Below are 277,566 nucleotides of genomic sequence, written 5' to 3'. Positions count from 1 at the left end.
AATGCGTTCGGTAGTCCATTTAGGAGGGTCCCCATGTGGACTCCCCCAAACTGATTACCAACATAGATGTGAGCGAGGCCTAAGTCTCAAAAAGTTGTAAAAAATCTGTTGGCCTAAATTGGCCATTCCCTGCCTTGTTCGACTTTTCCAACAGAAAATGTAAAGAAAATTGTGGCTTTTGTCTCGCCTTTCACATCAAAAATTTTTCCTACAAGACATTTATCACGTCTTGTAGGACAATTTTTTGATGTGAAAGGCGAGACAGATAAGTTGACCACATAAACCTTTGCAAACTTTAAGACTAAGGCCCCACGTTGCGGAAACGCAGCTTTTTGTGTTGCAGATTTTGCTGCAGTTTTTTGAGCCAAAGCCAGGAGTGAATTGAGTAGATGGCAGAAGTATAGGAACTTTTCATATATTTCCCATTCTCTTTTGTGGCCATTCTTGGCTTTGGCTCCAAAAACGGTGCATTTCTGCAACGTGGGGCCTTAGCCTAAAGGGGTTTATCATCATTGGTGGCTTATAAGTAGGAGGTGCCATTCTTTTATGATCGATGGGGTCTGATCACCAGGACGCTCAGGAGTCCTTAGAGTGAAGGTGGATTTCCTGCATTTTCTTGCCGGCATGCCATATCTGCCCACTTTAGCCAATTACCCCTTCAACATTATTAAGGTCAAGTCGCTGGTATAAAGCTCAGAAGGTATGAAGACGTCCAGGTCACAACAGGTCCAACACATTGGCTATTTTAGGGATGTAAAGGGAACTTCTGAAATGGGGTATTTACCCTAAAAACCAGCTAAGTCAAGTAAAAGATCGGATTGTCCATGCGTAGATGACACCATAACTGCTCTGCCATCTAGACAGTGTAATGTGAACATTCTGCACGTATTGAATGGAAGGGAGATGAAATTTTGTAAAAGATAGTTTTCCATTTCCAGAAAGGATTACAGAAGATCCATGCTATAAAATATAATTTGCCTTTAATGGCGTAGACACTACGGGTTATTGAATTGATGTAGACAGACATGTCTTTGCAGACAGACAGATGCTGGGCACAACCCATAGATTGGTGCCAGGGCACACATAACAGCATGGCGTGCAAGAAGTCTCAGGAAGAACTTGAAAGAACACAGAGACCAATGTAATGTAGACTTAGGAGATTATTTACTATATCACAGTATGCACAGCAGAAAAGGATTTCGTTATGGGTATATATACGTATGTCCTTCCATTCATGTACCCATCCCTTTTCCACTTTAGCCTACATCAGTGATCTCCGACTGAGCTCTCTTCCAAAATATCCTGAAATCTGCTTGGATTTGTAATACCACAAATAATCTGTTTTTACCTTACCACTATGTCACATTGGTTGAGGTCAGCAAGGTAGCTAGGTGTGTCCAATTCCATCAGAAGAGATCTTCCAAGCAGTGACGTAACTAGGAATGGCAGGGCCCCGTGGCGAACTTTTGAAATCCCCCATATTCCCCATAGTGGCCCCTGCACACAGTATTATACCCCATAGTGGCCCCTGCACACAGTATTATGCCCCACAGTGGCCCCTGCACAAAGTATTATCCCCCATAGTGGCCCCTGCACACAGTATTATCCCCCATAGTGGCTCCTGCACACAGTATTATGTCCCATAGTGTCTCCTGCACACAGTATTATGCCCCATAGTGGCTCCTGCACACAGTATTATCCCCCATAGTTGCCCCTGCACACAGTATTATGTCCCATAGTGACCCCTGCACACAGTATTATGCCCCATAGTGGTCTCTGCACACAGTATTATGCCCCATAGTGGTCCCTTCACCCAGTATTATCCCCCATAGTGGCCCCTGCACACAGTATTATGTCCCATAGTGGCCCCTGCACACAGTATTATCCCCCATAGTGGCCCCTGCACACAGTATTATGTCCCATAGTGGCCCCTGCACACAGTATTATGCCCCATAGTGGCCCCTGCACACAGTATTATGCCCCATAGTGTCTCCTGCACACAGTATTATCCCCCATAGTGGCCCCTGCACACAGTATTATCCCCCATAGTGGCCCCTGCACACACTATTATACCCCATAGTGGCCCCTGCACACAGTATTATGTCCCATAGTGGCTCCTACACACAGTATTATGTCCCATATTGGCCCCTGCACACAGTATTATCCCCCATAGTGGCCCCTGCACACAGTATTATGCCCCACAGTGGCCCCTGCACACAGTATTATCCCCCATAGTTGCCCCTGCACACAGTATTATGTCCCATAGTGGCCCCTGCACACAGTATTATGCCCCATAGTGTCTCCTGCACACAGTATTATCCCCCATAGTGCCCCCTGCACACAGTATTATCCCCCATAGTGGCCCCTGCACACAGTATTATCCCCCATAGTGGCCCCTGCACACAGTATTATGCCCCACAGTGGCCCCTGCACACAGTATTATCCCCCATAGTGGCCCCTGCACACAGTATTATCCCCCATAGTGGCCCCTGCAAACAGTATTATAGCCCATAGTGGACACCCATAAACAATTATTATACTCTGGGGTCTTTTCAGACCCCAGAGTATAATAATCGGAGACCCAGGGGAATAACATAAAAAACTACTGTTACTTACCTGTCCCCCGGCTCCTACGCGGTCTTCTCTGCTGCCTTCTCCGCTGCTGTCCTTGTTCAATGACGTTGGACGTCACATGACCCGGGACACAGGCCGGGTTCATGTGACGTCAGGAAGAAGGCCTGGCAGGATCGTGGAGAGGTAAGTAACATGTTTTTTATGTTTCTTACCTCTCCCAGTCCGCCAATCATTATACTCGGGGGTCCAAAAAGACCCCTGAGTATAATGATAGCAGCGGTAGCAGCTGTCACCGGGCCCCTAATGCCCCGGGCCCTGTGGCAGCTGCCTCCGCTGCTATGGCGGTAGTTACGCCACTGCTTCCAAGTTTCCTGGAAACAAAAGAATGCTAAGTATCAGATTTATTCTGGTTTTCCCCCTTTTTTTTTTAGGACTGTCTGCTTGTGTGTCATTTGTTTTATTGTCTTTTACTTTTATAAATAGCACTGAACCCTTTTGGTATTAAATTGTTATATTTAAGGATACCTTGTGTTTGCTCCATGAACCCATTACTTTTTTGAAGTGTGTTTGAGTCTGACAGGTGGAGAGATGCATGTAAATGTGAGTGAGGTTTCCGCTGAGCCCAAAGTCAGTGGTGGTGATGTCAAGTCTGAGAACATGAATCAAGATTCTTATACTTTGTATTGCCTGTTTGTTATCGAAATACTAATTTTTCCTTAATAAGGTTACATAGATCTGAGACAAAGGAGTTTGGAATCTAAGATGGAGTTTTTGTCTTGTCCTCATGCCTCGTGGTGAGGTCTTCAAATTACAGCAAGGGGGGTCGTCTGGGTGGACGAAGGAAGGCTGGACATCAAAGGACTGAAACCAATAGAAGCTGGACAACTCAGGATTTTGGACAAAGCTTTGTTGAACTATACATTAATCCCGCCTTCCCTTTTGTAAAAGTGTGTGTACTTTCAATAAAGAGTCAGTTGTGCTGAGCTGGACTAAGGAGCAAGGCATGGCTGATATTTGATACGGAAATGCAGTGTCTGTGTCATTATTAGTAGTTTAAACATGCTTATTAATTTGGACTGACTGATTGATCCATGATATAGTCAATTCGACTACAACAATTGGTGCTCCAGGTGAGGCCTACACAGAAGGAGATCCAGAGAGGCTTTTGACCCGCACGCGCGTCACCATAGTGAACTCCGTCATTGTCCGAGGGGGGAGTGACAGGGTATTTGGGGTTCGTGGGCTGTGTTGAGATATGTGAGGGGTGCAAACGGAGTGAGTTGACCGCTGACAGTTGGACCATATCACATGCAACGACGGTCCCTACTTGACAAGCAGAACCATCATTTATGATATGTGATATATGATATCTCCATATACATCATCCATGTGATCATCAATCTGATGAGAAGTGAAGTGTCTCCTGCAAAGAAATTTACCAGATACAAGAAGTCTCCACATATTGTTTGGCTTACGCTATGTACCCGAACAGCGGAGTGGCGGATTGCCATAATAGCAGTAACACACGGACCCCGTTATAGTCAGGTGTCTGTTGTTTAAAACTAAAACCAGCGGAGGAAAAAATCCGAATTTGAGGCGTACAATGTGAAGGAGTCCCCAATGGAAACCTGATGTGAACTTAGCCTTAGTGGCCAGCAAGAACTGCAAGATTTTTTTGGATTTTTAAAAAATATAATAATTTATAATACCATGGGAAAAAAATTTAAATTTCACCAAAAATTCTTTAAAAATATGTTGAAAATAAAACTTAACTTTCTGATGACACATTCCATTTAAGTGACTCAAGCTACCAAATAGCACCCAGTATGTAAGGTATTATACAATTCCACAATAGAAACCTGAATTAACTTACTTAGGTGCAGATTGTGGAGGGTTTAAGTGGAACTCCGCAGCTACGCTTTATTCTATTAAGGTAATATGAATGTCTTCACAGATGTAGAATGGGTAAACATGTCTCAATATCAATCAAGACCCAATCCCCGAGACTCCTGAGGAGCCAAGGTTGTGTTTTTACAGGTTGTGAATGACATGGAAGACATCTGCACACCGTTCCTCATCTGTAAATCATCTAAAAAGTTGTCGAGACTCTAGTCGGACCTTCCTAGTGCGTAGTATGTCCGGTCAGTACAAAAGCCGGGCTAGGTAGAAGCTGTATTATAGGGCAAAATGTCATTAGATTCATGTAATTGTTGTGTGTCAGACCCTAAACGTAGCTAGAAGATCACACAGGAGCTTCTGGACACTCTCCAGAAAACCGTCCACTTCACTGAGCATATACTCCAAACACGGAGACTGTCCAAAATGGCCACATAGCGCAATTAAATGCTCTATTAATGTTGGCTGCGGAGCATGTACAATAACATTCTAAATTTAACCATCGCTTGTAAACCTACTAGTACTGCCCAATACCAGCTGGTAAGTACCATCTCAGCACGGCCTAGAGGACGGATGAATAAGGCTTATATTAAATAGGAAAATGACATAGTGATAGAAAAACACGTAACCCATAAAGGCTCGGGTTAGCGGCAAGTTTTCATCTTAGAAATTATGGTAATGGCCCATAACAGCTGACAATTTGTCCAACGATCATTACCCCTACAGTCATTAGAGAGACCCTATCTGCACCAACTCCATATCTTTCATCCTTCAACAGTCGCCTCTCCACTGATTCTGGGACAGTTGGAATTTTTTCTCTAGACCCCACCATTCCTGAGCAACAAGTGCACTTAGTTTTGGTGCCTAATTTGCTAATTAGAGTCTCTGTCCAACTCTGAATCACACCCCCTTGCCTTTTTCTGCCTGACACCACCCACTTGACATTAGAGAGTCTAGTATATCAGCCACCAAAAGTAACAGCACTGATTGCTCAGGAATGGTGGGGGCTAGAGAAAAAATTCCAGCTGGACAGGAATCACTGGAGGGATGCCTAATAGACGATGAAAACAACTGGTGGAGTCTTCACTAGAAACACTTTTCTAAACCAGTTGCTCAGGAGCCACATGTGGTTCTTTGGCTCACTGCATAAGACACCCCCAATGTTGGTAGCTACAGATACTAATGTGCACTACAGCAACCCTGAACATTATAGTATTCCTAGAACTTCCTAGTACTAAGGTCAAAACCATCTAGTTGTTAACCCTAGGCTAAAATCTATTTCAGTTGGTCATAGCGTTAAAATATTTTGTATTAAATGGGCTGTCTTTGGAAGACAACTCCTATCAAAAGGCCTGTATACTTCTCAGAGGTGAGTAACCGCTACAGAACCCAATGAACCCCCGTTGTAAGATGGGGGCCAGTAATATCCTACAGAGCATCAGGGCTTTTGCTAAGAACATATGAGCCTAAATTGTATATAGGGAGAAACTGTGGCGTAACTAGGAATAGAAGAGCCCAGAGTATAATAATTGGAGACCCAGGGGAGTATACAAACATAAAAAACAATGAGGGTCTTTTCATACCCTCAAGTATAATGATCAGAGGCCCAGTGGAGGTGAGGGAACATAAAAAACAATGGTACCTACCTCTCCTGGGCTCCAGCGCACTCCCCGCTGATGTCGGCCATCTTGAGCTGGGGGCTTGCATAGCTATGCATAAAAACACAAGCCCTGGCCCACACAACGTCTGTGATGTCACCAAGTAGGCCTGAAGACTTCCGGAGCCAGGAGAGGTAAGTAACAGTGGTTTTTTTATGTTCCCTCACCTCCCCTGAACCTCTGATCATTATATTCGGGGGTATGAAAAGACCCCCCCCCCAAGCATAATGATAATGTTTGTGGGGTTTGCATGTCTGCAGCCTCACTTACCGATCCCAGCTCCTGCTCACAGCGGAAGGGTAAGTGCAGGCGGCCATGAACAGGAGCCAGGATCGGTAAGTAAATGGGGCCGGTTATGCTCTTTTAAAAAAAAAAAAAAACGCAGCGGTAGCGGCCGCCGCTGGGCCCCCTGAAGTCCCAGGCCCTGTGGCAGCAGCTACCACGGCTACGCCACTAGGGAGGATCTAATAACCAATGTATGCCAGTTTTATGGCGTAAATGGGTGTTAATGAGGAGCAGCTTTGCCGCACATCCCTTTCTTCCTCCATAGGTCCCCTACATCATGCGTTCTATCAATGGGTTCTCTTCCTTAGCTCATACATTATGCTATAGGTAAATTCGTAAAGAAAGCTGCATTTTCTGAAACATACATTCCCCAAAAAGTCATTGTTTCTGAGGCTTTCTCAAAAATAATGTCGACTCTTGAACTTCTCCTTGAAATTAGAATGGAGTCAATAAATCGTAGTCCGGTACTGAAGGCCGGTCATGTCAGCCCAGGCGTCCATCCCATACATAGAGGACCTCTGGACCTGAAGGACCTCACACGTTAAGACGGTAATTTCTCTCTGACATTCATTACATCGGTGTTGATAGATTTGTTTGCTTGTATTAAAGCAGCTGTTTTACATGTGTTGTTTATTCAGGATTTTTTCTTTAATAGCTTAACCTCCTGACAAGAGGACGGCAGTACAAGCCAGGAACAGCAAACCGAAGTCACAAAAATTACAGATGGTTGGCAACCAAAGCTTCATTGCGGGTCACAAGTGCTCTTGTATAGGGAAGGGGGAAAGACCATGGAAATAGAAAATTCCTAACGATCCGGAGTATTCTGGATTACTGGAAGCAAAAAGATGGCAAATATAAAATGATAAAAATAGTAAATCTAAATATATAAAATTATACAAATGGCAAATGGTGTGACCTTTGCCCTTTGGAGGAGGAGTCCTGGAAGTGATGATACGCCCCCACAGACAGTGGGTAGCAGGGGTAGCGGCTGCCACAGAGCCCGGGACATTAGGAGCCCGGCCACAGCCGCTACCACTGGGGTTTTTTTCCCCTTTACCGGCTGGAGCTACTCCAGCTGGTAACGGGCCCTATTTAATTGCCCCTGCCAGGATCGGTAAGTGACGCCACAGGCCCCACAAACACTATTATTATACTCAGGGGTCTTTTCAGACCCCAAGTATAATAATCGGAGGTCCAGGAAAGGTAGGAGAACATAACAAACACTGTTACTTACCTTTCTGTGCTCCGGGCAGGTTCAGGCCTACTTCTGGACGCTCCCTGACAACACATGACCCAGGACGCAGGTCCCGGTCATGGGACGTCCCAGGTCAAGTGACATCCCGGACGTCATTGAAGAAGGTCGACGCCACAGAGGACTCCAGCGGACCCGTAGATAGGGTAGTAAAATTGTTTTTTATGTTGGTATCCCCTCTCAGTCTCCAATTATTATACTCTGGGGTCTGAAAAGACTCCAGAGTATAATAATTGTTCGACATTTACATAGTTATCCAGCTCACTATATCAACGTCCATAAACAGAGAACCAAATCCAGGAACAGGGAAACTTTTAGGATTTCAAGGCTGAATGGTAGGCATAACTGTAGTAAAATTCCAGCTTCAACTGTGGTTCCAATATCCAAAAGATCCAAACATGTACGGTGCAATAAAATTTATATAATTTTAATAATTGTTCATGGGTGTCCAAAGTGGGACATAATACTGTGTGCAGGGGCCACTATGGGGGATAATACTGTGTGCAGGGGTCACTATGGGGCATAATACTGTTTGCATGGGCCACTATGGGGCATAATAGTATGTGCAGGGACCACTGTTTGGCATAATAGAGTGCACAGGAATGCAGGGGGGGGGGGGGGCGTTCAGGGTTTTCAGCGGGCGTCAGTCAGGGGGGGGGGCATGTCAAAAGTTCGCCACGGGGCCCCACCGTTGCTAGTTACATCACTGCCCACAGATATAGCCCTGATCTCATCATCATCCAGTCTGTCTGGGATGACATGAAGAGACAGACAGATTGGAGCAAGCCTACATCCACAGAAGATCTGGGCTTAGTTCTCCAAGATGGCGGGAACAACCTCCCTGCCGAGTTCCTTCATACACTGTGTATAAGTGCACAGATTGACACTGTGGGAGTTGTAGAAGAATTGATGCTATTTTGAAGGAGAATTGAGAAAAATAGATTTGTAAAAGAGCAGATGGAAGGAATTGTAAGCAAGAAAAATTAATATTTGTCATTAGGAGGAGAATTAACGAATTAACAATTGCCTATTGACTATTATTATCCATTATTGAGACCGACGGTGGAGGGACACATGTCTTCATGGACTTTTATACAAAATCTGAAAGCTAGCAGTAAGTGTTCATATTCCCTACAGCGCCACCGCAGGGGAAATTAAGCATTACACAGTGTCCATTCAAATCAAGTGTATATCTGTAGTATGAAGGACAGGACAAGTCCTCCAGAGCAAGAGGTTCTCTTTACCTGGATGACTGAGGCTTTCAGAAGGGACAGCTGAAAATAATGGCACCATGTGCAGCCTATGTCTGTGTTTAGATGCGAAGACATAATGAGAGTCATGTGGATGTGGGCAGCCTGGCAGAAGTATGGGGGATTTCAACATCGAATATTTCTTTACTCCCACAGGAGATAATCATTGCTAGAAGAGTCTTGTATAGCAGATTCCTTCCCCCCCCCCTCCTGAAGGTCAATCAGCCCCAAAATAGAATTAGAAATAGAATATTATGCAATGATAATACCTCAACCTGTTACCATATGAGTGACATTTCTATTCTTACTACCTCCACCCCAAACCCTCTTTCTCAGCATGCCTACATGACTCCTCTTTGTGGCAGAGGTTCCCCTTCTCCTTGTGGACGGTTATACACTGCCTGGCCAAAAAAAAAGTCGCGAGTGTTAATGTTTAGTTGGGCCACCATGAGCACGAATAACAGCACACATCCGTCTCGGCATAGAGTCTATAATGTTCTGTAGTGTAGACTCAGGGATTTTGATCCAATTCTCCAGTATCAGGGAGCCCAGGTTACGCAGATTCGTTGGGGGTGGTGAGTGACAGCGCAGGTTCCTTTCCAGCACATTCCAGTGTTTCGTGTGCTTCTCGTAGCACCCGGACACGACCATCACTCTGGAACAATGTGAAACGTGATTCATCTGACCACATGACCTTTCTCCACTGCTCTAGGGTCCAATCCTTGTGGTCTCTTGCAAATGACAGGAGCCGACGTCTGTTGGTCTCTGTCACCTATGGCTTTCGTATGGCGACACAACTGTTGAGACCCATTCCTTTGAGTTCTCGTCGCATTGTTCGCTCCGAAATGTGTCGCTCCGTCGAGTTGAACATCTGTGTGAGCTCAAAGGTGGTTTTCCGGCGGTTATTCTTCACCAGTCGCTGTAGGGACCTACGACCTCGAGTTTCGAGTATAGTCTTACACCCACACTTTCCACGGTTGGAGGGGGGTTCTCCACCATCTCGCCATGCTCGTATGATACGCTGAACAGTTCTCTGTCCGATACCAGTTACTTCGGCTATCTCCTTGGTCGATTTGTTGGCCTGATGCAATCCAATGACTTGCCCCTTCTTGAAGGAACTAACATCTCTTCCTCTGGTCGCTCTTCTGTTGGTAGACATCGCTTCACACCTTTAATTATGATCTGCACTTGACAGGCTACAGCTCAATTATATATATTCAAGAATATATGCAAATTCCTGACATGAACAGTTCATAATTATATCAGGGGTGGAACGGTACCTTGTTGCACAAGGCGACTTTTTTTTTGGCCAGGCAGTGTATGACCCCTTGTATCCCAATCTCCCTATGTCATCCGCCAGGTTGCTACTCCATATCCTCATGACATTGAAATGTCTGTTATCAGTGCCTTAGATGGAATCATTGTGTGGTCCCAGTGGGATTCCTATGATTCTTCTAAACTTCTTTGACTCACTTTGCACCTATGACGCCACATTTGGTGATTTCTGCTTTTTCAGGCTCCCTTCCCCCACCTTGTTTCTTCTGCCCCAGTCTTATCCTTGTCTGTGCATTTACCGTCTTTGTCTGGGTTTTGAATATTTTGACTTAGATTATACTGATAATTTTCCATTTCTGCATTTTTTATGTGATCACCTTAGTAATGTGTCTTTTGCGTTTTTTTACTTTTCTCTTTTGTTACTAGTTATTATATATATATATATATATATATATATATATATATATATATACACTCACCGGCCACTTTATTAGGTACACCATGCTAGTAACGGGTTGGACCCCCTTTTGCCTTCAGAACTGCCTCAATTCTTCGTGGCATAGATTCAACAAGGTGCTGGAAGCATTCCTCAGAGATTTTGGTCCATATTGACATGATGGCATCACACAGTTGCCGCAGATTTGTCGGCTGCACATCCATGATGCGAATCTCCCATTCCACCACATCCCAAAGATGCTCTATTGGATTGAGATCTGGTGACTGTGGAGGCCATTGGAGTACAGTGAACTCATTGTCATGTTCAAGAAACCAGTCTGAGATGATTCCAGCTTTATGACATGGCATTGCATTATCCTGCTGAAAGTAGCCATCAGATGTTGGGTACATTGTGGTCATAAAGGGATGGACATGGTCAGCAACAATACTCAGGTAGGCTTTGGCGTTGCAACGATGCTCAATTGGTACCAAGGGGCCCAAAGAGTGCCAAGAAAATATTCCCCACACCATGACACCACCACCACCAGCCTGAACCGTTGATACAAGGCAGGATGGATCCATGCTTTCATGTTGTTGACGCCAAATTCTGACCCTACCATCCGAATGTCGCAGCAGAAATCGAGACTCATCAGACCAGGCAACGTTTTTCCAATCTTCAATTGTCCAATTTCGATGAGCTTGTGCAAATTGTAGCCTCAGTTTCCTGTTCTTAGCTGAAAGGAGTGGCACCCGGTGTGGTCTTCTGCTGCTGCTGTAAGCCGTGTACCGAGGTGGGCTCCCCAGGATACAGCAAAGTCACGAACAAAGGAAGTGAGTCCAATTCAATTTAACCAAGATAGGATTTTACTTAGTTTAGATAACCTCTTTTGTCCAAAAGAACACTCCCAGGTATTACATTTACACAGCCTAGAGGCTGGGACCCTGGTGTTATACAGCACGGTGCCCACTAGTGTGGCCTTCAATATACTCCAAGCTTTTACCTACCTGCAGACTGTGCCTATGCAGCTGCCTGTTACCTGTTATTACCCTATTACACAGGAACAATTCAGTGTGTGTGACACAGGCATCCGGCGGTGTAACACCAGGGTTTACAATCTTATCACAATACTACTAAATTCCCCCCAAACCAAGTACAACTAAGCAAGTATAATGGTTAGTTAGCTTGCAAGCCAAACAGTGTAAAGTCAAACCAAATGTTGCTCCCAGACTTCCTTACAAGTCCCTCTCTGGGAGATATAACTCTGTAGAAATCCTCTGTGACTTAGTCCTTTTACCAGACAGGTAGATAGTTCACCAGTATTGCAGCCTGGGGTGATGATTATACCTAACTAACTAACTACAGGCTTTTTACTCAGTCTCAGCAATATGCCACAAAACTTGCAGTGTGGTGCGTGCACGCTTACTTCTGTTGGGTACCTTTTAGTCTCTGTTAGCATCAGGGTGAAGAGGAGCTCCTCGGACAGCATGCGGTCTCACTGACAGTCTCACTTCTCAGCCAAGTCTCTGACAGTAATCTTCTCCTTAGGATGGTGTCTGGACAGACTCTGAAAGTCTCAAATCCTCAGCTATTCTTGCAGTGGCTTCTCCCTCCAAGGACCCTCTCTGCACAGTGATGTCTCCACAGCTCTCTCTTCTCTAGAGTCCAGCACACTCTGACTCAAAATGGCTCCTAGAACCTTCCTACAACAATCAGGGTCTCCACATCAATCTTCCAGGGGCATGCAGCCTTTTTCCTTTTACTTGTTATCTCGCAACAGCGACCTCTTGTGGTCAAACAACAAAATGTCAGGTTATGAAAACATCAACTCAATTACACATTGCACATTCACTACACAGGGGCTGTTTCACCCTCTTACACTGTAGCCCATCTGCCTCAAAGTTCGACGTACTGTGCGTTCAGAGATGCTCTTCTGGCTACCTTGGTTGTAACGGGTGGCTATTTGAGTCACTGTTGCCTTTCTATCAGCTCGAACCAGTCTGGCCATTTTCCTCTGACCTCTGGCATCAACAACGCATTTCCGCCCACAGAACTGCCGCTCACTGGATGTTTTTTCTTTTTCGGACCATTCTCTGTAAACCCTAGAGATGGTTGTGCGTGAAAATCCCAGTAGATCAGCAGTTTCTGAAATACTCAGACCAGCCCTTCTGGCACCAACAACCATGCCACGTTCAAAGGCACTCAAATCACCTTTCTTCCCCATACTGATGCCCGGTTTGAACTGCAGGAGATTGTCTTGACCATGTCTACATGCCTAAATGCACTGAGTTGCCACCATGTGATTGGCTGATTAGAAATTAAGTGTTAACGAGCAGTTGGAAAGGTGTACCTAATAAAGTGGCCGGTGAGTGTATATATATATATATATATATATATATATATATATATATATATATATAATAGAATTCTATTGATCCCCAAGGGGAACATATGCACATTTATAGTGGAGAGGGGTGATATAGCCATTGGCCATCTATGTCACATCTAAGGGTGCATGCACACTGAGTAACGCCGGGCGTCTATCACAGCCGTACACGCCGGCATTACAGCAGACTGCCGAACACTTCCCATTCACTTCAATGGGAGCGCTCGTAACAGCGGCGTTTACGAGCGCTCCCATTGAAGTGAATGGGAAGTGTTCGGCAGCCCTGCTGTAACGCCGGCGTGTACGGCTCTCATACACGCCCGGCGTTACGTAGTGTGCATGCACCCTAAGATGACTTCTGATTTTTTTTTTTTTTTTTACGTAGATTGTGAGCTCCATATAGGGATCACAATGTACATTTTTTTTCCTATCAGTATGTCTGAAGAGAAGGAAATCCACGCAAACACGGGGAGAACATACAAACTCCTTGCAGATGTTGTTCTTGTTGGGATTCGAACCCAGGACTCCAGCGCTAACCACAGAGCCACTGTGTCACCCCTGACCTCTGATTTCATAAGTCTCCACCTCCTCTTCTTGACGAGGGGGGGGGACAGTATTGCACCATTGTTACCCATTGATATTAAGGTACTAACTTAACTGGCATTTCCAGTTCTGACAAGTTTGCAGTGAGCACTGGTGTAAGGGGTCATAGTGGTGGCAGCTGCAACCGGGTACAGAAGTCACGGGTCCCACAGGTCACCCTGAACACACTAGAGCTGGGAAACCTTTCACCTACTTCCTCTACAGCAGGGGTAGGGAACGTACGGCTCTCCAGCTGTTGCAAAACTACAACTCCCAGCATGCATACTGGCTCTGCTGTCCTTGGAACTCCCATGGAAGTGAATGGAGCATGCTGGGAGTTGTAGTTTCACAGCAGCTGGAGAACCGAAGGTTCCCTACCCCTGGGCTAGACTGACAGACCTGTTGGCGATTTGTGTATTGTGCATGTCTTTGGACTATTAGGCACTTGTTCCCAGGACACCCCTGTTCTACAGCCTGTACATTGTGAATTTATTATCCCTGCCCTCTGGCACACTGGACTGAGATATATAGCCTTCTTCTGTCAGAAAGGAGAAAGGTAACCTTTTAATGGCAAAAAAAATTGCATTAGGTTGGCAGCATATAGTCAAGCCATGATTGTGTGGGAGATGCTGTGACACAAAAGGGGGCATGATTACTATGGGGGGGCAATGGAATGATGGGAGGCTTGTGTGCATAGAAATGGAAGATGTAAATCTGCCAGAATGTATGGATGGGATGTAGTTGATGGTTGTGAGAAGTTGTGCAGGGGCTTCCGAGTTTTGCTTTTGCACCAAGGCCCGTGAGCCCTAAATGACACCTGATAGTAAGATATTTGTGATGTTTCTATTACGACGTTACACTCATTTATACCGTTCTGCCATGTATAGCCATATGATAGTGTACCACAAAGAACATGTTTCTTGTGTATTGTCCTTGTACAGCCTTAGCCTGTCATTTGAGGTTTCTCACCATAATAACTGTACTCGGTGAACGCGAGAAGCTTCCCACATCCCAGCCCTTCTTCCCAGATCACAAGAAGAATGTTGGATCTCTTATCGGAGGCAATGTAGCTGAGGAATTTCTACAGAAACCTCACAATCTTGAACTGAGAAGGAAATTTTAACTCTATCTGCAAAATAAGTATCAGGCTGCTTTTAGGGTCTATTTCATGGCCTAGACAGCATGAGGTGCCATTAGACTGATAGGTGGTCACCATAAGGATCTATTATGATCTGGGGGTCCAATAGTTGCAATGATTAAAGGGTTTTTCCAGGAGGTAAATATTGATGACCTACCCATATATCAATATCTGATTGGTGGGTGAGCATGGCTTCCAGTGACATCATGTTCATTGGTCACATGGTCTGTTTGCAACCACTATACAATGTATGGGGCTGTGTTTGATGCCCAGTGAAGGGGTCCCAGAGTTCACCTGAATGCTGGAGTATCTTAAAACAGTTGATCAATGGGGGCATCACGGTGGCTCAGTGGTTAGCACTGTAGCCTTGCAGCACTGGAGTCCTGGATTCAAATCCCGCCAGGAACAACATCTGCAAGGAGTTTGTATGTTCTCCCCGTGTTTGAGTGGATTTCCTCCCATTCTACAAAGACATACTGATAGGAAAAAAATGTACATTGTGATCCCTATATGGGGCTCATAATCTACATATAAAAAAACAGTTGATCAAAGTGTCAGCCCCCAACAATCTGATAGGTCATCAAAATTACAATGCCGGAAAAACCTTTAATGTAGCGTTTAGCTTGCTATATCTTAAAATGGGAGCGTGACCCCTCATGATCTGCTCCATATATTTATGCAACCCATGTACAAAGCAGTATTAGCTGAATCCACATTCTACTTTGGCCACATGACAGACTGAGGTTCCCCATATATAATATATACTTATATTAGATATACACAAGACAACCCTTTTCCAGATGCATTTCTCGGGCATATATACATCATAAATGGGGGCCACCCACTTGGGTCCCAACCCTGTTAGCCAGAGCAGAAAGCTGCCAACACCTTTTACTCAGCCCATATGTCTATTAAACAGATGCCATGTAATACTATGATTCACCACTAGGGAAGCGGATTATGATCAACTGGTCACTAAGCCAACGTCATTGTAAAATACCGGTGCCTCGATGTAACAACCATTTTCTATAGTTACTTGTCAGACTTAACATACATTAAAAATTATAAGACTATTTGACAGCTATTTGGCCCCTGGAGGGGGGGGGGGCAAAGTGGGTAGAGGGCGATAACCCATGCAGGACTCCCTTTCTCCATTTTGATTTTTGCTACAGGGCCCCTTTCTTCTACGTACTCCATTGTATCTTGTATTTGTCAGGCAAGACTCTACTCAGGCGACTGTGATGCAAGGCAGCCATAAAATTAGGAAATTTTTCTCAACCATTTTGATTCCATGGAGAATCTGTTTTCTCAATATTAGTCTGACCCACTAGAGAACCAGAAGATCCTCCGGTGGGCCCAGGCTCTAACACAATAATGGTCCACCCAAACTTAAAGGGTGCTAAGGTCTATTTTCTAGGGGTTGTTGTACGGTGCACCTTCAGAATATTTTTATCAGGTGGGCCCAAGGAACCTCAGTCCACCACTGCTTGAGTCTAGTGAGGCATCCATGAAATAGTTTAAAGAAGGACGTCATGTGAAAAGTCAGATTATAAGGAATCAATGATAATATGACCATAGGGCGGGCGTACGGAGATGAACAAATAACATGCAATGATATCAACACACATCATACCAGATGACAACCTCAGCTTCATGGTATATACATGACTTGTGTTGTACAAATAAGCATTACGCACTTGGCCCCCATAGAGGTAAATAGGAATAATAATGGTGAATAGTCCATTTTCCTGATGTTTTTGAGTCTTGACTTGCTACATTTAGCCATGTAGTAATATATTTACAACCATTACCGCATGCTCCATAATGGGTGGCAGGGCTGCCATAGCCTGAAAGTCCAAAACTCACAACAAATACATTATGAATGTCATCATAGAGTTGACATCATAGCCATGGCCAATGTGTATAGCTCTGGAGGAGGAAACTGTACGGGTCATTAATAAAAATATACATTCTTCAACAACCTTCTCCATTAACATGAGCGTTAAAAGAAGTGATTTGTACAAGTCGACAGCGGCATGAGTCAATGGAAATTCACCCTAAGTAAGTCACTGACCTAGTTCTGTGACTGCAGCCCGCCCATTCTCTGGCACACAACTGGGAGTATGTTGAATTTGTCTTATTTTGGAACAGCTTGTGTAAAATATTCCACATTCCCCGCCAGCTGGAACAGAGTCTGTTTAGAGAGCGGATCTCATTAAAAGCTGAAGGTCTCGTAGAAGGAAAGGTGTTTTGGGTACTTGATGGACAGGTACGGCATGATGCTGAGCCTAGATCTCATGATAGGATGGAGACAGAAAGCGACACTCAACGTATACGAACATTCTGCTCTAGATGTCAAAGACTAAAGAGGGACCTGTCGTGTCCTCTAACTTTTTGAGTTCTATAGGGAACTACCTTCCAAAAAGTGAAGCTTGAACAAGTCCCCCTTTCTCCAAAAAGGAGGACTTACTTGCATATTCTTTTCACACAATCCATAGCAAGGTATCGTCTTTGTAACAAGACATAAACCCCATCCTACCCACATCTATGACCTCAGACAAGAATTCTGTTTTCAGGAAAACATGTCCATGGTTAAGGATCTCTAGGAATAAGCAGCAGAACAAAAAAGTCAGTTTCTTCCAAGAAAAACATCAAGGACAGATGGACCTTCTGCAGGGAGTACAGGGATTAGATTGTAGAAGAATGGGGTAAAGCTATCTCTCTGATGTAGGGTCCTTCAGACCCAAACTTCTAGAAGAATGACTGTTCGGAGAAGAAAAGGTGACACTACCAAGAGTCCTGTGTCATGCCAACAGTAAAACATCCTGAGACCACCCATATGTGGGGTGACTTTTCTTCTAGGGGAGTGGGCTCACTCATAATGTTGCCCAAGAACACTGCCATGAGTATAGAACGGTATCTAAACAAGAGCAACTTCTCCCAACCATCCAAGGGCAATGTTGTGGCGAAAAATGCTTCTTGGACACCATGTCATGAGACAAAAGTGATAAGAAGTGGTGCGATGGACTAAACATTAACATGTAAGGTCTATGGCCAGGAAACTTCGAAGATCTCAACCTGTCGTCAGTCCTCAAAAAGTCGGTAGACAAACAAAGACACCAACAGTGTGATAAACTCCAAGCACTGATTTGGTAACAACAATCGGTGGTCACCGGTCCGGACTTGGCCCTGAAGCTGATATCCTGCATGTCAGGGCGAATTGAAGAAGTCTATTCAGTCTTTGCACAATGTGATGTATTAGCAATGAAAAATCTAAAACGTAGGAATACTAGAAGATCAAAAAAACTGAAGCTGCAAATTTGTGAAAACCAAAATTCGTGTTAGTCTCAAACCGTTTGGCCACAAGTCGTGACTATGATCTTGCTTGTTGCTCTGGGCATGGAGAGGGCTGAACACAGAGCAGGCACATCAGCACTTTCATGGCTTGCTTTATTCTATCAATGACAGCCAGACTTCTTTTCTTTTATTGAGCTTTACCCCTGAGGCCATACATGGGAACACAAGCTGATAGAATAGGAGGTAACACAAGAACACAGAGGCTCATTCACACTGGGCCGCCGTACAGTAGCAGCCAGCACAGCACTGATACATAGGAAGTAGACAGAACTCCTGTATAATGGAGACAGTGGCCGGCCTGTGTGCCAAGCCTTCTATTTCCACTTCCATATTATTACCTCACCGGCTTTGTTCTGTCTGGTAGCGAAGACTGAAGCCGCAGACAAAGACTCGCTAAAGTGTCTGGAGATCTAAGACACAGCACAAGACCACCTTATAGATGCAAACGGCAGAAGACCCGACCAGCTGGGAGAAACAAAAGCAAGAAGAAAAATCATTCATACATTTTATTATAAAAACACAACATTGTGAGATCATTACTTGTATTGTAGAGATCTGTTCCCTAACTTATAATATAGGGATAATACACACAGTGATGTCACCGTGCAGGGATAATACACACAGTGATGTCACAGTACAAAGATAATACACACAGTGATGTCACAGTACAGAGATAATACACACAGTGATGTCACAGTACAGGGATAATACACACAGTGATGTCACAGTACAGGGATAATACACACAGTGATGTCACAGTACAGGATAATACACACAGTGATGTCACAGTACAGAGATAATACACACAGTGATGTCACAGTACAGGGGTAATACACACAGTGATGTCACAGTACAGAGATAATACACACAGTGATGTCACAGTACAGAGATAATACACACAGTGATGTCACAGTACAGGGATAATACACACAGTGATGTCACAGTACAGAGATAATACACACAGTGATGTCACAGTACAGGGATAATACACACAGTGATGTCACAGTACAGGATAATACACAGTGATGTCACAGTACAGAGATAATACACACAGTGATGTCACAGTACAGGGATAATACACACAGTGATGTCACAGTACAGGGATAATACACACAGTGATGTCACAGTACAGAGATAATACACACAGTGATGTCAGTACAGGGATAATACACACAGTGATGTCACAGTACAGGGATAATACACACAGTGATGTCACAGTACAGGGATAATACACACAGTGATGTCACAGTACAGGGATAATACACACAGTGATGTCACAGTATAGGGATAATACACACAGTGATGTCACAGTACAGAGATAATACACACAGTGATGTCAGAGTACAGAGATAATATACACATTGATGTCACAGTATAGAGATAATACACACAGTGATGTCACAGTACAGGGATAATACACATAGTGATGTCACAGTACAGGGATAATACACACAGTGATGTCACAGTACAGGGATAATACACACAGTGATGTCACAGTACAGGGATAATACACACAGTGATGTCACAGTATAGAGATAATACACACAGTGATGTCACAGTATAGAGATAATACACACAGTGATGTCACAGTACAGGGATAATATACACAGTGATGTCACAGTACAGAGATAATACACACAGTGATGTCACAGTATAGAGATAATACACACAGTGATGTCACAGTACAGGGATAATACACACAGTGATGTCACAGTATAGAGATAATACACACAGTGATGTCACAGTATAGAGATAATACACACAGTGATGTCACAGTATAGAGATAATACACACAGTGATGTCACAGTATAGAGATAATACACACAGTGATGTCACAGTACAGGGATAATACACACAGTGATGTCACAGTACAGGGATAATAAGAACTATGACCTCATAGTACAGACATAATAAATAAACACAAATATCACTATGTACACTGTGACATCACAGCATATGAAGAAAGTCATTATAATGATGTCACATTGCCAACATTATCATGTCTCATTAAAGTAATGGAGGCACATTGCATTTTTCTCCTCTCTTTCCATCCTCCATCATTATCACTAACACCCCCTGCATACGACCAGTCTACAGGCTGAAGGGGAACCAATTTTACAGCTGAATGCCCTCAGGTGACACCTGGATGATATTGTCCACACTTCTAGGTATGGATTCCTCTGGGTTCTCCTGTTTTCTCCCACACTCCAAAGACATACTGATAGGTAATGTAGATTGTGAGCTCTAGATGGAACAATGACTGACAATGTCTATAAGGCGCTGCGGAATATGATGGAGATATATAAGTATGTAAAATAAATAAATGAGTATCACAGTCCATCCCCATTTATTTCAATGGAGTTGATCTGCAATACCAGGCACAACCCACAGACAGATGTGGCGCTGTTCTTGGACAAAGCCATCATGTTTTTCTTAGCCAAGACAACCCGTATAAGTCCTTGATTCTGGAGAGTCTCAGAACGAAGTCCATTCCAGAAGAACACTGACAGCCTGGAAAGACTTGTCTGTGGCCACCGGCATGGAGCTGTACCAAAGCCTGGTTTCCAGCTCACTGTGTAACATGCAATAGTTTCCTGAACCCGCTCCGTCTAGCATGAGACAAATCTATCAGTTTTTATAAGGTTCTGGAAGAAATGACCCTAAACATCTGAGGCTGGACAGAGCGGCCTGGAAGGAATAATACTGTGTTTGATGTTTCTTAATGTTTTAGAATGGTTTCTACACCTTACGCTGGGCCCTTAAGGTTTCGATGTGTCATCTGGGTAAACGGGAGCTGCATATTCTTAGTGGTTTCTAGAAGGTGGAAGGAGCTAGAAAGTAACCATTTAGGATATGTTCCCATCTACGTTGGAGTACATATAAATTTGTGGATGAAAAAGTCCTGAAATCACGACTTATTCGTCCGCCAATGTCAGGGGGGGGGGGGGCAATGGTTACTCTATGGACCCCATTATAGTCGATAGCGTCACTCAGGATCTGTTGTCCGTCCATCTTAATTGGTTAATTTGTTCTTCTGTATCGTGGATGGAGTTGTGGGGAGTTATCTCTGTTCAGGTCGTGTATCGGCCTGACTGTATATCCATGACTGCTCCACCATTTTGTGGTATTTGTGCCTCAGGAATCCTGTCAGGCTGATACACAACCTGAAGAGACTCCATTGTATGCCTTGCTCCTTTCTGGGCCCGGCCCCGCCATGGATTCCACCTATTCCAACTGGAGGAACCCAACCAGGTCAGATTATATACAGAGAAGGGGAATGGTGGCCATTGTTTTCACACAAAGAGGCCAAACAAGCTCTAGGGGCCCCATTTAGAGATGTTGCAATGGGGCCCAGGGGAGTAAAGATACGCATTATCCAGCCGGATTATGCATTTGGCGCTGTTCAGACTGATTTATAATTCGGTGTCTTCTATGAAACACAAATCAGGTAAGAAGCGTGATCTATGCTCAGCCATTATTTGATGTCTAAAAGCGACTGACCTGACCGCCTGGGTCACTGCCATAACAACTAGCAGAGAGTTTAGCCTCAGTCGCCCTCTTTGCCTCCGTATAAATGTTTAGTTAATGAACAAGACGTTCCACTCTGTGCCCTTGCCAGCCCTGTGCCCAGTTACATAAGGCTTTGGGTTTCAGCTCTGTGCAAATATTAATCCACAAGAATAAAAAAGCTACTGTATCCTTTCCAGTAATGCAGGAACCAGGGATTGTTCTGATCTTAGGTTCCTAGATTATGATAGTTCTACAGTATATATACCTATGTATCGCAGAGCTATAGCTATAGATAGTGCGGAGGTAACAACCGCTACCAGGAGCCTGATGGGACCAAATCCTATCTACAACATAAGAAGACACCAGTATTATAGATAGCACATGCTAAGTCTGGGCCACATTACAAATTTTACATTGGGGCCCAGGATCTTCAAGTTACACCTGTAAACACTGATATATTTAGGCCTGGGTTAGATGCCAACTTGTGACAAACAATGCATAGACATTAATTATTACCTTGTATGCAGTAAACTCTTAAGCTCCCTCTAGTGTTATTTTTTTTTCTAACATTATCTTTGCAAGGGATTTGGAGCTCTGTATCAGAAAAATAAAGTTCTGGCTGTCGTAAAGATGTAGTCATTGTTAGGTAATTGCTAGCTGTGCAATTCCATAGTGCTGCTGCTGGAACAATGGAAAAAGGGAAGACAGAGACAGTGAGTCTTAAACTTGACCCATGTCCCTACCTACTTTCCAGAACTGCCCTAGGCAACAGATGGCAACTTGGCAATGGTCCCTTCTTTGAATAAGTGTACACAGAACAAGACAAACAACACAGAAGCAGAGTCAGCAAGCCAAAGGGTCGGTAACTGTCATGCAGCGAAGTACAGAATCAAAAACCAAGAGAATAGTCAAAGTGAAGCAGAGGCCAGAAGATAGAATACAATAACAACAGAAAGAGGAGCTTAGCAGGGACAAAATCACAGGACAGAGTCTCAATAGCCAGTAACCATGTGTGATCAGATGACCTGTTTATAGGAAGTCCAGAATCTGCCCCAGACTTGATTGGTAGAAAGGCTGTCAATCACACAGGCAAGGCCAAGATTAACTATTAGATGAACAGAGGGAAACCAAGTGCAGGTGATGGCTGTGGTGGAAATTTAATTATAGAGGAGAACAGTGTTCAGATAGAGCAACAAAAAACTCTAAACAAGGCATCAAACTGAACACATCTCCTGTGCTGCAGCGTCCGAGCGGAGGGTGGCACAGAGACCCGAACAGGCAGAGATGTTACAGTGATGTAGTCACTTGTCAGGGCTAATGATTAGATTCAGCTTGTTGGCGTCTTCCTCAGCAAGATAGGGGGGAAAGGGAACCGGAACTGTACAAAGTGCCAGGCTATCCAATTGGATGGACCTGCTGTGGTGGCCAGGGAATGGTGGAGACCGCAGAAGAAACTGCAGAGGGATCGGTTGAATACCATGTTGCCAAATCAGTAAATAGTGCTTTATTTTTTTCCATTTTATTTGGGCCTCCTCATTCCATCTGATAATTGACCAGCACCATACCAGGTCTGTCACCACACATCAGGTCCATCACCACCATACCAGGTCTTTCACCACCACACTAGGTCCGTCACCGCCACACCAAACTGTGCAACATACACACTTGTACTGTACATTGGATACACCACCACTTAGCATGACCTATGGGTGTTTGGCCAGTGTCTTGTCCTCTGGGTCTTCAGGTTTCTCCATGCTTCCTTCATGTTCTCTATGATTGTCTCCATCCTTCCGATGCTGGTTGTAAAGTTGGATTTTTTGGGGGTTTCCAGTATTCCAGTATTTTATTACATTGATCCTCCTCAATGGTTAACCAACAGAATTCCCTCTCTGGTTACATCTCTGTGGATGACTCGCACTACACAGCTGCTCAGCTGCTTCTACATTTCCAGTTCCTCATGTTTTTTTTGACAGTGTGGCCACTTGACATGACTATATTGACCTCATTTTCCCTATAATTTGGTAACTCATATTTCTCGATCATGTTATTTTGCAGCTTGCGGCCAGTGAAGGATTCTGTCATTTGACAGATTACCCTGGCTGTAGATATAGGCACCATGTTCAGACATCAGATATAATCCTTCTTGTAACAAATTCTTACCTTAAGAATCGATGGTATATGGATAGTACTATGGAAGAATACTGACAGCGATAACACTAGGCTCGAGAGGCTCGATTCGAATCGAACACGAAATTCATATCCCCTCCCACCTTCCCTGGTGCTTTTTTTGCACCAATAACTGCGCAGGGGAGGTGGGACAGGAAATACGACAACGGAGGCATAAAAAAAAAATCGGAAAAAGTAATTGGCAGCCGAAATCAGGTGACCTCCAATTTATACGAATAGTGGATTTAATATCTGGTTCATATGAGACTGTGAACTATATGATTGTGAGATAGGGATAGATGTACTGGCAGGGTTAGCTAGGGATTACCTTTATTTAGGTGGGAATGTTACTCACCCAGCTCTTTGGGGCTCTATCTGGTCGGGATCCCTGTCAGCTTGTGATATGCGTGAGCTGACTTTTTCCCATAGGAATGCATTGACCAGCGTTGATTGGCCGAATGCCATACAGAGTACAGCATTTGGCCAATCAACGCTGGTTCAGAACCAGTGTTGATTGGCCGAATGCTGTACTCTGTGTGCAGCAGGGTTCAGCGCACACTCAGCTCTGCTACATCTCTGATGCAGCAGAGCTGAGTGTGCAGCAGGGTTCACATCTCTGGTGTAGCAGTGCTGGCCATGTGCTCAGCTCGACTGCATCTCCAGTGTAGCTGAGCTGAGCGCACGACCAGCACTGCTACATCTTGGCATAGGAATGCATTGACCAGCGTTGATTGGCCGAATGCCATACAGAGTACAGCATTCGGCCAATCAACGCTGGTTCTGCTGGAGGAGGCGGAGTCTAAGATCGGTCCACAGCAGTCTCCATTCTGGTCCGATCTTAGACTCCGCCTCCTCACAAACGAGCCTCCGGCAGAACCAGCGTTGATTGGCCAAATGCTGTACTCTGTATGGAATTCGACCAATCAATGCTGGTCAATGCTTTCCTATGGGAAAAAGTCAGCTCCCGCGTATCGCAAGCTGACAGGGATCCCGGCGTAATACAGTGACTTGGGCATGTTAGATGCCCCCAGACATGCTTCCCCTGCTGTCCTAGTTGCATTCCAGGGTGTTGGCATCATTTCCTGGGGTGTCATAGTGGACTTGGTGACTCTCCTGAGTTGAATAGTGGTTTCCCCCTAAACGAATATTTATTCCCTATAGACTATAATGGGGTTTGATGTTCGATCGAACAGTTGAGTATTGAGCGGCTACTCGAATTGAACTTCGAACTTCAAACATTTCACTGTTCGCACATCTCTAATTATTATACTGGGTCACTATGGGATATAATACCATCCAAGATTCAGCGGGAATGTCACAGATTCTGAGTACTCTGGTCCTGTTCTGGGTGGAAAGAGATATGTCCCAGCTTCAATTCACCTTTGTCTGGAGAGCTGAGACCAATGTTTGCTGTTCTCTGCTTCACCATTCATCCCAACAGTTTGGAAGCAGACAGGGGCAATTTGGTGACATCACGACATCACGCCTGCTACTTAAGCCTGCAGAGACCGGAGTGGATGCAAACGGGGCGAGGTGAGTATTAGTTTTATATTTTTTTTGCAGTTATGTATTTTCCTGTGGGGGCAGCAGGTGGGGAAATTATACTGGGGGGGGGGGAGGCTACATGGGGACATGTTACTGTGTGGGAACCACAAGTAGCATGATACTATGTCTGTATGGCGTGGGGGCACAAAGGAACATGGTTGGGAATTGATGGGACAAAAGTGGGAATGCACTAACTATACCGAAATTTGCTGTGGAGCGCTGTACTGTAGATTCTTCGAAATTTTGGAGGTATGTCTTAACTGGTATGCACATGATACCTGTACATGAGATGCCCACCATATTTAAAGCTCTGCCTCCTTCTCTGACGTGCATTCCCTATATGTTTATCCATTCTTTCATCACAAGGCCATACTTTCCAGCGTTTCTTCTACACAGTCCCTTGTACCCAGTGGCTTGATGGTCCATCTTTGCACACTAAGGATGTGTCCACATTGAGTTTTTTGGCAGCGGATTTTGACATGGAATCCGCCTCAAAATCCGCTGCCAAAAGCAGTTCCCATTGACTTCAATGGGAGCCACTCGCTTCTTTTTTAGTAGCGGAAAAAAAGAAACGACATGCCCCTTCTTCCCGCGGATTCCACGGCTGACTCAGCCGTGATGTCCACGGCTCGAGACACGCTCCAGTGTAGGCCCATTCATTTGGGGCTACACAGGAGTGGGATGCCGGACATCAGCATTCCATCGAGGTGAGCGGCGCGGAATGTTTACACGGTGGAAAAGGTTTTCGCGACCTTTTCCTCCATGTGAACGTAAAGTTTCCCAATTTCCTTGCAGCCCACACATCCCATCCCGCTCCTCTGCAGTCAAGAAGCTTTATTTGATCAACCTGTATTAGGACGGCCATTGACACACTCATTTTTGTTGGTGTTCCATATGGACTCACATAATGTGAAATACTCGTATACTTGGCACCGTCCCATCAAAAGTAAACCAATGGGCGAGATGTAGTTAGTAGAGATGAGCGAGTAGTATTCGATTGAGTAGGATTCGATCGAGTACCACTTGCTATTCGAATGGAAAAGTTCGATGCAGAACCAGCTTTGATTGGCCGAATGCTATACAGTCGGCCAATCAACGCTGGTTCTTCTCCTACCTTTAGAAGTCTTCTCCGTGCATCTTCCCCGTGGCGTCTTCCGGCTCTTCATTCACTCTGCCAGGCATTGGGCCTGGGCAGAGCCGACTGTGCATGCTCGCTTGTAGTGGGGGCATGCGCAGTCGGCTCTGCCCAGGCCCGATGCTTGGCAGAGTGAATTCAGAGCCGGAAGACGCCGCGGGGACGCTGCACGGAGAAGACTTCTCGGAGGATCCAGCCTGACCCTCACTCGTGGACTTGGTAAGTATAATTTAATCGAACGTTGCCTACCCCTGAAACGAGCATTTTCCCCCCATAGACTATAACAGGGTTCGATATTTGATTCGAGTAGTAGAATATTGAGGGGATACTCGAAACGAATATCGAACCTCGAACATTTTACTGTTCGCTCATCTCTAGTAGTTAGGTGTTCAGCATGTAGGACTATATTTATGGAGATGTTCTGATGTTCTGGATGGGCATCAAATGTAAAATCTCCCTGAGAGCACCATAGTAAATACACTATAGACATGTACATAAGCCTTAGCCATATATTACACACATCACAGATTACATAAATCCCATATCCGTCATATTTCATCGTCTGAGCTGGGGGCGCGGGGGGGGGGGATTTACCACTTTTTGGTCTTTGTACAGTGACCTGTCAAGAGCAGATTTATTCCTCCTGCTGCTGAGCCAGTCAGCTGGAAGTAGACTGTACTTCTCCTGATCCCCCCACACTCGCCCCAACTCAGTCCCAGACCAAACCCTCTTTCGCCTGTGAAAGATGAGAACATTTGGCTTCAATTGGAAGGATAGTTGGCAGCTCTGACTCCCAGCCTGGATTTTAACGAAAGTGAGAGAAAGAAAGAAGTTACAGGGAAACTTAGAGAGAGGATGATGAGGCAGGATCTTCAGTAGACCATCCAGGCATTACCCTCTACTATACCATCTGTAGATAGGATCATCTGAACCTACAGGAAAGGACAAAACAACCCGGCGAGGAGACACAACATTAGGAAATCAGTGGATGAAATAAGAGAAATGCAAGAATAAACAATCTGCAGAGTACAAGGGGGAATTATGCAAAGTATTTAGCCAGGGCTCAGTGAGCAGCTGCAATAGAAGAACCAGAGACAACTCTCCAGTCAGTGCCCATTGCTAAAGCATCTAGACCAGGTGCCATGGACTGTCAAAGAGATGCAGACGTCGGCGACAAAGGTGGCAGGTTCACCTGGCCGCTGCTCGGACTATTCGGTGCCCTGGTATTGTTGGCTGGAATTTTCACAACTTCATCGCTAGTATCATGGAAGACCCAGGTAAGAGTCAGATCCAGGGCTATGCTTAAAGGGATATTCCAGTTTTCGCAAAGACATGTTCATTTCTGTATATGGAAAAGTTTCTCGGTATACTTTTTTTTTTTTGATTCTTGGAATTCAAGATCATTCACCAGGAATTTTATTATGTACTACAAGGGAATATAAATCTTTCCTGGTCATGTGATGGGCACATAGGTACACGGATATAGGGCATATAATGTTGGGATCACACGTTGCGGATGCCCTGAGGCTGGCACTTCATTGTAGAGAAGTTCAGGGTGGCTTAATTGTTCATTTTGGTGCCATTTTACACTAGAACTCCAGTTTCCCTGCAACCATTAAAGGGGTTTATCAAGTTTTGATGTTATCCCTTATTGATAGAATGGGGATAAGTTCACGATTGGTGGGGGTCCAATTGCTGAAACCCCACCTATCTTAAGAATGAAACTACAATTTCCCTATCCTGATGTAGCTACAAGCCAAACATGTGCCCCGTTGCTCCATTCATTCTCTTAGGGAGCCAAGGACAGAACTTGAGTATCTTCGGCGCTCCCACTGAGAATGAATGGTGACACAGGGTGCACCATTAGTCTCCCTCTCCATAAGGGAAGCGGCCATGGACTCATGTTCCAAGGTTTGGTGGTGACCCCAATAGTCAGACCCCCATTAATCATAACGTTATTCCAAATCCTATGAATAGGGGATAGCTTTATAACTTGGTACAACCCCTTTAATGCTTTTAGCTGCAGTTTATAAACCTCACCAATTTACCTGCCAGCTCAGTGTTGGCCGCGTTGCAACTACACCTAAGCCATGATGCAACAGCAAAGTGCAACCATGCCATGCACCTGTGCACCCATCACATGACCAGGACTGGTTTATACCCACTGGGGGTAAATAATAGAAGTTCCTACTGAGTGACAGCAAACAGAGATCCTGAGAACGGTTTTGGAAGGTTGTAAAGCTTCATGATATAAAAAAATTGAAATTCTTTGCTGAACTGGTTGAGATATTTCTAAGACGTTCTGGAATATCTGCCGGGGGTCACCAGTCATTACTTGTAAGGCTCAAGTAGATCTGATCTTTTCTTGAATAGTAAGAATTGCATTATGGGCCGTTACAAGAAGGAATAATTCTGACAATAGGGAAGAACAGCTGCAGGAAGGTAAATGGCTGCAGCTGCTCTCCCTGACATCATCAGCAAATAATACATGTTATTTCTGGCACTGCTATATACTGTGACTGCAGAGGGCAGAGGAACTGACACTAAGTGCTGAAGGCCATCACTGGAGACAGAGCTCTGTGCAGGGTCACCTAACAGGGGCTCATGGAATAATATACACAGTTATATCACTATATAGGGATAATACACACAGTGATGTCACAGTACAGGGATAATATACACAGTGATGTCACAGTACAGGATAATACACACAGTGATGTCACAGTACAGGATAATACACACAGTGATGTCACAGTACAGGGGTAATACACACAGTGATGTCACAGTACAGGGGTAATACACACAGTGATGTCACAGTACAGGGATAATACACACAGTGATGTCACAGAACAGGGATAATGCACACAGTGATGTCACAGTACAGGGATAATACACACAGTGATGTCACAGTACAGGATAATACACACAGTGATGTCACAGTACAGAGATAATACACACAGTGATGTCACAGTACAGGGATAATGCACACAGTGATGTCACAGTACAGGGATAATACACACAGCGATGTCACAGTACAGGGATAATACACACAGTGATGTCACAGTACAGGGATAATACACACAGTGATGTCACAGTACAGGGATAATACACACAGTGATGTCACAGTACAGGGGTAATACACACAGTGATGTCACAGTACGGGGATAATACACACAGTGATGTCACAGTACGGGGATAATACACACAGTGATGTCACAGTACGGGGATAATATACACAGTGATGTCACAGTGCAGGGATACACACAGTGATGTCACAGTGCAGGGATAATACACACAGTGATGTCACAGTACAGAGATAATACACACAGTGATGTCACAGTACAGGGATAATACACAGAGTGATGTCACAGTACAGGGATAATACACACAGTGATGTCACAGTACAGGGATAACACACACAGTGATGTCACAGTACAGAGATAATACACACAGTGATGTCACAGTACAGAGATAATACACACAGTGATGTCACAGTACAGGGATAATACACAGAGTGATGTCACAGTACAGGGATAATACACACAGTGATGTCACAGTACAGAGATAATACACACAGTGATGTCACAGTACAGGGATAATACACACAGTGATGTCACAGTACAGAGATAATACACACAGTGATGTCACAGTACAGGGATAATACACACAGTGATGTCACAGTACAGAGATAATACACACAGTGATGTCACAGTACAGGGATAATACACAGAGTGATGTCACAGTACAGGGATAATACACACAGTGATGTCACAGTACAGAGATAATACACACAGTGATGTCACAGTACAGGGATAATATACACAGTGGTGTCACAGTACAGGGATAATACACACAGTGATGTCACAGTACAGAGATAATACACACAGTGATGTCACAGTACAGAGATAATACACAGAGTGATGTCACAGTACAGGATAATATACACAGTGGTGTCACAGTACAGGGATAATACACACAGTGATGTCACAGTCCAGGGATAATACACACAGTGATGTCACAGTACAGGATAATATACACAGTGGTGTCACAGTACAGGGATAATACACACAGTGATGTCACAGTACAGGGATAATACACACAGTGATGTCACAGTACAGAGATAATACACACAGTGATGTCACAGTACAGGATAATACACACAGTGATGTCACAGTACAGGATAATACACACAGTGATGTCACAGTACAGAGATAATACACACAGTGATGTCACAGTACAGAGATAATACACACAGTGATGTCACAGTACAGAGATAATGCACACAGTGATGTCACAGTACGGGGATAATGCACACAGTGATGTCACAGTACGGGGATAATACACACAGTGATGTCACAGTACAGGGGTAATACACACAGTGATGTCCCAGTACAGGGATAATACACACAGTGATGTCACAGTACAGGATAATACACACAGTGATGTCACAGTACAGGGATAATACACACAGTGATGTCACAGTACAGGGGTAATACACACAGTGATGTCACAGTACAGAGATAATACACACAGTGATGTCACAGTACAGGGATAATACACACAGTGATGTCACAGTACAGGGATAATACACACAGTGATGTCACAGTACAGAGATAATACACACAGTGATGTCACAGTACGGGGATAATACACACAGTGATGTCACAGTACAGAGATAATACACACAGTGATGTCACAGTACAGGGATAATACACACAGTGATGTCACAGTACAGGGATAATACACACAGTGATGTCACAGTACAGAGATAATACACACAGTGATGTCACAGTACAGGGATAATACACACAGTGATGTCACAGTACAGAGATAATACACACAGTGATGTCACAGTACAGGATAATACACACAGTGATGTCACAGTACAGGGATAATACACAGAGTGATGTCACAGTACAGGGATAATACACACAGTGATGTCACAGTACAGAGATAATACACACAGTGATGTCACAGTACAGGGATAATACACACAGTGATGTCACAGTACAGAGATAATACACACAGTGATGTCACAGTACAGGGATAATACACACAGTGATGTCACAGTACAGAGATAATACACACAGTGATGTCACAGTACAGGGATAATACACAGAGTGATGTCACAGTACAGGGATAATACACACAGTGATGTCACAGTACAGAGATAATACACACAGTGATGTCACAGTACAGGGATAATATACACAGTGGTGTCACAGTACAGGGATAATACACACAGTGATGTCACAGTACAGAGATAATACACACAGTGATGTCACAGTACAGAGATAATACACAGAGTGATGTCAGTACAGGATAATATACACAGTGGTGTCACAGTACAGGGATAATACACACAGTGATGTCACAGTACAGGATAATACACACAGTGATGTCACAGTACAGGATAATACACACAGTGATGTCACAGTACAGAGATAATACACACAGTGATGTCACAGTACAGAGATAATACACACAGTGATGTCACAGTACAGGATAATACACACAGTGATGTCACAGTACAGGATAATACACACAGTGATGTCACAGTACAGAGATAATACACACAGTGATGTCACAGTACAGAGATAATACACACAGTGATGTCACAGTACAGGGATAATACACACAGTGATGTCACAGTACAGGATAATACACACAGTGATGTCACAGTACAGGATAATACACACAGTGATGTCACAGTACAGAGATAATACACACAGTGATGTCACAGTACAGAGATAATACACACAGTGATGTCACAGTACAGGGATAATACACACAGTGATGTCACAGTCCAGGGATAATACACACAGTGATGTCACAGTACAGGATAATATACACAGTGGTGTCACAGTACAGGGATAATACACACAGTGATGTCACAGTACAGGGATAATACACACAGTGATGTCACAGTACAGAGATAATACACACAGTGATGTCACAGTACAGGATAATACACACAGTGATGTCACAGTACAGGATAATACACACAGTGATGTCACAGTACAGAGATAATACACACAGTGATGTCACAGTACAGAGATAATACACACAGTGATGTCACAGTACAGGGATAATACACACAGTGATGTCACAGTACAGGGATAATTTATATCCAAAAGTCCAAAATGGGAGCCCAAGGACTAGGTTGGTGGGGCTGGGTAATAGATAGTAGATAGTGATGTGAATATATTACACAGTGCCCTCATGTTGCCTTTGCTGGCAGTGTTATTACCGTAACATCTGGAAGAACATAGACTACTATCCGCAGCCGTGCAATGTTGCTGAATGTTCACATACAGGACCATGCACGTTTCTTTTTAGGAACAGGTCGACACGTATTGAGAACATTAAGTTTATAGGATCTCTTCAAGAGTTGGACAGGCCATAAATCTCTGAGTAACAACTGCACAATGGGGTAGTGTGTATAGCGAGCAATATTGAGTGTATTATGCTTATTATTAGTTTGTGTCTACATTTATAGGACTGGGATTACTTGTGGCATAATTGGCTAATCTATCTATCTATCTATCTATCTATCTATCTATCTATCGCCTATCTATCTATCTCCTATCTATCTATCTATCTATCTATCTCCTATCTATCTATCTATCTATCTATCTATCTATCTCCTATCTATCTATCTATCTATCTATCTATCTATCTATCTATCTCATATCTATCTATCTATCTATCTATCTATCATCTATCTATCTCCTATCTATCTATCTATCTATCATCTATCTATCTATCTATCTATCTATCTATCTCCGATCTATCTATCTATCTATCTATCTATCTATCTATCTATCTCCTATCTATCTCATATCTATCTATCTATCTATCTATCTATCTATCTATCTATCTATCTATCTATCATCTATCTATCTATCATCTATCTATCTCCTATCTATCTATCTATCTATCTATCTATCTCCTATCTATCTCATATCTATCTATCTATCTATCTATCTATCTATCTATCTATCTCATATCTATCTATCTATCTATCTATCTATCATCTATCTATCTATCTATCTATCTATCTATCTATCTATCTATCTATCATCTATCTCATATCTATCTATCTATCATCTATCTATCTATCTATCTATCTATCATCTATCTATCTCCTATCTATCTATCTATCTATCTATCTATCTATCTATCTATCGCCTATCTATCTATCTCCTATCTATGTATCTATCTATCTATCTATCTCCTATCTATCTCATATCTATCTATCTATCTATCTATCTATCTATCTATCTATCTATCTATCATCTATCTATCTATCTATCTATCATCTATCTATCTCCTATTTATCTATCTATCTATCTATCTATCTATCTATCTATCTCCTATCTATCTATCTATCTATCTATCTATCTATCTATCTCCTATCTATCTATTATCTATCTATCATCTATCTCTCATCTATCTCTCATCTATCTATCATCTATCTATCTATCTATCTCCTATCTATCTATCTATCTATCTATCTATCTATCTATCTATCTATCGATCTATCTCTCATCTATCTATCATCTATCTATCTATCTATCTATCTATCTATCTATCTCCTATCTATCTATCTATCTATCTATCTACCATCTATCTCTCATTTATCTATCTATCTATCTATCTATCTATCTATCTATCTATCATCTATCTATCTCCTATCTATCTATCTATCTATCTATCTATCTATCTATCTCCTATCTATCTATCTATCTATCTATCTATCTATCATCTATCTATCTATCTATCTATCTATCTATCTCCTATCTATCTATCTATCTATCTATCTATCTATCTATCTATCTATCATCTATCTCTCATCTATCTATCTATCTATCTATCTATCTATCTATCTATCTCCTATCTATCTATCTATCTATCTATCTATCTATCTATCTATCTCCTATCTATCTATCTATCTATCTATCTATCTATCTATCTATCGATCTATCTATCTCTCATCTATCTATCTATCTATCTATCTACCATCTATCTCTCATTTATCTATCTATCTATCTATCTATCTATCTATCTATCTATCTATCTCCTATCTATCTATCTCTCATCTATCTATCTATCTATCTATCTATCTATCATCTATCTATACATCTATTTTTGATTCAAGCTTCACCCATTGCCAGATGTATTCCACTGCACACAATACACCCTCACCCGTTGCAACCAAGTACCCCTGTGCAGCACAAAATACCCCCTTGAAGTGCCAAATATCAGCGTCCAGCAGACAATACCTCCCAGTAGGGCAGAACACTACCGTGCAGCACAGTATTTCACCCTAGCCGTGCCAAACAAATCCTGGCGAGCAGCACTAAATACTCCTCCAAATGTGCCAAACACCACAATGCGGCACAACGTCTCCCCCCAGCACTGCCAAACAAATACCACCATTCCGGATCAAAATACCTCCACAGAAGGGCCAAGTACCACAGTCCAGCATCACTGGTAGCATCCTTGCCCATGGGTGGTCTCCTGGTAATAATGTCATTACAGGTGCTTCAGCCATACTAGCCACAAGGACTGCACCAATGAAGTAAGGCTGGTATTATCAGTGCAACTTCTGCTATACGGTCCCTGCTTTGTGCTGAAGGTGACAATGGCAATGACCTGCACCGCACCTTGCACGTTGATAGCACTGATATAGTTGATGTCTATACAGAAGGTTTCACATTCTTAAGACATAGAGGACCTAAGTGTCACTGAGACAGGATGAGCCAAGAAAAGGGACAAACCAGACAAGCTTATAAAATGAAGGTTGGTCTATGGCAGGGGTGTAGCTATAGGGGTGCAGAGGTAGCAATCGTGTCTGCACCCTGGAAGCTTCAGGGGCCCAAGGGAGTCTCTACAACAGAAAAAGACACCAGTATTATAGATAGAACATGGACACGGGGGTGATGTCTCATACCTACAGTCACAAGACTGATATAAGTGCTTGACCTAAACCACGAACACTCATGTAGCAGGTCAGGTCCATAAGAAATATATGAAATATATGGACAAGATTACAAAAACAGCGCCACTCTTCTCCAAAGGCTATGTCTGGTATTGCAGCTTATCCCAATGAAAGTGAACAGTTCTAATGAATAATGTAGCAAAACACAATATATTGCCATAATATTATACACAAATAATGATTAGACAATACTTTATATAATAATTCATTAATGGCATATAACGTACTATTTTCCGTACGGCGCGGTATTGTATTGTTGACGTTTGTCAGGTATTTAGTCAGTATTAGGGGGGATCTGCCATCTGTTTCCGCACCGCCAGCTACGTCATCTCCTTGCAGCTGGATGAGACTGAGCTGTCCATGATATGTTTATGTTACTGGAAATTGCAGAGCTGGAGATTTGTGTCAGTTTTAGTGGCCGGGTAAGAGGTCGGCAATTATTACTTATTAATGGAGAGAGAGGAAGAGACAGACGACTGCTTGACAGGTCTAGTAATATTCAGCCAAAATCACTTGTATTAGCGCGCCGGGATAATTGTGACATAATTGTGGAATGACATCAGCAGCAATGGTTGCCTTTCCGTAGAATATGTCATATATGTGGACCCCTGTCTACGAGGAGAACCTCCAAAGACTTTAATGGAAAGAGTAGCCGACACACAGCACCTATTCTATCCATCTAAGACTGATCCATTAGGCGTCATAGGGTCACCTTACGCCATGTATAGGATGGTTCTAAACATACAACGATGTGCAAAAGATTTAGGCAGTTGTGTTAAAAATGCTGCAATGTAAGGCTGGCTTCAAACCTGCACTCCATGACTGTTCAGGGATCCTGCCCCCATTCTGCTTGATTCCTACAACCAGAACCTTTCTCTCTGCACGCTATAATAGTCTATGGGATTTGTAGGATTCCGTGGATTCGTGGGTTTCCGTTTTTCGAAACCCCCAACGCAGGTGTGAACCTAGTGTAAGAAAGCTCTCAGAAATAGAAGGGTTAATAGTTTTGGAGGGGGGGTTGTTAATTAACAAAATGAACTGAAATAACAAAAGAGAAATGTAAATCCCATCAATATTTGGTGTGACCTTTGCCCTTTGGAGGAGGAGTCCTGGAAGTGATGATATGGCCCCCACAGATATCGCCCTGATCTCAGCATCATCCAGTCTGTCTGGGATGACATGAAGAGACAGACGGATTGGACAAAGCCTACATCCACACAAGATCTGGGCTTAGTTCTCCAAGATGGCGGAAACAACCTCCCTGCCAGGGTCCTTTAAGAACTGTCTGCAAGTACCAAGAAGAACTGGTGGAAGGCAAAGGACATAGGTCACACCGAATATTGATGGGATTTACATTTCTCTTTTCTTCATTCACTTCATTCTTACTTTGTAGCATTCTTTGCACAGTACTATAGGTAACCCATTTAATGGCAGTCTATCACCTCTCCAATGCAAGTTCAACTACCGCCACCATGTTACACAGCCCATTATACTGATAAACATCATGCCTTTGTTATATATGCCACTTATGTAAAGTTGGAGAAAAACAAACTTGAAGTATTATGCAAATGAGTCCTTTGGTGCACTGGAGGCGGGCCTTGCTCTTCAGCATACACCCCCTACCATCTGCCTGTGCCACCCTGTGCAGCGAGTTCATCCTCCCACTCCTAGGACATCCTTCATCCAAGTTGAGCACATTTGAGAATCTCTGCTTATTTTTTTTTCTTGCAACTTCCCATAATATATCTTGCAGGGTTTCTCAGCAACCACTTGGCTCCTGTTTGGGTGACCACCATTTAAGTACAGCTATGAGTTACACAGACTTGTTTTGGGTCCTTCTCCATGAAACAATAGCAAAAAGACTTGGCATGGAATTGGCAGTGTTCAGATTTGTCAGATATTGCTAATATAATATGTTCATGGGATCCATGTTGTACATAGGTCAGGATGAAATAGTTTCATGGCAGCCTCCGCACACAGTCTCCTGTTCTATTCCAGATATGAGGCTTTATGCTGACTCACGACTTCCCTTAATGAAATTTTAGGCTTTGGCATCACAGTTCCTGCAAATATGGGATTATTCCCAGCCGGCCATAAATACAAGACAGCCTGGCTGCATTAGAAGCAAGGGCTGGAAAGAGTAAAACAAAGATCGCACCGCACAAGTACAGTTATTGGAAATTGTATGTGAAAGACAGAACAGGCGCAGACACAGGCATGTCCATAGAATAAAGGTATCTGAGATAGTATCTGAAAGGGACACTCGGAAAAAATTCAGAGGTAATTTTTGGTTTCTCTCTCCAGGGTTAAAGGGAATCTGTCACTAGAACCCAGCATACCACCCCAGCCCTGCAGCTAGATAGGTTAGTATCACCAGAACCAGCATATCACCCAGCCCAGCCCTGCAGATAGATAGGTTAGTGTCACCAGAGTCCAGCATATCACCCCAGCCCTGCAGATAGATAGGTTATGGCCACCAGAACACAGTATATCACCCCAGCCCTGCAGATAGATAGGTTATGGCCACCAGAACACAGTATATCACCCCAGCCCTGCAGATAGATAGGTTAGGGTCATATACAGTGTTTTCCCCTTGTGAATTGCTGCTTTAATTCCAGACATACAGCCATTTTTGTCAATATGCAAATTTTCTCTTTGGAGCACCAGGGTATTGCCATTGATCCAAAGAGCTAAGCATCAATCAACCTAGGTACCCTCTCTGTCTTCAGGGCTGGGTTGATATGCTGGGTTATGCTGAAAGACTCCCTTTAAAGTAATTCGAACAATAAAATTAGGTGAGGACTTTTATGAGGTTCTTTATGCTGAGAGGCAGCTTGCTGCAACAGAAACCTTCCACCCATAGTCTTACTTACTGTACGTCTTCAATGAAAGATCTTGTATCTGACATTGTAACTCTTTCTAAGGTAGACTCTGTGGGGGCTCCAGTCCCGGTTCTTCGATTGCCGTATCACCTGAGAGCAAAACGCTACACTCTGACACCAGGACTGCTGAAATGGGACCATTACAACCTGACATACAGGTATGTGACGAAACACGTCTAAGTAATAAACATCCTTAGAACGCCTAGCAGTATGTATGTAATATCTGACCGCAAGACAAAACATGGAGTTCCAAAAAAAGTAAGGATCTGTATGAATTGCATTGTAACAATATTATCTGTGATCACAAAGCTGTATGTATGTACATCAGGTTAGTAGTAGTAGCCGCAGTGAATCGCAAACCGATCAGTCACTGTGATAAACCTGGCGTGTTTTGATACTGCCTGTACAATGGTACAATTGTGCTGCAGCAAAAATCTATAGGAAAACTGCATTCGCCATTTCCCATTTGCTATGATAGAGAGTGGCCGCACATGTGACATCCCCTATACCTGGAATAGAGGCCTCAGATCTCTTCGAAATACTGGAGATCTGGACGACATATGTATAAAAGAAAGACGTGTCATCTATAGAGGGTTCTTCTAATCTGTTTGATCTGAAGGAAGGAATGTAATGTAACATTCTGCTGTCTATAATGCAAGACTATACCAAGAGCAGAGCCAAGACTTAGCCAAGATTGAGGCTGAGGACCCAAGTGGCGGAAAAGTTCCTTTTCTTTGTTGCAGGTCCTCCAGAGTAAGAGACGCTCTTTGTAACCACTCTAAACTCTGCCTGAGATGAGGCCTCCCCAAGTATTCTTACAAGATGACTGTGGCTCAGTTGACTTTCTCCCTTCACCTCCAATTAAAAGGAATCTATCACTAGACCCCAGCATTTCCACCAGCCCTGCAGATAGATAGGTTACAGTCACCTGAATCAAATGGTATTTTCCCTTTTTTTATTAATCGCTCTATTGTCAAGATATAGCTATGTATGTCAACATGCAAATTAGCTCTTTGGAACAAATAAGGTGTTGCCACTACCCCCTTAGAGTCATGACAACACCCAAGGACACCTTGGCAACTGAGGGAGTGATTCACAAGAAAACAATACTGTTTGATCCTGGTGACCGTAACCTATCTATCTGCAGGGCTGGGGTGATATACTGGTTCTGGTGACACTAACCTATCTATCTGCAGGGCTGAGGTGATATTATGGGATCTGGTGACCCTAACCTATCTATCTGCAGGACTAGGTTGAAACGTTGAGGTTTGGTGACACTAACCTATGTATCTGCAGGGCTGGGGTGATATGCTGGTTCTGATAACACTAACCTATCTGTCTGCAGGGCTGGGGTGATATGTTTGGTTCTGATGACACTAACCTATCTGCAGGGCTGGGGTGATATACTGGTTCTGGTGACACTAACCTATCTATCTGCAGGGCTGAGGTGATATTATGGGATCTGGTGACCCTAACCTATCTATCTGCAGGACTAGGTTGAAACGTTGAGGTTTGGTGACACTAACCTATGTATCTGCAGGGCTGGGGTGATATGCTGGTTCTGATAACACTAACCTATCTGTCTGCAGGGCTGGGGTGATATGTTTGGTTCTGATGACACTAACCTATCTGCAGGGCTGGTGGTGATATGCTGGTTCTGGTGACCCTAACCTATCTATCTGTGGGGCTGGGTAGATATAGTGGGTTCCGGTGACCCTAACCTATCTATCTGCAGGGCTGGGTTGATATTCTGGGTTCTAGTGGTCCTAACCTATCTATCTGTAGGGCTGGGGTGATATGCTGGGGTCTGGGTTCTTAAAGTATAACAGAATAAATGGAGACAAGTTCCTGCAAAAGGCAGTAGCAGAATAAAGGGTAGGTCATGTTAAAATTCATCCTGCCCCTTATCTTTCTTTTCCACATCATAGGACTGTTATGTTATGTCCATGTTAGATTTTCTGCCGTTCTTGTAACACGTATGGTCAGCCTTACAATGCTCTGTCTGTAAATTCCCTTTTGGCTTATTAATCCTCTGCTTATTAGTTACAATGAGACGGTCACATTCAATTTTACTGCAGGCTGTAAAGTGAGATATTTTTGTTATAGAGGATCTGCAGAGTGGTCTGTTTGGCAACTAGGAGTCACCAGAAAAAAAAAATACAATTTTTTGTTTTATATTTTTTACATTAGCAAGACAGAATAAGGCATTGCTATGAGCGTAGACCAAAGTAAGGCCAGATCCAAACACCACGGACAGCACATGGATGGTAACAGCGTGGTGCCCGTACCTCCACAGACACCTTGGTTTCCTTCCTACAGACAGGTATAGGACTTGTTCTGAGACATACCCAGGGATAATAGCACCATATGATAAAATAGTGGGTTAGTATTCTAGCCATGAAAAATAGTTGGCACACGGTTGCCTAAGTCCTATGGCCCTGTAGGCACCTGGGTGCCACCATAAACGTGGACGTTTAATATTCAACTTTTTTCTGTTTTTTTTTTTTCAGAATTGTGTCGTTTCCAAGAAATTTAATCAACGAGAGTGACACAAGAAAGGGCATAGCAGATGCGTACCGTATGTGGAGCGAAGTGACACCCTTCCACTTCAAGGAAGTCCCGGCAGACCAAGAAAGTGATATGAAGATCGGTATGTGGGGAGGAGGTCCATATAAATCCCATTACTTAGATGGGTGACGTTTCACGACCGATCTTGAGGTCACAGATCTGCCCATTCAGCTTTTGGTTGATTTACTTGCTAATATGAACCAACTTGCTAATGGAACCCATACAATATAAAGGAACACTCTAAGTAAAAGTGACACATGTTGTTATGCTCAGTTTAAGGCCTAATACGCTCAATTGTTCTCTATCATATCAGGGTTCTATGGCATAAATCACACCGACTGTCTGGAGTCGCGGATTCATTACTGCTTCGATGGAACGACCGGGGAGTTGGCTCACGCTTACTTTCCACAGACGGGGGAGATTCATTTCGATGACAGTGAATACTGGATTTTGGGAAACACCAGATTTAGCTGGAAAAAAGGTATTAGGATTTTGTTGGGGAACGTTAAGACTATAGACCATGGGTCTCCAACCTGTGCCCCTCCAGCTGTTGTGACTCTACAACTCTCAGCAGGCCCTGGAGATGGGAGTTACAACAGCTGGAGGTCATCTCTTGGAGACCACTGATGTAGATCTCATTGAAGAGTGCTGATCTCTCTTAGTCACTAAGCCTGCACGCAATATTGGAGCCAAATATTCACCCACATCCATATTTCTGGTTACAATCACGCTTTAGTGTACGCAGAACAAAAATAAGATTACACATCCACGTGATGTTTTCCAGAGACAGGAAATAGGCTTTATGCAACCAACCTGACCTTTTATGGCTTCTTAGACTAATGTTATGTGTTGTATTGTGAAATCTACTCATAACTCCTCCATCACCTTTTGTGGTCAAAAGTATGTTGACACGTCTTGCAATGAGTCATGTGAGCCACAGACCTTCCTAATAAACAGGATCGAGGCTGGTGGGGACTTCTTAAACTCATAATGGTCTTGCAGGAATAGGTCAGGTGTTCGACTATCCCTCTCTTCACAGCGCATACTCTACATATCAGTTCATAGTAAAGCAAGGTGTACTGACCTCACCCCACCGCATAGTGCGCATGCGCCGTAGAGATTTCTGGATAGTGGACCCCCAGTGAGTTTAAACTTTGTTTCCTGAAGATTCTGGCATTGGACAGCAGTGAATTATTCAGGTTTGGGACCCTAAACCCTTGCCACATAATGTTTAGTGGTTTGGTGGTCCCAAACCAGCTGACTGTATCCTTTTAAAGAGGTGCAAGCATATACCTTATCTGATAAGTACCCTCACCCTGAGCATTTTGGTGTTTTACTTATCTAAATCTGTTCAGATATTCGAAACATATAAGCCCTTTTAGTGGTTTTTGAAAATAAGGGTACACTAGTCAAGTGGGCGGTAACACTGCATGACATACAGCACACAGAAACCCACAGTGCTACCACCCGCTTGGCTAGTAGACCCTAATCTGCATCAGTGTTAAAAGGGCTTATATCTTTGGAAAAGCTGAACAGATTTAGATATACAGAACACTAAAATGCTCAGGATGACAGCGCTGATCAGATGAAGGGTGTCACTGGACTTTTTGGATCTGGTGACAGGTCTTCTTTAAACTACCTTGTGTGCAAAATTACTAAAATCAATTTGGTCATATAGGCTCCGTGAGAGGGTAAGAGGCAGAGTGCTGGAGTCCAGATATATTAGCCCCAGATTTCTGACATGTGTGGTCCAGGGTGGATCTGGAGTAGGCCTCAGCACATGTGTAGATCCTGGACTCATTACTGACCAATAAAACGCTGCAGGGCCTACAGTTTATGGCAGATCCTGGGAGGAGAGGAAGTGGCTTGATCTGTTCTGACACACTGAGAGCCTTATGAGAGTCCCTGTGCTATTGTGTTTTGGTCATGTGGTTGGTAGTTTACTTAGTGCTCAGACGAGCAGGATTTTTTTGCCTGATGTTAAGGCTGCATTTTATTGTGCTTATACTATGCCTGATGTTTATTTTTTCTTTTTCTTTTTTTTTTTTTAAAAATAAACCAGTTTTTGCTGCAAATTTTTTGTCCCTGTCTTGACAGTTTGGGCCCGCACCGCTGCTTCTACAGAGCTAACTTTCCCACAACTCTTATAAGCCTAGTCAATAAATGAGTTATCTGGGAACTTTGTATTCACCGACTTCCTGGCCGGGCTCTATTTAGACCAAACCTCGGGCTGTTGTGCTGGTTCTAACTCACGGTCTCCTAATCGGAACCAGCACCTGGAACCCAAGTTCTTCTGCCTTCTCCTTTATCTGTTCAGTAGGAATTGCCTGTACTGTAGGGCATGGCAGACTTCATGGTAAACCCAGCCCCCAAATACAGGTAATACACACCAAGCAGTTGGAAGGGCAGAGCAATTTGGGTGCCTGGTGTTGGTTCCAATCAGGTCAGAACAGTCTGGGAACCTGACGTTCCAGCCAAAAAGTAAATGCATATGAAGTTCCCCAATAACCCCTTTGGGGGTTAAGCGAGCCATATACTGTCAGCAGTTATCATGGCTGCCAATGGGATTAGCCAATGATATAGCATGTATGGTGCAGCCCGAATAACCCCAGTGTCTGCTGCTGGAGGTAACAAGTATGGGTAATGAATAGAAATCTGCTCACCAAGTCCTTTCTCCATAGGGGTATGGCTCACAGACCTGGTCCACGTCGCTGCTCATGAGATCGGCCATGCCCTGGGATTGATGCATTCTCTCAACAGCAATGCCCTGATGCACATTAATGCCACATTGACTGGGAAAAAGACAATCTCTCAAGACGACATGTGGGGAATCTACAGTCTGTATGGTGCGTACAAATCATACATGTTCTGTAAATCCTTTACGTATTACATAGATTGGATTAGTAACGTTATTCTGCTTCTTTCTTGCAGGGTGCAGAGACAGATACTTAGTGTGTGCCAGCTGGGCACATAAAGGGTACTGTGACTCTAGAAGGAAACCTATGAAGAAGTATTGTCCGTACAGCTGCGACTTCTGCTATGGTATCATCTTTATATGGTTGTTATTTCTGTAGTTTAGAGATGTCAATGTCTTCTAAAGGTCCTATTCATATCAATGGATGGAGAATGACAAGTGGTAGCCCATACAAGATTGATCATGGAATGGAGTCCACCTAGTTTTTGGCATTAGAGTCAGTCCAAGTAGATTCATGACATGTCGCTATTAAACCATTAGTGGATTAAAATATATCAATATGCAAAGAAGCCACAGGGTCCTATGACAAGGTCTGCAATGGGGTCACCAGACTTTGTCACTGCTGACTGTCTATTGTCACCATAGATCAGCTGCAGTCAATGGTATGATTGAAAATCTATGTAACTACTAAGACATGGCGGCAATTGTAACTTTGTGACATGTTTAGACCATGGGACACTATAAATAAGGCATTACTACTCCCAACTCAAGGTCAAGGTGGTCATATACTATATATAGTTGTTGGGTGAACATTACTTCCAACCCCCTCCTACACATGTACATACATGCTCACTGATGGCTATTCACTCCAACTACCCTCCCCCAGACACATGCATGCTCGCTGACAGCTATTCCTTCCGACATTCCCCATAGGAACGCACTAAGACAGTATTCTCAATAGCAGGAGGAAATCCAACTGTGACCAGACATCTCTGGCTGTAGCTACATTTCCTCGATCAGGCATGTTGAAATCCAAGTGTCTGATCCATCTGTCCTGGGAGAGTCAGGAGAGTCAGGACACCCCAGACACAATAAACAATTCACCTATGTCAAATGGTGGATTAAAAAAAAAATCCCCCAGCTACTTAGCCCCCCTAGTGTCCACTTACCTGCACAGGTCCGCTGCCGCTCCCTGTTCTTCTCGGTCCGGTCCTCTCTCATTGACATGCCTTCAGAGTGCCGGGCGCGTCCCCACCTCCCTAGACTAGTGTTAGAGATGATGAGAGTAGGCGGGGCTTGTTGTCTTATTGTGGCTTAGGAGAGTGTGGGTGGGGAGACGTCAGTGCATCACTCATGTCTCCCCTCCCAGTACCCACCCACACTCTCCTAAGCCACAAACCCCGCCTTCCCAGCATCTCTAACACTAGTCTAGGGAGGCGGGGGCGCGCAGGGCACTCTGAAGGCATGTCAATGAGAAGAGGAGCGAGAAGAACGGGGAGAAGCAGCGGATCTGTGCAGGTAAGTTGAGCGATCGGGATTGGAATTCCGTTCCTGATCTTTTTTAGGCAGGATCGGCACCCGATCGCGATCGTGAAATTTACTCGATTGCCGAACGGGATCCGAACTTTTCCGATCCCGATCGCTCAACCCTATACACTACCCAAAAGTAGCCTTTGAGAGCCTTTTTATAGTGGGAAGCACTTTTACGCCCCTCTTGTGGCGAGACCCAGCATCTTATCAGATCAAACCTATAATAATTTTCATATCTACCATCACTGCATGCTGAGTTTTGCAGCAATCTGACATTTTTATCTGGGTGTGTAATACTGACGATCTCTATAATCCTGGAGATATTTCTGCCCATAGACTCCGGACCAGTAGGTCTTATAGATATTACTTAATAACTCTTTATTATTCTATACTTCAGACTTTCCATTTCCAACGCGCATGCCAACACCAATACCACCCCGAACCAAAGTGCGACTGGTTCCAGAAGGCAGAAACGTGACCTTCAGATGTGGAAAGAAGATTATCCATAAGAAAGGCAAAGTTTAGTAAGTGTCATATCATACAGCTGATATATGGCAGGAATAAGATGTGGCCACGTCTCTAAGGAACATTGATCTATCAGATGGGTTACCACCCAATGAGGTTTAAGTGGTAGACCCCATAAGCCACCTCACTGTGACCAAATGCAAAAGAAAATGGCTCTAGCCTCTTAAAGGGGTTGTGAAGGACTTCGAAAACATGGCTGCATTATTTTTCTTCATCTCCATTGGTCACATGGCCATACAGCAGCTCAATCCAAATAATTTTAAAGCGATAGATATGAGGAATTGCTATGTGACCAACAGACGTGAGGTCACTTCTTGAGAAGAAAGCAGCCATGTTTTTAAAGTCCTGCCGTACCCCTTTAAAGGGAGTTTTGTCAACAGATAAGTCCCTATTGATCAATAAAAACATGGTCAGATAGTTGGGGTTCACTTTTTTTCTGTTTCCTAATCAGTGCCTCCATTATATATTAGCTTTTTTTACCCCACTAATATGCTAATGAGCTGTTGGGTGCAACAAGGGCGTCTCCATTGCCCTTATAGCACCAAAGAGCTCCCACCGCCCATCCCCCCCACTATGACATGTACACAGATTGGTGCCGTCAGTCATAGCATGAAGGTAACGCTTTGGTGGAATGAGAGCAATGGTGATACCTTCATTGCACCAAACAACTCATTAGCATATCAGGAATAAGCTAAAACCTCAGCGTCAGGGGCAGCGATTGGGAACCAGAAAAAAAGTGTTTTATTCATGTGAACCATGGCTATCTGACTGTGCCCATAGTTCAATAGGGACCATTCTAGTGACAGACTCCCTATATAGTCATGGTGCCCAGTTAATGGGATTTTTTTCCCCATAATTTACAGCTAATGAGTTATCCAATGTTCTCTGTGTACAGCTGGTACAAAGACAATGAGCTCCTGGAATACTCCTATCCCGGCTACCTGTCCCTCAATGATGACCACATGAGTATCATCGCCAACGCCATCAATGAAGGCCTGTACACCTGCATAGTGAAGAAGAGGGAACGGGTGCTGACCACTTACTCATGGAATATAAGAGTACAAATGTGAGGAATCCAGTAGTTACATAGAACTTGGACAACATAGGACCAATGGCTGGACTGACTGCATGCACGCACCGTCGTCTCTGGACACTAGCCATTTCGCTACGTTGATAGTCAACCTCTCAATGCTTGGTGACGATGCAATGCATTTCTGTCTACTGAGGGTAGCTTTACATTGTTGAGCTTTGCACATATTACCCTTTACAAAAAGTACATTTGCTAGGGAGATACAAAACCCCTATTCGGGGTGGATTGATGAAATGTTGTTGACTCTGCCATAAAACTGAGGCCTAGAGAGCCACAGACTGCCTAAGCCTGCGGTAAAGTAATGCGGAAAGTAATGGGATGTCGGCACCACGAAGAGGAACAAAAAGGGCAGATTTACTAAATGGTGGAAAAGAAAAACTGTCTTAGTTGCCCATAGAAACCAATTACAACGAAGGTTTTTATTTTTCAGGCGCAGGATAACTGTTTGCTATGGGCAACTAAGACAATTTTAATAAATCTGTCCCAATAATGGGTCCACAAAGCAACACATATCAACATGATCTCTCGTACGGTGGTCGTAGTCATGAGATTGTGACAACTCAGACGCCTCAGGCTTCGGCCCTGAAGTTACAAACACCGATAAGGCCTTATTCACACGACGCGTGACTGCTCTTTATAACAGAATAAGGGCCCTGTGACGGACAGTTTATGAACCCATAAATGTATATGGTCTATATCACGTCTATAGTAATGTTATATTGATGGACCGTTTTTCACAGCTGTCAATTTGACGTTGATATGTGACAGCAATGTCGTGTGAATAAGACCAAACTCAGTATAGAAGTAATTGCCCTATAAGACTAGGACTACATGGCGACTGCCACAACCAAGGATCGCCAAGTCACCCTGTGACTCCATAACTAATGTAAGTGAATAGGGGTGCACTACAACCCCCAGGGGGCTGTGACGGAGACTTGCTGCAAAAAACAAATGCAGACGTCACAGTCACTGACCACTCTTAGGGTTGCAGTACAACTCCATGGACTTACATTGGTGAAGGAGTTGTAGGGTGACGGTAATCTTTGGTTGCAGGATGGGAGTTGCTATGTAAACCTCATTCACATCTGCGTTGGTAATCTGCTCGGGGGAGTCCCCCCCCCCCCCCAACAGAATACCAAACTCATTGGCAAGCGGTGTGCAGTGTAAGCACACAGACCCCATAGACTATAACGGGGTCCTTGTACTCTCCGCGTGGTACCCGCACGAATCATGCGGACATGAAAGTACTTTGTGATCTACTTTACTGTCCACATGATTCGTGCGGCAGCACATGGACCCCTTTATAGTCTATGGGGTCCGTGTGCTTTCACTGCACACCGCTTGCTAGTGCGTTCGGTATTCCGTTCAGAGGGGTCCCCATGCAATCTCCCCGAAAGGATTACCAAACGCAGATGTGAACCAAGGTTAAGAGTAAGAAGATGTGACACAATGGGGAAAATTTGTCAAGATTGGAGTTTCCTATGCCAGTCCTGGTCCCTTGTAATACATTTGATATGTCACTGGTCTTCTGTGGGCTAGAAACCAAACTGAAGCGAGCTAGGAGCAGGTGTGAATTATAACCACCAGCCCCCACTGGAGATATAGGTTTTGGAAAAGTTCCATAAAAACTCCAAAGTTGCAATTTTTGCCGCTAAATCATCAGTGTACCAAAAATTGCTTTAAGGCTGAGGCCCCATGTTGCAGAAATGCAGCTTTTTTTTGTTGCAGATTTTGTTGCGGTTTTTTGAGCCAAAGCCAGGAGTGGATTGAGCAGAAGGGAGAAGTATAAGAACTTCCTATAGATTTCCCATTCCTTTTGCAGCCATTCTTGGCTTTGACTCAAAAAACCGTAACAAAATTAGCTGTGTTTCTGCAACGTGAGGCCTCAGCCTAATGCTAGGTTCATACTAGCGTTCTCCTGTCCGTTCTGTGGTTTCCGTCTTCTGCATGCCAGAAGACGGAAACCACAGACCGGGTCCGGCCGTGAGCGGCGGTGAGCGTTTTAGGCTCTCCGCCGCGAAACCTGATTTTTTTATCCGGACACAGAGTACTGCATGTCTGACTGTGTCCAGATTATAAAACCCGGTTTCGCGGTGGAGAGCATAAAACGCTCACCGCCGCTCACGGCCGGACATCTCTCTCACCCATTCAAATGAATGGGTGAGAGAGACTCCTGCAGGTTTCCGTATCCTGCCTCTGTTTTAGGCAGGAAACGGAAACCTGAAGTACGGAGTTCACAACGCAGATGTGAACGAGCCGTAAGCCAGTTTCTGTCATGAAGGCTTCAGTAATCTCCACCTAACGTTCCTTGAAAAAGATAAAACCTGGACAGGGTCAGGTAGATGTTGCAAACAGATTCTGGCAGTAGTGCAGCCTCAAGCTTTAGACCTGTCTATTCAAGCACCAATATCTCTGCACATAAGGAAGATATTGGAAACATTTTCATTATTTTTATTGTATACAGCAGGGCCTTCTAATGCTTATGGGGTTTTCGCCTTATAGACGTAGGTGGGTATTAGGAGTGACTTAGTATTTGCACTGCATGTGGAGAAGGGCTGGGACAATGCCCTTGTAAAATGCAATGCAAAAATATATATCCTTTGTATTCGCATCAATCATTAAAGGGGTTTTCTGGGATTATATAACTGATCACCCATACTTCACTAGGTCATAAGTCTACAATCAGCAAGGGTCTAATACCAGGGACCTCCATGGATCAGCTGTTTGATGAGAATGCAGAATTCAGATGAGAGGTGCAGCCTCATCACTGAAAAAAAAACAAAAAACAACCAAGCACAGCGACACACAATGTATAGCACCTGTGCTGCATTCACTTGCATGGGACTGAGCTGCAAACAGGCCATGTGATCCATAAGGCCGGGGCTTCACGGGACGTAAATGCTGCGATTTGCCCGCAGCAGAGACGCTGCGGGGAAAATCACGGTGTTTTACAGTGCAAGCAAAGGGGATGGGATTCATGGGAATCTCATGACCACTTTGCGGAAGAAATCTCAGTGCGGACACGCTGCGATTCGCAAAGCCTTTGCGGCTTTGCAAATCACAGCATGTCAATTATATCTACGGAAACGCCGGCGGCTTTCCCGTAGATGTAATGCTAAGAGAAAGTCTGCAGAGGAAAACTCTGAACTTTCTTTTCAAAGCGCTGCAGAAGGAACCGCAATGCGTTCACACAGTGGTTCTTTCCACAGCGCTTTAGTGCTGCGGATACGGCCCATGGGACCTTAGCCTAAATCGGATATCGCTCAGCGGATCAGTGAAAAACAGCAGATCTGCAGGGATTCTGGATGTTAGACCCCGCCAATCTTTAAGGCTACATCATCAATTCTATAAATCCTGAAAATCCCTTTAAGGCTAAAACAGGGGGGGAGGGGGGGGAATAGGACAAAGCGTCTTCTTACTGCATTATTTTGCTACATGGGTCCTAAATCTCTGGTGTTCATTCACCCAGCCATAGTATGTACCTAGAACCAGGCTTTATGGTATACGCACAGCTCAGAAGGGTACAATACATGGGATAAAGGGACGGCCCGAGGTGCCCCATTCATTCTTATGGTGCTACATTTTTATATATTATGCAGTGGATTTAGGCTGTTACTGTGTCTGGCAGATTTGGGAAAATTCAGTGTAATAAATCATTTGTAAATAATCCAATTCAGGAGAAGTCATTGTACAAAACAAATACATACAAAGTGATGATAAACTGGTCGCGAGCTGCAATACCGGACACAGCGATGGGTATGAATGGCACTGTATAGGAGAATACAACAAACCTACGTATCTAACCTCTGCAGTCATAACCAATGGTCCCCTAACTACAACTCCCAGCATGCCGGGTCATTCTGAGGTCAGGAACTCTTGTATCAGGAAAATAAAAAGGCCGAGGGACCAGGACACTATTACATTCTATAGGACTGACCAAAGCAGCCAAGTACAACACTCTGCTTTCTTCATCAGTCTCACAGATATAGAGGGAGGGAAGGACACAGGTCCCCCATGTCCGCAAAATTGGTGAAGGTCACAGAAGGAAAACTCCAGCAATCCATCGCTTATCATTTACACCATGGATAGAGAATAGGTGATATTAAAGGGGTTGTCTGAGACTCACAACTAGCGAGCCATCTTGCTTGCTCTGCTGTCCTTGGAACTCCCATGGAAGTGAATGGAGCATGATGGGAGTTGTAGTTTCACAGCAGCTGGAGAGCCAAAGGTTCCCTACCCCTGGTGTAAAACATTTGATTGTTGTGGGGTTCAGGAGTCAGACACCCAACAATCTTAAATTAATGACCTATCCTAAATAGTCTATCTATCTATCTATCTATCTATCTATCTATCTATCTATCTATCTATCTATCTATCCTAAGAGTCTGAGCACTAAAGGGTTGGAAGTTCCTGTTCATGTTAGGATTACTTTCCCGGACTTACAGTATGACTCATTAAAACAAAAAAACAAAAAAACTCCTTGTGGAGCAGAAAATATATAAAGAATAAGAAAATGCAGAGTCGGCGTTTTGCATCTACCCACAATGTTGCTTTGTTACAGGTTCTGAGCTCACTTTTTCCATAGTAGTGATGTATTTGGTGCAGGGCCTGCAGAATCTAATCAGAATACAGGAGACCACAAACACCCCCAGTAATACAATGACTAGGGCTCAACTGGCGTATTACAAATGGTGGTCATGGATGGCAGAAGAAATCTTACATACAGGAGTATTTACTAAGCTTCTGAAAAGGACTTTGGCAATCTAAGGGTGCGTTCACACGGAGTAACGTGCTGCGGCACGTATATGGCGTGTGAGACTGAGCGCCGTATACGCTCCCATTGATTTCAATGGGAGCCAGGATCGTATACGCCACATTATTTTGCGGCCGCAAAATAACGCGGCGTATATGATCCAGGCTCCCATTGAAATCAATGGGAGCGTATACGGCGCTCAGTCTCACACACCATATACGTGCCACATCACGCGGCACGTTACTCCGTGTGAACGCACCCTAAATCTGTGGTAAGAAGTGGCTTGCTGCAGCAGAAGGCTTCACGCACTGCTTTGTCTGCAATGGTGGCATAGGTCAAAAACTGATGTCCATGGTGAACTTAAACAATTGCAATACAGTCTATTTTATAGGAGCCATTCAGGGAAGAATAAAACTTTCCTGTATACGCCCCAATCCTACAAAGACCCTGTGTGGAGGGGAGCTGCGGATGTCGTAACTCTTGGTCAAGTGACTGACTCCACTCTACTCAATGAGCTGGCAGCCCGAACAGAGGGAAGTCAGTGACATTGAGAGTTGCAGATGATTGATGGGTATTCCCATCTCAAGGATCCTATCTATACTGGCAGCTTATGTAAATAGAAAGACTTCTGTCAAATACATTGCTTTAGAAATGCTGCTTTGTTTTCCTGCTATGTGAACTCATTCCTCCCATTGTTTACACAGTGTTACCATAATGTCGGACCTGTGAGATAGGACAAGTGATGTCACTCACTGCTCTGCCAGCAGGACAATCAGTTCAGCAAATTGCTGATAAAGCCAAGTCTCTTCTCTCTCTCTATGTAAACACATAGATAAAACTGAGTCTATTCTCTGCAAGCATGTGCATATTAAACCTGCCAAAGTGCAAAAATGTGTAGGCAGTCGGCAAACAATCACTGCTGGTATAGACAAATAGTTGGAGTATACTTGGAGGCTGCAGGTAATCCCCAAAGCCCATGGTAAGCTCTTTTTAGGCATTGCTGATGATCTTTGCTATAAAAACAGTGTTGAATAGCTTGATAAGGATCACCTGATCGGAAGCTGCACCTCCTAAAGTCTGAAGTAGTCGGTGCTGACAGGAAGAACTAACAAACCAAAAGTATTTAAACAATTAAAAATTGCAATTTAATTCTACAAATATACAATAGTGAAAAATAAATACGTCAAAGACGTCAGTCCCTGCTCAAGTCTTAGGGTCCTCCTCTGGAATGAAACATTCCTGGTATGATGGGGTGACAGACGCATCTCCCTACAGTATTGGGGTGCGAATCCTCACCCACATTATTGTCTTTTCAAACTGGAAAACAAAGTCCATTTCTTATTCATCGAACTCAGAACTTGAGGCTGAAGCCGGGCCCCGCAGCAGAGGCTCCCTGGTTAGTGGTGGTTAGATGAAACCCGGTGTCCTTCAGGTCATCATCCCCCTGAAATAAAAGAAAGGAGGGCGTTACAACGGGGGCCAAAACAAAATAACCCTGCAAGTTAAAGGCTGTCGTAAACCTTGCCAATGCTCCATTGTAAAGACATGAATACATCATGTCATTTAGTTTACTTGATCCTGAGTTACAGCCAGTTTATGCTTCAGAGCTGTATTCACAATTCTGCAGGCTTCAGTGCTGAAATATATCAGTACATCTTGATAATATTTTACTTGTGGGAAATCTCTTTACACCACAAAGTAATATAACATTAGAATAACATAACAGCGCATCCACATTATAGGAGCTGTACTAAGTGGTTAGGGTTAGTCTTACGGCAAGTTTGCTGACTGTGCAGTAGCCAGGAGCAGAATTGTGAATGCAGATCTGGAGAATGTAAGCTATACCGCAGGATCGGTGCAAAATATCTATGTAACCCTGTTAAAGGGTTTTCCGGGGAACTTTGGGGGTTCAACAACCAGGGCCCCCCATGGATTAGCAGCAGCAATCCCGGAGTGCGGTTTCTACTTCAGTCACATGACCTGAACGCAGCTCAATTAAATTCAAGTGAATCGGCTGAACTGCGAAACCAAGCGCAGCCACTGCACAAAAGTCAACACTGAGCTTGGTAAGGGCTCATGCGAACGCGCTGGGGGTCCGAGTGCTAGACCCCTGCCAATCTTTAAGGATAGGTAATCAATTAATAAGTTCCGGAAAGTCTCCTTAAAGGAGTTGACTCACAAATCATAACTTCCTATGTTAAACAATAAGAAACATTATTAGCTTTCAATAGGAATCATTTGCAAGAAGTTCTCCACTTTCTACGCTACAGGCTTCTTATAGCGCCCCCTGGTGTTCTTTAATTCCCTCTGTGATAGAAGGCAGCAGCTACTTCTTACTGGCATACTAGCAGCAATAAGACTACCTCATGTACAAGAAGATCCAGATGGAAAGCCTGGACAGGCAGGCAAAGTTACTTAAATATCCACATCCTATATCGCCCCCTTCCCCGGCTCAGTTTTCACCACCCATAGACTCATCATAGTAAGCACCAGATCAGCAAACTCACCAATTGGGCATAACCCAGACCTCCTTCCGGGGGGCGAGGGCTTGTGCCACGTTTGACTCTCTGCTGTTCGCTTTTGGCTGGCCAGGTGGGGAACATAGACGGATCGATGGGCAGGGGGGTCTCGCAGAAGTATTCGTGCTTTAGGGCATCTTCTGCAGTAATTCTCTTTGCGGGACAGTAGGTCAGGAACCTGACGGAAACAGAATACAACATTATTGGGGTGGCAGACGGAACCAGCCATAACATTCTTCTTCAGATCCCTTCTAGTAGAAAGGTCACATATAATATTTTATTACACATGGAAGAAACTGAACTATTTACTTATTCATGAGGTCAAATCCTTGGTCGGAGAGCAGAGCCCCAAATCTCTTGCGCAGGTTATTGTATGGATATTCAGAGAAGGTCATTTTTTTCACTGCTGGGAGCTCATTGTATCCAGGCCAGATCTTCTCACTTGGGGTCCCAAGATCCTGGAAAAGACAGCTGGCTTAGAACGGTGTATACAGTATCCTACAAACAAAAGCAGGCTAGGAAAGTGGGGGGCCATCCCATCGCATCTTTCAAGATGGCCCCATAGACCACCATAACAGCCAATAGTCAGAGCAGATCCAAGAGAGCTCTGCACTTTCCCAGCTCTTCCTCCACTTTATACTAGTGGTCAGAGGAGATTACTACACATCTGCCATTCAAAGACAATTTTACCTTAAATATCTTGTTGATCTGATCGATCTCAGATTTTCCCGGGAAGAGAGGCTTTTGGGTGAGAAGTTCTCCAAATATACAGCCCACTGACCACATGTCTATGGCTGTGGAATATTCCTATCAATGGAAGAAGAAAATGAAACGGTGAATTTTTAACTTCTGTTACCTAAAGAGACTTTAGGCCATGTTCACATTACTATATCGGTTTTTTTTTCCCACTCCTTAAAGGGATTTTACCATTAAAACTTTATTTTTTTTGTGGATAAGACGTTGGAATAGCCTTCAGAAAGGCTATTCATCTCCTACCTTTAGACGTGGTCTCCGCCGCGCCGTTCCTTAGAAATACTGGTTTTTACCAGTATGCAAAGTAGTTCTCCTGCAGCGATGGGGGACGTGCCCCAGCGCTCAAACAGCAATGAGGGCGTCCCCACCGCTGCCAGAGAAGTGCCTCCAAGCACTGCCTCCTTCTTCGTCCGCCGCGTCATCTTCAATGTCTTCCGGCGCAGGCTTGTAACTTCTAACAGAGCAGAGCAGACTGCGCAGGCGCACAGGTCACGGGAAAATGGCCGCTAACAATACTGTGCAAGCGGCCATTTTCCCGCGACCTGTGCGCCTGCGCAGTCTGTTAGAAGTTACGAGCCTGCGCTGGAAGACATTGAAGATGACGCGGTGTACGAAGGAGGCGGCGGCGCTTGGAGACACTTCTCTGGCAGCGGTGGGGACGCCCTCATTGCTGTTTGAGTGCTGGGGCACGTCCCCCATCGCTGCGGGAGAACTACTTTGCATACTGGTAAAAAACGGTATTTCTGAGGAACGGCGCGGCGGAGACCACGTATAAAGGTAAGAGACGAATATAGGACGTCTTATCCACAAAAAAAAAAAAAAAAAAAGTTTTAATGGTAGAATCCCTTTAAACTACAAACAAGGACTGTGTTGTCTGATCCTGCCTTACGCTCAGCAGGTAAGTAAGAAATAAAAGGATGGATGGATATATAGATGATGGCAAAGTAAGAAGTTATTGGTTGTCAGGGTGGATATATATTTTATCAGTCCTAGATGTACGTACCTTAGCGCCAAGCAGAAGTTCTGGAGCACGATACCACAAGGTGACCACAATGGGAGTGTAAGGCTTTAGGGGAGAGCCATATTCACGGGCTAAACCAAAATCTCCAACCTGTAAAGAACAAAATACAATTAATAAAGCAAATCCAGACCGATGGGTTGAATAAAAGAAGGGCAGCTCTTATATACCAGACACATACCAGTAAAATCAATAGAAATATGTCACTAATCACACCCAAATAAGCCCTCCTTGGTGGAAAAGAGGAACCTGCTGCAGCGCCACCTACTGGAAAGCAGCTCCCTTTAGATGAATGCATGGTCTTTCATAAAACCTAATGGAGGAGATCTTTTCGTTTAGCATAACCTGGGAATAAAGCCATTAGGTTTTATGAAAACCCATACATTAATCTACAAGGAGCTGCCTGCCAAAACATGGCGCTAGAGCACGTTTCTGTTTTCCATGTACCTTACTCAATATTCTTAGCAGGTCTACATAATAAAGCACAGTATAACTTCTGACTAATCATATCCAGGATAGAGATCGAACGATCTCTGAACTAGACATCAGGTAATTCCATAACAAACAACTCCCCCATGTGTTCTTAGCCCCGAAATCCTAATTTCTATCCAATTGGCAGAGGTCCGACTAATATGACCTCAGCCGATCACTACGTGGAAGAGTCAGAAGAACTGTGTGCAGGGTCACTTCTAGCTCACAGGAGGTCACATGGAGAGGAGACAATCCTTTTTTTTTTTTTTCAATGTAGATTGTGAGCCCCATATTTTTTTCCTATCAGTATGTCTTTGTAGAATAGGAGGAAATACACGCAAACACGGGGAGAACATACAACATTTTTGCAGATGTTGTTCCTGGCGGGATTCGAACCCAGGACTCCAGCGCTGCAAGGCTGCAGTGCTAACCACTGAGCCACCGTGTTGCCACAGGAAACAATCCATTTATTGCAGATGGATGCCATACCTTTAATATACCAGCATGACTGAGAAGTAAGTTGGAGGTCTTGAGATCCCGGTGAAGAATCCAATTATCATGGAGGTGACGGACGCCCCGGAGCAGCTGAATCATTAGGGTCTTCACTTCACCTATGGCAGGAGGAGACAGATATGACATCTATTCTATTATCGGCTTTACCCTTTGCTACAAAGAAATCTGGTTGAAATAAAATGTTCACTAATAATAAGTAACAGATGTTGGTTGGAAAAAAGGAAAAGAGGGATAAAACTTCCTGGAGCGATGATAACATTTCCAGGGATTTCAGGAATTAAATTCCAATTCGGAGAAATTTAGGACTTTACATAACCTGTCCTAGTTTTACAATGACATCAGGACTAAACTATGGACGGACCACGGTCATATAATACTGAGCAGACTGTGTGGCAGTGACAGAGGGGATGAGGGATTATTATAGGGACAGTTAGAGGGGATTTGTCCAGTTTTAAATGTAATACCTACCCCACAGGATTGGGGGAAAATGTCTGATCTGTGGGGAAATCAACTGTAAGAGATATTCTATATATCCTCTTAGGAGTGTAGCTACATAGTAGAGGTTGGATGAAGATGCAGGCCCAGCAAGTCCAACCCATAACCCTATAGTGTTGATCCAGAGGAAGGCAACCCATTACCAGCTGAGCATCTTCTCTGCGGGACTGTGATCTATGTAAGTGTTGCGCTCTGATTCCCTCCATTAATCCCATAGTGATGAATGGAGCAGCGGAACACAATGAGAACATTCTTGTAATTTGTGGGGACCCACTGGTTGGACTCCAGTCAGAAGATGCCCTTTACAACGTGCCATAGTTATTCTGCAGGGCACAAAATTAGAGAGGTTATCCGGTTTCTAGTCCTTAGGATAAGCCATCAATATTAGATATGCGGACACCAATGGTGTCCATAAATACCACAAGCCATATTGCTCACTCGCTCTACAAACTGTAGGTATTGCAGGGTTGTCCCATTGAAGTCTATAGAACGAGCCATCAATACTAGGAACTGGATAATCCCTTTAACGCAATAATCAATGGGTATTGAAATTAGGCAAGATCTGCAGTGTCAGTCTCAAAATTAGATGCATCCTTCACACTGTCAGATTGACAATTATATAAAATCACCATGTGAAAGACGTTTTTCAGGGCTTGGTGTAAGCAGGCACAAGAAAATGGCCGCGGGCATGCGCAGTCGGATCTGCCTGAGGCCCAACGCCAGAGCTGACTGCGCATGCCTAGAAGTTTGAAGCCAGTACCGGAAGAAGACGCAGAGAGAAGTTGTTCCAGAAGAAGATGGAGGCGGCGCTGGAAATTTCTTTTGCAGCATTGTGGATGCCCCCAGTGCTGTTTGAGCCCTGAGGCCGCCCCCAGTGCTGCGAGAGAACTCATTTGCATACAGAGGAAAACCGGGATTTCTACCAAACGGCGGCGCGGAGAAGACATCTAAAGGTAGGAGAAGACCAGCCTTTCTTAAGGCTATTCCTACGTGTTAGTCAGGAAAATTAAATAAATTTTAAAAAAATAATAATTGTATTTTAATGATAGAATCCCTTTAATATGACAGCAGTGTACCTACAATTCTGACACTTTTAAGGGTATGTTCACACTACCATTATTACAGGCTGTTGCTTGCATCAGTTATAGGATGAGAGCAAGTTCCATTAACAGTATTTAGAGTACGGTACGCAGATGGAGCCCCTCCAGTCTGTGTATGTTCCCAATGACTATAACGTAATCCACATGGTGGACACCTTCTTCCATGTTAATTTACTTTTCCTTCTGTTATAAAAGTAAAAATATGACACAAGAAAGCTTCCATGGTTTCCACATGTGGGTGAATGCAGGAAAACACCAGACAGTGGAGTCTCCTTCCAGATCTGTCATTTAATGTCCGTTGCTCTTATCCTGTGAGGGAAGAAAAAGAATCAAATCAATCCCTTACCAGGTAGAAAAGGTTGTTTCATGGTCTCCATGAGGCTCTTTAAGTCGTGCTCCACGTAGTTCATTACAATGTAGATTTTATCCATGTTACTCCCAACAACAATTTCCTAGGCAGAAAAAGAAGCAGCGTAAGCATTGGGACACACAAGAGCAGAGACAAGTCTGAATACTACACAGCATGTACATCCTTACAGGTGTGGGAAGAGGATATTAGAGGGGTTTCCATCAACAGATTTTTCAGATATGCCATAAAACCTGAATGTTTGGGGTCCTAGAGTTGGTCCCTTCCCTGCCCCAAGAACAGGGATGTCTGATCAGGGACTACTGTGACTCTACAAGGAGACAGAGGAAGAACCGAATTCTCATACCTGGTTGTTAGCTATAACCCCTACAAATTTTAATGGAGAATGTCTGTGTAGTCACTTTTATGCAGGGGGGGAATTTTTGTTATGAGTAGGAGATCCAGCGGCTGGATCTAAAGTGTCAATCATGGTCTGCGCCAGTCACTACATTGGCTGCCTATTCATTACAGAATACAATATAAATGTATCCCCCTCATCCACAAGGCTCTCCATAATGCCACACCTCCCTACATTTCCTCCCTCATCTCCTCTTTGTTCCCACTCCCACATTACCCCACATGATATGATGCCATTTCAGGCTAACATTATATGTCCAAGCTCCATCCACATGTTACAGGACACGACTGGTGACGGCTTATACAGTTTTATGTTTATGTAATGACAGTAACCTCTATTACAAAATTGTTTGACAATGCCGCCCCTGCTACCTCTTGTGTCACCCCCTCTACCTCATAGATTGTAAGCTCTTGCGAGCAGGGCCCTCAGTCCCATTGTGTGAAGTGACTATTTCTTTGTAATGTATCTTTTTGTCTGTATTTGAACCCTACAAATTGTACAGAGCTGCGGAATATGTTGGCGCTATATAAATTTTTATTATTATTCATGAGAAAATCCCTTAAAGGGATTGTCCAGGCTTCAATTTTTTTTCATAGCCTATCCTTAGGGTAGGCCATAAATACATAGGGGACTGACTACTATCAGTGTCTGGAGATGGTTCCTTCACCTGTCATGTACTCAATATAGAGCCAGAAGCAGAAAGCCCTGTCCGCTGTATCGTAGCCCACTGTAGTCAGAGCTTTCTGCTTTCAGTCCTGTAATGTGTATCAGACCTCTGTACAGTTCATCAGTCAGGTGGGCCAGAGGTCAGCGCCCCACTGATTATATATTTATGGCCTATCCTGGGGAGAAGTCATAAAATAAATAAATAAAATTTGTCCCAGACAAACCCTTAACGTAAAATTTAGGCAAGGCAGTAAAAACCATTTACAGATCTACCACTAAAAAACATGAAAAAATCCATTCCAAATCATCCCAGTCTATGGAATGGCCCGTAATACCAACCACCAGGAAACGGCAGAGGCCAGGAAGCAATAACTATCATTAAAATGTGGTCAAAGAAGATAAAAAAAAAAAATAGCAGACTAAAGTACCCAAAGCATACTTGTGGTCTGACAAGTACAAACACGATTCCCGCAGTTATGTCTGCAATGCTTACCCGAACCCGGACAATATTCTCATGCTGGGCTTTTAATATGGTGTTGATCTCTCGAAGGGACGTTATAGGGAAGCCTTCCTTCTCTTTTTCCATTTTTAACCTCTTCAGCGCAACAATTTCATCTAGAAAGCAACAGGGAAAAGAATAATGAATAAGAGCAGAGTAATAAAAGGACTGGATGCCGCTACATATGCCATTCAGACTGAATGTGAATGATTTTTGCCTAGACAGTAACAGAACAGTGCCCCTGCTGGTCAAGATATGAAAGCACGGTTTGCTGACTATAAGTGCATTGTAAAAGGTTACAAATAACCCAGGCAAAAACATGACTCCTATCTTACACAGAAAATGTTCCGCACATAGACAAAGAGGCAATGAAAGCAAATAGCCACATGCTCCAACAACATGGAATTACTAAAGAAAAAGCTTTTCCCAAAAACAGAAGTATTTACAGACCTGTCTTCTTGTCCTTTGCTCTATACACAACGCCATAGGTCCCTTCCTCAATTCGGTTCAAGCACTGAAACTCTTCCACACTGCGGCAGCCCTGCAAAAATAGAGATATACAGTTAATAGAGAAAAAAAAAAAACAACAAAAACTAAATAATAAATCTTACTTTACATGTGTCGCTCATCTTACCTGCAATGCTGGAAGATATTTCGGCAGCTCTTGCTTCAACTCGACAGGTGATATAACCGGAGAATCAGGGACATATTCACCATCTGTCTGAGCATTTGAATGCGGGCTTGCATTTCTGGGTTCTTCTTCCTCATCCTCTTCCTCTTCGCTCTCAGGAGAGTCATGATCAAATCTGGACTCTGTGACTGCAAAATATACATTCTAATGTGACAACGCCACAGCTTTTGGTAGAGTGATATCTATCTATCTATCCTTCCTATGCATTATCCCCTTGGGTCCCTTTCTGAGTGTTTTAGGGTTTTCATATGAACAATACTTATTCCCTCCCAATCCACAGATTAGGAGATTTATCTGAACACTGGCTATCCATCCATAGAGTGGTGATGGACTACCTAGGTTGTGGAAAAATTTGGTTAGGATCCCCAAATGAAGGATTTCACCTTATTGTCTGTGAGCTTCCAATTCTTAAATACACTTATGGGGGAAAGAGACAGGATAATTCTCGTTGGGAAGACAAACCCAACACTTTGTACATGAGCAAAGTCTTCTAAATTAATTTCCAACAATACATATATTTTATGGTAATAGGCCGCCCTATATAAAACAAGGTTTCATCCAATGGGAATGGTGCCTTTAGGGCATTGCTTCCAATCCGAATTGCCATAATATATGATGCACAGATACATTAAACAAATGGTACAAAGTGCTGAGTATCCCTAGTCAAATAAAGTTAGACCACATGATTTGCTGCCATATACACAGGGGAAAACCTACATAAAAAGGACACCCGTAATGTACTAGACTAATCTAGAAAAGAAGTAGAATTATGTTTAACCCTATATGCTCATTAAACTAACTTATCGGCTATGTAAACAATAAATCCTTCTTTCCTTGTTGTAGTCCCATGAGACAAGTGCTTGGTTGACAAATTTTGTCAATATAGGAATTCACTATTTTTAAGCAACTTACTGAAAATATAAAAGCCCTGTCTAATCGATACCATATGTGAGTCAGGCTGACCGTGGCAGCCTCTCCATACACCTCTATGTAGGGGAACATTGCTGTGTTTTCATGATCATCGTTACAAGCTGAAAATACTGACAATCCCATTTACTTCAGAGCAATAGAAAACGCTTACCAAGAGGAACGTGATTCCCGTTCTCTCTCTCCTCTTCATCAGTCATTTCTTCATCACTGACCTCCTCTGTAAAATAACCAAGGAGATGAATTAGATGAACGGGATGTTATTTCTTTAGTAGTAAAACAATTCCTTATGTTGTTCGCATTTTGCATCTTCCAAGCTGGATGTTATAGTGACATAATGTATATCATTCTAATAGCTATATACACATCACTACCTGCTGTCTGTTCTGATGCAGCCTCGGAATTACTTCCAGTCTCCTCCTCTTCTTCCTCTTCCTCCTCCTCTTCTTCTTCCTCCTCCTCCTCTGCTTCCTCTGACTCCTCAGAACTGGTCTCCTCTTCCTCCTCGGATCCAGACGCAGACCCAGCTGGAATGATATTCCACAAAAAAAAAGGTCACCACCTACCTATAGGCCACATAACGCTATACATGGAGAAATCACTCATTATAGTAGACATCAATAACAATTTGTACAAGAGACAAGCTCCAATACCTGAGGAGGATTCTGCAGAACTTGTCTTCCGCTCGCTGTCACTGATATCTTGCAGGTCGGACAGAAGATCCCTCACGTCTGGTCTGTCCTCTTTCACTGAGAGAAGCAATAAAAACAGTTAGGATACGGCAGAAATCCAACCTATCGGTTCTGAGGGGTAAATAAGGACTGGTCATGAGATATGTGTGCAGCTTATAGTTATAGGGGATGTGCCTAGAATGCTGATCCCTGGGTGATCGACTGGTTTCAGTCCTGGCCGACAGCTAATATTGCTATGGAAAGAAGCTGACAGCCCTGTAGTGGTCGTTGCGGGGGGAAAACAAAGGAATACATGGTGGCCATTCAAATGAATGGCCATCGATGTAATACAGGGACAACGTGAAACGGTCAGAACAGTAGATGCTTATACAGATATGGGATGATCAGCTTTAACAGAAGAATATGGGACAGAGCTTGTCCTCCTGATCCGCTTTTGTAAAAATGGTTTCTCATGTAATAAGAGAAGTTCTAGACACAGCCCTCCTAATCTGACTGCTTCTACAAAGTCTTAGGCAAGACCAAAACATTGTAAGGCTCTACTCAGATCAAGGTGGTGTTGTTTTGTTTTTTAACATACGTTTGCAAGATTTTCTATTTTTTTGTATTATATATAGATAACACTGAAAATTAAACACCACCAAAAATTAAGATTATTATTAATGTCAAAAACATGATTTAAACACTAGGTCACTTCTTAGCGACACTTTCCCGTTAACAAATCCCCCCCCCCCCCCCTTAGCTGACCACAGCACTCAAGTCATTTTACAGAAAAAAAAAAAGTTAAAAAGAACGAGACAAGTTTGAGGCAATTGGTATCACCACATCTGTAACAATCCCTACAATACAATCACTACATTATTTTTATTTTTCCCATTCACAGAGACATATCAGGGCTTAATATTTGCGGGACAAATTGTCCTTTATAATGGTACCATTTACTATGCTGTATAATGTACTGGGAAGTTGAAAAAAAAAATCTGAATGCGGTGGAATTGGAGAATGTGGGTGACATGCTTATGGGCTTGGTTTTATGGTGTTCACTGTGCAGCCAAAATGACATGTGAGGGCGGGTTCACATCTGCACTCGGTCTTTGGTTTAGACCAGGGGTAGGGAACCTTTGGCTCTCCAGCTGCTGTGAAACTACAACTCCCAGCATGCTCCATTCACTTCCATGGGAGTTCCAAGAACAACAGAGCAAGTATGCATGCTGGGAGTTGTAGTTTTGCAACAGCTGGAGAGCCGTACGTTCCCTACCCCTGGTTTAGACAATCCGGCGGGTTTCCGTCTTCTGCTCCAAGAAACTGGACAGGGGATGGATACCTGGTGGTCAGTTTTCAAACCTTATCACTTGAATGGGTTTGCAGAGGTGACCACCCATGTGCGTCTTCTGCCTGTCCGCAGCTAAAAATTTTTTTTTTTTTTTTTAAAGCCAGACACAAAGTTGGACATGCAGGGTTTTGTGTACAGTTAAAGGAAAAAAAGAAAAAAAAAGAAGAGGTTTAGCCGCGGACAGGCACAAGACGCACACGGGCGGTCACCTGTGCAAACCCAATCAAGTGATTGGGTTTGAAAACTGACTGCCGGGTTTCCGTCCCCTGTCCAGTTTCTAGGGGCAGAAGACGGAAACCCGCTGGATTGGCTAAACTGGAGACCAGGTGCAGATGTGAACCCGCCCTTACCTGTATTATATGTTTCGGTAGGATTCTGGGGACACCAAGTTTATATAGTTATACATTTTAACCCCTTAACAAGAATCTATATTCTGATACATATTCTAAGTTTGTAATTTTACACAGCCTATACGCCATACACATTAACATTCAGTGAGAGGCAGGAACAGCTCTCAATACAGAAACAAGGGGGAGAATAAAGAGATGCAGGATGTCACAGAAAGGAGACAAAATCTGCTAATAAACTATATTATAAAATGTATTAATGACACAAATAGTGCCAGAAAATCAAACTTGTCCAAAAAAACTTTGTTATGCCTTAAGGCTAAAAGGTGTTAGATCGCTAAAGGGTTAAAATGTACATAAGGCACTGGACTTATGTGTTAGGAATATTTAAGCTCAAAATCTGGAAAGCTGAAGATCTGTGGTGGTCTGACACCCGGGACCCCTGTGGATCACCTGGTCAAAGGAGCTTGGTGAGAGCCACTTCCGTTTCACAGACCAAGCGACGCCATGTTCATTGGTCATACGGCCGGATCGCAGCTCAGTCCTGTTATGGACTGAGCTGTGATACCAAGCACAGCTGCTGTAAGTACTGAAGAGGCTGCAGTGCTCACCAGAACTCTGCAGCCTTTTTAGACAGCTGATCGGTGAGGGCCCATGTCAGCCTCCTGCTGATCTTTAATAGGTCATATGTTATTTGGCCTGGAAAACCCCTTTCATGCCATCGTCATGTAAATACAACCTTCACCATTCCTTTTAGTAAGGCTTACCTTGTTTCCTCATATCTCCTGCCTCCACCCTTTCCCGTTGCTGCCGTACAGGACTGCGGCTGCGATAATTGACTTTATTTTTGTCGCCATGCTCCTCTCTGGCGGTTCTGTGATGCGCGGATACTGCAAAACGAAAACCAAATGTCAAAAAAAAGTATATTTGGAGATTTAAGCTGAGATCTAAAGGAGTCTTCCATTTTTTTTGTCCATAAACATATGGTCCTTTGTGTTTTATTTCCTTGCAATTCAGTTCTCAAGAGCCCTGCTTACTAACAGAAGATGGAGACATTCAAAGCACAATGGTCTGTAACCAAGAATGTTTACATTGACTGACGGCAAGGAGAGCTGAGAAGGCTGAGAAGAATCGAGAATAACTACTGGATATCAAAGTTACAGGAGGCTTTATGTACAAGGTAATGCTTACATATAGGGAAGATGTCATGTGACAATGCACCATAATTTGCAGTAACCCCAGAAGACTTGTAGTTATACACCACACAAAGTGTATTCACACAGGACAGATTTATTGCAGAAATTTCTGCAAATGAAAATAGGTGCAAGTCACCTGAACGGGGTTATTTCTGCCAGGGCATAAAACAGCTACCGACCCCAGCAAAAAAATAAAATGGTTGTTTTTAGGTCTGCATTCAGTATTCCGTTCCAGGAGTCTGCATGGGGACCCCCGAACAGAATACTGAACACATTGACAAGTGGTGAGCTTATGAAAGCACACGGGTCCCATAGACTATAACGGGCTCCATGTGTTTTCCGCACAGAACATGCAAAGACAAAAGTACTTCATGAACTCGTGTGGACACCACACGGAGCCCATTACAGTCTATGGGGGTCCATGTGCTTTCATTGTTCACCACTTGTCAATGTGATCGGCATTCCCTTTGTGGGATTCACCATGCGGATACACCCGAACAGTATACCGAACGCAGATGAGAACCAGGTCTGGCCTACTGACTCCACAGAAATGGCTTCTGCGTAGATATTCAGATAGGTGGACATTATTGGAACATATTGGCTGTATGTGAGTAGAACAGGTTTGCAACAGACAAAACCCTTGGTTGAATTTAAGAGGGCTCACACAATGTAGAAGTGAATGAAATGAGGGGGTGACAAATGGCTGCGTTAAGTGCTCCAGAGGAGGCAATATGTTTTACAACCCCCGCCCCCCCATAATAGAAAACTGTGGCTCAGTGCAAAATGCAGCACATGGGTGTTTGTAGGTGTAATGTGCCCCAGTCAGCCATACTAGAGCTATACAAGGCCACTTGGACTCCTGACAATTGGGGTTAAAAGGAAAACCAGCATAACAACGGTATTATAATGGTGCAGAGCTATACCAGAAACGTATAAGAAATGCTATAGAAATCAATTCCTTAAAGCAATGTACAAGCCGGGGAAAAGCAAATGAAGTGCTGCAGACTCTTCTTTCTTGGGGGTCCTCTTTACACCCGTCCCCAATGCAGTTAATTTGGTAGCTCTTCTTCTTAAGTACTGGCATATTATTATTTGTGATAGTGTGACTTCTGGGACACTTTGCGATCCGGTCATTCCCTGTACAAAGGCCCCCACTATGCAGGTTGGCCAGGAATGCCCTTGTACTGGTAAAAACACTACAGGCTGCTGTAACACCGCCAATCCTTTATTCTCAGGATTTGTGGGGATCCTAGAACTCAGGGGCCCAACAATATGTCATTGTTTCATGAAATGGGATACCCCTTTATGTAAAAGCAATTGATAAGGAAGTGGTGCCCATCTTATGCTAGGTACACACAAGCAGTTGGGTACAGTATGGGCACTCCGTCCCAGAGGAGGACTTTGCTCTCCGCCGATTGTTGGTCTTTTTAAGTGCCTAGGGCCCATCTTCCGGGCCCCAAAGGATGGAAACCTGAACACTAGTGTGAACCTAGAGTGAGGCCAAGTAAAAATCTGTAATGTCACTATGGAGGCTCAACAGTGTGGTCAGTGTGGCATATTTATTTGGCATTTAAACCTACTTATATTGACTAGACTGGCCATAAAATCAGTGACGGTATCTTAGACTGAGTCCCCAATGCCATGGAAGACAGCAGTGCTGTCGCATTTGACGGCAAAAAGAGGCATTCACAGGCAAAGAACCTCAACTGACCCCTCTAGAAGTCAGTCTGGTCAGCCAGAGATTTGTCATATTGATGAAGAAGTGTAAAGATCCTGAGTCACACTGCCCTCCGTCCTCCTGACCAGTCGGCTATACACACAGATTCTCGAACCGTCAGTATTTCAATATCTGCTGTCATGCATAAACTAACCCATATTATTATATTTATGAAAGCCAGCTCGTGTGACTGAGAAAGGGTTAAGAAGGTACAATGCAGTACAGAACTGCTACAAAGTTAATGCCATAGAAATGGTTTAAAAAGCCAAAACTTACTTTGAGTGCTAAACTCTACAAGTATTCTTGAATCTGCACTGTACTGCATTTTCTCAGTGTCTTGCAAGAGCCCTGGCTTCCTGCGCTCAGGAAGCGCAGATCCTGCGAGCCCTAGAAGGCATGTTGTACAGGTTGGAAAACTAAAAATCGGCAAGTGCATGACTAGCAATTACATGTCTTATTACTACCATTTCACTTTAAGGAGAGAACAAAAGAAAAACGGTGTTCGATACATTATTAAAGGGGTTGTACCAGAGTCTAAACTTATCCAATATCACAGGAGAGGGGATAGGAATGGGGGGTCCCCGAGTTCCCGCCTTCAAATGGAGCAATATTCATACACACATGCACGCTGCCACTCCATGCACATTGCAGTCCCTTGGAGAGGACATGGAGTGGCATCATACAGTGGTCTCAGGAGCCTTGTGCTTGTGACTGCTGGCCATCCCCGCAGTGGGACCCCCGGATCAGACACTTATTCCCAATGGTTTCTGCGGATAGGGGATAAGCTTCATTCATTGTACAACCCCTTTAACTTGGCTTGTGTATTTTGCGACACAGCCTAAAATTCAGGGCTAGACCTGGAGAGACAGAACCACTATGAAAAAAAACTTGATATTCTTTGAAGCTCAACCAATGAGCTTAAAGGCTCAAGCAAAAAGCAGGGTACCCGAACCCCTTGCCCAGATCAATAACGTATACCCCATTTTTTTGTTTTAGCCTTTGAGCTTTGGTTGATTTCACGGCCTTGTTTTTTCCCAGGAGCGGGTGCCAATGACCGCAGATACCCCTGGAATTGATATGCTGTTATACTAGTTGTGTATTCACACAACGACCCAAGGTGAGAAGAACCCAATTACCCAGGTTGTTTTCCAGTTCGGATATTTCTAGTTCTTTGGTTTTAAGGTTCCACATAAGGAACACTCCATCCGATTTTAGTCAATGCTCAGCTCATCTCAGTTCACCTATTGCTGATAACCCTAGCAACCGGCTGTAACCTTAGTGGACACTCTATGCTGTTGTATGCTTGTGGACAGTCACTGTAAGAGAAATTAAGCATTTCATGTCCGTTAACTAGGTGTCAAAGAAAGCCCACTGACACTCTGGTCCTCCAAAGTGAGCGATACTTTATGTAGCTAAATGCTCAAGCCCCAAAAACCAAACTGGGTGCTTGAAAATGACTTCTATACTTCTATGTTGGAATCCCTGTTCATCCCAATGTCCATCTGAAGCTGTAAGTCTCACTTTTTCGTCCAGCAGTTTCAGACATCCAATGGAACCGGCAAGTAATGTCACCCTAGCATACACATTCATTTAACTCAAGTTATGCAAACCCATAGCAAGACAAACATCAGACAATTAAAGAGGTTATCCAGGTCCTTACATTGAACTCCTATGCTTAGAATCAGCCTGGAACTTCACAGATCAGCACTACACAGACCGTAATGGTCACATACCACAAGCTGCACTGCTCAGTCGCTGTACAAATGGTAGCAGTGAGTGTAGGTGCTGCAGATAAATTTCAATGTGACAGTGTTGTAGTACCGACACTTGCCACTACAGTTTGTACAGCGAGTGAGCAGCATAGCTTGCGGTAAGTAAACATTACCGCAAACCGTGCTATCTTGGTACCGGTGACTTCTGGGGGTCTTGGATGTCAGACCCCCACAGATCTAGGGAAAGGCCATCAATGTTAGAAACTGGCTACCCCCTTTAATGCTTGTAACATAACACTGCTCTATGGACAAAATACATGAAGTATTCTCAATGAATGTATCCTATACACACAGTACAAACCACAGTATACATTATTTAAAGAGGCCCTTTCATGTTCTCAGGCATATGCGGTTTTATATACCGCTAGAAAGCTCACAGTATACCGCTACACACAGTACGGTCAGATTGTCAGGAACGCCCTTCTGACAGTGAAAAGCTATTGGTAATGGCACCGATAGCTCTTCCCCGTGGAAACATAACACTGTCAGCTTTCTAGTGGTATATAAAACCGCATGTGCCCGAGGACATGAAAGGTCCACTTTAAAGCATGGCCTATTTTAGGAAGTCTAGCAGTGAAGGGCACCAAACCTGCCCTGATTCTTGTCCAAAGTATACATTTGATAGTGCACTCACAAGCACAAGAAGGGGCAAGGAATGACCTAGAACTCCCTATACAGCCTGTTACTACCCAGATAATCTGAACAGAAAACTCAAAAAGAAGGGAGCCCCTTTGGCTGTGGGTGGCCTCTGTGCAACTCTCCTTAAAAAGCCAGGCACTGAATGGGCCCTCAGATACTTTATGGGTCCGGACATAACTAATACCTCTCCAAAAAGATGAAGGTGACAGGTTAAAGGGCACAGCACTGATTTGAGCACTTCTGCCCCTCTGTTTTAGAGATCAGTGAGGGTCTCTATGCTACTGTAGGACACTACACTACAATGTTCTTTGAGGGTGTTCCAAGTAACGTGTGAAAACAATAATTGTCAAAAAATACCCAGCACCTGCATAGATCCCAATACCAAAGTGACAGGACAATGACAGTACCTTCTCTCCTGGACTCCCGTCCTTTACGCCTCTCCTCAGCTCTCCTCTGACGCTCTTTCAGTTCTCTCTGCTCTTTCTGCTGTTCCCTTAGTTTTCTTTCACGCTCGCGATTTCGTTCCAGTTGCTCTAGACGATCCCTGAGGGAAAAAAACCAAAAACAAAACGGAAACTAAAACAAAACAACTTTGGTTAGAAGGGCTACCTGACCATAGACTGATGACAAGTCCTCCTCCCTCCATTCCCTGGCAACATCGCAAGTAATGCAGGTGAGGGGGCTCACATTGCAAACTCAAGCTTGTTGTGACTGCAAAATTAAGTTGCAAAGAAAAAAAAAAAAAAAAGTAAATTATATTACATATTAAAAAGTAAAAAATAATAAATAAAAATCAATTAGAGCTGAATTTTCTTGCAACAGATATTCCTTAACTCTACGATGAGGTTAAAGTGGTTATGCCATCAAGAATATTTATCTACTATCTATGGGAATGTCAAAGTGCAGCACTTGGCTATCTTCAGCGCGCCCACTGAGGTAAATGAGAGCGTGCATGCATTCTGTCCAGCAGTGGCATGTCTACATTCTGCCTGAATTCACAGCAGAGAGAAAACAGAGTGTCAAATATTCCTGGTGGCATAACCTAAGGCTCCTTAAAGAGGAACCCCACTATACGTGCAAGTACAATCAGTAGTAATTTCCTAGAAAGGGGTTTTCCAGACATGAATGGAGTTTTCATACTGATGACTTATCCGCCTGATAGGTTATTAGCACGTGATCTGCGGTGTCTGACAACCGGGCCACACACAGATGAGCTGTGCAAGCAATCTCCAGGCGACAGAAGCTTGTGCAGTAGACAGAGAGCGAGTGCAAGCTGCTCTTATTCATGTAGGATAGGCCATAAAGATCCGGTAGAGGCAGACCTGCTTCTATTCAAGTGAATGGTAGTGCGGTTGCAGTTCCACGTACCACTGCTAGTGTACAACGCTGCCTGGAACTGCAACCGCACACCAATTCAATTGAATAGGAGCAGGTCTGCCTGTAAGCCATATACCTAGTATATGGCTTCCGGCAGCCGTATCAGCTAATCATTTCAGGTATTAATAATATCCACATCCTGGAGAACCCCTTAAAGGGATTCTACCATTAAAAATCGATTTTTTTTTTCTCATTGACACGTAGGAATAGCCTTAAGAAAGGCTATTCTTCTCCTAGCTATAGATGTCTTCTCTGCGCCAAAATTTGGTATAAATCCCGGTTTTCGTTGGTATGCAAATGAGTTCTCTCGCAGCACTGGGGGCGTCCTGAATGCGGCGAGAGAACTCTCCAGCGCCGCCTCCATCTTCTTCAGGAACGTCCTTCTTCACGCGTCTTCTTCTGGCGCAAGTGGTCAAACTTCTAGACCTCGGGCAGAGTACACTGTACATGCCCGTGGCCACAAGAAAAATGGCTGCTTACACAGTAAATAAGCGTCCATTTTCTTGTGGCCAGTGGGCTCTGCCCTAGGCCCAAAGCCTAGAAGTTTGACCGCCCACGCCTGAAGAAGACATTCCTGAAGAAGATGGAGGTGGCGCTGGAGATTTCTCTCGCAGCATTGGGGATGCTCCCAGTGCTGTGAGAGAACTCCTTTGATTACCAACGAAAACCGGAATTTCTACCGAATGGCGGCGCGGAGAAGACATCTAAAGGTAGGAGAAGAATAGCCTTTTTTCTTATGAGAAAAAAAAATAATTTGATTTTAATGGTAGAATCCCTTTAAAATACAATCTGCCCCTAAATGACCTTACCTCCCCAAGCTGGCTGCACGAGTCTAAGAAGTTGAAGTAATGGGCTGCTACTGTTCTTACACAGCTGGCAAATTGCAAACACTATGGTCACTATCCCTCATTTGTCATACTCAGCAGAATTGTGAATCATGTGAATGACAATTCTGTTTAATAGGTGCCATACAATAGTATAATTACCACAGAGGAGGATGCAATTAACATGCAGCATTACTGACACTCTAGAAAACAGAAACATCTGCCATAGAAAATAAACCACCAGCTCTCCCTTACCGTTCCCTTCTGGAATGCTCCCTGGCCAGCTCCCTCCTCTTCTGTCGCTCCCGCTCACGACGAACTTTATCTTGTTCTTCTCTATGTCTTTTTCGCCTTTCATGCTCTCTGTCCTTCTCCTTCACACGTATATATTTACCTGTCAATAACAAACATCATTGAGTCAATAAAAGTGATAAAACTCACACTCTTCCATGCCACCATCATCGACCATCAGAACCATTTGTAAAGCTTGTACACACAGCAAAGAAGGAATGTCTCAAAGAAAATGCTTAGACTAGTCACAATAAGGATTAGAGTATATAATGAAGAGGCCACAGTGCTTGCCCAGGCACCGCAGACCCTTCGAACACTTAGTCATCAATAGGGCTGAGGGTCGGACCACACCAATCTGATATTGATGGACCATCCTAATGGCCACCGGTTTTGATTGGGAGATCTTTCTCTGTTAACACACATTGCAAGCTATTATTTCCACAACGTAAACATACCTCCGGCCCCTTCAGCAGAATGGCTGCGGTGTCTGCGTTTCTCTTTCCTCTTCTCATCTTTTCTGTGGTGAGATTTTTCTTTACGAGAAACTTGTTGTGGAGGTTTAATAGCCAAAGAGTCGTCTTCTTCACCTCTGAGAGTAGAGAAATCAAAGAGAAAGAGGCGGCATTAATATGGGCACTTTTTAGAGGTCCAATTAAGGCCTTAATATCTTGAAGTATTTGTGGCCCTTCTGAAGGAAACTTAGAACTACACAGGATCTTATGAATCCAATATGGACACTAATACGTGAATGTATGACAGTTATATAAGAGCTTATACTGAAGGCATAATGTTAAAGGGACCGTGTTACAATGAACAAACAGTCCAATCTTCAGGCACGATGGGATACAGATGACTGATAGAGAGTTTACTGAGAAAAGATTCGGTATTACTTGTCATTTATACATTTCCTCATTCCATCCTTACAGTGGCGGACATCTATCTCAGAATAGACAGCCATACATACACGGTTATGAACATATAACTATATTGAAACAGTGAACACTGCTGAAGGATATGGATAGAAGTAAAACTAGTATATAGGGTCACTTGGCTGTACCTGTCTTCCATTGAATCTTCGCGTCTGTAAGGGGAATTCCTAATAGTAATCTCCATTCTGTGATCTCTCAACTCCCCTTCTTCCAAGGAATCTCTCTTGGAATCACGATCATCAGCCTGGGAAGGATATGAAAGGTACAGTAAGAAACCAGAGGCAAGACAGACATCTGCATTCATTCTTCTAACACCACTGTGTAAGTTACCAGAGGAAAGAGCCTCCTCCTTATGGTGTTGTCTATCTTACTCTACCTCAATCCATGTGCTTTAACAGGGAGTGACTATATCACCAAGCTGGACAAACATTAGGGATATCAGAAGGCTGTCAGAACATGAAAATGCCAACCGTTCTATTGGCTTTGACCTGCATGCCAACAATGGAAGCCAAGACTAGGCCACAAGCATGCCATCTGGCATCCATGACAAGACCCAAGGGGAAGAGGTGAAAAAAAGACAAAGACATGAGGCTGTCTACAGCATGAAAGGAGTAATTTCTGACAGGAGAAGGCTGGATAGTAATTCCTGATAACCCAGTTGTGTTGTGACTTGTGAAACAAAACAGTCTATGTATTGCTGCTGTCCTCCTTACACCTCCATAGAGATCTATTCTACAGATTCGATCAGTGAAAGGGAAGAAACAGTCACTTTTCTTACATAAAAGTAAATCCCAGCGTTGGTTTCCATCGCCTGCACTATGCACTTAGAAAGCTTGACCTTAGAATGAATAACAAAACCAGTAAAAGTCTGATCAGCACAGATAAGACAAGAGAAAACGTGAGGCACAAAGGGGTTCACAAGGTCATGGTGGTTCCACTCTCCAAATAAATGAAGCAGCAGGTCGCACATGCCCCCCTATTCATTCTCTATGGGGCCCCCAGAACAAGCCAAGTACAATGTTCAACTATCCCCAGCAGTGCCCAGCACGTGATCTGAGCGGCAAATGCACAACCCGCCATTATATTAATACTGGGGTACAAGGGACCCTGATCTTGTGACTTAAGTTCCGACGTGGTAATTAGAAAAAAATGTTGCTTTAGTGGTAGAATCCCTTTAAGGAGACATTCACACGATGTAACGTTGTGTCAGAATCAGCGCTGCAAAACAGAATCCCATTGACTTCAATGGGTTCTGTTTAGCGTGAAATCAATGGGTTAAAAAGCCTCCCATTGATTTCAATGTGTTACACGCGCTAAACAGAACCCATTGAAGTCAATGGGATTTTGTTTTGCAGCGCTGATTCTGACACAACGTTAGATCGTGTGAATGCCCCCTAAGTTTGGATCTGCTATAATAATTTACTTCCTCATTTCACCAGGTTCTTACATTTTTTGTATGCTTAGAGTCTGATTTTTCTTCTTGCTCCTTCCTCCTCTTCTTTTCTTGCAAAATTTCGTCCAGGGTTTTCACTTTCCAGGTGTCTTTTTCATCCCCCATTTGGAGTGGGTCAACCTACGAACATCAAAAATTAAATGTATTGAATTTACAACAAAAGCTTTAAAGGAGCTATCGGATGGTCTATAGAGAGGCTGTTCCTGTCATGGATCTAATCGGCTCCCATTCAGGCTCAGAGTCTCCAGTGAGGGACATCCCTTTAACTGGTAATAGGTCGTAATGGGACTTATAGAATGAGCTGCCTTTAAGCAATAGCCGGTTCAAACCCTGCCGGATCAGTAGGATCCAAACACCAAGGCTCTGGTTCTTGTGATCGGCAGGGTCCATACACCCACAATGGTCATAATGCCATTCCACTCAATTCTATAGGATGATGGAAATAATAGCCAGGCGCAGTACCAGGCGGTCCCATTAAGATGAGTGGGGCAGCAGTGCACAACCACTTCCTTAAAAAGTACCCTCATACACCTTCCATGGCCTTACATGTCTTTAGGGGGAGGAGCTTGGGGTCCAAAATAAACACTGGACCTGAAGACTCAGGGACTGTGGTCCCCAATAATCCCTTCCGCCATGATGTTACCACATCCCAGTGACAGGGATTACCAGTACGAGCTAACTGAGGGCCGCAGACCTAAGACACGTCTATATCTATAGTAAGCACTGTACTCTGACGGAAAAGCCTCCGCCGGTTACCGCCCTGAACCAACCCATCATACATTACACACAACGAGGACGAAACCAAGCCGAGGATCTACCTGAAGTTTCCCTCTCGATGCGCCTCTCACCGTACTACGTCCAGCGCCAGAGCGAAACGAGGCCCTCCGGCGCACTCTAATGACGTCACCGCCCGCTTCCGGCACAGAGCTAGGACGCTGCATAACAGCGCGGAGTGTCTTTCCTGCTGTCTCGGCTAGGTGGCGCTCGGCACCATACAACGCTAGGAAAAAGCTTATGTTATACAGTCGGGGCTGAAGCCTCGTGTCAGAGAATGACATTGTCTATGTCTGTATCTATAGTGTATATAGAGTGTATATATAGTGAGCCTTGGATGTGACCGACGACCAGTATGGCCGCCATTATATAAGTGACATATAGTTCTGTGTTGCCGGGGTGGGGCTAGAACCTGTCATATAGGTGTAGTAGTGACATTTTTTTTTTTTTTTTTAAGTTTTTTTTGTTGCAGATTTTGTTGCAGTTTCAGCAGTAGGGAGAAGTATAAGAACTTATATATATATATATATATATATATATATATATATATATATATATATATATATATATATATGTAATGTGTGTATATATATATATATATATATATATATATACACAGTATATGTAATGTGTGTGTGTGTATATATATATTCCCCATTCCTTTAGTAGCTATTATTGGCTTTGACTCAAAAAACTGCAGCAAAATCTGCAACAAAAAAGATTCCTTTCCACAACATGGGGCCACAGCCTTAAAGGGGTTACGCTAGGTTCACACTAGCATTCGGGTTTCCGTCCTTTGGGTCCCGAAACACAGAAACCCTATCTGCTAGAAAAGCATTTCCACGCAGAAACCCGTGGACACCATAAACTATAATGGGGTCTGCCCTGTTTCCTCCTTGCAGGACTTTTCTCTCCACTGAAGTGGAGTCTGGGACGGAGATTCCAATGCAGATGTGAGCCTAGTGTTCTCCAGCTTCCAAAAACAATCCGCAAATACATCCATAACAATGCTAAATCCTCATGATTCCCTTCTGCACCCTTTGCTTGGCTTTATTTTGTTTGCTGCTCCTTGTATCACCGTTCTTTACATACAGTGAATCTGTGGACAGACTACATTTCCTAGGATTCATCTGCCTGCTCTCTGTATTTGCTGGTCCCGGAGTGAGGGAGTGAGCTTACAAATATCACAGCATCTTGTCTATCTCTATTCACCCACCATGCTAAAACATGACAGAAGTAAACAAACAACAAATGAAAGTGTCCATCATGTTTTGTACATTGTAGTCAATGGGAACAGACAGAGATGGAGGGGATTCCATCTGTATCTGTCCTTCTATACTGTTAATGTACATTGCTTTCACCCAGTGATGGATGAGAGCAACAGTCTGTAAAAACAGCAGTGTGAACATCTCCTTACTATGGCAGCACTAATAGATACAGAGCAATGTTCTTCCTCTCCTGTCATCAAGTTCTGGTGATGTGGTCTGATCTGAAGAAGTGATAGAGTAAGGTCCAAATCTTCTGATGACTAGGGTTGAGCGATCGTTCGGAAAAAATCGGATTCCGATCAGCGATCGAGAAAACTTTGCGATCGGAATTCCGAACACGATCTTTTTAGATGAGATTGAGATCGATGATTATTTCCCACAATGCTTTGCTACTGGCCAACAATGTTAGCCTTCACACTGAGTATACGCTCTGCTCATTCTGGTGCTTGGTCTTCTCAGTCTCCTTCAGCTTGATGCCCCCGCCTCCCGGGTTAGTGTTAAAGAGCTAGGAAGAAGGCAGGCTTGTGATTTAGGAGAGTGTGGGCGGGTACAGTGCAGGGAGACGTGACGTCTCCCTTCCCAGTACCTGCCCACACTCTTCTAACCTGGGAGGCGGGGACAGCGAGGCTAAGAAGAACGAGAACACCAGGCACCGGAGCAGCCATCTCTGCAGGTAAGTGGACACCAGGGGGGACTAAGTAGCCAGAGAATAAAAAAAAAATCCTCTGGCTACTTAGTGATTAAAAAAAAAAATCACTACACAGCATGGATTCTAACAATTAAAGCGTTCAATTGTTAGATTCCATGCTGTATAGTGAATAGGATTGCTTATAAAATTCGATCTCCGATTAGTAAAAAAATCCCATTGACTTGCATTGGGATCGAGATCGGGTTCGAATGAAAAATGATCGGAAATCGGATTTCAAAATCGATCCTGAAAAGTCAAGATCGGCTCAACCCTACTGATGACTATTATTTGCTGCATAGGGATAAGATGTCGAGCCTCACTCGGATGGTTAAAAGAATGGTTGAAAAGGAGAGCTGGTAAACAAAAATGTAAGCAGTATATAACCTGGTCAGCTTAGATATCTAAGGCCCAATTGTGTAACAGTAATTGTACCGTGAGGGCACGTGGACTTCAGAAAAGAAGGGGCACTTGTTTGGGATCCCTTTCTATTAACCACAGGGGCATCAACTTATAACTACAATGGCTTGCTTTCAGAAGGGGGTTCTTCATTGGATTCCTTTTCGGACGTTTTAGGACATCAGTCCTCTAGCTGACCCTCATTTGGAAACTACTACAGTGTTGGACAAAAGTATTGCCCCCCCCCCCCCCCCCCCCTGCAATTCTGTCAGATAATACTCGTGTTCTTCCAGAAAATGATTGCAAGCACAAACTCTTTGGTAATATCTTCATTTATTTTGCTTGCAATGAAAAAAACACAAAAGAGAATGAAAAAAAGTCAAATCATTGATCATTTTACACAAAACTCCAAAAATGGTCCGGACAAAAGTATTGGCCCCCTCAGCCTAATACTTGGTAGCACAACCTTTAGACACAATAACTGCGCACAACCGCTTCCGGTAACCATCAATGAGTTTCTTACAAGGCTCTGCTGGAATTTTAGACCATTCTTTTTTGGCAAACTGCTCCAGGTCCCCCCTGAGATGTGAAGGGGGCCTTCGCCAAACTGCCATCAAGAGATCTCTCCCCCACAAGTGTTCTATGGGAATCAGGGCTGGACTCATTGCTGCCATTTTACAAGTCTCTAGTACTTTCTCTCACCTCCATTTTCTAGTGCTGACCTGAAGTGTGTTTTGGGTCATTGTCCTGCTGGAAGACCCCTGACCTCTGAGGGAGACCCAGCTTTCTCACACTGGGCCCTACATTATGCTGCACAATGTGTTGGTCGTCTTCAGACTTCATAATGCCATGCACACGGTCAAGCAGTCCAGTGCCGGAGGCAGCAAAGCAACCCCAAAACATCAGGGAACCTCCGCCATGTTTGACTGTAGGGACCGTGTTCTTTTCTTTGAAGGCCTCTTTTTTTTCCTGTAAACTCTATGTTGATGCCTTTTCCTACTTTTGTCTCATCTGACCAGAGAACATTCTTCCAAAACATTTTTGGCTTTCTCAGGTAAGTTGTGGCAAACTCCAGCCTGGCTTTTTTATGTCTCTGGGTAAGAAGTGGGGTCTTCCTGGGTCTCCTACCATACAGTCCCTTCTCATTCAGACGCCGACGGATAGTACGGGGTGACACTGTTGTACCCTCGGACTGCAGGGCAGCTTGAACTTGTTTGGATGTTAGTCGAGGTTCTTTATCCACCATCCGCACAATCTTGCGTTGAAATCTCTCGTCAATTTTCCTTTTCCGTCCACATCTAGCGAGGTTAGCCACAGTGCCATGGGCTTTAAACTTCTTGAACCGAATAGATAGAAAATAGGAAGGGCACTCACCCATTGAGGACCTTCTTCTAAAAAAACGTCCTTTATTAGGGTAACCAAGTACAATTTAAAAAACACACAACCTACTGGGAGGGAAAGACAGCATATATGGCAACAAGAAAAGGCAACAGCTGTTTCGTGCTTCTCTGAGCGCTTTTTCAAGCTTCCAATTGCAGGGGTGCTAATACTTTTGGCCAAAACTGTACCTTCAGTTCAGGCAGAGCTATAGCAGCTTCCAAATCCTTCCCCCCTCAGTATTGTAGCGCTATTGCCTATGGGTGACATGTGGTACAACCGTTCTCATTGCTACTTGCAGGCCTTTAGAGAGCTTTATAAGGCACCGTTGTGCATTGTATCTTGGAATTCTACTCTTCCTTATACCAGAAGGAGGATTAGATGGCTGCACAAGGAACAGAAGAAACATTCTCTAATATTTCCTTATAGAAATTTTACCTCTCCTGCACGGACACTACTCCTCCTTCACAGAGATATCTCCATTCTTCTCAATATGTAAATAAGCTCTTTGGAACAATGAGGGTGTTGTTGCATATCTCTTTAATGTCCTTGTTGTTCTGAAGAGCCAATTTGCATATTGACAAAAATGGCGGAGACAGCGACTAACAAGGTAAAACTAACCTATCTGCAGGGCTGGGGTCTGGTGGTCATTCACTTATGTGACTGATAGAAATGGGCAGGTGTAGCATTTGTCACGGCTCTAGGGATATGTGTCTGTCTCAGTGGTCAGGCAGATATCTACAACTTGTGTTCTGTATGAGGCCCCACATAGTGAAAACGTTTTTTTTTTTTTTTTTTGGTTTTTTTTTTTTTTTTTTGGGGGGGGGGGGGGGGGGTTTGCTGCTTCTTTGAAGGAATCCTATCATTGGATACCCTTTTTTTCTAACACGTAGGAATAGCCTTAAGAAAGCTATTCTTCTCCTACCTTTAGATGTCTTCTCCGCGCCGCCGTTCGGTAGAAATCCGGGTTTTCTTCAGTATGCAAGTGAGTTCTCTCGCAGCACTTAGGGCGGGCCCCAGCACTCAAACAGCACTGGAGGTGTCTCCAATGCTGCGAGAGAAATCTCCAGCGCCGCCTCCATCTTCTTCTGGAACATCCTCTCCCTGTGTCTTATTCTGTCCTGGCTTTCAATCTTCTAGGCCTCGGGCAGAGCCGACTGCGCATGCCCGGGCCACAAGAAAATGGCTGCTTACATAGTAAGTTGGTTTAAGCGAACATTTTCTTGTGGCCCAGGCATGCACAGTCGGCTCTGCCCGAGGCCTAGAAGATTGAAAGCCAGGATGGAAGAAGACCCAGGGAGAGGGTATTCTAGAAGAAGATGGAGAGTTCTCTCGCAGCATTGGAGACGCCCCCAGTGCTGTGAGAGAACTCATTTGCATACCGATGAAAACCAGGATTCCTATGTATTAGTCACAAAAGAAGGGTATCTAATGAAAGGATCCCTTTAAGACTAGAGGTTTCCATGCCATTCTTGATAATCTCAGCCCTGACACCTAATAATAATGACATACCCACCTCACCATGAATTAGACACATCCTCTACAGTCTGTGCACTCTTTGCTTAGATTTATGACATCATTTGTACAAGAAAACTGGTGTTAATGATAATAAATATGGCGGAGTCAATGTGACGCACACGTTCTCCTTGAATAAGGCCATTTAGGGCAGTTTTTTGTGTCATCCTGTCGACGGATAAATAAAAAAAATGAAAGAAAGCACAAAACAGACCGTTGTTCACGTTTATTCCGATTGAAAGAATCGCATCGAACATGGCAAGATTCACAATTATTTTACAAGGCAACTTATCCAAGTGGAAGATGCAGTCCGCTCTGATAACAGTAACGCAAAAATTACAACTAAACATTTGTAACGCAAAGTCTTACACGATAGAGTTAAAAACCAAAGACGGAAGACGGAGACCGAGGAAAGATTATCACGAAGTCAAAGCCATAGCTGGGAGGCAGAATCGTAATAATGAAGGCGAAGAGCGAGAGTTGTCAGGAGACAATGGTACAATGGCAGATCGATCCAGGTCTCTATGGCCCATACAAGAAAGAAATTTTCCAAAGGTGGCGGCAAACCAGGGCAACATGAAAAGATCACTAGGAGGGTATGTGTATCCACTAAATCTGTCACCAGTCCCACAGATATATAGATTAGGCTCATGCAGGGTTTTCGCTGCCTCCATTGCCGAGACATCGCCATTTGGAGTCAGGAGACGAGCTGTTGGCCAAACCAAAGTTCAGACACCAGTTACTCAATATGGGCACCTTTTAAAGGGGTCTTCCATTTTGTTTTCTTTTATTGATGACCTATCCTGAAAGTAAGTCATTGATAAAAGATCAATACTAAGGATTCCCTCTGATCAGCTGAAGAAAAAATACTATTCCATAGCTCATATTCACAAGCCACGGAGTGATGAACTGCTTTATCGTAAGTGGTGGATAACGGACAAAGGCTCCAAATCATAGTAATAACCAAAATATACAGATAAATCAGGATCTCCAGTGTATATATAAAAGCGTCCCTATCATCTACTACACCGAGCTGAATGCTCGCCTTATTATAACAGGGCACTATTTTGAAAGGTAGAGACGCCACCGCAACCAATCATATCTTAGCTTTCATATACCTACATCTGGGATAACTATTATCTGATAGAGCTCCCTCTAGTGGCGGCAGTAGACAGAAAGAAATTCATCATTGAATCCTTTGTCTAGGATGAAAAGGGAGCTCTGATATATTAAGAAAATGACTGAGGCAATGGTTTTACTTCTTATAGAACAATGAGAACGTGGACGCTTTCTTCAGAGTCACAAGAGTCCACAGGTTGTATGTAGTATTGCAGCTCAGCCCCATTCATTTAAATGGAGCTGCAATACCAGACACAACCTGTAGACAGGTATGGCGCTGTTTTCAGGAGAAAAGAGATATGCATTTCTTATCCTCGCTCCTTACCTATTTTATAGCGGAGAACACAGGTTGTAGAAAAGCTGCTTTTTTTTGGTGCAGAATTTGCTTTGGATTTCCTGAAGCCACTTGGCTTAGGAAAAAGAAAAAAATGTTGCAAAGTCTGCACCAAAAGATATCGCTTTCTGCCATGTGTGAGCTGAGCCTCAAAGAGTTTTGCAGGAATTACATACTAATGATCTATCCTTTAAGACAGTCCACCCATATGTGATTGGTGCACGTCTGACACCCAGGACACCCTCAGATCAGCTGTATGAAGAGACCTTCAGTGGTCACATAGCACAACAGCAGCTGTGTCCTATTGAAGTGAATGGGGATGAGCTGTAATACCAATCACAGCCACTATGTGCAGCACTGTGCTTGGTATTCAGTGCAGAGCTTACCTGAACGCTGTGGCCTATTAAACCGTTTCGTCTCTGAGGGTACGTAACAGATCAGAACGAGACAGAGACATGAGACAGAATCCCCCAATAGGAATGACTAAAGCAGGAAGGTACTCGGATAACACTGGGATGTGTGAGCCAAATGCCTTTGGTTAAAAAAAATTGCCCCCTTTCGGCTTTCACTTTCGGTTGTGTGCATGAGGCCTAAGGGTCATGGGTGTTGGACCAACAAATATTGATGACCTATCCGAAAAGACAGATCATCAATAGGTAAATCCCAGAAAGCCCCTTTAAGTCAATGAAATAACAAATTTGTCTATGAACGGGTGTCAGGAGGGCTTCTGGTGAGCACAGACCCCTAATCCTAGTGGGAGGACGAAATCTAATACGTCATTCAATGGTAACAGAATCACAATAAATCAATACATTTCAAGTAATGCCATTCTCTTCCTTCCAAGGCGATAACTGCATTGGTCACGAAGGATAAGATGCAGTACACACAATGCACACGACCACAGGTCAGGAATGTAAGTTTTCTACAAAAGGCTTTACCCACAAGTCATAAAAATAGAGAGATCTCTGTACAATCCACAGGTAGGAATGACACCGCCGCCAACAACGTGACGTCATGGAGGCAGCGTTACAATAGTGGTCACCGCTCCGGTTCTTCTGGTCATAAACCTGGCACAGTTGTGACAGACAATGAATTGTATTCTACTGATAATTAACAGTAATTATGTGAAATAATATTATTACTGCTAACAGACATTACACAGCACAGTTCACACAAGTACATCATCTCTGCCTATGATAACAGTAATGAAACATTACCCAATACACAGGTTAACACACATTTGGCAACAGAACATGATTTTTTTTTATTCAGTATATAGATTGGTAAGGAAGTCTATGGAGAAGTGTGGATGGTTGGCCAGGAATTTATTCCTATATAGTCTATTGGTGGGGGACTATTAGCCGATCCCTGCATGGATCGGTTTCAATGTCTGTACTATACACATCACAGAGCTGGAAGTCGTTGGCTCTGGAACCCATTTAGTGGCCGGGAACCATCACGGCAGCTCCGCTCTCGTTCATGTCAATGGATACTGAGCTGCAGGACCGGCACCGGGCACTATACAGGGCATGGAGCTATCTGTGTCCAGCTCTGCATTGCATAGCGTACAGACTATCTGATCAGATGTGGGACACATTTAGGCAAGGGGTAGGGGTGTACCATTCTTTTTTGTTCTAGTAAAGACAGGACAGAATGTGGAGGCTTCTGATCCAGCCAGACAGAAGATGGCATATGGGGGGAGGGGGATTTAGGGACATGGCTGGGCTGCTAAGACACACAGAGAACATTATTTTATGTATTTTTCCGGTTTTGTAATAGGGTATGTTCAGACATCTGCCTCTTCTCTAAATCTTCTCTACAACCCGGCACAAAGCTGCAGCTGAGCAATGGCTTTGTGCTTCAGGTTTGCATGGGGTCCATGGTCCGTCTTTTGGATTCCCATGCGGGGATCCTAGCGTGACACTTGACCACAGGGTCAGATAAAATGTAAGGATTGGAGCTGCGTACACAAAAGAGTAGGAAACTTTTATTCAGGATTCTTGGCAAAGATGCTTCATTTTTACTTGCAATAAAAATGAGCGCCCTCTATAACCAAGATGGAACCAGGAAGACTATTTAATTCATTTAATTTTTTTGTAGCTTTTAACGTTAACATAACAAAGATTATTAGACCCAGAAAAACAGATTGGAGCAACATAGACCCACTGATTGCTGAAAAAATGTAAGGTAGTCATAGGTCAGACTGACTGGTCCCTAGGTACTTCAGATGGCTTTGCATTGTTGCTTGCTTTACACTCCATAGTGGTAGGTCCCATAGTGGTCACTGGACCTGAATGTTATTACACCCTCTGGTACAGCTTCACATTTGACTACTTGTCCATCGGGGGCGAGTTAGGGATTATAAACTGATGTCATCTAGATATAAGCATGATGTCAGCTCCTTAGTAGGGGCAGGTGATCTTCCATCACTGCCACATTACTGCACTGGAAAATATAGCATTCAGTCTGAACTCCCAATTCCAGAACTCACTTCTATAAGTAAGACCTCCAGTCTCTGTATCCGGATGGCCTTGTTGATGGCCGCCCTATAGCAGCAGAACAACGGTTACCATCAATGTCACTGTCACAAATAAAAACCGCAGTCATCATACCAGACCCCACTATTTATCATGGGATTTTTGGTCCTGTCCTATTAATGGTTCGGAGTCCTCGGTAGTGGTCGTGGTGGTGAGCATTCGGAAGGATTCTCGCTGATGCTGCCGTGCTTTGTTGTAGAGCAGGACACCGATGATGACTAGCACAGTTCCTATGGCAGAGAGGCTGGTGATTTTATTGCCAAAAACAATAATACTGAGCCAAATAGAAAGTGCGTGCTTCACTGTGCTGGCGACACTAAAAAGACACAAAGGTCACAAGTTAACATTGGGTTACATATAAAAGGTTATTTATAGAACGTGGTCTATATATGTAGAATAACGGGCATCAAGGACGGATAGGTGATCAATGTAAGATCATGGGGGCCTCACATCAGCGCTGTGGCTTCTTCAGTGTATACTAGGCACAGCACCATACATAGCCTCTGTCTTGTCAATGTGCAATGAGGGCATCGCCTTTGCTCCAAAGAGGTGAGTGGTAACACCTTCATTGCATGCAGATCTCATCTGCATATTGAGAAAACAAATGGAATCTCTACAACAGAGATAGCGATTTACAAGGGAAAACACGGCATCATTCAGGTGACCCTAACCTATCTATCTGCAGGGCTGGGCTGATAGGCTGGGCTCTGGTGACGGACACCCTTTAAAGCCCAAAATGACAATCAGGACAATGGTGATTCCAGCGACTATCAACACCTAGATCGTACAAGGCTTATCTCTATGCTTGTCTCTGCCAAGAACATTGTGTCATTTTTATAGTCACAAGCCACAATTCACCCGCTCACACAATTTGTTCTGTCGTATAAAGTTAAATATTACTGCACATAAACAAAATCTCCGTAGCTGACCATCACATTCATACAATTTACTGAGTGAGCCTCCTTATCAAAACTATGAAGACCCTGTTCACACCATACTTAAGGAGGTGTGCATTAAGCAGCCGCATTTCATGAATCTGCTGGACAGGCTACCCAGGCTCGCTGTCCCACCCATGTTTCAAAAAGTGAGTCGTGTAAAAATGCAAAAACTCTTGTAGATCTGAGATTTTGGCATAGGGAGAGCAGGGGGAGGGGCTTAACTCATTAAGAACCCCATAATAAATTAGATGCCGCTCACTCCAGTGCACAGGAGGTCAAGACTTACATAGGAAATTACCAGTATTGACAAATCTCCTCCTATGACTACGTCTCCTACAAAAGGAAACGTGGTATCCCAATATATATCGCTCTGGTATATGCCAGGAGGACACTCTTCTGATATATACACTGTGTGGATACATTGTCTGTATACACCAAAGCTTACACCAAAAGTAACTAAACCACAAGAACAGAGTCTTACCTGGCTGTGGGAACCTGAAAGCTGCACTGCATTAGGTAACCTTGGAAAACAACAGGGCTGGTCTTTGGCCATTTTGATGAATGAGGCCTAATGTGCTGCCCTATCAGTTTGTCATATACCGTATATACTCGAGTATAAGCCGACCAGAATAAGCCGAGGCCCCTAATTATACCACAAAAAACTGGGAAAACGTATTGACTCGAGTATAAGCCGAGGGGGGGGGGAATGCAGCAGCTACTGGAAAATTTCAAAAATTAAAATGGTCGGAGTCTTTGGGTGCAGTAGTTGCTGGGGAAGGGGAGGGGGTGTTTTGGTTGTCTGTCTGCCCCTTCCCTGAGCTTGAGGACTGTTTTTTCTTCGCTCACTTGGAATTCAGCCTGGCTGAATATAGGGTATCTGCAGTGCTCCTATTAACCCCTTCCCGATGGAACAGGAGCACTGCAGATCTCCTATATTCAGTAGACCAAGCACTGTCAGACACAGGGATACCTAATGTGTTTGTGTTTCACAGTCATTTTCTACTTTGATATGTATTGTAGGGAAAGGAGTGATATAGAACTTTTATTTACTTTATTTTTTATATATAAAAAAAAAAAAGTAAAACTTTTTTTCACTATTTTATGGGAGATTCTATACATTGATTTTTTTTTTTTTTTGCTTGACTCGAGTATAAGCCGAGGGGGGCTTTTTCAGCACAAAAACTGTGCTGAAAAGAATCGGCTTATACTCGAGTATATACGGTCCAAGTCCATGGATTGTTCTGCTGTGCATGTATCCTAGTTGAGAGGACTGCATGGCTTCTTTGTGGCTCCCTTATGCTCATGCCCTGTGCTTCTGTATATACTTTTCTGTAACCCTCTCATAATAATCATCATTCTCCACCATTTTTGTTTTTTTGTTTGGTCCTTTTCGTCTCCATCCACAAACAGTCTAGCTTGTAGTTATCGCTTCCTTCCTGCTTTTGTCAAGTCCATAGAGATCTGCATAAATGCCCATGTCATATTCATTGTACTTTACCTGAATGTTACCGGCGAGATCTTCCCCATAAGCGCATATGCTGTGATGCTTTGCAAGTGGAATAAGACGCCGTCAATAAGAAGCAACACAATCACGTCCCAGTTGTAGCTGAATTTTCTCCCACTTTTCCCAATCAATGGCATGTCCTACATCAGATACAGAGAGAACGGTCAGTGAATGGGTTTTTTTTAATTCAAAGTTTTTATTGAAAATTTTTCAAAAAAACTACAGACAAAAACAGACATCGGGGTCTAGAAATGCCCCGAAACATAAGATAACATGAACAGACACAATAATGGTCAGTGAATGTTAATGTGACTAAGGCTCGGACTACACCGTGATTCTGTCCCTGATGGTCAAAGTCTGCAAGTACTGTGCAAAGGTTTTAGGCAGGTGTGGGGGGGGGAAACGCTGCAAAGCAAGAATGCTTACCATCTTGGAGAATAAAGCACAGATCTTATGTGGATGTAGGTTTGCTCCAATTCTTCTGTCTCGTCATTTTTCCACATCTGTCTAAAACATTTGCACAGTACTGGAACTCTGATTCATCATAAGTAAAGGAAAGTGAACACGGTCGCATTGCAACTTCTTGCAAATCCAATTTTTTTTCTGGGGTTAGGTGACTGATAGCCTTCTTTATAACAGCTTGCACACAAAGATGGCTGTCAATCACCGAAAAGGACGCCTATGCCCAAAAGAGCAGGGACTAAAGCCAGTAAGTTGCAAGTTATCTGGAATATTTCCCCACAAGACTATATATCAAGCTGCTCATCCCCCTCCTGCTCTTACATAACTGGCAGGTAACAATCTCCTACAAGCACAACGCTACAGAAAAATGACTAGATTTGAATGAAATCTATAGCGTAAAACTAGTTCCTGCCCTATGAAGTACCTGTGGGTAGAGGTAGTTCCAGCTCTTGGATAGACAGGTATATACTTATAATGTGTGACTACGATCGATATCCACAGTAAATGCAGATACTGTCAGTGCTTTGTTATTGTAAATCCTAGTCTTGCAATCACCAAGCTTTATCTGCTTATGCCAGCAATGTCCTTTGCAAAACAACCAGGGAATATCTTGTGATAATGACTATTGGGTCACATTTATGCGGGCGGACTAATGGGGCAATGATCAGAAAGAAATAGTTCTATGGACTTCATTCCTGATCATTGTCCGCTTGGACTCATTGCTGTAGTCACATTCACATGTCCTATTGGCCCCTTGTTGGAGTGTTACGTGTCAGTCATCCTGCGCTGAAATCCAGCCAAGGGCAACATCTGCAAGGTACAGGTAAAAAAAAAAAAATCGTATTCCAACGCATACCACTACAACAAACACCAAAAGAATCCTGAATGGGGTTCTATGGCCCTGTGTGTAATCATGAAACGTGATGTGAACAAAGTCTGACGGTGCTGCAGTAGTCAGCAGCCTCTATGGAAGCAATGAGCTACTCTCAACCCTTATATATGCACTGACATGTCACCGTGTAAAGTAGGAGATATTGTGGTAAAAGTGGTCACATAAGCTGAAGTCTTTTCAGTGTATACTATGACTGCGCAGCTATTTCCATCTGCAGCCATTCATTCACTTACCATCAGGAAAATCCATGTTGGGATTAACATGATTACAGCTGCAGCGCTGGTGTAAAACTGGAGCTCAGGTGGTCTGCAAAAAACAGAAATACATTGAAAGATTTCCTACGTTAGGAAGTCTGCCCCTGGTTCCCGCTGCAGCACCTCTCACTCAATCATTCACTCACTCAGATATTCTAGACCAGGGGTCAGCAACCATTTTTGTCAATACTGAAGTAGTCAGTGTGCCATCCGATACTTAGAAGGGTGTCGACCTATATACAAGTCATATAACAGCAAAAGATTAGTTAGTTCATGAAACTTAAAAGAGTCATCTGCAGTAAGCCTGCTTTGTTGGGTGCAGAGGATGCCGTACACACAACCCAGTTTTTTTTGTTTTTTTTTAAAAAAGAAATCCAAGCAAATATTTCCTGCCGTACTGCAATGAATGAAGGAAGGCTGAGCTGCCATATTATACTTTGTACAGGCAGTTGCTGTCCTGTGACTAGGATACTGGTCCAGACACTAGGGCAGGGGTAGGCAACCCTCGGCACTCCAGCTGTTGTAAAACTACAACTCCCAGCATGCATATCTGCTCTGCTGTTCTTGGAACTCCCATGAAAGTGAGTGGAGCATGTTGGGAGATGTAGTTTCCCAGCAGCTGGAGTGCCGAAGCTTGCTGACCCCCGCACTAGGGCATCATGGCTCATGCCTGCCACCAGTGAATCTTCTCCTCTGACTGTATCTCTATGATCCATTACAGAGAGAGATTGCCACGTGGAGTATCATGGAGTCCTACGCCAAATAGGACTCGACACCACTACCGGTGGTTGCTGACCCCTGTTCTAGACAATGTTACGTAAACCAATATGGGGAGAAACAAACATGTTACATAACTGATAATATCAGAAATGGGAAACCATTGTGGCCCCCCTCACAAAATTGGCAGTCTCTAAAGTGTGTTTACAGACTGCTAAGTGTTTCATCCCGGGCAGGGGTACAATATACTTACGAAAATTTGTATTTATCGCCACTGAGGAGCTTCTTCGAGAAGACATTCTGCAGGCTGAAATGACACAAATAACATAATAGTCATAATAAAGTATAACAAGGAACATCATCCATCAGCATCAGGATCTACTGGATTATATCGTACGTAATGGACTAGAGAGCTGGAGAGGCATAAAGGCCATGTAAGCTCTCAGTGACTGACTCATAAAATGAGCTATAATAACTTACATAGGAGTTGATGGAGTAGAATACATGGGATAAATTGTCTTGCTGCACATGTGACATTATGTTCACAGGTAAATAGCTTACAGGTGGTAATGGGGGAAGTGTGTCTCACTTTGTACAATGTACATCTAGCCATCATTAGATCTCCCTCCATACACAGATATAGGCTTGGGTTACACAGTTACAAATGTTGCACTGGTAGGGAGGCAGCACCATGTCGCGGCTACTGATCTGACATAAGGAATTAAAGGCAATTTCTCATCAACATTATTTAAAGGTCAATTTGGGACACAAAACCACTGACAGGATATAATGTATCTCCAGGCATATGCGCCCAAGGTCCAGCACATGCGCACTGAAGCTGAGGTGTACGCCTCACAGCCGCTGGGTAAGAATAAAGGTTTTTATTTTTAATGCAGGCACAGATGGTGTTACAAGAGAGCTATTTGGGACACAACTATGCAAGTGGTTTAGTGACCCAAATAGTCCTAACAGGTTGCCTTTGATCTCCATCCTGTGGACAGGGAATAAGTGTGTGATCATTGAAGGTCTGACCTCAGGAAGCCTCAATGATCACTAGAACAGGGGTCCCCGAGACCCTTCTGTAAGTGATGCAGTAGTGTACTTGGCCATCTACATCAGTCCCATCCAAGTGAATGGAGCGGTGAACATGCACCTGCACTAACTCTGCACTTACAGTCAACATAGGGGACAGCTGTTCTCAGACCTCTAGAGATCAGACACTTGCCCCTAAAGATAAGTGCTGTTCATGGGGAAACCTCTAGGCAGTGTGTGTGTGTGTATATATATATATATATATATATATATATATATATATATATATATATATATATATATATAGCAACCTGGTATTCTGCTGCATCTATTATCACACACACTATTGTGACACACTGTGATATAGTCACAAATAGAACTTTATTAGTCTACACCATAAAAGTAAATAAATAAATTACAGATCATCTCAGGACATAGAGATGATCTTGTCATAACTTGGGTGTATAATCGATTACCAACATGTGAAATAGGAGAATTCAGGTTATATCGCTGCCTATAGCCAAAGTACAAAGTCCCCATTGCTATAAGCAATATAGTGATACAGATCAGATAACCTGAAGCAACGGTGACAACGTGCCAAGTAGCCGTAGCTCTAAAGGGTTTTTCAGGACATGTATATTGATAACACTTATGAGTGCTATATACTATGTAAGCCACCTAACACCCCTTTAAGTGACAAATCTTGCCATCTAAAGAGGACAGAGGACAATGTTATCTTACCAGTCCATGATATTGGTGGATAATGCCGCAGAGAAGCCGAGCACATTAAAACTGAGTTCATTTGCAGTACAGAGGGCGAGCCCTGCCATGACTGGTAAGAGGGACAGATTCACTATCAATCCTGAAAGAGACCAAACATATAAAGAAAATGATACAACCCTTAGGCCGCCTTAACAGATTTGTATGAAAGCTATAAATACATTCTGGTTAGTATACCTATTACGTAAGAGAGAGAAGTTCACAATGAGAAATTTGCTGCTGACTTTCAAGTGGATTCTGCCAAAAATCTGCTTCAAAAAAAATTCCTGAAATATGTCTGCCATTCATTTCAATGGGAAGCGAATGTTTCTGCTAGCTGATTGTCTCTCGGATTCCTCTTGAAACTTCCAGACCGACTGGAGCAATTTTTGAGACTGTTTTCAGAGTAGTTTTACAAAAAAGGTGCTGAAATCTAATTCCAAATGCGGCAAATTACAGAAGCAGACTTTTTTCTCTTGACCAAATTTCATATGAACAACCCATAACACCTATAGCTTTCATTTTCTACAGATTACATTGACACATTTATAGGTACCGTTCTGTGAACAAGACACCAGCAGAACAAACCTCTCCCATGTCTTGGATGTCCCTTTAAGAACAGCAGACAGCTGTGTGAGCAGGACAAGGTGCTACTTTTTGACTACTTAAAGGGTTTGTCTGGAGTTAGTGACTGATTGCTTTTTGTTAGGATGTGCCACTACTTTGTAATTGGCAGGGGTCAGATGGCCATGGACTTTGGTATGAAGAGGTGGAGTTTGGCACAGTCTTGCAGTGATGACTAGGTTGGAGATGGGAAGCTATGTGGCTACTGAAAGGGAAAGGGGTTGAAGGAAGCTTGCAAAAAACAAAACAAACTAAGGGTGAGTTCACACCGAGTATACGCCAGCTTATTCTGAACGTAAAACACGTTCAGAATCAGCGGCGTATAAAGCAGTTCCCATTCATTTCTATGGGAGCCGGCATACGAGCGCTCCCCATAGAAATGAATGGGCTGCTTTTTTCACTATGAGCGCTCCCATTGAAGTGAATGGGAAGTGCCCGCGTGTACGGCTAGCTCTGCTCATGCCGAGCCGTACACACGGGCACTTTCCATTCACTTCAATGGGAGTGCTCGTAGTGAAAGAAGCAGCCCATTCATTTCTATGGGGAGCGCTCGTATGACGGCTCCCATAGAAATGAATGGAACTGCTTTATACGCCGCTGATTCTGAACGTGTTTTATGTTCAGAATAAGCTGGAGTATACTCAGTGTGAACTCACCCTAACTAACTGGTAGTGGGCTGTGAGACTACTCTGATTTATGGAGATGTATAATTACTTCTTTGACTACTTGAGAAACAAGGGTTACTACTACAAAGTGCACCATTATCACCAAAGGCTGGTCCCATAACACCTAAGTATAAGCACTCGGACAATAGGAGTCATAATTCAATACAGTGACAAAGTGCAGGACATTGAAATGAACCACAGACTGATATACTCACCAGTGTACTCTCCTAAAATCAGCCTGGACATTATGACTGTAAATATAGGGGCAGAGCTTTTAACAGTTTCTGCAAAGGAGACGGCTACATTCTTCAAGCTGACCAGTCCAAGAACCACAGTGGAGAACCTGGAATGATAAGAGACACTTATAGCTTAGAAAGCAGAGGTGGGGCACAATTCAACAAAGTAATAGATCTCTTCAAACCATTATTATTATTATTGTTTATTTATATAGTACCATTAATTCCATGGTGCTTTACATTATTATAGTAATTCCATGGTGCTTTACATTTGGGGGTTACATACAGTACACAAAATATACAGGCAGTTATAAAACTAACAATGACTGACTGGCACAGTGGGGTAGAGGGCCCTGCCCGCGAGGGCTTACAGTCTATGAGGGAAGGGGGGAGATACAGAAGGAGAGGGGGAGACTGTACAGATGGCGGTGCGGTGATAGTGTTATTGGAGGTTGTAGGCCTTCCTGAATAGGTGAGTCTTCAGGGCCTTCTTGAATCCTGTGATTGTGGGGATCAGTCTTATGTGTCGTGGTAAGGAGTTCCAGAGTATGTGGGATGCACGGGAGAAGTCTTGGAGACGGTTGTGTGAGGAGCGGATGAGAGGAGAGCGGAGTAGGAGGTCGTTGGAGGATCTGAGGTTACGTGTGGGCAGGTAGCGGGAGATTAGGTCAGAGATATATGGGGGGGACAGGTTGTGGATCGCTTTGTAACGTTAACATAATGTTAGCGTTAGTAGCTTGAAATCAATTTGCTGGGCAATGGGTAACCAGTGAATGGATTGGAGCAGCTGATGAAGAACAGGGAGCAAGGTGAATTAAGCGAGCAGCACAGTTTAAGGTGGACTGGAGGGGGGTGAGAGTGTTGAGTGGAGAGAGGAGAGAAAGGAGGCTACAGCTGCTAAACAGTCTGGAACTCTGGCCAACAGAGCCGTAATGTCTGGTCCAGAGATGTATATTTGGGAGTCGTCGGCATAGCAATGGTATTGAAAACCGTGAGATTCTATGAGTTGGCCGAGGGTGTAGTTGGAGAACAGGAGGGGTCCTAGGATGGAGCCTTGGGGGACATTTACGGAGACAGTGCGTGGTGAGGAGGTGGTGTGCGAGTGGGAGACGCTGAATGTGCAGTCGGTGAGGTATGAGGAGATCCAGGAAAGGGCCAGGTCTGAGTTACCAAGGGATGAGAGAATTTCTAACAGGAGGGAGTGGTCAACTGTGTCAAAGGCAGAGGAGAGGTCAAGGAGGAGGAGGACAGAGTAATGGCGCTTGGCTTTGGCGGTTAGAAGGTCATGGACGAAACATAGGAAAATAGTCTGGAGTGGACGTGTTGCTCAAGTAGTTTTGAGGCATACGGGAGCAGTGAGATGGGATGATAGTTGGCTGAAGAGGACAGGTCGAGGCTAAGGAGTTGGCGTCGGAAAAAAAATTACAAACTCTAACTCCAACTTCCAAACAAAATGAAGGATTATTATATAAGGAAGGAACCAGTGACATATATAAGTGAAGTAACCAGTCCCTTTCTAGTGACTGATCTCAGCCGTCATTCGAGCCTGGTCCACTTCCATCACAGTGAGTAGCTGAGAGAAAGGGAACCGGATCAGGACAAAGGAATGTGGGGGTTAGATCCATTTTCCTTAACTTAAAGGGGTCAAAAGAGTTCTTAAAAGTTGCTTTGGACTATTTAGACAGCTTTTGTGATGCTCTTCCATGAGCAATATTTCACAATATCTTCATGTATACAATAATTACCTCATAATCCCCACAAACAACATTATCATGAGGAAGTTGGAGGGATAGCTGAGACGAGTTTTGTGCTGATACAAGCAGCAGGGAATGAACATCTTGATGCAACCGATGAAGGTCGTGGTCAACATTTGGACGGCACCTGGAAAAATGAACATAAAGACAGATGTAAATGCCATGTACCATCCTGTTATCCATAGTCATCATGTGCCATACGCTGCCAGAGCACATGGCACATTGTGTAATGCCACTCAGCACTTCATGCCACTTTGCATCCAATATTTTAAAAATTTCTAAAAATTCTAAATGATTCTATATACCCCACACCTCCTAAAAATAAAAGTGTAACAAGTGCAGAGTTTAGATATCACCTATGTCTACATCCACATATTGTCATAAAATTGTCAGAACTGGGCCAAAAATCTGCTTGTAAACTGGAAGAGTTGAAAACCTACAACCTATAAAACCCAGGGATCACACACCATGATAAGTAAGTGCACCCCTCACCCTATATATTTGTCAAACTCATTTTATTGTACCGCACACAATAGTAAAAGCATCTAACAGGTTGTACATAAGGAACAATCGGATACAGACGCACACAAATGCCAGACTAAATGGCGGCCATGGTGCTGCCATTCTTCCTCATCCAGTATACCAAAGAGGCAGACTTCTGGGGTTAGGGGTATAGGCATAACCAGAACTGCTGCCAGGAGAACCACAAACCCATTCCAGAAACTTTATATAACTGGACAAACCCAAATCATGTACCAGAAGTCTGGAATCCTGGATGGGTTAGTCATCCCATTTTATAGAGGTGGGAGGGAGTCAAGTAGCAATGATGTAATATGTAGGCTTGTATTAGTCTGTTATTAGCTGAGGGTGACACACATTCTGGAGATTCGAGAACATCCTAAAACCTGTCATCTGTGAGGGCTGGGATATTAGTGCGCCATGTCGTCAGGGCTGTGGTATCTGACGAGGACACCTTGACCAAGTATGCATATACACTGGAGAGCAATCCCCTAGGACCCTGTGAGCAAAGCACCCCAATAAATGGGTAGCCTGAAATTCTGCTTTGCTGACCAGGGAATAAGAAAGTGCAAGTCGAATCTGGAGGTATCTAAAGGACACGCCATATCGTTACCAGATCAAACAATGCAGACTGGCCAGGGTTAGGCCATAATGGGGGCTCACCCTATAGATTTGCTGAAAGTAAACCAGCTGACAATTACGGCAGTCTCGATGGTTTGTGGATTGTCGTGGATTTGTAATTCAGAAAAGAAATGCATTTGTGCTGAAAACTCACATCCAAGCTAAGGTTTGTACACAAAACATGATAATAGACCAATAATAGATTCAGGCGTGAAAAGTCCCTACATAACACAAGTGTCTGCATCAACAAGCGCCACTAAAACCTAGTAAACCACTTATATGGTGTTGTACAGCGGCTTAGTGACATAGCGAACAGATCTTTATTGTGTCAAAGTGCAGTCTTACTGTGAGAAGATCAATATTAGACAGTGGATAACCCCTTTAAAGGGGGTGACAATGTTTGATATGAAGTATGGGGGTGCAGGGGGGTCTACTCATTGTTACCAGCTGCTACAAAGAGAAGACACTTCGGGTACATTCACATGGCAGCAAATGAAAAGGAATTTGAGACGGACATCGGATCTGCGACAAGATCAACCAGGATTCTTATTTTTTTCAGGGTTCTGCTTCGATGCTGAGTAAGGCTGCTTTGAGACGTGTTCGATTTATTGGCATTGCTTTTCCAGCAACAAACTAGACACTTGCAGACCCGTTCAATAAAAAGGGGTTTATAGTGGGCAAATTCTTAGTTGTGTATTCACACGTGGCGGATACAGTACAAGACAAGTGGATGAGATTGTAAAAGGGTCTTCTATGATTTTACTATAGAGCCCAATGGGTGTGAATAGGAGAGGGCTTCAGGTTCGGGCCAGTATACAATGCTGTGCTTCGGGCTGGCACACTTTGTGCTGATCGGTCATGGTGCCAGAAGTCAGACCCCCACCAATCTGCTTTTAACCCCTTAAGGACGCAGGGTACTTTGGGCCTTAAGGCTCAGACCCTGTTTTTCAAATATGACGTCTTTTACTTTATGTGAGGATAGCTTCATAATGCATTTACCTATCCAGGTGATTCCAAGATTGTTTTTTCGTGACACATTGTACTTTATGTTGGTGGTAAATTTTAGTCATTATACTTTGCGTTTGTTTGTTAAAAAAAAGGACAATATACTGAAAATTTCATAGAATTATCAATTTTGAAAGTTTCTGTTATTCTCGTGAAAACACAGACAGATCACACAAAATTCTTCCTAATTAACATTTCCCATATGTCTACTTTATATCGGCATTGTTTCTTCAATGTCCTTTTACTTTTCTAGGAAGTTAGAAGGCTTATAACTTTAGTAGCAAATTGTCAGATTTTCAAGACAATTTAAAGGGATTCTACCACTAAAACACATTTTTTTCTAGTTACCACGTCGGAATAGCCTTTAAAAAGGCTATTCGTCTCTTACCTGTGGAAGTGCTCTCCGCCGCGCCGTTCGTTCAAAATACCGGTTTGTACCGGTATGCTAATTAGTTCTCTCGCAGCGATGGGGGCGTCCCCATTGCAGCTCGAAAACCGATCGCAGCGCCGCCTCTCTGGTCTTCTGTATCCTCCCCTTGCCTCTTCAGCGTACTGTCGGACGCCTGCGCAGTACGCTCTGTTCGGCGAAGACTGCCGAACTTACTGCGCATGCGCGAAATTGCGGTCCCAGCCATAGTGCGGGCACCGCACTTTCGCACATGCGCAGTACGTTCGGCAATCTTCGCCGAACAGAGAGCATACTGCGCAGGCGTCCGACAGACGCTGAAGAGGCAAGGGGAGGATACAGAAGACCAGAGAGGCGGCGCTGCGGTCGGTTTTCGAGCTGCAATGGGGACGCCCCCATCGCTGCTCCTGCGATGGGGGATGCCCCCATTGCTGCGAGAGAACTAATTAGCATACCGGTACAAACCGGTATTTTGAACGAACGGCGCGGCGGAGAGCACTTCCACAGGTAAGAGACGAATAGCCTTTTTAAAGGCTATTCTGACGTGGTAACTAGAAAAAAAAGTGTTTTAGTGGTAGAATCCCTTTAAAGATTTTGTATTCTAGGGACCTATTTAGTTGTGAAGTGACTTTGAGAGGCCTATATAATAGAAAACACCAATAAATGACCCCATTTTTGAAACGGTAGTCTTCAAACTATTCAAAATTGTATATAGGAACTTTATTAACCCTTTAGGTGTTCCACAGGAATTAATGCAAAATGAAGGTGAAATTTCCAAATGTCACTTTTTTATGCACATTTTCCATTTCAAACCACATTTTTCTGTAACAATGAAGGGGTTAACAGCAAAACATACCATAATATTTATTTCTGTGATTCTGCAGTTTGTAGAAATATCCCATATGTGGCCCTACTGTGCAACGTGACTCAATGCGTGTCCTCAGAAATCAAAGAGCACCTTTAGGGATTTTGGGCAGCAATTTCATTAGGATGGTTTTTAGACACCTTGTTGCATTTACAGAGCCCTAGAAGTACCACAACAATGGGAAACCTCCAAAAGTGACCCCATTTTGGAAACTGCACCCCTCAAAGAATTTATCAGGGGGTGTAGTGAGTATTAGTATCCCAGACGTGAATGCACAGCGGATGGTGAAGAGGTAATATGTAAGCGGTGCGGAGGTCATTGGGAGCACCAAATTCCCTACTATGTCAAAATTGCTCCTATGATTTGGGGGGGGGGTCACTTTGGGGGTCTCTTCTATTGTTTTTTCTCTTGTAAGCTGCAAAACTGGTCTGTACCCTGACATACGCTCGCACCACTTATATATTCCCCTCCTGACACATTTGGCGATTTTGGGGTTTTTTTGTCTTCACATTATTCAAGCTATATTTTTTTTTATTTTTGTGGTGACGTGGCCATATGAGTGCTTGTATTTTTCCGGGATATGATGCATTTTGTAATGACACAATTTTTGGGTGCCTATAACTTATTGACTATTTTTTATTAACTTTTTTTTTTTGCTGGATAAAAAAAATAAATCAATTCTGGCATTGCATTTTACTTTTTAAATGTTTTTCCACATGGCGTACAGCATAAGAATCATGTGAACTTTATTCTGCGGGTCGGTACGGTTACGGTGATACCTCATTTATAGGTTTTTTTTATGCATTAGTAATTTTGCCGAACAAAAAACCATTTGGGGACATAAATCAATGATTTTTGCATCGCCATCTTCTGAGATGCGTAAAATTTTTATTTTTCGATTGACAGAGTTGGTTGAGGGCTTATTTTTTTGCGGGACAACCTGTGCTTTTCATCGGTACTATTTTGGTGTACATACGACTTTTTGATCACTTTTTATAGCATATTTTTTAACGTGAGATTGCAAAAAAATCATTATTTTCGGCGTTTTTTTTTTCCGTTTTTTTTCTTCACGTTTACCATATAGGTGACATAATGTTTTAATTTTATGGTACAGGTTGTTACGGACGCGGTGATACCAAATATGCATTGTTTTTATTATTTTTTATTTAACTCATTTGATATAGAAAAAGGGAATTTTGGGGCTTTATTAATTTATTTATTTATTTCACACACTTTATTTTTTATTTTATTTTTTTACACTTTTTTCACATTTTTTATTTCTCCTATTAGTGTACTTGAACCAGCAATACTCTGATTGCTGGTCCAGTACTATAGCCTGCAATACACATGTATTGCAGACTATAGAGGAACTGTGTCTCTGCAGACGCATAGATTCACTTCCTGCAGCACGGCACGACAGCAAGGATCCAAGCAGGTAAGCAGGGGTCCTAGCAGCCCGGGGTCACTAACCAGACCCCGGGCTACATAAAATTCATCAGGGCACCCCCCGATCTTGCCGCGGGGGGTGCCCAGGGGGGTCCACATGTGTCCGCGGCATCGGGAGGGTTAATACCGCCGATTGGAGCGGAGCTCCGACCGGCAATTCACTGGGGCAGCTCGTCCAGGCCCTCGGCTGTGTAATGCAGCCGAGTGCCCGGTGTAATGGCGCAGGCACAGCTTCTGATATAGTAATAGTACTGACCTGAGCGCGAACGTGCTACTTGCCAGGACGTACTATTACTGACCAGAGCGTTAAGCGTTAAACACATCTCGTTTGTCAATGAGTAAAATACCAGAAACCTCTTTAACAAATTTCATCCACAACCTGTGGGCAAAAAAAAATCGTCATGAAACACGTGTGGATTTTGCAACTGGGAAATCTGTTGATGTGAAAGTTAAGACACTGTAAAAGCCAGACACGATGAGCAGTATCGGTGTGATCAGATGAGCGGGGCTGCATGTGCTCACCTACAAGGAAAAGGGAGTTACTGAAATCAATGAACGCCCGAGATGTAGGTCATCACCAAAGATATCCCGTTCCCCTCAGATATTAGCTCCATGAAAATGGAAACAAGCAGCAAGATGCAACAAGAACATCTATAAGGCATACTGTCTTTCAGGAAAGAACTGAGGTGATATTTAGTGATGTATAGCCTTCAGGATAGAGGTAAACAACCTCAAGGCGCTACTATTCCAGTTAGTCTGGTTCTAAATGGCAGAATGGATTCCCTTCTCCTGTCCCCTGGTTATTTACTGAGTGATCACAGGAGCTGCAGTAGTCATACACACGGCAGGAGACAAAATGTCACTGTGTAAAGATCCATATCAGAGTGACTGACAGAGCGTCTGCAACTTGCATCAAAACGTACCCCAAAAACACTGGGATGTCCCTAGTGTGATGTACTGATATTCATGATGTATCCTCGTATGACTACATGACATAAGAGGGACCATGTCCTTGGCTTCTCCCCACCATAGACCATGTATACATCATATACAACAGGACATGGATCCAAAACTCACATAATAATAATATGCATTGCCTGAGAACCCGGACAGGGCTGTGAAGCCACAGACAATTTTGAGTGAAGTTGGTAAAAAAGGTACCAATGTCAGGCTTCAGAATAAAAGGATTATCTTTAGGGCCCGTTCACACGGGCACAGAGGGGGCGGATTATGGCACGGAATCCACGTCATAATCCGCCCCCTCGCAATGGTGGTCTATGGAGACCGCTAGCAGAAAAAAGAAGCGAGCTGCCCTTTCTTCAGGCGGACGCCACGGCTTGCGGAGCCGCGGCGTATAGGATCTTTACTGTGTCTATCGCACCTTCGGGCCTAACTTTTGCTTTCTATCATCACACTGTCCCTCTGGGTGTCAGTGACATGTCTCTCACTCCCTGACATCACAGGGGGCAGTGTGACAAGGCTGAAGCTGCTCGGCGCCCCAGTGACTACTCGGGATAATTTATATAAGACTTTTTACGCATCCAGACACTTATAACATCAGAGGGGCAACAATGAAAACTTGAAAATTTCATCCTGCACATGATGGGGCAAAATCTACCCAACAGGTTCCCTTTAACAGGAAAAAGTTCGGCTCGTGTGTCAGAAATGAAGTATTTAGCTTGTAAGCTGTAATATCACGCTGCAGAAATAGGTAAGGACTGCTGCGTGCTTATTAAAGAGCTATTAATTCCACTACACTGTAATGACAATAGCTTCAGGGATTAAACACACAGACATAACGTGTATATCCAGTACAGAGGGAAAAGGCAAGACCTTTTTTTTTTTCTTTTTAATCAAAATTTATCATCCAATTAAAGGGAAATTCTAAAGATAAATGGAAAACCTAAGGACAGTGTAAAATAAAAAAAAAATAAAAAATAAAATAAATATATATATATATATATATATATATATATATATATATATATATATGTATACAATCACTCAATGTCCTCCAATCAGGCATCACATCCACATTTCCTCTACTGCTAGGACTGGCCAGATGGGAAGTGATGAGGCCTCCATGACTGCAGCGAGTGATACGTCACCAGTACCCCATTCCTAACCATCCCTATGTTTTCCATTTATCCTAGAAACCCCATATAGGGAACCTACAATTCCATTTCACCGCCCCAAACTCCAACCCTCACCTCAGAGGGGTCGCATGTCATCTTCTCTGCTGCGGTCATAACTCTGGTCTGATGCCACCATCAACCCAGCCCCTCCTCTTTGATTGAAATTCCCCCATCTTTGTGTCTCAGGCCCTATTCATATCTGCGTTTGGATTTCCGTTCCGGCCCCTCCAAAACGGAAACCTATACACAAAAAAAAGCAGTTACTTAAGGAAACCCGCAGACCCTATAAGACTATAATAGGGTCCATGTGGTGTCCGCATGAAACATGCGGAGAGAAAAGTTCTGCTTGTGTATAGGTTTCTGTTTGGGGGGGTCACCAAGCAGACTCCCTGAACGCAGATGTGAATAGAGCCTAGAGACAAGGGAACATCAATCAAGTTTGACTTCCATCAGGCAGAGAACATTCAAGGGGGCAAATTCACACAATGTCATTTTGGCAGCGAAATCTGACACAACAATTCTGATATTCCTATGGGAGGCAGACAATTCCTTCTTCTGAATGGAAGTAGAGAATCTTTCTGAAGATTTCCACAGTGAAATTTGCATACAAAATCTGATATGTGAACTTATCCTTACACTGAAATAAATACTCAGCTTAGCCAACAAACAAGTATTTGTTTCCCTCTCTTAAAAGATATGCAAAGTCCCATTCACTTTACCTGAAACAAACAGGTCAGGCGTGAACGGAACCTTAGAAACAAGTTAGACCACTCCAGAAGCCGCTTTCACAAAGGGCTAGAGATAAAAGTACCGTCATAGCCTGGTTACAGATCGCCCAAAGGTAAATGCAAACCTACCTAGCATGCTCGGCTCCCCTTCCAGTAATGTGAGAATGTACTTGTTGAGGAAAAGTGTACAGAAGCTGAAGAAAAACCATAGTGAGAGGTAGACGAGTGCCCGAGAATTGCAAACTCCCAGATCTGATTCTATGACCGTTGTCTCTGTGATGGTGATCTGCAATACGTTCTCATCTGGGACGCTGTCGCTGCGTGTAATGATAATCTTCTCAGTCCGATGCGGGAACAGAGGTCCATGGTGATAAGGAGCTTTCCCCTTCACTTTCTCTTGAGTTAAGAGGTTTTTACAGTCTTCTGCTCCTTGGGAGTTACCAGACGGCATCTTGGTGGTTTAGGTTCAAGCAAATGTATCATCTGTCTGGCCAGGAAAGGCCCCAAGTGAAGCGGCACGACTCAATCCAACATCAAGCCCGAGGCTCCCATTGTTGATTTTCTTCGCTGGCCTTTATGTCCTAAGAAAGTGGCAAAAACCAGTTTACACCGTGCAGACACTTAGAACGCTACATAAACCACATGCTATGATAGGATGCAATATACACAAAGCACCAAATACTACTTTATGGCAGCGTGTCATGGCAATAAAAGATAATTATAGTAATAAGAACAAAACATTGCTCACAAGTCATACCGGTGTGCCGTACATAAAGAGGGTACGCCTCTCCAGCCACGCTAAATATCGGAGCCTGTGTACTACTGGTATTGCTTCCAGTCACAAGCACCTGCCCGCTACCTTCCCTGACCTAAACCTGCACATATGGACTACGTTTACTAATAGTTACACAGTGTATACCTAGGCAAGCAGTCTGACAACACGTCATCACGTCACGTGATGGCCGATGCGGGATAATAAATCGGACGCAGCTTTAGACTGTCAAGTTTGGGTTCGAACCACCTATTAGTTTCTGACCAAATTTTGCCGCAATGCCTGAAATTGTGGCACAACTTAATATAGTAAGCCACATCCCATTTTTAATGGGACAGTCACTGACTCCCCACTGCTCTCCTTCCAACACTTCCAAGGTCCCCTGCTGGTCTTTACTTCCTGTCCTCTTCTGACGCACAGGAAGTGACCAGTCAGCCAATCGCTGACTACAGTAATGACCCAACTCAGGCAGTGATTGGCTGACTGGTCATTACCTGTGTGGCTAGACAGCGTTAGGATGTAGAGACCAGCAGGGGACCTGGGAACAATTGAGGTAGGTTATGATATTTTACATGATTCTATATATTTTATACCAGACTCACCCCCAGGTTTAAAAGCAGTGACAGGGAACATGCGCGGAGGTAGAATTACATTCCCAGCTATTTATTATTGATGACAGCCTTAGTAACTGGAACCAGAGACTCAGTAATGAACATTCACAGGATTTATGACAACTCACAGTCAGTGCAAGGGGACACATCTGCCTCTGTACGTGGTGACGGACATTGCCAGCCGTCTCACTGAACAATCTCAGAGCAGTAGCGGACTTATTACTGTAAAGCTAAGTAGCCAGTCTGACTACTGCAGGGGTCACTTTCATAGCCAGATAATAGTAACGTCACAGATCGCAGTCAGTGACAGGCTGAATCTGCATATTATCTGTGTCTAGATAGGACCAATAAGCAGAGGCCAGCAGGGATTCAGTATATGACATAATGGTAGATGCTAGAATGGAGTGGGAGTGTGGCCTGGTATGCTGTGGATCCAGAAGGTGGCGCTGCCTCCTGTTAGTATAAGGCACCCCCTGCAGTGTCCACATTACACCAATGGTGTGCTATTACAGAAATAGTAACACCATTACTTATGTGGGGGATGTATTAGGCCATTACTATTGTAATAGTAACCTAAATCCCACCCCGACTCATGCTCCGAATCCTTCATAAATGGAAGTCCTGGTGAGACGGACCCAGTAAAGCTCCTCTAATTCACAAAATATCTAGTGACTTGCTAAGAAAGTAAATCAGCAATATACTATGTCTAATTCATTATACGGTATCAATAATTGTACAATACCATTGAAAATAATCAATTTTCTTTGGAAGCTGGAATCAGAACCAGTAACTTTTTTTCCTACTCCGACTCCACAGGCCTGCTGGCAATAGCTGCACATCGAAGGTTTTATTTGACAGGGCAGCTACCTCTTAAAGGGTACCTCCAGTTATACACCACTTCTCATAAATGAATAGTAGATGTGGATAGAAGAAACTTTGTGATGTATCTTATTAAGGAGATCCATTTCCTTCTCCACTTATTAAGCTATTCTCCGGCTTCGTATCGTCAATCTGACTGCTTGTTTGCATTATATCCATCTACGTATTCGGACTCCCACACAGAGCTCTATGGAGCAGAGAGGGGTGGAGTAGTGGGCTAATGGCAGTTACTTTATTGTTTTATTCCCTCATTCTGTGCACTAGTAGCCACATTCTACAACCTAGCAGTATTAAAAGAGTTCACAATAGCAAAGTGAAGAAACAGTAATTATTTGAGTGTGTTTTCTATCCCCCCTCTCCTCTTCATAGACTAATGTGAAGAAAGTAACTTATAGACAAGGGGTGTGATCCTGAGCTCTGACACTGGCTGCCTCTGATTGGAGCTCTGAATCACGGCCCCCTGCCTGACACCACCCTTCTGTCAATACAAAACCTAAATAGCACATCAGGCGCCAAAACTAACTGCGCTTGTTGTTCAGGAATGGTGGGGGCTAAAGAGAAAATTCCAACCAGAATCAGTGGAGGGGCGGCAAGTAACAAAAGCCAAGAACTAGAATTGGTGGAGATGGTGAAAGGTCCTCTTTAATGATTTATATATAGTCTTATGGAAGAATATTCAGTGACTTGCATTGCATATATCTAAATCACTGCACATTGTGGACTTAGTGGGCAGGTTCAGTATTTGACAACCACCTCTGTGCACACAAAGGGTATGTTCACACGGTAGAAATGTTTTCTGCCATGTGAACTCTCCATGCGGCTATCTGTGACGGGATGCTGCTCCTGATTAGGCCAGAATGACTGGGTCTAATCGGAACGGAGTCTCAGCCATGAAATCCACGTGAAGATAGGGCATAACGCTTCTTTTTCCTGCTAGCTGGCGGGAAAAAAAAGTGAGCCGCTCCCATTGAAGTGAATGGGAGCCTTTTTTGCAGGCGGCTTTTGCGGCAGATTCTACTGTACATCAAAATCCGCCTGAAAAAAACTCAGCCCAAAGGCGGTCAGTCACTGAACAGGTCCACTCCACTCCAAAGCCAAGAGACAGGAGTGATTTAGATCAATGCTTAGCTCCCACTAAGCTATATATCCATTTGGTTAGCTCTTCCTGCTCCAGAACATACAAAAGGATGTGCTAAGTTATCAATATGGAAGGTTCCCTATCACATCTTAAAGTGGTGCCAAAAACCTGTCAGGCAAAAAGGACAAAAGAGCTAAAGATACTTTTTAGGATATAACAGAACAGCTACAGGGCTACAAGTCATTTTTTTAGCCTACAGGTCATATACTGCCCCACAGGTAACACCAATATTAAAAGGATGCAGAGGTCACAATTAATGACTTCTTATGAAGTAGAGAGGCCGGTTCCGATGCCTCCAACCCTCCAAAAAATTATATATATCTTAGTACAAAAAAACAATATAAGATAAATATAAAAAATTAAATACACATATATTAGATTATATTGATTAATAGTTAAATATTATATTGTATCAATCAATAGTATTATATTGTATTTATAGTTATATATTATATTGAATTATTATATATTATAGTTATATATACTCCTAATTACATATTTTATTATTATGTTATATAAATAGTTATTACATTGTATTACTAGTTATATATTATACTAGCATTACCCGCGACTTCATCTGCCCCGCTCTCACTCGTCCACCCCCCTAATGCCCCCCTCCCAAAGCACCCCCCCCTGGACCCTCTACCTAACCTCCACCCCCAGAACCCCCCCAAACCACCTCCCCCCAACTACCACTGCCTTACAACCCCCCCCCCCCCCCCCCCTGCACTCACCATGGCAATGCTCCTGAAGCGTGTGTCTTACGGCCGCATGAACCTCCGGCGTGTGCGCTCATGCCCACGACGTCTGGGTTCCCGGCCGCAAACTATGCAGGGACGTGCGGCTGCCCGCTTCAGGGCTGGGAGCACAGCTGCCTACTACGCCGGCATGAGGCAAGCTGTAGCCGGCCAGCATGGCAGCGGCCCTCACAACATGTGGGTGGCCGCCATTTTCAACAGACTGTACATGGTCCCTCACCACACCCACATTTCGCCGCCAACGTATGGGGCTGCGGCGCTGGCTCCATAGGCCACCCACACACCACCATGCACCAATAGGAGGTGCGTTGAAATTCCGGCGCTGACGTCACGGAAGGTCCTCCAGCGGACTTTTGACGGTCGTGGTGGCGATTTGGGGTGAGTGACCCACTTTTAGAGTAGCCTATGTTTCCTTCCTGACCAATATTTAGCCCTGTGTGAAATTTCCGAAAAATCCATTCAGCTGTTTGGCTATGATTGATCCGCAAACAACCAAACACACAAACTTTCACATTTATAGTAGGATTATTACTAGTTATATATTTTATTGTATTATATTATATAAATAGTTATATATTATATTGTATTAATATTATAGTGTATTACTAGTTATATATGATATTATATTGTATTACTAGTTATATATTATTGTATCATTAGTACATTATATTAATAGTATGCATTAAGTGAGTGACACATCAGAAGGAAGATGCTTCGCAACTGAACCATCAATGTTTCCCTATAGGACAAAAGTTACAAGTCTCCATGAAACACACACAAACAATTGCTTACGTTTTTCCTAAAGAGATGTCGCTAACAGTAAGTGTAAAGTATGCGTAACAGGATAAAGGCGAGCACTTGCCTTTTCAGTAGCTTCTTGCAGACACGAGGGCTGTGACCTGCCGCGGCTCCATCTGCACACTGAACCAGACTCTAAAACGTGGCAGTAAAGCACAAGGCAAAGCCTGCCAAGACTTCAATGTATTCTCTAAAATACAGGCTACAGGCAATAGACAAGGAGAGACAGATCTCAGCCCCTAATCTTCCCCTCCGGCCATGAAGCCCACACATACTACACATTATGGTTACCAGCTGTCTTGTGCTTAGGTCTGATCTAACATATGGAGACAAAGCTAAAGTTCTTACTTGTGGCTCCTGCTCCTGAAATAGGAATAGTAGTAGAACATTCATTCAGAAAACAGCCGGTATGGAGCTGCTGCCAGGCTCGCCTTATAAGAGACGGGTAACCAGGCGGCAGCTTTATCACAGCAGTATTTACAGAGGGAAAGCTGGGCTCACATGCCACAGGTATAGCGATCCCTCCTACAAACACTGCAATCCGTATAACACCCAGAGTCAGACACACAGGTAAGCCCAGAGGAGGCAGATTGTGTCCGGGCCACAGGAACGCTCCAAAATTTTCACTATGGAGATGGGGTTTTGTGCAGCAATGTTTGGGTGGAATAGATAGGTCACATAGCCATGGTGATATGTATCTGTAAGAGCCAAACCTTTACCTGGAGGGGTCAAAGCACTGCAAGTGTATTGTATGTAAGGCTCCGTTCACATTGCCATCGTCCTGTGGTTCTGATCTGTTATAGGATCAGAGCAACAGACAGAATGACCGATGCACACATCTCCATCCACTGCAATGTTAAAAGCAGGACGGAAACTTTCTTCTTTCTTGTTTGTTCACTCATGAAACGGAAGATAAAGTCTACAGAACTTCATCAGAAAGCTTTTGTCTTGTTTTAACACTACTCCATTTGTATGCGTTAATTCAGTCAATTGTTCTGATCCCATAATGGATCAGAACAATGAACTTGAATGACGGCAGTGTGAACACAGCTACATGTACGCCACCATAGTGCTTTTTACTGCCCACATATACTTTTCCGCAAAAAGACTTGTAGGATCCCCTATACGTATCTGTGCTGCAAATGTGGCCAACAATAGGACATGCTTCATCATTTGCGGTCCTTGTACATGGCACAGATGCACGGACACATGGCCGCAAAAAATGTGGTTGTGTGTATGGGCTCGCAGCAGTGAAGGTGTCCGTACTATTGTCTGCAATTTCCCGTTTTTGGTGACAGATTCCCTTTAAGTTTGCTTGCTTAAAAACATTACTTTGTGCCAGAAAATTGGCGCACACCAGAAATAAATCTGCCATGTTTTAAAGACTTGACAAAGCCGCGCTGCCGTGCCTAGACACTTTTGAAAGGTCTTGCAAGGTGCAACGAGAAATTTGTCAAAACTCATTTGCACAAAAATAGAAGATGCAGAAGGGGACAGAACTCTGGGGCCGGGGGCAACATGGCGGCTCAGTGGTTAGCACTGCAGCCTTGCAGTGCTGGAGTCCGGGGTTAAAATCCTGCCAAGGACAACATCTGCAAGGAGTTTGTATGTTCTCCCTGTATTTGCTTGGATTTCCTCCCATTCTACAAAGACATACTGACAGGGGGATAAAAAAAATGTACGTTGTGATCCCTATATAAAAAAAAAAAATAGAAATTCTGATGCCGGGGCATTAGTAAATATGAGTTGCCAATGACGGTATAAGCAATTCTATAGTCCATATGAATGATGCTCAGCATGTATTTCGTTACTGGGGTTGGATCAGGTTGTTAATGAAATATGCACCTACTGTATTCCAGCTGTGCGTGTACAGGGCTCTATTCACACATAGCAAGCACAAAGGAGGGATTAAAGGGAAAGTATCAGTACTAGAAAATCGCAACTAATAAATTTAAAGGAAACCTGTCAAATTGATTTTGGACACAATACCATCTACAGGAAATGTGGACAATATACTGTATATACTCGAGTATAAGCCGACCCGAATATAAGCCGAGGCCCCTAATTTTACCACAAAAACTGGGAAAACTTATTGACTCGAGTATAAGCCTGGGGGGGGGGGAGGCAGCAGCTACTGGAAATTTTCAAAAATGAAAATGGTTGGAGTTTTTGGGTGCAGTAGGTGCTGAGGAAGGGGAAGGGGTGTTTTGGTTGTCTGTCTGCCCCTTCCCTGAGCTTGTGGACTGGAGTTTTCCCCCCACTTGGAATTCAGCCTGGCTGAATATAGGGGATCTGCAGTGCTCCTATTAACCCCTTCAGATCCCCTATATTCAGTAGACCGGGCACTGTCAGACACAGAGATACCTAATGTGTATGTGTCTCACAGTCATTTTCTACTTTTATACATATTCTAGGGAAAGGAGAGATTTACAACTTTTATTTACTTTATTTTTATATTATATTTTTTTTAAAAGCTTTTTTTTTTCTTCACTATTTTATGGGAGATTCTATACATTACTATTGTGGCTGGTCATAGACACCCCCTCCCCCCCCCCCTAAAAAAAAAAAATGTTTTGTTTTTTTTGCTGACTCAAGTATAAGTCGAGGGGGGGCTTTTTCAGCACAAAAACTGTGCTGAAAAATTCGGCTTATACTCGAGTATACATGGTATAAATCTGTCATAAAGTATTTGCCTGTGCACAGAAGCCAAAGGCTACATAGTGACTTTGGCCATGCGACACATCATAGATGTCAGGTGCCAATATAACAAGTATTAATGAGAATATAGTCACATTGTGAAATGCAGGATGCTAAGACACTGCCAGATATCCCACAAGTTTAGATTTTCTAGTAACTGTCCTTTTGCAACAACTTGTTTTCTTAGTGGTGATGCAGGCATTAAGATCTTTGGCTGTGTAACTTGTCGCACAGCCAAAGTCACCATGCAGATTAAAAAAATCTCTTAAGACCTAAATGGCTGGGTTTCCCTCTGGAATTAGCCTGCGTTATAAGTCCAGTCACTTTGTAAATACATTACCTAAAGCGGGCCATAATAAGTAGATGAATGGCAGCCAAAGCCATTTAGCTAACCTTCTAATGCAATGTTCTCCACCTTTTAAAGCCAAATACCTGCTCGTATACAAAGTCCCAAGCGAGGACCCCCAATGAACGCTGTGGTGTCCGTCAGGTAATAGATCCTGCTCTAGATCTTAAGTGGGGAAGAAACATTATAGCAAATCCTATAGCTTCTGAAGGCTACCGTGGCAGAAACACATAAAGGTCAAAGCTTTTCACACATCATTCATAGATGACAAACTATCTGTCAATTGAGAACAGACTAGAGAAGACCCTTAACACGACACTTTCTGCTGCCTGCCTCTGTGCCCAGTTCTTTCAAGATGGTGGATGGTTTGGGCAGCACTTGCCCCCAGGATCCTTGAAATCCAAACTCTCATTACATCTTCCACTTCTAGACCAGTGGTTCTAAGTCACATCTTGTAACCCCTAAGACTGTATGGTGTACCCATATCACACGGTGACAACTACTGGTGTATGGGAGTCTCCCAATGGCGGATGTAAGGGGAATACGGACCAGGTAATTGGATTTCGACATGTCTGATCCTTTTATTTTCAAGGAAGATGGTGTCTGACTACAGCGTAGTAACCTTTTCCAATTGAGAAGACTTGTACTTAAAATGTTGTCTCCATTATATAAGGTTAGTGGGACAATCCTGAGCTTACAGAAGCATCAGTCATCGAATGTTCTCCAAGCAGAACCAAGTCTAATCCACCATGCAAAGTCAATAATCCGGCTGACGTATTTATACATTTGCTGTGACATTACAACTTTCTACTGCAGGGTATGGACAGGTCAGAAGACGGTTTAAAGGGGTCACGCAGGGACAAATCCAGGTGGCAGGTATATGCCCTCTGTCACTAATATATATACTTGGGCTGTGAGGCCTGGAAACCTCTCCTGCCGCCGCTACATCTCTGTGGGATGTCACAGACCCCTCTCTACTCCTGTCGTAGGTCCATAGACTAGAACAGAGTCGGTCATGTGATTGAGAGCCAGAGGATCAGTAGGGAATCAACAAAATGTTTTGTCTCACTGTAACCTATGGCTGGCGATCCATGAAACTGAACACTATCTTAGGGCACAAATATATAGGGCCGGACAGAGAAGAGATCTCTACACCTCACTGGAGATGCCCTTTAATATTTACATAGAAGAAGCAGATTGTTTGCCTGGAGTCAGCGATGTGCTGAGAAATAGATACTGGGCCAAAACTGTAAGACATTTATAGTCCTCTTCAAGTACTGTGTGACCTCTAAGACACCAGAGCCCCGCTGCTTTATGTATTCACTGAAGGAAAACATTGGAAACCGGTAGGAAAATTGGCTTTGTGTACTTTGGCATCTCTCCCTTCTGTCTCGCTTTATGCCCATATGTAAAGGGTATATGGTAACTGGTCCTTTACTGAAAGAAACTGCAAGTCGTGTGCGGTGAAAGCACACGGACCCCATAGACTATAATGGGGTCTGTGTGCTGGCCACGCACTGCCTGCACGAATCATTCAGACAGGAAAGTAGATTGTGAACTAATTTCCTGTCCATATGATCCCTGCAGCAAGCACATGGAACCCATTATAGTCTATGGGGTCCGTGTGCTTTCACTGCACATGACTTGCAGTTTCTTTCAGTATTCCATTCGGGGGGGGGGGGGGAGAGTCTCTCCCAGACGGAATACCAACGCAGATGTGAACGAGGCCTTAGTGTCTACTCAAGTGAATGGAGCTGATTTACAGTACCTGGTCTGGCCCCTACAGCGCTGTCTGCTTCCTGCTCCCTTCTCTCTGTGTTAGCTGCTGAGAAGAGCTGATTGGTGAGAGTGTTGGGGGTCGGGCCCCCTCCAATCTGGTATAGATGACCTATCCGTATGATAAATCATCAATATTTTTAGCCTGGAAAACCCCTTTATGCTAAGACTCTATGTAGCAGGGCTTAGAAAAAAAAAGCGATGTGAGAAAAACTGTGGCGGTAACGCATCGCGGTTTATACTCAAGCGCTTTTCTATTATATGTATAGGGAAACTATCACTGTTTCCGTAAGTATAATTGATACGCTACAGTTTCCAAAACCGTAAACACTTTGGAAAATCGCAGCATGCATTTTTTTGCATTGTGGAAAAATAAACTCAGCAGATACACTGCGATTTACAAAACCATTGCAGTTTTAGAAACTGCAGCATGTTAATTACACGTACAGAAATGCCGGTGGTTCACTACAGGTATAATGGCAGCAGAAAGTCCAGAGGAAACGTCTGCAGACTTTCTGTGAAAAGCTCTGGGGGGGAAAACTGCGACACATTGCTGCTGAAGTTTTTCCTGCAGCTTCAGCCCCCTATATAGGGCCTTAGCCTAAAGCAGTTATCTGCCCGGGAGGGACCAACATGATGAAAGGGCTTAAAGCATTAAAGGGATTCTACCATTCAAACCAAATTTTTTCTCGTTGACATGTAGGAATAACCTTAAGAAAGTCTATTCTTCTCCTACCTTTAGAGGTCTTCTCCGCGCCGCCATTCGCTAGAAATCCCGGTTTTCGTCGGTATGCAAATGAGTTCTATCGCAGCACTGGGGGTGTCCCCAATGCTGCGAGAGAACTCTCAAGCACCGCCTCCATCTTCTTCAGGATCTGCCTCTTCACGCGTCTTCTTCCGGTGCAGGCGGTTAAACTTCAAGGCCTCAGGCAGAGCCAACTGCGCATGCCCGTGGGCACAGGAAAAATGGCTGCTAACGCAGTAAGTAAGCGCCCATTTTTTTGTGGCCTGTGGGCATGTGCAGTCGGCTCTGCCCAAAGCCTAGAGGTTTGACCGCCTGCGCTAGAAGAAGACGTGTGAAGAGGCCGATCCTGAAGAAGATCTTGAAGAACATGGAGGCGGCGCTGGAGAGTTCTCTCGCAGCATTGGGGACGCCCCCAGTGCTGCGAGAGAACTCATTTGCATACAGACGAAAAATGGGATTTATACCAAACGGCAGCATGGAGAAGACATCTAAAGGTAGGAGAAGAATAGCCTTTCTTAAGGCTATTCCTACGTGTCAACGAGAAAAAAAAAAATCTATTTTAATGGTAGAATCCCTTTAAGGGTACAACTGCTGGGGCCCCAAGGATCAGAAGGACATGGATTGAAACTCCCCCTGCATGCTATCTGTGAATGGAGTGCCAGGGCCAGCATGACTGTGCAATACAAAGAGCACAGCTTCTGGAATATTCTATACAGAACTGAAGGCTATAATGTCCCTTTGTGGGTGTTTTGTCATGTTCCCTTATTGCCTTTCAATGACTGATGACTCATTGGTTTTCCAGTATAATGTCTTGTTTATCTCACCTTCCTCTTGTTTTATTGTTACTGGTAAGAAAAAACTTTTTTCAATAAAAATTTCAGAAAAAAAAAAAAAAAAGTTCATGGTATCATATCCTAGGGAACCCCTCTGAGTCCAGACGCCTGCTTGGTTTACTATCATCTTTGAGTTGCCTGTATACCTTAGGGTGTCAGCTAACATGGCATTGGGTTCCTCCAAGCTTGAGCAAGTTATGGCTTCTGTTCTTATTATATCTTACTGGTTTGCTTGCTTTTATTATACTCTTGTAAACCTGTGGCGTGCGGCCTTCTTGTTCTCACTATTCTTAGAATCCACCATAACACATACATCAATTTATGTTTCCGGTCTGGAGTCAGTAGGCCAAACCAAAATGGGCAAAACGGGCCATCCGCTCATTTTCACGGATCCATCATGGACTTTAATCCAGGCTGTGAACAGTTCAGTTGCCCAATTTTACTACTGTGGTCACCACTAGATGCTTGTGCAGTGTGGCAAGTCTATGATACATCTAGGATTCTCAGGACAAGGGGCCCCGGCTGAAATGCACCAAAACGGTCTCGTAAAATTCTGGCTCAAAGCCAATAAAAGGTGGTAAATAAATAGAATAGACAGTGTCAAGAAACACCAGATTTATCATCCGGCATCAGTCACCAACATAAACAGGCTGAATTTTTCATGTCCGACCATTTGCAATTCTGCGCCCGTGCCAAATATAATGTCCATGTGAATAATTGAATTGCAATGAATGACCCAGATTTACTATTGTGTTTAGAGGTGGACACATCTATAGTTTGTTATTTTTGACGTTTGTGTGAATAAGGCCTAAAGAGCTTTTCCCACCAATAACTTTCATCTCCTAGCCACAGAAGAGAGGATTGATTGATTGATTGATTGATTGATTGATTGATTGATGGGGTCAGACTGCTCGGCCCTTCAGTGATCAGGAGAAAAAAAGTGAAAGTTCCCCATGTAAAGGAACAGTGACGTGCACCCTCAGCCTGTTCACTTCTATGGGAGTAGTTGTCCCATAGAACTGACTGGAGTGGCGACTGAGCACGTGCAGCACCACTGCAATCCCATCAGTCAAACCCACAGCGATTAGACATATATGTATCCCATAGACATCATTAGAAGAAAAACCGAAATAAACCTGCAGCGAATAATCCAGGAAGCCTAATAAACTAAACATATTACCAGCTGAGAGCTGCCATACAACGGGGAATTTTACAAAACCGTGGAGCAGCACAGAAGCTAAGGAAGCCTATAAGGGACTTCTATATACTCTTCCAGCAGGATCCCAGCTCACCCTGGTATGGTAAGTCCACTTATTGTACAACATCTCCACCAGGTTATACTGTCCATCAGTATAATATACTGGACAGATTATATAAGGAACACCCCAGTGTGTTATTATAGACTGAGATCGGTACTGGCACCGATATCTCCAGCCCCGGAGCACATAACGGGAAAGCCGACTGTGCGCTCAATTCAGCGCCGTGTTGGCTATCTATCTAGTGGTATATAAAAACGCATGCGCCTGAGGACATGAGTCAGTTTAGGAATTTGTGAAGTGACATAGCTGTACGGTGGCCGTAGGCATCCTACAACTGTGGATTCTTCAATACCATCCATAATATCAGATCAATAGTCACCTATCACATACAACTGAGGCTTTATTTTACCACATTAACTAAACATCAAAAATTGTAAAAAAAAAAAAAAAACAACAAAAAAAACCCCTTACATTAAAGGGAACCAGGTCGATTGCGGGCACTAAACCTACTACCTACAGCTCCTTATGGACCAGGGAATAAGTTTCCCAAATAGCTCTGTTGTAAAGCCGCCAATGTGCATTCTAAAAATAAAAAACTTTTCTGTTCCCCCCGCTGCTGTCCATCCAACACAAGCGCAGCTCTTCCCTGGAGCCAGGGGACTAGACTTTGGCTTCAGTGCTCAGACCTGCACAGGAGCGACAGAGATGACTCCGATGAGACTCCCCTCTAAGTACGCAGGCACAGGACAATACAGGACACTAAACACTCAGTCCATGAGGACCTAATGTCCCAAATTGACCGACAGGGTATCAAAGTACCCTACAGTGAAGGTAAATATGCCTATTAGTTCTATAAACAACAACCACACTAAGGCGGAGAGGCTGCAGGGCTGTGAAGGAGGGTCAGAATTCACCATAATTTGCTAATATTTGTCAAGGATTGTACCAGCAAGTACAGCAAATAGTAATGATCTCAATAAATTGTGTACAATGTAAAGTCTACCAGAGCAAAGTCCAGTGAGAGTCTAAAGGCCAAAGTAACTGCCCGGAAATTATCACAGCAAGGCTGATAATCTGGACGAATAGACCGTAATATAATACATATCTGCTCCCATGTACACCAGGCTGATCATACACTGTCCATAGGAAATAATAACAGGGGTCTCTTAAACAAACCTTAACAGTCACATTAAAATTGCAAAATTCTGCCTAAAATGTAACTTTTTATTGCAGATTTTTATGGCCCACATACATTGCTGGCACATAACTCTGGTACCTTCTATGTATTGTAAAGGGGTTGTCCGGGGACTGTTATTTTATGTTTTTTCCTCTATGAAGGTTTTTAAACTGGACCTGGGGGGGGGGGGGTTGCAGGCTGGTTCTGACCCTGGGTGTCGCAATGCGCCTGAGATCAGTGGATGAAAAAGTCCTAAATCAACCCACACCCAACAGATCCTATTAGGCTAAGTGCACACAGAGTTTTTTGGATCGGAACCTGAGGCGGAGGCTGCATCGGGTTCCGATCCATAAAACGTTGCAGAACTGAAAGCCGGTGCACGGCACCAGCTTCCAGCCTTGCACCCTGCTCTGGATCAGGCTCAATGAGTGGGCCTAGTCCGGAAGAGGGAGTGTCTTCAGGCTGAATCGCGAGGCGAATCTGCCTGAAGAATGAGCACCTTGCTTCTTTTTACCAGGAGCCGGAAGAACTGACCGGCTCCCATTGATTTTAATGGGAGCCGTCTTTTTGGTCAGGATTTTGAGGCGGATATGGCCTCAAAATCCTGCCCAAAAAACCCTGTGTGAACTTACTCTTAAGAGGTGTAAATGGTAAGCATGATTTCCGATTGCTACAGGTTACAGAAACAGGAGAATGAGAAATCCTTTTGCTCATTGGCTAAAATGAGAGCTGTGAGTATTTGCATTATTTATAGAGAACAATATGAGAAATGAATAACACTAATAAAACGTAACCTTTATTGATAAATCTAAAAAGACCGCACAGCCCTATAAAAGCACATCTGCTACTTCATACATAAATGGTCAGGAGCTAACAATACCCTATTAAAGAATACTCAGTGTGTAGGTGGCTAGCTATGTACATAAACATGTGTCACACTCACAGCATGCGGCCAAAGGAATTCCTTTGAGCAAACAAAGTAGCCATTATATATATATATATATATATATATATATATACATATACACACTCGTAAATAGAGGTCAAGCATGTGCACTGCTGCTCTACTCATCTCTTACGGACGGCCGAAAATAGCTGAGCACTATCTTTGGCAATCCCACAGACATGAACACAGCAGTAGCGTGCATGCTCGAATGTTGCTCCATTCGCATGGGGGGGGGGGGGGATAGCGGCCCCCTGTTTTCATAATTGCCAGGTGTGATAGCAATTGGACACCCCCAATCAGACACTTTGCACCCAAGGCCAAAACAGGGCTGGTCATTAAGGGGTTAATAGCAAACGCAAAGTATTGCCAGCCGCTATCTAACATGAGAGCAAACATAAAGGGAACCTAAATGGAAGTCTATATTTACCACTGACGACCGAGAACATTCGCCTCGTACAAAGCACAAACCAGTGTGGGCATGAGAGCGTCTATGAAGGTCACCCTATAGGAGGCCATACACAATACTGACAAACAACAACATGTCCCATAAGTCTATTATCTCCAAAGAGGTCGATATAAAATATTACACGACTGTCATGGCTGCACATGAGGAAGTGCATTATTAGGATAGTAATATAAAATATATTGTGAGAGAGTGAAGGGTGTGGTCTGGGAGGCCAGGCACCTAAAGGGTGTTTGGTAAAGGCCCACACCAGGGAGGTCAGCTGGGTAATCAAGGCCTGAAATTAGTCTGTGTGTGAAGACTGGCAAGTGTGGCACCACACAGACAGAGCTAACCTGTCCAGACCAAACCTACAAAGCAGCTACTGTGACACCCACTGTTGTTGTCAAGGTGGGAGACTGATAGCCAGCCTACTGTATAGTCAGGGAAAAGTTGTCCTATGTTTAGTTAGTTCTCAGCCGAGAAGGTTTTTGTTTATTTGTGCCTATGCCAAGGCAGTGAATGCACTACAAGTGAATAAAGCCTGAACTTGTGTGCAACCCAGTGTATATGTCCCTGTTTCCTGCACTGCTACAAGCATCTACCTGAGCGATAATATATATATATATATATATATATATATATATATATATATATATATATATATATTGTTGTAAGATGTTGTCCATTTGTGAAGAGGTTTCCGATCTGTAAGTAAAGGTAGGCGGATACAGTAGGTGAGGGTAACAGTTACTCATATTTTGGTGTAGTGGCAGAAGGGTTATTGTATATATTTTTATTTACGATGCTTACTTATATAGCGCCATCATATTCCGTAGCGCTTTGCAGAGATATTGTTAGCACTGTTCCAAGCAGTTATACACTAGAGGCCAGTCTTCAGGTTGCAATTGTCAGGGACAGTCTTATGATTTCCAGGTTCAGGCTTCCTTTCTTTGGGTCCGCCTGGGGACGGCATTGTATGACCATATACCTGTAGCCATCAACCATGGACGTGACCCAAGCCAGTCACAGCCATCTACCACAGGGTGACAAAACCCAAAATGACATAAATGAGTGCATTTGTGGTCAACAGTAACTGAGCCGTGGCCTTATGCCAGACTGCCATACAATGACCTGACACACTCCCAATTACTTGTCATTAAGTGGCTGCTACATCCATGAGATGAGCGGCAGACAAGGAAACAGAGAGACTATGGGCGTACAAGGCGAGTCACTGCTAAAGCTGCAGTGTAGACCCGGCATCAAGTATGGTGCGGACTGATATTAATACAGGATGAACAAAAAAAAATAAAAAATTAAAGGACACAGCAAAAATACATGAGCGAACCTGAATATATTTTTGGTGTGAAGCGCATATATTTTGGACTGTAATTTATTACAGATTCTGCTACATCTCTAAGCATCAAAGGTTTTCCAGGCGTTAAAGGGATTTTTTTTTATGTATGGCCTATCCTTAGGATAGTGTATACATGTCTGATCAGTGGGGGGGCCAACAGCTGCCCCTTCCCTCATACAGATTTGCTGTTCTGGGGTACCTCTGGTTCCCGTACTATACAGTGTACAGCACTGAAAGCAGATCCATCCCCTGTACCTGCAGCTCCCACTGAAATCAATAGGGGCCGAGTTGCAGTTATGGTGCCCAACTATTATGCAGGGCACAGAAATGTCAGCTCTGTGCACTGTATGGTACACAAATCCTAAGGATAAAGATTTCCTGAACAACCCCTTTAAACATTGATGGCATTTCCTTAGGACAAATCATCAACATCATACCGACGACGGTTCAACATCTGGCACCTCCACGATCAGCTGTTTGGATGAGGCGCCATACATCATACTGCAGCTCAGCCCCAGCCTGCAGAACTACACAGACCATGTCACCAATGAACATGATGTCACATGGACTATGCAGATGAGGTCACCTGATGCAGGGTCACACATCTGATCGGCAGGAGTGCGAGATATCTGATCCTCACCCATCTGATATTGATGACCTATCCTAAGAACAGATCATCAATATGTAACTTTTAGAAAACCCCTTTAGGAAAAGCCCCAATGTTGCAGACCAGAGCGAAACAGCGCTGCAGGAAAAACTGCAGCGGAAACGCATTGTGGTTTTCCCTCCGAAAGTCCACAGAGTTTTCCTCTGAGGACTTTCCGCTTCCATTATACCTATAGGGAAACCATTGGCATTGCTGTAGGTATAATGGACAATGGTTTTGGAAATCAAAGCAATATTGTATTATTTCTGCAAAATAATCGAGTATTTTTCTGCAAAACAATCCTAAATACAGTAGTGTTGTAGTGTGTATGGAGCCTTAGGGCTGAGACATGCCGTACAAAAACACATTGGAAAAACTTGACACGTCTTTGTACTGGAATCCAAAACAGAAATTCGAGCTGGCCTTCGCCTTTCTGCCGCAGTTTGGCCGCCCTGTTCAATGGTCAGATTATCTTGTGGCTAGCCGCACCCTACACGCGCAGAAACCAAACCAAAATCTGACACGGAGCAAATATTTTTTGCCATGCTGAGGAATACAATAACACTCAGAGACCAAGACCGGGCTGATTCCCATTGAAAAAAATAGAAGTATTTTAAGTTTTTATTAAATCTGCATTAAAATAAAACCCAGTGTGAACATGGCCTTAGGATGAGGCGAGTCAGCGAGTCGCTAACATGACTTATATAGACAATAGTGTGCCATGTGTTGGCCATGATAGCAGCAAACAATGCCCAAACAAAGGGCAGCTCATGGCACTATCTGATGGGGAAGAGAAGGGTTAACAGGTGGTACAAGTTTATGCCAGTCCCCATACTGCCACCCTGCAAGCAGACAAAGTGCCCAGTAAGTGGCAGGACCCCCTGGGCTCTGTCCCCTGACTTCTGTCCTGCGATGAGCTGGCAGCGGCCTGTTACTGCCCCTAAGCCGGGGACTTTCCTAATTCCAGCCCCCTAAACTCGCACCCAACTACGGATAGCGCCCCGGTGCTGGCAGTGTGACGTGTCCATGTGCTATATTACACCATTATTACTCTTCCCTCACGTACTCACCACATATCCCGCCGCCGCCGCCGCCGTCCGCACTCAGCCCTCCTCCATAGCGACGCCGTAACCAGGCGCCAGCGAGGAAGACATAGACCGGCTGAGAAGATGGAGTGACGCGGCGGTAGCGACACCTGCTGGTGACAAGTGCAACTTGTACAGGACCTAGAACCAGAACCGGCGCCACTACAGTGGTTACTCCACCTAGCGGCCACTCACATTATACATTCTCTTGGAAAGTGCTTGTTGGCACTGGCAGGGGTGCACTTGGCATTTTGGGGGGACCCTTATCTAAATTGTCCATCCATGTGCTCTTTTTACTGAACCATCTCCATTTGCAGGTCAGAAAATCTGGACAAAATAGTGCAGCATGCAGTGCTATCTCATCCAGTAAGATGTCAGGGAACCCGATTTTTACATAAAACTGCTCTATACAGTATAACACCCATTTAATGGCCCACACACAGTATAATACCCCTTATACTAGTCCCTTCAGCGTTTTACCCTTTTTTGGCCCCCCACATAACATATTGTTCTCTTTTTTGACCCTCACATAGTATATTGTCATCTTTTTATCAATTATGGGGACATACAAGAAGTATTATTAATCTAAAGATACACACAGGGGGTATTATTCATTCCCAGGGTATTTTCGGTACTATTCCGTTATCGGGCCAGCAGCAGCGCATTTCAGCACCAGCTTTCGGGACAGCAGTTCAGTTCAGCAGCGGGAATTACAATGACATCCGAGGACTGCTGGCCCGATGCTTGTGCCCAGTAGCCAGTACATCAATGACCCCCCCTCCATCTCCTCCTCCTTCCAGTGCTGCCCCCCAGCTCTCCTTACATCTACCCCGTACCCTCTCCCCGCCACATGACTAAGCCGATGCTGGCCCGATGATAGAGGCCGTGCTTGTGTGTAGTAGGCAGTACATCGATCGATGCCCTCATCCTCCTCTTCCTTCCAGTGCTGCCCCCCAGCTCTTCTTACATCTGCCCCGTACCCTCTCCCTGTAATAGGCCTCACCGTAAATCTTGAGCAATGAATGCTACTAGATAGCCGCCGGACGCTGCAGAAAGTTTGTCCCTCCGGCTCGCTGTAGCTCACCGTTCCTATAGTCGGCGTGTTTCTTGTCAGGGCCTGGATTGAGCCCCGGTGTCTTTCCTTTCGGTCTCGGTACTAGCGCTGAGGTGAGGCCTAGTCGTGTGGCGGGGAGAGGGTACGGGGAAGATGTAAGGAGAGCTGGGGGGCAGCACTGGCAGGAGGAGAAGGATGGGGGAGGGGGGTCATCGATGTACTGGTTACTGGGCACAAGCATCGGGCCAGCAGTCCTCGGATGTCATTGTAATTCCCGCTGCTGAACTGCTGTCCCGAAAGCTGCTGCTGAACTGCGCTGCTGCTGGCCCGATAACGGAATAGTACCGTATTTTCATATTATATATTTTATAATAGAGGATGGCAGCAGGATGGGTGTGCGAGTGAGGACATTATGGGTCAGGGGCTTGGAAAAGTGAGGAGCCAGAGATGTCTGTGTTTGCAAACTTTACAGAGACAAGTTTCAACTGGTAGAAATGGCGTCCAGATAAAAGAGACAGGAAATGCGAACAATTACAGTCAGAGACATCACCTGGAAGCAGCTACATTATTCCTGTGCAGCTATAGTAGACCTCATCACTGATGGCGATGATAGGGAATACAGAGACTTAAACCGGCATTTTGTGGAATGGTACCAGCAGAATCACCTCAGGATTAATGCTGGGAAGACCAAGGAGATGGTGGTGGACTTTAGTAAACGGAGAAGTGCTCCGACCCCGGTGGAGATCCAAGGAACATGTATTGAGATAGTCAGGACTTATAAGTATCTGGGTGTGCTCCTTAATAATAAACTAGACTGGGCTGATCACCTGGAGGCGCTGCACAGAAAGGGCCACAGCAGACTCTACCTGCTCAGGAGGCTGAGGGCCTTCAGAGTCCAGGGGACACTTCTTAGGGCCTTTATCAACTCTGTGGTTGCCTCAGCCATCTTTTTCGGTGTAGCCTGCTGGGGGTGCAGTATAACCACCAGGGACAGAAATAGACATGACAGGCTGATCAGGAGGGCCAGCTCTGTCCTGGGGAGCCCCCTGGACCCAGTACAGGTGGTGAGTGACAGAAGGATACTGTCTGTGGTGACCTCCATGGGGGAGAACAAATCCCACCCCATGTATGGGACCCTGATGGGACTTGGCAGCACTGTAAGTGACCGTCTGCTTCACCCCAAGTGTGAGAAGGAGCTATCGCAGGTCCTTCCTTCCAACCATGATCAGGCTGTATAATTTACATCAGACCAAGCGAAGATCACTCCGCACAGAGAACTAATGATTATGACGATGACCATGAGGTCTTCCTCTTTCTCTTCCGTTCCTTAGCTGCTATGGACTCCTAGTATATCTTCTCTTCTCAGCTTATGTGTGCCTACGTCTGTAATATATTACTGTGTATTATCCTGTACCTGTATTACTCTGCTGCTGTAACATGCTGAAATTTCCCCACTGTGGGACTATTAAAAGATTATCGTATCTTAATGTCATATGAAAGATAAGGGTCAACTTTTTCATATGACCCCTGAAGCCAGCGCCAAAGTTTTAGAATGGCTAAGCTATAACTGAAGTGACCCCCTATCCATTTTCCCTGAATTACGCACCAAGCCTGTATGATACTCCGTACACAATGAGAAGCAGGGAACAAATTAAGAAATGTTGGATATCACAGAAAGGAGTCATAATTTATTAGTAAAGTATATTAATGATACAAATGCTTTAAGGATTCTGGGGTGGATGCCATCTGGACCCATTGCTTTGTTGGACTTTAAACATGCCAATTCACCCATAACATCATCCTCCAAGACCACTTATAATGATCGGTAATGACATCCCCATACAAGTTACAATTCTGGAAGCCGAACTAATGATAGTAAATAACTATTCATATGGTCAGTGACAGCCGTATCCCCATCAATATACCGTATTTTTCGGACTATAAGACGCACCTTTTTTAGAGGAGGAAAATAGGGAAAAAAAAATTTGAAGCAAAAACTGGTAAAATATTTAATATATGGGAGTTGTAGTTTTGCAACAGCTGCAAGGCCACATTGACAGGTGACCTTGCAGCTGTACGGGGACGCATAGAGTGTTTTTTTTTGCGGGGCCAGAAGTACTTTTTTTTTTTTTTTTTTTTTTATAACTCAAATTTTTATTGAAAATGTTTTTAAACAATAAGAAAAGAAAAAACAATTACAAGTTACAAGGCGAACACCCGCCCTGCGAACAGAAAAAGCACACAGTGCAACACAAAATACAATCAGAAGAATAAAATTAAAAAAAAAAAAAAAAAAAAAAAATTAAAAAAAAAATTAAAGACAAAGAAAGCAACATAGAAAAAAAAGAAAAAGGAAAAAAAGGGGGGGGGGAGGGAGGGGTTAGTGGGACAGATGAGTGGGGGAGAGGACTAAATGTGGGGGGTGAAAGGGTAGGTAGGGGTGAGTGTGAGCAGTCAGGAAACCAGTGAGAGCGCTCGCCAGGTCATCCATACCACAGCCAGTTGGGAAGGGCTCGGGAGCAACCACTGGTCAAATACCTGAGAAGAACAACAAGAGTATCAATCAGAGGAGGGGTCAGAGCCCAGGAGCGTCCGGTACTCTGCAGACTGTTGAAACCTGAACCAGTAGAACCAGGTTTTGATGTACGCCTCAGTCGTGCCATGCAGGAAAGACGTGAGATTTTCCATGCGCATTATCTCGTTGACCTTCGAAATCCAGAGGGAGAGAGGAGGAGGATCCACTCGTTTCCAAAAAAGGGGGATACAAGCCCGGGCAGCGAGGATCAGGAATCTAAGTAGGGAACGCTTAAAGACCTTTACAGAAGACTCACAATGATTAAGGAGGAACAGGGCAGGGCCCAAATGGTGAGAAGTTTCAGTAAGCTGGAGGGTTATCCGCTTGACCCCCTCCCAGAAGGACGAAAGGGCAGGACAGGACCAAAAAATGTGTAGCAGCGTGCCTTCCTCGTCGCCACAGCGCCAACATAATGGGGAGACCTGAGGAAACATAGCATGGAGTCTCGTAGGAACCCTATACCATCGGGACAAGATTTTGTAGCTGGCCTCCTGGTGGCGAGAGCTGATGGAAGCAGTATGAGAAAGGCGAAAAATGCGCCTACGCTGTTCCTGAGAGAGGGAAAGGGATAAGTCAGATTCCCATTTCAACAAGAACGGCGGAACAAAGTCCTCCGGAGGTTCAACCAGGATCCGGTAAGTGAGCGAGAGGGAGTGGCGAAGGGGGCCAGCACCAACAAAAATCTTCTCCAAGGGGGTAGGTTCGACGCGGAACTCTGCAGGAGCAGGGAGAGAATGTAAAAAGTGACGAAGTTGCATCCCCCGCCAAGCGTCCAAAGGGGGCAGCTCAGGAGGGGCCTGGGAATTCAGAAGTGTAGTCCATCCCCCAGCGTCCTGGAAGTGACAGGCACGGAAAATCCCATGACGGCGCCAATTACGAAAAACTCGGTCAAACATTCCAGGTGGAAAGGCAGGATTGCCCAGCACTGGGAAAAGAGCGGAATCCTTAGGGAGGAGAGTGGAGCGAACAAGGCCCCTGGAGCAAATCCGAAGCGTGGGACCAAGGGTAGGGTGAGAAAAGAGAGATGACAATGAGGAGGAGTCCAACCATGGGGCAACCTGCAAAGGGATCGGAGAGAATGCCTGTTCGATGTAGACCCAAGGTTTAGAAACAGCATGCCTACACCAGTCCACGACACGAGTCAGGTGGGTAGCCAAGTAATAGGACTTCAGGTCCGGAAGCGATAAACCACCGCAACTCTTGGGACGAAAGAGAAAAGCCTTGCTCACTCGGGCGGGTCTGCCCGACCAGATGAACTTCAGTTGGACGGAAGTGAGGGATCTAAGAAAAGACAGAGGGATGTGAATGGGAAGCGCCTGCATCAAGTAGAGAAGACGAGGGAGAATGTTCATTTTAAAAATCGCGCATCTCCCGAACCAAGTAAAGGCTCCAGCGGACCATCGAGTACAATCAGCCCTGATAGACGCCAGAAGTGGGGGGAAGTTGCAACGAAAGAGATCTTTCGGGTCCGGAGTAAGATAAACCCCCAAATATTTGAGAGAAGTGGGGGCCCAATGAAAAGGGAAAGATTGACTCAAGGAGGTGGCCGCCGAGGAGGAAAGGGTCACATTAAGGGCTTCTGATTTCGAAAAGTTGATTTTAAAATTCGAAAGGGTCGAGTAAACCTGAAAGGCAGACATCAGAGCTGGAAGAGAAACATGAGGGGAGGAAAGAAAAAATAGCAAGTCGTCTGCATAAGCCGCCACTTTGTATAAACAGGAAGAATGAGCAGCGCCTGAGATGTTCGGGTCGGCTCGAACCTGGCGGAGGAAGGGTTCAAGAGTCAGGACGAAAATGAGAGGCGAGAGGGGGCATCCTTGCCTAGTGCCATTTCGGATAGGGAAGGACTGGGACAATAAACCGTTCACCCTAACCATCGCTGTAGGGAGAGAGTATAGAGCCATGATCCAACTCATCATGCGATTTCCAAGGCCAATATGTAACAGGGTCTCTTCCATGAACCGCCAGTTGACCCTGTCGAAGGCTTTCTCAGCGTCAGTTGAAAGAAGCATGAGAGGAGAGCCCGATTGTTTAGCCCCATACATGAGGTTGATAGCTTTGGTAGTATTATCTCGAGCCTCACGGCCGGGTAAAAATCCAGCTTGATCCGCGTGAACAATATTTCCTAACAAGGGCGATAAACGCGTCGCAAGGATCTTGGCTAAAATTTTTAGGTCAACATTGATTAGCGAAATGGGGCGGTAGTTAGAGCACAGAAGAGGGTCCTTTCCGGGTTTGGGGATAACCGCTATGTGAGCACACAGGGAGTCACGACAAAGGGCCGAGCCATCGGTGAGAGAATTGAAAACTTTCAACAGTCTGGGGCGGAGTTCAGGGCCAAGTTTCTTATAGTATACCAAGGTAAGGCCGTCTGGGCCTGGGGCCTTACCCGTTGCCATACTGGAGATAGCTAAAGAAATTTCCTCTTCAACAATAGGAGATTCCAAGGCCGTCAATTCCTCTAGAGACAACGACGGGAGACCAGAGGAGGAGAGATAAGAACGAATGCGATCTCGGAACTCCGCTTCAGGGAGAGGAGAAGGGCCAGAGTTTACAGAATACAAAGAGGCATAGTAGTCCCGAAAGGCAGCTGCAATATCAAGGGGCATGTGTAATCGAGTACCCTGGGTGGAATTGATGCATGGAACGTAGGTGGAGGACTGCTGAACCCGAAGGGCCCTAGCTAGTGAACGCCCGCTCTTATTTCCAAACTCATAAAAATGACGTCTGCATTTAGCTAGAGTACCCTTCACCCTATCAGTGACGAGCGTACGCAATTCCTCTCGGGCGCTGGCAAGCTGGGAATAAACATCAGGAGTGATTTGGCGTTTATGAAGAAGTTCCAATGAGCGGATCCGCTGCAGCAGAGATTCAATACAAGCCCGGCGTTCCTTGTTTAAGCGGGAACCATGTTGCAACAGGATACCCCGGATAAAACATTTGTGAGCCTCCCACACCATTGGAGGAGCAATCCCCGACAATTCCTCCCTCTCAAAGTATTCCCCCAAACGGGTCTTAATGTCATCCAGGATGGTTACGTCATCAAGAAGTGATGCATTAAGTTTCCACTGACGCTGGAAGGGAATAGGAGAGGACAAGGAAACAGACAAAGTAACCAAAGCATGGTCGGAGAAAGTAATGTTATCGACTTCCGCAGCCAACAAAGAGTGGAGATGTTGGTGACGGATAAAGAGGTAGTCGATACGAGAATATCGGTGATGGACCGGAGAGTAATAGGAGTAATCCCTATCCAATGGGTGGAGTAACCTCCAGGAGTCCACAAGCTGGTGGGAATGAAGGTCCCTCTTAATCCTCCTGATGAGCGAGTAAGGGTGAGAAGAGACGCCAGCAGAAGAGTCCAATGAAGGGTCTAGGACCAGATTAAGATCACCCCCCGCCACCAGGAAGCCCTCCACAAAGCCGTCCAACAGCCCTAAGTAAGAACTAAGGGCACGACCCTGTTCCGAGTTAGGCAAATACAAAGAGGCAAAAGTAAAAAGCTGAGAGGAGATACGACCCTTGACCATAACAAGTCTCCCCTCAGAATCAGTGCGAGTCTCCAAATGTTCCCAAGGCAGGGAACGAGAAATCAAGATACTAGTCCCTCTGGATTTCGGATCAGGAGAGGAGCTATGATATGCATGAGGAAACCAAGCATTAGTCAACTTGTATGGCTTGGTAGAGCAATGGTGAGTTTCCTGCAAAAACACAACATGAAGGCGCTTACCTTTGAGCAGATTGAAGAGTACGGAGCGCTTCTCTGGACTATGAAGGCCTCTCACATTGAGGGAGCCCACAGCGATGGAGGAAAGGCGATCAAGCGGAGGCATGGAGGGAGACGGGCTTTCCCAGCTCACACCCTAGGAGCAGAGGGGAAAAAAAAAAAAAGGGGGGAGAGGGGGGAGGGAGGGGAGAGGGCGAAGAATTGAAGAGGGTAAAGGGGAGGGAAAGAAAAAAAAAAGAGAGAAAAGTAACAGAGTAGAGGAAGGAGAGCAGTAAAGAATGAGGGGGGGGGGAGAAAGGAAAGGGAAAAAGAACCAAGAGTAGAACAAATCTAACTACCCCTAGACAAATGGGCCAGGGGCACAACAACAGACAGGAAGGAGTGAGGGAGTAAGAAAAGATGGGGGGAGAAGTGGGCCCGCAAGCACCACGAGTGTACCTGGTAAGGAAGACCCTATGCCCCCACCCCCAACAAAGTGTAAAGGGATAGGAAGCACAGGGCTACAAACTGACTCTAAGGTCCAAATAACAACATTGTATAAAAACACAGCAATACCAACAACAAGGGCCATCTATAAAGCCCAGCAGGAACAGGATCAAGAGGAACAGAGTAGTCACAGAACAAAATAAAATAAACATAGTGAAAATGTCCACCAACCGCGAAACAAGTCCAAGACCACTCAACATAAAAGGATATTAACACTGTCCTGTGGGCAGATCAAAGACCGGCGGTATGAGGGCTCATGCTTCAATGGGAAGCTGAGCTGAGAGATCTGGTTGGCGGAGTGGAGACCCAGGCGGATCCGGTATTGGAAGACGTCGTGGAGATGAGTTTCGCCGAGGTCTCTCTCTGGAAGCAGCCGAAGAAGAACGCCTGGAACCGCGGCCGCGCCTGGGTATAGTAGGGCGGGAGGAATCCAGAGCAAGCCAGTTCGGGACTGAGACAGGGCGCACATCCAGGGAGGCAAACAAATCAGGCAAGTCCGCCGGGGAACGGACAACAATCGAAGACGAGCCAACACGAACAATCAAATGGAAGGGATGACCCCACCTATAGGAACCTCCACAGTCCTTAATCAGAGTCAACACCGGCTGAAGGGCACGGCGCATAGCCAATGTGCGGGATGAGACGTCAGGATAGAGCTTGACAGAGGTATTCTCAAAAGGCACCGATCCCATATCCCAGGCACACCTCAGGATGTGTTCCTTGTCCGTGAAGTAATGTAGTCTACACAGAACGTCTCTAGGATTAGCAGGGTCAAGCGGGCCAGAACGTTGGACTCTATGCACACGGTCCATCATGAAGGTAGCATCCAGCGGGCGTTGAGTCGCCATATTGAAAATGGTATTAATACGGCTGATCAGATCATCCTGAGGGCCTTTTTCTGGCACTCCTCGTAATCGAATATTATTTCTGCGACCCCGGTTCTCCTGGTCATCCAGGAGCAAGGCAATTTGTTGAAGGCGGGCCTCAGAGTGGGTTTGATTGCTCTCCACTGCAGACAGGCGTTGTTCCAAAGAGGACAGTGTTTGATCAGTAGCGTCAGCCCTAGTAGTAAGTTGAGACACATCAGACTGGATCGCACCGAGGGCCTGTGCCTGGGATTGTTCCATTCGGGAAACTACAGCATCCAGGTCCTGTTTAGTGGGCAGAGCTTGAATAAGGTCCCGAAGTAGCTGAAAGTCCGCAGAGGCAATATGGGCTGCCGAGCAGGGCAGGGAGGCCGAATCCATGGATTGCACGTCATGTCCAGGGAGGGTGGCAGACAGTGAAGGAGGTGGCTGCGATTGGCGAAGCGGAGGAGATGGAGGAGCCATGTCATCAGTGCCAGACCCAGTAGCCGAGGTTCCAGATCGGGACAGGAAGGTAGAGATTGACGGTGAGTGAGTAAGAGAGCGACTCGGCGTGCGGGAAGGAGCAGTAGAGGTGTTAGGACGTCTTCTGGACATATCACAATGAGAAGCGACCATAGAAAGTAAGGAAGGTACACTCGCAGTATCACCAGGCCTTACATGAGGCGGTCACACAGTTTCATAATCAAACCTGGTACCCATGAGGTGCAAAAGGAGCAATGGGAGAAGTGCTAGTTCCGTGGGGATATACTGCAGAACGTGGAACACACAGCAAGTGGAGGAAGGTGAGGAGCCCCCCCTGATGGTGGAGTAGGGGCTCAGCACTCCCTTCACACCACTGCAGTGCACGACAACAACAAAAAAAAAAAAATTCCCTGCTAGAAAGGTCTCTGAAGAGGGTAAGAAAGTCCAAAAAACAGCAGGGAGTACTCACAGAGTTAGCAGAATGTCCCAGCAGAAAGTGTCAGGATGGGAGCCAAACAGCAGGGGGGGGTGAGGTGTCTCCACTTCAGGCAATGCAGGGAGGCCAGGCAGCAGGTAGAGCAAGGGGTTCAGAGAGCACCAGAAGTACTTTTTAGTTATACCATTTTGGGGAATGTCTATTTCTTAGATCACCTTGTATTGAAAAAAAAAACAGGAGGTGATTTAGAACTTTTATTTATTTCATATTTTTATTATATATTTTTAAAGCTTTTTTTTTTTTTTTTTTTTTTTTCTTTTACTATTTTATTCCCCCCCCCCCCCCCCCCCCGGGGGCTTGAACCTGCGGTCACTTGATTGCAAGTCCCATAGACGGCAATACAACTGTATTGCCGTCTATGGGACATTCTGTATATTAGTATGGGGACATTCTGTATATTAGTATTACGGCGGCTGGTCATAGACCCAGCGCAATACTAATATATAGCAGTGACAGGCCGGGGAGCCTCATTAGGCTCCCGGCTGTCACCCGAACAGGTCGGCTCCTGCGATATCGCCGCGCAGGAGCCGGCCTGCAACTTCACAGGTACGGGGATGGTGGGGACCGGCCCCGGGGGAGAAGGGGCCACCGATACTGACCCGGCATCCGCTGTACTAGAGAGGCGGATGCCGGCGAGGGATAGACGCCGGGGCCTGAGACATCGCTCCTCTGCCCTGCCTGAAGCCAGCGGCGGGGGGACGGAGGAGCGGAATAGCATCGCCCCTGCCGCTGGCTTCATGCAGGGCAGAGGAGCGCAGCGATGTCTCAGGCCCCGGCGTCTATCACTTGCCGGCTTCCGCCTCTCTATTACAGCGGATGCCAGGCGCCACATTCAGACTATAAGACGCACCCTTCTTTTCCCCCCAAATTATGGGGAAAAAAAGTGCGTCTTATAGTCCGAAAAATACGGTAGTTATTTTCTCCATTTCTAATCTTAGTAATCCCACAGTTCTTCTTCTTTCTATCATTGATATACCTGAAGAAGGTTTTATCCCCCTTCTTAATAGGCTTGGGCACTTCTTCTTCCTGTAATCCTTTAGTAGGATTAATAATACATTTGGCCTCCATCTGTATAACTTTATACACCTCTTTATCAGCTATACTTCCAGTTTCCTTATCCCTCTTATATGCTGCTTCCTTTTCTTTTACTATATTACTTACCGTACTTCTCTAATAAACTACAATAGTCTCTTTCTCCTTCTGCTTGTCTGAATCACATACAGTTTAGTTGCCTTTAAAACATAACTAAACATTTGGACACTTTTGATTTTCTGGCAGTATCTGTGTCACTACATTTTGGAATATCAAAAGTTGCCTGAAAGTATAGTTGCCCCTTAAGATGACCCCTTTTAATAGTGTCCACAGGGTATACACCCCTGCCGCTTTATACCATTCTTTTAATTCCCTTTTTAAACACCCCCCCATTTCCTTGAAATTCGTCCTTCTAAAGTGTCATCATTTTGTAATAGTTTATGATTGCCCCCGGTCAGGTTCAGATTGGTCCACAGGTAAAAAGGAGAATCTCCCAGCGGGTCCCTAACTCACATGGGCCTCCAGCTCACCCTAACATTGTACAGTACACTTAATGCATCTCCTACAAATACTTATGCTGCAGCATTTCAAGAAATACAGAAATACATTTGGTTTATATTTAAGAAGTTACCCAGTTTATTTTAATATACTGTATGCACATTATACAACTGGGATAACATCTAGGTGTAGAGTCAGGCCAATGAGTATCCTTCTTCCCTGGGCCCCATATATACAGATACTAGACATGGCAGTCCCTGTGTGCTGTGACATATATACAGATACTAGACATGGCAGACTGTATGTGCCGTGACATATATACAGATACTAGACATGGCAGGCCCTGTGTGCCGTGACTTATATACAGATACTAGACATGGCAGGCCCTATGTGCCATGACATATATACAGATACTAGACATGGCAGTCCCTGTGTGCTGTGACATATATACAGATACTAGACAAGGCAATCCCTATGTGCAGTGACATATATACAGATACTAGACATGGCAGCCCTATGTGCAGTGACATATATACAGATACTAGACAAGGCAGCCCCTGTGTGCCGTGAAATATATACAGATACTAGACATGGCAGGCCCTGTGTGCCGTGACATGTATACAGATACTAGACAAGGCAATCCCTATGTGCAGTGACATATATACAGATACTAGACAAGGCAATCCCTATGTGCAGTGACATATATACAGATACTAGACATGGCAGCCCTATGTGCAGTGACATATATACAGATACTAGACATGGCAGCCCTATGTGCAGTGACATATATACAGATACTAGACAAGGCAATCCCTATGTGCAGCGACATATATACAGATACTAGACATGGCAGCTCCTATGTGTTGTGATATATACAAATACTAGACATGGCAGCTCCTATGTGCCGTGACATATATATGTCACCAGAATGTCACATAGAAATCAGTCTTAGCAGCAGTCACACCCTGACATTTCTCGTCTCAGACTGTAACAGTATGCACATTTCTACAAAAATAACTCTACATCTTTCACCTCCTTTAGGGTTCACACCTCATTTTAGCTTCAAAAACTACATTGAAAGACCTGAATGTGTAAACACCCTTTTAAATTATTAACTGCGTGATTTTTCTAATTGCAGTGACAAGACGCACATTGGGGCAGATTTACTATACCTTGTACTCCAGTTTTCTTTCTTCGACAGTTTCCCAAATAAGGGGACGTGGTGAGGGTCTGCAGGATACATCTTGACCCTTCCCCTCCCACCCATGGACTGCCTGAAGGATGTGTCTTGCTCCTTCAACTACCATCCATGGACCTCTAGAAGGAAGCGTCCTGCAGATTCTGGGATGAGTTTGTTTTCCATAACCCAAGGGAATGGCAGACCTTCAGCCATGGTTTCCTAGGGGTTTCTTCCACAGGGGTTTTTTCCTCTCCTGAGTGCTGAAGGTTGACTCTTTGTGGGTCACTGGTCCATCATCATCATCAGGACCCAATGACTTCTAATGAAGAATTAATAAAGAAGTCAGTGTATCTAAATGATGAGTGTATATAAGATTCTTTATGTACCTTCACAGTTCCTACAATACTAGAATCAGTATAATACCTAATCTATGAAATTCTCACCTATTCCCCAACTATTACCACCTTAATTTACTCCTGCTCGCCCAACCATGTCATGACCACATTCTTCCCAGCCTATGGCCTAGCTCCATGCTACCAATCTGTATAGTGGATATGACAGTGTCCAAGAAGACCCACAGCAGACAATTTAGGCGTGACAAATGCAATCTTTTTGCACATTTTTGGCATAATTTGATTATTTTTTTCGCTTGGCAAAACAAATCAGTAAAGTAATATACACCACAACACTACATCTTTTTTTCCCCCTAAAAATTGCTTTTTCTCATTAACATTTTTTTCAGTATTTTCATTGATAATCATTAGTTACATAAAAGTTACAGAATTCACCAGTGATAGTGAAGTTATAGGGCTGCTGTACAACTACTGCCATTACTACATAGATGGACATCATCTCCTGCCGCTTCGTCCGTCCTGTTCTCTAGTCCGATCTGGTTTTAAGGAAATACAAAAAAACTGATTTAAACACTATTTATTACTGTACTTTGCTAACATTGCAGTTGTTGCTGGTTAGCTTGAACTAGATCAGGAACCCTGAACTACAACTCCATTTGCTATTATTCCCCAAACAGCACTTGTAAAAATTTGCTGTGCATAAGCACATCCACAGGCATCTGTCCAAAAATAATTTTTGGACCATATCTCCTGGGACTTGCACCCTGCTTTCACTATATCACATACAATTCACTGCGCTATGCTGAGGAGGCCCAATAGGCCGAAACAGCGCTATCCATAGCTGGGAATCTGTTCCTTTTGAAATGGAAATACTAATTTAGCAATTAAATCCGCATCATGACAGTAGACTTTTTAACTGAGTCATGCATGATGTTAAGGATGTTGCCCTCTAGAGGGCGGCATACAGAGTGCTCTGTTCTCCTAATTACATCCTGGAGAATAGATTTGCATATTTTATACAATTCACTGTACGCATTGTTTAATCACCAGGATACAATGTCTCCATACTTCTATGCCTGCTCCTTCCTCGTGTATGATAGTCAAGGGGTACATACCGTAATCCTTCAGTGCCTGCCCCTTACCTTATCTATGATAGGCAGGGTGTACATAGTCCTTCAGTACCCATAATTCCATCTGTAGCACTGAATCTCTTCCCTCGTCCCTGTTTACCGCCCGAACAGTCCTCGCCGTTCTGCCAATGACCTTAGACTTGCATCCGCTGTTATCTGAACATCACACTCCTACTTTTCTATAGCTCACCTGTCCCCGGTTCTCCGGTGTCTCCCACCGCAGTACAGTCCTGCTGCTCCAGGGTCTTGTTTTGCCCGAAATCCCTGCAGACTTAGGGGCCTAAGGAAAGGACATGGGACATGACAGGTAGTGATGTCCTGTGTCCTTTCGTGACCTCCATGTTCTTTCCACTGATTGGCCTCAGTGGTCACATGCTGGGGGGACTACTCCAGGAGCAACAGGACCAGACCGTGGTGGGAGACACCAGAATACTGGAGACTGATATGTTATTTTTTTTTCACCTTCTCCAGCCCCCTTGCAAAAAATCACTTATCCTGGACAATCCCTTAAAACTGTGGGGGCAGATGTAGGGAGAAAGTAAACTGTGAGGGCAACTGCAGGGAGACTTTAAACTGTGGGGACAATTGGAAAAAAGCTAGTGACTGAATTGCTATGAAAGTATATATATAGTATATAGATAATATGATTAATAATCATTTTGTTTTTGAAGTGGCAATCGGATTCAGTAACTTCTTTCCTACTCTGCACAGGGTTCCGAATTGCGTAAAACACAATGGTCAAACAGCGAGCCCCAGCAGAGAGGGGCTTGTATTGTGGGGGAATGGGCCAAGGGATTACACTTTTGTCAGGGTTTTTTTGTGTGCATTTTTCTGCTGGGGGCCACAGGGAGGGAACCATGGTTTTGTGGAGGCTTCAAGGTGGGGGGGGCATTATATTGTGGAGGACACAAGGAATCTATGACGATTTTGTATAACACAAGCCAGAAAACTGGTGTGTGTTTTAATAAATATGACGGGCTGAGACATCCCTGCCTTGGCCCACTCTACTCCCTAATCTGCTCATAGTGATGTAAAGTGGAGAGCGAGGCGCAGACCAGGGGAACATGTTGCATCTTTGGACAGGGCCTTGTGACAAAGATGTAACTCCTTAGCACGCATCTACGCCACAAAACTAGCATAGATGTGCTCATACCTTCCCCCATCTTGTATGGCCCCATACACACAACCTTATATTATCACAGGTTCATGAACACAGGGTCAATACTCAGGACAGGTTCTAGTCCTGTAGAATTGGCGGCCCATTAAAGGGGTTTTCCAACCCCAAATTGTTTTTTGTTTTTTTTAATACTGATAGCCTATTGGGTTCATGGACAACAAGGGATCCATGTATGGTTTTCTCAATGCACACATTGGCTTGCGTGTAGCCTTGTGGGGGCACTCTAGCTAGCATTAAGGGGCGTGGTAAAAATGTTAGAGGCGGGGTTTAAGTATAAACCATTTGCCCACCTTCTAGGGTCTCTCTTGGGCACCTTGGTATACTATTCTGTCCATGTGTCACCTCAAGCATCATCTTACCCCTCCTCCATGGTGAAGGTATATTATTTTATCATTTTATTTACCATTTTACCCATAAATTGTAAGTTTTTCCATCTGCCTGTGTAGAGTTGCCTTATCCCAAGCACACACCCTGCATACTGCTGCACTGCTCACACAGCACAGTCCTGCAGTACAATGACCTAGCTCAGCACCGCACTGCACCAAACTCAGCAACCTTCACCAGGTGGAGGCGGAACCTTGTGTGTGGTGCAGGCGTGTCCTCCATTCCACCGTCCCCCAGTTCTTATCACTTCCTGCTTCCGGTGTGTGGATGAGCGGCGCAGGGGACCGCAGCCAGGAGCGGTGACGACGTGTAAGGCAGGTAAAGTAGGCAGGCTGAAGTGCGTGCTGATGGGGACACACATATAACGGTGTGTGGGTGTATGAGCTCCGGTTATTTCTGACAATCTCCATGGTGAGGCAGCCGCCATGACTGAGGCTCACAGACTTGATGCTCAGTTTCGCTTCCGATGTAATAAATGAGTGTCATTGGTTTGTTCGTGTCTTTCTAGTATAAAGAGTAATATCTGTATATTTGGGTAACGTTGCCTCCTCCATTTTTCTGTTGGTGGTGTCCTTTGTGGGTTGTAATCATTCTGTCACTTCTGTACCCCCCAATACCATTCATAGTATACCTATAGGATCCAATCTGGATAAAGCTGCAGTGTAAAGCATGGTGGAGGTTCTCTAGTGTGTGTGAAGGAGGCCTTGTACTTTGACAGCAGTCACGTCACAACTAGGTGGGGATGATCACTGTTCTTCTGCTTAGATGGACTCTCCACATCATTTCTGGATCTGTATATTTGCCTTTAATCCAGCCAGTGTGCCCTATTTGGGGTTATGTGTGTATGGGGTTCTCCTAAGCAGACACCACAATTACTGGATCATTCATTCTGTATAAACCTTTAGGCTTGGTTCACATAGAGGAATGTGCCACGGATTTGGGAGAGGATTACGCCCCCAATTCCGTGGCAAGTTCTGTTCCGAATCTGCCTCCCATTGCTTTCAAAGGGAGGCAGATATTGCAGCAGGACACAGAACAAAAATTAGTGTCCTGCTCCATCTTGCTGCAGATTCTGCGGTTTGGGAGTCCCTGCCGATTAGGGAAATCCACAACACAATACCAATGCATTGTGTCACCTCAATATGCAAAAAATCAGCTAATGCTCTTCATTTTCTGTCCTGTGAACTTGGCTCTAAAGGCTTTAACAAACTTTGCCCCCTTGTGAAATCCTGATTGTAGTAAAAGGAGAACAGACTAAAGATGTAAAAGGATCTGTCTTAAGACCGATAACAATGGACCCTGCGAAGCCACATTAACTATAATGGGATATCCATTGTTTTTACTGCTAATTTGCTTGATGAAAGTCATGCTTATTAGACTTTTTTGTGCAAAAGTAGTTAGAAGGTGTCTCAAGTCATCTGGGCCTAATAAGCAGTGGGCAGCCCACGGCTAGAAAATCAAGTGGATGTCCACTCCGAATTCCGCTTCTTTTTCCACTGTGTGAACAGCTTCTTTGATGGAATTCCCCAGCTCTTTTAGGTCCGGCTCACATCTGCGTTCGGGAGTCCGCTTGGGAACCCCCCTGAACGGCATATCAACCGCATTAAAAAGCAGTTAGGTATGAAAACACACGGACCCCATAGACTATAATAGGGTCCATGTGGTTTCTGCACAAAACATGTGGAGAGAAGACTGCTGCTTACATTACTTTTCTCTTTGCATTATTTGTGCGGACACTGTGCAGAAAACGCACAGCTCCCATCATAGTCTAAGGCAGGGGTGGGGAACGTACGGCTCTCCAGCTGTTGCAAAACTACAACTCCCAGCATGCATACTGGCTCTGCTGTTCTGGGAACTCCCATGGAAGTGAATGGAGCATGCTGGGAGTTGTAGTTTCACAGCAGCTGGAGAGCCAAAGGTTTCCTACCCCTGGTCTAAGGGGGTCTGTGTGCTTTCATTGCCTACCGCTTTTTAATGCATTTGGTATTCGGGGGGGGGGTCCCTAAGTGGACTATCCGAATGGAATACCAAATGCAAATGTGAACCAGGCCTTAGAGGTTTTCATATTCACAGTCTAACAGCCGCTGACCTGCATGGTGGAATTATACAGCAGCTGGAAGCAGACTGCTCTGTACACTGTGTAGTATCTGTGCCTCACTGTTGCAACTCCCAGCTGATCTGCAGTAATCCGGCTCAGCCATTACAGAGTGGATGGAGCCGTCTACCTCCAACTTTGTCCACCATATAGTTCTGAGCTGATTGGCAGAGATGACAGCTGTCAGATACCCACTTATTTTATATTGATGATCAATATTTTAGCCCCAGAAAACCTCTTAAAGCTGTGACAACACCTTGTAGAAAAGCTGTGTGTTGTTTTTTTTTTGGTTTTTTCCCCTCTTACCTTACCCTTAAAGGGGTGGTCCAACTAAGGACGTTTATCCTTTATCCACAGGAGATAAGTGTCAGATCACTGGGGCTCTAATTATTCCTCATCAGGAATTCCCGCATGCTTCCTACTTGTGAATGGAATACATGAGCCGGGCTCCTGGGATTGCTGTCTTCAGTAGCAGCGGAGTTACTGGAGGACTGGTCACATAAGAGTAGTGTTGCTTCATTCACAAGTAAGAGGCATGGGGGAATTTTGGTCTCCTGTATTCTCGATTGCTGAGGGACCCAGTGGTTCCTCTCCTCCCCCAGCAATCTGATGCTTATCCCCTATCCTGTGGAAAGGGTATTAGTGTCCTGAATGGGGTAACCTCTTTACATGTACGATCACTTTCAATAACTGCTATTCCTCTTGCACTTTCAGTAGCTCTGTATCCTTGGAAGAGAGTGGCTGAGTTTTGGGGAGGGGAGTAAGTTGCTGCCAGAACACCTCTGGCAACTGCTTATTTTCCCTAAAAGCAAAAGGATTGGGTGCTTAAATTCAACAAGCCCAATTCTCCTTCATCCACCATTATCTGTCAGGAGAACCAGAAGGCCCTCATGCACATAAGATGTCCCATAAACTTCCATTCATGCCAAAGAGTTTCTTTCATGTGTAGATGACCATGTGCTACATGGCTGTAGTGTATTTTATTTTGTACTGAAGCGTTACGTGGCTGCTTTAAGCTATACAAGTCTGACTGCTGAGGCCCTTAACAATACTCTGAGTATCAGATGGCTTACGTAGGGTTCACGGTTTAGCGGGTATTAGCTGGTCTTTGTACTTTGATCAGGTTCTTGGCTGTAAATACAGATAACACTGCACTGACGTATTGATTCTCCGGGTTACACATTTATTACTGGTACGTAATGTAGTTATTTCCTCAACACCCGTCCCTAGTCTTCTGACAACAATATTATGATACAGTTGAATATTTAAAGAATGTCAGACTAATTCTTATTTTTTTCTTATTTATTTAATAGTGCTGCTGAAAGGCCAATAAATGTAACATAAAAGGCCAATACTCACCTCTCCCAGGCTCCATTCCCAGCATCGGCAGTTCTATTCGTCTGTATACAGATCCCCTCACTCGGCATCCCTAGCAATGTCCTGCTTGTGTTAGGGGATGGGGGGCAGACACAACGTGAAAGCCACTGAGGCCTTTGACTGGCTGCTGAAATCACCTGGAGCAAACAGCCCGGAGACCTATAAGTTGAAGCCTGGAGCTGCCGCTGGGGATGGTGGCCTTGGGATAGCAGAGTAAGGGTCTTTTATGTTATATTCATGGGCCCTGCAGCACCACAAATATGTAATTTAAAAAAAAAAAAAAAAAAAAAAAAGCTTTAAAGCTCTGTCCACACTAGCATCACTACTCCAGTGTATAAGGAGCTGTAGTACATGTGTTCGATCAGTATTCTAACCTGTCCCTGTCATCATCTATTCTTGCGTGCTTGCCTCTGTCTTGTTGCCTGCTTTATCTCTGTTGCATTGCAGAGTTTGCAGTTCGTGCCATGACCTTCCATATTGTGTCCTTGACGTTCGCTGTCGCAGCCGGTTTATTTATATGATACGATTTCTTTGTCTTCATTGCATATCACTTGGCCTATTCAGAGATCAGGGACACGGTGCTGCTCTTGAACTTTTCAAACAATGATTTGGGTACAGGCAGAATAAATATTTGCAAGGCATTGTGTGTCCCCTAGCGCATCATTTATTCATAACCCTGTGACTAGAGTATTAGCCAGTGGCTATAAACTGTAAAGATTGAGAGTCCTCAGTAGTTTATACCTTTTTTTAATGGCTAACAAAAAATGATGGCCTACTGCAAGCTTTCAGGCTGATGAAGGAACTTAGTAGTTCCGAAAGCTTGCAATAGGTCATCATTTTTTTTAGCCATTAAAAAAGGTATAAACTACTAAAGAAGCCTGTGATACTCTATTGGGAGTGGGTCAGTTTTGGTGCCACGGATAGTGGAGTAGTTAACACTTCTTAAAAATGGCCCTGTGGAAAAGTTGCTTGTTGTGAGCCCTTCAGTTTTCCTTTGTACCCGTTTTAAAGGGACTTTTTTTTTTCTGGATAGGTCACCAGTATCGTCTCGGTGGTAGTTTTAGGGCCCCTTCACAAGGAGTAAGCGCAACGCTCATTTAGACACGTGTCCGAGTGTGGCGCTTCAAACCAGAGCCCATTGCTTTCAATGGGCTCTGTTTTGAAGCGCCGCGCTCGGACACGTGTATATGTGTCTAAATGAGCGGCGCGCTTACGCCGTGTGAAGGGGTCCTTAGGCTAGGTTTACATTTGGGCTGGGCTCTCCGTTAGAGATGAGCGAACACTGTTCGGATCAGCCGTTCCGAACAGCACGCTCCCATAGAAATGAATGGAAGCACCTGGCACGGCGACCGGCAGCCGGCAAAGTGTACGTGCCAGGTGCTTCCATTCATTTCTATGGGAGCGTGCTGTTCAGAACAGCTGATCCGAACAGTGTTCGCTCATCTCTACTCTCCGTCATTCCGGTCCCAAAAGCTAAAGTAGTGGTTACCAACAAACCCAATAGACTTTTCTCTCCGGTGATTTTAGTCGGAGATTCTGACACAGAAGTGAACCTACCCAACACCTCTACTCTGGTTTTCTGATGTAGATGGGCTTTAATATGGCGCACATTTTGGCATAAGGCCCTATCTTGTGGCAAGTATGTGCCACATTTCCATTTTGTGCCTCGCTCAATGCTTTCTGGAAATCCAATGTATTTACTATGACTCATGCCAGTTTTCTAGTGTAAGTTATACAGAACATTTCCTTTCTGGTGCATTGGAGTTCACCTGACATGCCATAAGAGACATATAAAACATATCCCCTGTCCCCAGTATTCTGCTTCCTCCAGTGCAGTCCGGTCCTGTAGCTCAGCTTCCTTCTTACTGGGAATTTTCTCGCCGACTCTGACTTCCAGGTTCCTTTTCACTAAGAGCACTGATTGACCTCAGCAGTCACGTGTGGTGGGTATTTCTGCCAGGAGCTGCAGGACTGGACCGTGTAGGATGGCATCAGGGACAGGTGAGTGTTGTTTTTTTGTTTTTTCTCTCCCCACTATTCCCAGCCATTCCTAGTTGATAAAATTATAACCTGGACAGCCCCTTTAAGGCATGGAGCTGGCAACCTCACAAAGTATGAACTGATGGTTTGGTGGAATTGATGACCTGTTCTAGTTTTAGGTTGAAGATCAGAAATTTGAATACAGGGAGCAGGAGAGGTGTAGAAGATAAAAATGCACTTCCTCTAAGATCACGTTTGCGCCATGGTCCCCAAGCAGACCACTGTATGAGTAGTTACACATGCAGACCAGCAGACCCCATTGACCATAACAGGATCCAGCCGTTTAAAAACTGAAAGCAGTGGAGAGAAAAGTCTTCCCTGCAGGACTTTTCTCTCTAATTTTCATCAGTTTCTACGATGGGGATGTCCAAATGAGATTCCAGCGCAGATGTTCACACCTGCACCTGGTATCCATCTTCTTGCAAACCATCTTAACAGAAAAACACCTAGGGACAACACGGTGGCTCAGTGGTTAGCACTGCAGCCTTGCAGCGCTGGAGTTCGAATCCTGCCAGGAACAACATCTGCAAGGAGTTTGTATGTTCTCCCCGTGTTTGCGTGGATTTCCTCCCGTTCTACAAAGACATACTGATAGGGGGGAAAAAAAAAAAGTACATTGTGATCCCTAAATGGGGCTCACAATCTACATAAAAAAAAGAAAAACACATTGGTACAAAAAGAATTCCAAACGGTTACACAACAGATGCCCAAATCCATCTTTTTAGGCAGTTTAGTCCATGGGTGTCAGTTTGTGCCCCTTTGTGTCTGTTTTTGACCAATCCGGTTTTTCTTTTCCCAAGTGCAGAGGGAAATACGGATTGCAAAACACACAAAAACTGGTTACTATCTGTTTGTAATCCGCTTTCTATAGACCTCAATGTTATAAAAAAAAAAAAAAAAACACGTCCGTCTGATATCCTTATTTTTTTTGAATGGAGAAAAAGTCCTGCAAGTCTGACTTTTTTTTTTTTTTTTTTTCTCCGCTCAAAAGAGAAGATTCCAGACAGAAATTGTCCAAGCGCTCACCTGCGGATGGTTTTTACAACGCATTGGAATCCGCTTTAGAGGGCTTTGAGACTGTTTCAAAAACAGATTTTGCGCTGAGAGACATTGCTGATGTGAACCCAGCCTTATACTGATCTGCCTCCTCCTCGCTGGTCCACCTGTCGCCTCCACTGCTCAGGTTTGTGTATGGAGTGGCTGCAGTGCTGACGTCTTATTGACCCAGCCACTACAGGTATCTCACTCGTGTCGGCCATAGGGTCTATTCACATGAAGGAAAATGGTGAGGAATTCGGTGTGGAAATTTCCACGCTGAAAAAAAGCGCCTCCGATTGATTTCAATGGGTGCCGCTAGCTTTTTTTTTTTTCCACTTGCGGAAAATTTCAGCGTGGAAAATTCCACACCAAATTCCTCACCATTTTTCTCCTTGTGAATGGACCCATATAGTGATGAGAGCGTTAATGGTTACAGCGGTCCTGTCATCGTGACAGATGGTCCAATGTAGAAAGGGAGGGCAGGGTGAAGGTAAGTAGAAGCGCATCTTTATTTTCCACACCTTCCCTACTGTCTGCATTCAAATTTCTGATCCCGGACAACCCCAAAATGAAGCCCTCTAGCCCCTTTTAATGAGCCTCACTCTGTATCAGATTAGGAAAACTTGACAGCTTTTTTTCTTTCAGCGACAGCACCACCCTTATCCATTGGCTGTGTCTGGTATTTCAGGTCTGACACATTCCTTTCACTGAACCTGAACATAAACTCCCTACAATACCTTTCCTGACACGTCACTTAGATTACTTCTAAGCTTCTCCCATCTTTTTCAGGAAGGAAATCCTTTTACAACTACCTCCTGTGGGTCGTGCAGGCAAGGACAATGGTGTCTAAGCAGGCGTTCCTCTTCAGCTTGGGTTCCCTCTACCTTTCCCTCTTATTTGTATTTCTTCTCATGGATGTTTATGCCAGACCGGCAAATAATTCTGCCTTAAAAGATAAACCGGTGGACAATAAGGACGAGAATGAAATCATGCCCCCCGACCACCTTAATGGAGTGAAGATGGAGATGGACGGTCACCTCAACAAGGACTTTCATCAGGAGGTCTTCTTGGGTAAAGAGATAGAAGAATTTGATGAGGATTCGGAGCCAAGGAAGAATAGAAAGAAGCTGGCGGCCATCTTTTCAAAGTAAGTTCTTGACTGTTGGTGCAGAGAATGGATGGTTGGGGGAGGCCAAACTCTTCTGGAAAGTGAACTGGAGTTACCTCTTCATCATAGTGGTTAACGCCTGGCTCCCACTGGGACAGCCTCAGCTTTATTAGGGTATGTTCACATGGTGGAAAATGGATTCTGCGTGTGGCTTGCTGCAATGTAATGCCGATGCAGTGTACCGACATTCTGCTCTGGATTAGGCCCGAATGAATGGGCCTAATCGGGAGAGAGTCTCGCGCCAAAGACACCGCAGTAAGATAGGTCATCTCGCTTCTTTTTTCCACTACTAACTAGCAGAAAAAAGAAGCGAGTGGCTCCCATTGAAGTTAATGGGAGTCGTTTTGGCAGGCGGATTTTGAGGCAGATTCCGCGTCAAAATCCACTACCAAAAAACTCTGTGTGAATTAGCCCTTAGCGTATTTGAGTACACCAAAGGCTTCTGTGTCTACATCCACAACCTCAGTTATGGTGGCCCTCAGTGCTCACACAATAATGGTGCTCCACCTAGTAACAATGAATTACTGTAAATCAGCCATGCATGTCCTTTTTTGTCATGAAGTTCCTGGTTCACACTATAATAACCTATGGAGCCTTTATATGGATTTCGGGGCACCTATTGCATATTTAATACTCTCTGATCTGTAGAGGTCCAACACCCAGAGCCCTCACAGATCAGCTGTTCTGCTGGTGTCTTGGCTACCGAAGCTACTGCAATGGATGTGAAACTAAAGCGGTCTGCACCTATTCAAGTATTAGGGACAGAGCTGCACCCCTTTCCGCTATACACCAATGGCGTCTGGAAACTGCAGCTCCGCTCTTATTACCTGAATGCGAGCAGAGCGTTTTCTGCTTCCCGTCCACCACTCTAGCTTCTGGTTCATGGACACTTCCAGAACAGCTTATCTATGTGGGATCTGGTTCTAAAACCTGTACAGATCAGATACTGAGGACTTATCCTATGAATAGGTCATTAGTAACATTGGTACCCTATGTAAGCGTTTTTGGCAGGGAAGGGAGCTTGCGGTTCTCTACTCTGCTATTGTAGTCATCTTAATCTGCCTTCTGAAGTTGCCCGGACATCTGAGGCACCTCCATTAAAGGATCATGAGTCAGACATTAAACACAAGCTTTACTCATAATGGATGCTCTCTATTACTACACACACTGGTATTGGCCATGGTGACTATGCAGTGGGCTGTGACAGTGATACGTCCTGACTAATAGAATGTGCTAGACTGATATTTGCTAGACCATACATGTAGTAAATTGTAGTGGAGCGGACGGCTCACATCCTGTGACTTGTTATAGGCCAGTAGTTAACTTTGGTTAGACCGCTTACAAATATTAACTTCAATGACTAGATATTTCCTGGTAAAAAATATGCAAATCTATTCTCCTGGGTGGAATTAGGAGAACAATGCACTCTGTACGCCACCCTATAGAGGGCAGCATCCTTAACATCATGCATGACTCAGTTAAAAAGTCTATTTAATCATGATGTGGATTTAATTGCCAAATCAGTATTTCTGTCCCAAAAGGAACAGATTCCCAGCTATGGACAGCGCTGTTTCGGTCTTTTGGACCTCCTCAGCATAGCGCAGGGATACTGATTTGGCAGAGTGAGAGACTATAAATACTAATTTGCCAATTTAAATCCACATCATGATTAAAAAGACTTTATAACTGAGTCATGCATGATGTTAAGGATGCTGCCCTCTAGAGGGTGGTGTACAGAGTGCACTGTTCTCCTAATTACATCCTGATCCCTTTACGAGATCATTGTTATTCGGATTACTTTTTAAGCCTGCCAGAGGGTTTCCACCATTTAAACCAGTCAAATAGGATTGTGTGATCAGCGCTCCATACACTTCTATGGGGCTGTAATCTCTTGTAATGCCCACGGCCCCATAGCAGTCAATGGAGTGCCCCACCCCCTGTCAATCGGACACGTAAAACGTCTTGTGGTTAGGGGATAAGTGTCCAGAACAGGAAACGTACATTACGTAAAATCTCAGAGCTACTTCCGTACAAGGAAATGACAAACTTTTTAGGGCAGCTGACCATACGTTTTATAGGGAAAATACAGAATTACACATTGGCCAACCATGTGATGAATTGATGGCCTGGAACGTCTAAAGTGTGACCTGTACCAGCAGGCGGGATCCATGATGTCTGCCTGATCTAAAAGCTTTTAGTGTGCATTTACCTTTGTAAACTAGAAAGGAGCTGTAAAGCATTTCAGTTTTGCAGCAGGACCTATACCTGTAAGTACTTGTATGCTACCTGGGCCATCTATTCAAAAGGAGGTCAGAGAGAGCATAAACTTGCAAACGTGCCAATTCGAAACGTCACATCTCCTTAGTCACCCAACACCATATTCTCGGTTATTGAATCAGTGATCTGTGAGAAATCTTTACACGATTTAGCGTTTCAGTGTAATTGATACCAGGTAAAACCCCAACAATTGATTTTCTTTGGACGTTCATCTCCCCTGTACAGGAAGCGTCATTGTTCTGAGAAATCTGAACCTACATAGTCGGTAATGGAGCCTCAGCGCACTCTTCCTGCTGGAAGTGCGGTGTCTTGAGGCACCTTTACAAGAAATCGTACCTTGTGTCATCAAGAAACGCGATGGGTATTGTGGTTCTGTGGTTACACCGACCTCTCCCACGCACAGCTGCACATCTGTGTTACAGTCTAGATCTCGCCTTACTGATCTTGGTCGAGCCCTGATTTGGTTTTGATATGGTTCTGTGAAATTGTGATATATATATACCAATAGCAAAGCCATCAAGTTCCTTAAGACGACTCAAGACACTTGATCTTGCCATCTGAACGTCATACGCCCTAATAGGACATATTCAGGTGTTGCCTTGATAGTGCAATATTGTTAAAATGGATCTGTCTCCTAAATTTTCTGCCCTATGTAAGGGCAACAGTGACATGTTTGTTCTAGCTATTGTGCCTACCACTGGTGTAAATGTGGCGCATCTAGTGTGGGTAAAATGTTTCCAGCTTGTTAGACATGTGGGTGTGGCTTAAAGGAGCCAACTAAAAGGGGGTATAATCTTAAATCTGGTGTTTCTTTAGACTGTCTGTTGGCTTAGTTTGAGCCATTACTATTAGTGAATTTGGGTCAAGGTGTAAAACACATATGTCTGGATTTTGGAACATATTTGTCAGAATTCTGATGCATTTCTTATTGGTTTATCTGCCTCCTTGTGTGTCGGAGGATAATAGAGGAGGAGACTGCTTTGGGACAAAGCTTGGTAGCTGTCCTCCATTCCCAATTATATAGGGGTCCTGATCCTAAATATCCTGCCCTATGTATAGGCATCAGGGACCAGGGCATTCTCAGCTGATAACTCAGTGCTTTGTGCTGATTTGGCTCATGAGACAATTGCCCTGTCCTGGATAATAGAGAATGATATTATGTGCTATTCAGTTTTACCAACCTGACAGCGGGGACAGTCCTTATAATGTAACCAAGACATGTGCGAGGAAGCAGAAAACCCCTCCGCTCAGGTGGGTGCTATATACATCCTGCTCACTTTCACCCTGGTTGTTTCGAGGGTGATGTCTTGAAAAGGGGTCAGCACGTTAGGTGTGGTTTCTTGGAGAGAGCAGATCTGTAGTATTACACAACAAGGGAAGTGGTTGTAGCAGATGTATCTTCCTTCACTTTGTGTGTTTGCTGTGACATGAGATGTGAAGAGAAGAAACTCATTGATAAGTCACTGAGCTCAGGGCGATCATGTCTTCTATCTATCTATCTATCTATCTATCTATCTATCTATCTATCTATCTATCTATCTATCTATCTATCTATCTATCTATCTATGTACAGTATCTATCTCCTATCTATCTATCTATCTATGTACAGTATCTATCTATCTATCTATCTATCTATCTATCTATCTATCTATCTATGGTATCTATCTTCATTAATTTGTATAGTGCCATTAATTCCAATGTGCTGTACATTTGTGAAGAGGTTACATGTTGGTTTTGCATTCACTGTACTTTTACTAAATAGATGACCAACGTGATACAAGTAGGAAATCAGAACTCTTATATATTTCTATAACGTGTATGTGTGTATGTGTGTATATATATATATATATATATATATATATATACACAAAGTTTTAGGCAGGTTAAGTAAGAATAGTTTCAGAAACAAAAGGTTTAAAGGGATCCTATCACTCAGACACAATTTTTTCTAGGTATCATGTCGGAATAGCCGTAAGAAAGACTATTAGTCTCCTGCCTTTCATTGTCTTCTCCGTGCCGCCGTTCACCTACAATCCCGGTTCTTGTCGGTATGCAAATGAGCTCTCTTGCAGCACCGGGGGCGTGTCCCAGCGCTCAAACAGCACTGGGGGCATCCCCAATGGTGTGAGAGAACTCTCCAGCAACGCCTCCATCTTCGCCAGCAGTGTCCTCTTCAGCCTCTTCCTCCAGCAGTGACTTGTAACTTCTAGGCCTCGGTCCTTGGGCAGAGCAGACTGCGCATGCCCACAGGCCACGAGAAAATGGCCACTTGCAATACTGTGCAAGCGGCCATTTTCTCGTGGCCTGTGGGCATGCGCAGTCTGCTCTGCCTGAGGCCTAGAAGTTACAAGCCGCCGCCGGAAGAATAGACTAAAGAGGATACTGCTGGCAAAGATGGAGGCATCGCTGGAGAGAGTTCTTTTGCAGCATTGGGGACACCCTCAGTGCTGTGAGAGAGCTAATTTGCATAGCGACAAGAATCGGGATTGTAGGTGAATGGCGGCGTGGAGAAGACAATGAAAGGTAGGAGAATAATAGCCTTTCTTAAGGCTATTCCGACGTGGTACCTAGAAAAAATTGTGTCTGAGTGATAGGATCCCTTTAATAGTTTACTTTTGTCAATTGTAGTGAATGAAGAAAAGAGAAATCTAAGCACCATTAATATTCGGTGTGACCTTTGCCCTTTGCTTTCCATCAGTTCTTCTCGGTACTTGCAGACAGTTTTTGAAGGGACTCTGCAGGGAGGTTGTTCTCGCCATCTTGGTGAACTAAGCCCAGATCTTCTGTAGATGTAGGCCTGGTCCAATCCGTCTGTCTCTTCATGTCATCCCAGACGGACTGGATGATGATGAGATCAGGGCTATATCTGTGGGGGCTATATCATCACTTCCAGGACTCCTTCTCCAAAGGGCAAAGGTCACACCAAATATTGATGGGATTTACATTTCTCTTTTCTTCATTCACTTCATTTTAATTGACAAAATAAACTATTAACATTTTTAGGTTTTTGCTCAGTACTACGTATATCTAATATATATGTGTACTATGAATGTGATAGATGTGTGTGCTTTCATTGATGTATGCCACGGTATATCTATGGTAGCAGTATAAAAAGTCTGGGTCAGAGGTGTATGCTCAAATGTGATGTGAACGTAATGTTGGCAATTGCAGATAACAGGACGAACACATTCATTTCTATTGGCCCTTAAACACAACAGCACTTTTTGCGCCATTGTGTCCTGTTATGATGTGTCTCCTATTTTTGCTTGCATTTGCAGAAATTGATTTGCAGTTTTTTGTGGATTGCAGTTCAGTATTTACGGGCAGTAAAACCACTATGGTCGTGTACATGTAGCCTTAAAAGAATTTCTATGTAAAGTCTAGTGATCGGCCGTGCACATCATCTACGCTATGTGATCAAAAGTATCCAGACACCCCCAAAAACATCCGTTTTTCATATTAGGTGCATTGTGCTGCCACCTACTGCCAGGTACTCCATATCCGCGACCTCAGTAGACATTAGACATCGTGAGAGAGCAGAATGCGGCTCTCCACAGAATTCACGGACTTCGAACGTGGTCAGGTGATTGGGTGCCACAGATCACGCAGGTCAATGCCATACGACGCCTCGCTTGGTGTAAGGAGCGTAAACATTGGACGATTGAACAGTGGAAAAACGTTATGTGGAGTGACGAATCACGGTACACAATGTGGCGATCCGATGGCAGGGTGTGGGTATGGCGAATGCCCGGTGAACTTCATCTGCCAGCGTGTGTAGTGCCAACAGTAAAATTCGGAGGCGGTGGTGTTATGGTGTGTTCGTGTTTTTCATGGAGGGGGCTTGCACCCCTTGTTGTTTTGCGTGGCACTATCACAGCACAGGCCTACATTGATGTATTAAACACCTTCTTGCTTCCCACTGTTGAAGAGCAATTCGGGGATGGCGATTGTATCTTTCAACACGATGGAGCACCTGGTCATACTGCACGGCCTGTGGCGGAGTGGTTACACCACAATAACATCTCTGTAATGGACTGGCCTGCACAGAGTCCTGACTTGAATCCTATAGAACATCTTTGGGATGTTTTGGAACGCCGACTTCGTGCCAGGCCTCACCGACCTACATCGATACCTCTCCTCAGTGCAGCACTCCGTGAAGAATGGGCTGCCATTCCCCGAGAAACCTTCCAGCACCTGATTGAATGTATGCCTGCGAGAGTGGAAGCTGTCATCAAGGCTAAGGGTGGGCCAACACCATATTGTATACAGCATTACCGATGGAGGGCGCCACCAACTTGTAAATTATTTTCAGCCAGGTGTCCGGATACTTTTGATCACATAGTGTATGTATCACTACTACAGAGCCAGATAACTGTTTTTCCAGACCCTCTCCCCCTGTCTTGACTCTCCTCCTATAGTAGATGCAAGGGGTAGGTCGCACCCCCATACATATTACAAGACTGACCGGTCCTATTGAAATTGGCAGGTGTCTATAGGTGTCACTCCTATATCTTGGCCAGGACGTCTATTTGGAAGGATCTGGACACACTGTGGTGAGCCCACTTACCTACCCTCACACACTATATAAGATTCCCATTAATTTCAGTGGACGGCTCAGCTTAGGCTAAATCTTTCCATATATTTAAAACAATATAAAAAAGTTTTGGTTTTTTTGTTTTGTTTTTTAAATCTCAATTAAATTAATATAATTTTATTTTACTGCCAAAGTTTCGAATTCACTGAAATCCAATCTTATTGAATTAATCTGAAATTAAAACCACGATTCTAATTTTGCCAGTTCTACATCCTGCCCTGCGGATATCTGATTTGGGGAAAGAACAGCGTGCGTAAGGTGCGCCCACACAGCCCCGACCGGTTCTATTTGGAGGCAAAAAGCTTCCACTGCCGAGCAAATGTCACTCGGTGTACAAAGTGCGAAGCTGCAGAGCGGAGCGCGCCTCATATAAGCCCTGAGCTGTGCACAGAGGAAGAGAATTTACATAAGAATCTGCTGTGAAATTTATCGTGTGGGCGGGTATGGTGCCGCGGTTAGGGCAGATTGATGACTCCGTCTTTTTAACACTGTAAATATTTACATAAGATCTTGGTTCTTTTTCTACTTTTATTTATTTTTTTAACAAAGTGTTATGCTTGGTTCACATCTGCGTTGGTATTCCATCTGGGGGAGTCTGCATGGGGACCCCCTGAATGGACTACCGAACGCAAGGGGTAGTCCATTCAGGGGATGCAGTAAAAGCACATGGACCCCATAGACTATAATGGGGTCCGTGCGCTGCCCGCATGTAACATGCAGACAAGAAAATAGACTGTGAACTACTTTCCTGTTCGCATGATCCCTGCAGAGATCTGGCGGCAAGCACATGAAACCCATTATAGTCTATGGGGTCCATGTGCTGTCACTGGCACACCGCTTGCAGTTGAATTCAGTATTATTCTGTTTGGGGGGTCCTCATGCGGACTTCCCCGGACGGAATACGAACGCTGATGTGAACGAGGCCTTAGGGCTCAGTGGCTAGCGTGGTCTTGCATCACTGGTGTCCTGGGCTCGAATCAGGGGCATAGCTATAGGGGGTTCCGAGGTAGCAACCACTACCAGGCGCTGGAGCCTAAAGGAGTCCAAAGGCCTTTCTATACTACAAGACCAGTATTATAGATGGTAAGTGGGGACCCCGTTACAGACTTTGTATTGCGGACAGGGAGCGATGTGAGTAATGACAGTCTATATACTCTGCCTTGGAGTATGTTGGCACTATGTAAATGAGTAAAATAAAGAATTAAAGGGGTATTCCCACGTCGCATACTCACCAGTCTTGACTGCTGTAAAATCTTCTTTCTTCCTGGTTTCTTGCATCATTTGGTGGGCGGGGTTTCACATGCATCCTGCCGTTTAGCTCCGCCCCAAAATTACTGTGTAGCTCCGCCCACCGCATAGCGTGATTCTATGGGGCAGCTGAAGGGCCATGTCATCAAAGGTCCTTAAACACTATATGCACAATATTGGACTATGATGTACAGGCAGCAGCAACTCCATTCTGTGTTACATACAGAGACTGCCTATCTCTGCCATAAGGAACACAATTGTATTAGCTAGCCTGATAACTGGGAGAACAGAAGACGAGTCCAGAAATGAAAGCAGCTCCCCTCCTCTCTCTGGAGCAGGAAGGTCACGTGGTGCAGACACAGGAATAGCTAGATACACAGGCTCGCTCCTATGCACTTAGCCCCTCCTCCCTCCCCCCTGAGAGCAGCAGATACATCACTTGACTCAGGAGCAGATAAGTCAGGGCTGTGGCCACAAAGAATTGAATAAAGTAAGATAGTGGACAAACAAAGCAGTTTTGCTGAAGCAGTGTATTTAGGGAAAGTCTTACATCCACATTAACAAGCAGTATAGATAGGATCCTTGTGATGGGACAACCCCTTTAACCCTTCTTGAGCTGGGCTATTAAGTACCATTTGTGTGCAGTGCTGCCCTCTGTCATTGCATTATGGTTGTATGTAGCAGACGTATTCTTATGTTTTTGGCTTTCTCTTTAAGGGTGGACAGGAATAAGGACAAGCAAATCAGTGCACAAGAAATGCAGCGCTGGATCATGGAGAAGACCGAGGAGCATTTTCAGGAGGCCGTAAAGGAGAATAAACTTCATTTCCGAGCAGTAGATCCAGATAATGATGGTAATGACTTTCTATTATACAAATCTAAACCTGTATTATCTAATATTCCAGATTATTGGGTGGTCACCCATGGAGTCTGGCAATTGGTTGGACAGTTTTCTACTGTCTTTGCCATTGAGGGTCTGGCTCTGGTGCAGATACAAGAGCTGCATGATCAGATGCCATATCGATGAAGAAACTGTCTTTAGACTTGCTGTGGAAGCCATTAGGTTATAGGCTGCCCGGCAGTGAACAGAGGAGCACTATGGGGAGAGTCAGGTGAGCGTGTTTGCTTGCACGTGGATATTCACTTTGAACAGCTGGTGGCGCTATACCATGTAAGTGAACATAACTCTTCACCAGATCATTTTCCGAATGGGCTATGCTTCAAATAAGATCTATCCTTTATTCTATGGATAGAAGGTGAATTGCTGATCGGTGAGGGTGCAGCTGATGTCGTTCCTTATAGGTCTCTCACTCCACATGGTTCTAATTCCCCTTATGCTGTCTTTTTAGGATGCACTTTCTATTTCGCTTCTTAGTATTGCATTCATGTGTTATGCAGGACACGTGTCGTGGGACGAGTACAAGGTCAAGTTCCTGGCCAGCAAAGGCTTCAATGAAAAGGAAATTGCTGAGAAAGTTAAGAACAATGAAGAGCTGAAGATTGATGAAGAAAGTAAGTTTCATGCTGAATTTCAGACTTAAGTATGGCGCCGCCTCAGGTCACAGTGAAGTATTGTCAGGTGACCTGCTCCTTTCCTTCTTACCTATGGGCTATTTCTAAGAAAATAAGATGCACATTTATAGTATTTTAGTAAATTTTGGAGTGATCTTTTTGTAACTCGTGTTGTCTTTCCTCTGTTGTGACTTCTGAAAACTTGTAGTCAAATTTACAAATTTCCCCTTGTTAAAAGGGAATGTCCCTACAGTCTGACACTGGGAACACTGGTTGGGTAATGTGAGAGGGATGTCTCCTGTATACAGCGGTCCTTAAAGTCGCAATGGCCTCAAGGTACAATATTTTCAGGATACAATGGTCTTCACAGGACGATTGTACTATGAAACCAGACTCGTCATACAATGTATGGCTGGATATGAAGTATTAAAGTATCATACATGAAGATAATTTCTGGCACCAGCTCCTGGGCCCCTTTGCATTGCCCCTGTCACCACTACAGTCAGTACTACCTTGGCGGTGGCTATCATAGTGTCTCCCATTCAAGGGAACTCAAGCCAACTGTCTATTACATGGTCAGCCATTCCTTGGAAATGGACACCATGTAATACTACATGTTCCTGTAGCCTCCTGTCTGGCTGCTGGGTGTCCTGCCAAAGTGAGCTGTTTAGAATGAGGGGCCTTCAGGTTTAGGGGCGATCATCTGATTATTCTGGTGGCCATATACTGAAACAAATAGACAACCCTTTTTTAACCCACCCAAATGTTTTTCAATCCGTTGCTTGTTTTCAAAGTCTATTGACAGGAGATCGATCAGGAGGGTGAAGGGAATTTTTATTTTTCATTTTTGGAAAGTAGTTGTCACCAAAGGCACTTCCTTTCCCTGTACAGTGTGGGAAATAAATGAGTTGGCGTCGGTTCAGTTTCCTTCTCAATCGCTTTGAGTCATGACGGTAATAACAAGGTATCAAGTTAAAACTGTACAGCCACATGTGTATATATTTTATATATATATATATATATATATATATATATATATATATATTTATATTTTAGAAGGAATCTTCAGAAGGTGATCTGATCTCACAGGGGGTGGGCACTGCTCCAGCTGTGGGACAATAGAGTGGGCACTTCCAATATTTTTCTCCTTTTTGATACAAAATCCTGTAAATTGGTCACGAACTGAATTAGTGCTAGGCAGTATTATACAGTAGTAAGATCATTGCCTGCATATAGTGGGGTGCTCAGTATTCACTAGCTGCTGGCTTGTGTAGTTAGTGAGGATCAGTTTTGGGTAAAGTCTGAGTCCGAAAAAGTTACCCGCTCTGGCTTCAAAATAAAATGTTTTTTAATTATGTAAATTTTAATATTGTGTAATTAGTTAGATATATTTACATGTTTTTATATTTTACTGCTTCTGTCTGACCATGGCTCTAAGCCATTAAAGTAGGAGTCACAGTCAGGCTGTTGAAAAATTGTATTTGGGGTCAGTGGTTTGGCCTACAGACTACACAGCCATACCCGGTGAGTAAATGGAGCAGTCTGCTGTTCCCCTGCACAACCAGGTGGTCTGCATAGAAGAGGGCACAGCTCTAAATCACTTTATCAGTGGTCCGATCCCCATTGATCATATCCTAGCGATATCACTTTATAATATTGGGGTAACAGGCCTAAGAAAACAAATTTTTCAGTGCCCCTCATTCCCCTACTATGTAACAGTACCCAGGTGCACCACCTTACTTTTGTCCACAGCACCCTACATGCACCCATCACAATACAGCCTTCTTCGGCCATGCTCAATTCAAGCACATTTCCAATGGATACTACTTATTGCGTTTCCACCGACTGGTCAGACTATGGTTGGTGACTTTGATGATGTCAGAGTGCTATGGCAAGGTAGATATTGGACCAGCAACAGCAAGAAGGAGGACATGGTGGTAAGTGAATGTGGCAGTGGGATGATACTGGTAGCAATGTCTGTGCACTCTCGTTTTACTGGCAGAACTTTCATTTCTTGCAGTTTTTCTCTTCTTATTAACGGACATTACACTTATGTTCTTACTCAGACTACGTGACTTACACTTGGATTAGTCAGTTCTGGATTGACAGGTGCTGCTTAAAGCCTGACTCCCTGATACACAAAAGGACTGAATTGTATTTGAGCGGGTCCATCTGACACGTATGGTGCTGTTTGTAAAGAAAAGTTGCCATATTGTTCTAATCCTGGGTGACCCATTGAAATTGAACTCTAGTCTGTCACTAGTCATGTACGGTACGTAATCTCATTCTGTGTATAACACTAACTACCGAATGACGAATTGATACAGAAAGTTTTTTTTTAGAAAAGTGTATAACGTTTCATTACACAATGGATAAGCTTCATTTGTCGAAACCGAAAGACTTAGTAATTCTGTTACTTTGTAAAGAAGCCGTCCTATAGAGAGAGGTCACTGGTCACTAGATTTTGATATATTCACCTCACCAGAAGATATTGGGATGTTTATCACATTTCCTTTTCTCTTACAGCACAGGAAGTATTGGATAACCTTAAAGACCGCTGGTTTCAAGCCGACAATCCTCCGGCCGACCATCAACTGAACGAAGAGGAGTTCCTGTCTTTTCTGCATCCAGAGCACAGCCAGGGGATGCTCAAATTCATGGTGAAAGAAATCATTCGGGACCTAGGTGAGAATATTTAACATATATAGGCCTGCTTGTGCTTGGCGAAGATCTCAGATCACATTCTTAATCTTAAATACATGGGGTTATCTCCTTACAAGTTGCCATTGGTTGCTTTCGTTCCCTGCTGTGGGCAGAATTGGACTTGTGAACAGTTGAATTCCCCAGTGGGCGCCTAAGCCAATTGGGCCCTGGCATGGCAAAGTATACTCATTGTATTTCATTCATATACTCGTAGTCATCTCAACCGGGCTATATATCAGTATAATATACTGGGCAGATTATATAAGAAACTCTCTAGAGTTTATATACTGTAGATACACTTGGCAGCTGATAAGGATATCTAGGTGCAGATTCAGTCTCCTCACTGGGCCAGACTATAAAGCACTGCAGATGCATTGCACCCCTTACCCAGCCAGTAGCCTTCTCTTCGCTCATCTGACTCTTTGAAGTAAGGGGCCACATAATTCCCCCCCCCCCCCCCCCCTATATAGTCACATGACAGCTGTTCCTTATTCTCTCCTGTGTAAGAGCCTATTCTCTATGGATACACAGCATAGGATCTGGGACAGCTGTTAGTAACATGCTGACCGCACAGGCTGATACTAGTGCAGTAGTGTAATGCAAGTATACAGAGATGATATGGACCTGTCCTTCACTTCCAGGGTAAGTAGTGATGTCTTGGGAGGTACCTGAGAGCACAGAAATGCAACCCCCCATTTACTTTGCACCACACCATAATTGTGGTTGGAAATCAGCTATATATGTCCGAAGCAGAGAGTGTATATAAAAATGTGTTGCAGCTGTTTTTTGAGCTAAAATATTGCTGATCTATCCTAAATATCATATCTGCGAGGGTTTGACTCCCGCCATCCTCACCACTTAGGTGTTCTCAGCAGCTGATACAGAGAATGGAGCAGGAAGCAGACAGTGCTGTTCTCTGTTTAGCGGCAAGTTAGGTTCCATTCAAGGGAACAGGAGCTGATCTGCAGTACCTGTTGTGGCCACTATATGGAGTACGGAGCTGAGAACTGCTGGTCATGAGGGTGGTGAAATGTTTATAGTGAAATGTGTCAGTGCTTATGGTATACGTCAGGGATGTTCTATAAGTAAGCGCTATGTGGTTAGGTTATACCTGAACTCTAACGCTGATACTATAAACGGATAATTGTGGGGTCTTGCTTAGAGACTTCATGCATAGGCACGCATCATATGTCCATCATTTATTCGGTGAACTATACCTATCCCAAGGGTATTTAAGAATGGAACATTTAAAGGCAATGAGTAGGGATCGCAATGTAATTCTACCTTAAGTTTTCCACAAAATGGTCTCAGTCCCTGTTCTCAGATAAGGGTTGACAGGATATCTCTCCATCACTGTTAGCCTTGGCGTTAGGCCTCACTCGTTCTCAGCTTCTCTCGTGGTCCTCAATGGTCTTTCATTATATGGTGTATTTATTGCCGTGCTATAAAGCTATTTATCTAAAACCCATTTAAAGGGGTTGAGCAAGACTTCGAAAACATGGCTGCCTCCTTCTTCTCGGGAAGTGACATCATTTCTGTTGGTCACATGGCCATGCTGCAGCTCAGTCCCCTTCATTTTATTGGGATGGATATGTGGCATTGCCATGCAACCAAAGGGCATGATATCCCTTCCTACGGAGAATGCAGCAGCCATATTTTCATGCCCTGCTCAACCCCTTTAAGGTATCTTACAGAGTTTGCTGAATACTTTTGGTAAATACGAGTATCATGTACATGAATCTGCAAACACTAGAGAGTGGAAAATATGACTCGCCCCATGTGCCCACCTCCCCGGTGACAGGTACGGCTTAGTCAGTCTGGTTACCACAGCACTGATAGCAATGATCTTGTGGTAAGACAGCGCAGAATACTACTGAGGAAATGGCTCACTTAGGAGGGAAAACAACTTCTGTAATATGCGCAGGGTTCATTGTCTTCTGTGTGTTACAGAAGGAGGCATACAAACTGTATATACTTATATAGCAAATGGGGAGAGTTCTCCTCATAGCGCCCCAGTACTCTATATTCTGGAGGTAGGTTGTGAACTGCAGAGAGATGGTGCGGGAGAGGAGCGAGACCTTCTCTACCCGCCTGATGGCTGTATACATGACTCTCTATGGGCACCATGTATATGGAGGGGGGTGAAGGCAACAATGGCTGCTACTCCAGTCCTGGCGATCATGTGCCGGGGAGTTGCAAGAGCTGCGAACTACTAACAAGTGTAGTCTACTGGGTCCTAGCAGACTTAGGCTCCGTTCAGATCAGGGCTTTAATCTTTTTAATAGATGCAAAAAGGAAAAAAAAAAGGATCCATTTCTGTACGTCTTTTTGGATAGACACCAAAGTATGGGGTGGTCGGGAGGGGGGCGGTGATCAGTTACGGTTCTTTTTGTGAACCCTGTTGTCTATGTAAACGAATGACCAGCTACTTGTATCCGTTTCTATTTTGCATTCACTCAACTGATATAATAAAAGTATTTATAAAGCGTGATCTGAATGGCGCCTTAGATTCACTTTACGGTTCCTCAAAGGAAGATGTTTTTTGTTTTTTTTTTCTCCCACATGGTGGAATTTCAGATGATCGATGATCGTGAAGCAGAATCCCCCCCCCCCCCCCCCTTAATCCCTCGATTCCACACGTCTGGAGAAATATGTAATAATAGAAAGTTTACTGTTAAATTGTCCCCCAAAGTTTTTATAATATAGGTGTATAGGGATTTAAAAAAAAAACCCACCTAATTCTGCCCCAATGATTCAACACTGTACAAAAATGGCTAATGGGCAAAGTGATATTATACATCAGACCTGGGCAATGTACGGCCCGCGAGCCATATCCGGCCCCCTGACTGATTCAGTCTGGCCCGCATAGCTTGACTAGGGAGGCATTTCTTAGTGCCAACAGGACAGTGCAAGAAGATGGAGACATGTGGTGTGTGTCCTAAGGTACTGAGAGTGGAGGGAGGGGGGATGTGAGATGCAGAGTGAATAGTGTGTGTCTGTGCCTGAGTAACCTAGAGGCAGATATGGAGGGGGAATGTTATACTGGGGGCAGATATGGAGGGGGAATGTTATACTGGGGGCAGATATGGAGGGGGAATGTTATACTGGGGGCAGATATGGAGGGGGAATGTTATACTGGGTCAGATATGGAGGGGGAATGTTATACTGGGGGCAGATGTGGAGGGGGAATGTTATACTGGGGGCAGATGTGGAGGGGGAATGTTATACTGGGGGCAGATATGGAGGGGGAATGTTATACTGGGGGCAGATATGGAGGGGGAATGTTATACTGGGGGCAGATATGGAGGGGGAATGTTATACTGGGGGCAGATATGGAGGGGGAATGTTATACTGGGGGCAGATATGGAGGGGGAATGTTATACTGGGGGCAGATATGGAGGGGGAATGTTATACTGGGGGCAGATATGGAGGGGGAATGTTATACTGGGGGCAGATATGGAGGGGGAATGTTATACTGGGGGCAGATATGGAGGGGGAATGTTATACTGGGGCAGAGATGGAGGGTGAATGTTATACTGGGGCAGAGATGGAGGGGGGACATGAAATGAGGCAGATGAAGGGGGATATGAAACTGGTAGAGAAATGGAGGGGGGGGCATGATACTGTGGGTAGATGAAGGGGGCACTTAAACTGGGGACAACTGGAGGGGGCATTAAACCGTGCAGGTAGCTGGAGGGGGACCTGTCTGCCTCCAGTTGCCCCCAGTTTAATGTCACCCTCCAGCTACCCCTACAGTTTAATTGTTGCTTCCAGCTGCCCGAGTTTAATGTCCCCTGTAGTTTCCACCAGTTTAAAGTGGAGCACCAGGAGAGGGACTTAAAGGGGTTGTCCCGTCACAAGGATCCTATCTATAATGCTTGTAAATGCGAATGTAAGACTTTTCCTAAATACACTGCTTCAGCAAAACTGCTTTGTTTGGCCACTATTTCACTTTATTCATTTTTTTGTGGCCACAGCCCTGACCTGAGTCAAGTGATGTGCCTGCCTGCTCTCAGGGGGGAGGGAGGAGGGGCTAAGTACACGGGAGCGAGCCTGGAGGGGGGGGGGGGGGGGGTAGTTTACCCTTTGGGGGACAGGTGAAGCCAGCAACATCGCTATGCTTCTGCCCTGCATGAAGACAGCAGCGGCAGAAGCGATGCTGCTATTCCGGGGCGGGGGGGCGGAGGAGGGGAATAACAGCATCGCTTCTGCCGCTGCTGTCTTCATGCAGGGCAGGCACATAGCGATGTTGTTGGCTTCACCTGTGCCAGCATCTAACTCCCCGGCATCCGCTGTAATAGGCAGATGCTGGGGACTGTTAGACGACGGCACAGGCACATCGCTATGCTTCTGCCCTGCATGAAGCCAGCAGCGGCAGAAGCGATGCTGTTATTCCGCTCCGGGGTCACATATGCAAAGCCAAGCGGCGAGATGCCGCCGGCCCTGCATGCAAGCTCATACACCAGTCTAGCCTTCACAGTGCTAATACAGACCCGCAGGGTGTCGGGTCTGTATTTGCATTGTGAAGGGTAGACTGGTGTATGAGCGCGCACGCAGGGCTGGCGGCATCTCGCCGCTTGACTTTGCATATGTGACCCCGCCCACCAATGACGAGACAAAGCCGGAAGACAGAAGATTTTAGAGGAACGAAGACGGGTAAGTATGCGACGTGGGAGTACCCCTTTAATACTGTGGGGCAGCTGTAAGGGAACATTATAATGTGGAGGCATGTAGTGTACAGGTCACTGTAGGAGGATTATACTGTGTGGGGGCACATGGAAAGATGATTGAGAATGGGTGGAGTCAACATAGAAGTGGGTGGAGCTAAATTTGCCACGGCGCTCATGGCCCTCTAGAATAGTTTCAATTTCTTATGCAGCCCCATGGGAAAATGAATTGCCCACCCCTGTTATACATTATACTAGTATTCTAATATATTGTTATACAAACATTGTTATTTTTTCATATTTTTTTCTTTTCAATAACACAAAGGTATTTTTCTCTGCAAAATAAATAGAAATACTACTATCAAGCATATCTCCTCCACACTTGTGCCAGGCCAAGGATCCTTCTGCCATAATAACTTCCTACTTTGTGGGTCCCCTGTATAATAGATTATTATAGTATATTTTATGTTCTATATCTTATTTGAGTTCTTGTCAGTGACACCCAGGGTTAGGTCAGTGACGAGAGAAGATTCTGATGTTGCGGAGACAGGAGCTGATGTCATTTGACATATGAGGGGACATTACACCGTTACACACGAGTCATGTTACTTGACATGTCGTATCTGTCACATGCAGCGCTGTATGCAGTGACACAGTGTAAAATTAGGGAAGAACCCTTGTGACCTTATTTACTCAGTAACAGAAAAACTGAACTATCTGCGCTTTAAAATGCCACTTCTCATTGTGATGCATCTTAGTCTGTCAAAGGGGTTTTCCACGCTAGACTAATCCTTATTAGTGGTGGTCCAACTAACTACCAGGACCCCCATGACGCACTCTTTGTGACACAGACTCACCATTTATGTGGCTCTCAAGGCCACATATATCCATTGGGTTCAATAGAAGTCAATCAGGGACAGTAAAATTACTTTTTTAGTTATATTGGTTTTGTAGTTTTGGTTTTGTGGATATATACCCACAGAAATGGGTCATGTGATGTATTAAAGGGATCCTATCATCGAAGGTCATTTTTTTTCTGAGTACCACGTAGGAATAGCCTTAAGAAAGGCTATTCGTCTCCTACCTTTCCTCGTCTTCTCCGTGCCCCCGTTAGCCTACAATCCCAGTTCTTGTCGGTATGCAAATTAGTTCTCTCGCAGCATTGGGGGCGGTCCTCCACACTGAGACAACATTGGGGGCGGCCCCAATGCTGTGAGAGAACTCGCTCCAGCACCACCTCCATCTTCGTCAGGAACATCGTCTTCACCATCTTCTTCCGGCTGGGTAAGAGTGAAACGCATGCGCAAGTCGTCTCTGCCTGTGGGCAGAGTCAACTTCACATGCGGGCGGCCATTTTTTTGGTGGCCAGCCGTATATGACCTACAGTAGCGTACTGCGCATGCGTGCACATGCGGCCGGCCACTAAAAAAATGGCTCTGCCCACGAGAGACGACTTGCGCATGCATTTCACTGTCACCCAGCCCCCAATGCTGCGAGAGAATTAATTTGCATACAGACAAGAGCTGGGATTGTAGGCGAACGTGGGCCTGGAGAAGACTATGAAAGGTAGAAGACGAAGAGCTTTTCTTAAGGCTATTCCTACGTGGTACGCTGAAAAAAATGACTTTCAATGATAGGATCCCTTTAAAGGGGGTTATCCTCGTAAAACCTGCCTGCTGTCTTCTTCCCAGGATCTAGTCACTTGGTCATGCTGCATTTGTATGGGTTGTAGCATGGCCATGTGGCCATCAGATAAGATGTCTCTACCTGAGAAGAAGAAAGCCGCCATGTTATATCCTCCTGGATAACCTCAAGGATGAGTTATTCCAACTTATGTTGTAGTTGTATTGCCTGTTGACGTTCTGTCTTCTCCACAGACCAGGATGGAGATAAAAAGCTGACTTTATCGGAGTTCATCTCGCTTCCTATGGGCACAGTAGAGAACAAACAGGCTCAGGATATTGATGATGAATGGGTCAAAGACAGAAAGAAAGAGTTTGAAGAGGTTATCGATTCCGACCATGATGGCATTGTTACAATGGAAGAGCTGGAGGTAAGTTCGATGAGGGCGGTATGGTCTATAGACAGACTTGGGCACCTCCTTAAAAATATCAGAAGTTAGAGGGGCTGCTTTATTTCTGAAACTGTACCACACCTGGCCACGAGTTGCCTCTGGTATTGTTCCAATGGAGTAATACCACACACAACTTATGGAAAGGCTAGCACCCTATCTGAAGGAAAGACCTATTATGTATGAATAAGGCTGAGTTTACATCGTAGGAACTGCAGAGAATCAGTGGATAGAAAAGTCCTACACGAAACACACACTTATCTTCAATGGAGTCCACCAGTGGGTAACCTCTGTTTTAGTGGTCAGGCCCTCCGTTGTTGGGGTCCCCTGGCAGAGCCGAACGATGGAGAGCACGGCGCTACTGTGAACCTGGCGTAACTGGAGACTCTTTGGATCATGCCCTGAAAATGGGCTCTTAAGCAGTCCCAACACGTTTGTCTGCCAACACAATTTCAATGGGCCTGGCCGAGCATCTGATGTGTTTGGGAAAGGATGATAAGGCTGCTAGATTACAGGGAAGATAAGACATGGCTTGTAATGTGGTCTCTCCACCCTATCAGGACACCATGCATGCCAGTAGAGGAGCTGGCCAGTGTGGCTCCTTTACAGCAATATTCTCATGTCAGCATTTATGGCTTATGTCCATAGTATATGTCTTAAATAACTAGTAGATGCAGATCTATTTTACCCCTCTCCATTCACTTACGGTCATGATTATGGCACTATTATCGAAATTGATGGTCGCAGAGGTGGGAATTGCATCTATTAGGCTATACTATGGATATAGCTATATACGGCGAGATGGGAAGACCCTTTGTAAAGGCAATGAGATGCCACATTCAGGGTTCTTTTTCTGCATGATGCGAACCTGCCACAATTTAAAAAAAAACAAAAAAGCATTGTGATCCTATTGTCCTGTACCACAGATGGATGGCATTTCTAGGGCCTACTTCCTCATGACAGGTACCATTTAGGTCCCAGAGTCCAGGCTTGTACAGTCACCATGCCCTGCCTGCCCTCCCCCAGCTGCCAAAACTAAAACCAGTCTGTTCTCTGCATATCTGAGGACCTTGTTCTTGTTGCTTTAAGAAAAGAATAAAAAAAATTCTTAACATACAGATAATATGTAGGTGACAGGTGTCCATAAAATGGTCATATGCTGAAGAGTGAGCTCATGTAATTTTCTGGTTAGTTTTGCCCGATTTATAAAACCTTGGAGAACCCCTTGAGGTGTTAACCCTGAGACTCTGCGGCAGCTTTTACTCCTACCTGTTGCTGCTCTAGTTTAGTTTCATTTCCTAGAGGGACAGTGACGGGGCTTTTTGGCATTGGGATGCAAGTTGTAGTGAAAATAAATTAAAGGGATTCTACCATTAAAATCGAATTTTTTGTCCACATAGGAATAGCATTAAGAAAGGCTATTCGACTCCTATTTTAGATGTGTTCTCCGCGCCGCCGTTCCGTAGAAATCCCAGTTTTTGACGGTATGCAAATTAGTTCTCTCACAGCACAGGGGGTGTCCCCAATGCTGCGAGAGAACTCTCCAGCGCTGTCTCCATCTTCTTCAGGAACGGGTCTTCTTCGCATCTTCGTCCGGGAGTTGGCTTCAAACTTCTAGGCCTAGGGCAAAGCCGACTGCGCATGCCCATCAGCCACAAGAAAATGAACACTTACACAGTACTGTAAGCGGCCATTTTCACGTGGCCAGCGGGCATGCACAATTGGCTCTACCTGAGGCCTAGAAGTTTGAAGCCAGTGCTGGAAGAAGACGCGAAGAAGACCCTTTCCTGAAGAAGATGGAGGCGGCGCTGGAGAGTTCTCTCGCAGCATTGGGGATGCCTCCAGTGCTGTTTGAGCGCTGGGGACGCCCCCAGTGCTGCGAGAGAACTCATTTGCATACCGGTGAAAACTGAGATTTCTACAGAATGGAGGTGCCAAGAAGACATCTAAAGGTAGGAGACGAATAGCCTTTCTTAAGTCTATTCTTACGTGTTAGGGACCAAAAATTTGATTTTAATGGTAGAATCCCTTTAAGGAGTTGCCATTGAATTTGTAGCACAATCCACTCTGCTACATACATACCCTTGTAATGACTTGGTTCTGATAACAAGCTGGTCTGGCTGACATGCCAGGATTTATATACTTCACCATGACGTGTCTTTTTACAGGAGTACATGGACCCCATGAATGAGTACAATGCTCTGAACGAAGCCAAACAGATGATCGCTGTGGCAGATGAAAACCAAAATCATCACTTGAGCCTAGAAGAGATCCTGAAATACAGCGAATACTTTACAGGCAGCAAACTGATGGACTACGCTCGCAACGTTCACGAGGAGTTTTAGGTTCCCACCGATCATCCACAGGATCCGCCCATGGCTGGAGAAGTTCTTTCTGTGGCTGAAGAGCTTTTCTTGTAGCTTAATGGGAGGATTCACACCAGTTTTGCTGCTACTCTCCCTGTGTATTCTTAGTGTGCAGTATTGATCGGGGGGCCGTCGCCTTACTCCCACCATTTGCGATCTTCATGGCAGATTTTGCACATAAATTACGGCTTTTATTTGCTTAGGTGATTATCCTTCATCCTGTTCATACAGTGACTTGAATCGCCTGAAGGGCGCGCTCTAAAGCTTCTCTATGACCTATGACATCCAGCGACGCAAAAATAAAAGGACTTGGTCATGGTAAATGGTGAAACCGTCCATGTAAAGTGTATTATATTATAGATCTTTTGTTTATACGAAAAATTTAACTATTTATACATCCTGTCTTTACTTCTTACTCGTTTCTGTTTATTCATGTCGGCTCTTAGTGGTGGGGGAGGGGAAAGCATAAAAAGTTTCATCCAGAATGCGCAAATCCATGCTTTTCCCAAATATATATATTTTTTTCTTTCTTTTTTATAGTATCCCTTATTATAAAGGTATGGCGCTACTCAGTTGTCAGTAGCGTTGCTATTCCATTACATGTTTGTGTTACAGGTCCATACAGCACAGTAGGGCACGTAGACCTATATAGGGCCATACTGTACCTCCGTACGCCTCTGGTTTCACATGTATGAATCGGACAGAAAATAAAATATGACAAGCTCAGTCGGCTGCTTTATTAGAAGAATAATCCGGTAATACAGCACCTTATGGCGGCACACAGAAGGCCCATGGCTCTGTAGTACAACGTCGCAGAGGATCCATGTGCCTTTGTATACCTTTCTGACCGCTTAAGTACACAATATGGCTGCTTCTTGGCGCTGAGTGCTTTGTGGGCATTAACGCAATGTGCTAGAACACTAGCAACAACTGTATAGGCTATTCAAGAAAACTAGGTAAATGCAAGCAATTTATTTATTTTTTTGCTACCCCAATTTTATTAAACCTGTTCCCAAATGTTCTTATTTTTATTGCCCCAGTGTATCTAAAAAGATGAAGTCAGGGCTCGTTCACATCTGCGCCCGGGTCTCCGTTCTGCAGGTTTCCGTTTCCTGCACAAAACAGAGGCAGAAGACGGAAACCTGCAGGAGTCTTTCATACCCATTCATTTGAATGGGTTTGAAAGATGTGTGGCGGTGAGCGTCTTATGCTCTCCGCCGCGAAACCGCTTTTTTTTTTTTTTTTTAAATCTGACACAGTCGGACATGCAGTACTATGTGTCCGGTTTTAAAAAAAAAAAAAAACCGGTTTTGTGGCGGAGAGCGTAAAACACTCACCGGCGCTCACGGCTGGACCCGGTCTGACAGCTTTCTGTCTTCTGCATGCAGAATGATGAATATTTGCAAAGTTACATTCATTTACTTTGGTGTATGTGTGAGGTCACTTATATTCTAAGAGGGTTAGAGAAGAGTGGAACCCCCTCATTCAGCAGCAGCCATCTTGTTTAATGGTTTGTTCCAGGTTTATAATGTATCCCCCACATTGACACGACAGAACATCGTCAGTGGTCCAAGGGGCTCCCACTTTCATGATCAGTAGGGTCAGACCCACACCAATTTATAGTTTATCCCCTATCCTGTCCATAGGGGGGGGATACACTGTAGATTTAAAAATTCCAACTGCGCTGGTGTCAGTAGAGCGACAGTATGTAAGACGCGCAAGTTGGTAGAGGTGGTGACAGGTCCTCTTGAAGGTATATAGATCAAATTCAGGACAGCAGCCGTCACCTAGCATAGAGCATATTTAGCATGGTATACAGAAACTGAAATTTGGTGACTGATGCTCTTGAACAAGATGGCCATAACGCGACTTCACTTAACACATAACTAAATTTCGGCCAACTTTTGATTTCCTGACAGTATTTGTGTCATTAATAAATTTTGTAATATACTTTAACAAATTTTGTCTCCTTTCTGTGAAATCCTGCATTTTTCACTCTTTCCTTTGCTGTTCCTGCCTCTCACTCAATGTTACGGAGTGCGGGACTGTGTAATATAGAACAATCTTTGGTGTCCCATGAAAGAGGAACTTCTCTTCTTTCATAGGATACTAAGGTGACACTGCTATTTGTATTATTTCCAGGTTGAAAACCATCGGGATTGGGATATTTATATCCTATATTATACAGTTGCATAACTTTCCTAATCCTGACTGTGTTTTCAAGCAGATCTTTATGGAAATAATTTAGATAGCACTGCAGCCTTGTGTTGTATGAAAGAAGAGAATTTCCTTTTTCATACGGCACCAAAACCAAGTTTGTAAGTTTTCTAATGCCTGAGATATAACTGTTTGTAGTGACCCTCCCCTCATTCTCTCTACATATTATACAGTAACATTCAGTGAGAGGCAGGAATAGCTCTGGATACAGAAGCCAGTGAAAAATACAGGATTTCACAGAAAGGAGCCAACATTATATTCAAAGTCAGTGTCTTTTGGCCTCAACCTGCACAATAAAGGCATTTGCATTATGGGTGTCTAATTGAGGCAAATTCTGCGACCTGACTCTGCCGTCAGTACGATACGGCTATGGCTTTAGTCTGGAGCCTTTTATATGGGGTTGATAGGCAGCATGTCTACCTAGCACGTAGTCTATGCTCTAAAGTGCAGAATTGGCACACAATAAGGGTCACATATTTTTGCTCTAGGATTTTGTGGGGGGTTTTTCTAATATTTTGTTTCCTCCATTAACTTCCTTTAAACTAGTACCAGTGTATAACCCAAATGACCCCTAAAGGAAACCACAAAGACTGGCATTTCCCTGGTCAACCTTTTGGATTAAAGTCCCACACATTGAGAAATACAGTTGCAAAAGTCGCCCTTTGCGTGCAAATTTGGGACTCTTCCTGCTCCTGGGCCAGCCCCTATGTTGTACAATACAGTGAATGTCACATAACCATAGTGATTTAATTTGTCTATTTTTTATTTTATATCTGCCTAATTTTATTCTATATTCCTAGAAACTGATAGAAGATCATAGACGCCGTGTTCTAGTGTTACTAAAGAAATAATCGTTTTATGTCCTGTGTATCGTGTTCTATGGAGATGATCTGATGTAATGTTGTAGATGGGTCTGTCTTCATTATCTGTAGATTGTGTTTGCTGTACAGATGTAGCAGAGCTGATTTTGCTATACAGTATATTGCTTTTGTGGGGTATATAATCTTATACAGCACTGTATGGGGCACTACATCTGCATGCAGGTCTACCTTTAGTCCTATGTACAACGCCGATTGTAATATGGCATAATCTCTTCTGAGCGACAAGCTCTGCTACATCTATACGTGGTCTTATGACCATTGGGATAGTGGGGAGCGTTTGAGGGATATGTGGCCGTGATGGAGACATCACATCACTTAGATACATGTAATTTATTTTTATACATTGGTTAAATATCAACCTATTTTCTATAGATAACATTGTGCACCAAAGTCATCTGTTCTACTCTGCTTCTGAAGAAATAAAGGAATCTGTATCTCGTCCATGTGTTGGTGTTGTCTGTATCCGGCAGGAGATACCGGGGGGAGGGGGGTATTTACACACTAAGGCGGCCATTGTGGATCTTGTTCTCATCCTGATTGGATACTAAAGGGATTATCCTTTTAGGATGGGTTCACACTACCATTATAAATGTCCATTGTACTCATGGGACTTTATGGGATGAGAGCAACAGGCTTTAAGGACCATATGCTGACACCCGTACTTTTTTTTCTCCCCCCCCCCCCCCCTCCCCCTTCCATATGCAGGACTGTATATAAGGAATCTTTTTTTTTTTTATTTCTTCTCTTTTTGTGGGCCAGATGTTATTTTTACTTTATATCATTCTGGGGAATTTTGAGGCTTTTATTTATTTTCCTTTAATTTTTTTGGGCTGGAAAATTGCAAAACATCAAAAACCCCTTTCAAATTTTCAATCTTTTTTTTTAATTTTTTTTTTTTTTTTTTAATTTCTTTCCCTCTCCATGCTACATTCACCACATGGGAAAATAAATTTTTATAAGTTCTGTAGTTCAGGCCATCGGTAAATAGATGCCTTGGTCATGTTTAACTGGGACATCTAAGTGGTCTAATGTCTTTGATCAACGCAGCTATTGTCACGGGCCTCCATTTGTATTCCAACCGGGGGAGTCCGCATGAGGACCCCCCACCCCGAACGGAATACCGAACGCAAACTGCAAGCGGTCTGCCAGTGAAAGCACATGGACCCCATAGACTATAATAGGGTCCGTGTGCTTGCCGCCAGATCATGTGGACAGGAGAGTAGTTCACAATCTACTTTCCTGCCTGCATGATTCGTGCGGGGAGCATGTGGCAAGCACACGGACCCCATTATAGTCTATTCTCAAAATAACTCTTAATGGCCATAGTTGTACAGAAAGATGAGACGTCTGCAGTGGCCGCTACTTTTTGTAAGATTTTATTATATAATTTTGATGTGGATTTGAAATCTGCATTTTTCCATGCAAGAAGGGTTTTTTGTTTTGTTTTTTTTTTTTTGCAGTGTGTGTATGAGATTTCGATTTGCGAAGCCTAAAGGATCTGGAGCACAGACCTCAATATGGTGAGGAGGATTACAATTATGGAAAAATCTGGGGATTCTGATGTGTAAACAAAGTTGTCCTGTGATCATGGGGCGATGGGGAGTTTTTTTTGCTTTTGTAAGAGGGAACTTAGCACACTATGGGGCAGATTTATTTTAAAATCTCTAAAAGCAAAACTATTTTATTTGCCCATAACAAACAATGACTTGGCAGCTTTCTTTTTTCAGGAGCAGAATACAAAGTGAAAGCTGTCCTGTGATTGATTCTTATGGGCAGCTAAGGCCTGGTTCACATCTGAATTCGGTAATCCGTTTGGGGGAGTCTGCATGGGGACCCCCTGAACGGACTACCAAACGCATTGACAAGCGGTAAGCAGTGAAAGCACATGGACCCCATAGACTATAGTGGGGTCCGTCTGCGCGCTGCCTGCACGAATCATGTGGATAGGAAAGTAGATTATGAAGTACTTTTATGTCCGCATGTTCCTTGTGGACACCACGCGGAAAACACATAGACCCCGTTATAGTCTATGGGGTCCGTGTGCTTTTATAAGCTCACCGCTTACCAATGCGCTCAGTATTCTGTTCCAAGCAGAGAAAAAAAACTAGACTTTCTGTGAAAAGTAATGTGGCCCTCTACAGGGGGCCTTAGCCTCAAGGTGTATGCTGCAGATTATCTGCATCAAAATCTGCACCAAATCCGCACAAAGAAATGACATGTTGCAGATTTTAAAATGTATACCATCTGTCAATTTCTGAAATGAAATCTGCATTGTGTGCACAGATTCAGAAAATCTCATTGTTTTAAATGCAACCATTTTACTCTGTGGATTTTGGACATGAAAATCCACATGGAAAATCTGCACTGTGTACATGTACGTTAAGAAGGATGCTGAAGATAGATCTTGTAAATCCAATATGGAAACCATCCTATAAACCGTGCATTGATCATCTTCTTTGTATTATGTAAGCGGTTGTAATGTCTGCCTCTGGCACTTTCGTACTAGGCTCTCGTATGTTCCACCGCTATATGGAAGGAGCTGGTTACACCTGGTATGACGTACATGAATGAATGACGCTGATTACAATCACAGACCTCCTATGGCATACCTGCTGTGCTGTGTGTAATACTCTTCTATGTCACAGATCTTGTGGTAGATATTCACCAGCGGAAAACTAGTAGCTTCTAGTCTAGTGTGTAGGTTTCCACTAGAGCTGCGTTGTTCATATGAAGTGAGTAACTGCTCTGTATCCACACCTCCATGACAGTCTGGCTGCAGTAGCCTTCAATGTTAGGATTAAAAAGAGTCCACCACCGCCAAAATCTCTTCCAAACCAGTTATAGAGGTTGTTAGGATCCCCTGAACAGAATCCTAATCTGCATTAAAAAAGCAGTTACCTAAAGAAACCCACGGACCCCATAGACTATAATGGGGTCCGTGTGGTTTCTGCACGAAAAATACAGAGAGAAAAGTCCTGCTCCTTTCTACGCTGGAGTAGGGGGATAGGAAGACTGATGTTGACCATTCCAGTCTTCATAAATAGATACTTGTCTTTAAGTCACTTAGCACTCATCTTTAGATAGACAATACTTTTTCCATAACCTCCTCCCTAGATTTAGAGGATCACAGTCTGACATTGGGGTCCATTCATTCCCATGCGGTTAATTTGCAAGCAATAATTGCCGGTATACTCGGTCGAAATTACAAAAGGTAATGAAGGTATGACCGTAGCTCAGTTGTATTTAGTGCTTTTTATTCACTGGTGTGTATATACCACCACAATCGCCCCCTTTCCTTTTCCTGATATGTTCACTGTGTTAACCACATCAATAGGTGACAACTATAACAGACACAGACATGAGCCCACCAGTCTCTGCTACTGCAGTCACACGTGAGATTTCTAATAAAAGATGGAGTTTGCAATGCAGTTAATATCTGACCATATGAGGATACTGCATAGATAGCAATTCCCTGATAAGGTGTTATCAGAAATACCCCTGGGGCACAGGAGAATCATGACTATAATACCATTGTGTGCAGGTGGCCATAATATGAGCACATAATAGATGTTTTCTACGCTTTTGATACCGGTATTGATGACCGATTCTTAGGTCATCAGTATCAGATCGGTGAGGATCCAATACCAGACACTCGCTAACTTAACTATAAGGGGTCTCAATGGTAGCAGCTGTGACCAGACCCAAAATTCAGGTGGGTCCACAGGTAACCGTCACCACACTAAGACATCATTCACACATCTGTTTTTCACATTCATATGCCATCTGGATTTGTTTGTCCCTGATGTGGATGCGTAATGAATATATCAGACCAATGCAAGTCTATGGTTATATATGAAAAAAAATGGAATCCATCTCAACTATTTTTCACTGACCCAAAGACACAGATTTAGAAATACTTATAAAAATAAGGATGTGACAAATGGATTAACCACGGACAGCACACAAACAAGGATTGGAAGTGCACAGTGGATGGGGCTGGAAGCAGATAGCTCTGTCCATTGTGTAGTGCTGCAGATCAGATCACATTCACGTGAATGGAAGTTAATCGGCAGTCACCCAGGACATCCACTATGCAACAGACGGAGGTGTTCAAGGCCCATCTGCTGTCTATTCCTGGTGCTGGTAGATGCTGCTTCCATCTTGTAGTGAGGACTTGTCCAAAAAATAGATCATCAAGCCTGGAAAGCCCCTTTAGGGGGGGCCCCCATGGGCCAGAAACACCGTGATTTGCTCGCAGCGGAGATGCTGTTGGAAAAATTGCGGCGTTGTACAGTGCAAGCAAAGGGGATGGGATTCGTGCGAATACTATGCTCACTTTGCGGAAAAAAAAACGCAGTGTGGACAGCATGTCAATTATATCTACGGAAACGCCGGCGGCTTTCCCATAGATATAATGTTAAGAGAAAGTCCGCGGAGGAAAACTCTGTGAACTTTCTCTTAAAAGCGCTGCGGAAAGAACCACAATGCGTTCACGTCGCGTTGCAGCAAGGAAGAGGTTTTGGGGCGTCAGATCCCGCTAGGTTCTTGGCAAACTATTTGGTCCCGGGCTGCTAAATCCTCCACATGTATTACCTTCCAGGAAACCCAGTATAAAATCCTCATGTCCTGGTATCATACCCCCGTATTGTTGCACAAACTTAACCCTGCCCTTTCTCCTTTATGTTGGTGCTGCCAGTCCTCATTGGGCTCGATTTTTCACATATTTTGGGATTGTCCCCTTCTCCGCCCTTTTTGGGAGGAGGTGCAACTTATTACAGAAGATCTTTTTATCCAGGGGGTTCCGCTGGATCCGATGATTTATCTACTTAATTTGCCTCCTAAGCAACTGGGTAAGAAAACCTCTCGTTTGTTTTTGTACCTGTGTACTGCGGCAAAAACTCTTATTGCCCGTCATTGGAAAGATGTGCTTCCCCCTACCAAATCTGAATTGATTGCACGTCTTAAAGATGTGCGCAGCCTCGAATATATGACAGCCACCCTGAACCATTCAGTAGAGGGTTTCGATTCCATCTGGTCGTCCTGGCATGCTTACTGTATAACGCATGGTTTTTGACCTTCCCTTCCCCTTTCATACCTGTTCATATTCCCCCCCTTGCCTGCCCACCCTTTCTTTTTTGGCCTACCCCCCCCCCCCCCCTCTTGTCTGTTATGTCAGTCTCTTTTGTCTGCTCGTTGTAAAGTGTTAATTGTTTTATGCGGTTGTGGAGGGCTGTTACTGTTCCAGGCTTTTCCTTTGTTTTATTGTATTTTGTATGTCTATTTTTTATGGTTGTATATCTTGTTAAAAATTTAATAAAAATTACAGTTTAAAAAAAAAAAAAACACAGCAAAATCTGCAACAAAAGAAGCTGCGTTTCCGCATCTCAGCCTTTGGGTCCATTCACAGGGAGTTTTTTTTTGGCAAGGATAAAATCTGCTTCAGGAATTAGGAAAGCACAGTGTATGGACCTTTAAAAAAACCGCTAGCGGTTTTTCCACACGATTTTGCCAATTCCACTTGTATTTTCCGCCTCCCATTGACTGTGTTGGTTTTTGTAGGCGGAATATGCCTGAAGGAAGCTTTTTTTACGCTAGCGGAATCCATAGACCTCTATGGGGAGGCGTTTTTTTCCACGTGGATTCTGTGTCCTTGCTAAAAAACTCAGTGTGAATGTACCCTTAAGCATTCAGTGCTGAAGGCTGAGTGTATACAGGATACAATTGTCCTGGATTCCGGATCCTGTCCCGGTCAGCAGGAGGTATATTCTGGCTTTAACTCATATACGTCCTCTCTGGACGCAGATGAGTTGCATTCAGTGGTGAAGCAGGAGCCGTCCGCTCCCTGCTTCACCATTCGCCCATTTTCTGCTCCAGGAGCGGTAGGGTCGATGAGGTGAATATTAGTATATTATTTATGTTTCTTTGGTAGAAGGGGAACATAGTACTAAGGGGGGCATTAAAGGGGTTTTATTTTTTTAAAATAGGGGGGGAGGGGTGGGTTCACCTCCCCCGGCCAATTTTTTTTTTAAAAAATTCCCAGACAAAGGTCATGGTGGAAGTGGCTAGAGCTAAATTCGCCATGGCATGCATAGCGCGCCACCCATTCTGCCCCTCTGTCTATCCATTGAAAGTCTCCCAGTATAGCGCACAGAGTGAGAAGACTCAGTGAATAGTATAGCTGTTGCCCATAGCAATGAAATACATTGTTATTTTAACTATCCATTGATAGCTGGAACTTGATTTGTGCTAGGGGCAACGTTTCTCGCTGCCAAAACTGCAGCAACCAATCAGACTGCGGCTTTTATTCTTCTAGCACATGAAAGCTGTGATCTGATTGGATGATTGAATGCTGAGGGAAAATGTTGTAATCTACTTTACTGAAGAACTAGAATAAAACTACTACTCCCAGCATGCCCCGGGCTTACAGATACCACAGCACAAGGTTACTGGAAGATGGCCCCGCCCCTCCCCGGGCGTATAATAGGAGATGCCAGGAGCGGGCAGAGCGCAGTGTGATGTGTGGCTGGTGCTGAAGACATGGCCGACCTGTGTCTCCCGGTCACCGGGCTGCTGGCGATGCTCGTCCTCAGGGTCCTGCTGCCTGACCCGGCCGGGGCTACCGGGTGCTCACGGGACCAGTACGAGGAAGTATCAGATGGAAAAGTGGTGTGCTGCGACTTCTGTGCGGCAGGTGGGGGCATATATAATATATATATTGTATAGGTAACATGGAATAGTGTATACTATTATACCTAGTGTATAAGTGATAGATGTCTGTAATAACTGAGATGATAAATACTGTTACTGTAGAGTAATAATACTATTGTATCCAGAGATGGAGAGATACATGTAATATGTAATGTAAACCTGTAATGGCACAGAATGATGAATATGTATTAATATGAATAATTTCATATACATACTGCATTCTGTATATATATATATATATATATATATATATATATATATATATATTATCTACCTATCTGTTCATGATCTATCTATCTATCTATCTATCTATCTATCTATCTATCTATCTATCTATCTATCTATCTATCTATCATCTTTCTGCCTATCATCTTTGTCTGTCCGTTCATGTCATATCTTACTACCTAAGTCAGAGACAGCACTCCAGTAGTTCCAGGTGGAAAAAAGCAAATAACTATTTCCTCCTGGACCTACTGCAGTTCTGCCTCAGATTTTTTTTGTTCTATTCTCAGGGTATTGCTTATAGCTTAGGGGATGTTGCACCCTTTCATTTGGTGGTGCTGCTGTCTTTTGGTATTTTTTTAACCTTTTTTTTTTTCCCCCTATTCTATTTGTCTATCTATGTATATAATATCTATTTACTTCTATCTCTATCATCTATATAGCCACCCATCTCACTATCATCCATCTATCCACTATATTTATATGTATCTATTTTTTTCTCTGATCAGACTATTGGGCTATTTTTATGGACCCATTTCACACATTTAGATGAATAGATCTGTGAAAAAAAATACATCCCACAAGAATCTTTTACACCGCGTAAGGCAGGTGTGACTCCATTCATTTCAGCAGAGAGTGACTGTAGATACATCAGGTCACTTCCCTTTTCATGTGCAGGGGATCAGACTCTTTTGACTGACATGAAATATAAATCTCTTAGGGGACATCATAATGGAAGGCAGTGCATAGAAGGAAATGCTGAACTAAGGTATCCTGGAGTAATATTTCACTGATAGGTACAGGGCAGTAACATCAATTCTTAAGTTCAATTCACAGCTGAATTTATTCATGTGTTTTCCATTAGTTTTGTAGAGTCGGCATAGTGTAGCCCCAACAATGCACCTTCATTAAATGCACTAAAAGAATCTTTAAAAGCCATCTAAGAAAAGCGTATTCTGTAAAATCGGAAGCTGTGAAACCAGTGTGATCAGTGCTTATCTGAAATGAGGTAGCATTTTTCCCTATACGATCAGTTGACATTATGAAAGGGAAATCAGAGGAAATTCCAGTTGCCGTTCTGTGGCCTGTGTAGGTCACCGCCATATTCTGTCCTGATATGTCACGGGATAAACAGACAGGATAAGTTTAGCAAAGGAGAAACGGAAAACTGTCGTAAGGGCCATGTCTGCCTGCAGGAAGGGGATGGCTGCCACCCAGAGATTAGGGTGATATGACTTGGTACAGTTCAGGGCCACACTGAGTACAGAGTAATGGGTCAGGGCCACACTGCTATAATATGGATGAATTTTAGATTTATATTTGGGACAACACTTGGACCCCTGTGTTTCTTCTTATCAGATTTTACCATAGACCCCCTATGTAATCTAAATGTGTTTTGTAGGACCCTGGAGGGTCCGGTTAACATAGGTACCAATGTATAGCCAGATTAGGGCCATATTAACCTATCCTTGTAAAGTATCATTTAAGGTAAACGTTGGGTAATTTCCCCAGAAATCGGATATGCAGAGATAAAATTTTGCCCATTATCTGATATCAGTCTATCACTTCCTTTGCTGCTACATGTAATGTGTAGCCCGGATTCTTTGCTGCTTTCAACCTTCCATGTGTGGGGGGATGTTTTTCTCAGTTTTCGTCGAATTAAACCTTACATGTGTATTTAAGGCCAGAGATAAATATAGCTCACATTGACTTTACAGAGAGAGATATGCAGACACTGCATTTTTCATACATCATGAGTGGAAAGAAGTCAAAGGGGAAGTCCCGAAAAACAAGTGACTAGTACTTTACTCACACATTGTACTGCAGGTGTGCGCCCGACACTTTCTTATTACTATTATAGATATAAATATATTCTCAATTGCTTGTGTTTTAGGGGTATCATCAGGGTACCAGGTTGTCAGACCATAAAACCCCCTTTCCATATTAGGGCATATGGGTGCCATAATTAACTCATTAACTCAGTTATTTGAAGGTTCCACAATGTTCGGACCAGTACTGAAGTGTATCCACTGCCTATCATGCATAGTGCCATACATTGTATAGTGGCTGTGATTGGTATTGCAGCTCTGTCCCATTCACTTCAATGGGACTGAGCTGAAAGCCGGCCATGTGGCTGATGAATGTGACATCTCTGGCCTGTGAAGCGCAAGTTGCACTCCCCCAAATAGGTTTCGGTGCCAGGTATCAGAACCCCACCAATCTAAGGATAGCTCATCAGTATTTAAGACTTGGAGAAACCCATTAATGTCTACAATCCCTACTATTTAGAAGGGTCCCTTAAATATAAGCAGATCACAAAGTCCAGTCCTCCAGTAATAATCTGTTATCTGTAGGGAAACCTGGTCGTAAGTACTCATTTTCCCTGCAGCACTTCTACAGGAGAAGTTAAGCATTACATGGTGCCTATTCACATCAATGGCCAGTTAGTGTAATGCCAGATATGTTCTCCAGAGTGAGTGATCCTTTATATAACCCATCTCAGTTCTGTCCAAAAGATGAGGATCCTGAACAGAGGACCCCAGTCTAGTCACTGTGCTTAAAGGGGTTGTCTGCCAATGATTGGACCTCCAGTGGTCCGCTGCAGTCAGTGAGGGAAGCCAGCAGAAAGTGATTATTTCTTCTACAGTACCACTGCAGGGGAATTTAAGAGGGTTTAAGGCCTTCTGAAGGCTCCCAGGCCTGACATCCGAATATAGCTATTGAGGCTGGTCTATGATCAGCTTCAATAGTATTGTAGCAAAAGTCCCATAGACTACAATATTTCTTTTTTAAAAAAAAGTTTTAAAAGTATATATAAAAAAACCTAAAAATTCGAATCACGCCCCGTTCCCCAGATTGGAAATAAAGATAAATCAACATAAACATTGTTATACGTCCCCATGGCCTAAAAAAAGAATAAAAGCTTTTTTTGGCCTCACATAGAAAACTTGAATAAAAAGTGATCAACACATCACACGTTCCCCAAATGGTATAAGTAAAACGTACCCCTGGTCCCACAAAAAAAAATACGCCGGTTGTCACAATATGGCGATTTTTTTATTTATAAATTTAGTATCCTCAGAATCGTACAGACCCATAGAATACAGGTAACATGTAATTTTGGCTGCACAGTGAACGTCGTAAAAACAAAGCCCATAAGAAAGTCTCACAATTGCAGTTTTTCTCCAATTCCACCCCATTCAGAATTTTTTCTAAGTTCCCAGAACATCATACGGGATATTAAATGGTACCATTACGAAGTTTGATTTGTCCCACAAACATTAAGTCCTCATGTGGTCTGTGAATGGAAAAATAACAAAGTTATAGGGTTCGAAAGTCGAAAAATGCCTATGGTTGGAAGGAGTTAATTTCTCCAGCAGAGTTCACTTTCTGCTGGCTTCCCTTGCATTTGATCACTGGATTCTCCACCATTGGGGCACCCTTCTAACATAAAGGTATTGCCCACAGAGGAAACCTTCTTAGTATTACATTGAGTTAATAATACACATAAGCAAGGTCAGCAATGATGGCAGTATGTGAATCAGTGAAACCGCTCGTGGAATATTCTCTTGTCTCTGTTCCATTGTGATCCGGCAGTAGTTTTCTTCTGTGTAAGCACTACTAGTACATACGGTAGTTTGCTGAGAGTCTGGTTGACTTAGAGGAAGGAAGTAATGACTGTGAGAGCGCTCACCTGTCACACTTATACTGTAGCCGTGGGTATGGAGGCGGAGGCAAGCATTGGAGTGATTTCAGCATTTCTCAGAGATTTATATATTACTCATGCTGTAGTAAAAAAAGAAACGTTGCTCCTGCATCTATAGAGTACATTCAGGTCTGGTGGAGGACCAGTTGTATGGATAAACAGACCCCAAAAGTAGTGGACACAAACGGAGCCTGAGGGATTCCATTCTCGAGATGAGCGAACACTGTTCGGATCAGCCGTTCCGAACAGCACGCTCCCATAGAAATGAATGGAAGCACCTGGTACGTACACTTTGCCGGCGGCCGGTCGCCGTGCCAGGTGCTTCCATTCATTTCTATGGGAGCGTGCTGTTCAGAACGGCTGATCCGAACAGTGTTCGCTCATCTCTGTGAGGTCTCTTGAGCATACGGTTTTGTTTAACTGAAATTGCTGGATGATAAAGTTGGGCTTAAAGCACTGGATCTGCGCCAGGCGTTCGGTGTGACATAGCCTTAAGCCCCATGCACACAAATGACTGTATCGAATGGGCATACGATGGTCGGTTCTGTTCCAAAGAACTTAAAGCAGGTCCTATCCTGCGTGTCATCGGGGCAGAATGGATCAGAAGCCCCCACAGAGGTAAGCAAGTACATCACAGAATGCACTCAGATGTCACTCCAATTGTCACATGAATGCACTCCACTGTAAAATCGGCCCCACGTGGCATGCACACTTGTTTGTGTGCACGGTGCCTAAAGATACTAGCAGGTATTTATCATCTTCGCAAAGGACTGTCCTGTATACAGATACGCTAATTTCTGGCATAACAGAATTCATTATTTTTTTTGGTAATGGCAAAGCAACCAGATCCTAAAGAGAACCAAACCAAAATTTGTACCATATCACCTCCATATTTGACTATTCCTGTGATATTCTTACTGCAGGATACTGTACTTTTTTTTTTTTTTTTACACCACCTGGACAGCGGTTATTGTTGAATAACCATGTGCCTTAAAGGGAGCCTGTCACCAAGACCTAGCCTATCACCCCAGCCCTGCAGATAGATAGGTTAGGGTCACCAGAACCAGCATATCACCCCAGCCCTGCAGATAGATAGGTTAGAGTCCCCTGAATCATACAGTGTTTTCCACTTGTGAATCGCTGCTTCCATTCCCGATATATTGCAGTTTTTTGTTGATATTCAAAGCAGCTCTTTTGGAGCAATGATGGGCGGTTGCAATTGGTAACGTTCTTATTTCTCCAAACAGCCAATTTGCATATTGGCAAAAACACATTTACAAAGGGAAAACACTGTATGTTTCAGGGGTGATATCCTGCGCTCTGGTGACAGACTCCCTTTAAAGCGATTACCTGTTCCCGGATACCAATTTATACATTTTCTGTTTGGGCATTCTGGGTGAATAGTAGATTTTAACTTCTTCAAGGGATCAGCCATTTTCACACCAATATTGAGAGGCAAATGTTATTATTTGTATAATAAAAAGTTCTACAATTTTCCAATATTCTTTCTATATCAGTTCCTCACGGTTTTCTAGATATCTGCTTGCTGTCATTCATTCGGCTTACTCCCAATGGATAAACATCAGTCCGTGGTCATGCGATATGCAGTCCGTGGTCATGCGATATGCAGTCCGTGGTCATGCGATATGCAGTCCGTGGTCATGTGATACGCAGTCCATGGACATTATGATCCAGACATACTACAGATTTCTGGATGAGTATTCTGAGATGAGGTTATATTTTATACGATTTATATTTCTTTTTCTTTAGGACAGCAGATATTAGATATCTGCACATCTTCTAATAAAGCATCGAAATGTGGGGCCTGTAGGAATGACTACTACAATCCAAGGAATGCCAGAGATGGTTGTAAGAAGTGCACTAAATGTGAAGCAGGTAAGCCGAAACTGAAGGACTGGGAGGAGACAGTCCCTTTTTATATGCCCCATTAGGGCTTGTGGGCACTACAGGGGCAAGACTCCCTTAAAGGGGTTTTCCAGCCTCAAATGGAGTTTGTCCATCAGTATGTGAACTGTGAGGTTCTAAAACTTGGACCCACACAGATCAGCTATTCTGACAGCCTCTAGGCACTGGAAGCTGATGCTGTACATAAGAATAAGTAATAGGAACAGCTCTGCAATTTCTCAGTACCACTGCTATGTCTTCTTAAAGGGATTGTCCAAGACTCAGAGTTTTCGAGATATGGAAAGCAACTGTTCAGTGACACTAAAGCAACTTTTATTACAATATAACGTCATTACGGTAACAGTGACGATATCACATTTTCTGAGTGACAGCTGTCACAGGACTAACTTTGTACATCCTATTATAAATGAGACTGTGAATATAAAGTAATATTTAATATTGTAATAATTTCCCTTTTTTCTGATTTCATAGATGAAGGCAGCATTACATTAAAGCCATGCACCATTGAATTTGACGCTGTTTGTGGATGCCCTGAAGGAAGTACTAAGAAAAACAACCGCTATACCGCCTGTCGATGTGACAGCGGAAATGAGATTATAAATAACAGTATGTGTCATCCTCTCTGTTTTATAGATATATTTACACAATAGCATTATTTATTATATGGGTTTGTTTTCTGCTTATGTATATTTGTGAGTTACATTTATCAATGTACTGTAAAGCTATGTTCACATCTGCATTATGTCTCCTGCGTATAACAGAAGCCACAGTGTTGTTATAGATGTGTTGCAAGACAGACACCAGTGGCGACTTATGGGCCCCATTCACTTACTGCATGGTCCATTGGTTTCTGCCGAGGTGTCTGTCATTTTGATGGAGCCTACGTTGCCCATCAGATTAATGATGGGATCGCTTGCACGAATAATCCCACTATCGACAGTAGCAACTAAACTATCCAATCAGGGAACAGATAAATTGTAACAAAAAAAAAAATCACACTAGGGCAAATTTATTAAGACATATTGTACACAAGAGGCCTCAGCCTGTTGGAGGTCCCGGTGCTTGAATTGAAATATATACCAGGTGGGAAATGGTGTAGATATCCATTCTAACTCACCTTGGGAAACAGGTGTGAGTTTAGTAAATCAGCCACCCTTAGGCATCCCCGCAACATCCACTTTCACAGAATGTGGCAAGTGAGGTGCAGGTCGTGCCTTGGGGCACAGATTTGGCACAAGAAAGGGCCTTGTAACAAAGGTTCCCCTCAATATCATCAGAAAACTGGAGCAGAGTGAATGGTAAAATCCCCAGTGAGTCTGCGCAAGTTGGAGGATGATCAGCCAAAAGTAGCCGATCATGAAAAACATTGGTATTTTAGGCCAACAGCTGGCCAGAAATTCATCTACATTGATGAATGAACATAACATTTCACCACCATTTTCTGATCAAAAGTGACAACCAGTCTCTGTAGGTTCCTGCTGGACAATATGTTTTGTCACCTTCATGCATGGTGTCCTCTCAGATTTTCTAGTGCTAATAGCCCTGCTTATTTAATTTGTCTCCCTGATTTTAGGGGTGGGTACAATAAGGAGCAGTCTGCCCCCTTCACTATCCATTACTACTACTACTAGTCTCTTTACATGTAATTCTGCCAGGAGTAACTGTAAAACGAATAGCTGAGAAAAGTGCAAGTGACCATAATGTAGGAGGTTCAGGGGCGCTGAACTCCAAATCCAGGTTATGGTACAGCTAAAAAGATCTCTGACACAGATATAGAGAAATCTGAGCACAATAATGAAAGCAGCTTCTATGAATAGTATCCCATCATCAGTAACACAAGAAGCTAGGCATAGCCCTGATGGTGAGGTCAGGGGTGTAAATGTTTTATGATGTTAGTCAGTCCTGTCTTAGAACGCGATTACATTGACCTGCAGTGTTTATTGGTGACTATGACTGACTAGGAGTCCTATGTATTCTTGAAATGCACAGGTTACTCCTCCCTCTTGGCACTTCCCTCTGTGGTTGACCTATTTCTTCCTATAGAGCAGATGGCTTGACTACCCATCCATTTATTAAACATTTCATCAGCTACTACATAGGCCACAGGATTTGCCTTAAATGACTTAGAGATGTGGGTCCCACCTCTACCAACGATTTTGGGAATGGGGGCATCCTGTGGTGCTGTGATTCTGTGGTTCTCTACATTCACTTCTATACAAATTCTGAAAAAGCTGAGTTTTCAAAGCTCCCATAGCAATGAACAGAGAGAGCTTTCTGAATGTGGAGCCATGTTTCCATCCGCAGAATTGATGGTCCTTGAAACCAGTTCCAGATTTGGGGTCCATATTCCTGAGACATTTGACACTTCCTGTGGTTATACCAATAATGTTTGAGGTTGGAATACCCCTTAAGTTGATTTGCCTTCTTAGTTACTAGACCTATGCTACAGTCAGTTGTCTTCATAGTTGATAATCGTATCAATCAGACTTCTGAGAATCCCACAGACGCTGTAATGTTCTTGTTTCAGAATGTCAGCCCTGCAAGCCTGGAACCTTTTCAGATAAAGAAAATAGCAAGTGTCTTCCTTGGACGAAGTAAGTGGGAAATTATATTCAGTCAAGAATACCTTTATTTTATAAACCCAACTTATCCTGTTCTTAAGAACCCATCACGATCAAGCCATAACAATTGCTTTGGAACAATCCAGAAGTTAGAGGAGGTCAACAGCCTCCATGGCCAGGGTTGAATTCAGGTTTGTCTGGCCCTTTGGTGCAGTATGTTTACCCATGTTATAATAAACCCTTAGCCCACTGGGCCTCTGCTCCTTATGCCTGCCCTTTGCTCTAATGTAATGAACAGATGGGCTGTCACAATATCTGTCAGTTCATTATGGCTTCTTAAATCCACGTCCCTGCCACCGCCCTCCATTATCGTATACACACAGTTCTTGCTTGTTGTGTTTCAAGCTGTATTGATCATTCTTACTCTGCACGTTTTGTTTTTGGTCTTTTTTAGCTGCACCGCCATGGGACAAGCCGTTACAGAACAAGGATCTGCCACACGAGATGTGAAATGTGCCAAACCTTTTCCATCGCAGGTGACTGTTGCAGTCCCCACCACTTCTTTGTCCCCATCGTCTTCCAGTCTCCTAAGAAAAGTAACCATTCTTCAGAATATTACCACTAAGAGCCGTATGTCACCCTTTACCCCTCCCTCCACTCCTAGCAACTCATATGAGTGGGGTAAGTGTCATGTAATGTCTTTGGCTTATCTTTACCTTATCAGACTTCAGCAGGTATCAGTTTCCATGCAGGGAATCTTAAGAAAACCACATTAGAATAGAAAACTTGTTTCAGATATTTCATTCTCAAGATCTGTCTTCTGTGTGGGGTTTTCCTGATGTGTATTTGTCATAGTGGAAAGCAATGGCGTAATTAAAGTCTAGTGGGCCCGGGTGCAAACTTTTGTCCGGGGCCCCCTACCCACTTCCTAGAGCGAATTCTTGATAGTGGTGGTTACGGACACTGAAGCGATATCTCAGATACTTGACAGGGGTACAGTTTAGTACCCACAACTGCAGTTATCAAGAATACAGTGAATGAGCAGTGCCCAGCGTGTAAACAATACTGGGACAGTATTACGTGCTCCACTGTGGCCCATACACAGTATTATATGCTCCACAGTGACCCCTACACAATATTGTGTACTCACCAGTGGCCCCCACACAGTAGTATATGCTCCACAGTGGGCCCCACACAGAATTATATACTGACAATGGCCCCACACAGCACAGTGCCGCGGACCCCCACCACCAGAGTCTGAATCCCCCCCCCCTTACTCACACACAGCCTACACCCCCATATCCCCTTCTTGCTCACACATGTTCTCTTCTTTCCTCCTTACCTTCCATCATTTCCAGCGGGCCCCGTACCCCTCCGGGCCTGGTAGTGGTTGCACTCCCTGTTACCATTTTTGTCAAAATGTTGACATAACATAAATGAGATTTTTATTTCCTGTATAGTAATAATAGCTTCTACAATACACATGTTATGATCATACAGCATATATAGAGGATCATCACACATGAAGAACAAATCCTATTCATACACCACAATTTTTTTATGCTGGGGAAACCCCGAAGGGGAAACTAAGGGGATATGGAGGGAATGAGAACAAACATGACAATTGTGGTGAAGGTCATGGTTGGAACTCTTTCCTTTTCAGCAGCTTCCTCTTGCATCTTGTCTGTACTTTTATGTTACGTAGTAAGACTTGAGAAACCCAGGATACGGGTATATTCTATGGGGAAATCCATATCACTTAAAATCCGACACTGGATCTGATGAAGGACACCCCCCGAAAGGCTGGGAGAATGAAAGGGCTCGTGGGTTGGATAAGTGGAGCCAGAGCTGCCTGACAACCTCTTTGCTTCCACTGCTTTGGGGGAGAGTTATCCGGACCAATGGTTTCCACACCAGTCTAATAATCCTTGCAGATGAATTAGGGAATTTCTTAAGAGTGGAATTTCCTACGCCAGTCTTAATAAAGGCACTGACTGGCACCACACCTCTTAATAAATCAAGTGCACACCCATAGGGCTATGAGGTATAATATAAATGTTGAGCTGAGGCGTTCCTGCCACGCTGTGCCCGTATTTGCAGAAAGTGGCAAGTGATGTAGAGGGTCTCATTGCAAACACACTTCCGTAAGGTCAAGATAATATGCCGAATAATGTGCCACTATGTGTCTGGCCAAGCTCTGGGCTTTAGGGCCCATGTACACTGCAGCGTCATATGCATGAGGACTATATAGCAGGGAATGTGGACTATATAGCTCCCGCTACGGGGCTGTATGGCCTCAGTGCGTTGCCATTATGGCTTTGTTGGTTGCTGTATATATGATAATCTCCCCCTCTAAAAGCAATGCGCCTATGACCTGTGTACATATGGCATACGATGGAACACAATATGGATTTGTATAGCCATACAAAGGTACAATAGAGGCTTCATGCACCTGTATAGGATCCCTCTTACATCTCTGTATAGTAGTGCGCTTGCTTTCTCCTTGGAATATGTTGTGATAAAATATCCCATTGTATTGTTCTAGGGACCCTGTCACTAATTCTGATCGGAGCCATCCTGCTTCTACTATCCGCAGGAGTGATCCTAGCAATGATAATACAGATAAATCGTAAGAAGATGAACAGAGGATTCATCAGTAAGTATTAGGCCAGCGTTCAATAAGTCTCGGTGACCCGAAATGTAGCCAAGATCACAATATATGAATAAAACATCATACAACTTTATTGTTCTCACCCCATCAATTCTGTATACAAAGAGCGACTGCGTGCACAAACCCATTGATTTGAAAGATAGTCTATCATTGGCTATATCAATTTTTAAATAAGCGTATCTTTAGAACAGCTATTCTGTACATACCTTTTATTCACTGATCTGCACCGCCATTTTTTAATTAACACGTTTTTTTAATATGCTTATTACTTATCATGGAGCACGGGAAGACTTCTCACTGTACCCTGAGCACTGCAGCATCATCAGCCACCTCCGTTTCTCATCGCCCCCTTCATTACAGATGATCCCTCCTCCTACAGGTCGTCACTGCTTCCAGAGCCGCTAGTCATGTGCTGCGCATGTGCGAGATTTTAATTGCGTTGTATGTGACTAGCTTCTCTGAAGGAAGAGGTGTAGGAGGTGGGATCATGTGTACAGAAGGGGGCGGTGAGAAGCAGGAAAAGCTGATGACGCTGCAGTGCTCAGGGTACAGTGAGAAGGCTTCTTCTACATGTCCACAATAAGGACATCTCAGACCATAGAAAGTTCCTGCATTCATGGTCATATCTATTGACAACCGATCAGGACAACAGATGTCACCACTAAGAGGTTTAGAGAAAATCTTCAAAATTAAGCACATTTTTTAATTATTTAGATTTTCAAAAATGTTTAACTTTTTTAACTGTCTACAAATTGAGATATCCTATGGATATTTTTGGTGCCGAAAAACCCCTTTAATAATTCATGCTTATGTTGGGAGTCCCTGTGTGCCTGAACTCTGACGGACTGGGGCGCCTCCGTCACAGCCCGCCTACGCTCCTGTGCCGCTCCACTCTCTGGGGGGAATTTATCAAGAAAATTGCTCCATACCTGCACCCTAACCCCTGTATTGTGCCACGCTCACCACATTGTGCGAATGAGACTGCGGCAGGTCAGGGTGGAAATGCCTCTGCCTGACATATTTATTATAACTCAGGTTAGCTAGGAGCGGTTTTGTAACTGAAATCTAAATGCGTTCCATTTTTGCGCATGGGTATGCGCCTGATTTGTGATGAGGCCGTATTCTCTTCATAAACCAGCCGTGTCCTGTGCCTGTCATGGGCTTTATTAAGGCTGGAATATTTGACACCAGTCTTAATAGTGGCAATAGGGACACAGAAGCTGAGATGCTCCATGGTGCACCTGAAATTCACCAACTTGCATTGCAGTTTTAGACAGTACTAAGGCGCAGCCCTATTAGTAAGTCTAGGCTATTTTTCTATGCACAGGGAAAATTCTTGTTTGACCATACACTTTTATTAATCCTAACATTTTCTCTTGTCAGGAGCAGAGAGGTGCAGAATTCCCGTACAAGAGGAGAGCACGAGCTCTGACTCCAGTCTTCCCAAAGATTGTCAAGCATGAGGGTGTCTTGGCATCCAGCGCAGTTTAAAGAGCTGCTTATTACTCACTGGCATCCAGTGTCCTATTATTCTCATCAGTTCAGGATGGGACTTCTTCTCTTCAGTTGATGATAGAACTTCTTTTCTCCAGTTGAAGATGGGACTTCTTCTTCTTTCTAGTTCAGGAAGGGGCTTCTTCTCTCCGGTTCAGGAGGGGAGGTCTCTTCAGTTGAGGATGGGGCTTCTTCTTTCTAGTTCAGGATGGGACTTCTACTCTGCAGTTCAGAGTGGGACTTCTTCTCTCCAGTTCAGGATAAGACTTCACTCCTGTTCAGGAATGGGACTTCTTCTCTTCAGTTGATGATAGAACTTCTTTTCTCCATTTGAAAATGGGACTTCTTCTTTCTAGTTCAAGATGGGGCTTCTTCTTTCTAGTTCAGGATGGGGCTTCTTCTCTCCGGTTCAGGATGGGGCTTCTACTCTTCAGCTCAGGGTGGGACTTCTTTTCTCCAGTTCAGGAGGGGACTTCTTCTCTCCAGTTGAAGATGGGGCTTCTTCTTTCTAGTTCAGGATGGGGCTTCTTCTTTTTAGTTTATGATGGGACTTCTCTCTAATTCAGGATGGGACTTCCTCTCTCCAGTTCAGGGTGGGACGTCTTCTCTCTAGTTCAGGGTGGGATTTCTTCTCTTCAGTTCAAGATGGGACTAGTACTTTCCATTTCAGGATGGGACATCTTCTCTTCATTTCAGGATGGGACATCTTCTCTCCAGTTCAGGAAGGAACTTGTTCTTTGCAGTTCAGGAAGGAACTTGTTTTCTCCAGTTCAAGTTGGGACGACTTCAGTTCAGGATGGGACAGTGGCCCAACAGAAGTTGTCTGTGGTCTATCTGTTCAGAATATATTTTTATTGTTAAAATTAATTTCCAGAAAAGTAACTTTAATGAGCAGACTGATCTTAATCAAATTCTACAGAATTTTCAGGGATTTAACACTTGAATGGTTAGACTTTTTTTTTTTTTTCTTTTTTACTACTGTACTAAGCTTGTGTACACCGGCTCTCTACTGATTTTTTTTATTCTTTTCATGACATGACTTTATTTTTGTATTTTTTTGTACAATGTACATACTTTTAGTAAAATCTAGAATAAATATACGTTTTGTTATAATAATTTAATTTTTTATGACGCATGATATACCTGAAATAAAATGTGTTGTATTTTCCATCATATTATGTGGTACTCAGGGGAAGATAAAAGCTATTTTGTCAGGACAATCTGACTATGGTATGTTTATTAGGAGTTTGTTGACTTGGCCCCTACAGATAATGCCGGGGGGGAGGAAAAGGCAGCCATGTTGAATTTTAGCCAGACGCTGGGTCAGTGGTTAGCACTGCAGCCTTGCAACGCTAGAGTCCTCGGTTGAAATCCTCCCAAGGGCAAAAAAAAGTTTGTATGTTCTCCCCGTGTTTGCGTGGATTTCCATCCCAAACTCCATAGGAAAAGAAGTACATTGTGAGCCTCAAAAATAAGAAAATTCATTGGGTGAGGCATCCTATGTGGACATTCCCTAACTAAATATTTGAGCTTTCTTTAGGTCACCATCTAAATCAGGCCATACACATTAGATTTTGGACTGACGAGGTGGCAAATTTTAGGTTGTCTGCTGTTGGTTGGTCATACATAAACCTACGACAGTGTGTCCCATACAGCCAACCATCAACTAAAGTTGCCCAGAACCAAAATCTGTTGTGTTGTATTTTTTTCCTGCCATGTATGGGCTAGAATGACAGATCTGTGGGAGATTTTTGCATTGTGGTCATGTATTTGTTACTAACACCTACAAAGTGTCCGGCATTTACTTTTTCAGCACTTTATTGGTGTTGAACAACTTTCATCTGCTAATGATCCAAGTGTCTGGGGATAGTTGAATGCTCGCTCATCTGTAGGTTGGTGGTTGTTCATGTGTTTGGGACAGATGTCCGTGCGACCAACCACCGCTCATTTCAGACTAGTGATGGCAGTCTAAAATCTAATGTTTATGGCCAGAGAAAAAAGGACGTTTCATGTCCTCACAGGTTGGTGGTATTATAGACTGCTAGAAAGCTGACAGTACGCTGAATTCAGTGCACTGTCAGCTTTAAGGCCGGGGCCCCATGGGACGTAAATGCCACGATTTGCCCGCAGCGGAGACGCTGCCGGAAAAATCGCAGTGTTTTACAGTGCAAGCAAAGGGGATAGGATTCATGCGAATCCCATGCCCACTTTGCAGAAGAAATCGCAGCGCGGACACTCTGCAATTTGCAAAGCAGTTACGGCTTTGCATATCACAGCATGTCAATTATATCTATGGAAACGCTGGCGGCTTTCTCATAGATATAATGTTAAGAGAAAGTCCGCAGAGGAAAACTCTGTGAACTTTCTCTTAAAAGCGCTGCGGAAAGAACTGCAATTCGTTCATGCAGCGGTTTTTTCCGCAGCGCTTTAGCGCTGCATTTATGTCCCTTGGGGACCCAGCCTAACAGTTGACAACCATGTGCTGGAAGCATTGTTGCCATTAGTTTCGGCACTGATATCCCTCCACTGTCAGAAGGGCGGACTTATCAGCCTAGCAGTATTGCAGTGCTATGTGGTAGGCCTCACCTGACAATACACAATCATGAACATTGCATTTCTGTAACATGGGGCCTTAGTCTAAGACTACATTCACATGACAGAGAAAACTGTCCGTGTGACATCTACGGTTGCAAGAAAGCATGGATATTGCTATTGGGGTATCTTGGTATCTTGCCTTAGAGTGTATTTTAGATATTCAGATTTTTTTCAAGCCAGCACCACCAGGTTGAGAAAGTATAAATGGCATTGGCACGTGCTACCTCCTCAAAAACCTGAACGTGTACATGCACCCTCATGATCCATATAAAAATTTGGCTTCTCTAGGTGTTACCCTATATGACTCTACCTTCATAGAGAATCTATCACCAAGCAGACCCTGTTACCAAAGAGGGCTGTTATATACAAGTGCACTAATTTATTGTATACACTGTATTCAGAATGAGTGGTCTCATGACAGCACCATGGGGGTATAGTCACTGCACTTTAGGGGTATGGCCAGGGCCGCCGATAGGCCAGTACTACTGCTACTGGCGTCAGGGGCCCGGCCAAATTTAAAAATGGGGGGGGGGGCCCGGGCCCCCTGGCGCCGGCAGCAGTCATTGTATGTCCTGTTTGTTTCATATATGCTCCGCATATGTGTCAGCGAGACCGGTGGCAGCGGAGAAGCGAGGAGCTGACACAGGTCAGCTCCTCGCTTCAGCCGCATATGTGTCAGCGAGACCGGTGGCAGCGGGGAAGCGAGGAGCTGACACAGGTCAGCTCCTCGCTTCAGCCGCATATGTGTCAGCGAGACCGGCGGCAGCGGGGAAGCGAGGAGCTGACACAGGTCAGCTCCTCGCTTCAGCCGCATATGTGTCAGCGAGACCGGCGGCAGCTCCTCACTTCGCCGCTGCCGCCGGCTACCCGGCAGTGTAGACGCGATGTGATGACGTCACATCGCGTCTACAACTGTGCGCCAGTAAGAGAGAGAGGCGCGCAGAGAGCAGCGGGGGAACGAGGAAAAGGTAAGTGTAATGTGGAACGTGAAACTGGGGGCAGATGAAGGAGAGGACGGCATGACACTGGGGGCAGAGATGGAGGGACATGAATCTGGGGGCAGAGATGGAGAGGATGGCATGACACTGGGGGCAGAGATGGAGGGACATGAATCTGAGGGCAGAGATGGAGGGGACATGAATCTGGGGGCAGAGATGGAGGGGACATGAATCTGGGGGCAGAGATGGGGGGCATGAATCTGGGGGCAAAGATGGAGGGGACATGAATCTGGGGGCAGAGATGTGGGGACATGAATCTGTGGGCAGAAATGGAGGGGACATGGATCTGGGGGCAGAGATGGAGGGGACATCAATCTGGGGGCAGAGATGGGGGGACATGAAACTGGGGGCAGAAATGGAAGGGACATGCATCTGGGGGCAGAGATGGAGGGACATGAATCTGGGGGCAGAAATGGAGGGGACATGAATCTGGGGGCAGAGATGGGGGGACATGAATCTGGGGGCAGAGATGGAGGGGACATGAATCTGGGGGCAGATGAAGGGTGTATATGAAGCTGGGGGAGAGACGGAGGGGGGACATATAATTTACGAGTGACTGTAGGAGGATTATATAGTGTGCGGGCACATGAAAAATTAATGAGTGGGCAGAGTCAACATAACAGTGGGTGGGGCTAAATTTCCCTGGCATTTTGTCCCTCTTTTGGTTCTTCAAAAGTTGGGAGGTATGGGTACAGGGGGCAATGGAAAGATGTTAGAGGGTGGACGGGGGGGATTGTTGGGACATCGGGTGTGCGGCACTGCGGAGAGGGAACTCGGGCAATAATATATAATATATAAGTTTTTAGCTGGAGAATAATAATGATGTAGGCTATGTTACTAGCATAGCAGCCTGTTTGGGGGTGGGACTTTCACTTTAAAGGAGTGTTCACATTGTGTTTTTGGCCTCCCTTGCCGGGATACGTTGGTAACCAGTCACAATTAGCTCCCCACTTATCCCTGCACAGAGAACTGCAGGCCCCCCTTTTTTTTTAATGGCCAGTTCTTCGTGCAGGGATAAGTTGACAGCTGATTCTGACTGGTTACCAACGTATCCTGGCAAGAGAGGCCAAAAACGCAATGTGAATAAGCCCTGAAGATTTATTAGGAGGGCTCTTATAGATGGTGTTGGCTCTCTATAGGCGCGGTCACACATAGCAGATTGTACCTGCAAATAGAATCTGATTAAGCCTTGTAAAGCTGCTAAATAAAGGGAAATGTAATACAGAATTGGTATGACGCAAAATAAGGTCGTTTTAAAATGGCGGGGGGGGGGGGGGGGAGACACTTAGGCTGTATGGGGCCCCAAAATTCCTGATGGCGGCCCTGGGTATGGCTAACAGTGAGTTCTACATCAGGCTTACCTGCAAAATCCCACAGTCACTGGGTGCTGCAAGTGGACAGGACTCCAGCCGCATACAGTTGTCACACTCTCTGGCCATACAGTAATGCTGTTACATAGTATTTCACCTGCTGATATGGTTTTTTTTTTTTCACAATTTTGCAAAATATTAGCAAAATCACAATGTAGATAATTTATTAAAGGGGTTTTCTGGCCCCTAAAGCATATTTCCTACTAGGACCTCGCCATTCACTGCTGCAGCTTATAGCACCAGCACAGCTGATCTGTGTGAAGTCCAAGTGTCTGACCCCACAGTCCAGATACGGATGACCGTTCCTGTGGCTACGACTGTAATATGCTATAGGGGCAGGGAAATTTATTGAGATTAAGACCCCACGTAGCGAGCCGCAGCCAAAAAGCGCATCACAGTTTTACCTGCAGCGCTCTGCACAGGAAGTTTGCACAGTCTTCCTCTGTGGACTCTCTGCTTCCATTATACCTATAGGGAAACGGTCAGATATTCCGTAGATATAATTGACATGCTTCGATTTCCAAAAGTGCAACGGTTTTGGAAATCTCAGAACTTCCGCTGCACATATTTTTCTGCAATGTGGATGGGATTAAGGCTTAATTCACAAGACCGAGTGTGCAAGCCAATGCTTCTCCGAGGGGGCGTTTGATGGTCCGTTCCGATGACCATAGAGCAGGTCCTGTCCTATCATACAGGTAAGTACACTACAGAATATACTCAGATGACTAGCTGCAGATATTATGCTTACACTATGTATATGGAGCCCCATAGGGTGCCAACTATATGTCACTCTGCCATAGTTATTAGCTAATCCTAGTGCTGTATAACAACACACTAAATCACCTGCTGAAATCTAGATTAGAGTTCATACTTTAGCATTTTCTTCAATGGGTTAAACTACAGCACAAGGCAGTCAGGATGGCCGAGCGGTCTAAGGCGCTGCGTTCAGGTCGCAGTCTCCCCTGGAGGCGTGGGTTCGAATCCCACTTCTGACAGCTCATGTTTTTTTCACCTTAACACTTTTGTAAAACATTACATCTCACAGACAAGCAGAATGTAGGGTTAGAAGTAGGAGGAAAATAAGGAGTCCTGGAATAAAGTACTTATACTGTTCATTTTATGTAGACTGAGCTGTCTAATATTGATATGTACAGTATATATCTCTATAGTTACCACAACTCTTAAAATAAACCTGTATATTTAATTGAAACACTTCATTGCTAGTAAAGTCCTTGTAAATTTCTGTATTTAGGAGTTAATTGAGATAACCCATGTAATGTGAGAGGACAAAGTGCTTCAAAAACATCTGCCGAAACCCGGGATCGAACCAGGGACCTTTAGATCTTCAGTCTAACGCTCTCCCAACTGAGCTATTTCGGCTGCGTGTAGAGGGTGTGTAACTAGTTTTATGGGGCTTTTGTTACAAGAATCACATTACTTTTTTGTTGAAAGTTTTGTAACGTGTTTTTTTACATGATGCATTTTTTTTTCCTGCAGTTTTTTTTGTTTTTGGGAGTTTTTTTGCTCTTGCACACTATATGGACCTCCTTGGAAAAAAAAAAAAAACGCTTGCAGTTTTGGATGCGGCACAGAAACAGTGCAATTTACCTGGTAAACATCAGAGAATTTTACAGTACGGGAAAAGTGGAAGGGATTCTAACAAACCCCATGCTCACTTCGCGGTAAAATGCCCGTGCAGACATGCCGCGATTTCCAAAACCAGAATTCGCAACATTTCAATTATATCTCAGGAAATGCCAGTGGTTTCCCCATAGGTATAATTGTAACAGAAAGTCCGCAGAGGAAACGTCTACAAACTTTTTGTCCAAAGCGCTGCGGGAAGAACAGCAATGCGTTGCCGCTGCGGTTTTATCCACAGCACTTTTTTTCTGCAGGTCTGTTTCATAGCTTTTCTGCAATGTGTGAATAAGATTCAATCTCTTTGTTGGCGCTATAAAATGCCACAGATATTGTCTTTCACATGCCAGCGGCCATGTCTCTAAAGTATAATACAATGAGTGGTAAAGACTAGAGATAAGCGAACAGTAAAATATTCGATATTCATATCGAATAGCCCCTCAATATTCGACTATTCGAGCAAATATCGAACCCCATTATAGTCTATGGGGAAAAATGCTTAGTTTCAGGGGATCCCACTCTTCGACTCAGGAGAGTCACCAAGTCCACTAAGACACCCCAGGAAATGATGCCAACGCCCTGGAATGCAACTGGGACAGCAGGTGATGCATGTCTGGGGGCATCTAACATGCCCAAGTCACTGTATTATGTCGGGATCCCTGTCAGCTTGTGATATGCGGGAGCTGACTTTTTCCCATAGGAATGCATTGACCAGCGTTGATTGCCCGAATGCCATACAGAGTACAGCATTCGGCCAATCAACACTGGTTCTGCCGGAGGCTGGTCTGTGAGGAGGCGGAGTCTAAGATCGGACCAGAATGGAGAGTGCTGTGGACCAATCTTAGACTCCGCCTCCTCCGACAGAACCAGCGTTCATTGGCCGAATGCTGTACTCTGTATGGCATTCGGCCAATCAACGCCACGGCAGTCTCCATTCTGGTCCGATCTTAGACTCCGCCTCCTCACAGACAAGCCTCCGGCAGAACCAGTGTTGTTTGACCGAATGCTGTACTCTGTATGGCATTTGGCCAATCAACGCTGGTCAATGCATTCCTATGGGAAAAGTCAGCTCGCGCATATCACAAGCTGACAGGGATCCCGACCAGATAGAGCCCCAAAGAGCTGGGTGAGTGACATTCCCCCCTAAATAAAGGTTATCCCTAGCTAACCCTGTCTGTAGATCGGTCCCTATCAGTGGCGTAACTACCACCATAGCAGCGGTAGCAGCTGCCACAGGGCCTGGGACAGTGATGAAGATACTTTATTATTACCTCCATGTCTCTCACATATCAGTAACTCTTATGGTGAGGCACACAGGGGTTAATGTGAGGGAGATGATGGGGTTAACTGCTATTAATATGAGGCACATGGAGTTACTAAATTGTAATGCACATGACCAGATTTTTTATCCACAATTTGTCCTGGTATAGCGGTCAGCGGTGACATGACAGTATTTAGTCCTGTAGGGGCCACTAAGGAACATAATACTGTGTGCAGTGGCCACTATTGGGTATAATACTGTGTGCAGGGGCCACTATGGGACATAATACTGTGTGCAGGGGCCACTATGGGACATAATAGTGTGTGCAGGAGCCACTATTGGGTATAATACTGTGTGCAGGGGCCACTATGGGACATAATACTGTGTGCAGGGGCCACTATGGGACATAATAGTGTGTGCAGGAGCCACTATTGGGTATAATACTGTGTGCAGGGGCCACTATGGGACATAATACTGTGTGCAGGGGCCACTATGGGACATAATACTGTGTGCAGTGGCCACTATTGGGTATAATACTGTGTGCAGGGGCCACTATGGGACATAATACTGTGTGCAGGGGCCACTATGGGACATAATAGTGTGTGCAGGGGCCACTATGGGACATAATAGAGCGCGCAGGAATGCGTAGGAGGGACTTAGTCGAGATCTTCAGTGTGGGGGGGGGGCCCATGTCAAAAGTTCGCCACGGGGCCCCGCCATTCCTAGTTACGCCACTGGTCCCTGTCTAGTTCACAGTCTCAAGTTAAATCCACCATTTGTATAAATTGGAGGTCACCTGATTTTGGCCGCCAATTACTTTTTCCAATTTTTTTTTCGATGCCTCCGTTGTCGTAGTTCCTGTCCCACCTCCCCTGCATAGTTATTGGTGCAAAAAAAGCGCCAGGGTAGGTGATACAAATTTTTAGTGCGTTTGCCTCATGGTATTCGATTGGAATCGAATGCCTCGAACGGCCTGATATTCAATCGAACAGTGTTCGCTCATCTCTAGTTATGGCCGTTGCTCTGCTCCTGAGCTGGTGCCATATTGCAGACAACTTTGTAGTGATCCGCGCCCTTAACAAATAGCCCCCATTCTCCTATTCTGCATGGATGTGAGGCCCCATTTGTCTGCTAATTCTCAGGAATTGGGAATCTATTTGGTGGGCACAAATGTCCACTGTCTCCTTTATCTGATTTTCCTCTCTTTGGAGAGAAATGTCCAAGAAAAGTGTAAATAAATTTGTTAAAAAGCACCATTGCACCCCAGATGGGACTCGAACCCACAATCCCTGGCTTAGGAGGCCAGTGCCTTATCCATTAGGCCACTGGGGCAGAGCATGCTGTTGATTCAGTGCATGGGGATCACAAGCTATGGGAAGAAAAAGTATAATGCAATGGTATAAAGGTACAACTAAATCTGCATGTGACTGTTTCATGCTCCTGTATACAGCCAGAAGGGGGCGCACTTTGAAGGCATCTCATTCTATGAACTAAGAAATGCTGACTGCTATGATATAGAAGACCTAGTGCTTCTCTTTCCCACAACTAAAATTCAATTAGACAGCAAAGTCACCTGGTAGCGTGGCCGAGCGGTCTAAGGCGCTGGATTTAGGCTCCAGTCTCTCTGGAGGCGTGGGTTCGAATCCCACCGCTGCCAAATTTTTCATTCTACCACTAGATGTCGCTATAGTTCTTAGATAGAATTCATTAATCTGGTATTCACTAATGAATCTTTTGTCTCTCCTTCAGATAACGTGTATGAATATATGTGAGGGCAGTGCTGATATGTTTATAACTAGAAGTCATCTTCTTGTGTCAGGTCTTTGGAAAGCTGGATGACAACAATCATTGCAACCACTCCCTCTGGTTGTAACCTAGCTTTCTTCAAGTGCATAGAGAAACTTGGATAGGGATTTCGTTTTACGGGACCCCAAGCGAGCATGAAAAACGGAAACCCGAATGCTAGTGTGAACCCAGCATCCAACGTCATTGTGCAGAATATCCTTGATGTCGGTTGTTGATCTCCTGCAGCAACAAAGGATCGGGCATATCAAAACCCAACATGTCTGCTGTAGTTTCGGCCAGTGACGGACTGTTGAGCTGACCCCATGTTTATTACATTGTCATCCTATCCCATCATAACCAGCAGGTTTGGCCAACTTCAATATAATATTTTAGACTCACTTAAAGTTCTCAGAAGACATAAGGGCCGACGTCTATGAGGATTTGAAGCCTCCATCGAAGCTTCACAACCCACGTGCCTATAATTTAAGAACATTTTTAAAAATTATATTATCCAAATGATATTATTATATAAGATGATAGCCTTTTGCTGGTATGCTAATGTGCCGTTTGTTGTCACCATTGCTCTCATCGCACGATAGAGTTATGCTTTCTAGCACACAGTTCCTCCCTTCCTCCATCCCGCCCTGCTATGATTGACATGTACTGTACCTGCCCCTGTCAGTCATGGCAGGGTGGCAGCTCTTAGGTGACGCCCTCATTGCATCAAATGGCTCATTAGCATATCAGGCGAATATCTCAGCAATAGAGGCACAATCGGAAGAAGAAAAAGGCAGAATATGATTGTACTGTGTGGGGGCCACTGAGCAGCAGATTATACTGTGTGGTGGACACTGTGGAGCAGAGTGTACTGTGTGGCGGTCACTGTGGAGCAGAGTGTACTGTGTGGCGGTCACTGTGGAGCAGATTGGACTGTGTGGGGGCCACTGTGAAGCAGAAAGCTTTATAAAACTCCATTCACATGACCATATTTCGCAGGTCTGTAAATGTTCGCCATTGTGGATCCGCACATTATTAAGGTTAAATTGCCATGTTGGCACTTTGAGATAAACTAGTGGGTTTTGGGTTGCAGTTTGGGCACTCGGTCTCTAAAAGGTTCACCATCACTGGTCTAGATGAACTGTTTTAGAGGTGACTCTGATAGTTATCTAATATCTATGGGCAGCTAAGAGTCATAGTCATTTCTACCACTCCAATTGCTAAATAAATACGACTGACTCAAAGGGACTTTCATATAAATGTTCTATTTAAAACCAACAGAAGGACGTTTTCTAGTTTTATGGTTAAATTTCCCTAGGTAACTTTTTGTTCTGAAAGTCCCAATGTCCCCAGGTTATGGTCAGATATCTGCAATAAAAAACATAGAAGACAATGGGCCTTTGTACACCAGTTTTTGTGCAAAAATTTGAGATTTAATTTACCAATTAGACTGAGCGAGATAAAAAAAAAAAAAAAGTACCTGCCTATATCTGGTGATCCGATGCTTCCCCGCATGGTCCGGTCCTGCAGCTCTGTTGTCTTCCAGCAGAAGTACCTGCCGCACGTGACCTCTGAAACCAACAACCTCAGCAGAAGGGATTTGGGAAGTCTTAGCTGGTGAGGAATTCCACAGCAAGAAGGCAGCCGAGCTGCAGGACTGGACCGGGCTGCCCTGTTAACTGGTATCTATTCAAGGTTTGCTAGGACTAGAGCGAAAAGGACTGGAGCGGGAATAGCCCAAGGTTGAAGGACACTCTTTCATGTGGCACTAGCCCATATGACCCAGCTGAGATCAGACCGAGTAGTGGCTCCTATCTTCCTCATACTATTTCCTTACGAGGAATCTGTGTGTAAAAGAGTGTTTAAAACATTTTCTCTGACCATCTTAGTGGTGACGTCTTTTGTCTTGATCTGTTGCGAGTAGACTAGGGTTGAGCCAATCTTGACTTTTCAGGATCAATTTTGAAATCCGATTTCCGATCATTTTTCATTCAAACCCGATCTCGATCCCAATTCCGATCCCAATGCAAGTCAGTGGGATTTTTTTTACTAATCGGATTTTAAAAACAATCCTATTCACTACACAGCATGGAATCTAACAATTGAACACTTTAATTGTTAGAATCCACACTGTGTAGCGATTTTTTTTAATCACTAAGTAGCCAGAAGATTTTTTTTTAATCCTCTGGCTACTTAGTCCCCCCTGGTGTCCACTTACCTGCAGAGATGGCTGGTCCGGTGCCCGTTGTTCTTGTTCTTCTTCGCCTCGCTGCCCCCTGCCTCCCAGGTTTGAGAGTGTAGGCGGGTTAGGAGAGTGTGGGCGGGTACTGGGAGGGGAGATGTCACGTCTCCCCGCCCTGTACCCACCCACACTCTCCTAAGCCACAAGCCCCGCCTTCTTCCTAGCTCTTTAACACTAACCTGGGAGGCGGAGGCAGCGAGGCGAAGAAGAACGAGAACACCGGGCACCGGACCAGCCTTCTCTGCAGGTAAGAAGCTACTAGAGATGATAGCTAGTCTACCATTAGAATGAATGGATGCAGCTGGCGCGCAGGGGGTTAAGGCTGTGTGCCGGCTGCTTTCATTCATTCCTATGGAACCGCAGCGGAGCCTTCACACTGAGTATACACTCTGCTCAGAATGAGCGGAGTGTATACTCAGTGTGAAGGCTAACATTGTTAGCTTTTCCCACAATGCTTGGCCAGTAGCAAAGCATTGTGGGAAATAATCACCGATCTCGATCCCACCTAAAAAGATCGTGTTCGGAATTCCGATCTCGATCGTGGAATTTTCTCGATCGCCGATCGGAATCCGATCTTTTCCAAACACGATCGCTCAACCCTAGAGTAGACACAACCATGAATGCAGGAACTTTCTGTGGTCTTGGATTTGATTTCCTCATTGTGGTTGAGTTCTTCTCATGCATGTTCCCAATAAGGTGAGTATATCTGTTTATTATGTCCATTTATTATACTATATTATAGTATATTATCATGGTATAATAGTGTTTGGTGGGTGATGATCTTCCAAAGTTTCAGGATTCTGTCAAGATCTAAACTTTGGATAAGAATCTGGTTCAATCTGATTCATCTCTGTCTTGTTCCTCATTTCTAGTTGGTGACATATTCACCTGATACTAATTTTTTGTACCTGTACCCAAAGCAAAGAGAATATTGAGAAGTACTCCCATCTTCATATAAGACGTTCCCATTAAATATCACTGTGGTCATTGTTATGATCTCTCTACGTATAGGACCTATCATCAATATGATCTAATAGGGAATTTTTGAATCATACGAAATAGATCCAAGTGCCAAGAGATTGACTCCAAATGGTAATGTCTGGGCTCAGCTGGGGCCCCAAGAAGAACCTCTAGTATTAGGATGGCCCAGATCAACCCTAGTAATGTTTCTTTAGCAACCATTTAAGCATACCAAACTGATAATAACCTATTATAAAAGTTTCGCCAACATGCAACATTGATGAGCCCACCTCTATTCTGTGGGTCACCACTTTTTGTTTTGCAGAAAATAAGTCTCACAAGGAGCCTTCAGACTCTTTCCTCAGATCTCATCAGCCAGGTGGTCGGACTACAAAAGAGACTGATTGGTAAAATTATCTCACCTTGAATGCATTACAGGACCCCGTGGAGTCGACTTAGGAAGACAATGCAATGAATGGTCACTTTAGTGGACACTCCTAGGGCCTATTATATGGGGATATAGGCTATATGGATAGGGTTACTCTGTCAGGATATAGGATAAGCGTGGGATAGCCGAGTGTATCAGCTGACTCAGTCTATGTCTATTACTCTGCCACAGTTAGTGTCCGTTGGTGTCATCCTCGAACAAATGACAACAACAGACATTGACGCCAGTAGTGTGAATCCACCCTTATTTATTGACAATTTTTACATCTAAAATGGCTTTTAACAACCTGAATAGAACGAGTCACAAACTTTCATTTACAATTTTTTAGGTGGAAATGTTTTTGAATATCTGACTTTCATAGATTTAATAATATTTTGAACCTGAGTATTCTATTTTGCACATTTTCACTATTAGTCATATTTCATACAAAATAAAATGTACCGTACTTAATATTTAGATGGTTTTACCCCCCCAATGAGTCATAAGACCCAAAGTCCCTTCGAAGAATGTCTCGCCTCAGTAATAATACCAATCCTCACTTTTCAGGTTAGCACATTTCTTCTATGACTGGTGACCATCCAAGTAAGAGACGGTTGTACAGATTTAGATTTAGGGTCTCTTTTTTTTTTGTTCCAGAGACAGTGTCACTTTATGGGCTATAACAAGTACAGCTTGTTCCCATTGAAGCAGATTGGGCTACAATACCAAACACCACCTATGGACAAGAGTGGCGCTGTTTCTGGAACCTAATACAACTGGTATCACTAATCTGCAAACACCCCCAATATCCATGATTTACGGTACAATAGCACCATACATAGATGGAGTGGACTATGACGAAACCATGAGAAAATATGAGATTCAAAAATGTCCTGGAGGCCAATAGCCGTGTAGGAGGACGGGTGGAGACATACAGAGATACAGAGGGCTGGTACAGAGAGTTAGGAGCCATCCATCTGCCAAGATCTCACAGGTACCATTGGTGGCCACTTCCATGACCATGGTAGTCATAGTACAGCCTTATGGACACATGGCCATGATGTTAGGCATATTTTAGCACCCAAAGTTGACCACAAGTTTGGCACTACCTATAGGTTATTCCCAGCTGATTGGTTACTTCCATGGCAATAACATGATGTCTAGGGGTCCGAGCAGGGGTTTGACTCCCCATTCATGGGTCAGCCTGCCCATCCCAATACACCCAGTTTTGCCCACAAAGCACCCCATGTCTATTTATGTAAATCCCTACACCCTACAATGTCTGTTTTTTGGAGGGTAAATCCCTGGGATGGTTGGGAGGTATGAATAAGACTTGAGTCCTGCTCAAGGGCGCTCAGTAGTTACTACAGGGTCCTAGACCCTGAGAGGACCCCAAAGGTCCCTCTGCCACATAAAATATACCACTATTACAAATTGCATATAGTAGATAGGGGGCCCATGAGAGATTTTACACCTCCGTTCCCGCTGGCCTAACCTTGTCTCCATTCTTACAGGATCGTGCGTGGCGACATACAGCACTTTGCTTTATATCTCAATCCTTATATCACATCGGATGAAGATAACATCTATTTCCTTAACAATATCAGACATGGGCACTGGGATGTTATAAAGTCAAATTTGTTAAGATTTCAGCTGACGCCTGAAGAAGAAGGAAAATCTGTTCTATCAGTCTGTGAGCAAGGTAAGTCATTTTTCGGAAAGGTTACAGAGGGGGTCTTATACTTAACCTATGTTCTCCTGCATTACATGGGCAGCCTTTTCGTAAGAGTAAGCAATGTGTACTACTTAGTTTCTCCTGTGGAGGCACTGCAGGGAATTTACAAGTCCCAGCAGGGGGCACTTTGTAATTTACTTTTGTCAAAGAATTATTCCGTCCTATAAGGTTTACATGCTAGGAACTGTGTTTTTTTTAGGTACTGCAGAATTGTCCCTTAGACTTCAATGGGACAGCAATGCGGTATCTAAAGCCGCTACTTTGTACGGTAAGTGAGCGACGTAGCTCTCTGCATATAAACATCACTGGGAACTATACAGTTCTGTGGAGATTAGAGGGCCTGTAGTTTAGATTGATGGCTTAAACCTGTTCAAGAAGCCGTTAGAGGCCGATAATATGTGTGGGGTCTGAGTGTGGGACCCCGATAGATTGCATACTGATGACCTATCCAGACCTAGCCTATAAACAGAGCTCTGGGGCGTTCAAATCTTGACCTACTAGTACCGTGATGGCGAACCTATGGCATGCGTGACAGAATGGGCACACAGAGCCCTCTCTGCTGGCAAGCCGTTGCCAAGATCACTCACTCTAACAGGGAATCTAACAGGGAATCTAGTACAGGATTCCCCGTTATTGAGCGATTGAGCAATTGCTGCTTTCAGCTGTGTGTGCAAATGCACACACAGCTGAAAGTTGTTAGTGTAGGCTGTGGCTCCGCACGACCGCGGCCTACACTTACTGCAAAGTGTATAAACTCTGCCCCAATGCAGGTGAGATTAAGTCATCAGAGCCTGCGATGAGGAGGAGGAGGAGGACACTCTTCGTTGGACTGCATCCATACTAGGTAAGTAGCATATAGTAGCAACACGTGGGGGCTACTGTGGAGCATAATTTACTGTTTGACAACTACTGTGTAGCATATTGTATTATGTGAGGCCACTGTGGAGCATACTGTACTGCATGGCGGCCACTGTGGAGCATATAATACTGTGTGGGGGTCTCGTGGAGCGCGTTATACTGTGTGGGGGCCACTGTGGGGCAGAATGTACTATCCTTGGGCCACTGTGGAGCAGATTGTACTGTGTAGGGTCCCTTCACTATGTATATCACACAGTATCTGTTTTATAGCAGACATGATATTAGTACAGGATGTAATAACAAGCACAAGGAGCTAGATTTTATGCAGTTGAATATAGCTTAGTACAGCTTCATGTGCTCTCTTACCCAGCTTTCCCAGAAGCCGGAAAGACAATCTGTTAAATTCTGGATATTTTATATTATATGATTTAATTTATTATTCCAAGGTCTCTATTATAACATTACCTAGTATGCTACCCAGATTCCCTGGGAACCCGGAAAGCAAATCTGGCATGGTATGCCATACTATTCAAAATACCTGTCCATTGGTTGTTACTCAGCTTTCCAAAGCTCTTGAAAAGTAAATATGCATAATATTGCAGGGATATAGGAAAGAGGGGAATTATCAAAGAATAAGCAAACATATGAAATTGAAACCTCATAAATCTATTATAGGGGATATGGGAAAGGGTTGTGCAAAGTGATAACATATCGCTGAAATAATGCCATATAGTAAACTACTGTAGATGGAATGTTAGATGTGGTCAAACAATGAGGATGTGACAGCTTGTGAATACTGTGTAACTTTATTTATGATTTCATTGTTACATGAGCCATGAGAAACCCATAGGGTAGAACGGTTACATATAATTTCATCAGATAAGGTTGGGTCATGCACAGAGATATATCAAGTAGTATCAGTAGACAAAATGTCAGGGCCTATTGTATGAAACCCATATCTGTAACCGAGATTCATCAAGTGTTTGATTCTTTTGTAGCCTGGGTGAGATCACGGGTGGTTTTGACCAGTTGCCCTTGGCTTTTGCCAGAAAATTTGGAAGTGCCATCAGATTGAATTGTACTGTTGTAAAAATGATAATAAGATCAAAATCTGTGATTGTCAAGTATCAGAAAAATAAGTCCTCCACTCTTACTAGCATATATGCAGACTATGTCATCGTCACCTCCACCACCAAGGCCACCAGACGTATAGACTTCTGTCCTCTATTGAGCAATGAGAAGTACTATGCTCTGAGTTCTATTCACTACACAAGTGCAACAAAGATTCTTCTGAAGTGTAAGGAGAGGTTCTGGGAGAAGGATGGGATTGTCGGGGGGAGAAGTTCTACTGATAGACCATCTCGTTACATTTACTACCCAAGTCATAACTCAACCAATGGAGGTGGTGTCCTCCTGGCATCATACACTTTAGAACAGGCATGTCAAACATGCGGCCCTTTACAGGTATATCTGCGGCCCGCACAAAAGTCTCAAACTTTGTCTCTAGACTTTTGTGCGGGCCGCAGATGTACAAAACTCACGCTGCTACTACTGATGACATCACATCGCGTCTACAACTGTTAGCGCGTACGCGAGAGAGAGAGTGCGGCGGGAGAGCGAGGAGTCGGAGTCGACGGAGAAGGTAAGTTTAATGTGTGTACACATAGAGGTGGAACGTGAAACTGGGGGCAGATGAAGGAGGGGATGGCATAACACTGGGGGCAGAGATGAAGGGGACAAGAATATGGGGGCAAAGATGGAGGGGACATGAATCTGGGGGCAGAGATGGAGGGGACATGAATCTGGGGGCAGAGATGGGAGGGACATGAATCTGGGGGAAGAGATGGGGGATATGAATCTGGGGGGCAGAGATGGAGGAGACATGAATCTGGGGGGCAGAGATGGGAGGGACATGAATCTGGGGGCAGAGATGGAGGGGACATGAAACTGGGGGCAGAGATGGAGGGAGGACATGAAACTGGGGGCAGATGAAGGGTGTATATGTAAACAGATAATTTTCATTTATGAAACTAACAAAATCTTCTCAGAGAACAAGGCCACTTATCATCTTTGATCAAAGTAGGCACTGCGTTGTCATTTCAGCCTGATATACCAACAATTGTTAGCACAAAGAGGTGTCAGGCCTCAGGACAAAACACTAAAAAAGATTGAAAAAAATGATAGCAAATAAATGTTTAGTTTTTAATTGCTGTATTTTTGTTAAATATATTAGTTGCTGTTACATATTACTACTTCATATCTTGTTTTCATGACTGCTGTTAAAATATGTGTGTGACATTAGCTGCTGTGTGCGGCCCTCGCAACAACCTCTTGTTACTCATGTGGCCCTCGGGGTACCCTGAGTTTGACATGCCTGCTATAGAAGATGACTCAATGTTCTTCACGTCGCTCAGTGATGATGATTGTGTTGATGTCATCCTGGAAGACTTGTCCGTCATCCACAGTAGACCGAAGGAGGAGCTGAGAAATCTCTGCCCATTGTCTGTGGTGAAGAAATGGAGTCTGGATCCATATTCCATGGGAGCATTCACCTTTTTCACGCCATATCAGTTTGGAGATATGTATGAAGAGTTGTCCAGACCAGAAGGCAGAAGTTACTTTGCTGGAGAGGACGTCATTCCCCCATGGCTGGATTGACACCACTATTAAGAGTGGGCTGAAGGCAGCCAGAGAAATTCATAGGGAGGCCAACATGTTCCTCCACAGATTATTCCCACTAGGCCATGTATTAGAGAAGGAAATTTTTTTTCAGAAAAAAATGACATTTTGAAATATATTTATTATTGGATCTACATCACATTCATTTTCCTTTGTTAAATTTTGCATCTTCATTTTCAGTTCTGCTTTACTTGACAGCAGAGAAGTTCAGTACCAGGTACTAGGATCTGATCTGTACCGGTCCTGGTGCACAGAGATACAAGGTGCATCAATTTGATTAAACTAAGAACTAGGAGGGTCATAAATCCGCTGTCATACACAGCCCTTCACTAAAAAGTGATTAAAATGCAACACTTATTGACCCTTATTATAGGAAAGGTCTAAGTGAGGTGGACAAGGATATAGTGAATTAAGTAGAGTGCAAGTGTCTTCTTCATCCAATATTAACTGTGTATTCTTAATAAATTATTTTCTGAACTCCACTATTATATATTGAGAATTGTAGTTTAATACATTGGGGCAGATTTATGAAGACTGGGATTATTAACCCCAGTCTATATGGCCCCCTGAGCCAGTGGAGAGTGCACCTTATATATGCAAGGTCTGTATTAGACAAGCTGGGGCCCTGGGTAAAATAAAAAGCGGGGCCCCAATTGCTGATATATGAACAACGTCAAAATATTTCCAGTGGCAGCTCATTAATAACGCCCCCTTTCTGCCCCTAAAACAGTAACAACCACCCCAGTAGCGTAACTAGGAATGGCGGGCCCTGTGGAAAACTCAAGAGGGGTATGTGGGCGTGCAGGCTGTATGAGAGGGTGACGTGGGGTGTATATGAGCAAGAGGGGGAATGGGGGTGCAAGTTGTGTGTTAACAAGAGGGGGGGATAGGGGTGAAACCTGTGTGCGAGCAAGAGGGGGAATGGGGGTGCAGGCTGTGTGTAAGCAAGAAAGTGATGTGGAGGGGGAACCCCCATTCCACTACACTCTTGCTCATCCACAGCCTGCGCCACCCATTCCCCCTTCTTTCTCAGACACAGCCTGCACCCCACATCACCCTCTTTGCTCACACACAGCCTGCACGCCCATGTACCCCTCTTGCTCACACACAGCCTGCACCCCCATTCCCTCCTCTTGCTCACAGTCTGCACCCCTATTCCCTCCTCTTACTCACCATCTGTACCCCCATTCCCTCCTCTTGCTCACCATCTGCACCCCCCATTCCCTCCTCTTGCTCACCATCTGTACCCCCATTCCTCCTCCTGCTCAAAGTCTGCACCCCCATTCCCTCTCTTGCTCAAGACAGCCTGCTGCCCATTCCCCCCATTGTACACTAACCTGTATAATCCAGAATAGCTCCGCCCACACTGATTGTATCTTAGTAGGTTAAAGGACCTTTCATGATGTTATGACACTCATCAAAGGTCCTGTAGCCACTAGGATAGACACCAGCAGAAGGTATCATGGCTAGGGGACAGCGGGCAAGAGATAGATGTTTCTCCTGCCCACGGCCATCATGCAAGTGCCAGGAGGCAGGGGCCCGGACAGTAGGCAGCCCCTGCTTGGGTACAGTAGTGAAACCAGTAATGCTGGCTTCACTACTGTTAGAAGATAGACAGCTCCTCTACAATATGCCGGGTGCTGCCGCATCCATCTTCAGTAAATAGGGCCCGTTACTTGCTTACTCCAGCAGGTAATAGCCTATTTTTTTAAAAATCTACAGTGGTATATTTAATATCCCCCCTTATCATAAGCCTATTATAAATCATTCTTCCCTTATAAATATCCTCTCTTAGATATAATTTCCTCTTATAATAGCCCCCTTATATTTAACAGTCTCCCCCTTATAACAATCCACCTTACCTATAATAGTTTCTTTCCTATAATAGCCCCCTTATATATAACTAGCTTCTTCCCGCGACTTTGTCTGTGTGGACTTCAGAATTGGGTCCAGAGAGAAATGAAAAATGTGTGAGTAATAAAAAAATTTGCCTGCTCCAGCATTTCAGCAGCTCACAAGCTGGCCTACCGCTGAACTTGTTCCTCGCCCCATGACTGTGATTATTCCAGCATCTCAGCAGCTCGTTGGGACCCATAAAATGCACGTATTGTTTTCGTTGATGATCCGCCTACTCCGGCGTTTCGGCAACTTGGGAGCTGGCCTGCCACTGAACTTGTTCCTCACACTGTGCATGTGATTGTTTCGGCATCTCAGCAGCTCGCTGGGACATTGTCATACCTTGTTTTAGGCTATGGTCATGCAATTAGTGGCTCTGGCAAATCCAGACTCTAATACCTAGCACAGACAGGCAGATATTGTATCTAATGGGGTGGGGATACACCTGTAACAGTTTAACCCCTTCATTCATGGTGTATATTCTGGTATGTCTAGGTAATTTAGGAGACTGAGACAGGACTTTTAAATTTAATATTGTGACTAAGCATAAGTTGTCCCTTTTAGGGCTGTCCTTCTTTATCTCGGCTCTCCTGAACCCCATCTTTTATTTTTTTTAAATTCAGAATCTGAAGCCCATCTTTATGAGACTTATATGGATGGTGGGTGTTTTGGCATCTTAGCAGCTCGTTGGGACGCCATATAATAAGCGTGTTGTTGGCGTTGATGGTCTGCCTCCTCCGGCGTTTCAGCAGCTCTCAAGCTGGCCTGCCACTGAACTTGTGTTCTGGTATATCAGCAGCTCGCTGGTATGCCATATAATGAGTGTGTTGTTGGCATCGATGATCCACCTGCTCCGGCATTTCGGCTACTCTAGATTGCTCAATCCTCCTTATCTCCTCAGCTCTCATTTTTTTTTAGACTTTTGCGACACATTAGATTTCCATCTTTGGCAATCTTTATAATTGGGAAACTGCCAATTTGGATTAAAGGGGTTTTCCCACCTCAGAGTCTCAGCACGCTGATCAGATAATATGAAGATGCTTGTACAGAATGGACTCTGTGTTATCTGTGTATTTACACAGAGAGATAATAGAGCAGGCTTTATCAGCAAAGTGCAATTAGCTGAATTGTCCTGCAGTTTAACATAAATTATTAACATAAATTCATAACAGTCATGAAGCCATGTCATTTACCAGGATAAAAAGTATCATATATGTTAATCCAGGTTACAAACTATCTATGTGACAAATTTCATCCAAATCCATTAGCTGTTTTTGCGTGATTGAGCAATAAACATCATGTTGGCATGAGTGACAATTTACTGAATATAAAGAAAAAATTGTGAAACACTATCAGCATGCCTAGCTCGGCAGTTGAAGCTAAAAAAGCTAGAACATCTTCTGAAATGGAATAGATTCTAATGACCATGAGAACTACACTTGGGAGCCAGAAAAGAACTTACATTATCCTAAAAGTTATCTCTATATGGGAGCACATGCAGCACCAAGGGGTGACAGAAATTCAAGAAAAAATTGTGACACACTTGTTTACCCAACTTGTCAGGTGAAAAAGCTGGTCTGTCTTCCAAGGTGATCATGAGGATGTAGAAGTTGTTGTTGTTCCTCTCATAATTATCTGATTCATTGTGTCTCTGGTTTGTTGCATGCATTAATCATTCACCATATACTGCCGCTCAAACTAAGGCTTGTGTGCTTCGCCTTACAGTCATGAAAGGAGAGAAGAGTAGTGTAACCAATGGCTCTCCTTGGTGAAGTCTGGGGTGGGAAATGGTCCATTGTGAAGGAATTCAAGGAGGGGGATTACAACCACAAACTGTAATGTATTTTATTGAGATTTTAAGTGATAGACCAACCCAAAGTAGCAGATAATTGTGAAGTGGAAGGAAAATGATACATGGTTTGCAAAATTTTAATAAAAAAAATAATAATTGTGACATGCAAAAGTATTCAGCCCCCCTAAATAAAATCCAGTGCACACAATTGCCTGCAGAAGTCACTTCATTAGTTAATAGAGTCCAGCTAACTGTAATGTAGGCTCAGTATAAATACACCTGTTCTATGAAGGTCTCTGTGGTTTATTAGAGAACATTAGTGAATTTCCACCAGAATCTCTTTCTTTAGCAAATCCAAAACAAAAAATGGCTATTAAAATTCTAATCTTTATTTGTTTCTCTTTAAGGTTAGAGGTTAAATATTTTTAAAGAGAAACAAATAAAGATTAGAATTTTAATAGCCATTTTTTGTTTTAGAACATTAGTGAACAAACAGCATCATGAAGACCAAGGAACTCACCAGACTGGTCAGAGATAAAGAATCTGTGATCATCTGTGGCAAGACATGAAAATTGCTGTTCACAGACGCTCTCCATCCAATATGGATGAGCTTGAGCTATTTTGCAAAGAAGAGTGGCCAATAATCTTAGTTGCGCAAAGCTGGGAGAGACATAGCTCAAAAGATTTTCAGCTGTAATTGGAGCGAGAGGTGGCTCTACAAAACAGGGAGGGGCTGAATACTTTTGCAATGCACTGTATATCTATATCTTGGTATTTATGATTTAGATCACCACAGGTGTAATAAATACTTGGTCCAGGTACATGACGGGACACATATTGTCTAATGTAATTGTCACATTGTCCCCTTGTCACATCATAACAAGATATTCAGTACCTGGAATGAAAATATGCAAAACAGCAAATTCCCTCCATTCTTTTCTGGCCATGTGCATGACGTAACACATATCACATCATAACAAGATGTTCAGTACGTGGAGTAAAAATATGCAAAACAGTAAATGCCCCTCCTCCCACTCCCGACTCAGGACTCTATATAAGTCTTATCATCTGTGGCTAATCTTACTAGACCACTACATTAGAAGACGACATGGACATGTTTGGTAAGTGGAGTCTTTCTACTAGGTATATGGCATATACTGTACGTTATAGGATTTATAATTCATAGTCTTGGCCATAAATATTTAACATCTCAGAAAGTTCTTTGCTAGATTTTATTCGCTTCACAAATGTTGGATAGAAGTGTTATAACTATTCATATGGCAGGAGAATTTTGCAGGGGAGTGGGCACCTAGAATCAAGTGTAAATAATAGCCAGAAGGTCCTGTCCATGGTTTACAACTTAAAGAGGACCTTTCATCAGATCGGGCACAGGCAGTTTTATATACTGCTGGAAAGCTGACAGTGCGCTGTATTCAGCGCACTATGGGCTTTCCCGATCTGTGCTCCGGGTAAAGCGCTATCGGTCTAGGTACCGTAGCGCTTTACAGTCAGAGGGGCGTTCCTGACACTCTGTCAGGAACGTTCCTTCTGCCCAGCAGCGCCTATCGCGCTGTACAGTGTGAGCGGGGAGGAACGCCCCCTCCCTCTGCTCACAGTGCTTGTCCATAGATGAGTATTATCAGGAGGGGAGGGGGCGTTCCTCCCCGCTCACACAGTACAGCGCGATAGGCGCTGCTGGGCAGAAGGACGTTCCTGACAGAGTGTTAGGAACGTCCTTCTGACTGTAAAGCGCTACGGTACCGGGACCGCTAGCGCATTACCCAGGGCACAGATCGGGAAAGCCGATAGTGCCCTGAATTCAGCGCACTGTCAGCTTTCCAGCAGTATATAGAACTGCCTGTGCTCAATCTGATGAAAGGTCCTCTTTAACATTGATATTCATTCATGAGTATATCTACCTACCTGAGACCTGGTTAACACTTGTGTCGGGCTCTCTGTTGTCCGGGTCCTGCTAAAATAGCAGTTCCCCATGGACACCATACACTATAGAGAAAAGTTCTCCGATTTTCAGTACAATCTGTGATGATGTAAACCTAGCCTAAGGGCCCCTTCACATGGAGTTTACGCTCCGTGTATTCTGTACATTTTACACGTGTAAAAATACATGTGTAAAATGTAGTTAGCTATTGAGTTCAATGGCATGTTCATATAACGCACGTCTTTTTGCGCACGCGCAGACGCGCGCGCAAAAAGACACGCGTTATACGAAAAAGCCATTGAACTCAATGGCTAACTACATTTTACACGTGTATTTTTACACGTGTAAAATGAACCAAATGAGCGGAGCGTATACAGAATACATGGAGCATAAACTCCGTGTGAAGGGGCCCTAAGAGAGAGCAAGGAAGATCTATCATCAGAACCCGTCATATCAGCCCAGCCCTGTAGAAAGGTAGGTTTGGATTCTGATGACAACAAGGACATCCAGCAAAAGAAGACAGCAGAGTTGCTGGATTGGACCGCACTGAAAGGACTCCAGAGCACCAAGGACAAGTGAGTATGTTTTATTTTTTGTGTTTGTTTTTTTCACCGCCACCAGAATAATTATAAACAAAAAGTGCGGGTCATTAGTAGGAGAACATTAAAGGGGTTGTCCAGTCATAATTTTTTTTTTGTGGTCTATCCTCACTGCATCTCAGCACGTATTGAAGTCAGTGGAAGCTGAGTTACAGTGGAGGCGCCCAACTGCTATACAGCGGATGGAGATTTTTACTTAAGACCCTGTATTGCGCACAGAACGGGTGCTGGAAGTGGTTGTAGACTCCAAATATTGTTAAATATCTTGTATTTGCCGGTGACACTTGTGTCCACTGTTAAATATCCGTACCTGGCCTTGAAATTGTGGGATAGACTTATGTCACGTGTTGTAGGCCTTATCCACGATAGGAAGAAGTCAGCTTATTATAAATCAGTGTAGAGGTTTATTAATATCTTGAAGGAAAACACAGGAACAGGGAAAATGTCCGAATAACACAAATATCAGTCAATTGTCAATAGCTTACATCTTCAGAGAAGTTAAATCATCTGGATATCTTGTAGTTACAGCTTGGTTCATGCTTGTCATCTGGTTGGTGGACTTGGGCTGGTTACGACGTCCATGGATGTCCATCTGCCTGGACCACCCACCCTGGTGTTCCCAAAGACAGACCTCCTGGTCTTCCCCTGGTCTTCCCAAAGACAGACCCAGACATGTGTATTTCTTACTCATTTATATTCATGAGAGTGGGTGTTACCTTCCATCTTGTAGCTATGTAAGGAGATTTCTAAAATAGTGTACTCTAACCGCACCCATGTTCCAAGAATATAAGACTATGATGTCAGTAGAGTGTTAACCCCATGTCTGCTAGAGAATATTGTAAATATATAATATTTAACAAATATTCAACTCTCCCAGCCTTGGTCTTGTCCAATGATGCTAAGGCTTAACATGTTTAGTGCCATACTCAACTCCAACTCCACTTCTCAGCCTTCTGCAGCAGCAGATACTGGGGGCTGTACTCCAGAAAAGTCCTGACAAGTCTGGTTACCTTGTTACACCTCCTGTCAATGGACTCCACTGCTCCTCCTGACACAAATGCTGACAGATGGTATTCAATGTCTTAGGCTGTCTCTAGTAGAGCCTAGGGTTGAATCTTCCTTCTTGCGGGCTGTAGGAGAACCGCTAGACCTGATTGTATCAGTGCTAACTCATACTGTGCGCTGCTAAGTGCTAGACTAGACTGAAGAAGTAACGGTCCCTCTGGAGACCTAAGTACCCTACCCTGCCTAATGGCCTGTGAGAGACCAAGACTGTACCAAGTGAAGGTTTGAACAAAGAGGTGAAAACAGGGAAATAACAAGGGGAAAACTGCATAACAATTACATGTAACACAGAACCAATAAATAGCACATTCAAACATAACCCAAAGGCACAAAGACAATCACAATATAAGCAGGAGCACTCTGGGATGCTGCACTGTCACCTGATAAAACAGGTACAACCATAAATAGGTTCAGGGGCAGACAGGCCATATATTGGGGATAGTCCTTTTGATTACACATTGTGCCATCTGGTCTGCCTTGTAATCATTGGTCAGTGAGCTGACTCTCATAGTTGAGACTCACTGATGATCAGATCCTGCAATCTTGGCCAAAAACAACATAGAAGTCATTGTGAAGGAAGCATAAATCTTAAACTATGGTTTAAGCATGGAGTGACATGTTAGTGATTCATTTTAGGTTGCATTTAGTAAAAACCAAAACTTAAATTGGCTTAAGAGATAGGGACCTCTCTATAAAATAGTTTAGAATACTGTCAGGGTTCCTACAAACCAATCTATAAAACATAGCATACAACACTGTCAGGGATCCTAGGAACCTATCTATAAAACATAGTGTAGAACACTGTCAGGGCTCCTAGGAACCTATCTATAAATCATAGTGTAGAACACTGTCAGGGCTCCTACAAACCTGTCTATAAAACATAGTGTAGAATACTGTCAGGGTTCCTAGGAACCTATCTATAAAACATAGTGTAGAACACTGTCAGGGCTCCTAGGAACCTATCTATAATACATAGTGTAGGACACTGTCAGGGCTCCTAGGAACCTATCTATAATACATAGTATAGAACACTGTCAGGGCTCCTAGAAATCTATCTGTCCAATTTCTAACTCTCTAAGGCAAACACAGTTGAAGCTATGTCAAAGTGAAAAATGTCATGTATGTGTATGGAAAAACAAAAAGAAAGTAGAGGATACAAATTCCAAGTGCTCACTTTTATTCATTTCAATATTTAAATTCTCCAGAAAATAAATTTTTTAAGACACACACAGGGGTTATACTCCAAACACAATATTATATATATATATATATATATATATATATATATATATATATACACTCACCGGCCACTTTATTAGGTACACCATGCTAGTAACGGGTTGGACTCCCTTTTGCCTTCAGAACTGCCTCAATTCTTCGTGGCATAGATACAACAAGGTGCTGGAAGCATTCCTCAGAGATTTTGGTCCATATTGACATGATGGCATCACACAGTTGCCGCAGATTTGTCGGCTGCACATCCATGATGCGAATCTCCCGTTCCACCACATCCCAAAGATGCTCTATTGGATTGAGATCTGGTGACTGTGGAGGCCATTGGAGTACATTGAACTCATTGTCATGTTCAAGAAACCAGTCTGAGATGATTCCAGCTTTATGACATGGCGCATTATCCTGCTGAAAGTAGCCATCAGATGTTGGGTATATTGTGGTCATAAAGGGATGGACATGGTCAGCAACAATACTCAGGTAGGCTTTGGCGTTGCCACGATGCTCAATTGGTACCAAGGGGCCCAAAGAGTGCCAAGAAAATATTCCCCACACCATGACACCACCACCACCAGCCTGAACCGTTGATACAAGGCAGGATGGATCCATGCTTTCATGTTGTTGACGCCAAATTCTGACCCTACCATCCGAATGTCGCAGCAGAAATCGAGACTCATCAGACCAGGCAACGTTTTTCCAATCTTCAATTGTCCAATTTCGATGAGCTTGTGCAAATTGTAGCCTCAGTTTCCTGTTCTTAGCTGAAAGGAGTGGCACCCGATGTGGTCTTCTGCTGCTGTAGCCCATCTGTAGCCTCAAAGTTCGACGTACTGTGCGGCGTTCAGAGATGCTCTTCTGGCTACCTTGGTTGTAACGGGTGGCTATTTGAGTCACTGTTGCCTTTCTATCAGCTCGAACCAGTCTGGCCATTCTCCTCTGACCTCTGGCATCAACAACGCATTTCCGCCCACAGAACTGCCGCTCACTGGATGTTTTTTCTTTTTCGGACCATTCTCTGTAAACCCTAGAGATGGTTGTGCGTGAAAATCCCAGTAGATCAGCAGTTTCTGAAATACTCAGACCAGCCCTTCTGGCACCAACAACCATGCCACGTTCAAAGGCACTCAAATCACCTTTCTTCCCCATACTGATGCTCGGTTTGAACTGCAGGAGATTGTCTTGACCATGTCTACATGCCTAAATGCACTGAGTTGCCGCCATGTGATTGGCTGATTAGAAATTAAGTGTTAACGAGCAGTTGGACAGGTGTACCTAATAAAGTGGCCGGTGAGTGTATATATATATATATATATATATATATATATATATATATATATATATATATAAGCTTGTTTTGATGACTTGTGAGAGCTGCAGGTTGGTTATTTAGGAAAAATATCTGTGGATGTGTGACTGGTTCAAAAGTGGTGAAGAAATGGCTTTTCAAAACAAAAACAAAAAATCAAGAATACGGCACTGCGAACACTACACTGTTCTACACTATGTTTTGTAGTCAGGTTTGTAGGAGCCCTGACAGTGTTCTACACTAAAGAATAATTTGCGATACACTATCAGCATGCCTAGCCTGCCAGCTGAAGTTGAAAAAGCTAGAATGTCTTCTGAAATGGAAAGGATTCTAAAGACCATGAGAAATGTTGGAAAAAAATTGAATTATCCTAAAAATGATCCCTGTATGAGAGCACATGCAGCACCAAGGTGTGACAGTTCGCAGAAATTCAAGAAAAAGTTGTGACACAATCAGTATACCTAACTTGCCAGCTGAAAAAGCTTGAATTTCTTCCATTAGTGATCATGATGATGTAGAAGCTGTTCTATTATTTGCAGCATTGTGTCAGTGGTTTGCTCCATGCCTTAATCATTCACCATAGATTGCTGCTCATATTAAGGGTCAGTTCACACGTGAACTGCCCACGCGGGTTTTGACACCGAGAGAGACGCTCTCTTGTCTCTCTTGTCAAAACCCACCTGCCGCGACCATTGCAGTCGCTGCTTTCCCCTCTGCTGTCAGCTCAAATGAATGAGCCGACATAGGCCGGGAGCGGAAGAAAGGGCAGCCCGCCTCTTTTTCTCCATGAGCAGCAGCATGCCGCTCATGCAAAAAACAAGCCTGGCGGACTAAATAGACCTCCATTGTGAGGGGGCGGATTATGATGTGGATTTTGCGCCATAATCTGCTCCTCTGTGCCCGTGTGAACGGCCTTAATTTTGCTACAGTTATGATTCGGAATGTAAATACCTGATATGCATTATGTATTCTCATTGCTACAAATCAAACATAATTTAAACATAGTGATTAATCACAAAAGCTCTCTTCCACAAAATCTACTGAACCCTGCCCCCCTTGCTCTCACACAGCCTGAACCCCACTATCATACTCACACACAGCCTGAACCCCTCTATCATACTCACACATAGCCTGCACAACCTTCCCCCCCCCTCTTGCTTACACTTGCTGTCTCTTCTCTCCATCTTACCTTCCAGCCTCCACTCACTGCAGCTTGCTCTTTCTGTGTAACTCGGCACTGTACTGAATAGCTCCGCCCACACCAAAGCCCGATCACATGGTCTTGACATCATCACAGGTCCTTCAGCCCACTAGGATCTACCCTGCTGCTAAAGGTAGCGCGGCTTCTCAGTGGCTAAAGCCATCGCAAATATGTATTTTCCGATGTCTTTAGGCGACCCCTGTGTTTTGCTCGTTCGACCCCCGCCGGGGTCGCGACCCACAGGTTGAAAACCGCTGGTTTAGATTGTGAGATTTTAGATAGGTACGGTGCGGCACAAGACACAAGTTCTGGAGAAGAGGAGGAGAGGATGGAGCACAAGCATGATGCTGGGGTGCTCAGAGTGCTGGGGGAACGCCCCCGGTGCACTGTGATCCTCATTAGCATACCAGAAGAAACTGAACGGCTGGGAGAATCAAAGAAGTAAAGGTAAGAGTAGAATAGACTTTTCAAAGGTTATTCCATCGTGCCTTTGGTTTAAAATGAGTTTTTCAAATGATAGACCCACTTTAAAAAACAGATTATTTAGGTAGGGTTCTCACTACCGTTGGTGTCCGCTCAGAAGGTGTCTATTTAACCCCCCCAAAAAAAAAATAAAAAATGGACTCCTATCATAACAGGCACAAACGCACAGTAACTAATGCCTATCAGTTACTCTCCGTAATATATGTCCGTTGCCCATAGACCTCAATGTTAAAAAAAAACACAGACTCTTGCTGTCTGTTTTTTCAAAGGTTTTATGAAGGTTTAATTGTTCTTCATATGGCACCATTTAATATTATGTACAATGTACTGGGAAGCTGGAAAAAAATTCAGAATGGGGTGGAATTGGAGAAAAAGTGCATTTGTGTGATTTTCTTATGGTCTTCGTTTTTACGGTGTTCAATGTGCAGAGTCGCAATATTCTGACGCCTGTAACTTTTTTATATTTCTGTGTATGAGGATGCAAAGGGCACCTTTTTTTGTGGGGACAGATGTGCTTTTAGCTATACTATTTTGGGCGAAATACAGTGAAACTGAACAATAAATGAGACTCGAACCCAGCTCGGAAAGAATCGTTTGTCTCATCTCTACTATCAGGGGTATAGCGATAGATGGTGCAGAAGTGACAATCACTACTGGCCCCTGGAGCTTGAGGGGGCCCAAAGGCCTTTTTACAGCAAGATGACACCAGTATTATAGATATCGCTAGGCATGTGTGGGCACCATTACATCCATGATACATATGACTGACATTATTATAGGCCCTATGTATGGTACTGTTTTTGGTGCACTGTGACTGACCATGCTACAAGACACTGTGGCTGACACTATTTCTGTTTGTCTTTAGTGTTCCTCTGCCTGGTTCTCGGAGCAATGGTTGGTGGGATAAGGAGTGATGACCAGGAGATACTACAAGACTGTTTAGAGGACCCCGAGTATGAAGAGTTACTGGGTATTGCCAAAAAGGGCTTACCACGAGCCAAAATATTTCATCGAAAGCACATTGTGATTGTTGGTGCTGGAATGGCTGGACTCTCTGCAGCCAAATCATTGCAAGATGCCGGACACAGTGTAAGCAGGAGAACAAGTATTGTGTAGTATGGTATGTCCTCAATAGTGAATAGGGACCAGCATTAGTGACTAGTACGGATTGTCCTGTACGTCAATAGCAGTCAACTTTTTTGAACCCTGTTTAAGTGATCCAATGATGGGCTAGTGTTCAGCATAAATAAGAAATCTGTGGCTCCTTCCACCAAAAATCTCATATTTATAGAAAGTCTAAAGCTGTTATAGATATGAAAGAACAGCAAACCAGGGGGAACCCCAGTGCACCCAAGGATTAGCTGCCATGTAAGAAGACACCAATATAATAAATGGTGCAGGTGGTGGGCTACGTCAGTGTACACACCATGAAGGCCGACCCATGCAGGCGGCACTGCTATAGGGCCATGGCTTGGTTTGACTCATCTAGGTATTCTCTCTCCAGAGGTTTGACGTAGCTTAAAAAAGACATATTAAACTGTTCAGTATTATTGAGTGGTATATGATTTTTGCCTTAAAACTTAATTGCACTTTTTAAAGCATGCTTGTTATAAATAATAAACATATCAACCCCATAGATAGATAGGATAGGGTCACCTGAATCAAGTGGTCTTTTCCACTTAAGAATCGCTGCCTCTGTTGCTGCGATGTCGCAGATTTTGTTGGTATGCAACAGCACCACAATGGCTGCTCCCATACAACGTAGCACCATGGATCTACACTAAACAAGACTTTCCTAATTTCAACCATTTTATACCCAAGTGCAAACTGACATAGCAGCTTGGGGAATCTTCACCCATTTATTTTTAGATAGGGCAAACCAGCTTAGGCTAGGTTCACATTAGCATTTGGGTCTTCATCGTTTGCATGGGGACCCAAAAGACTGAGAGCCTGTTTGCTCAAAAAACAATTACCAGCCGATACTTGTAGACACCATACGTCCATACGTTCTCCTTGCAGGATTTTTCTCTCCATCAATTTTAGGTAGAATCTGTGGCAGTCTCCTAAGGTGAAGCAGATGAGAACATCACCTTAAAATGACTAAAAAGACTTTGATACTTATTTCAAATTTTTATCCTTCCCTTACATTCTAAGTACAAATGCAGAATTCTTGAACATTGTTAGTAAAGGCTATACCTCCTCCTGCTAAATTTTCATATGGGGAATGCACCAACCGTGGTTTCTTCCAGGTGCAGGGCAGAAATGGCTAACACGTACTACTGTCTATGGACATGCCCGGTGATCTAGTCAATTTTGAATGGAGCCCTGGTCTTCGCTCTACACATTCTAAACAGCAGATGCTTTAACTCACAGTAGGGTCGTATTTGGCCATTTGCCCAAAGCTACTTCATCTAGATAGTTGGCTCAGTTGCAGGCCCAGCCGAAAGTTTGGCTGGGCTTGAACATTCTGTCCACCATATCTGTTCGGAAATTCTACCTGTCCATATCACCACTAGAATTTGTGATTGCATATGTTCCACTCTTTGGTTTCTTGAACAGACATTCATGGATCATTCTCCCTTATATCTACTTCCACTGAGGGAGTGTTTTTCTTTACTTTTTTTTTTTTAGCCAATCTTTCTTCTTCTATGCACAGTATTCTTGGTCTACAAGTCTTCATTACCATACTCGACCACCCTCCTCTCCAACCCCAGACCACCAGTGTCAGTTTGATACTTAGACATTATGTAGAGTACATACTTACCTGGAGGAGATTATCTTGAAACCATTAGAAAAATTTTAATACAGAAATGTATTTTCTTTTATTTCAGGTGACAGTTCTGGAGGCCAGTAGCCGCGTAGGAGGACGGGTGCAAACCTACAGAGATCCAGAGGGCTGGTATGGAGAACTCGGACCAATGCGTGTACCATTATTTCACAGGTACCAGTTATCTATTTCCATGACTATGGCAGCCTTATTATGGATGCATGACCATGCCATTAGGCAGACTTTAGGACCATAGTCTGAATTAGACTTATGTCCGCTGGTCTAACCTTGTCTCCATTTTTACAGGATCCTGCGTGAATACATAAAGCAGTTTGCTTTGCGTCTGAATCCTTTCATCTCATCAGATGATGATAATATCTATTTATTTAACAATATCAGACAAACGTACCGGGATGTTATAAATACACCAAATCTGTTCGGATTTTCACTGACCCCTGAGGAAGAAGGAAAATCTGCTTTTGATCTGTTTAATCAGTCTGTGAGCAAGGTAAATCATACTGAGAACAATTTTAGAAAACCAACTTTGGACTGCCCATTAAGCAATGTGTAATGCTCAGTTTCTCCTGTGGTGGCACTACAGGGAAACTAAACACTTGCTGGGGACACTTTGGAGTCCCAACAGGGGGCACTTTGAAGTCCCAGCAGTCCCACTTTATCATCTACTATTGTCAAGGGATCCTTGACAAACTAAAGAATGTCTCAAACAGAGAAACTCAGTCCCTGATCTTCTGCTATATCCTAGTAACTCAAGTAAAATATCGCTCTGACCCGATGGGTGTAAAATAAAAAAGAAAAGGCATATTCAATTGACACCAGCACACTGTTGTCCGCTCATGGTCCCCCTTCTGTCCCATTTCTGTTGTGTGTCAGTATTCACACCACCAATGGCCATGAGACTCATTTGAGCATTGAAGCCAGTCACTGACACCACCGATTGGTCTCATACATAACTACTGGTGACCACTGTTATATGACATGTACAGACAGAGTGGTCACTGATACAGGAAGTCATTGACAGAAGGTAAGCAGAAGTCCACCACAACATGCCAAGGAACTTCAGAGGAACGTGTTAAAATTGAAGAAATTACGTGAAGAATTTTAGAACCAGATCTCTTGTGGTGTTCACTTCTAGATCCAGATCTATGTCCACTTCAAGAGCAGTTGTCTTATCATTCTCTTACATCTCTTTTCACATTCTGTCCTTCTTTCTTTTAGTTTCTAGAACGCATGCGTGGAAGAAATTGCTCCGAAATATTGAGCAAGTTCGACAAGGCATCAGTGCAGGTAAACACTTCAATCATGACTACATAGTTAAAAAAATACAAGAGAAGAAGTTGTAGACTCACAAAATAGGAAAACAACATCAATTATTAATAATAATCTAGGAAAAACAGAGACATCTGAGGAAATCCAGGCCTACGCATTTCAAGATGAGCATCGCTCTTTATACAGATTATGATGAAGAGCTGCGCCTATGATATAAACCGAGTCTACAATTTCTTCTCATTTTTGGACATTTAACTCGCCTACTGGACTTACCATACTGTATTCTGTATCATTTCCTTACAGTCCTTCCTGGTAGATGAAGGAGGTCTGAGCACCAGAGCCATTGAGATGATCGGATACTACAACAATCTCAATGGCCAGTTACATATTTCATTCATGGAAGCAATTATAGACGATATCATATTTGGAAACAGGTATGGTAAAGAACATCAACATTTTCTCATAGAAGGGTTAATATTTTATTTTTGAAGAGAAGACTCAGTTGGCCAGAGTTCCAGATTGTTTAGCGGCTGTAGCCTCCTTTCTCTCCTCCCGCTTTCTCAAACTCAACATGGAAAAAATTGAGTTCATCATTTTCGCCACACCCTGCACTGCCCCTCTACCTGACCCATCTATCAAAGTTAATGGAACCACTCTCACCCCCCTCCCATGTGTCTGATGTCTTGGGGTAACCCTGGACTCCGACCTATCCTTCAAATCACGCGTTCAAACCCTCAACACCTCCTGCCGCCTCCAACTCAAGAACATCCATCGAGTCCGCTCCTTCCTCACCCCTGAAACTACTAAGACGTTCGTCCAGGCCCTCATAATCTCCCGCTTAGACTACTGCAACACCCTTCTCCATGGACCCCCAGCTAACACCATCTCCCCCTCTAGTTCACCTTAAACTGCGCTGTTCACTTAATTCACCTCTCCCCCCGATCTTCATCGGCTGCTCCCCTCTGCCAATCCCATCACTGGCTACCCATTTCCCAGCAAATAGAATTCAAGCTACTAACGTTAACATACAAAGCCATCCACAACCCGTCCCCTCCATATATCTCTGACTTAATCTCCCGCTACCTGCCTACACGTAACCTCAGATCCTCCAATGACCTCCTCCTCCACTCTTCTCTCATCCGCTCCTTACACAACCGCCTCAAAGATTTCTCCCGTGCATCCCCCATACTCTGGAACTCCTTAACAAGACACATAAGACTGACCCCCACAATCACAGGCTTCAAGAAGGCCCTGAAGACTCACCTATTCAGGAAGGCCTACAACCCCCAATAACACTATCACCGCACCACCATCTGAACTGTTTCCCCCTCACCTTCTGTCTCTATCCCCCTTCCCCCATAGATTGTAAGCCCTCGTGGGCAGGGCCCTCTACCCCACTGTGCCAGTCGGTCATTGTTAGTATCATATCTGCCTGTACATTTTGTGTATTGTATGTAACCCCCAAATGTAAAGCACCATGGAATTAATGGTGTTATATAAACAATATTATTATTAATAATAATAATGTAAATCCCATCAATATTTGGTGTGACATTTGCCCTTTGCCTTCCATTAATTCATCTTGGTACACCTAGAGAAAGTTTTTGAAGGAACTCGGCAGGAAGGTTGTTCTCACCAAGATGGAGAACTAAGCACAGATCTTCTGTGAATGTAGGCTTTCTCCAATCCTTCTGTCTGTTCATATGATCCCAGACAGACTGGATGATGATGATGAGATCAGGGCCATATCATCACTTCCAGGACTCCTCCTCCAAAAGGCAAAGGTGACCCAAATATTGATGGAATGTAAATTTCTATTTTCTTCATTAACTTCATTTTGTTAAGTAAATAAACCATTATGGTTAGGTTCCGAGAGCCCAGCGCTAGTGTGAACTCAGCCTATCTCTCTTATTTTTGAAAACACCCTTTGCACAGTACTGTGCAAACCTCTTGGACTTTTTCAAATCTGCACAGAATCCTATTGTTGGGGGTCCAACTACAAGAACATCTATCCACATTCAGAATGAAGAGGTCATAGCTCTGGGTAACCTGCGGTGCCTTCACCGTTTTCATAGCAAAAAAGACAGGAAAATAATTAAATGGGAACAATAAGGTGCACACATGTTACTCCCCCCCCACCCCCATCTAAAACAACATCTCCAAAGAGTTTTGTGGCAAATTTAGACAAGCTTTATTAAAATATTAGTACACTTTTTTTTTAGTTTTCCCATAACTCAGTAGTGCAAGTAAAGGAACAAACTTTGCAGCTGGAGCGGGACATGAAACTGGGGGCCACTAGAAGGGGACATTAAACTCGGGCAGCTGGGACATTAAACCATAGTGGTAGCTGGAGGGTGACATTAAGCTGGGGGCAGCTAGGGACAGACAGGTCGCCCTCCAGCTACTCCCATAGTTTAATGTTCCCCTCCAGTTGTCCCCAGTTTAATGTCCCCCCAGTTTAAGTGCCTCCTTCATCTACCCCCAGTTTCATATCCCCTTTCATCTGCCCCCAGTTTCATGTTCCCCCTCATCCCTGCCCCCAGTTTCATGCTTCTCCTCATCTCTGCCCCCAGTTTCATGTCCTTCCCTCCATCTCTTTCCCCAGTATAATGATACTCACACACACACACACACACACACACACACACTCACACACTCTCTCCATCCTGTATCCCCCCCCCTCCAGTACCTTAGAGCACACATCTCTCCACTGCACGGGACACTGACACACCCAAGTAGTCATGCGTGTCGTGTGATGTCATGCAAGTTCCTTGTACAACAGTGAAGCTTTCCCCTGGGGAAAGATTGTTAAGTAAAACACTTCAGGGACAGAGCGGGACATGCAGGGAGCTGCGCGGGACCGCGGGAGTGGAGCTTAAAAGCTGGACTTTCCCGCTAAATGCGGGACGGTTGGGAGCTTTGATATTGTACATATATATTTTATATGACTGTATATGTGTAAGTATATACAGCATATGAATGTCTATTTATCAGTGTTTCTTATGTACCTACGTACCAAAAATGCTGGCGTTTTTTAAAACATAGGTTTTTCACTGCAGATTTTTTTGTCAAATGTCTGTATGGGATTAGCCAAAGTCCCTTCCATTTTGCAGGGACTGTAAAACACAAAGATTTTTGCCTCAGCGTATCAGCTGTGGCCAAAACACTGCGTTTTCAATGTAAGGCCTCTGGCCTGAAAGACCTTAGGAACACCCAGGTAAGTAACAGTGAAAGTCACTGCAGCATATCATTTTAACATAACGTGGCTAAGCAGTAGGTACAATATTTCAACATTTGGGGCTCCACTTTTAATTTTGCCCACTTTGATTAAAACCGGCCCTGATACCTTCAAAGAAAACCTCTACAGAATTGGTGTCAGTCTATTATTGGGCCTATTAGTGGGCTTAATAGAATGAAAATTTTAAAATATAGTGAGATAAAAAATGTTAAAAAAATTATCAAAACTTCAAGGGATCCTATCATTAAAACTCAGTTTTTTCTAACTAACACGTCGGAATAGCCTTAAGAAAGTCTATTCTTCTCCTACCTTTAGATGTCTTCTCTGGGCCACCGTTCGGTATAAATCCCAGTTTTCGTCGGTATGCAAATTAGTTCTCTCGCAGCACTGGGGGCAGGCCCCAGCGCTCAAGCAGCACTGGGGGGCATCCCCAATGCTGCGAGAGAACTCTCCAGCGACGCCTCCATCTTCTTCAGGAACGGCCTCTTCACGCGTCTTCCTCCGGCGCTGGCTTCAAACTTCTAGGCTTCGTGCCTAAGGCAAAGCCGACTGCGCATGCCCACAGGTCACAAGAAAATGGCCGCTTACACAGTAGCAAGTCAATGCTAACCATTTGGCAATATAGAAAACAAAGTAAATGGGGATGTGTCACTTAAAATAATCCAAATATATACCGTAGTATAAAAATATCAAAATTTATTAAGAAATAAATAAAAATCACATAAAACGGAACAATACAATAAATGGCGCAATACAATATACAGAGGTGTCAGACTGCCAACAGCTGCCAAAAGATGTCAGTACATAAGAAAAAATTGGAATAATTATACATATGGATCATCAGAATCTATTAATCTATATACTATAACACCTAGCTTCCATTCAAAGAACCATCCCCTATTGTTCCTTTATCTCCTCCTCCGACTACCCAACAATGGTAGTGATGTAACAAATCCATTTTGCACATATATCAAAAGCTATACCAAACTATAGTAATCTAACTGCTCTACTTCTCCTATCTTCCTGGAGGCCACATAGTCCACCTTATAGTTCCTTGCAGGCATTTCACCCATTTGTCACTCTATGGTTGAACCCTCACCATCTATAATATTACCATTACTGACTTGTATGTTGGATTCAGGAGAAGTAGCTTTTGGCCAAATGAGACAATTGCCTGTTCTCTTCTTCTCATTGAGTAAGACATTCACATGTATGGGAAGAATATCTGATGGCCAATGGCAGGTTCAGCTGACAACTATCTACAGTATCTGGGCACCTTTAAACTTCATAAACCTATTATAGGTCATATGGAACAAGGTTGTGCAAAGTAATAAGAATTTGTTGCAATAGTGCGATGTAGGAAGCTACTGTAGATGGAATGTTAGATGTGTCTACTGATGTTCTAAGATACAAGAATGTCTTGACTTGCACAATGGAATTGACTAAATATATGCATAAGGTTGTGACAGCCTCTGCAAACATGGTGTAACTTTACTTGATTGATTTACTTGAAACTTTGATTTTTATGAAGCGTAACAAACCATGGAGAATAGTTACATATCAGTTCTTTAGACAAGGTTGGGTCATGAACAGAGAAATTCCAAAGGTATGAAACCAACATCTTTAACATATATTTTTCTACTGTATAACAAAATCAGTGAAGGTCTGATTCTTTTGTAGGCTGGATGAGATCACAGGTGGTTTTGACCAGTTGCCCTTGGCTTTTGCCAGAGTGCTTGGAAGTGCCATCAGATTGAATTCTACTGTTGTGAAAATTTTAAGAAGACCAAAATCTGTGATTGTCCAGTATCGGAAAAATAAGTCCTCTACTCCTATCAGCATATCTGCAGACTATGTCATCGTCACCTCCACCGCCAAAGCCACCAGACGTATAGACTTCAGTCCACCACTGAGTAATGAGAAGTACTATGCTTTGAGTTTTATTCACTACGGAAGTGCAACAAAGATTCTTCTGAACTGTAAGGAGAGGTTCTGGGAGAAGGATGGGATTGTCGGGGGAAGAAGTTCTACTGATAGACCATCTCGTTACATTTACTACCCAAGTCATAACTCAACCAATGGAGGTGGTGTCCTCCTGGCATCATACACTTTAGAAGATGATTCAATGTACCTCACGTCGCTCAGTGATGATAATTGTGTTGATATCATCCTGGAAGACTTGTCCATCATCCACAGGAGACCAAAGGAGGAGCTCAGAAAACTCTGCCCAAAGTCTGTGGTCAAGAAATGGAGTCTGGATCCATATTCCATGGGAGCGTTCGCCTTTTTCACGCCATATCAGTTTGGAGATATGTACGAAGAGTTGTCCAGACCAGAAGGCAGAATTTACTTTGCTGGGGAGTACACGTCATTCCCCCATGGCTGGATTGATACTGCTATTAAGAGTGGGCTGAAGGCAGCCAGAGATATTCATAGGGAGGCCAACATGTTCCTCCACAAATAATTCCTGCTGGGTCACTACAAATATACTTATCATCTGTATCAGTGAATGAAAATATTATTGTGGAGATACAGAAAAAAAATGAAAATCACATTATGAAATGTTTATTAAAATTACTTCATTCATTTACTTTGGTTTGTTAACTTTATTGGTTCTACCATTTCAATGTTTCAGTTTAGTTTCAGCAGAGAAGTCCAAGGTAAGAATAGGATAAATTCCAGTAGTGAAGGAAGTCTTAGGATAGTCTTCTTACTGGTGGCTGTGTTTGTATCATCCACTCCTCTCTGCTCCTCAGCTTTGTCATGTGACCAATATTCTGACTCCTGAAATGCCTTATGTATGGACAGAAAGTCAGTTTCTATATCAATTTGTACATGGCTTACAGATACCTAAGGAACACATTCTTTCTTTTTGATAGCCACCATATTGGGTCTTGGTGCATGCAACTGAGATATGCCATGATTCAGCAACACAACAGTAACAAAACTTGAATCACAAGTCTCTCGAGAAGCAATATTCCAATACCATAGATATACTGATAGACTCTCTTTCGGTTCACTTCGTTTGTCTTCTACCCTCCTGGATGACGTCATTGTACCCCACATAACCCCTGAGGCCCAATCACAGGTCTCAGTGGACACCCCTAATGCCCAGTCTGTACAAAGGTTCCAATTCCCCAAAGTTGCATAAGAAGAGAAAGGATCTTGTCACCATTGGTATTCACTACCATGGCACACAATGCACAGCTCAAGTAAAGTATACGAGGTAAGTACAAGTTGATACACATATGCACGCGTGCTTAGTACGAAGTAACACAACTGGGGAGAATTACTGCACAGCAACCATAGAACATGCTATGGGACTTGTGACATTAGGGACCAGGCTCGGCTTCCCTGCTGCTTTTTTGTAATATGGTCACTTACCTGTCCCTTTTCTTGCTCAATGCCATCTCTGCCTCGCCTTTAGCCTCAGGGGTCATTGCACAATCTGTCCCCATATTAATCGGATGTCCTCAACATGGTGACGTTGTTTAGAATTGATGTAACATAAAGGAAGAGGCTGAGAGGTGAAACAAAGAAGGTGGTGAGCAGGAGCGGGATAGGTAAGTGAATATTGTCCGATATCTGCTGGAGTAAGCTCTGTGAGGGCTTGTAGAGGGGGATGTTACTGTATGGAGGCCTGTAAAGGGGTCTCTTACTTTATGGGGTCTTTAAAGGGACAGTATCGCATATGTGGGGGCCAGTGAAGGAGATATTTACTGTGCGGGGACCAGTAAAGCGGCCATATACTGTATGGGAACCAGTAAATTATGCAATATCCTATGTCAGGGGTAAGTATAAAGGGTGTTTTACTATGGGGGCAGGACAGGTGGTGTTATATCATGTGAGGGGCCAGTACAGAGCGTGTTATACCATGTGGATGCCAGGAAAGGGAGCACTGTAACATGCAGAGACCAGTGGAGGGCCTAGACAAAATCTTGCTACGGGGCATAATCACTCTAAGTTATGTCCCTAATACAGTATCATGGACAGAAACCTTTCCATCAAAGTACTCAAACATCTGGCTACCCAATTAAAGGAAAACATAAAATACCATCCCCCAGTGTAGCATCCGTCAATGGACCCTGCACAATATAAGGTCCCCAGTGACCTTCTCACATGTTCCCCGTGTGGTCCCACATCTACTGTCTCTACCTCCCCTTCCCACATAGATTATAAGCCCCTGTGGGCAGGACCTCCTATCCCACTGTACCAGTTGGTCATGACTGTAGACCCTATTGTACATGTTTTTGTCAAGAGGACACAGATACAGTTGATGATTGGGCATACCGCCTGCTGCCCAGGACAGCAGAGCAGCACCCAATTCCCAGGACTGTCCCGATAAATCCAGGACAGTTCGGAGGTATGGGCTCTAGCAACAGCTCTTAATCATAGTCATAATCCTGAGCTAAAATCTAGCAAAGATTTTTCTGACGCAAAACGCGGACACAAGGTTCCTTAAGGTCCGCCGGTTTCTGTTTGAAAGCATCGGACACCTGACGGACTCCCATGTGTAGCTACAGAAATAACCTTCTGGGGCAAATAAAGTGCCCATCTTGATCAGTGACATACTTGTCAGATGTTAACCATACTAGTCACAGGGCTACCTATTTAAGGCAAACATTGGGGCTTGTTCCACCACCTTTCACCAACCTACCTTAATCTGGCGATTTCTGTAAAAACAATAATGAACACTTGACTGCCCCCATTAAAGGGATCCTATCATTGGATACCCTTTTTTTTCTCGATAACATGTTGGAATAGCCTTAAGAGAGGCTATTCATCTCTTACCTTTAGATGTCTTCTCCTCGTTGCCATTCGGTAGAAAAACGGGTTTTCTTCTGTATGCAAATGAGTTATCTCGCAGCACTGGGGGCGGGCCCCATTGCTCAAACAGCACTGGGGGTGTCCCCAATGCTGCAAGAGAACTCTCCAGCAACGCCTCCATCTTCTTCAGTAACCCGCCTCTCTGCGCATCTTCTTCTATCTAGAAATAAAGAGTATCCAATGATAGGATCCCTTTAAAGTCAACGGGGTCTCTTGGGATCTGTTATTGCCCCTAAAAAGATGTACCATTTTCCCATTATTCTGAAGAAAAGAATGGATGCCTCAATCTAGGTGTGAACTCAGCCTTATCATTTGTGTGTAAACCGGTTTATTCTCGCATATCAATATCTTGGACTTTCGAGGGATTCATTACGCTCTATGAGTAGTAAAAGTAAAATGATGTGGTAACTTCTCGCTTCTGGCAATTTAGACGACAATATAATTAAAGCTAAAAATACAGAGAAGTAAAATTATATAACCCAGGATCTGGCACCAAACACTGTGTTATTAAAAAGCCTGTAGTATCACACCTTATTCACACAGCCATTTTATGCAACATCCTTCTCGCAGCCATTTTGAGAACACATTCGTTTTAATGTGTGTTTTTTTGACTAACTGTTTTTCATGGCCATCATAAAAACTGACCAGCTCTATCTCCGTCAGTTTTTACGGACACTCGGATCCAATAGAAGTCAATGAATCTGGGTTTAAAAAAAAAAAAAAAGTCGCCCCCAGCGATTGGACACATATAAGTGTTTATAGTGGCACAGCCCCTTTAATAGCCACAGGGCTACCAACATAAGGCAAACATTGGTACTGGTTCTACCACCTTACACCTACCTACCATACAAGGGTATGTTCACACAGAGGAACAGGTCACGGTTTTCTGGCGTTTGAACATTCCACGTCGCTTACCGAGACGGAATGCCGATGCAGTATCGGCATTCTGTCGCGGCATCCCACTCCTGTGTAGTCCCGAATGAATGGGCCTACACTGGAGCGTGTCTCAAGCCGCGGACGCCGTGACTGATTCAGCCGCAGAATCCGCGGCAAGATAGGGCATGTCGCTTCTTTTTTCCGCTACTAGTTAGCGGAAAAAAGAAGTGAGTGGCTCCCATTGAAGTCAATGGGAGCTGTTTTTGGCAGTGAATTTGGAGGTGTCAAAAAACTCCGTGTGAACTAGCCTTTACCGGCCATATTATCTTGTATAATACAAGTGAAATGTCTTTATCAATAACTTACGCTACATTCACATCTGTATCAGAGTCTCCATCCGGAATTCAGCAGAAATCCCACATCAGAATCCCCGCAGGCAAGACACTTTTATCACAGTTCAAAAATAATGGAACTTGAAGGACCGACCCCGTTAAAACCAAAGGGTTCCTCGGAATCTGTTGTTGTCCTTCAAAAGATACAGTCGTGCGTAACCCTATTTAGTCTAGCCTATAAATAACATGTACATTGTAGAAAACCATTATCATCTGTAATTAAGGTCAGGGGATAGTAACACTCCTTAAGGATTGGGTACTTTTTCCTAATTACTTCCTGCGAAACAGATTTGCATATCCCCAACGTCTGTGAGTAGTCATATTTCGTGTCTTCTTAACCAAGGTTGGAACTTGGATAATATATAATTATATCTATAAACAGAGTAACATTGCGTAACCCTCCACCTGGCCCCAAATACTATGTCATTAAGAATCCTAATAAATCTTGCAGTATCAACTCTTGCCACTAAGCCTAAAATAGTTTGTGACTCCCACTCTCTTGGAGATAGACCGTGAGGAGTAGATGAGCTGTGGCCATCACCTTTTGTGACTGTTGGATTCTGTATCACACCTACAAATACACGATAACTGGTCAGTGCGCTGAAAATGAAGGTGGCTGCTGTGAAGAAATCTACAGAAAAGAGGAAGTCTCAGCATATTATTTGGCTTGGTGGTCTGTAATCGTATTTTGGAAGTCAAAAAATAGGAGATTGATACTTTTTGAATTTGACGAAATTACTGTATATGGGCAGTTTACTATACGACAAGTCTGAACTCTTTAACCTTCTGATACGTATATGTGATCTGAAGACTACGGAAACTCGTCCGTCCTGATTGTCTATGTATAAACATATATCATTGTATTATGTGGCCACATCAGTGTATAGGAATGTCGTGATTTGGATCACCACTGGCGTAACAAACATTTGGTGTAATGTAAATTGTGCCTGAGGTCAAGTCTATGGCGTAACATATATCACACCGTAACACGTTGTTCAGTACTCTAAATAAAAATATGCAAAACAGTAAATGCCCCTCCTCCCACTTCCGTCTGTGGGCACTATATAAGTATTATCATTTATAGATCATCTTAATGGACCATTAGAAGAAGACATGGACATGTTTGGTAAGTGGAGTCTTTCTACTAGGTATATGGGATATACTGTACGTTATAGGATTTAGAAATCATAATGCCGGACCAAAAATATTTAACATCTCAAAAGATTCTTAGCTAGATTTTATACGCTTCATAAATGTTGGATAGAAGTGTTATAACTATTCATATGGCAGGGGAAGTGGGCACCTAGAATCAAGAGTGAATAATAGTCAGAAGGTCCTGTCTATGGTTTACAACTTGACAGTGATTTTCCTTCATGGATGTCTGTCTGCCTGAGGCCAGGTTCACACTAGCAACGGGCTCTCCGTCATTCGGGTCCTGCTAAAACAGCGGTTTCCCCCAAGGACCCCATAGACCATAATTTGGTCCGCCAGGTGTTCATTTGGTTTTGCAATCTACTGTTTTCTTACTGATTATAACTGTATCACTCTGTTTTGGATAGATAGATAGATAGATAGACAGACAGACATCAGGGGTGGATTGGCCATGTATATCACACGGAAAGTTCCTGGTGGGCTAACTGGAACATGAGCCGTTGAGTCGGCATGCTACCTTCTCCAAGGTCCCTTACCCTGATCATTGTTGCTTAGTGTAGTCTGGCGACCCCTTTCAGACCCCAGAGTATAATATTCGGAGGCCCAGGGACTTGGATTAAACATAAGGAATGGTGTTACGCACCAATTCTGGGCTCCGACGTGGGTCTTCGGGCCTCTTCTGATTTTAGAGACGTCATGAATGACGTCATAGACCGCTGAGACATGAGGCATCATAATGTCTGGAAGGGCCACTATGCGAAATTATGCTATGTGAAGGAGCCACTATGGGACTTTATACTGTGTGAGGGCCAATGTGGGACATTATATTGTGTGCACTATGGCACATTATTCTTAAAGTGGTGTCACATCAAGAAAAAAGATGCTCAATTTTCCCCAATGTTCCAGTGTCTGGTACCACATCTCATTCGGTTGCACACTGTGCCTCATTCCTCTTGCACCGCACGTCATCACTGAGGTCAATTAGGGAGTCACTGGAGAAGAACCAGTGATGTCACTCACATATGTCACCAGTCCCTCTCCAGTGACTGCGGAGGCTGCTGATTCGCATCAGCGGTCACGTTGTGTACATGGGTTCCAAAAACCGTAGCACGGTGCACAACCAAACAGGAAACCTCTGCAAACTTTCTGTGAAAAGCATTGTGGGAAAATCTGCAATGTGTTACTGAGGTGCTTTTACACGCAGCACTTTTTTGCGGTCACCAACTACATAGGGCCTTAACCTTAAAGAGGACCTTTCATGGATTTGGGCACATGCGGTGTTATATACGGTATATACATGCGGTAAATACAGCTTTCCCGATCTGTGCCCCGAGTGAAGAACTATCGGTCCCGGTACCGTAGCTCTTCATCATCAGAAGGGCGTTCCTGACACTCTGTCAGGAACGTCCTTCTGCACAGCAGCGCCTATAGCGCTGTGCTTTGTGAGCGGGGAAGAACACCCTGCATCCCCTCCTGATAATACTCATCTATGGACGAGTACTGTGAGCAGAGGGTTAGGGCATTCCTCCCCGCTCACATTGTATAGCGCGATAGGCGCTGCTGTGCAGAAGGACGTTCCTGACAGAGTGTCAGAAATGCCCTTCTGATAATGAAGAGCTACGGTACCGGGACCGCTAGTTCTTCACTCGGGGCACAGATCAGGAAAGCCGACAGTGCGCTGAATTCAGCGCACTGTCGGCTTTCCAGCAGTATATAACACCGCATGTGCCCAAATCCATGAAAGGTCCTCTTTAAATGGAAGCCATCTAATACATGGATGGGCTAAGTCTCCTATAGTGAACCTCTTTCTGGTCCATCAGGGCTCTCTGATAACTTAGTAGGATGTCCATACAAGTAGGGTTGCCTTCATAACACCTTAATAGGAAAGATACAGCAGATGTCTTATAATATGGTCGTCATCTCAAGATACAGTATATAACAAACAGTCATTGTGTCCATCTCATTTTTCCCCAGTTTTACTTCCCCTCGTACTCTGTTTTTTGGCTGGAAGTGTGAAGACTGATCTGAGTACACTGCAAGAATGTCTTAAAGACCCTGAATATGATGAATTATTGAATATTGTCAAAAATGGCTTACCAACATCCAAGACCCATCATCGTAAGCACATTGTGATTGTTGGTGCAGGAATTGCCGGACTCACCGCAGCCAAAACATTGCAAGATGCCGGACACAGGGTAACATAGCTAATAAACTTGTGCCTGACCATGAATATCCTACTGATATAAATGTGAAAGTTTGTTACTCAATCATGCAAAAATGGCTGAACGGATTTGGATGACATTTGGCACCTAGATAGTGACTTAGAATGGAAATTTACACCAGTTCCTACCTGGGGTGCATTTCTATCCTCGTGCAGGGATGTCCAATCGATTTCTTATAAATCTCCCATTCCCTGCCCCCATGTGTTTTGTATACCAGCTTTACACAATGTATTATGTCTCACAAAATAACACTGTGCGACAAAATAGCAAACCTCAACAACCTCAAACCCATAAATTCTATATACTTTATAGGACAATCGGGAAGCCTATGACACAGCATTGACTAGTCAAAAGTGTCTTAGGCCCATGGTGGTTCTCATGTCATGGTCCTAAACTTTATATACTGATCACATAAGCCTCAGACACCATGCAGTCGTCAGTATCATATGCACTATGTCTTTTTTATTTGGCAGGTGACTGTGCTGGAAGCTGACAGCCGTGTTGGAGGTCGTGTGATGACATATAGAGATCCGGAGGGCTGGTATGGAGAATTGGGCCCCATGCGTATACCAGGAACTCACGGGTAACAATACTATATACTCATTTTGAAATCGCATAGATATGGACTTCACATTACATAATGATGTAAATACAACACATAACACACACTGTGAGGATATAAAAATATCATCGGCGTGTCAACTTTTTTGGACAAGGAAATGGAACAAATTTGACAAAGCCATGCAATGTAGGTACCAAAATTCATGATTATGTTGGGCACAAAACTCCAGAGTTTTCCCTCAGGCCCTTTGGGGAGACTCCCCGAACGGAATACTGAACATAGTTAGCAAAGAAACCACTCGGACCCCATAGACTATAATGGGAACTGTGTGTTTTCCACGCGGTGTCCGCACGAATCATGTGGAGAGAAAAGTAATGCTTGTGTTTTGACACCTTAACAAAAATCCAAAACTATGAAAAATAAAAAAATAAAAATGATTTGCCATATTCTGATTCACTACTAACTTAATTCTCACTTCTAACCCTCTTACAGGATCATACATGCGTACATTGACCAGTTTGGTCTGAAGATGAACCCTTTTATTTCAGATGATGACGATAGTTTTTTTATGTTCAACAATAAGAGAGAATTGAATAAGGAAGTGAAAAAGAATCCAAATGTGTTTGGATTTCCTCTAGACTCCAATGAAGCTGGGAAATCTATTGATGAATTGTATTATAACCTCATAAACCAGGTATATCCATCACTCCTAATAGTGTGGCCATAGATTGAGTTGGGTCTGTCTATCCATGGACATTTCTGAGATACCATATACAGTTATGGATGTTTTTTGGGGGGGTTTGTGTGTTGACAACCATGGAGTGGAATAACGTAAAAGGCTATTCCCATGTCCCGGATCATACTTAAATTTATTGCTTAATCTACGTGAAGTGTTTTACCCACTGGATTGTTTTATCCATCTTGTTCCATTTGTCAGGTACTCCTGTTGTGTGTGGTTAGAAGTGTAGCAATGTCAAGCAGATCTCATAAGGAGCCTATTTCTATCATTGCTATGGGTTCTCTGGTCTTCTATACACACTACTAAGTGGATATATGTATAGTGATGGTATTCTAAGACATATATTCTGCTTGTCTTAGTGATCTGTAGATTAGTCACACCATATACTGTCCAGTGTCGGCATTACAGTAAGGAACTGATCACATTTGTCCTTTTCAGGTCATTACAAGAGCAAAGGGAAATTGCTCTGAAATTCTGGATGAATTTGACCGCAACTCCAAGCAGGTAAGCAGCCATTCAATATATAAATATATAGGCTACATCACAAAGTAATCCTATGCAGATAAAACCTGTACTGTAGAAGAGGCGTATTGTCATGAGATTGTAGTGACCAGAAGGACTGATATTAGAACTATGGCCTATGTGTTAAGAATATGGCCATGATAGATCATGCCCCAGTATATGAATGAGGCAATGCGTAATGCATCTGGTGTGGACACACTGTGCTACTCAACTAGTATGGCAGTACAGAACTAATGTACATGTTTTATGCTTCTTTTGGACAGTCTTTGCTAGTGGAAGAAGGACATCTAAGTGCAGGAGCGATCCAAATGATTGGGCACTACATGAATTATAATGGAAACTTCTTCATATCATTCCTGGAAGCAGGATTGACCCTCATAAACAACAGCAGGTACACTTCATGAGCTTTTTTGTAAATTTGGGAAAAACAACTTTGAAGTCTTATACAAATGATGCAATTGGTGCACTGGGGGCGGCCAGTCAGGCCCTGGGAGACCTGCTGTTGCTGCTCAAGTAGGATGGGGGATGTCATATCAGTGGGAGGATCAATTTTCAGATCATGTTCGGGATCTGAGTGGCAAGAGCAGTGCTCCAGGGATCTGAAGGCAGTGTATCCATGATGGCACTCGGCCACCATTATACAGTGGGTAAAGCTTTCCCCTTGCTGTTTTGTATACAGTACGGGTGCCAGAACTGGTTTTGTACAGTTGATGGGTCCAGGGTCTGGCTCTCGGCCCAAGTCCAATCAGGTATTTATGGCTTATCCTGAGGATAGGCCATATAACCCCAGACAACCCTTTTAAGGAAGGAGACATATTATATCTCCTACAGACAGTGGCGTAACTACCACCATAGCAGCGGTAGCAGCTGCCACAGGGCCCGGGGCATTAAGGGCCCAGTGACAGCTGCTACCGCTGCTATCATTATTCTCGGAGGTCTTTTCGGACGCCCGAGTATAATGATCGGGGCCCCCTGTTGGTGGAATACTTTCCACCAACAGGGGGCCCCGAAGCTGCAGCAACGGCTGACACACAGGAGCTACAGCTCTGGCTCCTGTCAGCGCTGCAGGACGCTCTCCCTCTCTCCCCTCCTCCCTTTCTCTGCTGTCCTCTGCCCACCAATGAGAGGAGGAGGCGGGGCTTATCCCTGCCGTCCTGCACTTGAGGAAGAAAGGAAGAAGGAAAATGAAACTAAAGCTACACTGGTACGTACTGGGGTTACTTATTAATGTCAGGCATATGGGGTGATTACTTGTGTTTTAGTAACTCCATGTGCCTCATATTAAAGGGGCTCTATCAGCAAAATCATGCTGCTAGAGCCCCACATATGCGTGCATAGCCTTTAAAAAGGCTATTCAGGCACTGTAAAAGTTAAATTAAACTACCCCCCCGTTTTAAAATAATAACTTAAAAAAGAATCTTCTCTACTTACGGAACGTGCACCCTGGGCGGGCATTCAGGGTGCGCCGTCTTCTTCTTCCCCGCCTCTTCTTCCTCTGACGTCTTCGGGTCCCGTCCTCCTCCGGCGCTTGCTCGCGGACACTGATAAAAAAAATAGCCCGGGTGCATGCGCAGTAGCCGTAGTAGAAGCCGCGTGCTACTGCGCATGCGCCCGGGCTGTTTTTTTTTTTCAGTGTCCGCGAGCAAGCGCCGGAGAAGGGCGGGACCCGAAGACGTCAGAGGAAGAAGAGGCGGGGAAGAAGAAGACGGCGCACCCTGAATGCCCGCCCAGGGTGCACGTTCCGTAAGTAGAGAAGATTCTTTTTTAAGTTATTATTTTAAAACGGGGGGGTAGTTTAATTTAACTTTTACAGTGCCTGAATAGCCTTTTTAAAGGCTATGCACGCATATGTGGAGCTCTAGCAGCATGATTTTGCTGATAGAGCCCCTTTAATAGCAGTTAACCCCATCATCTCCCTCACATTAACCCCTGTGTGCCTCACCATAAGAGTTACTGTTATGTGAGACATATGGGGGTAATAGTAATGAAGATACTTTATTATTACCTCCATGTCTCTCACATATCAGTAACTCTTATGATGAGGCACACAGGGGTTAATGTGAGGGAGATGATGGGGTTAACTGCTATTAATATGAGGCACATGGAGTTACTAAACTGTAATGCACATGACCAGATTTTTTATCCACAATTTGTCCTGGTATAGCGGTCAGCGGGTGACGTGACAGTATTTAGTCCTGTAGGGGCCACTAAGGGACATAATACTGTGTGCAGGGGCCGCTATGGGGCATAATACTGTGTGCAGGGGCCGCTATGGGGCATAATACTGTGTGCAGGGGTCACTATTGGGTATAATACTGTGTGCAGGGGCCACTATGGGACATAATACTGTGTGCAGGGGCCACTATGGGACATAATACTGTGTGCAGGGGACACTATGGGGGATAATACTGTGTGCAGGGGCCACTATTGGGTATAATACTGTGTGCAGGGGCCACTATGGAACATAATAGAGCGCGCAGGAATGCGTAGGAGGGACTCGGTCGAGATCTTCGGTGTCGGGGGGCCCCATGTCAAAAGTTCGCCACGGGGCCCCGCCATTCCTAGTTACGCCACTGCCTACAGATATGAGCATGCAATATGGTTTGAAAAATAAAAATGAATCCTAGAACAATGGCAAATGCTCTTGTTAAGATGCTAAAAGAAACAGCAATAAAAGTGCCTAGATCAACAGTAAAATGTGCCCTAGACCAACATGACCTGAAACGTCACTCAGCAAGAAAGTAGTCACTGCTCAAAAGCCACCATAAAAAGCCAGGTTACATAACTACACATGGGGACAAAGCAACTACACATGGGGACAAAGATCTTACTTTCTGGAGAAACGTCCTCTGACCATATGAAACTAAAAAATAGAACAGTTTTGCCATAATGACTATCATGGCCTTGGGGAAAAAAGTGGAAGACGTGTAAGCCAATGAATACTATCCCAACCATGAAGCATGGAGGTGGTAAAATTATATTATGGGGGTCTTTATTAAATCTTTAATGCAAAAGGGTCTTCCAAATGGACAATAACCCCAAGAATATTTCCACAAATTTTTCACTACAATGGTTTAAAGACAAAAAAAAGTAAAGGCAATGGAGTGGCCATCACAAATCTGACCGATGTCCCATAAAAAAAAATTCTGGTCACAACTCAAAAATGTGTGTTAGCAAGGAGGTCTTCAAAACTGTCTTAGTTATACCAGTTCTGTCAGAGGGAACAGGACAAAAATTTTGCAACGTATCCTCCAAACTAACCTCAATACTAACCGCTAGCAACGTGATGAAAGTGGAAATAAATTATTGGGGCCAATGTATTAAATAAGACTGGTGTATAGTACGCCAGTCTAAATAATTGTCTCCATTGGGTGAGAGGTGCAACGCCTCTTAATAGGTACTATCTCAGGAACTGTGAAAAACTCAATTTTGACAAATGTGGCCAAGTTGTATGTAAATATATGAATGCAACTTTATAGAGGCAAAGAAAACATTTAAAGCATCTGTAGTTAATATGTCCAAAAGTTAAAAGCATCTACTACTTCTTTCTCACCAGACTAGATGAGATCACCGGCGGCTTCGACCAGCTACCCATGGCATTTGCCAGGCGTCTACCAAATGCCATCAGACTAAATTCCACTGTAGTCAAAGTTACTCAGCACCACAAATCTGTGATTGTCCAGTATCGGAAAAATAAGTCCTCCACTCTTACTAGCATATCTGCAGACTATGTCATTGTCACCGCCACCGCCAAGGCCACCAGACGTATAAACTTCAGTCCCCCACTGAGTTATGAGAAGTACAATGCTCTTAGTTTCATTCACTACACAAGTGCAACGAAGATTCTTCTGAACTGTAAGGAGAGGTTCTGGGAGAAGGATGGGATTGTCGGGGGGAGAAGTGCTACTGATCGACCATCTCGTAACATCTACTACCCAAGTCATAACTCAACCAATGGAGGTGGTGTCGTCCTGGCATCCTACACTCTAGAAGATGACTCATTGTTCTTTGCATCACTCAGTGATGAAGATTGCGTTGATATTGCCTTAGAAGACTTGTCCATCATCCACAGGAGACCCAAGGAGGAGCTGAGAAAACTCTGCCCAAAGTCTGTGGTTAAGAAGTGGAGTCTGGATCCATATTCCATGGGAGCATTTGCCTTTTTTACACCATATCAGTTTGGAGATATGTATGAAGAGTTGTCCAGACCAGAAGGCAGAGTATTCTTTGCTGGGGAACACATGGCATTTCCTCATGGTTGGATGAACACAGCTGCAACGTCTGGCCTGAAGGCAGCAAAAAATATTCATGAACACTGCAACAGCTTTCTTCAATTTGATTAATTGTATATATACTTATGAAATAAAAAATACAATCTCTCTGGTGTTGCTTTGGTAAATCCCTTGGACATGCACGTTTAAGGCATTAGATGTCACTGACACTGTCATTAGATCCATTAGATGTCACTGACAACAGCTCGAGAGCAGCAGGCGTGATGTAGTGATGTCACTTTATCATCCATCCTGCTTCTGGGCTACCACCAGGAGAGATGGGTAATGAATGGTAACGTACGGATTGGATAATTTCCTTCCTCACCCTTGGTATACTTCCATACTTCCTTACAAGAGCAGTGGGACAGCACCCAAAAATCCAGGGCTGTCAAACTGGAACCAGGGCTGCTAGGAGATATGGGCTTACCCATTTAAAATTAAAGAATGGAGAATTGAAATATGGGCATTATATGGCAAATAATGGTCAAGCAAACTGTTCTGCCAATGCGGGTTGTCCTAATTAGGTAGGACCCATCACGACCAGATGTGGCAGCTGAAAAACACATGGGTATATATACCCACAAAAACCATACAGCCATTACCAGGGAACAACCATTAACCAATCATGAGCTACTAGAAACCAGTGCGGGCTGACTTGGCCATGTGGTTGTCAGACATATTCTGGCTACAACACGCTCATGCCTGGTCTTGGCCTATAGAAGTGTTCCCACAAAAATGTTTCACAAACCGGTACATTAGTAATGCAATAAATAGCATGTCCGATTATTACCATATACCATGTGAACCCTACACTGACGGTTTTGCTGTGAAGCCGGGTGAGGTGGGTGTGTGTTGAGGGAATTTAGGATTCTGGTACCATAAGGAGAAAGAGGGGTCCAAGATGAAGTCTTGTATCAGGGTGCATGAGCAGTTAGCTATTATGCCTCTATAACAGTATACTCACCAGAGATGTCCCGGAATAGAATATACAGGCCACACATCAAAAATGTATACCTGCGCAAAGACTAACCACAAATGTGCCATAACAGTGTACACACAGGCCATACATAGTACATAGTTACATCGTAGATGAGGTTGGATGAAGACATTAGTCCATCAAGTCCAACCTATAACCCTACAATCCCTACAGTGTTGATCCAGGGGAAGGCAAAAAACCCCATGAGGCTCATGCCAATTGCCCCATTTCAGGGGAAAAGATTCCTGTCCAACTCCAATCTGGCAGTCAGTATAAAACCCTGGATCAACGTGTCCTTAAAATCTAGAACCCATAACCCGTAATATTGTTCTGTTCGAGAAAGGCATCCAGGCCTGTACCTTATAAACAGTATACTATACTCGTCAACTCTCTTGGGGCAGTTGGGAGCCTCATGAAAAGGGCTAGCAAATCTTCTGTGTGGCCAGAATCTTCTTTGGGCCCAGATATATTGTGTTGCTAGCCTGGACACTCACATTATACCCCACAACAGAAGAGATGCCATAAATAATGAGGCCCCGATCTGTTCTATCCTGTAGACCTGACAAACTATATAATCCATACATCGCCCGGGCTTATCGGGTCTATAGAATAGAGCAGCACTTGGTCTCCTTATATATGACATCTCTACTGCTGATGGGGGGTAGTAGTCTGCCAGGAACAGTAATAACATAATAACAACCATCAAGGAGGCATTATACGGTATGGGGGACTTGAAGGAGGCATTGTACTGTATGAGGCCACAAGGGGGTATTATTATATTGTCTGAGGGCCATGAGGGGTCATTATACTTTTTTCGGGCCACAATGTGTTGGGGCCACAACGGAAATTACTATATTGTTTGAGGGATTCAAAGAAGCATTATACTGTGTAGTGACCACAAGGGGCTTTATACTGTGCATTGGTCATTACACAGTGGTCATTATACTGTGGAGGTCACTATAGGGTATTATTATAAAGTGGCAGGCCATAAGGAAGCATTCACACACTGTGTGGGGATCACAAGGGTGCCTTATACTGCACGGGGGCTACAACAAGGCATTATACAGTGTCAGGCCCATAAGGGAGATTTATGCTGTCTAGTAGGCATTGTACTGTGTGAGGGCTAGCAGGGGGCATTAGTATACTGTGTGGGGACCAGAAGCGGGTGTTTTACTGTTAGGGGTCACATGTGTCATTATTACATACTGTGAGGGTCACTAGGGGGTATTATTATACTCCATGAGGACAACAAGGGGGAATTACTATACTGTTTTGGAACAAAAAGGGTGCAATACTTTACTGTATAGAGGGGCGTTATACTGTAATAGGGTCACAAGGGAGAATTATATTGTGTCAGAGCTGCAAGGGGACATTTTACTGTGTTGGGGCCAGCAGGGGGCACTAATGCACATGGGTCATGAAGAGGACATAATTCTGTGCGGGGGGCAAAGGGTATTATATTATGTGAGGATAATTATACTGTGTGGAGGTCAGCAGGGGGCATTATACTGTAGATCGGCCACTAAGAAGGCATTATACAGTGTGTTGGATACTAAGGCACCAATATACCAATATACGGCCCATAAATGCCCCCATAACAATGTATCTGTCACAAATATCTGATAACAATATACCGGCCACAGATGCCTCATAACAATATACTGTAGCAGCTCTTTCTAGGTAGACATGACACCGTCTTCCAGGATCTGCACATTGTTTATACATTTATAGAAATGGCAAAACTAGTTTTTTTCTTTACTCACATGCAGTTCACTCTTCCACCACTAGAGAGCAGCAGCACCATTGATCACCAAGTATTCACATTATTCATCTGACGACAGGAACAGGGTTATAACCGCATTATATGAGATGTCAGAACAATTATTTGCATAAAACACTAGAATTGATATAAAACACATAATATAATAATGTAAGAGTGAAGAAAATATGAACCACCCCAGATGGGACTCGAACCCACAATCCCTGGCTTAGGAGGCCAGTGCCTTATCCATTAGGCCACTGGGGCTGATGAGGAATGCAGAGGAGAAGCGGCAATAGATCTGTTCTCAGTCACTTCCTGTAGTCAGTCTATTTAGTGTGAGGAGGGGGTGATCCTGACACAATAGTGAATCCCTATCTATTACAGTATATGACAGGAGGCGGCTGACAGCTACAGCTCGGGTGCGCTCCCTGCTCAAAGCTCCTCGCTGGGAGACCCTGGCACAGTCAGGATGGCCGAGCGGTCTAAGGCGCTGCGTTCAGGTCGCAGTCTCCCCTGGAGGCGTGGGTTCGAATCCCACTTCTGACATCGCCTTTTATTCTCAGGACTGTAAATCATTATTCCTTTAGTCCTAAAATGTGGATATAATGTCCTCAGAACAGTCTACTCACCTATAAATGTACACACCTTATATCTAGCCATCCATAGCCCAGACTCTTTACATAGCTATATAGACTGATCAATCAATGATAGATATAAAATTCAGTCTCTCTCATCCTGGGAAACCATGTCAAGCAGTATCTTATTCCACCGCTATGGGTTCTTCAGCCTGAGGGTATATCCCCCAGTTACTCCCTAGAGATAAATTCGACCTGAGAGTCGTAAAACCGAAGATGCTGCCCTACATACTCGGTGATCCGATACGTGACTACGTTCCAAACAGGCATAAGATAAGTGTATTTACTGTAAATTCTACAAGGACACTCATATGTCAAACTCCTACTAGCGCGGCCCTACTTGTATTTCCTCCCATATATAGATATAGAATTTATGTAGATAATGGGAATGATAGGGATAGATAACACAGATAACATAAATCATAGGGATAGATAACAGATCATGGGAATTATAGGGATAAATAATGGGAATTATAATGATAGATTTTTGTAAAAAATTGATAGATACCATAGATAATAGGAATTAGGCTAAGGCCCCACGTTGCGGAAACGCAGCTTTTTTAGTTGCAGATTTTGTTGCGTTTTTTTGAGCCAAAGCCATGGGATATATATCGGAAGTTCTTATACTTCTACTTATTGCCTAATCCACTCCTGGTTTTGCTTCAAAAAAACGCAGCAAAATCTGCAACAAAAAACACTGCATTTCCGAAACATGGGGCCTCAGCCTTATAGTGATACATAATTAGGATAAATAATCAGAATTGGTATTCAGAGGTCGTCTGCTGTGGGCACCAGCACCAGGTCTCCGCTGTATAATACCTCAGAGACCCAGCAGCTATGGTCACTCAGCCCCACGGGCGAGCACCATATAGAAATACCCGACATCCATCGAACTATTATGGCAGATATTGGGAAGAGGTTAATGGATCAATGATAGACAGATTGATCAAAGGGGTTTATTTATTAAAGGTGCTTTTTTCTCTCATCTTTTTTGACAGTGGATATTTATTTTCCTTGATAGAAGTCGAGCACATTTTAGTTATTTTAGATGCCCTTTTTTTTTTTTTTTCAGCCATGTGCACTTTGCGCCTTTTTTTCGCACTTGTGTAATATATTTTGTGCAAAATGTACCACATGTTAATGTGATCCCGATACGCTGTTTTTTTTAAAAAAGTTTCAAGTAAAAAATATGGCGACAAATTCTGCTTTGGCCAGGCCCCTTTCCTTGCCGAAATACAAAAGTGGCGAGGGAAGAAAAATATCTGGTTTAAAGGCGCCAATGCGTTATAAATAGAGCGCAGCCAGGAAATAAGCCTCCAAAAAGGCGCAATTTACACCAAAAAGAGTTACAAGTAGCTTAATAAATGTGCCCCATTATAATAGATAAGGCTGGGTTCACATCTGGGTCGGAGTTCTCCTATTATCTTTCAGAGGTGGATAGCTCATGTTCGGTTCCCTTTATACCGGTTATACACAGTATTATCGGTATTTATGGATGTAAAATCCCGTAGCCAGTCATACTAGACCTTGGGAGATGCGTAGAGTGCACAGCAGGATTCTCGCAGTGTACCAATGGAGTACAGTATATCGTTTGCCAATGCTGTAACTGGGCGGTGTCCCCTTCTTACCATTTGTTAGAATACGGTTCACGTATATCTATATGTAAATGTGTGAGGTCACATAAGACTCTAAACTCATAGAACCTCTTAGTCCTTAAAGGAACACTGCTCAAAAACGGGAAAACTGTCTTTGTTGTCCCTATCAACCAATCATAGCGCTGCTTTTATTTCTCTTACAGCACTTGACAAATGAAAGCTGAGCAGTGATTGGTTGCTATGGACAACAAAGAGAGTTCTTCTTTTAAGCTAAGGCCCTATGTAGAGAAACAAAGCTAAAAACCACATTGCGTTTTTTCCGAAGCTATTTTTCATTGCGTTTTTCTCTTCACTTTTTCTTCCCTTATAAAACCAAAGCTTTTCTGAAGTGGGTTTTTTTCAGCAATGAATGGATGGGATTGGCCACAAAGTCACTTTTCTACTGTAAATTACAGCGTTGTTCTGCAACCAAAAACGTTTCCGCAATGTGGGGCCTTAGCCTGATGCTAGGTTCATACTAGCCTTCAGGTCCACATGGGGGATCCTGACCGCATAAAAACTGGTCACAGAGGGTACTCACAGAACTCATAGACTTTATACTTCAGCATAAAACTGACAGAGATTATGACAATTTTAGGCATAATCTGTGGTGGAGACTGCAACGCAGATGTAAAGTTAGCCTTAGACTAAGGTCCCACGTAGCGGGACGCAACAAAAAAGCGTTATGAGATTTTCTCTAACTGTCTTAGTGGTGACATCTGCTGCCAATGGATACGACAATGAATGATCTGGAACTTGTCAGAAGCCCAGTGACCCAATTACATATTAACACCCTAAGGCTAAGGTCCCAAATTACAGAAACTTTTTTTTGTTGTTGCAGATTTTGCTGTTATTTTTTGAGCCTAAGGCAGGAGTGGATTGAGCAGAAGGTATAAGTATAAGAAGTTCCTATATATTTCCTTTTGAACCCATTCTTGGTCTTGGCTCAAAAAAACACAGCAAAATCTTCAACAAAAAAAAAGCTGCATTTCCACAACATGGGGACTCAGCCTTAGCCCAACCCAACACCCCACCCAGCTGCAGAAGACCACTGCAACCCTATCGTCCAACCTAGCACAGCTGAATCACCCCCTTCCCTTTGCATTGTGTGTCGCTGATCTCCAAAAGTTCTGATACAGGGCGAATTATTGTTAGCTAATGATGAGGCTAAGTCCTCAGGGGACTTTCTGATTTAATAGGGAAACCTCTGGCGTTTCCATAGGTATAACTGACATGCTGCGATTTCCAAAAACGTGACGGTTTTAGAAATCGCAGCATTTTCGCTGCACGTATTTTTTTGCAATTAGTGGATGGGATTCGCTAGAATCCCATTCACTTTGCATGGACTGTAAAATGCTGCTATTTTTGTGTGCTTATGCCAGGTTTATGTAACATGGGGCCCCGGCCCAATGTTTTGAGTTTATTTTATTACAGCATTATTATCTTATCTTAAAAAAGGATTATCTTATCTTAACATAGGACTATCTGGAAAAGTAAGCCACCAGTCCAAAAGGACTAGTGGGTGATTTAAGCTATGGCCCCCCTCAAAAAAAAGCACTGCGTTTTCACAACGTGGAGCTTCAGCCTTACTGGCCCAATAGTCTATGAGAGGTTCCCTTTAGTTAGCTAGCAGTTTGTATAGTGCCCCTTGTCACGGAGCAAAGGTATACGTCTTCCTCCGGATGGTCTTTTGAATCAACACGGACGCAAGAGGTCGGGAGACAACAGCAATTTATTGTAATCCACAAAGTTAGTAGCCGGCGGCGGTCACATCAACTGTAATAACAATAAGTCCACAGAAGTCACAATCCAATGATAGCTTTGGTTCCTTGGTCCTGTAACTAAATTCTGGCTCTCTGCAGAGCTGTGCACAGGCCGGCTAACACATACTAACTGCTAGCTACATCTATATATTAAGACTGTTACACCTATATCTGTGGGTGGGAAGGATCTGTGACTCAGCCCTTCCCACCCACAGATATAGGTGTAACAGTCTTAATATATAGATGTAGCTAGCAGTTAGTATGTGTTAGCCGGCCTGTGCACAGCTCTGCAGAGAGCCAGAATTTAGTTACAGGACCAAGGAACCAAAGCTATCATTGGATTGTGACTTCTGTGGACTTATTGTTATTACGGTTGATGTGACCGCCGCCGGCTACTAACTTTGTGGATTACAATAAATTGCTGTTGTCTCCCGACCTCTTGCGTCCGTGTTGATTCAAAAGACCATCCGGAGGAAGACGTATACCTTTTGCTCCGTGACAACTGGTTGGCAGCGGTGGGATCAACAGCGGACAGCGAGATGGACTACAGCAGCCCAGCGATTAATGGAGCCACAACCTCAGAATACAGGAACTGGACTATGGCAAGTCTACAAGTAAGGGCCCGGGAACTAAACCTGAGTTACCAGGGAAGAACGAAAGATCAACTGATCGAGGCACTGGAGGAGATGACCCTGCAAAGCGACCATGAGGAGGGCTGCCCCCAGGAGACAGTAGAGATACAGGAGTGGCAGGTACAGACCCAAAAGAGCAGATGGGTTGTTTTGTATGAGGAGGAATTGGCAGTGCTGGGGCTAGGAGCAACTGCAGAGCAAAGGAGTAGAGCATTACAGAGGGCTCAGGAAACGGAGAAGGAGGAACAGAGAATGGCGCATGAAAAGGAAAGAATGGCGCATGAAATGCGAATGGCTGAGATAACTACGCGGAATTATAATCAAACGTCGACCCCCAGCCCAACAGTGAGAGAACCACAATATGTCTCCCATAAACACTTCAAGACCTTTGATGAAGCGGCTGGGGATGTTGATGGATATTTTCAGGACTTCGAACACCAGTGCCGCCTGATGGAAGTCCCAGAGAAGGATTGGGTCCGGTATCTGGTGGGGCATCTACGAGATGGGGCTGCGGAAGCTCTCAGAGCCATGGACCCTAGTGATCAGCGGGACTATGAGGCCATTAAAAGAGCGGTGCAGAAGTATTATGCAGTCACTCCAGAGACCTACCGAGTTCAGTTCCGCTCTTTGTCTTACAATGGGGGAAGCTCCTTCCACATGTTCGCCCACAAGTTGAAGCAAGCATGCAAGCGCTGGCTAGAAGGAGAGGAGGCTGTCACAGTCGATAAGATCCTCCAAGTCATACTTAAGGAACAGTTCTTTTCCCAGTGCCCCGCTGAGATCCGTGAGTGGGTGCTGGAACGGAACCCAGCCACAGTGGAGCAAGCTGCTTCCCTTGCAGATGAGGGCCTGACCATCAAGCCGCAGTGGAAGAGGTTGTTTGCAGAGGAGCGGAAAACTACCACAGTCCGCCAGACACCCTTCATCCAGCCACCCACCTTTCGTGCCCGGCCTCAGGATTACAATTCCCCCTCTACCCCTGCCCCAGCCCATCGGCCTCCAGCTATGAACAACCCTGTCCCTAGACAACGACCTACTGGAAGAATGCTAGAGCGCAGATGTTTTGGGTGCGGGCGGCCTGGACATTTGCAAGCTAGTTGCCCTGTTAACATGGGGGCACGGGCCACCGTGGCATCCCGGCCTATTCACTACCTGGGAACCACCCCTAGGACAGAAAGTTTGGCCCCATTTCCAGATGACTCCATGAATGACCCATCTGTTCCACCTCCAGGGGTCTATGGGATTCAGCCCTCTGCCACACATTCCGCAAACCTTCAGCGGAAGCACTTGCAGGAGGTCCTACTGGATGGCCGAACAGTTGTTGGATTCCGGGACTCGGAAGCTTTCCTAACGGTAGCGGACCCCCGAGTAGTTCGACCCGAGGCCCTAGAGGAGGGCCCTGGCCTTTCTATCGAGTTGGCAGGAGGTACTCGGAAACGTATTCCTAAAGCTACCGTGGAACTCGACTATGGTTATGGACCAAAACGATGCACAATTGGTGTGATGAGCGGGCTGCCGGCCGATGTTCTGTTAGGCAACGATGTTGGAAATCTACAGTGCCACTTTGTGGGAGCAGTGACCCGAAGCCAAGCTCAGAGAGACGCCAACATGGATCGACCGGATTTTCTGCCAGATGCCAGCCCTTCAACCCTACAACTTTACCATTCAGTACCGCCGAGGGAACCAACACCAGAACGCAGATGGGTTATCCCGGCAGGAGGACATATGAGCTATAGAGACTGATGTGCATTCCCCAATTTACCTGTGTAGGCCAATTGTGTCATGCACATGTTTTGAGAGGGGGAGGGGTTGTCACGGGATGGTTAGAGTCTATACTATAGGCAATGTGTAATATATATTTCATGTGGAATGTATTCTCTAACCTGTTATATACATCAATGTGTAGTTGGCTGATTAGGGTCTAGTGTGTTAGCACATTGTATGCAAATACCTCTAACTAGTGAGGACCAGTGAGGACAATGGGTGGAGATAATCTGATCAGTGTCTCCAAGAAGATGTTGGATGGTGCATTGTCCATAGTAGACAGGGATTCTGCTCTCCTTGGTATAGGTGAGGGGGGAAGGATCTGTGACTCAGCCCTTCCCACCCACAGATATAGGTGTAACAGTCTTAATATATAGATGTAGCTAGCAGTTAGTATGTGTTAGCCGGCCTGTGCACAGCTCTGCAGAGAGCCAGAATTTAGTTACAGGACCAAGGAACCAAAGCTATCATTGGATTGTGACTTCTGTGGACTTATTGTTATTACGGTTGATGTGACCGCCGCCGGCTACTAACTTTGTGGATTACAATAAATTGCTGTTGTCTCCCGACCTCTTGCGTCCGTGTTGATTCAAAAGACCATCCGGAGGAAGACGTATACCTTTTGCTCCGTGACAACTTGATAGCTTTGGTTCCTTGGTCCTGTAACTAAATTCTGGCTCTCTGCAGAGCTGTGCACAGGCCGGCTAACACATACTAACTGCTAGCTACATCTATATATTAAGACTGTTACACCTATATCTGTGGGTGGGAAGGGCTGAGTCACAGATCCTTCCCCCCTCACCTATACCAAGGAGAGCAGAATCCCTGTCTACTATGGACAATGCACCATCCAACATCTTCTTGGAGACACTGATCAGATTATCTCCACCCATTGTCCTCACTGGTCCTCACTAGTTAGAGGTATTTGCATACAATGTGCTAACACACTAGACCCTAATCAGCCAACTACACATTGATGTATATAACAGGTTAGAGAATACATTCCACATGAAATATATATTACACATTGCCTATAGTATAGACTCTAACCATCCCGTGACACCCCTAATCCTGACAGAGCTGACCGCAGAAACCACTATTAGGTCAGGGCCCCACGGGCCAGGAATGCCGCGGGAAAGATCACGGCATTTTACTAAGACTAAGGCCCCACATTGCAGAAACGCTGCTTTTTTGTTGCAGATTTTGTTGCGGTTTTTGGGCCAAAGCCAAGAGTGGCGGCAAAAGGAATGGGAACTCTACTTATAATTTTTGTTCAATCCACTCCTGACTTTGGCTCAAAAAACAGCAACAAAATCTGCAACAAAAAAAGCTGCATTTTCGCAACGTTGGGCCTCGGCCTATAAACCCTTTCTCCAGCTTGAAATGGTTGATAACAGGGAACAATAAAATACATTCAATCCTACTTGAAATGTCTCTTTAAATGTATTTACTTCTCCTTAATATCAAAACACATTAAGCAAATGATACTAATAAAGGTCAAACAAGCCTAATCCAGCAAAATATATATATAAGTGCATGATGTCACTAATGTACAAATAAAGTTACTCTAGGCTTCTGAAGGTGCTAAGCAGTGCGTATTGGCAGTCCGGGCTTCTTGTTACAGTCACTTGTTGCTGGGACCGTTAGTTCCATTCTCAGCAGATTCTACTTTGTGGGTCCTTTTGTGCTGTATGAGACTTGTGTTGTAGCTGAAGCTTTTCCCACACTCCATGCAGACATATGGCTTCTCTCCCGTGTGTGTCCTGTAATGTCTCACCAGGTTGGAGCTATTCGTGAAGCTCTTATCGCAGTAGCAACACGAATACGGCTTCTCGCCTGTGTGTATACGCTGGTGCTTCATATATGTGGCATACTGAATAAATCCTTTATCACATATAGTACATCTATAAGGGGTCTCCCCTGTGTGTATTTTCTGGTGAACCTTGAGGTTCCAGTTGTCCCTAAAGCTTTTCCCGCATTCGTTGCACTGATAGGGTCGCACCCCGCTGTGCGTCTTCATATGGACATTCAGTATTCCATGGGTCTTAAAACATTTGTCACATAGGCGACATCTAAATGGTTTATCTATTTGATGGGCAGAGTGCTGCAGATGAGGTAGATGGGCAGGGAAGTTGCTCAATAGGTCATTGCTATTAGGGATCTGGAAGAAGGAACGCTTTGGCGGGTAACACATATCTTTCTCTGCAATCGCTGGGACACCCGGCAAGCTGTCCATGTCTTTATAGCTGCTTGAATACTTGCAATTTGGCATGTACAGACTCCCGGCGTTCGCTCTTCTAAGGACAATGGACAGTAGACTTTCCTCTTCTTTCCTAGCATGCTCCTCTCTATGTAATGTAGGGTTTTCTTCCGATATTTTGCGGTTTTCTGCAGAAGGTTTCTTGTCTTCTGTGAGACTCACTGGAGGAGACTCATTACAACCAGTAGAGAAGTGGATCTCAGGTTTTATTGCGGTAACATTTCCATCTACGTCAAGAAACAATACAAAAAAGATCTTGTTTAGCGCATTGACTAGTCCAACTACACACTATATTGATTTGGAGTTAAAGGCTATGTCCACCTTTCATTGCCCCAGTACATCTAAAATAAAATATACACCATCTGTTCAAATATTCTGAATTAAAAATATTTTTTAAGTTTTTGGTTTACTGCCCCTACGCAGGTCTATGTGTCTCCATGGTAACAGACTACAAACAGACCCTGTGTAGTCTGATCCTGTGTAGGTGACTTACTGCAATCAGGGGAGGAGTCAAGCTCAGGTTTTATTTCGGTAACATTTCCAGCTGTATCAAGAAACACAAAAAAGATCGTGTTTAGTGCATTTGCCAGTCCAACTGCATTGTTCACACCTATCATTCCCCAAGTACATCTAAAAAGAAATATAATCCATGCTTCAAATAGTCTCACTTGAAAACTTTCTGCTGTTTTGGTCTACGACATCTTTGCTAAGCTGGTCTATATGTCTCCATTTTAACAGACTATAAACAGTTCTTGTGTTGTCTGATACACAGTCACACTTTATCCCATATGTATGTCCTCACAATCAGACTACAAAGGGTTGTAATCTGTTACCATGAAGACACACTGAACTGCATACAGTAGAGTATTTTATATCAAGATTATTGGTATAGTTTACTTTGGTGGTGATGGAGTAATAAGAACTGTGAAGGTTGACATCCTGCAGCATATACAGTATTTATCATGTAGTGCCATTAGAAATGTTGCCTGTATGCCATATGTATGCCTCTACTTTCTTTCCTCAGCTGTGTTCTATAACAGTACATCTTCTCTTTTTATGCTGTGCCTGGTGCTCCCCTCTCACAGCACACAGCTTCCCAGGTACTGCAGCTGACTCCCCCTCCTCCCCCTTTGCTCTGTGATATTCAGATAGGCTTTTTTTGTTACAAAAAAGAACTGGGGTCTACAGGCAGCTACCTGCTGAGACAGATGCTATTTTTTTCTGATAAGATATACTATAAAGTTTTATATATTCACATATACTACTGATTTATATAAGAATATTAGGTAAACTTGGAATTCAGCTCTTCACCTGTACATGTGGTTGTTAAGATCTCTGGATTTCCTTCATCGATCTGCTTGATCCAAATGGAAAATTTGGGATTGAAAACCAGCTGATCAGCTACAAGCAAAGACAGACAGGTTCATAGGCAGCAAGTCAATAATAGTCAGGTGTCACAACCTACTACAATCACAGATTTTTCTATTATAGCGAGTCCATCACTAGAACCTGATGTATAAACCCAGCAACAAAAAGAGATAGGCTAGTGTCTCCTGAATCAAATTGTGTTTTCCCCTTGTGAATCACTGCCTCCATTGCAGAGATATTGCTGTTTTTGTCAATATCCAAATGAACTCTTTGGAGCAATGAGGGGGTTGTCATTGTTGCAATGAGGTAAGTGGGAACACACTCATTGCTCCAAAGGTCTTATTTGTATTTTGACAAAAACGGCAGTATTGTAGCAATGGAGGAAAGATTCAGGTTATCCTAACCTATCTATCTGCAGGGCTGGATTGATATACAGGGTTCTGGTGACACTAACCTATCTATCTGCAGGGCTGGGTTGAAATGCTGGGTTCTGGTATATAGACTCCCTTTAAGACGAAATCAACATATATATATATATATATATATATATATATATATATATATATTAGAGGGAGGACCCGGCTTCGCATGGGTATATTACATTTTATGTTTGTGTAGTGGCCCCATAAGAAATGTTCAATTTTGCACTGGTGTATTTTGTATGTGGTTTGTGTGTATGTCCATAAGCGTCATGTGATTGTGTGTATCTCATTTTGGATATCAGTGAAAAACCTATGATCAGTTGTTATGGATACCTGGATTAAAGCTGTATCTAATCCTTCCCCGTGTAGTACTGTGTTTAGACTCAAGTATCTAATCCTTGTTGGTGTGGTACTGTTTGCAGATGCACATATCTAATCCTCCGGCGTGTGGTACTGTGTGCAGATGTGTGTATCTAATCCTCCCCTGTGTGGCATTGTGTGAAGAGGCACGTATCTAATCCTCCGGTAAGTGAAACTGTGTGCAGACGTGCATATCTAATCTTACGGCATGTGGTACTATGTGCAGATGCGCGTATCTAATCTTCTGGCGTTGTGGTACCGTGTGCAGACAGGTGTATCTAATCCTCTGGCGTGAGGTACTTTGTGCAGATGCGCGTATCTAATCCTCCCCAGTGTGGTACTGTGTGCTGAGACGCGTATCTAATTATCTGGCATGTGGTACTGTGTGCAGAGGCATGTATCTAATCCTCCAAAGTGTGGTACTGTGTGAAGAGGCGCGTATCTAATCCAACGGCATGTGGAACTGTGTGTAGACACGCGTATCTAATCCTACAGCATGTGGTACTGTATGCAGATGCATGTATCTAATCCTATAGCGTGTACAACTGTGTGAAGACGTGCATATCTCATCGTCTGGCATGTGAAACTGTAAGCAGATGCGTGTATCTAATCCTACGGCATGTAGTACTGTGTGCAGACGTGCTTATCTAATCCTGTGGTGTGTGGAACTGTGTGCAGATGTGCGTATCTAATCCTGCCTTGTGTGGTATTGTGTGAAAAGGCGCGTATCTAACCCTACGGCGTGTGTAACTGTGTGTAGACGCGTGTATCTAATCCTACGGCATGTGGTACTGTGTGCAGATGCACGTATCTAATCCTCTGGCGTGTGGTACTGAGTGCTGAGACGCGTATCTAATTCTCTGGCTTGTGGTACTGTGTGCAGAGGCATATATCTAATTCTCCAAAGTGTGGTACTGTGTGCAGACACATATATCTAATCCTCCCCTGTGTGGTATTGTGTGAAGAAGCACATATCTAATCCTGGGGCATGTGGTACTTTGTGCAGACGCGCGTATCTAATCCTCCCCGTGTTGTACTGTGTGCTTAGACACGTATCTAATTCTCTGGCTTGTGGTACTGTGTGCAGACACACGTATCTAATCCTCACCTGTGTGGTATTGTGTGAAGAGGCACGTATCTAATCCTGCAGCATGTGGAACTGTGTGTAGACGCGCGTATCTAATCCTACGGCATGTGTTACTGTGTGCAGACGCGTATATCTAATCCTCTGGCGTGGGGTACTGTGTGCAGACGCACGTATCTAATCCTCCCTGTGTGGTACTGTGTGCTGAGACACGTATCTAATTCTCTGGCTTGTGGTACTGTGTGCAGAGGCATGTATCTAATCCTCCAAAGTGTGGTACTGTATTCAGGCACACGTATCTAATCCTCCCCTGTGTGGTATTGTGTGAAGAGGCGTGTATCTAATCCTATTGCGTGTGGAACTGTGTGTAGACGCGCGTATCTAATCCTACGGCATGTGGTACTGTGTGCAGACGCGTGTATCTAATCCTCTGGCGTGTGGTACTGTGTGCAGATGTGTGTATCTAATCCTCTGGCATGTGGTACTGTGTGCAGATGTGCGTATCTAATCCTCTCCTGTGTGGTACTGTGTGCAGATGCGCATATGTAATCCTCTGGCATGTGGTACTATGTGCAGATGAGCATATCTAATCCTCCCCCGTGTGGTACTGTGTGCTGAGACGCACATCTAATTCTCTGACTTGTGGTACTGTGTGCAGAGGCATGTATCTAATCCTCCAAAGTGTTGGACTGTGTGCAGACACACGTATCTAATCCTCCCCTGTGTGGTATTGTGTGAAGAGGCGCGTATCTAATCCTACGGCGTGGGGAACTGTGTGTAGACACACATATCTAATCCTGCGGCATGTGGTACTGTGTGCAGATGTGCATATCTTATGCTCTGGTGTGTGGAACTGTGTGTAGACACGTGTATCTAATCCTATGGCGTGTACAACTGTCTGCAGACGCGCGTATCTAATCCTCTGGAGTGTGGAACTGTGTGTAGACGCGCGTATCTAATCCGACGACATGTGGTACTGTGTGCAGACGTGCAAATCTTATGCTCTGGTGCGTGGAACTGTGTGCAGATGCGTGTATCCAATCCTTTGGCATGTGGTACTGTGTGCAGACGCATGTATCCAATCCCCCGGGGTGTGGTACTTTGTGCAGACGCGTGTATCTAATCCTTTCGGCATGTGGAACTGTGTGCAGACACACGTATCAAATCCTTCAGTGTGTGGAACTGTGTGCAGAAGTGCGTATTTAATCCTCTGGTTTGTGGGACTGTGTGCAGACGCGTGTATCTAATCTTCTGGAGTGTGATACTGTTTGCTGATCTGTGTATCTAATCCTCTGATGCGTGTATCTCAGTTTGGATATCAGTGTTGTATTGTGCATGTGGAGTGACCATGTGTATTGCAGTTGGAATATGAGTGAAAGACTTGCAGGTTTGTATTGGCTAAGGGGGGGGGGCACTGTGTTTGGAATGCTGTATCTCAGCAACGGTACGTCCGAGTGAGTTGGAGTCTTGTCTTAAACCTTCCCGGATACCTGAAGTATCTCTATACCAAATTTGGTGAAGATCGGTCCAGTCGTTTGGTTCGCATTAGAGCACAGACAGACAGACAGACAGACAGAAATTCATTTTTATAATATAGGGAGATTTATATATATATATATATATATATATATATATATATATATATATATATATATAAAACGTTCCTCAAAAATACATTGATCTAGGGTCCGTTGCACACACCTTTTACTGCACCAATGATCAGCCGTTCACAGGGACATTGTGAACAACATCACAAGCAAGCAGGGAGATCTGCTTTTTGCAATGTCTCTACTCTAACAGAGGGGAATCTTGAGTGGGCTACCTTGTCTATGACATCCATAATGTATCCTAATATGTAATGTAGTAGATAGGAATATAGGAACCTGGACCTCTGTAAACTCCACAAATTGTCCAGCCCAATGGAGCTGCATTGTCCAGTCCAATACTTATCTCAATGGAGCTGCATTTGCAATTTACAAAACATGGGGCCCTGGCCTAACAGACTGTATTGAGTGCACATTGACAATGTGTATGTGAAACGTGTCTAACAAGACATGACCTGTCCATGGTACATTGGGAAGAATTCATTTCGACAGGCGTTTCCTATACCAGGCCTAATAAATTCAGAGGAGTGTCTGAATTAATAAGAGGCCCTGGCAATCCCAGAATGGAAACCTATCTCAGTCCACGGCTTCCTATGTAATTCACAACAGTTTTCTGGCGTGTGCTATAACAAATTTGTTGTCCTAAGGTAACACTACCCCTGCCTGACCTGCTCTGCTAACTTTAACAAAAAGTGGCAAGCGAGGCGCAGACTGATGGATGTGGTGTATCTGTGGAGCAATAAAGGGTCATGCACCAAAGATACCCCAAATTAACACCCATCTGTCAGGAATCTGGATTAATAAATTCATCCCGTTATATCAGACTATGTAAAATAATGACCTTCACTTGTATCTGAGGTCAGATCTTCATTAATGTGAACATCCTTCTGATCACCTTTCTGTTCTGCGGAAGATTTTTCTTCATTAATAAGCATAGTAGACATTTCAGCTGGAAATCCTGAAAAACAAAAATTCTGCATTTATTAAGATAGTAAATAATAAATTAGAGAATGCTATTGATAGGGATCTGTGAACCCTAATAATCCCCAGAAGTAACAAGCTGGAGTTGTCCCGTGTACCCTAATAGTCTGCCAAAATTATTATAAGTATCATTGATTTCAATGCCCTGTGTGATTCACTTAAAGGGAATTTGTCACTTATTATTATTATTTATTAAAACCTGAAATATATTTTTTTAAATTAATATTTTTTTTTATTTTCTGATTGTAGACTTTTTATTCTATTTTTTATACATGATAATAGAAGCTGACATCTTTCCTCTGTAAACAACATTTAGTGATATGCTTTACAGCAGCAATAGACTGGAGCCGACTATCTGAAGTCAATCGGAGAGTTTTCTAGACATGCTCTGTGTAGGGAGATGGGGTAGATAAGACGTGACATCATCTATTGTGAGTAGTAGATGTGGTGTAATGTATAGAGGTATTATCTTCTATTATAATACTATGAAGCAAATGAAGTCACTGTTGCAAAGAAAACCCCTAGAGATTTGGCAAGTGTGAGTCTATTATAAGGCTTAGTGGCCAGAATGAAAACTGCATGGTTTAGCACTTTCATTATAATATAGCTGGTGACATGGAAAGTTCTTTCAAATGTCAACAAAAATTCTTTAAAAATATGTTTAGCATTAAAACCTGGTTAAAAATAGGTATTTTGTGGTGATTCATTCCCTTTAAAAGAAGTCAATGTAAGCAGAATTGACCTGGTGCTCTCTAGTATCAATTTAGAAGACACGGGGACCCCAAAATGACATTAAAGGCTTTGTCCAATTTTTTAAGTGCTCTAATGCGGAGGTCCACAAACCCTGGGCCGAAGGTTCCCTCAGATATGCAGATATGCTGTGTGCAAAAAGAGGTCCTACCCGGAACCTTGACCCCTATTTATGTTTCCAGTGGGAAGAAAAAAGAAGATGCACGTGAGGTGTGTACAAGATTAGGCCCCGCCCACCCATCACAGCTCTAAGTACAATATAACTATACAGAACAACAGTATATTGAATGGTATGGGGGGGGGGGTATTACCTGTGTATGGAGTTGGGGGTGCTATTACAGAAATAGTGCCCCCACAGGTAACAGCATTACTTATGTGAGGAGGTTATTACCCATGGAAGGGGGCGCTATTACATGTGGTGTAGCCCTGCAACACAAATCCCATTGGTGAATAAAAATTCACTGGTGCAATACTAGTGTTGGTGTTGTAAACATATATACATAGACTGAAAACCTCCCTCCAGGGTAACAGTAAACGTTTTCCTCCCATAACTACTTATGTATAAGGATAATTTGCTTCAGATACCCCTTCACATATGCCCTGTTGGGATGTTTCAGTAGTCTACCTCCATATTAGCTAAAGCAGAGAGCGGTGCCCCCTGGAGTCCTGCAGGTGTTCAATGAAAACAAGAGGTGCCCACACGGACAAGCCATATGCAGCTTTTTTGCTGTATCTTGCTGTGCACTGTAGATTATCTATGACATCTTCTAAAGAGCCTGCTATATCTAGTAGTGACAATGCTGACGTACCCAGCTCTGATTTAGCGGACCCATGTTCACCATCGTCTTCATCGGTGCAGACGTCCTCATCTTGCTTGATTCGGAATACAATATCTGGGCTGAGGGCTGCAGCACCTGGTATAGTGTCAAGAAGTGAGAGATTTAGTGAATTAAGATACATTATATGGAGAAAAGCATTGTCCCTCGGTTTCATTCAGTCCCATTGCTACAGGTGTGGCATACATAATACATCATACATAACTATAATGCTTGGAGCTTGCCTACTGGCATTATGTACAAGTTGGGAAATTTGGCGCATACACAGATCAAGTCTGACATTCAAGACTCAAACAGCCTACCCTACATCGAAAACAGCCAAGTGACAGACGTTTTCTTTAATGGACAGCCACATGACTATTTGTTCACATGAATTGGAGCTATACACATGACCATTATTATGTGGGTCAGTTAACAAGGACTGTCAAAATATAGGTCATACTCTATTTGTACCCACTTTCACTGATCCCTCCATACACTATAATGTGTATGGAACCCTTGGTTGCAAAATGGACATTTTTCACGTCCGTTTTCAAGGTCGTTCGTGTGAGTATAGCCTTAGGCTGGGCTCTGCATCCACAGGACGGTATGAGCTTCCCCTGTACTTTCTGCAAGTCCATAGTAAGATGTGCTTAATCTCAGCTCCATAACACACTGCTGATCCAAGGCCGCAATGTAAAAGCCCAGCTAAAGACAAGGCTAACACTCACATTTAGTGAAGGTCTCAGTTTTCCTTCCATATACAAAATTCTTCATCTCTTTTCATTTTAAGTATTATGTCAGAACTCAGAACTGAAAAGCCGGGATATCCAGCAAAGAGAATAACTAGGGGGGTGTGTGTGAAACTTAATACAAAGGAATCTGTTATGTACAGTGGATAAATACTGTAATAGTGCAAACTAGAATAGTGATTAATATGGTTTTTAGTTTGCACAGTCCCTGCTTGTTAGAAAGGTCCCCTATAAATCACAATACTGACTTTTAGGGGTATGTGTGTTTTCTGTTAAAACAGCAGATTGCACTTGGACACTCAGGCTCGGGGTTCACATCTGCGTTCGGCGATTCTGTTCCCGTATGAAAAATGCAGAGAGAAAAGCGCAGCAAGCAGCACTTTTCTCTCCGCATTTTTCGTGCGGAAACCACACAGACCCCATTACAGTCTATGCGGTACATGGGTTTCGTAAGATATCCGCTTTTTTTGCAGATTAGGATTCGTTCGGGGAACGGAAACCTGAACGCAGATGTGAATCTAGCCTCATTCGTTTGTTCAAGCCCTAACTCAGAAATTAGAGTAGGTGTCGGAGTGGAGCTGTTGGCAGTGGAATGCTCCACTTTGGGTGACATCAAAGTACATTCCATGATGTACCTCTATGGGGGCTTCCTGTATGAAACAGAGCAGGATAGGACATACTCTGTTTTCATCAGAACAGACCATCAGATACCCCTCAGATGACACACTCGGGCATGTGCATGGAGCCTTAAGATGTTCACAAACAGAACGATAATATGAACATTGATTCAATTTATCATTGAATATGATAAAAATCAATGTTGCTATGTAAATCAATGTTGCTATGTATGTCACACTCTCCCTAATGTGTATGATTATCCCCTGACCCTGGTCTATAGTCTCTCACTCTGCCAAATCAGTATACCTGCGCTATGCTGAGGAGGTCCAAAAGACAGAAACAGCGCTGTCCATAGCTGGGAATCTGTTCCTTTTGGAATAGAAATACTAATTTGGCAATTAAATCCACATCATATTAGTAGGCTTATTAACTGAGTCATGCATGATGTTAAGGAGGCTGCCCTCTAGAGGGCAGCATACATAGGCACTGTTCTCCTAATTACATCCTGGAGAATAGATTTGCATATTTTTTACTCAGAATCTCACTTGTTGTGTGCCAAAGATGAAAGAGAATGAAGAGTGACAACTTACTGGTAGAAGGAAAACCAATGCCTTTGTGGTCCTCCTCCTGGCTGCTGATATATGGCTCGTGATCTCGTCTAATCCTACAGAGCACATCGGGATGGAGAATGGTGTAACCTGTAAATGAGAGGAGATAATGATATTACTTTACATGAAAACGTTTGAAGAAATGGTGATGGACCATCCTTATTATTATGTCTGAAATGAATGTTACACGGGCAAACTCAGCACATTGTCAACTTACTAGCGGTACATAATACAACCAGTGCCAGAGGACGTGAAAGGTCCTTTTTAAAGTGAACCTATCACCATGAAAATTCAGTCTAACGCTGGGTTCACACCTGCGTCTGGGGTCTCCGTTCTGTGGTTTCCGTCTTCTGCATGCCAGAAGACGGAAACCACAGACCGGGTCCGGCCGTGCGCGGCGGTGAGCGTTTTGCGCTCTCCGCCGCGAAACCGGATTTTTTATCCGGACACAGAGTACTGCATGTCCGACTCTGTGTCCGGATTATAAAACCCGGTTTCGCGGCGGAGAGCGCAAAACGCTCACCGCTGCGCACGGCCGGACAGCTTTCTCACCCATTCAAATGAATGGGTGAGAAAGTCTCCTGCAGGTTTCCGTATCCTGCCTGTGTTTTAGGCAGGAAACGGAAACCTAAGTACGGAGACCGGGCCGCAGATGTGAACGAGCCCTAATCTGTAGGTAGCATGTTATAGAGCAAGAGATGCTGAGCAGCTTAATATATCATTTGATAGGGAAAGATTCAGTGTAACCTGTCATTTATCTATTTATTTCTGTATTCTTTCTAGGCTTAGGAGTCCAGTGGGCGGTCCTTTCAGTGATTGACAGCCTGCCCTCTATGATTGTGCATACAGAGATAGCTGTCACTGACCGCCCACTGGACTCAATAACTCCTAAACATAGAAAGAACTGAATGATTTCCCACAATAATATATATCCATCTGCTCAGCTCCTCCTCATCTATCACATGATGCTTAAAGATTACACATCAAGGATGAAAACGTGTCCTGGTCCTATGAGGGACATATGGGTGTCTTCAATACAGGCTCAGCTCTGATAACTTGTCACTGTAAAGAACCCCGCACCGCTGTGTCCATTACATGAACAGAACAGATTCTCAGATTGGTTACAATCATATATAAGTATGTACGGTAACAAATCCTTCCAATACTTCTCATAAGCTTCACTGTCACTACTACCTAAAGAGAATAAGGCCGTGTGAATGTCCCTCATCACATTGCTGTACAGTTCTTTCTGCCAGGGGTCTAAGTGGCTCCATTCCTCTTCAGAGAAGTACACCACCACTTCCTTAAACCTCACAGAGGTCTGAAACGATAGAGACAAGGTAATAAAATACATAATATAAGTACAATGTAGTAGAAGCCATGTCTGCAGTACAACTCAATAGACCACCCCTTTAAGTACCAAGTTGGTGTCAGCACTGAGCAATCTCAAGCAGATACCAGGGTATTACAGGATCAACGGGCCCAGAGCGTGATGGAAACGTGCTCTATGTTTGTCAAGAGAATAGTGGGGTAAAAAGGGAGCCCACTCTGATACTTTCTCAAGGGGCCAAGTCCACCTGGTTATGTATTATAGGTTTTAGAAAATACTATTGTCCATTCTTTCTGGATTATAGCACCAACTCCAGGATTGAAAGCCTACCATGCTTCTTTCTTCCTTCCTTGGGATTTCTCTACCGTCCTCCATTAGTGCCATCATGCCCTGGTCAAGGTTCTGCAGTACAGAAAAATCAGTCAATACATATGTCATTCTACTCATATCATTAGACACAATGTAGCAGAGTGACACTGATCTTATGTTACATGAGTACATGTCATTAGACAGCCCTAGATCTAAACTTATACTAAAGGGACAGACAGACCTTATTCACACGATTACCGTATGTTCTATCCGTCAAATATGGTTTGTATGTGGGCTGTATTTCCCAGACTGACCATGAGTGTGTGAATAGAACGGATTTACAAGGCACTGAGCTCCGAAACAACCAGGCGCTACTGTCCCAAGCTCACAGCTTTATGTCAGTTCAGTACAGTTCAGCTCCACTGATATATCAAGACAGGTGAAAAATCTTCTTAAATATAGTTCTATGATGATAATGTCATTGATGAAGAAGGTCCTGGCAGGGTACTAGCTAAATATCTTCTATTACAATGCCTGCAGAAACAGGAATCACACACAACATACTGCAACGACACTCACAATACTGAATAGATGCTGGATTATGTCTAAGACATAAAGCATATGACCATATATTTTGTTCTATGTGCTGTCTGTTGTTATAAGGGATGTTCCACACACCCATTCATTTATATGGAGCAGAGTGTTTACAGATCCATGTGAGGGCCATAAAAACTCACGATATGTCCTATTCCTGTCCATCGTGTGATGTGGCCTTATTCACTTATACAGGGGTGTGGAAAAGCACAGACGGCACACATATGTTTTTTCACAGACTCATACAGGCACAAGGGTGTGTGAATTTAGCCTAAATGAACATAACTGGTTTATTATATAACTTTTAGCACAAGCCTATCTCCAGAACAGAAGGTCCACTGACCCCAGTCTGGCCCAGTTAACGGAGAGGTGGTCAAGCATAATTGCTCGACTGCTTTTGGAACTGCCATAGAAGTGAATAAAGAAAGATGTGCATGTGAGATAACCCCTCTATTCTCAGTAAAGCTAAGTTCACATCTGCACTAGGTATCTGGCACAGATCCTTCATAAATCACATTAAGTACTGCAAGCCTGACATCCAATGGTCCTTTGGGCGTCATTCGTGTCCACTCTGCAACACAGATGCATTTTTAGCAAACTTTTTTTGCATATCCTGAGGATGTCTAAGGCTGTATTCACACTGAGTAACGCTGGCGTTTTTTTGTGCTTATTTTTGCACATAGCGCCGCGTTAACGCCGCGTAGCGCCGCGTTAACGCCGGTCAAAGCCACCGCAAAATAGCACGGCGTTAACGCGGCGTATACGTGGCGCTATGTGCAAAAATAAGCACAAAAAACGCCATCGTTACTCAGTGTGAATACAGCCTAAGGGTGCATGCACACTACGTAACGCCGGGCGTGTATGAGAGCCGTACACGCCGGCATTACGGCAGACTGCCGAACACTTCCCATTCACTTCAATGGGAGCGCTCGTAACAGCGGCGTTTACGAGCGCTCCCATTGAAGTGAATGGGAAGTGTTTGGCAGCCCTGCTGTAACGCCGGCGTGTACGGCTCTCATACACGCCCGGCGTTACGTAGTGTGCATGCACCCTAAGGGTGCATTCACACTGAGTAAACGCTAGCTTATTTTGTAAAGTAAAATTACACTTGTAAATTTTGCTATCCCATTGACTTCAATGATATTTTTTTACAAGTGTAAAAATACGCCTGTAAAAAATACGCCTGTAAAAAATACGCCTGTAAAATGTCATTGAAGTCAATGGGATAGCAAAATTTACAAGTGTAATTTTACTCTACAAAATAAGCTAGCGTTTACTCAGTGTGAATGCACCCTAGGGTGCATTCACACTGAGTAAACGCTAGCTTATTCTGAACGTAAAACACGTTCAGAATAAGCGGTGTCTAAAGCAGCTCCATTCATTTCTATGGGAGCGGGGATACGAGCGCTCCCCATAGAAATGAATGGTCTGCTTCTTTCACTCCGTGCAGTCCCATTGAAGTGAATGGGGAGTGCCGGCGTGTACGCTCCGGCATGAGCAGAGCGTGTGCATTCACACTGAGTAAACGCTAGCTTATTTTGTAAAGTAAAATTACACTTGTAAATTTTGCTATCCCATTGACTTCAATGACATTTTACAGGCGTATTTTTACAGGCGTATTTTTTACAGGCGTATTTTTACACTTGTAAAAAAATATCATTGAAGTCAATGGGATAGCAAAATTTACAAGTGTAATTTTACTCTACAAAATAAGCTAGCGTTTACTCAGTGTGAATGCACCCTTAGATAGGAATAGCCCTTTAAGCACAAAAGTGGCAAGGCTTGTCCTGATATGACCTTACTTTTATGATTGTTTTCTGCTGATATTTAGGAAAATTAAGAGAAAAGTCCTGCACGATATAGTTTATGGGGTCTGCGAGTAACCGCTGTTTTAGTGGTCCAGCTCTCTGTTCGGATCTCCCCGCAGACCCCGCAGATACTAGCGCAGGTGTGAACCTAATGTCAGACTGCAAGCTACATTCACACTCCTGCTGGATTCCAGTTCCAGTGACTTACAGGACCAAAGGTGGCAGTGTCAGGTCACACCGCGGCCTGTGGAGTCCAAAATCTGCACTTTGACTGTGAATGGAGAATAACCTACAACTGAACATCAGTGCAAGATAAGTAATGGAAAGGATTTACAACATTTCTCAACTTTTTATGAGAATTTTAACTCTGAAGTTTACCTTTAATGCTTAGGGGCCCCTAAATGCTATTTCTAGTACTGTGCCCCTTTATGCAGCAGATGCCCATCCAGGCACCAGGGACCAATGCCAAACTCTGCACCCTATGGCTGTGCTGGTGTGGCATGGAGGACATGCAGACCATCACCCAGACCACTATAGATCCTACCAGACCAGACCTATCATCTCCAGCAGAGCAAGCCAAGGACACCTCTACCTATAACAAGCCCAATTCATGGACACCTCCTATAGAAGTCAGTGCATATCTATATCCCCATATGGAGGCAGCACTTACCCCTGTTATACTGCACCTGCCCGCCCAGGAGCTCCAGCTGTGAGGGCGCCCACTCCTGGAATTACTGACTGTCAGCGCAGAGGACTGCACAGAAACAAAAGGCAGACATGCAGAAGACTACAAATCCCGGCGTGCCGCACGCTTCAAAATGTGACAACTTTATTATCAGCAGCATCTTTATGCACAATAGGTTATTAGAGCGTCGCTGGAGGAACTTGTTGCACATGCGCAGTAAAAGGGACGGGGGCTAAGCAGAGCAGGTGTGCAGGGGATTCTGGGTAGTCAGCTGTCTGTCAGCTATGTGTTGCCAATATTGACCTGCCTCTATCCATGGAGCCTGCAGCAGTCACTGGCTGAAGAGGAGACAAGGTCCTAGAAGCTGCTATATTCTGCATAGGTGATGGTGGGGGTAGAGAACATAAGATAAGGGGTTTTAATTCTGCATAATGGACTCTTAGGTAGGTTAACATGGTAAGTAACATGGGGTTTTTTGTATTAATATATGTGGCATCTGGAATTGAAACATGTGCAATGCAAAAGTGACTTCAACACCCAGCATTACATATTTATATATAGGGCTACATGGCGTCTATACCCGTAATTGTCATATTGACCTACGACTAATTTACGTGGTGACCCCAGTGTCCTCTGACTGTGACAAAATCCAGCAGTCGCAGCACTCTGTCCATTCACTCACATTAGTGAAGAAGTCGCAGGGCAGCAATCGTTGGTCATGTGATGGGAGTCACCCTGAACCCGAGCCTAAATGGATGCTCCGAATCCAACAATCCGAGCTTATTTGTTCTCTAATAAAGAGCTATGCCATTTTAGAATATACTTAGTACATCAATTTTTGTCCAATTTCCCTACAGACAATTTCAAAGACCCTGGATCGAATCAAGAATAGATGTCCAATGTCCCCCCTTTAGCTGTGATTGACATTTTCAGCCACTGTCTGCACCACAATTATCTGGAGTTAAATCAGGCTCCGCCCCCAGTGCACTTGCAGGCTGATACCTGTTTTTCTAAAAAGATGACAATCTCTGCATTGCTTCATCAGTTTGTGGTCACAAGAGTATGTTTCTGCTCCTATTAAAGGCCCCTCCATTGCAGTATTATTGGTTTGGGGGGCATTTTGGACCGGACAGACTTACATTAACACTTGGGTGTAGGGCTTGTTAGCATATGTCCACACAGGACATGTATACTGTGGAAAATGTGCAGTATATCACAACTCCAGATTGTGTAGTTTTATTACATCTTTCCCATTATGCAGTGCAAATAGTTAGGTTTGTGGTAAAAGGGTTAAAGGCTGCAGCATGAATTGACTTGCTGTAAATTTCATTTATGCACCACAGATCAATTTGCTGGTATCATAATATGCAACATTTCTGCTCAAAAAACATTACCCTTACAGTACACCTATCAGTTACGCTGGTCTTGATGTTCCAGTGCCTTATCATGAGTTATGTACTCCCTCCTGGTACTCTTGTGCCTAGGTGCAACTCTACAGTGTCCCTGTAGGTTCTTTCATCAATTGCGCTACTTTTGTGGGGTGGTGTTTACGCCACGTGGGGCCCGGGCTTAGTCATAAGTGGCATTATATAGTATTAAAGCACCACAAAAGTGGCATAACTGATTTGACAAATATTCCCTTGTGTGTTGAAATAATCACATAACCAGGGAAAAGTTTTATGCCATGGTAATAGATTGTGCCTTTTATTCCTTGTCAGGTGAAAATGTTGCTGATAATCTGGAAATAAAGCTTAGGACGATGTCTGGAGCCACCTCCATGCAGGTAACTATGTCATCCAGATTATAATATATCAGTACGTGTGATGTACACTAGTCAGTAAAAGGGGCAGGAGTAGGGTTGAGCCAATCTTGACTTTTCAGGATCGATTTTAAAATCCGATTTCCGATTTTTCATTCGAACCCGATCTCGATCCCAATGCAAGTCAATGGGATTTTTTTTATTAATCGGAGATCAGATTTTAAAAGCAATCCTATTCACTACACAGCATGGAATCTAACAATTGAAAGCTGTAATTGTTAGAATCCACACTGTGTAGTGAATCACTAAGTAGCCAGAGGATTTTTTTTAAATCCTCTGGCTACTTGGTCCCCCCTGGTGTCCACAGAGATGGCTGCTCCGGTGTTCTTCTTCGCCTCGCTGCCTCTCCACACTGCTCTTCTTGCCTCGCTGCCCCCGCCTCCCAGATTAGGAGAGTGTGGGCAGGTACTGGGAGGGGAGACATCTCGTCTCCCCGCCCTGTACCCTCCCACACTCTCCTAAGCCACAAGCCCTGCCTTCCTAGCTCTTTAAACACTAACCTGGAAGGCGGTGGCAGCGAGGCGAAGAAGAGCAGCGTGGAGCGGCAGCGAGGTGAAGAAGAAGGAGAACACTGGGCACCGGAGCAGCCATCTCTGCAGGTAAGTAGCTACTAGAGATGTTAGTTTAGTCTCCCATTAGAATGAATGGAGGCAGCCGGCGCGCAGGGGGTTAAGGCTGTGGAGCCTTCACACTGAGTATACACTCCACTCAAAATGAACGGAGCGTATATTCAGTGTGAAGGCTAAGCAAAGCATTGTGGGAAATAGTACCGATCTCGATCCCACCTAAAAAGGTCGTTTTTGGAATTCCGATTGTGAAATTTTCTCGATCGCCGATCGGAATCCGATCTTTTCCGAACACGATCGCTCAACCCTAGGCAGGAGGCATACAATAATAATAATACAATTTATTTATATAGGACCAACATATTCCGCAGCACTTTACAAATCATAGGGTTAAAGTACAGACAAAAACATACATAGTAAATCAATTCACACAATAGGACTGAGAGCGCTTCTCCCAAAAGCTTACAGTCTATGAAATATTGTACGTAACCCTCCATTAATGTCATTTTTTGTGTTTCAGACATTGGTAACATTTAATGATGTTGCCATCTATTTTTCGGAAGACGATTGGATGTGCTTAGAAGAGTGGCAGAAGGAGCTGTATAGAAACGTCATGCAAGAAATTCATGGTGTCCTGACTGCCATGGGTAATTGTAATGTTTGCCAAAGTTTAGTTTTTTATTGGTTCAATAACTCCTACACATATAAGATAAGATAATCCTTAAGGATAATAGTCCCACCATGGACTATATATACCCTCTTAGATCATGAAGGAGGAGAAAGAATAGCTTTCTGGAAAAATTCAGCATTACAATGTAGTGGCCACTTCATAGGAAGCCACTTCGAGCTTCTGCAGAGATGACTTAGTAAATGCATCGCATTATGTATATTACATGGCTACATAGTACATTTATAATTCTGCTGTTTCCTTACCATCAGATAAGGCTGTATTCACTCCATCTCAGATTCCATAGTTTTTGACAGAGACATTAGCACTGTATATAGTGTTCTTTTTCCCAATAAACCGACCATGGAACAACCCAAAGGAGTCTGTTGATCACTGGTGGCAGGGCTGGCTCCTGTTTTTGGTGGGCCCTTATGTGCCAGAGTCTCAGTGAGCCTTCTGTCAATCATGGTAAGAGGCCCAGTCAGTTACATCCATAAAGAACCTCATATCTGCTATTTCGGAGTTGGAAAGATTTTGGTCTTTTTAAAACTGCAGTGAATGGTGGTGGATACCACCAACTGAGGGTGCACTGTCTACATCTGTCAGAACAACAAAGTGTGACCCTAGCCTTACTGATACAGTACTATAATGCCTGGCTGGATGTCTGCGTCTATATTATTATCATACATATACAACACTAGCTGGTACCCGCGACTTCGTCTGCGGTGATTGTAGAAGTGGGTATATACAGGTGTGGGTAAGGTTTTCATACTGTGTATAAGGTATGGGATATGAAATGTAACTTTGTATCTTGTTTTTGCTGTAATTCAGAGAATACGTGAGACTTCTGTGTTGAAGTTACTTTGTATTTGAGCTGCTATACGGTGTTGTGAGAAACTTTACATAGTGACTTTGGGACAGAAGTATTTGAAGTTAACCCCTTCCCGTCAATGGCATTTTTTGATTTTGGTTTTTCATTTTTGACTCCCCTCCTTCTAAGCCCCATAACTTTTTTATTTCTCCGCTCCCAGAGTCATATGAGGTCTTAATTTTTCTTGGGACAAATTTTTCTTCATGATGCCACCATTAATTATTCTATATAATGTACTGGGAAGCAGGGAAAAAATTCAGAATGGGGTGGATTTGACAAAAAAATACATTTCTGTGACTTTCTTAGGGGCTTTGGTTTTACGGCGTTCACTGTGCAACCAAAATGACATGTCCCCTGTATTCTGTGTTTCGTTACGATTCCGGGGATACCAAATTTATATGGTTTTATTTACATTTTGACCCCTTAAAAAAATCCAAAACTGTGTTAAAAATTTTTTTTTTGAAAAGTCGTCATATTCCGACAGCCGTAAATTTTTTATACGTGCGTGTACGGGGATGTATAGGGCGTCTTTTTTTGCGGGGTCGGGTGTACTTTTTAGTTCTAACATTTTCGGGAAATGTTATTGCTTTGATCACTTTTTATTCAAATTTTTATCAGAATCAAAAGAGTGAAAAAACGGCGGTTTGGCACTTTTGACCATTTTTCCTGCTACGGCGTTTACCGAACAGGAAAAATATTTGTATAGCTTTGTAGAGCGGGCGATTTCGGACGCGCGGATACCTAACATGTATGTGTTTCACAGTTTTTAACTACTTTTATATGTGTTCTAGGGAAAGGGGGGTGATTTGAATTTTTAATCCTTTTTATTTGTTTTTATATTTTTTTTACTTTTTTTTAAACTTTTTTTTTTGCATTTATTAGACTTCCTAGGGGTATTGACATGGGTGGGTGGTGTCGCGGATTGTCAGAGCAGTGGGGGTCGGCAAACATGGCTGCTCCGGAGCGTTAAAGAGAACCTCCTGGAGTATCGTTAAGGGGAGGGGCAAAGTGGTAAAGTATATGTATATGTGATTGTGTGGGGTTAGGGGCGAGGCTGTAGAGGGCAATATGAATTTTGTGGCTTGCTATGGTCCAAAGTGTGTGAGATTGCAGAGATGGTGGTGTGAGTTTGGGTTTTGTGGGGTCCTGGCACAAACGTATGTGCGCTGTTGTGACGAAAAGTAGCCTATTGCGCAATCGAGTGTAGTGACTATGTTTGTGGAAAATTTCAGCCAAATTGGTCGAGCGGGTTTTGCGTGATTGAGGAACAAACATCCGAACATCCAAACACACAAACCCACAAACATCCAAACTCACAAACTTTCACATTTATAATATTAATAGGATTATTGTAACTTCTTATCAAACCACAAATTATATGGCTTGATGATCATGGATTCTGCTATAAATACAAACCATGACATAGTGTTGGCTTCGTCTCATAGCGGATACCACCTTTAACCAACACATCCCATTACATTGAGTTTCCTGCTTTTACACTGAACATTTGTTATGATTCCTCATTACAACTATAGATATACACAGTCACTGGCAGCTATGTTTCAAGGGTGAAGTACTACAAGTCCCAGGACAGAACAAATGTACAGAATGGACTAACAAACATTAGCAAATGAATAGGATTAAAACTTTCACTGTTTGTCTATCCTTTATCTGTGGTCACTCACATACCAGTTGTTACAGAATCACTATACATCACTTGGTGAACATGGGAAACTTTAAGACACAGGGGTTTGTAGATGGACAGCAGCAATTTTATATATGCCCCTTCTATATTTGCTTGTTTCACAGGATACACTATTAGTAACCCTGATGTCTTGGTAAGAATTCAGAATCCTGAGCCAAGCAGACGACTTGTCAGCAACCATGGTTCTGCAAAGCAGAAGAGCAGCTCTAAATTCTCAAGTTGTGAGTAAAATCAGAACATATATTGTTAACTAGAGATTTTGGGGTGTGGTGGTAAATATTCCTGCAGATATTTCACATCATGGGATTTAGTAGGAATAAATAGTGTAGAGAAAAATAAAAGCTTTGCTCATAGAAGCCAGATCACTGGCGCCATTTCTTTTGTATTGGGATTGCTTCCAAAATGTAGCATTTTGTAGAAATTGGTTGAATTGGGATATTGCAGTATATATGTCTTATTAGGCTCCTTTTTCATCTCTGCTGACGGGCTGGTTACTATGAATATGCTACCTGACAAAGAGCATTACAAAGGGTGCGTCATTGGGGAGAGTATTTATATATATATATATATATATATATATATATATATATATATATATATATATATATATATATATATATTGTGGGGAAGCACTGGGGAGTGCATTATATATATTGTGGGGAGCATTGCATATACTGTGAGGGAGCACCGGGGAGAGCATGGTATATACTGTGGAGGAGCACTGGGGGGTGCATTATATATATTATGGGGAGCATTCTATATATTGTGGAGGAGCACTGGGGGGTGCATTATATATATTATGGGGAGCATTCTATATATTGTGGGGGAGCACTGGGGAGTGCATTATATATATTGTGGGGAGCATTGTATAGACTGTGGGGGAACACTGGGGAGAGCATTATATATACTGTGGATGAGTACTGGGGAGTGCATTATATATATTGTGGGGAGCATTGTACAATATATACTGTGAGGGAGCACTAGGGAGTGCATTGTATATACTGTGATGGAGCACTGGGGAGTGCATTATATACAGTCCTATGAAAAAGTTTGGGCACCCCTATTAATCTTAATCATTTTTAGTTCTAAATATTTTGGTGTTTGCAGCAGCCATTTCAGTTTGATATATCTAATAACTGATGGACACAGTAATATTTCAGGATTGAAATGAGGTTTATTGTACTAACAGAAAATGTGCAATATGCATTAAACCAAAATTTGACCGGTGCAAAAGTATGGGCACCTCAACAGAAAAGTGACATTAATATTTAGTAGATCCTCCTTTTGCAAAGATAACAGCCTCTAGTTGCTTCCTGTAGCTTTTAATCAGTTCCTGGATCCTGGATAAAGGTATTTTGGACAAACAATTCAAGTTCAGTTAAGTTAGATGGTCGCCGAGCATGGACAGCCCGCTTCAAATCATCCCACAGATGTTCAATGATATTCAGGTCTGGGGACTGGGATGGCCATTCCAGAACATTGTAATTGTTCCTCTGCATGAATGCCTGAGTCGATTTGGAGCAGTGTTTTGGATCATTGTCTTGCTGAAATATCCATCCCCGGCGTAACTTCAACTTCGTCACTGATTCTTGAACATTATTCTCAAGAATCTGCTGATACTGAGTGGAATCCATGCGACTCTCAACTTTAACAAGATTCCCGATGCCGGCATTGGCCACACAGCCCCAAAGCATGATGGAACCTCCACCAAATTTTATAGTGGGTAGCATGTGTTTTTCTTGGAATGCTGTTTCTTTTTGGACGCCATGCATAACGCCTTTTTTTTTATAACCAAACAACTCAATTTTTGTTTCCAAAATGAAGCTGCCTTGTCCAAATGTGCTTTTGCATACCTCAGGCAACTCTATTTGTGGCGTACGTGCAGAAACGGCTTCTTTCTCATCACTCTCCCATACAGCTTCTATTTGTGCAAAGTGCGCTGTATAGTTGACCGATGCACAGTGACACCATCTGCAGCAAGATGATGCTGCAGCTCTTTGGAGGTGGTCTGTGGATTGTCCTTGACTCTTCTCACCATTCTTCTTCTCTGCCTTTCTGATATTTTTCTTGGCCTGCCACTTCTGGGCTTAACAAGAACTGTCCCTGTGGTCTTCCATTTCCTTACTATGTTCCTCACAGTGGAAACTGACAGGTTAAATCTCTGAGACAACTTTTTGTATCCTTCCCCTGAACAACTATGTTGAACAATCTTTGTTTTCAGATCATTTGAGAGTTGTTTTGAGTAGCCCATGATGCCACTCTTCAGAGGAGATTCAAATAGGAGATCAACTTGCAATTGGCCACCTTAAATACCTTTTCTTATGATTGGATACATCTGGCTATGAAGTTCAAAGCTCAGTGAGGTTACAAAACCAATTTTGTGCTTCAGTAAGTCAGTAAAAAGTAGTTAGGGGAATTCAAATCAATAAAATGATAAGGGTGCCCATACTTTTGCACCGGTCAAATTTTGGTTTAATGCATATTGCACATTTTCTGTTAGTACAATAAACCTCATTTCAATCCTGAAATATTACTGTGTCCATCAGTTATTAGATATATCAAACTGAAATGGCTGCTGCAAACACCAAAATATTTAGAACTAAAAATGATTAAGATTAATAGGGGTGCCCAAACTTTTTCATAGGACTGTATATTGTGGGGGAGCATGGTATATACTGTGGGGGAACACTGGGGAGAGCATGGTATATACTGTGGGGGAACACTGGGGAGAGCATGGTATATACTGTGGAGGAGCACTGGGGAGTGCATTATATATATTACGGGGAGCATTGTATATACTGTGGGGGAGCACTGGGGAGAGCATTCTATATATTGTGGAGGAGCACTGGGGAGTGCATTATATATATTATGGGGAGCATTGTATATACTGTGGGGGTATGGTGAAGAGCATTATGTATACCATGGGAGGCACTGACCATTATATATGTAATTTGGAGGGCGCCCAGGAGACTATTAAATAAAATAAAGCATTTGCTTAGGAGGCAATGGCTCCTACTTATTATGATTTTTTAAATCTGGACCTCTATAGACATTTTGTGCCACTATAGTATCACTGTAGATTCCATTACAAATTTTAACAGAAACTATGACCCTTTATGTAATGTATGGATATATTGGATGCTCCAGAGATAGAACCAGTCTTGTAGAGACTTTAAGCTCTAATATATAAAGGAGCCCCCTCCACATACCCTATTTATATTGTACATCGACAGTAGATTTTTCTACTTAAACTTGACCCTTAACATAAAATTAATTGATATGTTTGTCTAAGCAGAAAACTAATCTGTTGTTGGCTGTAGTTATACTTGTGAATTCTTTTTCTGTCTGTAGGTTTTCCTTCAAGTAACCCGGATATTCTTCTACGAGTTAAACAATATGACAGCACCTTACTAGAGGATCCTCTGCAACCTCATGAGGACACGCAGTCAGAGTCAGCTGATGGTGTGTAGATAAACCCTACATGGTCTGGTGATATCACATGTTATTTATAGAAGGTTCATCTGAAGATATGTAACCCCCTGACTAAAACTACTGGTTGTCACTTTTAGAAATCTAGCATCGATTAGACCAAGATAACTCCTGAGAAATCAGGGACCTCTCCTTCTGGGTGATTCCTTATTACATGTCTTCTTTTACTGTAGGGAATAATCTGCAAATTGATCAGTCGGGAATAAGTAAAGAAGAAGATTGGTCTAATAATCCATGCCAGGAAAGCGCCAGTGATTCTAAAGGATGTAAGTTTCGTCTAATGATACATCTGTTTTTATTCCATGATAATCCAAGAGGGACCAGACCAAAGGGAGCAACTTATTACTGCAGACACAAAGTTGCTTTAGTTTCTTTTTATTTGAAAGAATAATTATGTGATCTGTGGGGGTCCAACACCTGGACCCCACTCAGATCAGCCGCTTCAGCAGCATCCAGGCAATATCATCTGCCTTGTTAGAAGATTATTTGTATGAAAGGTCTGATGTACAACAATGGTTGGCCAAGTTTTGCCCCTGCCTGGCTAATGTAGAACAGGATAATTACCCTGAGTAACTATTTTTTTGCATTTACACTTATTAAAAAAAAAAAAATGCTTATCCAAGAAGAGTGATAGAATAGCACCACCTGCTGGTTGTTTATTTTTTTCTTTACTGTGTCCACATCTGCCAAAATGGACACACATGCTCAGTCTTGCTTCTCTCTTTGCTCCATGATTATGGGTTTCTGGTGTGTTGAGCTGACATCTTCTGAAGCAGCAGCGTCTTTCCTTCTTGTCAATAAGACTGTCGCTCTATCGCTGATCACGCTCTCTTACAAAATGGTACATCTTCAATGGCCGCCATCTCGCGACACCAAGGATCCCTCTCTATACTTGATAGGGCAGAGAGAGAGGCAAGATTGAGTATATGGGACCACCATGGTGGACACAAAAAAATTTACAGTTATGGGTCAAGCCTTACAAGTTCTTTGCCTTCCTTTCTCAGTTTATTGATCTCCTCCATTTATTTCAGGTGACAGCCAGTCTCCCGAAAAAGATAACATGACTGACATACAAAGTGATAAAACCAAGAATAATTTCCAATGGGATGACTTGTTTAACAAAATGGAACCGAAAAAATCAGCGATGGACCGAACCAATGAACGCATAAGAGGTGCGGAGCTGACCCATAAGCCACCCAGTGCTGAGAAGAAGCCCAACCCAAAAGAACGCCTGTACATTTGCTCTGTCTGTGGTAAAAGTTTTGGTGGGAATTCTTTACTGGTGAGGCATATGAGAATCCATACCGGCGAGAAACCCTATGCCTGCAACCATTGTGATAAAAGTTTTAATGACAAGTCCTATCTTCTGCGGCACTTGAGGACTCATACCGGGGAGAAGCCATATTCTTGTTCTGTGTGCTTTAAAAGTTTTAGTCAGAACTCCAGTGTCATCGCCCACATGAGGATTCACACAGGAGAGAGGCCGTTTCAGTGTACAGAGTGTGACAAGCGGTTCAGCGATAAGTCGTACTATTTGCGGCACATGCGGGCTCACACCGGAGAAAAGCCGTACAAGTGTACCGAGTGTGAAAAGTGCTTTACTCAGACTTCTAGCCTGGCCTCACATATGCGAATCCACACAGGAGAAAAGCCATACAAATGCCGTTATTGTGACAAGTGCTTTAGTCAGAGCTCAAGCTATGTCATACATCAGAGGCTACATCAGCAAGAGGAGACGCGGTGAAGGAGCCACGTGCTGGCCTACCTGAAATATGAGAGGTGTCAGTATTCTCTGCCTTCGGAGTCATTGAATAGGGTGGTCTACTGTAGACAATAATAGGGGAGAGGGGTTCCCCCAGCATAGGGCCACCATCTGTCAGCTGGAATGAAGAGACACTATAAAGAGACTGGAGGAACTACAAATTCTGTGCATTAGGCAACCAGGAGCTGGGAGAGTCTTTACAAAGTGGGTCTATCCATTAGTGGTCTATCCTTGTAGAGGACCCTTCACCAATTTCACCATCTCCTTTCACCCTGCATTGTTGGATTTTTTTCTCTAGCCCCCATCATGCCGTTTCAGCTCTCTGCTGTCTGGTGGGTGGTCTCTGGCCCAGGACCACCTACCTGATATCAGAAAGCCTAATATGGGGTGTTAAAATTAAGTGCACTGATTGCTTATGAACAGTGGGGGGCTACAGAAAAAAATTCCAGCTGTACCAGAATTAGCGGAGCGGCGCCTATAGAAGGATACAAACGATTGAAGTTAGTTCAAGTGGTGAAAAACCTTCATTATAGGATTAATCCCAGATCAGCGGATCACTGCAGAGATGGGTATACCTACCCCTAAATCCCAACCCCTAGGGGAGAACTTATGGGAACAGCCAAGCAGTGCTGCTATACATATTCCTATAGAGGTGAATGACACTATGGAAACAGCAGAGCACATTTAGCTACGCTGTTTCGGTAACTATGAAGCTATAGAAATGATGAAGCTCGACTGTGCTATGCTGTTTCCATATAAGCATTTTCCTGGAGTTACAGGAACAGTGAAGAGCAGTATTGCTTGGCTATTTGTGTAAGTCTAGCCCTAGGGTCGGGACAAGAACAGTTAATCCAATTTTGGGAGCGTTTTACTGACACGGGAATAACATAGGCCAAAAAGTTATCCAACAAAATAAGGAGTCCATGGTATTCCAGAGGGCTACCTCCCCTTTCCCAGGCACATTGGGACAGTCAATACAAATACCTGTGCCTG

The 277,566-nt window shown here is 43.8% G+C and overlaps 8 protein-coding genes, 6 non-coding genes and 2 pseudogenes across 20 annotated transcripts; 10 read left to right on the top strand and 6 right to left on the bottom strand.

Moving 5' to 3' along the window:
- Positions 1 to 27,206: 27,206 nt before the first annotated feature.
- On the top strand, positions 27,207 to 47,648 carry MMP23B (matrix metallopeptidase 23B). The gene is made up of 8 exons (XM_075277664.1): positions 27,207 to 27,719; positions 38,371 to 38,486; positions 40,839 to 40,978; positions 41,210 to 41,377; positions 43,578 to 43,742; positions 43,828 to 43,938; positions 45,519 to 45,645; positions 46,542 to 47,648. The coding sequence occupies exons 1-8, from the start codon at positions 27,585 to 27,587 to the stop codon at positions 46,714 to 46,716; spliced, it is 1,137 nt and encodes a 378-aa protein (XP_075133765.1). The 5' UTR covers positions 27,207 to 27,584; the 3' UTR covers positions 46,717 to 47,648.
- A 4,975-nt stretch (positions 47,649 to 52,623) lies between these two features.
- LOC142208853 (cyclin-dependent kinase 11B-like) lies at positions 52,624 to 75,371 on the bottom strand. 6 transcript variants are annotated; one of them, XM_075277625.1, is made up of 22 exons: positions 75,291 to 75,371; positions 74,467 to 74,592; positions 73,148 to 73,242; positions 72,546 to 72,679; positions 72,055 to 72,193; positions 70,286 to 70,309; positions 70,006 to 70,142; positions 67,464 to 67,574; positions 65,042 to 65,164; positions 62,559 to 62,654; positions 62,280 to 62,432; positions 62,060 to 62,125; positions 60,922 to 61,106; positions 60,738 to 60,828; positions 60,282 to 60,403; positions 58,705 to 58,810; positions 56,740 to 56,861; positions 55,765 to 55,872; positions 54,699 to 54,815; positions 54,318 to 54,466; positions 53,997 to 54,186; positions 52,624 to 52,933 (listed from the first exon to the last, which is right to left on the bottom strand). In XM_075277625.1, exons 2-22 carry the CDS (start codon positions 74,575 to 74,577, stop codon positions 52,841 to 52,843), a joined length of 2,472 nt encoding a protein of 823 aa, XP_075133726.1. In that variant the 5' UTR covers positions 74,578 to 74,592; positions 75,291 to 75,371; the 3' UTR covers positions 52,624 to 52,840. The 6 variants fall into 6 exon arrangements, with proteins under 6 accessions (XP_075133726.1, XP_075133724.1, XP_075133725.1 ...); XM_075277623.1 differs by having other exon boundaries at positions 52,625 to 52,933; positions 73,148 to 73,263; XM_075277624.1 differs by having other exon boundaries at positions 52,625 to 52,933; positions 73,148 to 73,263; positions 75,321 to 75,371.
- Positions 75,372 to 80,709: 5,338 nt separating this feature from the next.
- Positions 80,710 to 120,391, bottom strand: SLC35E2B (solute carrier family 35 member E2B). Its single transcript, XM_075277663.1, has 9 exons — positions 120,293 to 120,391; positions 102,172 to 102,623; positions 94,309 to 94,444; positions 92,543 to 92,670; positions 91,021 to 91,141; positions 89,501 to 89,554; positions 88,510 to 88,582; positions 86,917 to 87,062; positions 80,710 to 84,796 (listed from the first exon to the last, which is right to left on the bottom strand). The coding sequence occupies exons 2-9, from the start codon at positions 102,491 to 102,493 to the stop codon at positions 84,565 to 84,567; spliced, it is 1,212 nt and encodes a 403-aa protein (XP_075133764.1). The 5' UTR covers positions 102,494 to 102,623; positions 120,293 to 120,391; the 3' UTR covers positions 80,710 to 84,564.
- A 15,547-nt stretch (positions 120,392 to 135,938) lies between these two features.
- SDF4 (stromal cell derived factor 4) lies at positions 135,939 to 168,421 on the top strand. 2 transcript variants are annotated; one of them, XM_075277665.1, is made up of 7 exons: positions 135,939 to 136,045; positions 143,067 to 143,424; positions 152,282 to 152,418; positions 152,963 to 153,076; positions 155,603 to 155,761; positions 162,324 to 162,499; positions 164,686 to 168,421. In XM_075277665.1, exons 2-7 carry the CDS (start codon positions 143,117 to 143,119, stop codon positions 164,860 to 164,862), a joined length of 1,071 nt encoding a protein of 356 aa, XP_075133766.1. In that variant the 5' UTR covers positions 135,939 to 136,045; positions 143,067 to 143,116; the 3' UTR covers positions 164,863 to 168,421. The 2 variants fall into 2 exon arrangements, with proteins under 2 accessions (XP_075133766.1, XP_075133767.1); XM_075277666.1 differs by having other exon boundaries at positions 135,991 to 136,045; positions 143,071 to 143,424.
- Positions 168,422 to 174,518: 6,097 nt separating this feature from the next.
- LOC142209150 (uncharacterized) lies at positions 174,519 to 187,238 on the top strand (annotated as a pseudogene).
- A 5,906-nt stretch (positions 187,239 to 193,144) lies between these two features.
- TRNAL-CAG (transfer RNA leucine (anticodon CAG)) lies at positions 193,145 to 193,227 on the top strand. The gene has a single exon. It is a non-coding gene; the product is annotated as a tRNA-Leu (tRNA).
- Positions 193,228 to 193,539: 312 nt separating this feature from the next.
- On the bottom strand, positions 193,540 to 193,612 carry TRNAF-GAA (transfer RNA phenylalanine (anticodon GAA)). Its single transcript has one exon. It is a non-coding gene; the product is annotated as a tRNA-Phe (tRNA).
- A 2,778-nt stretch (positions 193,613 to 196,390) lies between these two features.
- Positions 196,391 to 196,463, bottom strand: TRNAR-CCU (transfer RNA arginine (anticodon CCU)). Its single transcript has one exon. It is a non-coding gene; the product is annotated as a tRNA-Arg (tRNA).
- Positions 196,464 to 196,706: 243 nt separating this feature from the next.
- Positions 196,707 to 196,788, top strand: TRNAL-UAG (transfer RNA leucine (anticodon UAG)). Its single transcript has one exon. It is a non-coding gene; the product is annotated as a tRNA-Leu (tRNA).
- A 4,629-nt stretch (positions 196,789 to 201,417) lies between these two features.
- On the top strand, positions 201,418 to 206,009 carry LOC142209149 (L-amino-acid oxidase-like; annotated as a pseudogene).
- Positions 206,010 to 210,610: 4,601 nt separating this feature from the next.
- LOC142209148 (L-amino-acid oxidase-like) lies at positions 210,611 to 227,081 on the top strand. Its single transcript, XM_075278085.1, has 7 exons — positions 210,611 to 210,623; positions 218,191 to 218,414; positions 220,157 to 220,266; positions 220,399 to 220,600; positions 221,329 to 221,397; positions 221,683 to 221,813; positions 226,298 to 227,081. Exons 1-7 carry the CDS (start codon positions 210,611 to 210,613, stop codon positions 227,079 to 227,081), a joined length of 1,533 nt encoding a protein of 510 aa, XP_075134186.1.
- Positions 227,082 to 231,825: 4,744 nt separating this feature from the next.
- On the top strand, positions 231,826 to 240,252 carry LOC142209147 (L-amino-acid oxidase-like). The gene is made up of 7 exons (XM_075278084.1): positions 231,826 to 231,838; positions 233,839 to 234,059; positions 234,560 to 234,669; positions 235,141 to 235,342; positions 235,826 to 235,891; positions 236,173 to 236,300; positions 239,466 to 240,252. Exons 1-7 carry the CDS (start codon positions 231,826 to 231,828, stop codon positions 240,250 to 240,252), a joined length of 1,527 nt encoding a protein of 508 aa, XP_075134185.1.
- A 2,857-nt stretch (positions 240,253 to 243,109) lies between these two features.
- Positions 243,110 to 243,182, bottom strand: TRNAR-CCU (transfer RNA arginine (anticodon CCU)). The gene has a single exon. It is a non-coding gene; the product is annotated as a tRNA-Arg (tRNA).
- Positions 243,183 to 243,381: 199 nt separating this feature from the next.
- On the top strand, positions 243,382 to 243,464 carry TRNAL-CAG (transfer RNA leucine (anticodon CAG)). The gene has a single exon. It is a non-coding gene; the product is annotated as a tRNA-Leu (tRNA).
- A 7,341-nt stretch (positions 243,465 to 250,805) lies between these two features.
- Positions 250,806 to 265,814, bottom strand: LOC142209748 (uncharacterized). The gene is made up of 9 exons (XM_075278790.1): positions 265,680 to 265,814; positions 262,629 to 262,700; positions 262,163 to 262,289; positions 260,951 to 261,058; positions 258,985 to 259,089; positions 257,286 to 257,402; positions 252,918 to 253,007; positions 252,100 to 252,150; positions 250,806 to 251,833 (listed from the first exon to the last, which is right to left on the bottom strand). Exons 2-9 carry the CDS (start codon positions 262,683 to 262,685, stop codon positions 250,971 to 250,973), a joined length of 1,518 nt encoding a protein of 505 aa, XP_075134891.1. The 5' UTR covers positions 262,686 to 262,700; positions 265,680 to 265,814; the 3' UTR covers positions 250,806 to 250,970.
- A 191-nt stretch (positions 265,815 to 266,005) lies between these two features.
- LOC142209747 (zinc finger protein 181-like) lies at positions 266,006 to 276,775 on the top strand. Its single transcript, XM_075278789.1, has 7 exons — positions 266,006 to 266,150; positions 267,413 to 267,477; positions 268,600 to 268,726; positions 271,427 to 271,543; positions 274,674 to 274,784; positions 274,985 to 275,077; positions 275,843 to 276,775. Exons 2-7 carry the CDS (start codon positions 267,454 to 267,456, stop codon positions 276,553 to 276,555), a joined length of 1,185 nt encoding a protein of 394 aa, XP_075134890.1. The 5' UTR covers positions 266,006 to 266,150; positions 267,413 to 267,453; the 3' UTR covers positions 276,556 to 276,775.
- The last annotated feature ends 791 nt before the right edge of the window (positions 276,776 to 277,566 follow it).

The sequence above is a fragment of the Leptodactylus fuscus genome, chromosome 6, assembly GCF_031893055.1.
Source record: "Leptodactylus fuscus isolate aLepFus1 chromosome 6, aLepFus1.hap2, whole genome shotgun sequence".
Classification (NCBI taxonomy): Eukaryota; Metazoa; Chordata; class Amphibia; order Anura; family Leptodactylidae; genus Leptodactylus; species Leptodactylus fuscus.
This window is presented reverse-complemented; position numbering and strand designations above follow the sequence as displayed.

Bases quoted from the DNA above. Each gene is read 5' to 3' on its own strand.
- LOC142209747 (XM_075278789.1), top strand. From the start codon at position 267,454: ATGTCTGGAGCCACCTCCATGCAG. The intron at 267,478-268,599 runs GTAACTATGTCA...TTTGTGTTTCAG, and splicing joins CTGGAGCCACCTCCATGCAG to ACATTGGTAACATTTAATGA. The intron at 268,727-271,426 runs GTAATTGTAATG...CTTGTTTCACAG, and splicing joins TGGTGTCCTGACTGCCATGG to GATACACTATTAGTAACCCT.
- LOC142209147 (XM_075278084.1), top strand. The intron at 234,670-235,140 runs GTAACAATACTA...ACCCTCTTACAG, and splicing joins CGTATACCAGGAACTCACGG to GATCATACATGCGTACATTG. The intron at 235,343-235,825 runs GTATATCCATCA...TGTCCTTTTCAG, and splicing joins ATTATAACCTCATAAACCAG to GTCATTACAAGAGCAAAGGG.
- LOC142208853 (XM_075277623.1), bottom strand. From the start codon at position 74,577: ATGGGGGATGAAAAAGACACCTGGAAAGTGAAAACCCTGGACGAAATT. The intron at 73,264-74,466 runs GTAAGAACCTGG...TATCCTTCCCAG, and splicing joins ACTCTAAGCATACAAAAAAT to GCTGATGATCGTGATTCCAA. The intron at 58,811-60,281 runs GTAAGCATTGCA...TTTTCTGCCTAG, and splicing joins AGAATATTGTCCGGGTTCGG to GAAATTGTTGTTGGGAGTAA.
- SLC35E2B (XM_075277663.1), bottom strand. From the start codon at position 102,493: ATGCCGTCTGGTAACTCCCAAGGAGCAGAAGACTGTAAAAACCTCTTA. The intron at 94,445-102,171 runs GTAGGTTTGCAT...TCATTTTTCCAG, and splicing joins AGGGGAGCCGAGCATGCTAG to GTGCCGTCCAAATGTTGACC. The intron at 87,063-88,509 runs GTAAGTGAATGA...TATCTGATGTAG, and splicing joins CAACATGGATTTTCCTGATG to GACATGCCATTGATTGGGAA.
- LOC142209748 (XM_075278790.1), bottom strand. From the start codon at position 262,685: ATGATGGCACTAATGGAGGACGGTAGAGAAATCCCAAGGAAGGAAGAA. The intron at 262,290-262,628 runs GTAGGCTTTCAA...CTATCGTTTCAG, and splicing joins GGAAGGAAGAAAGAAGCATG to ACCTCTGTGAGGTTTAAGGA. The intron at 253,008-257,285 runs GTCATTATTTTA...CTTTGCTTGTAG, and splicing joins GACCTCAGATACAAGTGAAG to CTGATCAGCTGGTTTTCAAT.
- SDF4 (XM_075277665.1), top strand. From the start codon at position 143,117: ATGGTGTCTAAGCAGGCGTTCCTCTTCAGCTTGGGTTCCCTCTACCTT. The intron at 152,419-152,962 runs GTAATGACTTTC...TGTGTTATGCAG, and splicing joins AGTAGATCCAGATAATGATG to GACACGTGTCGTGGGACGAG. The intron at 162,500-164,685 runs GTAAGTTCGATG...GTCTTTTTACAG, and splicing joins TTACAATGGAAGAGCTGGAG to GAGTACATGGACCCCATGAA.
- LOC142209148 (XM_075278085.1), top strand. The intron at 218,415-220,156 runs GTAAGCAGGAGA...CTTTTATTTCAG, and splicing joins TGCAAGATGCCGGACACAGT to GTGACAGTTCTGGAGGCCAG. The intron at 220,267-220,398 runs GTACCAGTTATC...CCATTTTTACAG, and splicing joins CGTGTACCATTATTTCACAG to GATCCTGCGTGAATACATAA.
- MMP23B (XM_075277664.1), top strand. From the start codon at position 27,585: ATGGACTGTCAAAGAGATGCAGACGTCGGCGACAAAGGTGGCAGGTTC. The intron at 40,979-41,209 runs GTATGTGGGGAG...CTATCATATCAG, and splicing joins AGAAAGTGATATGAAGATCG to GGTTCTATGGCATAAATCAC. The intron at 45,646-46,541 runs GTAAGTGTCATA...CTCTGTGTACAG, and splicing joins CATAAGAAAGGCAAAGTTTA to CTGGTACAAAGACAATGAGC.